This window comes from Bos mutus, chromosome 12, assembly GCF_027580195.1.
Source record: "Bos mutus isolate GX-2022 chromosome 12, NWIPB_WYAK_1.1, whole genome shotgun sequence".
NCBI lineage: Eukaryota > Metazoa > Chordata > Mammalia > Artiodactyla > Bovidae > Bos > Bos mutus.
Genome location: NC_091628.1, coordinates 70,750,931 through 71,027,105, shown reverse-complemented (window position 1 = coordinate 71,027,105; position 276,175 = coordinate 70,750,931). Strand labels below are relative to the sequence as shown.

Below are 276,175 nucleotides of genomic sequence, written 5' to 3'. Positions count from 1 at the left end.
CCAAGGCCAGCTGGGTGGGCGGTGCCTGCAGGCTACTGAGTTCCTCCTCTGGGGCCCAGGCTCCCCGGATGGGAGAGATACGAGGCTGGACAGCAGTTGGACCGGTCCCCCGCCCCCCAGGCTTGGGGCTGCCTGTTCCCTCCTGGACGGCAGGGAGGGACAGCTGGTGCTGGTGGCACTCAGCGGGTGACACGGTCCTGGGAGTGCTTCTCACAGACGACTGCAGTCCCCACGTCACAGATGAGGAAGCCGGAGACACAGCACCAGCCAGCAAGTCAGGGTGGACCTGGTGAGACCCCCAGCGGCCCGGCCCAGCCCCGCGCTCCCTGCAGCCTGCTCCTCCCAGGGGTCCACACGTGCCCAGGGAGAGGCACGCATGTCACGGCCGACGCGGCGCAGGCCAGCACTGTGATGCCGCCCCGCCAGCTTCCTGGGCTCCCCCAGCATCTGCGGGTCCCGAGCCCATCCCCGGGGCACCGGGAGACCAGTGACAGGTGGTCTGGGTGTGGGTGACAAGGCCCCACGGGGACCTCCATCCCACGCGGCCCCGCCCTCTGTGAGGCCGTCTCTCTGGAGCCCAGAGCCCCCGAGCCTCTCCCGGGAGCAGTCAGGAGGCTCCAGGCAGCTTCACAGCCCCCAGAGGCTGGGGCTCCTTCCCCGAGCTCAGCCTCAGGCTCTTCTCTCTGTCAGCACTGTCAGCTCCAGTGAGAAGCCCCAAGTCTACAGAAACACAGGAGACATGGGAGAGGCCCCGAAGGAGAAGCCGAAACCAGCCCGGCTTCCACAGCCAGGTCGTCACCTAGGGACGCTGCGCCGGGCTGCAGGGACCCAGGCCTTCCCCCAGCCGCCCCGGAATCTGAGAAACCCCGGACAGAGAAGCCTCGAGGCCCAGGGCTGAGCCCCTGCAGACTGGAGAACCCCCGTTTCCCAAGTGCAGCTCACCAGGCACCTCCACTGCTGATTGAGACCCAGGACACGTCTCGTGGAGAAGCTGGGTGCGCCCTGCAGGAGCTCTCAGGACACTTCGTGCAGGGAACAGGGGCCGCTCTCAGCCAAGTGGAGGAGGCAGAAGGGGACGGCGGGCCTGACGGATCGCGATGGCTCCCTGACCCGCACCCTGGCCCTGCGACACCCTGGGCCGGTGCTGAGCAGACGGCAGCAGTGGCTGGGCCTCAGGCCTCTCCCGGGAGCCTCCCACACCAGCCTCGGCCGGCGCTGGGGCCCTGGCCCCGGGTTTGCCTCCATCTGCCCGCTGAGGGCTGGGACCCCAGGTGGAAAGAGCTGTTGGGTCTCTGTCCTGCAGGCGAGGGCAGGAGAAGCTACTCAGTTCAACTGAGCACCGACTCCGTGAACGCCGTCTATGTCCAGGCCCACGTGAGATCGACGAAGAGCTCATAGCGAGCGGGCTGCACAGCTTGTGAGGAGACGGACGCCTGGAGCCACCGGGCTCTGCTGCCAAGCCGTGGCCTGGCAGGGGCTTTTCAACACCCCCCGGGGAGCCCCAGGTACAGCTGAGCCCGAGAGCCACTGTGCCCGGGGTAGGAGCAGTCGGACTCTGCCTGGGGGTGCCCCTGGAGCGTCCACTTCTTCAGTCACTGCAGAAGCTGCGAGAGCTGTTAAGCGGACGGTCTTGGAGGGAAAGAGGTTCTTGAACAGACGAGTCTTCTCAGCTTGATTTCAGCCAGGGCCTTGCCCCGCGCTACAGCCTGAGCTTACTCCTTCCTGGAACTGTGTCCCTTCTGTCCATCCTGACTTTGAGGCTAAATCAGCACAAACACGCAGTCAGGTCCGTGAACTGCCGCTCGACGCCGCAGGTGGCTGGCATCCATCCCGGCCGATGCGTGGCTGCGGTCACCTCGGATAAAACGACCCGAGAGGCAAAAACGAGGTGCAGCCGCCCACCTCCCGTCAGTAGCCTCCGCTCCCCGCCCACCTCCCGTAACTTGGGGACTGAAATGTTCCCCCTCCTGGGCTCCACTTTAAAGCTCAGCTCATTTACCTTGAAAAGGGGTAAAAAGCAGGTAAGTTCATTTTTTAATATGCAAATGGATGTAAATTTGCATATTAAAGTAAACCAGGAGGTTTACTTTCTTTGAGACGCTTCTCTTCCTTTAGCAACAGGACCTGAAAGGCTGAAGCTGGTTTCCCCATTTTCTCTCACATTCTACAGGTCCTTCAGGTAAGGGACCACCTGCCCAGGTCCCCGCAGGCTTTACCAGAAGGTCCGTGCGGCTCACAGCCTTGGTGGTGGTGTGGTTGGCGCCCTGGATACCACTCGCCTACAAGGAAAGGCCCCCGTCCCCGAGTGAGGGCCCCTCCGCCCCGCACCTACTGTGTGTGCGGCCCCGCCCGGCCGTCGGCGCCCCCAGTGGGGCTTGGACGAGGGGACCACGTGGTTCTGCCGAGGCCCGTGCTGCCTGCTGGGCCAGGAGTGACGCGTCCTTGGTCCCTGACAGGGTCTCCTGACCCCCGCCGGACCCGTGGCCCGTGGGCTGCCGTGAGAGCTTGCAGTTGGGTAACACAGCTCTGGACGCGGCCTTCCTACAATGACTGTCAGAACAGACGATCCACAGCAAGATGGAGCAACGTGGGGAAACGGCAATTTAACAGGTAAATCGGCAAGTCGAGAAACACTGCAGGGAGGCCAAGACCCTTTTTACAGAGTTAAAAACAACCACACTCACACACGATTTTTAGGAATACCTACGATGCAAAGCCACAGGAAAATGACGGCAGACACGGGATTCGGGGGGTGGGTCCCTGGGGTGGGGGGAGGGGCTGGCCTGGCCGGGGCGACGTGCAGTCTCGAGGTTCAAGGTCGGGTGCCCTCAAGCCCTCGCTGTGCTTGGGGCGTGCGTTTATAACACTGCATTGTCAGAAGTAACCAGCGAGGGACTCACCCACTATCCACTGGCCAGGGATGAAAGTGTGTTAATCCAACGTGTACATCCGAGTCTGGTTAGACAGGGATTGATAATATATTGATTAATAAAGTGATGGGTAGATAGATGAATGGATAATCTATAATGCTGTAAAGCTTGGCTGCCCCCAACATCTTCCTTGCTGAGGTGATATCTGGAAGGAGAAGATTACAGGGAACACCGATTTAAGGCAACAGAGAACCAGGGCCTGGCCGTGTTTCTTTTACAGAAACACCAATGGTATCGACGTCTCACACTGCGGAGGCCAGACACCCCCTTCCAGTCCCACCGTGGGCCTCCCCGAGCTGTGCCAGGTGTTTGCAGAGACTTGTCTGTCCCATTAGCAGAGCTCCTAGAAAAGAAGTTCCCTGGGTGAGGGGGCCAGGGGTGGCCCCTAGAGCCCCAGAGGTGTCAGGGAGCCAGAAAGAGCACAGAACTGTGGTTCGGCTCCTGCGGAGTCCACTGGGCCCAGAGAGGAGCACAGAGGACCCAGGGGCCAGCTCAAGCGCCCGGGCCAAGACACAGCGTCCTGACGGCGGCTCAGAGCCCGGCCCGATCCCCCAGCATCGCCCACTGACAGGGGCAGTCCAGGCAGCCTGGGGAGCTCTGCATGGGGATGCCTCTCTCGGGACCTGACCTGTCACCCACGGCCCCCAGCAGAGCCAGGTTCCCCCTCAGAGCCCACGCGGCCTGCGCTGACGTGCTAGGAAGGGATGCAAGTTACAGACTTGTCCAGGGCTCAGGCTTGAGGGCACCCTTCCCAGCAGGTTTTCCTGTAAGGCAGGACTGTCCTGAGCCGAGAACGGCTTGCATGATCCTGGAACAAGGAGTTAGTGTGCGGCTCCACGTGGTGCGTGCTAAGGTGCTTCAGTCGAGCCTAGAGAAGGAAACAGCAACTCACTCCAGTCTTCCTGCCTGGAGAATCCTGTAGACAGAGGAGCCTGACGGGCTATAGTCCGTGCGGTCACAAGGAGCCAGACATGGCTGAACAGCAGCAACGGACCGCAGCCCGCTGGGGCTCCTCTGTCCAGGGGACTCTGCAGGCAAGAAGACTGGAGAGGGTTACCATGCCCTCCTCCAGGGGATCTTCCCCACCCAGGGATCGAACCCACTTCTCATGTCTTCTACGTTGGCAGAAGGGCTCTTCACAACTAGCGCCACCTGGGAAGCTTTGTTTCTTCGTAGGAAATAAGGTAATAACCATCCTAGAGCCGGGCCATCTGGGATCTTGCCGGAGGATTCACTGTCAAGGAGCTTTGTGACCTCCATGAGCCCCCAGTTTTTAGTCCCCGTGAGTAAGGCAGACAGTGGCCCCTCTTGTATATTGAGATGCTGGAACTCTGCGCCTGGACACCCCCAACCCCAGACTCAAGCTCCGACTCCCAGGCCCTTGAAGACGCAGAGCTCCTGCAGAGGGACGCCTGGAACCCCCCACCTTGTCCACCTGCCTGCGCGGAAGCGCCGTCAAAGCTCTGGAGGTTGTTGTTGTCCTTCTGAGGCCTCTGGTCAACAACACCTGCCCCCACCAGTCTGGGAAGCGTCGTTAGACACTGTCTGTGAGGTTCCTGACCTCATCGGAGAAAGTGCTCTGTGAGTCCGAGAGATTAAAAATAGAAGCGAAACCAGAAGACGTCTGAGCGCAAGGGTGAAAATTTCCTGTGCCGCTCGATTGGCCGGCGTCTGACTGAAAGTGAAGGGCAGAGCTGGGAGGCCAGGGAGTGGAGGGCGACCTCGGGGGGAGCAGCCGGCAGGGCGGGCAGACGCCAGCGTCCCCCGGAGGCCTGTCCAGGCGGCACCTGGATGCTCACAGTAGCCCGCGCCCTGTAGCTCAACGCTCCCGGGGTTGCACGGCCAGGCACCCGGGGGGTTGGGGACACAGGCCCCACTGTTCCCTGGACCCAAGCCTCACCCCTTGGGGGAGGGATGACCAGAAACCTCTCAGCCGCCAGCCCGTCCTGTGGCGCTTTGCAGCAAGGATCTGGTCGAACCCCTGCAGGGCCTGGGGTCCCTCTCCTCCTGCCCGGAGGTGGCGGCCCTTGGAGGCCGGAGCCTCGACCCTGAGCTCGGCTGCCTTCTTCTGAGCCAGAGTGCCACCGCTTTTCACTGCTTTCCCAACACTTTGTTGTGAAGCATTTTAAGCTTCCCATTTGCAAACAGCTGTATGCCCACCGTCCGATGCTGCACAAACACCATTTGATCTTTCTACCCAGGCCTCCGCTCCGAAGCCTTCTTGCTATTTATGTTTCAGATTACATCACCAACAGGACACGAGCCCCTCCTCAGCCCAGCTCTGCCACGTCCTGGCCGTGTAATCTCAGGCGGCCAGCCCCTGCCGGTGCCTTGTCTGTAAGAGGTGCCCACACGCAGACCCATCAGGACGACGCTGCACGGACGTGTTAGCACACCTCAATCGCCGGACCGTGGGCAGATGGAGACCCTGCAGGACTCGCCTCCTTGTTCTGAAGCTGCTGTCTCCAAAGCAGCTTTCCCAGAAGAACCGGGACTGCACGATGTCATTCAAAAGCAGACACAAGACCGAGGGGAGAGCTGACAAAGGAGCTCGGGGACCAAGTGGCGCTGGACACACAGGGCTGCCCACGGCCACTGCACACCTGCCCACGGGGTGAACGCAGGGGCCCGGTGTTTGCCAAGACTCTGGACCAAGGAAACAGAGGCCGGCCCCACGATTCAGGCGTCTCCTAATCTGTGCTGTGTCAGAGTTTCTCCTCATGAATAGTTTCAAATACAGAGAACGCTTGAAAAATAACCCATTGCGCTGGACTGTCCGCCTGCTTTCTCCTGTGGATCCGTCTCACGTAGACGTGGTGGCCCTTCACCCCCAAGAACCTCGCTCTGTGTCTGCCACCGCCCAGTCACACTCCTGTCACTGGGGACCTTTCCTGTCCCCGCGGCCCACCCCATGCCTCTGACCACAGAACTGGTCAGGACTCGGGCCTTGCATCAGTCCGGTAGGCCAAAAGTTTGTTTGGGTCTTTCCGTGAGACTTTTTTCTTTTTGGTCAATTCAATATTCGTTTTTACGTCTCTTTTGTCTCTCCAAACATTCTCTCCTTTTCAGTTCAGTTACTCAGTCATGTCTGACTCTTTGCGACCCCATGGACTGCAGCACACCAGGCCGCCCTGTCCATCACCAACTCCCGGAGTTTGCTGAAACTCATGTCCCTTGAGTTGGTGATGCCATCCAACCCTCTCATCCTCTATCGTCCCCTTCTCCTCCCACCTTCAATCTTTCCCAGCATCAGGGTCTTTCCCAGTGAGTCAGCTCTTCGCATCAGGTGGCCAGAGTATTGGAGTTTCAGCTTCAACATCGGTCCTTCCAATGAACACCCAGGACTGATTTCCTTTAGGATATTCTCCCACAAAAGCTCATTTCTCTTCATCTGGAAGCACACAGACCCCTCATCCCTTCATACCGTTCATGATCTCAGAGCCAGTTCACTCTCACAGGAAAGAAAGTCCCTCAGACACACCCGCTGTCTCTCAGAGACGGGTTGCTGCCTTCCTTAGTAACTGCTGTTACGACGAAGAGCCTACTTTCTTGTCACTTGCGACTTGCGGACGCTCAAAACAACTAAAACAGGAGCAGAATTCACGAGAACTGAAGTCCTGAGTCGGGCCTGCTCCAGGGGTCTTGGTCGCTGCCAAAAACAACAGACTCTTGAAATTTCCTTGGATTTTACCAAAGAATCTTAGTTCCTTTGTATCGCATCCTATTTAAGAGCCAGATACAGAAATTCTTGGGCCGGTTTTTTGAATGTTCCTGTGTACTTTGTGGAAAGTTTTGGAATTTGCCCTTTCAGCAATGCATCCAAGTCTTACATGAGCCTCAAATACAAAGACGTTCTTCACCTAAAGGGAAGTAATCCCGGTTAAACTTGGTACAAAGTGGCCCTGGTGAGGCTGTGCCACCTGGACAGCGACTCTGGCCCACCTCCTGACTGGTCACGTCCTCGCCCACCTTCCCGGGCCGTCAGGGTGAGACACGGGGCGTGGAGGCGGTTGAAAGCGTCATCTGAGACAGGGAGTGAAGTGGGTGATCTCTCCCTGCCACCGTCCCCCAGAGCCTCAACCCTGGACCACCGCTGCCCCCACCCCCCGAGGATCTCAGCAGTGCTACCCATTCCTCCCTGGGAGCGTCTGGGCCTGAGCTCACGTCCTGCCTCGGGAGCCTGTCACAGTCCCCAGCAGCGGGACGGGAGGACTGGAAGGTGCTCAGGCGTGGGCAGTGCCCCCCAGAGTTACCTCCACATGGCCAGCGTCCCCCCAGGACGTGGGAAACAGACCCAGACGCAGAGATGCCACGTGGAGATGGGGGCAGAGACTGCAGAGATGCTCCTACGGGCTGAGGACCACCTGCCACCTCCACCGGCATGTGGACAGGCCCCACTGGGCTCTGGGGGGAGCCAGGCCTGCAGGCACCGCGCCCCAGACTGGCTGTCGAGCAGGCCGCGTGGCCGCGGTGCTCAGCTGGTGGGCTCGGCGGCCACCGCAGGAGGCACTCACGGCTGGGAAAGGCCGCCTTGTCCGCGGACGGGCCACGGCTGTACCCGGGAGGGGGACTCGCACACGGTGAGAGGAAGCGTCAGCCTCACAGCAGTGGCGGGGAGACGGGGAAGCAAGGGGGCTTTCCAGGGCCCCGGCCGCACCTTGACCTGAAGAGGACGCGGGAGCTGCTTAACGATCGTATCAGCACGAGGACTCACACCTTCTCTCCCCAAACAGCAGACAGACGTGCCTGCCCAGTCCCCGTGCTGAGGAGGTGCCCTGTGTGGGGCGGGCAGCCGCTCACTTGGCACCCAGTGAAGCAACTCGCTCACTGAAAAGTTACTGGGTCGAGTAGAAAATGCAGCCAAGTCCGGTCACACGTCCAGGCAGGACGCCACCTCCACATCCACGACAGCAAACACCAGGAACACAGAGGCCTCCCTCTGTGGCCCCACTGCTCACTCACTGATAAGGAGAAGCCCGGGCCACGGCGCCTGGGGATGGCCACCCCGCTTCTCGCAGTCCTCAGCAAGGACCCCACCACAGCCGACTCCCTGGCATCATGGCGATTCAAGGATTGGCAAATGACTCAACCCCGCCTGTGGGTTTTTTTTTTTTTTTTAGCCCTCATAGAAAAACTTTATTGGAAAGCAGGGAAAACTACCAAGATATGAATGAAGACAAAAAATAAAAAAAAGTTCAGGCATAAAGTGCACGACCTTGGTTTAAGTGGAAGTGGACCCTTTGGTGCTTTGTAGTTAGTGACCTATATTTTCACTTTGTGGCGCTGCAGCTGCTACAGCTAAGCCGCGTCAGTCGTGTCCGACTCTGTGCGACCCCAGAGACGGCAGCCCACCAGGCTCCTCTGTCCACAGGATTCTCTAGGCAAGAATACTGGAGTGGGTTGCCATTTCCTTCTCCACCGCCTGTGTTTTTAAAAAGGCAGACAAGTATCATATAATATCACTTATATGTGGAATCTAAAAAAAAAAAAAAAATTCTAATGAACTTAGATACAAAATAGAAATGGACTCATGGACATGGAGTAACTTATGGTAACATTTGGTTACTGAACCACACCGGGAACTCCACCCAATACTCTGTAACAACCTAAATGGGAGAAGAGCCTGCAAAAGCATGTTTATATAACTGATTCATTTTGTTTTACACCTGAAACTAACAACATTGTAAATCAACTATCCTTAAATTTTTTTAAATTATTTATTGAAAAAGGCAGACAAGAGAACAGCCTGTGAGACGTGTCTTCTGACCTTTCCTTTAAACAGTGGATGTGCAGAGGTCGGGGGGGGGCTCTTTAAAACCAGAGATCCGCACCCCCGGTTCTCGTCCTTCTGTGGGCTGACCGCATACACAAGCTGTACCCGGAGGAAGCCTGGAGTCTACATTTCCTAATGACCTAAGGTTTGGGATTGATTAAATATTGAAGCAAATTCCAAAAATATCTACAAGGAAACACAGCAACAATATTGTATCGATTGTGCTGAGCTGCTTAATAATTAATTCACTCACCTCGGGGTCTGAATGTCTTTCTGTTTGTCCGTCAGCATCACAGACAGCTACCTGGTGAGGGGCTGCAGCTCAGAGGCCCCCGACCCCCACCCCACGTCTCCAGTCCCGAGCGGAGTGTGGGAGGCGAGGGCTCTGCAGCAGGACCCTCTAAGCTCAGGCCTCAGAGGGGCCCGGGAGGAGCTCCAGATGAGCCCTGGGGACCCCAGTGGAGTTCTGGTGATGGACTTTGTGGCCTTCTTCAACCTGATGAGTGTTTTCAAAGTGGTTAGAAGCACGTGAGCTCAGCTCTGAGGCCATTTCTGTCTCAAAGCTGGGTCTCCAAGGCTTGTTTACATGGCCCCAGGGGAGCTAAGAACCAGAAATACCGGTCTCATCCCAGCCTCTGCAGGAGAACCGTGTCTCGCAGCCACACAGAGCATCAAGCATCTCATCATGTGCCCTGAGATTAGGATCAGACGCAGCACACGGACCCCTGCCTGCTGGCCCTCAGCCCTGAGCCACCGAGCGGGACATGGGGAGGCTCTGGTTCCCAGGTCTTACCTAACTCAAAGGCCTGATCGCATTACGAATTTAACAGCTAAATAGGTGAAAATAATCTTGCTCTGAGGACTTGCCAACAGGAAGCGCCCTGGATTACCTGGTGGTGTTTTTGCGTTTTGCTTTTCTCAACAAGTACATGAGATGGTGGACTTCCTCATTCAGGGTGGACACCCCCTCCCTCCCCAGGGCCAGCTACCCCCTGGAGGGGAGAGGGGCGGGCACCCAGCCCCGATCCCAAGGGGAATCAGGGCTTCCAGCGAAGCTTCTGGGCCCGGGGGAGCAGACAGCTGGCCTCCGAACTTATCCCAGAGAATTCAACGGCCCCGCGCGTGGGCAAGGGCAATGGAGTGGACTCGTGGGGTGAGGGGTGATGGTGAGTGGACCTGCCCGTCAGGGCCTCAAAGGAGCGGAGGCCAGGCCCGTGGGCGCGGACCGGGGCCGTCAGGCCAGGAGAAGAACGCCGGGCCCTCTGCCCCGGGTCTCGATCTGATTCTCTAAACGTGCAGGTTTCTGGACCTAAGAAACATGACTGTTTCAGTTCCGTCTTCACTGTGTTGCCCGGGACTTCGGGGTTTAAGCAAGTAGAACCCAGAAGAGAGTAAACGCGGGCCCGGAGGCCCAGGAAAGCACCTGGCACAGCTTCGTTCGTTCATTCACACTGTTGTAGCCACGCGTTCCGGGAAAGAAACTCACTCAGAAGGACAGTGCCGATGGCAGAGTGCAGTTTATTACACCGGCACGCCCAAGGTAGAGTCTCCTCTCAGCCAAGGACCCCAACCAGTTTTTATGAAAATCTTATATGCACTAAGCGTTTGTGCCCAAACCCACCTCCCCAAATTCTCTGAAACTAGTCTGAACAAAGGAAGAGAAAGATACAAAGTTAACCGTGATTCACACGCCTTAAGCCTAGGGAGTTACCAGTGGACAGTTATCAATAGGCCTGTGGTCATACCCCAATAGCATAACAGAATTTATGATTCTATTTGGTTACACAGATAATTAGGGTATCTTTTTTAGGCAATGGAGATTCTAGGTACGAGCCCTGGGGCTCTTCCGTGCAGGGGAGGGGGCTGGATTTCCAGTTGGTGTGTCGTTTCCCTAGATACCGGGCACATAGCTCACAGTCCACAGTCCGGCCCCAGACGGGTCCTGCTTTCAAGACCCAGCCTGTTCTGTCTGTTTCCTCCTTCACACCTTCACTCGTTGATTCATTCGTCCACACTCTCACTCGTTCATCCTTCTCTCACTGAGGCAGGAGCTGCCTTGTCGTCTGGACGCAGCCAGCCGCGCTCCTTGCAGACGCTGGACCCCAGCTTTGGGGCGCGGGCGCAGGCGGGGTGTCCACTGTTTGTCGGTGGAGAACGGCGGGGCGCTCACTGTCAGCCTCGCCTGCTCTAAAGTTGGAGGCACGTCAGGAAGCCTTGGGACCCCACATTTTACTGCCAGTGTTGTAGCCACGTGTTCCGGGAAACAAACTCACTCAGAAGGACAATGCAGACAGTGGAGCGCAGTTTATTACGCCGGCGCGCCCAGGGCAGAGTCTCCTCTCAGCCAAGGACCCCGACCAGCATTTGTGAAAACCTTTTATACCCCATGTGCACGTGCCTGACCCCACCACCCCAAATTCCTTGTGACTTACATAAACCAAGGAAAATACAGTCCCAGTCACCCCTCACTCACGTGCTCTGTGCTCATGTGCTCAGTCAAGCAATTAGCCCATAATTGATACGCCTGAGGTTACACTCCGATAGACACAGAAAAACTTATGGCCTGTCTGGAGGAAGGGGTGATTAGCATATGTTTTCTCTTCAGCGATGAGTAACCTAGATACGATCTTCAAGGTTCCCCTGTCTGGAGGAGTCTTATCCTTCTGTTGTTGTTTTCATAGGCAATAAACACAGAGTTCAGAGTCCATTGGAGAGGTGGCCGAGCATGGTCAGCATGAACAGGCCTAAGATGGAGTCCAGGCCCTATGAATTCCTTCTTCACCAGCTCGAGGGATCCCTGAGGACGCAGGCGCGGCCGGCTTTCTGGCAGGTGCTTCTCTCGGGTCCATCGGGGTCCAGAAGCCTTCGCTCCTCCTGGATGGGGCATCCTGGCCACCGCGGACCCGTCCCCTCTGCTCCTCCGGGCCCTCCCGAGCCCCCCGGGTGCTATCAGGCGCCCCCACTCCTCAAGGGGAGACAGAGCTCCCAGCTCTTGTCCTGCACTCATCCTGGGGCCCCGCCCCCCTGCACCCCCTCCCCCGCCCCACCCCCACCCCCCATGAACAGGCTCAGTATCAGCTAATTAAGGAGAAACGTTGTTACAGAAGATTTGAGGGTCCAGGGAAGCAGACCTCTCACACAGCTTCTGGTGAGAATGCACATTTCTCAGGGTGGAGCACATCTCTCACACAGCATCTCGCACGGGGTCGGTGGGGCTCCGTCCCAGGCTCCTCTCTCCCTGGCTCAGCCCCCTCCCCAAGCCTTGTCTGAAGCCCCACCACCCAACTCATGCTTGAACTGGCCACCCAGGACCTTCTCTGGGCCACGCAGAGCCTCAAGCCACCAAATCGACCAGAAGGTGTTTATTGAAAAGCTCTGAAATTCAAAGAGCAGTCGGAGGTAGGACTCTGAGATAATAACAGTAACGATGATCCCCAAAGGCATCTTGGTCGAGAGTACGGAGCAGATCGGAGCGACCACTCAGAGTGACTGCATGGACCCCAAAAGCACGGGGAAGAGACATGTCTCCCCTGAAGGAGAGCTGGTGGGTCCACTTCCCATTTCACAGCAGAAAAGTGGGACCCGGGGGGGTGGAGCACTGTACACAGGGGCACCTGCCTCTGAGATCTGGGAGGGGAGGGGTGGGCCACTTCCAGCCCTGTTAGAAACACGTGCTCCGTCCACTGTGAGGCCCTGAGACTCCTAGGTCCTGAAATGTTCCTGAACTTTCCACTGAGCTTTGGCCAATCCGGCTATTAACTCTCAACATGCAGATGAGGTCTGGAGAGTGTTTAGAACAAAGACTGGCATTTTGCCGTTTAAAACCTCAAATGACCTCCGATTTTCAGGCACCAGCCTTTGAAGTTTGTTATCACGCAACCTCTTTGATTAAAGCTTCCCACCCTCCTGAGATCACGGGCCCTGCACGGAGCTCAGGAAACGCACAGCTACTGTGAAGAGAGAGTCAGAAAGTCAAAGCTGAGTACAAAGGGCTGCAAAACGCCCGCTTGACCTGCTTGTTTTATTCACGAACGGACCTCGTCAACACTTGGAGCACAGACTTTGGACCATAAGTAGAATTTCTCAGCAAAGAGCTAACTTCCATTTCCTTCCTTCAACCAGCTCTTTGTGAACTATGTATCATGCATTACCCAAGATGCTTGTCAACTTTGACTTAGAAAATAGGAAAGTAAATTTAGTGATGCAAAAAGCAAAAGAAAAACTCCAAATGATTCAAGTAACAACAAAATATGACAAGAACTTAAAAAAAAAACTGACCAGGAGAAATTCTTGTCAGCTACCAGGTAGAGGCAGAAAAATGCCTCCTCTCTTAGCTAGAACGTCATTTAATGGCGCTGCTGTGCTGCATTCAGAATGCCCCCTGTCCTTGGCCCTGCCTGGCACCTGCCGTCTGTAGGTTTTCCTGAAAGAAATATTCGGGGACCTTCAAGTCTGAGGCGGAAGAAGTCCTCTGCAGATGGGCACGCCGTGCGGGGCAGTGGCCTCGTCCTGCCCTCGGGGGAGCGGCCCGGTCCGTCCCAGACCCTCCCCGTGGCCGGGGAGCTGGGCCTTGCTCCCGCCACCCGCCCCCCGCCTGGAGGGGGAGAGAGAGCAAACCCCGGGACGAGGGGCGGGGTTCCGTAAGGGCTTCTGTGGGTGTCAAACAACGCTTTTAATTAAATTCCTTTTCATTGTCTTCAGTCGATCTTAATTCAGTCTTTTTATGTTATGTTGAGACACACGCAGCTGCAGTTTTTCTGAATAAAGAGGGTCAAGCAGGCGCTACCACATAGTCAGCCTAACCTGTTGCTCGTGGGGGCCACCCGCGTCCAGAGCAGCCCAGTGAGGCTGGTCGGCAGCGCGCCTGGACGGGTGTCCGCACGGTCTTCATTGCCGGCAACCGGAGAAACAAACGTGATCCAGCCAGTGAATAAAACCGAATTCAGCGACGTAGCGCAAAATGGGGAATAGCCACACACGTTGGCAGAAAGCTGTCTTTTTCCTTCAGTGAGAAAACCAGTTACAGATACTACGGAGACGCCAGGACGCACACGTGTGCGTACACGTCACACGTACACACGTCTACGTGTGTGCGTCGCGCACACCTGGGCGCGGGATCCAGGGCTTCGGGAAACGAGTCTTCTACTTCCACCTAATGCCTGTCCATATGATTGTTCATTCTTAAAAACACAAACGTACAACAAAAAAGTGGTCAATAGATATTTTTCAGCCTCTCCCACGACACCAACCCCGCCCCTCCCGGCCCCATTTGCCCAGATGGGGACTTGGGGCGGGGGGTCTCGGGAAGAAGGGGCCGTTTATGGGCAGAATCTGAGGCTGAGCCTGTCCCCACAGAGGCTCTCAGGACAGAGGAGGGCTGGACGACTGTCCTGGGGGCCTGACCCTCCCGCTGGGGGGCGCCTGAAGCCAAGGAGGGACCCAGGCCGCCCAGAGGCATGTGGAGGGGGGTGGGCCGCAGACGCCCCCCTGGAGCGGAGCCCTGGTGGAGGCTTCAGAGCAGACATCAGCGGGCCTGTCCGAGGGCCTCTGATTAGGCCAAGAGAACTGCCCGCCTTCTTCACCCTTAAACTCCTCGAGTCTGGGTTCCAGTGCATTCAGTCCTGTGAGTCCTGTTCTCTGGGCCCCTCGGAAGGGAAGAGGCATAGCCCGCCCCGGGCTCTGGCAGAAAGGGCCGGCCCGCTGTCTCCACCATCAGCCGCCCGGGGGCAGGGCTGGGAGCCTTTCCAAAACCGAGGCAGGAGGCCCAGCCCCCGGGGCAAAGCAATTGCAAGTTCTTTTCCCTGTTGACCAAACTCCAAGAACAGCAGGACAATTAAGGGAGGAGGCTGGGCCCTGCCAGACCACCTGTCTGATTTCTGAAGTCAGTAGACCTCCCGGACCAGACGTGTGCAGAAAGACTTCCTGGAGACAAAAGGGGGGTCATGTTAAGGGGTGTTCTACCCAGAAGCCTCTGCGGTAAAACCACCTTGTCTAAGAGATGCGGGCACACGTGGGAGGATCCTGAGACAGACCAAGTGTGGACTGTGAACCAGGCAAATCAAAATGACTGGCCACAGGAAACGCGGAAGAAAGGTCCCGTGAAGTAATTCAGATCACGACGAGGGCCCACTCAGTGCCCCTGAGTGCCTCCCTGAGTCCCCCACGTGTCTCTCCACGCTTACTGCACTCTTTCTCCTCTTAACAAACATTTTACTTACTTAACTGCTTTCCGTCTTTGTGGGAATTCTTTTCTGCAAAGCTGAAGGCAGTGCCTTGTCACTGACCCCAGGCCTAATGGCTAGGATCTGGTGCTCACTGCTGGGACCCGGCCTCAGTCCCTGGCTGGGAACCCAAGCCCCCCTCCACGCCGCTGCAGGCCGAGGCCGCCCGGGATCGAAATGAGGAGGCTGGGCCATCTCTTTATGGCTCCACAGCCTCTGGCAGGAGAGCACCGGGCAGCCAGGAACCTGTCTGTCGGCCGGCTTTCTGGAAGGTTCCCACCTGGTTTATCCCCAAGGCCTCCCTCTGTCTTGGCCTCAACCCACACCTCGAGATGCTGAGTGTGAGTCCATGGGGGTCGTCTCAGGGGGACCCGGGATCGGTACCCGGCCCCTGGCAGACACACAGAAAATACAGGTGGAGTGGAAGGGGAGCCTCCCCCCTGCAGCTCCCAGGGGCAGCTCTCAAAGCTGGTGTGGCCTCAGGACCCCCAGGGGAGGACCTGAAGATTGCCCTGCAGTGAGTCCCCCCGAGGACCCAGCGCCCCTGGGAACCGGCGGGGCCCTCGTGCACCTCAGGCTGTCCCACCCCTGGCGCAGCGAGAGGACAGTGGTGATCCGGATGCAGAGAAGGGCGGCAGCTGGTGTCCCCTCCCAGCCCGGGAAGGCAGGGCCGCCCTCTGGGCCCGCGTCTGCCCCAGCCCGGGATGGGGGGCGCTGCTCCACCTCCACCAGCCCCGCCGCTCAGGCACCGGCGAGGGCTGCTTGGTGGCACCTCTGCTTTCCTCCACAGGACAGGCCGCTTTCCTGTTTCCCACCTTCCTGCTCTTCAGTGATGTTTGCAGTCTCGGGGAAATGTACGCAATTTCCCTGAGAGGAAGGGGAGAAGAGAGCTCTCAAGGCCTGAAAGTAAGCATACCTCTGCTAAAGCAGAAGGACCGACCCGAGCCCCCTCCAGGGACTCGCTAGCTCAGTCTGCTGCATGGCGAGCGCCCAGGGCTGTGCACTGCACAAGTCAGCTCAAGCATGCACGCCACGGAAGACTTTTACCCCCAAGCTTACCAGGATGAAAAGGATTTTTTCATTAATATAGAAAAGAATGGAGCCAAAGTGAATGAAGTGTTTCATAAGTGAGACCGAATGCAACTGAATAGCTTTCCAGCTTGAATTGTGAGAAAAAACTGCTAAGCTTGGACAGCCAATTAGGGGAAACAGAACGGGACTGTCTGATGCATATTTATCCCCTCTTCGTTTTCGAAGGGCTATGTGTGGGTCGCTACGACCTAGACCTGGAGTGACCCCCGGGCGCAGGCGACGAGAGCAGCTTGCAGAGACGTATCACCATCCTCTGAGCACGAAACAGAATCCCATCCTCAGACCCCCGGTTTAAGCCTATCATGCATGTCAGGTATCACACACGATTTTCTAACCTATCTCCTTAGACATCGCTCACAAAAATCCACACCCTTACCTGGATGTGGAAAAACTCAAGCGTGCAAATAGCTTTGCCACAGTCACTTCAGCCACCCAGTGCTTAGTCGCTCAATGCCACATGTTCAGAGCTGCCGATCTGCTGGCAGCCACCGTCTGCCCCTCATGGAGAGAAGACCCTTCCAGGTCCCTTCTCTGGTGCCTGCCCGAAACTGCCCTCTGGCCCACGTGGTGGGGACGGAGGGGACCCAGTGAATCTTGACCAGGCTCCCGTCTGGCTGGGTGGGTCCTGGGGCCCCCTGACCCCCCGAGCTTTGATTCTCCCAGCACGGAGATAGAGGCATCTCAGTCTGCCCCGCAGGGTGTCTGAGATCATTCAGACAAGGAACTGAGCCATCAGAACTCGGTGCAAACACAAGGCCGGCCTCACTGCTCTCAAGGTTTGACCTTGGAGATACGGGGTAGTATCCCGTACTGTTTCGACTCCTGGAAAAAAAAGTCATAGACTTATTTCATGGCTTTCCTGAAAGCAGGTTTTTCTACAGTAGCCACAGGACTGGAAAAGGTCAGTTTTCATTCCAATCCCAAAGAAAGGCAATCCCAAAGAATGCTCAAACTACTGCACAATTGCACTCATCTCACACGCTAGTAAAGTAATGCTCAAAATTCTCCAAGCCAGGCTTCAGCAATATGTGAACCGTGAACTTCCTGATGTTCAAGCTGGTTTTAGAAAAGGCAGAGGAACCAGAGATCAAATTGCCAACATCCGCTGCATCATGGAAAAAGCAAGAGAGATCCAGAAAAACATCTATTTCTGCTTTATTGACTATGCCAAAGCCTTTGACTGTGGATCACAATAAACTGTGGAAAATTCTTAAAGAGATGGGAATACCAGACCACCTGATCTGCCTCTTGAGAAATTTGTATGCAGGTCAGGAAGCAACAGTTAGAACTGGACATGGAACAACAGACTGGTTTCAAATAGGAAAAGGAGTACGTCAAGGCTGTATATTATCACCCTGCTTATTTAACTTATATGCAGAGTACATCATGAGAAACTCTGGACTGGAAGAAACACAAGCTGGAATTAAGATTGCCGGGAGAAATATCAATAACCTCAGATATGCAGATGACACCACCCTTATGGCAGAAAGTGAAGAGGAACTCAAAAGCCTCTTGATGAAAGTGAAAGTGGAGGGTGAAAAAGTTGGCTTAAAGCTCAACATTCAGAAAACGAAGATCATGGCATCTGGTCCCATCACTTCATGGCAAATAGATGGGGAAACAGCGGAAACAGTGTCAGACTATTTTTTTGGGCTCCAAAATCACTGCAGATCGTGACTGCAGCCATGAAATTAAAAGACGCTTACTCCTTGGAAGGAAAGTTATGACCAACTTACACAGCATATTCAAAAGCAGAGACATTACTTTGCCAACAAAGGTCTGTCCAGTCAAGGCTATGGTTTTTTTCTGTGGTCATGTATGGATGTGAGATTTGGACTGTGAAGAAGGCTGAGCACCGAAGAATTGATGCTTTTTGAACTGTGGTGTTGGAGAAGACTCTTGAGAGTCCCTTGGACTGCAAGGAGATCCAACCAGTCCATTCTGAAGGAGATCAGCCCTGGGATTTCTTTGGAAGAAGTGATGCTAAAGCTGAAACTCCAGTACTTTGGCCACCTCATGTGAAGAGTTGACTCATTGGAAAAGACTCTGATGCTGGGAGGGGCAGGAGGAGAAGGGGATGACAGAGGATGAGATGGCTGGATGACATCACTGACTCGATGGACGTGAGTCTGGGTGAACTCCGGGAGTTGGTGATGGACAGGGAGGCCTGGCGTGCTGCGATTAATGGGGTCGCAAAGAGTCGGACACGACTGAGCGACTGAACTGAACTGAACTGAATAGCATGTGGTAGTAAATTACCCTCCGATGGACCCAAGAGTCAGTGTCTGGGCTGGCGCAGGGGTGGGGGCGGTGAGTGGGAATAACATCTTTGTTTCCCTACCGAGTGCGTCCTCGGTGAATCCTGTGTCTGTTGATTCATTAGAGAACAGTCGTCCGCTTTTATTTGTTGGAGCTGAAATGATGCAGAGACTCAGACTTCAGCTCAGCCCGAGGAGGGGCCACAGCTGGGGGCTGGGGGTGGGCTGTTGTGCGGTGGCAGCCCGGGGCATGCGGTGAGCCGGGACCCTCTCCAGGCTCTGGTCAGGCAGAGGGGGCCGCTCCCTGGAGCCGTGGACACCCCCGCCCCCACCAGAGGACGCTGTCTGCCCTCTGCCGGCTTAGGTCATGGTCAGCAAATGCGTCCGCACTGCCGACGGGGCGCGGGCCTGAGGCCTCCTGGCTCATCTGTGAGGTTGCGGGCAGCATCTGTGGAGGACCTACTGTGCGCCGAGCATCTCCTGTCCTGGACTATTTCCTGTAACCGCCGCAGAACCACTGGGCGCTGGGGTACCACAGCCTCTGCATCACAGAGGAGGGGGCCTGGGGACGCGGCCTGGGCACGTTCTCCTCCAAAGTCTTGTCTGAGACTGAGACCCCAGGCCCTCATCCTGGGGCGGGGTGGTAAGCAACTGAGACCCCAGGCCCTCATCCTGGGCGGGGGCAAGAATGAGACCCCAGGCCCTCATCCTAGGCCGGGGAGAGACTGAGACCCCAGGCCCTCATCCTGGGGGGGAGTGGTAAGCGACTGAGACCCCAGACCCTCATCCTCAGGGGTGGGGGGGGCGCTGGGGAACTGAGACCCCAGGCCCTGATCCTCTGTGGGGAGAGACTGAGACCCCAGGCCCTCATCCTGGCGGGGAGGGCGGGGAGGGAGGCTCCGTGTTGCTGCTCAAGGCAGATGGAGAGGGGAGGGCCTCGAGTTTGGTGGTGGGGCTGCTGATGATGTGGAGCCCTGGGGGCACCATCTCCACAGGCCCTGCACCGAGGGGCTCCCTGAGATGGACCCCCTTCCAGCCCAGGGACCCCAGGGTTCCCACCCTGTGACCCTCAAGCCCCCCGGAGCCTGGACTGACTCCTGTGGCTCCTCCAGGCGGCCCTCCTGCCTGGCCCGGCCCTCAGTGCTGTGCCAGGGCGGAGAGCATGTGTCCCCAGGCGTCCCAGCAGAAGCCTGTGGTGGAGGGCTCTCAGCTGCCCGGGCTGTCTTGGGGCTCTTTGAGCTCAAGTGCTCCTTGGCAGATGCATTAGTGGGGCTCAAGCACCGGCGAAGCCCCCCTGTTGATGGATCAGGACTCCGGGCTCCTGGGTGAAGCTTTAATTTCATGTCTTAAATAATTTAGGGCCCTGACGAGCAACTTCAGAGTCACACCCGCAAGTGCCGGTGTGTTTAGGGTTGTCTTTTTTAACGTTGGCTTTTGAGAGAATAGAGTTAAAAAGGATCAGCTTTCAGGCTTTCTTTCCCCTCAATTAGTGGTTTTTCTTCAGGTAGCTTGATGGAAGGTGCTTAGAGTCAGTTACAGGAAATAAAGTGGAAATTTGACACCTACAGCCAAGAAAGGTGGGTGACCCTCATAATGTAACACATACTCTGCGTGTGTGTGTGTGGATCCTCCAGCACGGGGCAGAAATACGGAGACCCCGCGTGGGACAAGACTCCCTAGTGGGAGATAACGGACTTTACGCCTGGACATAAGAGAGAACACGGTATTCTACTCCCCTGATATTTTGTCTAAAAGTGACTGCGCACATGTGACAGGGATAGAAGACAATGGTGGAGAGTTGTGCTGAATCTGTCTCCGCTTTTGCCCCCGCCTCAGCCTGCAGCACCCCCAGAGGCCGCCCTCCAGGCAGGACACCGCGCTGACGATGGACCCGCAGGCCAACACCTGCGTCGTCCTGAGATGCAGCGAATTCACACCCAGTGCGAACACCTCACGCAGTCTAGGAGAGTCTCTGCGCACCCAAATTCCTACTCAAGGAGACATACGGGAGAAACCAAGAGGGTTATGATGAAATAGTGCAGATCTGCGAATGTAAATTCTCAAGGGTGATCACAGGGTGAAACATAAAACGCTCAAATAGAGCAGCCAGAGCCTCGTTCACTTCCATGTATCAGTCTCGAGGTTTGGAAGGTGAAAAATGACCGCTTCAGAAAGAAGAGGCGCGGCGGCGAAGCGGAGGCGCAGGCGCCTGCAGCGTCTGAACGGCAAGCGTGCGGTCCACCTGTCAAAGCCGCACCGGACACTCGGGCTCCCGGGTAACGGGGGTGTCCGCAGGGACACTGAAGGTGCCCCCAGGACATCAGTTATGAAGACCACCAAGGCTGCCCCGCAGAGTCCAGGGCACACCTGGGAGAGCCTGGGAGGGACCACCGCTTCAGTGGGGGGGAAACAGATGAACTGATGTGAGCCATCTCTTTCTAAAAGATTAAATCCTGTTGGTTTTCTTACAGTTGGTTCCAGGTGATTCAAGAGGCGAGGGGCGGGAGGCGAAGGGGACGACAGAGGATGAGATGGCTGGATGGCATCGCCGACTCATGGACATGAGTGTGGGCGAGCTCCGGGAGCTGGTGATGAACAGGGTGGCCTGGTGCGCTGCAGTCCACGGGGTCACAGAGTGGACACGACTGAGCGACCGAACAACCACAATAATTCCAGACTTAAACTTGACAAGACCCCGCGTGGTAAGGGCTATAAGGGTCCATAATGCTGCCCTGAACTTCGAGGCTGCCATTGGCCTTGAAACGGGGTAAGGAGAGGAAATCCTCAGGGCGCTGAGCTGCTGCCCACCCAGCCCAGTGTGACCGAGGGTGGGGCGGCAGTGCTGTCACTCCAGACCCAGCAGCCGCTCGCTGCGGGCTGCCCGAGGGCTGGGGTGTGTTCAGCAGCTCCCCGTGCCCCACACCCTGGCTGACGAAGCTCGCGCCCCACCAGCCACGAGGGGCCAGCCTGTCTGCAGGTCTCATCAGGAGCCCCCGGGGGATGGAGTGGGCCCGGCTCCTGCAAAGGGCAGATGTATAACCACCTCCTGTGGTCTCTGTTTGGTGCATTTACTGAGTTTCTTTTTAAAAGTGTGTGTACTCCACAGAGCTTAACTTGCCTGCTCAGAGCAGGGTCGGATATTATCACATCAACCATGAGAATGTCCTCCTTACTTCAAGAACATCCACAGAGCTTAACTTGCCTGCTCAGAGCAGGGTCGGATATTATCACATCAACCATGAGAATGTCCTCCTCACTTCAAGAACATTGACCAGGAAGATTGCTCACGTTTCTTCCGTTACCCCACTCAAGGGGGAGGATAGTTAGGGACTTTGGGAAGGTCGTGTACACCCTGCGGTATTTAAAATGCATAACCAACGAACTGCATACACAGGGAACTCTGCTCAGTGTTACGTGCTGGCCTGGATGGGAGCGGGTTTACGTATATGGGAGAATGGATACACGTGGACGCATGACTGAGGCTCCTCACTGTTGACCTGAAACTTCCACAGCACTGTTACCCGGCTACACTCCAATACAAAATGTTTTTGGTGTTAAAAATAAAATAAAATATAAGCCGTTTCAAAAACAAACAGAAAAAGATCGCTGGTTGTTTTGTGTGTGAGTTTAGCTAATATTGCTTGACCTATAGGCTGTGGGTTTGGCTACTTTTTAGGATTTTCTCAACCCATGGGAACATCTTGTCAACAGCACCAAAGTGTACATGAGCCCTTTTGAATTTGATGCTCAATTTCAGGCTTGATCAATACCATCATAATGAAGATTAAAATGTGATTTCAGTTCCTTAGGAAACTGGGGGAACAATTTATCATAACCAGTCAGGTAGTCAATATAAACAAAACTTACTGGAGAAAGGTCATCACTAGCTCATGCAATGCAAATTTAATTGATTTACTTTGATGATTAAAAAAATGACTGGACAATTTGTCAGAGTTAAATATTTATGGTTCCAATTTTAAAATTCAAGCTCTCCTTTACGGATTCTGAGCCTAAGCAGAAACACAATTACTGTTCTCTCAGATGACACAGAACGGCCTGCGAGCCAGGAAAACGCGTGCTGCCCAGTGTTCTGAGTTTCATGATTTTATCACTATTTTTAAATTTTAAACTTCATCCGTACGTATACAGGGTTTGAGTACTCAAGATACCTCCCCACGAATTTTACTCATGACTGAAGCAGACACTTGATAAAATATTATCAGAGAAATGTCAGCGTGTCTCACTGCGGTCACACATTCTTTTCTTTTCCCTGTGTTTTCTCTGATTTTTGTTTTATGTATCTTTGCTTCTTTGTTGCTGGGCATCAAATGGTTTATGATGTCTGCCTTCTTTGTGAATGTACCTTTTATCATTAAAAATATTCCTCTTTTAAAAAATAAATAAATGAAACAGGCAGCATAACTACGCCACAGTTCAGCTCTAGGACTTCCACATTAAGACGGGAGCTTGTGAAATGCCATTGCTGGGGCGCATTGCACAGCCTTTTTTGGGTGTGTTCACGTCATTTTACAAGAAGGAAGCTGAGGGCCTCCCCAGCCCACAACGACGTCCACAGCAAAACCAAGCGACAAGGGTGTCCCGCAGCCCTGAACTTGAGCGAGGGAGGATGAACCACCATGAGCCAGGAAGCCCGGGGGGTGTCCCTGTCTGAGGTTAAGACCCAGGGGAAGGCAGGAGGCCCTGACAACAGGCCTGCAGTGGCCGTGAGCCCCACCAAAAGGCACGGCCCGGCTCCGGGCGTCTGCAGCTTCCAGAGTCCAGGCGGTGCCTCGTGACACAGCCACGTCTGAAAGAGCACGGACCCGCCCAGGGCAGAGCTGAAGGCCCTCGGGGCGGCAGCAGGGGACACCCAGGCAGAGCCGGGGGTGGGGGGCGGGTCTGGGAGAGGAGAGCCAGCCTGGGGCCTCAGGAAACAGGAAGCGGCTTTCCACTGTTTAGAAGTGAATAAAAGTAGAAGTGAGGTAAAAATGCACTTTTCTGACAAAAAAATTGGATAACTTAGCTGAAATGGACAAATTCCTAGAAAAACAGAAACCACTGGAAATAATTCATGAAGTTATAGAAAGTCTGAATAGACTTTAAGCAAAGAGATTTAATTAGTAGTTAAACCTTTTCCACAAAGGAAAGTCCCAACTCAGAAGGATTCACTGTGAATTCTACCAAACTTGAAGGAAGGATCAATACCAGTCCTTCACAGATTCTTCCTAAGGAAGAGAAAAGAGACTCTTCCTCACTCACTCCACCAGGCCAGTGTTAACCTGAAACCAAAACCACTAAGACTGATCACAGGGAAAAAAGAAGCTACGGACCAACATCCTCTGTGAGCATAAATACAAAAATCTTCAACAAAATACCAGCAAAGCGAACCTCAGTTCAGTTTAGTTGCTCAGTCGTGTCCGACTCTTTGCGACCCCATGAATCGCAGCACGCCAGGCCTCCCTGTCCATCACCAACTCCCGGAGTTCACTCAGACTCACGTCCATCAAGTCAGTGATGCCATCCAGCCATCTCATCCTCTGTCGTCTCCTTCTCCTCCTGCCCCCAATCCCTCCCAGCATCAGAGTCTTTTCCAATGAGTCAACTCTTCATATGAGGTGGCCAAAGTACTGGAGTTTCAGCTTTAGCATCATTCCTTCCCAAGAAATCCCAGGGCTGATCTCCTTCAGAATGGACTGGTTGGATCTCCTTGCAGTCCAAGGCACTCTCAAGAGTCTTCTCCAACACCACAGTTCAAAAGCATCAATTCTTCAGCGCTCAGCCTTCTTCACAGTCCAAATCTCACATCTATACATGACCACAGGAAAAACCGTAGCCTTGACCAGACGAACCTTTGTTGGCAAAGTAATACCTCTGCTTTTGAATATGCTATCTAGGTTGGTCATAACTTTCCTTCCAAGGAGTTTTTAATTTCATGGCTGCAGTCACCATCTACAGTGATTTTGGAGCCCCCCAAAATAAAGTCTGACACTGTTTCCACTGTTTCCCCATCTATTTGCCATGAAGTGATGGGACCAGATGCCATGATCTTCGTTTTCTGAATGTTGAGCTTTAAGCCAACTTTTTCACTCTCCTCTTTCACTTTCATCAAGAGGCTTTTGAGTTCCTCTTCACTTTCTGCCATAAGGGTGGTGTCATCTGCATATCTGAGGTTATTGATATTTCTCCCGGCAATCTTAATTCCAGCTTGTGTTTCTTCCAGTCCAGCGTTTCTCATGATGTACTCTGCATATAAGTTAAATAAGCAGGGTGACAACATACAGCCTTGACCTACTCCTTTTCCTGTTTGGAACCAGTCTGTTGTTCCATGTCCAGTTCTAACTGTTGCTTCCTGACCTGCATACAGATTTCTCAAGAGGCAGGTCAGATGGTCTGGTATTCCCATCTCTTTCAGAATTTTCCACAATTTATTGTGATCCACACAGTCAGAGGCTTTGGCATAGTCAATAAAGCAGAAATAGATGTTTTTCTGGAACTCTCTTGCTTTTTCCATGATCCAGCAGATGTTGGTAATTTGATCTCTGGTTCCTCTGCCTTTTCTAAAACCAGCTTGAACATCAGGAAGTTCACGGTTCACGTATTGCTGAAGCCTGGCTTGGAGAATTCTAAGCATTACTTTACTAGCGTGTGAGATGAGTGTTGCCTTTCTTTGGGATTGGAATGAAAACTGACCTTTTCCAGTCCTATGGCCACTGCTGAGTTTTCCAAATTTGCTAGCATATTGAGTGCAGCACTTTCACAGCATCATCTTTCAGGATTTGAAATATTATTTTAAAAGTAAAAAAAAAAATGAACCTAGCAACATATAAAAAGACTGAACACTGTGACCAAGCGGTATTTCTCTCAAGAATACAAACGTCATTCCTCGTGCAAAAATCAATCACATCACAGGTCGCTTTTCTTTTATTCAAAAGAAAGACCAAATGGTCATCTCAGCTGGGGCTTCCCTGGTGGCTCAGCTGGTAAAGAATCTGCCTGCCATGCAGGAGGCCTGGATTCTATCCCTGGGTTGGGAAGATTCCCTGGAGAAGGGAAAGGCCACCCACTCCAGTATTCTGGCCTGGAGAATTGCATGGACTATATAGTGAGAGTTGGACTGTGAAGAAGGCTGAGCACCGAAGAATTGATGCTTTTGAACTGTGGTGTTGGAGAAGACTCTTGAGAGTCCCTTGGACTGCAAGGAGATCCAACCAGTCCATTCTGAAGGAGATCAGCCCTGGGATTTCTTTGGAAGGAATGATGCTAAAGCTGAAACTCCAGTACTTTGGCCACCTCATATGAAGAGTTGACTCATTGGAAAAGACTCTGATGCTGGGAGGGATTGGGGGCAGGAGGAGAAGGGGACGACAGAGGATGAGATGGCTGGATGGCATCACTGACTTGATGGATGTGAGTCTGAGTGAACTCCGAGAGTTGGTGATGGACAGGGAGGCCTGGCGTGCTGCGATTCATGGGGTCGCAAAGAGTCAGACACGACTGAGCGACTTTCACTTCACTTCATTTCATCTCAGCTGACACAGAAAAAGCAACACTCTTTCACAATTTAAAAAAACCCCAAAACTCACCAAATTGGGAATGGAAGGGAACTTCTTCAATCTGATAAAGGCCACCAACGAAAACCTCAGAGTTAACGTCATCCTCAGTTGTAAGAGTTTGAGAACGTTCCTTCTGAGACCAAGAACAAGACAAGCGTGTCCAATTTCACCACGTGTATTCAACAGCGTCGTGGAGGTTCTCATAAGGCGTTTGGGGCTGGGGGTGTGGAGGGAGAAAAAAGAAATTAAAGGATAAACGTTACCCTTATTGGAGGAAGAAGCAAAATTATCTCTGTGTCTGAATCTATATGGGGATGGGATGAGTGCAGGCACAAAAGGAAAAAGATTGAGTGTGAGTCGATAGTTATTGAAATTGACTGATGGATACATTTTCCTCTAATTTTATGTATATTGCAAAATTTTGCATAATAAAAATTTTTTAAAATGTTAATTGTTGTAATATTGGAAGTTTTTTTTTTAAGCAGTGATAAATATTCCTAGAAATTTCAGATACCTATATATCTAAAAGGGAAAAAGGATGTTTGGAAGGAACCCCATTCCCTTGTGCTTTCTGAGCTGCCCTAAGCGAGAGTCTAATTATTGGGGTCTAAGGCTAGTGGGTGACCTTACACCAGTCAAAATCCACCGCTTTTTATCTGCCCCACGTCTATTTGAGGATGTCTTGTGGACCTATTTACTGATCTTGTTAAGAGAAAACTTGGTATTAACTACTGACAGCAAACACCTTTGTAAAGATCCTTCTTATTTCTGGGCTTCCCCAGTGGCTCGTCAGTAAAGAATTCTCCTGTAATTCAGGAGCTGCAAGTTTGATCCCTGGGTCAGGAAAAATCCCTTGGAGTAGGGCATGGCAACCCAGCTCAGTATTGTTGCCTGGAGAATCCCATGGACAGAGGACCCTGGTGGGCTACGGTCTGTGAGGTCGCAAAGAATCAGACTTGACTGAAGTGACTTAGCACTTAGGTTATTTCTGCTTTTCTCCAAGTCATTCTACCTCATGCTGCTGCTGCTGCTGCTGCTGCTGCTAAGTCGCTTCAGTCGTGTCCGACTCTGTGCGACCCCATAGACAGCAGCCCACCAGGCTCTTCCGTCCCTGGGATTCTCCAGGCAAGAATACTAGAGTGGATTGCCATTTCTTTCTCCAATGCATGAAAGTGAAAAGTCAAAGTGAAGTCGCTCAGTCGTGTCCAACTCTTAGTGACCTCATGGACTGCGGCCTCCTCCGTCCATGGGATTTTCCAGGCAAGAGTACTGGAGTAGGTGCCATTGCCTTCTCTGTCTACCTCATGAGTGATTCCAAACTCCTGCCCTCTCCTTTCCCCTAATTAGCTTATAATGAGCAGAATTCACCCTTCAGGACCTCAGCTCTCACAGCACTGTCCTCGGGGCCCCCTTCCAGGCTGGGTTGACAATAAGACAGTAATCCTCACCCTATCCCTTTCCCTCAGAACCTTTAACCAAGGGTCTCGCCGTGCGTTTGCCTTGAAGATCAGGTGGGCTGGGTAAAGTTCAGTGAATGACTGACTAAGAAGCGCAAAGGAAACTGTGTATCTGTGCAAAACTGGGAATTATAACCCGGAAGCAGAAGCCCCAAGGATTGCTTCCCCTCTGAGCTCACAGACGAGAAGCGAGGTCGCTCAGTCGTGTCTGACCCTTCGTGACCCCACAGACTGTAGCCTACCCGGCTCCTCCGTCCATGGGATTCTCCAGGCCAGAACACTGGCGTGGGTGGCCATTCCCTTCGCCAGGGGGTCTTCCCAACCCTTTGATGGAACCCAGGTCTCCCGCACGGCAGGCAGACACTTTACCCGCTGAGCCACCAGGGAAGCCCCAGACGGGAACGGGTGCCCGTCTCTATCACGAGTACACAACATCGTAGTAGCGGTTAGAAGTCAAAGGCACCGTCACACACACCACAGAGACAAAGGACCATACATCAAGACGACGTTGATAATTCACACAAAGCTCACTGCAGATACGCAGTCCAGGCAAACACTCAAAGAGCGTCACCAGCACCCCCTTCAGAGCTGGGAAAGAGGGCCACCCCTTTACGAATCTGCGCCGTGAGTGTCCGGACAAAGACAAAAGCTGTGCAGCGGAGCAGGCATGCCCGCCACTGAGGAGCTCGGGCTGGTGCCCGAGGCTGGCGCACACCGCACAGCATGGGCGCAGAGAGGCGGCCTGCACGGGCACAGAGACGATCTCAGGCGTAACTTTTCTTGTCCCGCCTTAAAATAGGAATTCCATTTCACCAGGGGATTGCTGACTTGATCACAAACTCGCTGAGCACAGGTCTGTATCTGACTCCACCTGAAGCCGCCTGCAGGCCCAGGACGTCCAGGTGCGTGTGGGTGCCTATTCTTGCCTGGAAAATCCCGTGGACGAGGAGCCTGGTGGGCTACAGGCCACAGGCTTACAAAGAGTCGGACAGGACTCAGCGACTGAGCATGCATGCACGGTCAGTCACTATCTCATGTCATTACAGAAAAAAATGGAAACTTTACACTTTTCAATAGCTTCTCGGTGTCCTTATAAAGTACATCAGATTTAGACATTTAAATTTACTTCTTTGTTTATGATCCAGCTGCTTTTCACCTTTATTCAGTACACTCTTCAGGCTTCTTTTATGTCAGGAAAGTAGAATTCCGTTCAGCCAGAATCATCATTATTCTTTTCTCTCATCACTGTATGAGTTTTGTATTTATTTATGCCTCTCACTGGTCTCTGACAAAAAGAAGTTAACTGAAAGTCACTCAGTCGTGTCGGACTCTTTGTGACCCCATGGACTACACAGTCCCTGGAACTCTCCAGGCCAGAACACTGGAGTGCGTAGCCTTTCCCTTCTCCGGGGGATCTTCCCGACCCAGGGATAGAACCAGGCCTCCTGCATTGCAGGCGGATTCTTTACCACCTGAGCCACCAGGGAAGCCCAAAAAGAAGTTTATTGAGACATTTAACAGATCCTTAAAATAAAAATATCGTTTGTTGTATTTATTTTGTTGAATTGGTTTGAATTTAAGAGTTCCGTCTCCAATCCTCACTGCAGTTATCACTGTGTTCACAGCACACCAGTAAGTTCACCAGAAAAAATAAAAACGGGTGCTGTCCTTACGCGAGTGAGCACCAGGAGATTAAAAAAGCTTCATGATTAATGCATGTGGTTCTTAACATCCCAGCCATCTGTGCTTTCTGGGGTCTGACAGTTTGTTAATAATGCATTAGTGTTTGTATTCCCAGTAAGTTGTATGACAGGAAAAGACAACAGAATTGTAACCCACTCATGTCGTCTAAGCTGCACATCAGACATGGGTGACCCCTTCCTTTTCTCCCCCACTCCAGCCCATCCCATTCTTTGGCCACATTAGCCAATCTTCTCTTTTTCAAAGCTCCTGTTTCAGCATCGCATCCATTTATGTTCTAAGGTCACGTTCAATCATTTACAGTTCTCTAGTTTTCTTGTTCTGTTCTGGCTGCAAGCTCCGTATTTGGGGCCTGTAGTCAGTACACCCTGGTCCACTCCATCCAGTCTTTATGGCCGGTGCCCCTGCTGACCCCATAATGCTTGTCAAATATTTTGAATTTCTCTCCAACTCTTGCTGTTGTTCAGTAACTCAGTCGCATCTGACTCTTTGTGACCCATGGACTGCAGCATGCCAGGCCTCCCTATCCTTTACCATCTCCCGGAACTTGCTCAAACTCATGTCTATCGTTCGGTGATACCATCCAACCATCTCATCCTCTGTTGTCCCCTTCTTCTCCCACCCTCAATCGTTCCCAGCATGAGGGTCTTTTCCAATGAGTCAGATCTTCACATCAGGTGGCCAAAGCATTGGAACTTCAGCTTCAGTCCTTCCAACGAATACTCAGGACTGATTTCCTTTAGGATTGACTGGTTTGATCTCCTTGCTGTCCAAGGGACTCTCAAGAGTCTTCTCCAACACCACAATTCAAAAGCATCAATTCTTCGGTGCTCAGCTTTCTTTATTGTCCAACTCTCACATCCATACATGACTACTGGAAAAACCACAGCTTTGACTATATGGCAAATGTTGCCCCGAAATGTAGTCGTGATGGATTAACAGTCCTACAATTCTTTCCTGGAGGAAGGAGCCAGTGCCTAGTGGAGGGGGCTCCTCAGCCCTGTTCTCAGAAGTCACTGAGGTTTGCCCAGCACACGGGAGGAAGATGAGTGGTCCAGGGGTGAACAGCCATGTGGGCGAAAGGAAGAAACCCTGCTGGACGTGTGCAGATGGACGGCTGAGAGGCCATGAAAACCACAAGGACGTGCTGAGGCTTCAGCAATAAAATGCAATCAGATCTAATCACTATTAACTTGGTTTCTTTAAATTGAAAATAACTTATTGAAGCAAAGTTGATTTACAATCTTCTGTCAGTCTCAGTGTATAGCACAGTGATTCAGATGCACATATATTACACACGCACAGACACATGCGTGTGTTTAATAGCAGGTCCGTGTTATCTAGTTTAGACATGGTAGTGTGCATCTGTTTATTCCAAAGTCCTAATGTATTGCTCCCGTGCTAATATTTAATTGTTAATATAATGATTGGGTAACAGGATCAAATTCCTTATAGTAAAATTCACAAAATAAAATTATTCCATAATTGTATTGCCACAAACAATAGGGTTTAACATGAGCCCTAAGCAGCCACTCAGTGCTCCACTGGGCCTGAGAGCCAGCTGCTCTGAGCATGGGTCATCAGAACTGGCGAGTGATTCTCACACAGCGGATTTCAGGAAGAGCACCAGCCCCAAACACCCATCTGATGACACTGAACGAGGTCCACCCCCCCCACCCAGCTTGCCAGGGGGCCAGGGCCAGGCGTGCATGTTGGGGGGCGTTAGAGAAAACAGGAGCAGGAAGGCAGCGCCTCTGAGGGTCCCACGCGTTTTTTCTGCAGCTCCAGTTCGAGAGCTCCATCTGGCTCCTGTCTGCCCTCGCAGTTTCCAAATCCTCAAGGATGCTAACAACAAGGAGTTAAATTTTTCTTTTTCTGTTCTTCCTCTGTGTGGAATTCCCAACAATGGAAAATCAGAGCCCAAACAGGTGACCAGGAAGCGCACTCAGCACCCCACAGGCTGCAGAGCAGACCCGAAGCCTCTTGTCAGGCCCTCTTCCGGAAAGTGGAGACTCACATGCCAGATAGATAATGTAACATTCTTGCCAGAACCAGCGCCCTGCAGGCTCCTTTGCTACCAGGTCACCTCTCCTGCTCAGCAAACGTTCTCCCAAGAGCTGGAAAAGACTGCTGTTTACGAAAGGCTTTGAAGATGGCAAGTAATGCAAGTGCGAACATTATTATTAATAACATTTCAAACCGGGTACATGGAATTTGTGGCTGCACCTGATGACATTTTAATTAAGTTTCTAATTTTACCAGGTGGGGGGCAAAGAGAATTTATTTTTATCTCCGAAGCCTGAAGTCACGTCTGGTTCCAACTGCAGCAGGGTGTGCGCAGGGCACTTGAGTTCCGGCTGAAGAGCTCTGCACATGGGCTCACTTTCTTAATCTCCACAAGCAGGCAGAGAAAACACCGCTGCCCCAGCGTCTCTCAGAGCCCAGGACTCTCCCCTTCCCGTGAGCTGTCACCCGGCAGAAGCTCTGCCATCTTTCCACCTCCTGTTCTGCTGGCCCAGAAATGGGTCATTTCTGGAATCTAAAAAATGCAACAAAATAATGACTATAACAACAACAACAGCAACAGGCTCACAGATGCAAAGAACAGCTGGTCACCACTGGGGAGAAGGAAGCGGGAGGGGGTTAAGAGGTACAACGTATTGGGTATAAAAAAAGCTACAAGGATATATTGTACAACATGGGGATATAGCCAGTATTTTATAGTAGCTATAAATGGAGCAAAGCCTTTAAGAATTGCGAACCACTATAGCCTGTATAACACTGTGCTTGTAGCTTGTATTATATTGTACAAGGGTTAGATTGCAATTAAAAAAAAAGCCTCCGTAGTAAAAGTGTGATTTTAAAATACGATTATTTTTATCCAAAATTGGTAAGCCTCCCTCCATATACAGCTTAGATTTAAAAATAAGAAGCAATTTTTAGAAAACTTACTGGTTTAAACTAAATATACTTGCTATCTCCAGTGAGTTTTTTAAATTAGAATTAAAAAAGAAGAAGAAAAGAGGAAAAGAAACAGGAATTCCCTGGTGGTCCAGTGGTTCGGACTCTGCCTTCACTGCCAAGAGCCAGCAGTCAGTCCCTGGTCAGGGAACTAAGATCCTGTCAGCTGCACAGCAGGGCCAAAAGCCAAAAATAAACAAAAAGTTAGAAGGAGCTTCCCCGAGTAAGAACTCATTTCAAGAAATATTCACAGGCTGTTTGCTCAATTTTTTTTTAGTTGTTCATTTAGCAACGAATTTGCAAAATTCCAACACCTATGCGGCACCATGAGGACTTCTCTAAGCAACATCTCTGCGTACACCCTCCTGTATCTGGGGTTCTGAAATGCCATGTCATCTGTTTTGTTGTGAACGCGGTTTATGGGCCTCAGTTTGATTAAGGAGTTGTTTGGATATTATGTTGCCATTCTAAAGATTTAAGATCATGTCACCCCCACTCCTTTCCCTATAATACCTTTAAGACTAATTTCTACCTATAACAATATACCAACTTATCTGTAATGTCAGAGAAAACATTTGTAACATTTACTTTCCATGCACCCTTCCTCAGGAGGCTACTGGAGAGTATATACCATCCAAATAAAAGAAAGAAATCAGGAAATGGGATCCAGAAAACAAGGGCTGGTGAGGGACCAGGAGCCCCCCAGACACTGGAGTGAAGCCTGGGGACAATCCACACGAAGCCTGTCCACAAAAGCAGATGGACGAGAGAAGCAGCTTCCTCATCTTCTGAAACGTGTCCCTAAAGAGAGGATGCTGTGATGTGACGTCTTGTGATGTCCACAGGACGTACTCTGGCGAAGACGCAATGGTCCACGTTAATGCTGATTTCTAATTATTGTCCAGCTCCTACTTCAGATACCTTCGTGATTCTGTTCACCTTGTTGGAGAGAAGCAAAATTTTAGTTTCTGTTGAAATAAATGAGAACAAGAAATTGCTTTCATGACTTTATTGGTAATTTTCAGCATCACAGAACTTAGCTTTTTTTCCCTGAAAGGAAACTGGATTAACATAATCAATCTCTTTAGTGAGGGGAGGAAAGAATAAACAAGGAGAGAAAAGGATTCTTAGCCATTTTTCATGTATTCTTGCTGAAAATTAACTAAAGGAAAATGAGTAGCTGAGAAGCAAAATTAATCCTGACCAGGCTCATTCTGGGACAAGTACCCCCTTGCCTGAGTACCCACCTGAAGGCATGAGATGGGGCCCCTCTGGGTTTGGGCAACGAACATTTTACTACAGACGGGAAGGGGCTGGAGACCGTGGTCAGTCTGGGACTGTCCTGACCTGCATCTGACACCAGGGGAGGAAAGGGCTCAGAGCGACAGAAGGGACAAAAACCTCAAGGACGCAGAACGGCACAGTCTCCCGGGATGGGCCATCAGACCAGCATGGGACCTGAAATCCGGGAGCTGGTGGGGCGCTCACGGAGTGCTCACGCCAGGGCTGTGCACACAGTTCTGTCCTGCTCTTTGAGACTGGTTCTCACGCCAGTCACGTATTTTGGGTTAAGAGTGATAATGAAATTTAACTTTCCACTTCTGGATACCTGTGTAACGAATCACTAAACCAGACATGGCTCTGCCCACGTGGGGGGACCACCCATGAGGAGCCTCATGGGTGGGGTGACCTCCAGCTCACCTCGCAAGGTTGGGAGCATCTGTCCAGTGACTGGCCTGCTTGTTTCCTCCACATGTGCTTGGACAGACTGGGAGCCCGCCCTTTGTTGTGCTGTATGAATGCCCAGAGGCTGAATCTGCAGCGTGGCTGTGTTTGGCGAGCTCACCGTTTATTGAGCAGCTTCTTCTACAAGGGACCGTGCTGTGCAGGGTGGAGTCCTGCGCACCTGTCCGCTCCAGCAGGCACAGACATCTAGACCAGCAGGTCTCACATCTGCTGCGCCTGAGAGCTTTTGAGAAACACCTGCCTGGATCCCGTGCTCCATGGGCTGGTCCCATGCTACCTGGGCTGGAGGAGGGGTCCTGAGGGGCAGATATGTTTATAAACTCCCTGGATGGGAATTCCCCGGCGGTCCAGTGGTTGGGCCCGGGGCTCAATCCCTGGTTAGGGAACTAAGATCTTACAAGAGGTGTGGCATGGCCATAAATACATACATAAAAACTCCCTGGGTTAGGCCCTGGCTAGGGCTTAGAAATGCCCCTTTGAACAGGTTAGTAAGTTAACTAAGTGGTTCCGGTAGGAAGTCAAGGGGGGGACTCACTGCCGCTGCTAGGAGGGTGCAGGGAGGAGACAGCCTAGTGGGCTGCAAGGGTGAGTAGGGCTTGGTGGGACAGACAGGGGTGGGGTAGAAGATTCCAGACAAAAGGACTGGGGAGGGGTGTGTGGGAGCCTGTGGGAGGTGTGAGAAAGGGTTTCTCCACCACAGAATTCTAGGACGGATCGGTGGGAGGAGGACATCGAAATAGTCGCAGGCGGCGGGGTGGGGGTGGGGGGGGGACAGGGACCCAGCGCCTGGTAGGCAAGGCTGCTCACTGGACGCCACGCCCCGCGTGCACGACGGCTCCTGCCCCGCCCGAGAACGCAACGTGGAAAGCTCACTGCTCTGTTCCGTGTTTGCCCCGATCGGTGCTGGCGTCAGGTTTGTCGCCCGAGGCCCCGGTACCATCACTGTTTTCAAACGTCCCTACGGGGAGGCCCACTTTCTTGCCCCTCCTCCTGTCTCCCACGTCTTCTTCACGTGGGAGTCCGGGATCCGAGCCCCTGCTTCCGCCGGCGCCGGGAAGGCTGGAGGGAGGCGTGGGGGACAGGTGGGCAGGGGCGCGGTCACTGCGGATCCACCTTCCCCGCCGTTCTGCCGCCTCCTCGGTCATCACACCACCCGCCGCCGCGAGGAAGCCACACCGCGCGTGGGTCAGGGCAAGGCCCTGCTGACCCCGAGCTGAGCACGCTGGCCACCGGTTAGCCAGTGGTCTGCGCTTAGCCCAGGCCCAGGCCCAGGCCAATCATCGGAGGGTACGTCAGCACCCTAGTGCCTGATTGGCCAGGACTGGGCAGAGCCGGCCCAGTCAGAGTGGAGCTTCCCTTCCCCTTGGACTCGAAGGGAGAGCTGCGCAGGTCCTTGAGTTTCCAGCAGCCTTTTCGCTGCGACCTCCCACGTGGTACTGGCAACATACTCCGTCAACGTTTGATGTCTAAGGTAGGCTGTTTCCAAAGATGACCCTCACAAGTTCTCATTTTTTATGTGCAAGGCTCTGCCCACTCCCCTTGAATCCAGGCTGGCCTTGGACTTAACTTCTCCGGATAGAACAAGGCAGAGGCGATGGTCCAGGATTTCCAAGCCCAGACTTTCAGGGGCCAGGGATCCTGACCGTCTTGGGATCCAGCTGCACGCAAGCTCAGGCTGACCACCAATACAGAGAGAGAGGCCGACTTGCTCTCAGCTCTCTACTCACCCTGCTAAGACAATAGACATGTGACTGAAGCCATCTGAACGTCCTTCCCCCCAGGCGAGCTAAAAAGGAAAGTCGGCTCAGAAACAATCTCAACCAAGAACAGAAGAAAGAGAGAAACCTTCCCCCAAGCCACAGACCTGAGGAATAACAACTCCCTGTTACGCAAGCTCCAATGTTTGTGTGGTTTGATTTGTGTGAGTCGCTCAGTCTGACTCTTTGCGACCCCATGGACCGTGGTATGCTAGGCTCCTCTGTCCATGGAATTCTCCAGGCAAGAATACTGGAGTGGGTTGCCATTAAATAACCGATTCACAGCAAAAATTGGACTTACTGTTACTTTAGTATAGTCTTAACTGGTCTGTTTCATAGGTTTAGACTTGGCATTCTATCAGCCGCCTGCAATGGAAAATCCAGTTCAATAAGGATATTGATTTTCTATCTCTCAGAGCATGAAGTCCATGTTAGTGCAGTGGCCCGTGGTGTCACCAAGGACCCGTGCTCCTCCCATCTGTCCATGCTGCCATCCCCACTGCGACGACGTTCCTGTCACATCACAGATGTGGGAAGGCTGCAAGGTGTCGGACATCACATCCAGACCCACAGCTCCAGCAAGAAACGAGGAGCATGTCCTCTTTATGAGCCTCCTTTATGTGAGGAGACTTCCCAGCACCAGGATCCATTGGCTTAAACTCGTTTTAAAGCAATTGCAGGAAGAGGCATGGAGTTACCGACATTGGCTTACGCCGAGCTGCTTACCCCAGCCATATAGAGGGTGGTGGCTACCTGGACCATGGTGGGTTTCTGCCAGCAATGACAAAGAAGGCAAGCTTGCGGCTACCACACTGTCTACTCCCATATGAAATTAACACTGGCCACTGAATAACACAGGCATTCCTGAGAGACACCCAGCCTTTATCCGGCGCCTTGTATGATCTCTACCTGTCTTTCTACTCCCCCCTGCCCCCACAGATGTCACCGTTTGCAAGGTGGTAGGCCAATCAAAATCTGACTCCAGCAGCCGGGGTCCTGGCAGGAGGCAGGAGGAGACTGGGAAGAGCATGGCGACAGGACCACCTGCTGCAGGGTAGTCACAGTTCCGCGACCCGCCAGGGGTGCTGCTCCCCAGGGACTTGCTGACACCACTGCCTGGCCGTCGGAGGCATGGTTCCTGGAGCCCAATGTGAGTTGATCCAACAGAAAAGGAAGCTGGACAAGCCCTGTGGTCACCAAAGGACATGGGCACTGCCAGGCCAGGGTGGGCCCCGTGGGCAGAGGAGGGGAAGGCCCAGCCTCTCTGCTTGGGCTCAGCCTGCAGCTGGTGCCCGGCTGGTGGGCAGAGGAGGGAAAGGCCCAGCCTCTCTGCTTGGGCTCAGCCTGCAGCTGGTGCCCGGCTGGTGGGCAGAGGAGGGAAAGGCCCAGCCTCTCTGCTTGGGCTCAGCCTGCAGCTGGTGCCCGGCTGGTGGGCAGAGGAGGGAAAGGCCCAGCCTCTCTGTTTGGGCTCAGCCTGCAGCTGCTGCCCAGCTGGTGAAGATCCGCTGATAATGATGGCCATGGGCCTCCTGGACACAGAGCAGCAGAGAGTGGATTTGGTTGGAAAGTGGAGAATCAGTGAGTCAGTTGACCAGAAACTGGAGAATTTTACTGAAGAAAAGCAGTTCAGAATCCAGGTTGTTTAACCACGACCACTAGTCTCTCTCGCTCTTGTAGGCTTCTCTATCTAATTCCATGTCTGGCAGCTTCTCTTCCACACCAGCCAGGGGGACACTCAGTTACCTTCCTCCAGAGGTGGGAGCCCCACTCCTGACCAGCTACCAAAGGCGTAGTCAGGCCACTCTGGTTTCACAAGTGGCGGCCCATGGCAGTAAGAACGGAACTGTATTCACCAGTCCAGGGCTGGCTGGCTGTGGCTGAGAAGAGAAAACGTTGGGAAAACAGAGACACTCCCTGGGGTTGAAATTGAGGTGTCTGAGCCACAGAAAGGTTCTCCTCTGCTACAGGGACAGCCTGGGAGGGCATGCCTGCGGCGCCTGGATGCCCCGAGCTCTGGGCTGGGCCTCCTGGTGACCACCTGGCGCAGCCGCGGGCAGAGGCAGGAGGTGGACCAGATGGACTGGAGGCAAGACAGGCCAGGCTGGTGAGACAGGTTCAAGGCAGATCCCAACCCCTCACCCCCGCAAGATTGCAGGAGCCCGTGACTATCTCAACGCTGAAATCCTGGGGTTAGGGGCCCTGGGTCAGGGAACCTGTGGGGTTTCAGAAAGAATCCAGGTGGGAGAACCTGCGCTCACCTTCGCTCCAACGCTGAGGAGCTGCGACAGTCTGGGGAGCCCCACGGGCTGGCCCCGCCTCACCTGCCAGGCAGGAGGGGCCACGCAGGGGAACAGCGAGCACCCCGGAGACAAAGGCCCGGTTTAGCTAGTCTTCTGCCCGACCCGACCCCTCATTCCCGCCCCAAGCCCCTTCCTCGACTGCCCCGATCTCACACCCGCCCTCCGGCCTTGGGGGGAGATTGACTCTTCCGGCCAGACCCAGCTCCGGGCGCACAGTCCCCACCACCCAGGCCCCCGCTGCGGGGAGCGGAAGCAACAGGAGCCGGCCCCCGCCCGCGGGTCCCCGCCCTCCGCCCCGGGGTCCTCTCGGCTGACCGGCTCCGGGGGGCGGGCCGGGAGGGGGCAGGGCCGGGGTGAGGGCGCGGGAGCGGGGCGGGGGCGCGGGCCGCGGGGCGCATGCTCACACGCGCCCGTGACGTGCGCGCCGGGACCGGGCCGCCGGAGGCCGGGCTGAGAGGGGCGGCGGGCCGAGGCCGGGAGGAGGGCAGAGCAGGGAGGAGGGCAGAGCAGAGCGGAGCGAGCGCGGCGGCGGAGAGGAGGCGCGCGGAGCAGCAGAGCGGCGGCGCGATCGGCGCTCCCAGCCGTCCTCCCCACCGCCCCAGCCCCGGCGCGCGGGCTCCGGCCGCCAGGCGGCCACCTTGCTGAGCCGCCACCCCCGCGCCGGCCGCCGCGGGCCGGGCCGGGCATGAGCGCGGAGGGGCCGCGGCCGCCCCCCGCACCGCCCGGCGCTCCCAGGCCGTGACCCGGGCGGGGCGCGCGGCCACACTCGGGCCCGGGCCCATGGGCGCGCGTGGCCGGACTTGGGGGCGCTGATCGGGCGGGCGCGGCCGGAGGAGCCATGGACCGCTGCAGCCTGGTGCGGACGCTCGTGAACAGATACGTGAGTGCGACCCGCGCGGAGCCGGGGCCGGGACACGGGCTGTACAGGACGGGGCCGCGGCCGCTGGCCGGGGGGCGCTGAAGGACTGGGTGGCCGACCGGGCCCCGGGGGACTGCAGGACGCGGGGGAGGGGGCCCTGTGGGGCTGGCACCTCGGGCCCCGACGGCACGGGCGCCCACCCGCCAGCGCGCCTCCCGGGAGCCCGGCGGCCGCTGGGGCCGCGGCAGCTTAGGTGGGCGCCGGGCCGGGCTCAAGTGGGATGCTCGCGCCCGGCCTCACGTGCCGGGTCCGCCCCGGGAGTCGGGAGTCGGACAGAGGAAGAGGCCGCCCCACGGAAAAAGACAGCGGCCTTGCCCCTTAGTTTCGTAACAGCACATGGGGCTTCGGAAGTGAAGTTTGGGAGCTTTTCTCCGAGAGTTACCAGTCGGATCCGAGGCCAGCCGTGGGGCTTCCCGGAGTCCTCGCTGGCTGTGGCCGCCACCAGAGGTGGCAGAGGGGAGGCTGGTTTGGTTTCGCGTCAGCCGAGGGGAGCCCGGGGCGGCGGGGGTGCGCCCGGCCGAAGGAAGCGGCCTGGTCTCCGACAGCCCCGCCCCCGGCCCCGCGCGCACGTGGTCGGTCACAGGTTGCCCAAGTGGCGCGCACCGAGGTTTCCGCTAGAAGGGGGCACGGCTGTGGGAGCTCTTCTGGCCTGGGAATTCCCTTAGTCAGTGTTCACGTTTACGAGCTTCTTGTTCACCCAAGGGGAACGTTGAAAGAGTGCTTCCCCGGAGCCTACTCACCAAAGAGGCCTCGAGGGTCGGGGAGCTCCCCTGGGGAAGGGCAGTGAGCCTTCCAGTTGAGTGGGGTGAACTTCTCTGGGGTTCTGGTAAGAGGCCCGGCGGGCTTCCCGTGGGAAAGGCCCCGCTGTCCCCTTAGGGGTTCTTGAGTCCAGATGACAACGTGAGTGCGCACCCCGGCCACCTTCCTGTCTACAGTAGTGAGTTCTGGAGAAGCTGGTGCCCGTGACAGGTCAGCAGAGCTGTTAGAGAAACCGTCCGTGGACGCCGCCGCGAATCAGTGCAGTCGCGGGGAGCGTGGAGGCCCTGCTGACCCGGGGTGTGCTCGCTGACCTCCCAGTCAGTTTCTGTTCTCGGATTCTAAGACTTGTGATGGAGAGGAGCGCCGACCCGGGAACACTGACACAGTCTACCCAGGAGAGAGGGAGGGCGGGAGGCCTCCCGGTCCTCCTCCTCCTCCTCCCATGGGCCCTCTGCCTGATACATCTTCCCTCCCTGCCTGTTGCTGACCCCTTCATCCTCCCAGCTGGCGGGACACAGTTCCAATGTTTGTGCTTTTATGTCCTTCAGGTCTTCAGCTCTCTCGTGTCACATCAACCTGTATAAATGTTGGTGTCCTTTACATGCTTATTTCCCCCTTGCTGTGATGTGATGTGTGTGTGTGTCACTCAGTCGTGTCCGACCCTTTGGGACCCCATGGACTGCAGCCCACCAGGCTCCTCTGTCCCTGGGATTCTCCAGGCAAGAATACTGGAATGGGTTGCCATGCCCTCCTCCAGGGGATCTTCCCCACCCAGGGATCGAACCTGCATCTCCTGCATTGCAGGCGGATTCTTCATCACTGAGCCACCAGGAAAGCCCCTTGCTGTGATATTAGACTTAAGAAATCCAGTGTCCCCGCAAGCCTAACCGGTGAATGCTCTTCGGTGGACTCTTGAGGCCTGTGCGGTATTTGGTGGCGTCTCTGGGACCCGGTTACGGGCACTATTACTATTTCTGTGTTTCTCCTTCCACGTCTTTTTTTAAACATCTGATCATTTGACTATTTCACCATATTCACATAGAAAGCCATTCATTTTTATGATATTAAGCTCATGTCTATGTTATTAAACTAATTTGGCTTTTTCCAGAAACAGCCAGTCTGTTAGCTTATGATTGGATTATGTTTCAATATGTAGGAATTAATTATATTTCCTTATACTGGAGGGGAAAAAAGACTGGGATTGAATATTCATATTTCTTTGTGATTTCTGTATGTGACTTATTCTATAAGTGCAAATAAAGTCATATTCTGTTCCAGTCTTGTGGTCACAGAGTCAGAATTTCTAGGACAGAAACCTTTTCATGATGATGCCTGAGGGTTGCCAAAGATAAAGGAGTCCTTGGAAACCGTTGCTAGGTTATTTTATTCTGGGTTACTTCCAGAGAGGTAGAGTAGGCGAGTGAAGGAGATAATTCTGTTCCAGGTTAGGCCAGGTATTTCCAAAGCTGGCATCACTGGTTGTGAGCCTGGATGCATATAAGCCACATAGAGATGTGCTGAACTCAGAAATGGCAAAGTGCTTCTGTGCCGTGAGCTTTTTAAAAAAGTGTTAACAAAGTGGATGCAAAGCTAGTGTTACCTCCTTAGGAGAGATGTGAGGGGAGACGTCCAGTTTCAGAGTCTCCGGGCGCCCACCTGGGTTGGACCTGGCCTGCCTGGTGGTTTGCCTTTCTCTGCCTCAGTTTCCTCATGTAAGAATGAGTCCCCGATCCAGAGGATTGGCACGAGGATTAACTGTGCTGACACAGGCCGGGCAGAGGGTGGTGCCCGGCGCTGCGAGGGTGCTCAGCGCCCGAGTCACTCATCAGATGAGACCGGATCGGATCAGGCGCTCAGTCGTGTCCGACGCTTTGCGACCCCATGAATCTCAGCACGCCAGGCCTCCCTGTCCATCACCAACTCCCGGAGTTCACTCAGACTCACGTCCATCGAGTCCGTGATGCCATCCAGCCATCTCATCCTCTGTCGTCCCCTTCTCCTCCTGCCCCAATCCTCCCAGCATCAGTCTTTTCCAATGAGTCAACTCTTCGCATGAGGTGGCCAAAGTGCTGGAGTTTCAGCTTCAGCATCATTCCCTCCAAAGAAATCCCAGGGCTGATCTCCTTCAGAATGGACTGGTTGGATCTCCTTGCAGTCCAAGGGACTCTCAAGAGTCTTCTCCAACACCACAGTTCAAAAGCATCAATTCTTCGGCGCTGAGCCTTCTTCACAGTCCAACTCTCACATCCATACATGACCACAGGAAAAACCGTAGCCTTGACTAGACGAACCTTTGTTGGCAAAGTAACATCTCTGCTTTTGAATATGCTATCTAGGTTGGTCATAACTTTCCTTCCAAGGAGTAAGCGTCTTTTAATTTCATGGCTGCAGTCACCATCTGTAGTGATTTTGGAGCCCCCCAAAATAAACTCTGACACTGTTTCCACTGTTTCCCCATCTATTTCCTATGAAGTGATGGGACCAGATGCCATGATCTTCATTTTCTGAATGTTGAGCTTTAAGCCAACTTTTTCACTCACCACTTTCACTTTCATCAAGAGGCTGGTTAGTTCTTCTTCACTTTCTTCCATAAGGGTGGTGTCATCTGCGTATCTGAGGTTATTGATATTTCTCCCGGCAATCTTAATTCCAGCTTGTGCTTCTTCCAGTCCAGTGTTTCTCATGAGGTACTCTGCATATAAGTTAAATAAACAGGGTGACATATACAGCCTTGACGTACTCCTTTTCCTATTTGGAATCAGTCTGTTGTTCCATGTCCAGTTCTAACTGTTGCTTCCTGACCTGCATACAAATTTCTCAAGAGGCAGATCAGGTGGTCTGGTATTCCCATCTCTTTAAGAATTTTCCACAGTTTATTGTGATCCACACAGTCAAAGGCTTTGGCATAGTCAATAAAGCAGAAATAGATGTTTTTCTGGACCTCTCTTGCTTTTTCCATGATGCAGCGGATGTTGGCAATTTGATCTCTGGTTCTTCTGCCTTTTCTAAAACCAGCTTGAACATCTGGAAGTTCACGGTTCACATATTGCTGAAGCCTGGCTTGGAGAATTTTGAGCATTACTTTACTAGCGTGTGAGATGAGTGCAATTGTGCGGTAGTTTGAGCATTCTTTGGCATTGCCTTTCTTGGGGATTGGAATTAAAACACCTTTTCCAGTCCTGTGGCCACTGCTGAGTTTTCCAAATTTGCTGGTATATTGAGTGCAGCACTTTCACAGCATCATCTTTCAGGATTTGGAATAGCTCAACTGGAATTCCGTCACCTCCACTAGCTTTGTTCGTAGTGATGCTTTCTAAGGCCCACTTGACTTCACATTCCAGGATGTCTGGCTCTAGGTCAGTGATCACACCATCGTGATTATCTAGGCCGTGAAGATCTTTTTTGTACAGTTCTTCTGTGTATTCTTGCCATCTCTTCTTAATATCTTCTGCTTCTGTTAGGTCCATACCATTTGTGTCCTTTATCAAGCCCATCTTTGCATCAAATGTTCCTTTGGTATCTCTGATTTTCTTGAAGAGATCTCTAGTCTTTCCCATTCTGTTGTTTTTCTCTATTTCTTTGCATTGATCGCTGAAGAAGGCTTTCTTATCTCTTCTTGCTATTCGTTGGAACTCTGCATTCAGATCCTTATATCTTTCCTTTTCTCTTTTGCTTTTCGCTTCTCTTCTTTTCACAGCTATTTGTAAGGCCTCCCCAGACAGCCATTTCGCTTTTTTGCATTTCTTTTCCACGGGGATGGTCTTGATCCCTGTCTCCTGTACAGTGTCACGAACCTCATTCCATAGTTCATCAGGCACTCTATCTATCAGATCTAGGCCCTTAAATCTATTTCTCACTTCCACTGTATAATCATAAGGGATTTGATTTAGGTCATACCTGAATGGTCTAGTGGTTTTCCCTACCTTCTTCAATTTAAGTCTGAATTTGGCAATAAGGAGTTCATGGTCTGAGCCACAGTCAGCTCCTGGTCTTGTTTTTGCTGACTATATAGAGCTTCTCCATCTTTGGCTGCAAAGAATATAATCAATCTGATTTCAGTGTTGACCATCTGATGATGTCCATGTCACTGATAGCTGTTAGCAAAGCTCTGTCCCTGGTGACTGGCCAGGAGAGGGCAAGTACCTCCCTGGGTCACCTGCTGGTCAGTGTGGGCGTCCTGCTCTGGAGCAGTGTGTGGGCTCAGAGGGGACTCAGGACATCTGGACACAAGGGTGCTGAAGACTGCAGGCCAGTGAAAAGCCTGCCATGACGTCTACTTGCAGAATGACGCGGCCCTTCCTCTCCACGCCTCACCGCCGGGAGGTCTGACTGTGCCGCTCGCGTCATTGTGTCCCTGGACTTTGGTTTCAGTACTTTAGCCTGGATACCTGCTTGACCAGGTTTCTGCTTATTTCTGTCTCACAATTTTTGCTTTCTGGGGTATTACTTACCTTTTAATTTTAAGATGGGCAAAACTTCCTTAATGAGAGTAGATCTGTTTTTGAAACAAACGGTTACATTAAGATTTTTCTGTATAAGGAAAAAATAAACGCTGGTCCCTGGAGAGCCTCAAGCATGGCTGTATTAGAATGCTTTGAAACTTGTAAGAAATTCACCACTTATCTGCATGTGTGTGGGTCTGCTCTTGGTTTTTTTGACCACCAAATGGCTTGTGCCGTGGACGTCAGTGTTGGCCGCTGCTGCTCTAAAAGCTTTGGCTTTAAAAGCTTTAAATGCCACCTGCCTCGGAGCTGCCTTCCTAAGGCTGCTTCTCATGACACCCTGGGGCCTCCTGTGCTTCGGACCCGGGAGTCTGCACCCAGGACGCTGAAGTGGGCCACCTGAACCGCCCGAGGCCTTGGGTGCTTGAAGTTGGTGACCCCGAGGCTGGCCAGCCCCGCCTGCGGAGCAGGGCTGTGCTGCAATGTTCAGTGTTGGAACACGCCTTTGGAAGCAACTGCCTGATGTGTAATTTAACCCCTGTGTCCTGGCTATTAAGTTAGATTCCTCCCATTGTCTGCCTGTTTGGGACAAGTCATCTTGATGTGCTTGCTTTCCTGCCTGAGGGCAGATTTAATAACCTGGGGGAGGGGAGGGAGTTTAGCTGACTGGGTTTTGCTGCAGAATCTCTAGGGGCGAGCACGCCAACCTCAGTCCGCAGTTGCCTGGAATGGCTTGGAAGCCCCTGAGCTGCCACTGGCTCCGTGGGGAGGCCTCTGTTTACGGCTGTGCTGGGCGCTGGAGCCTGGACACGTGCTGACCCTCGTGCGGGGCAGTCAGAGTGCAGATGCCCAGGTCCCAGACTCAAATGCTTTTTTAACCAAGTTAAATGCAGGCAGAAATGCTATTTATTTGCAAGGAAAATCAATAAAAAGCCATTTTTTACATCCATAGAAATTCAACAGGCTTGAACAAGGGATTGCTTTTACTTGGATTCTGGTATATGAAAAAAAAACACACAGTTGTTTGTGGAGGTCAAAGTTCAGCATCGGAGGCTCACAGGTGCAGGTGGAGACCTGGCTCAGGCCTTTGACTGAGACCATGGGCATCTTCCCGCTTGAAAGGGACCCCCTTGATGTGGTTTCCTTGCGGGGGGAGCACCGTCAGGATCGGGGGGCCACTGGGGTGCCCTGCGGCCCAGGGAGGTGCTCTGTCAAGGGTCTGACGCCGCTGGCAGCCCCAGCTCCTCCGCGGGACTGCGTCCCCTTCGGCCTCCCCGAGTGGACGGTGTGGAGGGTGGTGGCCCCCCCAACTTGGTGGTGAACGGCGGTCCCCAGGGAGGAGGCCCACCCTGCAGCTGCTGTGGGCGCCCTCCTGGTTTGGGGCGGTGACCTGGTCTGGAAAGCTGCAGCTTGTGTTCCGGGCCCCCGCCCGTCCCCCTTTGCCCTGAACCTGCACACCTCCCTTCTGCAGCGGCATCACCAGCCCCGTGACACTCCGTCGTGCCTTTCAGTTGCCCCTTTTTAAAGCAGGCTTCCTTGACCCCACGGCCCCTGCCTGCGTCCCCACGTCTGTGTCCTCCAGGGACTCCCAGGCCTGCCTCCTTCCTCCCGCAGCGCCCGTGTGTCAGCCCGTGGGCGCTCAGCCCGAGGCGGCCCACCGGGGGTCCCCCTTCTGCCCTCACCCCCAACCTCAGCCACACACAGGGTCTCTGCCTGACACCAGGTGAGGTCGTGAAGGTCAGACAAGCCAAGAAAGGTTGATGGTGGGGCCAAGCAGGGAGGGGCAGCTCCTGCTCAGAAAAGCTGACCTCCTTGATGGTGCTCAGAGAGACTGTAAAGGCGGAATGTGGGGGTGGGGGCCGCACGGTGGTTGACTTTCTTCCTAAGGCCTGGTGGCTCGTGACAGGGCGGTGCTCTGGAATCTGTGCTCTGACCTTCCCCCACCCGGGTGGGGTCTTAGTTCCGAAGAAGGACTCAGAACTTGCTGTGGGTGAGCCTCAAGGGCACTGGCCTGGCCCCAGGCTATATCCTGATGGCCCCTCCCTGGTCTCTGCACCCACTCCCTGCCCTGATGAGTCTGCCCTTTGGTTCTTCAGGGAAGGTCATGGGGGCAAAATAGTGTTCCCTCAAATAAGAAGCAGCATGGGATGCAGAAAGGATCTGTAGCCCGAGGGCCCCAGAAGTTCCTTCTGGGCTTTGTAGTTTTGTGTTCCCTGATGCACCCTGATCAGCTGGGAGGCAGGGAGGGCCTGGGGTGCCGTCCGAGTGTGCCGGGGCTGGAGGCTACGGGCCTCTGAGCCACGATGTCTGGCGGGTGGGTCCAGGCGGAGAGGGGGCTGAGCCGGTCGGCAGGCCCTTTGCTTGGGGCTGGCGCCCTGTCCTCCCCGTCAGCGCCCTGCTGGGAGGCCTGGGTGCCCCCATGGCCGCGGCTGCAGACCCCCCCCTGGGGCCGGGACAGCTCGTAAACCTCTGTCCAGCGGTCAGTTCCGCCTCTCACCACAGCTGTTGCTAAGACCCTCGAAGATGCGCCCTTGGGTGCTCAGGTGCTTGCAAGGACCTGAATGGGTTAAGGACAGGCCTTGAAAGTCTTGTTGAGGCCACTTCACACCTTTGGAGTCTCCTTCCCTGGTAGTTTCTCAGAACAGTGAGGAGGAGGCCAGGGAGGTGTGTGGTCCTGCCCCTCTCCTGATAAACCCCCGGGGAGGAAGTGACCTCCCCAGGGTCACAGCCCAGGGTCCCCTCGCATCTGGAGGGGCTTCCTGACCCCGGGAGCTTCCCCCACTCTCTGTCTGTGGTTCTTTCTGTCCTCACGGCTGCTCCTCCGCCCACAGGGACCCCAGGACTTGCCCCCTCTTTTCCTCGCATCCACCCCTCGGACCCCCGCCTGGAAAGGACCCTCTGCTGGGGTCTGGTTGTGAATGGGCATTCTTAACTGGCCCCCTGGGGGTCCTGGAGCACACAGTGCAGAGCCTTTGGCTCAAACGCTTTCTATTTTCTGGGCAGGGCGGGGGAGGGGGGGGGGGCGGGTCCCCAGCGGGGGAGGGGGGGGGCGGGTCCCCAGTGCCGCTAGTCTCCTGAACGCTGAGAACCTTGTCTGAAAACAGGAGGGGAACTGGCCCTCTGATACGGTTGCATCAGACACTCTGTGGCTTCAGAACTGCCTGAGTTTATGGCCAACATTTAAACGCGGCTGATTGTGTCCTGGGGGTAAAGATTCCGCCTGATAACACAGGAGACTCCGTGGAGAAGGAAATGGCAACCCACTCCAGTATCCTTGCCTGGGAAATCCTGTGGACAGAGGACTGGCGGCTGCAGTGCTTGGGGTCACAAAGATTCGGACACGCCTGAGCGACTGAACACGATTGTCCCCGAGTGCCCACATTTCCCCACTGTTTGAACAAAGGTGTGACCTGGCCGTCTGGCGCCGGGTGGCTGCCCTTCATGGAGGGCTTGGCGCCCTGCCCTGCGGCTGCCCTGCCTCCCGACCCCTGTCTACCGAGGGTCCAGGCTTCTCCAGTTGGGGTGGACCCCTGAGCCCAAACCAAGCTTTGTCCGTCGGTCAGTGGGTTAGAAGCACCCGATGACTGGCCGTCGGGAGCGGAGCCCGGGCCCCGCGTCCCCTGGTGCGTGTGTGCTGACGCTGGGTGGGGAGCGGGTCCAGCAGTGTCCCTGGCGGGAGGCTCACTCATGCTGCGTGTGGACCGGAGAAGCCCGCCGTGGCCGAGTCGGAGAGGGCTCTGCGCTCCTGCCCTTGCCTGTCCCGTCGTCACCTGGGCGTAGGCCAGGCCAGAGCAGGGCAGCGCTGTGGGCAGCTTAGTCGTTAGCTGCCTCTTCCAGCCAACCCTGCACATACTTTCCCTACCTTTTTAAGTGGAGACGGAGGAAACTCACTGCCTCCGAGCCCCCTCCTCTCGAGAGGACTGTGCTGGTAACGTTCACCCGTACGTGCCCCGCCGTCCTGCCGTCTGGGTGTCTGTCAGTCACCCTCTCAGGATAGAGCTCGTCCAGATGGATCCATTTCCAAGTTCTCGCTCTGCAAACGTTTAACTGCCTCCCACCCTCCTGAGCTTCTGTGGGCAAGATGTTTCCTGTTTCTCTGTGGTTTTGTTTTGCCCTTGGTGGGTTTCAGAGTCCACGCACCCCCGGGGAGTGTCTGACAAGGTTTGGACGTAGGCGGTGGAAGGAGCCGGTTTTCCTGGGGGACAGCTGTGTGTCCGCGTCATCCAGCCGCAGTCTGCCCCGACACGACGCACCAGCTAGCCGCAGCTGTCGGGGGAGTCTGCACCGTCTGCTGTGTGTGTTTTGCGGGTAAAACATGTTAACCGAGAACATGTTAACCGAGGTGGGTGGCTCGGGCAAGATGCTGGTGACTTCCGGTCACTTTGCTTCTGCCGTGCTGACCCTGCGCCTGCCTCGCGGGCTCTGTGACGGGGCAAGGCTGGGGTTCCTGGCGCCTCATCGGGACGCACGAGGCTGGCTTCCGTTTCCCTCCCCTCTTACCTGCCAGGGGAGGCCTGCGTCTGTTCCAGGACCCCCTCCCATGCCGGCCTGGGTGTGGCTGCAGGCACCCAGGAGCCTGTGGCCTAGGAAGATGCGTAGGCTGCTGGTGAGTTTCTGTGGGGCTCGTGGACACTCCTGCGAGCACGGCAGACGGGGGGGCCTGGGTCATCCAGCCCGCTGCTCTTGGCCGCGCCCCGGGGGTAGCCGGCCACCCTGCCATCCACATGGCTGAGGGGCTCCCTGCCACGTGGACGGCGGCGGGCCTTTGCTTTGCCCACCCAGTGTCCTTTCTCCTCCACGCCTCTGTCCTGGTCTGAGGTTGGAGGCCCGCCTGAGATGCGCGTCATGTCAACACACGTCTGGTCGTTGAGGACGTGGAGGCTGAGAATGTGGCTGAGGAAGGCGGCGTCCTCGGGTGAAAAGCTGGCCTCGATTCCGGGGTGGTTCTAAGATGCTCGTGGCGGGTCCGTGAACCTCGGTGGTGGTGGGTTTAGCGCCGGCATCTAAAACACGAAGCTGTGATGGGTCCGTGCCTGTCCTGGTGTGGGGCTGGGGCCACAGCGGAGCCCGGTTTCTCAGGCTTGGGGCTGCAAGTGCGGCCCAGGGCTGGCAGGCGGGTCCGGTGAGGCCAGACGGCTGCCTTCTCCTGGCCTCAGGCGGCTGCTCCTGGGGTGGGGGGCAGAGTGAATGATCTCTGTCCCTCGTCCTGCGAGGACACGGTCCCGTCAGGGACAGCACCACCCTTACGCCCGAGTTTCATCTCCACGGCTTCCCCAGGCCCCGTCTCCGCCCACAGGCACGGTGGGCGTAGCGGTTCAGGGGGCACAGTTCCGTTTGTGGCTGAATACTGTTCAACTTGGTGCGATTCGGATTGTCAGTACTCACACAGGTAGAGAACCACAAAGGAGGCAGTTTGAAAAAGTGCGTTGACTGTTGACTGTTTTATCAAACCAAAAGAAGCATTCCCAGAATCGGGGGGGCTAACAGAGTAGAGGTGCAGCAAGAACGGTCACTCTTCTGGGCTGTGGAGCGGGTTTTGGCCGTTGTTAGCGCTGAGAGACCACGGTGCCCACCGTCCGAGCCCTGATCCGTCAAGGGCCTGTGTGTTCCTGTCTTTCTCTTTGCCTTTTTACTGTGGGAGGCTTGGATTTTTTGGTCTTCTAACTTTATTGAGCCTTTCAGTGGCTAAGTCAAAGACCGCTCTTGGTAAGTGTCACACTGCACTTGAAAACACGTGGGTTATTTTAAAATATCTTTTGCTGTTGATTTTTCACATAGTTTCACAGTGATAAGAGAACAGACTCTGTGATTTCAGCACCTTTAGACGGTGAAATTCTTGCTCCTGGGTTTATGTTCTCGTCCCTGGAGGTGGAAACGACAACCCACTCCAGTATTCTTGCCTGGAGAATCCTGTGGACGGAGGAGCCTGGTGGGTACAGTCCGTGGGGTCACACAGAGTCGGACGCAACTGAGCAACTGAGCACACTCTAGCACTAGCTAGGAGGCTTGGAAGCAGAGTGGTGGTTGGTGTCAAGTGTCGTCTGGGTTTGTTAGGACTAAATCCGCAGCGTCTGTCTCGTTGACCGGACAGATGTCCCCCACGTAACTGGATTGGGCGGAGGGGGCTGGGAAGTGGCTGGTCCCCGAGTCAATGGGATCAGCTTTAGGGGCCGTGCTGTCGGCCTGCTCTGTGCAGGGCAGCCTCCTCACCTCCAGCAGAATCGGAACGGGGTGGCTGGAAGGTGACCCCAAGCTGTCGCTAGGGTGACAGGGACGTGACTTCTCTGTGGGCCCAGGATGTGGGGTCACCCTGCTGCCCACGCATGCTGGGCTTTCGTGGTGACCTGAGAGTTCCCAAGCCAGCACTGCAGAGCTTTCCTTCCTAGGTCTCCCTGTAATCGCAGCCTGGTTCTCATTAAAAACTTGCTCAGGCTGTTACACAGCCCTGTCGGAAGAGACCCTGATACGGCGGGGAGCTGGCCCGGCCTCTGGTACTGGGGGCTGGCCCTGTCTGTCTGATGCTGGGGCCCTTGTCAAAGTCACAGGACCCAGGGTCGGGGGAGCGCCCCCTCTGTCTTCTCTGAACTGTCTGTTCAGTTGATGGAATCTGCCCCTCAAGATCAAGTTTATTTCCAGGCCGAGTGTGTCTGCCCCTGCCCTGGGTGCCGGCCTTGTTCCTCCCACCTGCTCTGGACAGACCCCGCTGTCATGAAAGGAGGTGGCTAGGCTGGTCATCTGTTACGTAATCTCCCTCCTTCAGAGAAAAGAGGATTTCCTCCAGCCTATTTTCAGCAAAGGATTAGGGACAATGAAGTTCTGCCATGGGAGCGTCATCTGGATTTCTGTGTGATTTTTCAGGAGGGCCTCAGTGTCCTGCCCAGAAAACATGAGTTTTTAAATCATGGAATTAAAGTTATTATTCCCTGGAACAAAGTGATGGGGCGATTATTGGTGCAGGAGATAAGTGATCTGAAGGTAAGGCAGGCCTGGATTTGTCCGTCCTTTTCAGGTAAAGGATCTGAAAGGGACGGACCACTTGCATGCACGTGGAGTGATTTAACTTCCCTTTTCTCTTTAGGAAGTGTTTGGAAATAGTCATTTTGATTTGGATCGAATAGATAAGCCATTAAAGTCGTAGATAACCGTGAGGTGTGTCCGCGCACTTTTTGACTTGGGGAGGCACCTGAAGGCAGTGTATGTGTTAGAAAGCTGGGGTGACCGTCCTGTGGTTAGAGTCTGCGTGTGTCCTCACGTCTGATACTGTCCAGCTCTTCCCACTGTTTTTCTGACATTGAAGCTCAGGTGGGGGGCAAGCCTGCGGATTCTAGCAGGGGGAGGCGTGTGACGAGCTCATTGCACATTAGGTGCTCAGCATTGCTGTTCACCAGATGGTTGTTGACACTCGCTGTATGCACAGGGGACGCTGTGGAGGGCGAAGACGGCAAATAGGCAACGCAGTAGGCTGGCTGCGTGTCGGGCAGGGCTGGGGATGAGAAGGAGATGGGCAGTGGGAAGGAAGGGGAGGTGACAGAAGCCGGGTCTGGGGGGACGGGGTGGCTCCGGGCCCCGAATCACAGGGCTTGGGGTCCAGGTCTGGGGGGACGGGGCGGCTCCAGGCCCCGGAGTCACAGGGCTGGGGGTCCAGATCTGGGGGGACGGGGCGGCTCTGGGCCCGGGAATCACAGGGCTTGGGGTCCAGGTCTGGGGGGACGGGGTGGCTCCGGGCCCCAGAATTACAGGGTTGGGGGTCCACGGAGGCCAGAGGCCAGCCCAGCGCAGCAGGCCTCGGTGGACAGTGGGGGCGGTGTGGCAGAAATGGTGTGTTACGGTCACATTATACAGTAGGGCCACGTGGCCGCCCCCAAAATTCCATTACTTAAAACATGGAGTATGTATGTTACCTGTGATAAAGGTTTAAATTTGGTTTAAAATCATCAGGACCTGCTGTAAAGCACAAGGAGCTGTACTCAATACTCTGTAAGGATCTGCAGGGGAAAGAATGTGAAGAGAGCGGCTGCTGTGTATGTACAACAGACGCACTTTGCTTACCCTCGAAACTAACACAATGTTGTAAATCAACTGTATATTCCAATAAAAGTGTAAAAAAGGGAATTACATGGCAAAATGAAGATGTGACATAATAAATTAGGATGGTTGTAACATTACAAAGATGCATTGACCTAGTGAGTGAATGTACCATAGGTTGGTTTATGGGCAGTTTTTTTTTTTTATTGTGGTAAAATATACATAAGATTTACCATTTAAACCATTTCCAAATAGGCGCATAATATAATCCATTGGCTTTAAGTTACATTTGCATAGTTATCATCACCATCCGTTTCTAAAACTTTTTCATCTTCCTAAATACAAACTGATTTACGGGCTGTTTTAAGTAGTTTATTCTACATTTGATACTGTTTATCTTGCTTTTTTGGAAGCATTTTTTTTTTTTAATCAATGAAAAAGATCTTATCAGGGTCATGGGAAGACTTATTGAAACCTAAGCATTGATTAAATTTTAATGGAAAATGTACCCTTGGCAGGAGGGTTTTTTTTCTTTTTTCTTTTAAATAATTGGTGATGGTAAGCTTTATTAAAATTTAAGTACTTGAATGTGAGGATTCATTTGGGCTTTATGTTTTGCTTAATATGTATTTGTTGAGAACAGCGAGTGGTGATTATTGCTCCAGAGAAGAAAACCTGATACTTGTCATTCAACAAGTAATTCTGTAATGAGACAGAATATCTCATAACTAAGAGTTATATCTAGTTGGCAGTACACTCAAATAGTGTAGCTCATAATGATGTTTGTTTAATGGTGTTAGAAAGCCATATGCTTTTCTCCTAAGTGCATTGATAATAGGAATTATAGCACTTTATGAGAAATTTTCTTCCAGAAACTACAGTCTGTTGATTGACTGGATCAGATAAAGTTTCTGTTTTGAGTTTATCTATAATGTTTATTCTTTTACTATCTAAAAAAAAAAGATTAAGAAATGGATGAAACTTAAATTTGAGGAATTTTTTTCTGTAAAATTGTTGGGTCTGTGACAAGCAGTTTCCTGTTATTTCTGCTCCAAAAGGTGATATGACGTTTTTTTGTTGTTGTTCTTAAATTGAAATTGTCTGGTTTCATAAATTGCTGTGCCACTTTTTAGACAGCAGCATGGTTTCAAAAGCACGAAGCCCCGTTCTTATTAAGTACTTAATTGATTAACAAGAAACGTCGTTGTAAAGTTGAACACTTCTGTCTCTTAAACAGTGTGGCTCGTTAAAAGCCGCGGCTGTCAGGAGCCGGCGAGGTGCCCCGGTTGGGCGTTGTGGCCCTCGGAAGAGCTGGCTGAAGAGTGAAGATGCGAGAGTGCGGTGCGCGTCCTCGGCGAGCTCCGGCGTCGGCTTCCTGAAGACGGCCGCATGGCCTCCCTCAGCCGTTACCCGAGCACGTGGCAGGGGAGTCAGGGCTGGGGGCGTGGTTACCCGAACAGGTGGCAGGGGCGTCAGGGCTGGGGGCGTGGCCTCCCTCAGGCGTTACCTGAGCACGTGGCAGGGGCGTCAGGGCTGGGGGCGTGGCCTCCCTCAGGCGTTACCTGAGCACGTGGCAGGGGCGTCAGGGCTGGGGGCGTGGCCTCCCTCAGGCGTTACCCGAGCACGTGTCAGGGGCGGCAGGGCTGGGGTCGGTGGAGGCTCGTCCCCACAGAGGCCTGTGCTCCGCCGGGACGTGGTCGCCGGCCGGCACTGGTCTTTCTCTTTTTTGGCCCAGCCTCGCTGCAGACGGGTCAGGCGCCTTCTGCACTTTGTCGGCTGATGAGTGACTTCCCACCAGTGCCCGAGGAAAGGGCAGTTTGGTTCACGTCTTGACCTGGATAAAGGCTGCAGCCCGCGTGGACCCATGGCAGGTCCTGTGCTGGCCCAAGCTGCCCACTGCCAGCTCCCTGGGTTCGCTGGCCCTGCGGGGGACGGGGACGTGGGAGGACCCGGGGGTCGGGACATAGACCCCAGACTACCACCCGCCCAGCATCAAGCATGTTCATTCCAGCCACGGGTTGACCACCTCTAGGCCTATAGCCAGTGAAGTGCTGAGAAGACTTTATGCACAGACATGCAGGCCTGGGAAGTGACGGTCCAGGCGCTGGCCCCGGGACCCTTCTGCAAAGCCACCTTCTCAGTAGATCCTGGATTCTGGCTTCAAGGCCAGGACGAGGCCTCCAGCGTGTAAAATCCACATGTCACTCTGCGGCCGGGAACGCCGTCCACACGCCCCTGGAGTCCATGTCCTCTCTCATAAGCGTGGTTCACACGTACACACACACGCACGGCTCTCCAGCCGGTGGAGTAAACAGGGGGAGGCAGGCGCAGCGCCCCCAGAGGACGGGTTGTGATGGGGGGATAGACGGAGCTCTGGGAGCAAGGGGCCCAGCCCTGCTCTGGGGGTGGCGCGGGGCCCCTGGCCCGTGGGCGGCGGCCTCTGCTGTCTCAGGCGGGTTCTGACCCCTGGGATCTGCGGCTGGCTTTCTCTATGTGGGTGGGGCACCGGGTGTTAGGTCTTTAATGAGAGGGGAGACGGAGGGGCTGGTTCTCAGGCGGCCAGCACAGTCCACGGGAGACGACTGGTGGTGACGTCAGTTGTCAGGCCAGGGCCGGATGAGGCCCAGAGTCTGCTCCTGCTGCCGTCGCTGCCGCTCCTTGGGGTCTCAGGTGCCCTGGCCCCACTTCCCCCACACCCGGGCAGTGCTGAGTGAGTGGTGCTGGCTAGCGGCAGAGCTCAGCGGGGCTGGGCGGAGGGCCCACCTGCCCTTATATCTGCTGAACAGAACCACATGGAGGCCCTCCGAGGCCCAGGGCCGAACCCACACCCAGAAAGGGCTAAGTTCAGCAGTTCAGTTCAGTCGCTCAGCGGTGTCTGACTCTTTGCGACCCCATGGATCACAGCACGCCAGGCCTCCCTGTCCATCACCAACTCCTAGAGCTTACTGAAACTCATGTCCACTGAGTCGGTGATTCTATCCAACCATCTCATTCTGCCGTCCCCTTCTCCTCCCGCCTTCAATCTTTGCCAGCATCAGGGGCTTTTCAAATGAGGCAGCTTTTTGCATCAGGTGGCCAAAGGATTTGAGCTTCAGCTTCAGCATCAGTCCTTGCGATGAACAGTCAGGACTGATCTCTTTTAGGATGGACTGGTTGGATCTCCTTGCAGTCCAAGGGACTCTCAAGAGTCTTCTCCAACACCACAGTTCAAAAGCATCACTTCTTCAGTGCTCAGCTTTCTTTATGGTCCAACTCTCACATCCATACACGACGACTGGAAAAACCATAGCCTTGACTAGATGGACCTTTGTTGGCAAAGTGATGTCTCTGCTTTTTAATATGCTGTGTAGGTTGGTCATAACTTTCTTTCCAAGGAGTAAGCGTCTTTTAATTTCATGGCTGCAATCACCATCTACAGTGATTTTGGAGCCCCCCAAAATAAAGTCTGACACTGTTTCTACTGTTTCCCCATCTATTTGCCATGAAGTGATGGGGCTGGATGCCATGATCTTAGTTTTCTGAATGTTGAGCTTTAAGCCAATTTTTTCACTCTCCTCTTTCACTTTCATCAAGAGGCTCTTTAGTTCTTCACTTTCTGCCATAAGGGTGGTGTCATCTGCATGTCTGAGGTTATTGATATTTCTCCCGGCAATCTTGATTCCAGCTTGTGCTTCTTCCAGCCCAGCGTTTCTCATGATGTACTCTGCATATAAGTTAAATAAGCAGGGTTACAGTATACAGCCTTGATGTACTCCTTTTCCTATTTGGAACCAGTCTGTTCCATGTCCAGTTCTAACTGTTACTTCCTGACCTGCATACAGATTTCTCAGGGGCCATGTCAGGTGGTCTGGTATTCCCATCTCTTTCAGAATTTTCCACAATTTATTGTGATCCACACAGTCAGAGGCTTTGGCATAGTCAATAAAGCAGAAATAGATGTTTTTCTGGAACTCTCTTGCTTTTTCCATGATCCAGCAGATGTTGGTAATTTGATCTCTGGTTCCTCTGCCTTTTCTAAAACCAGCTTGAACATCTGGAAGTTCACGGTTCACGTATTGCTGAAGCCTGGCTTGGAGAATTTTCAGCATTGCTTTACTAGCGTGTGAGATGAGTGTAATTGTGTGGTAGTTTGAGCATTCTTTGGCATTGCCTTTCTTGGGGATTGGAATGAAAACTGACCTTTTCCAGTCCTGTGGCCACTGCTGAGTTTTCCAAATTTGCTGGCATATTGAGTACAGCAGTTTCATAGCGTCATCTTTCAGGATTTGAAATAGCTCAACTGGAATTCCATCACCTCCACTAGCTTTGTTCAGAGTGGTGCTTCTTAAGGCCCACTTGACTTCACATTCCAGGATGTCTGGCTCTAGGTCAGTGATCACACAATCGTGATTATCTGAAAGTGGGTGGTTTTCTGGCAGCCGCTCCCGGAACCCAGAGCCCAGATAGACCTACCGTTGCCGTGTGTTTGAATATCCAAACAAGATGCCTTTGGTTGCTGTAAACAGAGGTGTGAATGTTTAAAACAAGTTCAGTTGGATTTCTGCGGACCTGGGATAGTAGTAAATTCATCCACACGGCATTACGTAATAGAGTACATAAAGCTCTATGGGTCTTTGTGGAATGATTTTTTTTTCTTCCTAGTTCTTACGGATGTAAGAATCCTTGTTATTGAGCACATTCAGATAGAAAGGAGCCGTGCGCCATGTGAATGGCAGCGTTGAGTCTTACGTGATCTTGTGGGTTTCTGATTCTTGTTTAAGCTGTGGCTTCTCAAGGCCGCTGTTGTTCCAGGCAGAATGGAAATTTTATTCCCATTTTGTTTGTGGTAAGATCACGTTCTGGCCATTTAATCTTCTGCTGACAGCTAACTGTTGATAAGGATGAAAGGAAACCAGATACCAGGTTAGGTGTCCCCAGTTGAGGCCAGGAAGGCCAGGAATGCAGCCACCAGCTGACCAGGGGCTCCATTCCCTCTGTTCCCCCCGGGGCTTCTCCTGCCATCCTGCCTCTCACTGTCCCCCACCTGCCTTTCTTCCTGCGAGACAGGCTGGGTCTTCTCTCTCCCACCTCTGCCCTCATCCTGGATCCTCAGGGGCTACTTTCTGGGTTCCACCAGAGACGTCTCTATCTCAGCTGGAGGAAATGCCAGGGGCACTTTTTCCGCCTCTGGGAGGACCCCCAGCCCCACCTCTAAGTCCCTGCAGGGTGTGGGTGACCGGAAGAAGGAGCAGAGCTGGGGCTGGCCTGGCTCCCCTTCCAGACTGCCCTCCTCTTTCTGCTTCAGAGGGGGCTGCATGGGGGATGCATCAAAGAGCAGAAACCGTAGTTTCAAGGAAGGTGGCTGGGGCACCTGCCTGAGCCCCGTGCCTTCTGCACTCAGGTCCATGAACACACAAGCCTGGGCTTGGTGCCCTGCACGGGGGTAGTGGGCCTGGGGCGACTTGGGGGCTCAGGCTGTTCTGAGAGCGAGGAGGTGAGAGCTCTCTGCTGCGGCTTCCACAGGAACGGGGACCAAGAGCAGAGAGCAGAGATCCTCCTGCTCGTGGAGAGATTTTTTTCAAGTCTTAGCGGAATGAGCAGGACAGAACGTCAGGTGCAAATTATGGCCTCACCTAAAAGCTGGTGAAATAGGTCCGTGACATTTCACAGCTCGAAGACTCAATTTTTACTCCTGAGTCGTATCCGATTTTATTTCAGAATGCACGATTGGGCTCAAAGCAGACAGGGCTGCCCATCACAGGGTTTAGGTGGGCCGTGGCCCAAGAGGACCCGCGGGTTTCTTTGGAAAACACAGGTTTAGAAAACATTTTAACAACCATACGGACTTGGGTTGAGAGTAAATACCCCAGGTTGCGGCCTTCACGCTGCTGTGCAGTGCCGACGCTGCTGTGTGTCACAGACGTTACGGTGCGGGCCAGCTGGTGTGTGCATTACAGGTGTCACTGTGCTACTGAAGTGTTACAGGTTTAGGGGTTTGTTGTGTTACTTCGTTTCAGCTTCTCTGTACTGCTTGTAACGGCAGTCCTATTTCCTCAAATCTGATGGTATTGAATTCACTAACTGTGGTGGTAGGTGAGAAAACAGGACATTACACACTGCCCTTACAAGCTGAGCGCTGTGTGTGCGTCAGAGCAGGGCTGCCTGCGTCCCGCTGCCTGCGTGAGACCCCCTGCCTGTCTCTGCCTCTGTCCCACCTTTTCTGTAAGACGCACTCATCGCTGTGCTGTTGGAAACAGGGGTAAAAGCAATGGAAATAAAGTATCTGGATTTTTTTTTTTTTTTTTTTGCAGCTTTAAGAATGTTAAATAAATTTTCCACTAATGATGTTCATTCTGTTTTTTATTTTTGCTGATAAAATTTTCTTAGCCAACTCGAACTCAGCTTTTCCAGTTAACAGTTTTATAACTTTACACACGGTCTGCACAACTAACCAGAAATACAGCTGCAACTGTCCTTTGAAATCTCAGGGGTGACAGAGCCTTCAGCGGGGTCCCACCTTCACACTGTGTGTGCTGGGCTCTGGGGAGCGGGGAGTCGGAGAAAGAGGAGGCCCCCAATTAGGTTCTTGGAAGCTTCTCCAAGGAGGTTGTCTGGGGACCGTCTGGTGGGCTTTGAGTTAGCACTTAGCCCTTGAGCACAGGTGGCTCAAAGGCCAGTGTTTTAGAACAGAATGAATATTAAGGGCCGAGGGAGGCTTAAAACATTGCTGTTGGTTTTAACAGAAAAGACTTGTGTTGACAGCCCAAGCCTGATCTGACTACAAGTGTGTTATAATTGAACATTGTGGGCCGCGTCTTGTCACGTGATTGGCGGGGCCCAGAGGCCTGTGGCCAAGGTCTGTCCTCCTGATGCACCAGATAATTCAGTGATCCTCTGCCCCAGGTGTTTAAACTTGGAGAGAGGCAATTTGAAAACGCAAATAAATATAAAAGTCTGTCCTTTTTTTTAAGTATAAAATTATCCCATTTATTACTTTGTCTTGAAACACTATTAAAATGTCAGAGATTAATTAACATGTAGGCTGTAGGAATAATCTTATTTATTCTTGATGCAGAATAAACATTTCCATTCCACCTTTAGGAATTCGCCCCAGGAACTGATGGTCCACATGCGCAAAGATCGCCAGACTAAAGTGTTCCCTCGTTTACAGTAACTACAGGTGGAGGACAGCCTTTAAAAATCGTGAATCCCTGTGTTATGCACCTATAACTTATATAATACTGTATAGCAATACTTCAAAATAAAACAAAAATGAAACGTTCCCTGCAGCTTTGTTGACTGCAGTAAAGAAAGCAGCTTCACTCTGTGAACCGGTACATTACTGACAGTTTGTGCAAAGGAGTACAGTGCAGACCTTTAGAGAGAGGATGTAGATTCAGGCTTATTGATGTGAAAAGAAGTTTATACTGTATTAGGTGAAAAAAGCATGTTACAAACTGTGCATCTGACACGATCCTGTTTTTCGTATATATGCCTTTGTATTCATATAAATACAAATTCATACAAATGGATTCACATAAATATATGCATAGAAAAAATGTGGAAAAGTATACAAAGAAATGTTAACTAGTGATTACCTCTGGATGTCAAGGTTGTGGGTTATTGTTATTTTCATCTGTTTGTCTTGTGCTAAAAAGTTTTATACTGATCGTGTATTGCTTTTGTAATCTGAAGAAAAGTGTAAAGCTTTTGCCACTAAGGCAAGTTAAAACAAGCAGCAGAGCTCAGGACATTTTCTGCTACTACTGAGACGAGACACTTGGTGGGAGGGGAGAGGTCCTAGTGTGACGAGACGAGCTTCCTGCCTGCGCTGCGGCTGCTCTGTGGTCTGATAAAGAGGGCCCCCCCCCCACCATCCCAAGCATCCTGCAATGCGTTTACCGTCCCTGGGGGGACGAGCAGAGAGGCAGGTGCAGGCCATGAGTGAGAACCCCCCACTGCCCCCTACCCCCTACCCTGCACAGGCCCGGGAGCGCATGGCCCACGGCTGCTGCAGAATGTAAATCCATTCTGATCTGAGGTCACAGACAGAAGGCAGTGTGAGCTGAGAGCTAGGCATGGAGGGCCAGTGCTGCAAGGAGGCCGGTTAGCTGTGGTCAGAGTCCCCTGTCTCCAGACCCTCCCCAGAGGCTGTTGCCCAGAGTTAGGCTCGCATGAGCAGAGGGAGGAGTCTGTCCCGAGGACCCCAGGAGAGGCAGCCCCTCCCTCAGAGGAGCTGCAGGTTGACCTTCCAGGGCAGGTCTGACTCAGTTGGGTTCAGTAGTCCTGGGCAGTGTGACCCGCGGTCTGGAGTGCGGGGAACAGTTGGACAAGTGATGGCGGCAGACAGACGTGACCTGGCCCCTGCCCCGGACCATGGCGTCCTGAGCCTGCGGGACCCGGGCCTCTGACGCCCAGGACACCAGGTCTACAGGTGCCACTTAAGACGACGACAAGCGCGTCGTGGCCAAGGTGTGACCCCAGTTTTCACGTGAGGAGGGGGGGAGAGACTGGCTGCACGCCCAGGTCACACAGCTGGTGCCACACCTGGGGAGCGAGTTCTGAGCCGGTTCCCCGACCCCAGCGGGGTCCCGACCCGGGGTCAGGACTCTGGGCCGTGGCGGCGCCAGGCCCTGGGCCCTGCTGTGGGCGCCATCCTCACCACCCTCGGGTTCCAGCGTTCAGCCGTGTGTTAGAAAGTCGCTCAGTCCTGTCCGACTCTTTGTGACCCCATGGGCTATACAGTCCATGGAATTCTCCAGGCCAGAATACTGGAGTGGGGAGCCATGCCCTCCTCCAGGGGATCTTCCCAAGCCAGGGATCGAACCCAGGTCCCCCTCATTGCAGGTGGATTCCTTACCAGCTGAGCCACCAGGGAAGCCCCGAGCGACTCCCAAACTCACTGTGAAAGTGCAGCCTGCACAGTTCCAGTTTTTATAAAAGACACAGCTCTGCCCTAGGCCGTGGGAGCCGCATCTGGGGGACTGGGGCTCAGGCTTTCTGCTGCATCCCCAGGGGTCCCTCCCTGCCCTGAGGTGCCCGCTCCCCGGGAAGCTGCCCGGGCTGCCCCCTGGGTCTCAGTGAGCCCAGCACCCACCCCAGCCTCTGCAGAGGTCGGCGTGCTGTGGGGCCTCCAACCTCGTCCTCACAGGCCCACCTGAGTCCCCTCAGGAGGTGAGGCTGAGTGAGAGGGCACTCCCCACCCAGGAAATTCCAGGGGCTCCTGAAGCGTGTGAGCCTGGACAGAGAAGCCCGCCGAATCCGCCTCTGTGGGTTTGTTTCCAGAACCCTCCGCCCTCCTTTCCCCGCCCCCTGCCCCCTCCCCCAGGCTTCCAGCCGCGTCTGTCTGTCCTTGTCCGGCCACACCTGCTGCTCCTGCCACCTCCTGGCATCCGGGCGGGCATCTGGTCAGCGCCTTGTGGTCGGTCAGGGCCCTTCCCTGCCGGCCAGCCACACCGCTCCTGGTGGAGAGCTTGGCCTCCACCCCGCTTCCACCCTTGGGAGTCCGCACTCAGCCTGTTTCAGGACCTCAGAGACAGGGTGCGGGCAGTTTTCTCCTCTGTGTGAAGTTAGGACACAGGGCGGCTCTGGCGAAGGAGCTCAGACAGTCTGGGCCCAGTTCGTGGGGGTGGAGGTGGGCTCCTGCACTCGGCCAGCCTGTTCTCCGGCCCCGCAGAGCGTTCCAGAATGCAGCCCGTTCCTGACTCTGCCCATGTCGCCAAGTCCCGGGAGCACCCTCTGCTCCAGCCGTGAGCCCGAGTCCAGGCGTCACCTGGCCTCCTGACGCTCCGGCTACAGAGGCCCCCACGCCCCCTCCTCGGGTTCACGTAAATTGCTGGAGCTCGCACAGAGCTCAGAACCCTTTACTAACTAAATCACTAGTTATTATAAAAGTATACAGCTCAGTGTGACCAAGCACGGGCTGTGAGCCTGCACCACAGTCACCCAGACTCAGAGAGCAGGTGTTTGCAGCGAAGTCCGGGTTTTCTGCAGGCGCCAGGCTGGGGCAGAAGCCTCAGATCCACTTTCTCTGGGCGCGGAGGTGGGGTTTTCTTTTAGGGCAAAAACAGAGAGACCGCGATAAGCCATCATCTAGAAACACTGCTTAATCTCAGTTCTGGGGCTCAGGATGCCCCTGGTTTATGATTTTTGGGCCAGGTGGTCCTGGCTTGGGGGTCTGTTCACTCATCTGCCCTGGAGAGACAGCCTGAGTTTTCAGGTGATGGTCTGTGATGGCGGTTTTAGTTCATTAGCAGTGTTATCAACGGCAGCGGTCTCAGTCACCCGACCCGGTGGATTAGCATTCGTGAGCACAGAACTGAGGTCAGAGGGCATGAGATGGAAGAACGTTCCGGAGGGAGAGGTGATCCGTAAGCTCAGTAAGGGAACAAGGTTGCATCAGGAAGAGCGGACGGAAGAGCCGCCTGGAGAGGCGGGTAGGGCCAGGAGAGGGGGGGCGGGGGCGGGGTCCACACCACCGGTGTCCCCACCTCCGCCTGCTCACGCGACAGCAGCCCGCAGGTTCTCCAAGCCCCTGCCTTTGGGGTTTCTGTGGAGGCCTGAGGTTGGGAAATCTTATGGAAAACTTCGGACACATTGTAAAGTTTCAATCAATTGACACCTTTAAAACTCTTGCATGCGGACTGTGAATTCTCTAACATAACTCAGTGTTGTAGGTGTCGTTGTTGTGGTTACTCGGTCGTGTCCACCTCTTTGGGACCCCATGGACCGCAGCACGCCAGGCCTCCCTGTCCTTCACCATCACCCGGAGCTTGCTCAAACTCATGTCCATCAAGTCGGTGATGCCATCCATCCTCTGTCGCCCCTTCCCCTCCCGCCTTCAGTCTTTACCTGCATCAGGGTGGTGGTGGTCTCTGTTTCTGGTGATAACTTGCTGCTCTGTTTTCAGCGAGTTCAGCTGCATTTTTTACTTTATTCCACCAATAATTAGGAGCACCCACTGGACCAAGAGTCATGTTAGCTGCTGGGAACACGGGAGAAACCAGGCGATAGAAAGAACTGGTCTCTTCCTGTAGGGATTGAAAATCTGGCACCGGGGCATAGTCCTGTTCTCTCACAGGAAGGACTCTTGCGGGGGTCGGGGTGTGGGGGTCTCTCTGCGGGGTCCTGCCCGGCCAGCAGTCAGTTTCCTCCAGGGCGGCTGGGTGGGGTGAGGGGGCTTCTTCTCCCCCAGTTCACGTTTCCAGAAGGAAGCTCCGGGCCAGGCAGCCTCCCTGGGCCCAGCCGCAGGGCTGGGGGCATCTGCTAGGCGTGAGCCCACACTTCTTGTGTACTTTGCACAAGTGACTTGTCTCCGCAACTCACAACTGGAATGAGTAGTGGTTCCACTCAGGGTTCCTGCGACGGCCCCTCTCTGACCAGGGTCAGCAGGCTTTTTTGGAAAAGGGCTTACGATCTTTGGGCTGAGGGGGCCCCAGTGTTCACAGTGTAACTGCCCCGGGCTCTCGGGGCTCCTTGCTCAGAGGCGTCGACCGCTCTGCCGGCCGGCGGGAGGGTGGCCGGGGGCGGCGCGTGGTGGGGACTGGCTGTGCATAGAGGCTGCGGGACCACACCGGGCCCTGCATCGTCCCGGCCCGTGAAGCTGGTGACCCCCGCCCCACACCCACTCGGCTCTGTCTCGCTGTCGGTCTCCACGCAGCTTTAACTAAAAACACTGCTCATCGCTTGTCTTCAGTGCCGTGTTCTCCATCTTTTTATCTCCATGGCTTCGCTGACGGGTTGCATTTCCTGGATGAATAGACACACGTGACTCAAGGTGCTGACGTGAAAGAAGATCATGGGGTGAAAACCTGTCTGCCTGACCCGTCCCCGCTCTGGCCACTCAGGGCCGGCGAGCACAAAGGGTGGGCAGAGCAGGCCTCCGCGCTGGCAGCGTCGGGTGCTGCCTGTCCTCCTGGATTCCCAGCCAGGGCTCGTCCCTCCTGAAGCCCCGAGCAGGGCCCAGCGGCCCTAGAACCCGGGTGATGGAGCCTGAGGGTGGGCGCCAGCCTTGGCCGTGTCGTCCAGGGGCTTGGGCCGCGGGGACCCCAGTCTCTGTCTGAGCAGCCCTTCCGGGGCTGCTGCGGCATCACAGATTGGAAACCACTCTGTACGGCTCACGGGTCACCCAGTTCACACTTCACCCACGCCACGAGGGTTTATTAGGGCGGGGCGCTGCTCACAGGGGTCCGCCGGCGCGTTGCCTGCCCCGTCGGGGCCTCGGTCTGCGGTGACGGCACGGACGGCCTCCTCGGGTGCCTGCTGTTCCTAGTCTCCGGCTATCTTTAGCTGCTGCCTGCAGGCCTCCACCTCACAGGATCAGGAGACGGTGCGGCTGCCTCCCAGGCCCCGCGAGCCGAGAGGGTGGCAGCTGCCGCCAGCTGTCAGGGATGAATCTGAATTGTCGCACGTTGGGAAAAACAGTCACCCTCGAGTGGCTCCTGAGTGTGAACTGGCGGATCCTTCAGGTGAACCGTAGTGCATGCTACTCCCCCGGCCAGTTCACACTTGAGACAGCCCGGCCTGACTCCAGTTACACACGGGGGTCTCCGGGGGAGGCGCGCAGGGCCACCTGCCGCCTGGTCTGTTTCCGGGCTGCGTGCCCCCAGCCCTGCGGAGACAAAGTCATCTTCACGGGAGGGAAGGTCGCCCACCTTGGCAGCCTGACTGTGGATGGGAGCCGTGGGTCCGTCCCGGTCATCCCCTGCCCAGGGCGGCAGGACCCCACGGGGGGAGCGGGAGACTCCGGCTCAGGGCCGGTCTGCCGGCCCCGCGTCAGCAGCGAGTTCTGTGGTCTTCATGTGCAGAGTTCAGGCCGTCCCCCAGAGCCCCGGGTTGGGGGGAGAGGCGTTGCTGGGCGTGTCCCGGGCGGCAGGTCTCTCCTGAAGTCGGAGAGCACGCTTGGAGCAGAGCCACACGACGCTCAGCCTCAGCAGGCTCCACGCCGGTGCCGCGATTGAAGGGTGACATCCATGCGCTCACCCTCGAGAGAGGTGGGAGTCGGTCCCTCACCGTGTCTCTGCGATAAAGTAGCGGGCGGGGACATGGAGGGTGGACGCAGAGAAGACAGGCGCCCTGTGCCAGTGTGGGGTGGGGGCTGCAGAGGGGGTTACAGAGGTGGGCTCCCAGGGAGAAGGCAGCTGGGGCCCCCACACCAGACCTTGGAGCCGGAGAGGGCGGGGGCGGGGTGGGCTGGGCCAGCCAGGTCTGGGGAAGGAGAGTGGCCTGCGGGTGCCCAGGTGCCAGGGAAGCCCTGGGGGAGAAGCGCCTGGAGGGGGAGGCGGCCAGCCCGGGGTGGTCCCTGGGTGTGCCGCGTCACCCCCCCACAGGCACCGACGGGGTATTCCTGCTGCAGCGGAGCCTGCCACTGCTGGGAGGGTGGGTCTGCCCTTTCCTGTCCTAGCCTGTCGGCCGGGGTGCGTCTGTGCTGTGTGTAACCGGTGCCCTAACCAGGCTCCTGCAGGTGAGTGGGGGGAGGAGGGGTTGTTAGGACCCCCAGACCGTCTGACCAGTCTGCTGGTGCACAGGCTTTATTTGGAGGAATGCCAACTTGAACATCTTTGCTGCTGCCGCTGCTGCTGCTCAGTCGCTTCAGTCGTGTCTGACTCTGTGCGACCCCACCAGGCTCCCCGCCCCTGGGATTCTCCAGGCAAGAACACTGGAGTGGGTTGCCATTTCCCTCTCCAGTGCATGAAAGTGAAAAGTGAAAGTGAAGTCGCTCAGTCGTGTCCGACCCTAGCAACGCCATAGACTGCAGCCTACCAGGTTCCTCCGTCCATGGGTTTTAAGTTAGAACAAATTCTGACTGATCGGTCAAAGAGCACAAACACTTTGCGTAAAACAAGAACAAACACAAAATTTAAAAAAAGCCATGTGTTGCCCTGAGTCTCCCTGAGTCCTGAGTCTCTCGCGGCCTCCTCCCCTCCCCGTGTTACTCTGTGCCTCTTCTGCCCTCGGTGTTTTAAACGGAGAAGAACCAGCGCTTACACGTCAGTTTACGGGCTCGTCTGCCTTAGCCTGATTAAAGTTTCTGTTTGATTCTGGGGGCAGATGCTCAAGTGATCGACACGTGAGTGCCACTTATCAGTGAGACCAGGGCTGCTGCACAGGTTTCCCCGTTTCTTCCTAAAATGTGCTGAGGACTTCCCTGTGCAGTCCAGTGCTGAAGACGCCTCGCTTTCACTGCAGGGGCACGAGTTCAGTCCCTGGTCAGGGAACTATGATCCCAAATGCTGTGTGGTGTAGCCAAAAAAAATAACAAATTAAAATGTGTTCGTCTGTGTATACAGAGCAGAGTTTACAAGATCTGAGCACTATATTGTGTGCGTCCAGGCTGGACTGAAATAGGTTTGTCCTCAAGGAGTTTGTAGTAACGGAAAGTTGAAGATGGAAGTAAGATTTCTTGTCTTTGTTTTTAACCTGCAGACGAAAACCTGGGCAGAAATCAGATTTTCAGGTTGGGAGTCTCAGCCATCAGTGGTGAGTCCACCCTCAGGCCGTTGGGACAGCCAGACTGAGGCTGTATTGGCCTGAAAGGAAATTTACTAACGAGACAGCGTCGGCCGCCAGCGTGACTCTCAGGGTCGTTCCCCTCCCCTAACTGTGCAGATTTCAGGGTGGACTAACTCAACGGCTTGGGCCGCCAGCGTGACAGAGGAGTTCAGCACCGCCTCTCAGGGTCGTCCGCCTTCCCTAACTGCAGATTTCAGGGTGCAGAGCGACAGCAGCCCGGCTCTTTGTGGGTGGTGCTTTGTTTTTCTTGCCACAACAAAAACTCCCCTGTCTCGGGCCGCTGGCACCCGCTGCCCCGGGGCTGTGGGAGCGTCGCCCCGGGGTCAACGGCCAGCGGGTCTGCAACTGCGTGTTGCTATCAGCATCCCCCAGGCCCCAGAGTGCAGTGGAGTGCTGCCCGAGGAAGAAGACCTGCTGACGCGATCTGGCCCTCCTCCTTCAGGAAGGCTTCGGAGCAGCGGGTGCCATTACATGCAACGAAAAGCAGGACACTTGAGAAGGAAAATGTCAGCAGACAGCCGCTGGCGTTAGCTCTGTTTTCTTGCAATTAAACTAAAGAGTGGAAATGTCCATCCGGTCCGGTGAGACGTTGTGCACGTTCATCGGGCAAAGCGAGCTCTTCATTCTGGGGAGAATGGATGACACAAGGACCCAGGGAGGCTGGTCGGCTTCAGCTGCGGTTTTGCTGATGCTCCCGAAACGCTCAGGTTGAGCTGTTCTTCTTTGAGCAACGGTTGATCCCACTGAGAGTCGCACAGGTCTGGTTCCTTCAGTGTGACCGGCAGTCTTTGTGTGACACTTTTGCACAAGGCTCAAATTAGAGAACCCGCGGTCGTTTAAGGTTTTCGACGGCGAGACTTTGATGACCGGGAAGCGTGCAGTCAGACATGGGCACACTACTGGAGTCAGTTCTGGCTGAGCCAGCGGTTCAGGCTGTAGGGAAAGCCAGTCTTCACCTTTAAACCCCATTTCGTGCTTGTGTGGAAAGTGGCCGTTATAGTCGTGATACCGATACTACTCCTAATGAGTCAGACTGAACCCGGCCTCCAATGAGGGGGTGGAATTTTGCCGCCTGCCTCTTTCAAGTAAGAAATGCCTTCCTGTTTGGCAAGAAAGTTTGTAAAAGAGCCAGAAATGTTGCCGTTTTTGACCTGACCTGGGCGGTCTGGCAGGTGTGGTTTGAGTGTTTTTTCCGTGTTGACTGACCACGCTGTTCCTGAGTGATTTCAGGGATGGTTTCTGTGTTTGCTGGTGGTCCCTCTCTGACTCTCCCAGTTTGGTGACCCCGAGACACATCTTATGAAAATGGTGGAGCTTCACTGTGGTTAATAAGTTACAGGTGCTGCCTCCGGGCACCCTCACACCCCCGCCTGCAGCCCAGCCCAGCCCGCCCCGTCCAGTGACCTCTGCTCCAACGCTCACCGAACCGCAGTCGCCTCTGCTGGCTTTTGCTGGGAACGTGTTTTGAGGCGCCTGCCCTGTCCACCCTGTGGTCATCTTGGCATGCAGGGTGCAGTGCAGTGGGTCCTTGTGTGCTTGGCTGTCGTTCCAGCTGTGACCGCAGGAACCATTTTAATATAAATCCCACACACTGACCACAGGACACACAGGGGCCACCTTTGCTTTTCCAGATGTGCTTCTAGCTTTAAAGGAAACTGAACCACTTTAGGATGATTTTCAGAGCAGTCAGCTGTGGCCCCAGATGGAGCCCAAGTGAAAACTCTTAAAAATGAGGAAATTGTGTCTGAAAAAGTCATCCTATATTGCAGTATTTCAAACCAAGTAGATGGAATGTGATGAACTATACCTCTGGTGGTTTATCAGGACAGAAAAAAGCAGAGGGAACCTGGAGGCAGGGTGTGGGGGGTGACGGAGGGTCTCTCCCGGCCCCCCAGTTCTCCCTTCCATCCGTGGGTTACCGCGGTGATGGGAGTCAAGCTTTGATCGTTGCTGGGAGGTGAGGCCGAGGTCGCGCCGGACAGAGGTGGGGGCCGCCACTGCCTGGTGCGACCTCGCCGGCGGGCCTCCTGTCTGATGTCCGCGAGCTGTCCGTCATCCTCGAGCTGTCCGTCAGAGGGGACATCCTCCAGGCTGAGGTGGTGCGGGCGGTGCTGAGTCCCCCGCCATGTGCAGCCCTCCAGCGCCCCGCCCGCCTACTTGGTCTGGGCGGGGCACCCTGCCTCTGGACACAGTGGACAGGCTCCCTGCCCTCTGCAGGTTCCTGTTTCCCTCCTTAGCTAAAGAAAGCCAAAACGAGCTTTTCCACAGCGCTGGCTTTGGCTCGCTTCTGTTGTCCTTTTCTGTACCGCGTGAGGTGCTCCTGTGAACCCGCGTGGAAGCTTGCAGCCCCCAGACTCCAGGTGCAGTCCTACCCCCTGGACTAAGCGCGAGCTTAGTGGTTCAGCCCAGTGATCAGACGTAAATCCATCTGTAAGTAACAGGCTGGGGATTCTGGTTCTGTGTCGTGAGACCGCCGTGTGTCCTGGAGGGTGGGGGAGGTGCGGGAAGCTCTCTGGAGAGCCGACAGAGGAAGCCAGTCCCTGCCGTGTGCTGATGAGGGTGTGGAGGTGACCGAGGACAAGGGTGTGGATGGGATGGTTCACCTCAGGAGCTCTTTAAAGCTTCAGCATAAATGGATTCTTGAGGGAGACCGTCGGGGATAAAAGGAGAACCCTGACCCCTGTCCTGATGGGGCCGGGAGAGAGTGGACAGTGAGGTGATGGGCCCTGACCCCGTCCTGATGGAGGATGAGAGAGTGGACAGTGAGGTGATGGGCCCTGAGCCCCGTCCTGATGGAGGATGAGAGAGAGTGGACAGTGAGGTGATGGGCCCTGACCCCCGTCCTGATGGGGGATGAGAGAGAGTGGACAGTGAGGTGATGGGCCCTGACCCCCATCCTGATGGGGGATGAGAGAGAGTGGACAGTGAGGTGATGGGCCCTGACCCCCATCCTGATGGGGGATGAGAGAGAGTGGACAGTGGGGTGATGGGCCCTGACCCCCGTTCTGATGGGGCCGGGAGAGAGTGGACAGTGGGGTGATGGGCCCTGGTCCCTGTCCTGATGGGGCCGGGAGAGAGTGGAGAGTGAGGGTGATGGGCCCTGACCCCGTCTTAATGGGGGATGGGAGAGAGTGGACAGTGGGGTGATGGGCCCTGGTCCCCCATCCTGATGGGGTATGAGAGAGAGTGGACAGTGGGGTGATGGGCCCTGGTCCCCATCCTGTTGGGGGATGGGAGAGAGTGGACAGTGAGGGTGATGGGCCCTGACCGACACCCGGGCCGCCTGCTGGACCACGGAGCTCTGACTGGCGAGCATTCCCTCTGCTCAGCAAGCGGGTGATGGTGCCAAGATACTGCAAAAGCAAAATAGTTATTTTGGCAGTTTTTCAAAGAAATGATGCTTTTCTTAGAGAGTGCATTATGTGCACATTTCACAGAGTCTTTGTAGCTTTTTCCAAAAAAAAAAAGTAGGACTGTGTGCAAAAAGAAAGGATAAGAGGAAACCGAAAAGGAAGGAATGACTTCATAAAACATTTATGGGCAGAAGCTAGAGGCCATCACACAGGCCAGGGCAGGCTTTTATTACCTTTTAATTTTGATGATCATGCAGGAGACGTCTTTATTCTGAAGTAATTCTAAGCATGAACGCACCTTTAAAATTATGGGGATTTATGTTTATTTTTCTGTTAATCTGAATGAGCAGTTGTGTTGTCAGCTTAGCCAACTGTGTACAGTAAAATACAATGCACACGGTATTTAAAACCCTAATTTTATCAGGAGGAAAATGCTGCCTGTGGGTCCACATCTTCAGCATTTGCACCGTTAAAATTTCAGTCTGTGGTCAGCTCTCATTGCCACAAGGGCTGTAAGATCAGGCTGGGGTCTTTGTAACAGCTCAGATTTGTTAATTCGGCCGCCTCTCTGCCCCTGTTGCGTGCCTTGCCCCTCCGTTTCCAGCTCACCGAGCGCAGAGAGGTAACGCTGGCACGAGGCTCTGGGTGGGCGGATGCGGCCAGGTAACCCCCGTGTCCCAGCCTGGGGGCAGCTCTGTGCAGCTGGCCCCGCTCTCGGCCTTGACCTTCATCCCAGCAGGATCAGACTTGAGAGCCAGTTGGAATCTGTCAGCCTGGCCCCAGCCTTCTATTTCTGGCCACATTCTCCTAAAAAATGGACACTTTTATTTTTTAGCATTTTGGAAAGATGGGATTATAAGCAGTTTTTTTAATGAAATGTATCAGGCGTGCCAAAGAGCATGTGTAATGTATACAGAGCTAAATTGATTGTCAGCAATAGCTGCACTGCCCGTGGGGGTCGCCCCCGGGGGTCCCTCCCGATTCTGTGAAGGAGTCAGGTCCTGCACCCTGGCATAGCCGGGGAGGGGCTGGCGAGGGTGCTGTGGGAACCAGAGCCCAGTTGTGCAGGGGTGGTCGTGCTTCGGGTGAGTCTTGGCTTCCCTCTCGGTTTCATCCATTCCACGGGTGTTGCTTGAGTGCCTGCCCTGCCCTGCGTGTGCTGCTCAGTGGGGTCAGGGTCCTCACGTGCTCCTGCTCTGGTGAGAGTCAGGCAGTTGATACGTAAAAAAACAGCAGCAGCTTTGTCGGGTGGGGGGCGGGGGCCACAGACAGGCAAGGCGGGAAGATGGGGGGCCCGTGATGACATGGGGCTGGCAGGCGGAGGGCATCTTTGAGCTCAGCGCTAGGTCACTACAGCAGCACCAGCATCCCAGGCCGGGTCAGCAGTCCAGGCCCTGGTGGTGCTGTGTGCAGAGCTGGGCATGTGGGGACTCGGGGTGGAGCCCCCTGTGCCGGGGGCAGAGCTGCCGCCCAGAGCGTGGACGGTCCCTGCTGACTGCCTGTGTTTCTACGTGAGGAAATTCACGAGTGTTTGCTCGAAGATGCTCTGATCATGCCCTTAGTTGCCTTCTGAGCGGTAGGCACACACCCCACTTTTTACCCGACAGAACGCGGGATGTAGTCTGACAGCCGGAGTGCGGATGCCAAGGTTTACTGTGCGTCGCAGCCGGCCAGCCATCCTGAGGCTGCCGCGGAGGAGGCGTGGGTTCGCCAGCCCACGCCACGGTTTCCAGGAACACCGGGCAGGGTGGGGGGCGCCTCCTGGCTCTGGCGGCTTCCGGCGAGGGGCTCCCTGCGGGCAAGCCCTCCGGAGTAAATGGGAGACAGAGAAACAGTTATTTACCCCTGCTGCGGCTTCGCAGGTGGCTCAGTGGTAAAGAACCCGCCTGTCAATGCAGGAGACATAAGAGAGGCGGGTTCAGTCCTTGGGTGGGGAAGATCCCTGGGAGGAGGGCATGGCAACCCAGTCCAGTATTCTTGCCTGGAGAAGCCCGTTGACGGAGGAGCCTGGCGGGCTACAGAAGGGTCGTAGGGTCAGCCCTCCGAAGGGCCTCAGAGGCGGACACAGCGGAAGTGATGGAGAACACGCACGCTGTGAAGAGACGCCGCAGCAGGTGATCCACATGCCTGGCTCGCACACACGAGAATCCCAGGAGACCCACCCAGAGTCTCCCGACCAGAAGGATCAGAACAGGACCAGGTGACTTCAGACGGCAGTCATGGGGAATCTGTCCTGGGCCTCAGTCATCTGAGAATAAGGGTCTGCCAAAACCGGTGCTTGGACACCATCCGTGTTTTATCTTCAGACAGTTATTTGGAGAAAGGAAGTGAGGGTGAGCTGGCCTGGAAGTCAGGACCGTGCCTGCAGCCGCAGACTCTCGCTGTCAGAAGCACCTGCATAGTATCGTCAGGAGCAGATGACACTCAGGAAGCCAGGTTATCAGTGTCGAGACAAAGGGACCCTAATCGGCGAATGGAACTGTCCGCGAGTCCTGTGTGGATTCAGAGGCGAAAAGGTTAGTAGGAGATGGCTGATTTATTACCGTGGCTGAACACTTTGGGGAGACATTGGAGGCCGGGATTACATGGCTGTGTGAACTTGTGGACAGTGTGGTTCGTGGTCTCAGAGTTCTCGGGGTTTGGTACGCTCCACATAGCGGCTCTCACTGGGGGAGGCTGTCGTGTCCTCCTCTTGGCGCATCTGGGGGTCACTCTGTGCCAGCACGTTGTGTGGACACAGCTGGACAGCACTCCCTTGTGATTCAGCCAGCCCGTCTATGGACTCGGTCTCTAGTCTTCTGTGATCACAGCAGTTAGCAGCTGCAGTCACCAGCCTTGGAAAGAAGCGGTGTTTTTGCACACACATCCTTGGGATGGTCTTCTAGAGGCGGGGCCCCTGAGGCGGGAGGAATTGCCCCTGTTGTTCACTGCTCTGCGTCTTTCCCTGGGGTCATGATGGTGCTGGTTCTCACCCGCCTCACCTGTGCAATGCTGGTCTCCGCCAGGACCTCATGTGGGTCCCAGCTTTGTGTGGGGGGCAGGGAGGCACCAGGCTCACCAAAATGGTTGGGCCTGGGGGACCCAGATGGACCAGACCTAATCATTTTGGCTTCGAGAAGCACTGATCAAGCCCCAGGCTTCCTAGTCACGTCTGTCCTGTTGGCCCGGCTGCCAGCCCTCTATGACGTGACGGTAAACGTTTCAGGCTCCGAGGCCGTGTGGCCTGTCAGCTCCGATCTGTCCTGCGGTGTGAGCGCAGCCGTGACAGCCCGTGACAGACAAGAGTGAGTCCTCACTATAGACGGTGACGTCTGCTTTTCTGTAATTGTCACGTGTCAGGAGTGGTTAGTTTTCTTTCGGTTTTTTCAGCTGTTTGAAGATGTAAAACCTGTACCAAAACCGTGGGCCATGGTCCGCCAACCCCTGCTTTCTGGGTCAAACGGGGCTGGATTTGGACTTCCTCTGCCCGGCCTGGCTTCAGACCTTTCAGACTGGGCCCCAGCTTGGGCCAGTCTCACCTTCACTGCGAGGGGCCGGTTTTCTCCCTTCCTCCGTGTCCTGCAGGCCCCGCTGGCCCTGATGGGTGGGCAGCTCCCGAGTGGCCTATGGGGGGGCTTCCCCGTGCCTCTGGCCTTGGGCTCCCGTCTGCCATAGGAGACCAAGGTGCCTCCCCTCAGGAGCTCCGGTCAGCTCTAGACCAGGGTACCTCCCCTTGGAGTTCCCGTCTGCTCTAGATCGAGGCGCCTCCCCTCAGGAGTTCCCATCTGCTCTAGAGCGAGGTGCCTGCCCTCAGGAGCTCCCGTCTACTCTAGAACGAGGCGCCTCCCCTCAGGAGCTCCCGTCTACTCTAGAAGGAGGCGCCTCCCCTCGGAGCTCCCGTCTGCTCTAGAACGAGGCGCCTCCCCTCAGGAGCTCCCATCTGCTCTAGAGCGAGGTGCCTGCCCTCAGGAGCTCCCGTCTACTCTAGAACGAGGCACCTCCCCTCAGGAGCTCCTGTCTGCTCTAGAACGAGGCGCCTGCCCTCAGGAGCTCCCATCTGCTCTAGAACGAGGCGCCCCCCCTCAGGAGCTCCTGTCTACTCTAGATCGAGGCGCCTCCCCTCAGGACTGTTGCAAGGCTGGAACGTAGCCTCTGGCGGCAGCTGTTTGTGCTCTAGGTCTCAGACTGTGTTTGTCGAGGTGGGCTGCCGACCCCAGAGCAGACACGGCCCTTTGCAGGTGTGGGCAGGGGCCCAGGGCATCCCTTGCTTGTGGTTAGCTTATGAGGCGTTGGGGCATATTCCTGGGCTGTTTCTCGGGGTCCTTGCCAGCGAGGGGACGGCGTCTTTCTGGTTGTCATTAGGTTCAGGTGTGACAATGCCCGTGACTGGGAGGGCCGCATTGGTGTGATCCTCGTGACTCACACCTGTGCGTGTCCCTCCTGTAGCTCGTGAGACCCCGAAACTGTCCCAGAGTCCCCGTTTCCCCCTCGGGTGGTTGTCCAGTGGCGTTAAAGCTCCAGCCTGGCCGTGTGGAGGTAAAGCGCTGTGTTTGTTCCCTCAGCAAATGCCTGCTGGGTGCCCTCCTCTCAGCTCCTCTGGCCTCTGCTCCTTCTTTTTTAAGGGCAAGGGGTTAAAAATGTACAGACCTCAGAAAGCGTGCTCCTCCCCTCCAGGTGGCCGATGCCGTGCATCGCAGAAGCTGGTCGTCGGTACCCACACCCCGGGGTGGTTTCCCAACAGCGAAGCGTGGTTAGAGCGGAGGAACTTGTCCAAGAACCCTAATCCAGACTTCGTTTTATTACGATAATACTTAATTCTGTCTTGACCTTACGTCATACTTATGCCATAGAGCCAAACCCAAAATACAGGCTCAATACAACTGAACCCACAAAACAGGTGGTGGGGCCGACCCAGCTCTGCTGTGGCCTTGGCCTGAGCCTCCGGCATGCTGTGGGCCAGCGGGCACGCTGCCCACGCTCCGTGCAGGGCTGCCAGCGGGGTCTGTGCGGCTGTGCATGGGGCGGGTTGGGTCAGGCCAGCATCGCTGCGCTCCCGAAGGTGAGAGGTGGTCCCCGGGGGCAGCGGCGAGCGAGCTCTGGGGTCTGCTGGGGCCGCGGCTCTGTGCTGTGTGAGTGTTACAGACGTGCTGTGGGTTCGGGGCGCCCAGGACCCCGCAGAGCCTGGCGGGGGGTGGACATCTGAGTCTGGCTGTCAGGCACGAGGCAGCGTGTGTCCCGAGAGCAAACACAGAAGCCCCTCCGTTTCAGAGCCGGCAGGTGAGACACGCCAGGCCGTTTCCCGCAGCCCTTCTGGAGGGAAAGGTGTTCATCCGGCCTGGCTTCCAGTGTTGCCGTCACTTTCCCAGCTGGAGCCCAGGAACTGTGGAAACTGGGAGCTTTATCCGGATCAAGGCTAACTTCTCTGTCCTTTCACATGTGGATTTGGTATTTCCAAACATCAGCTCGTTTTCAGGGCCTTGCAGGAAATCGATTGACAGGAAATGGCCTGAGGCCCCCTGTCCCCCTCCCGAGGCCCACTCACCGCCCGTGTGCTGAGCGGGGCGTGTTCATCCGGGCCAGGGCTGCTGGGGGCCATCCAGACCCCCGTCCCCCTCCCCGAGGCCCACCTGCTGCCCGCATGCTGAGCGGGGCGTGCTCATCCGGGCCAGGGATCCTGGGGGGCCATCTAGACCCCCGTCGCCCTCCCTGAGGCCCACCCACCACCCGCGTGCTGAGTGGGGTGTGCTCATCCTGGCCGGGGCTCCCAGGGGGCCGTCCAGACCCCCGTCCCCCTCCCTGAGGCCCACCCACCACCCGCGTGCTGAGTGGGGCGTGCTCATCCTGGCCAGGGCTGCTGGGTGTCGTCCAGACCCCCGTCCCCCTCCCTGAGGCCCACCCACCGCCCGCGTGCTGAGCCAGGCGTGCTTATCCGGGCCAGGGCTACTGGGGGCCATCCGGACCCTGGGGCCCCTCCACTGCAAGCCCCAGGATGCCTGATTCCTTTGACTCAGGCTAGCCTTGACTCTGACCCCTCAGTTATGTTAACAGTTCTTTGAACTCACCCATCAATAAAATTTCCCCGACGTCATACTCGCTCGGCAGATGTACTTTCACTTTGACGGAAAGACAGAGATAGGTGATCTCTATCTTGTGTTTGCCATGTCAAAGGCGCTTCCAAGATTATCCAGAGGGCAGAAGGTTTAAACAAAAGAAAGCAAAACATGTTTTCTTCATAGACTTCATTTTGTTCCAACTTTACCTAAAAGGAAGAATGGCATCGTTGCTGAAATTGCCTATTCTTACTCAAATAGCATGTCAATTGGGGGGAAAAAGGGTTGGGATGGGGGGGCTTGTGTAATCATTCTCTTTGAAAACCATAGTGACTGACTTGGTAAGAAGTCAGCTGGCGTAAAACTCAACATTCACAAAACCAAGATCATGGCATCTGGTCCCATCACTTCGTGGCAAATAGATGAGGAAACAATGGAAACAGTGAGAGACTTTCTTTTCTTGGGCTCCAAAATCACTGCAGATGGTGACTGCAGCCATGAAATTAAAAGACGCTTGCTCCTTGGAAGAAAAACTATGACCAATCTAGATAGCATATTAAAAAGCAGAGACATTACTTTGCCAACAAAGGTCTGTCTAGTCAAGGCTATGGTTTTTCCTGTGGTCATGTATGGATGTGAGAGTTGGACTGTGAAGAAGGCTGAACACCGAAGAATTGATGCTTTTGAACTGTGGTGTTGGAGAAGACTCGTGAAAGTCCCTTGGACTGCAAGGAGATTCAACCAGTCCATACTAAAGGAGATCAGTCCTGGGTGTTCATTGGAAGGACTGATGTTGAAGCTGAAACTCCAGTACTTTGGCCACCTCATGCGAAGAGCTGACTCATTTGAAAAGACCCTGATGCTGGAAAAGATTGAAGGCGGGAGGAGAAGGAGACAACAGAGGAGGAGATGGTTGGATGGCATCACTGACTCGATGGTCATGAGTTTGAGTCAACTCCGGGAGTTGGTGAGGACAGGGAGATCTGGCGTGCTGCAGTTCATGGGGTCACAAAGAGTCAGACACGACTGAGCGACAGATCTGAGCTAAAGAAGTTACATATTTTTCTTGTGAGTTGTTTTTCCCTTTAAAAAATAATTGCAGGCCGTGCAAGACACAACCTTGCTGACTGATCCTCAGCACTAACGCCCGTCCTTGTCAGCTGGCGGGAGGGATGGCCCGTGTACCTCGGGGCAGGCCCCGCTGGGGGCGGGGGCGGGGGCGGGGGCTGGGGTAGGGTGGGTGGCCGCGGGGGGCCAGTGTGTGAGGGGAAAAGAAACAGGGCGGATTCCGGTGTTGCCAGCAGGGGGCCCCAGCCTTCCGTCTCAGCCTCTGCTCACGCTGTCCAGAGGTGGGGACAGAAGTCATCTGTCCTATTTTTCTCTCGTCATCTGGAGCTCACGAGAGTGCCATCAGGCCCGTGCACGCCCCGGGCTTCCTGTGGTTGAGGCTCCGGTGCCAGGACCGCCAGCGGGCTCAGAGCCACTTGCTGCCCGGCCGGATGGCTCAGTGTTGCTGCAGCTCTTGGTGGCTTAACTAGAAAAGGTTTTCAGACAGAAACCCAAACAGGTGGTGGCAGGGCTGTTTTCCACCATCGTTTCGATATTTTTTTTAGAGATTCTATCTCAACTTAAACACACTTGCCTAGTCCCCCTCCCGCCCCCCAAATTCATGCCAACGCTGAGGACACGTTCACAGCTGGGCGGACTCCTCTGCCTCTCAGACCCGGACGCCAGGCCCGAACCGCGTCTGTGTGGACGGCCACCAGGGCCCCAGCGCTGCATGTGGTGGTACTCGCTGCTGAGATAGGAACTGGACGAAATCAAGCTGAGGTCTAAAGCGCTGTGGCTGAGAGGGTGAACGCTGGTTACTGTGCGGTGAGTGTTGTATGTGTCGAATCCACAGCCCTTTTCATTAATTTTTATTTTTTTATCTTTTGGCTGTGCCACGTGGCTTGCAGGATCTCAGTTCCCTGGCCGTGGCTGTTCCTGGGCCACTGGGTAATCCCCCACAGGCCTTTAGTGGGTGCTGGAGCTGGGATGATGCCTGCATCCACCACACTGGGCAGACACCATCAGGGCAGCCCCTGGGCCAGATGGCGTGGCTTGTTCTGGCTCTGCCGCCGCAAAGACTTGAAACCCCTTGGCTGGGCTGGTGGCCCCGCGGTGTGGCTGCCTCCTGCAGCCACCCCAGGAAGGACCACCTGCGTCCCTTAGCTACTTGCCCGACCTTGATGGAAGGTAGAAACCAACAGTAAATATGACTCTTGTGAAAGAGCTGTGATCTAGTCAAGATCGTGAAAGCTAACACGTAGGAAATTTTTCCTTTTCCCCTAATTGTCCGTGGCTTCCCAGGTGGCTCAGTGGGGAAGAATCTGCCTGCCAATGCAGGCGGTGCCAGTTCCGTCCCTCGGTCAGGAAGATCTCCTGGAGGAGGAAATGGCAGCCCACTCCGGTATTCTTGCTTGGGAAATCCTATGCACAGAGGGTCCTGACGGGTTGTATAGTCCATGGGGTCACAAAGAGTCAGACACAGCTGAGTGACTGAGCACAACAAAATTATTTATCCATCCAAGTTTGACCACTTGGAATCTTATTTTGGTTCCTGGGCCTGACAGCCCTGGCTTGGGACCGGGATGGAGAACCAGACCCCTGGGTTTTGCCCTGGACCTGCTGCTTTGGGCAAATCCCTTCCTCCTGCAGGAACTTAATTGTTCCTTCATCTGTCCAGTTATGTGGTGGGGTCTTCAGATCGATGAATCAATCAGCCAGCAAGCTTGTATCACCTAGGAACGGAAGTCAGATAGCATCTTTAAGAATATCAAAGCATACAGCATTTCGGCTGTGGGCAAAATCTGCAGATGGGCAAATCTGCCAGCATCGTGGTGTAAAACTCCGTGCGATGAGACTAGAGAGAGAAGTGACTGGCTGGAGGGGGTGTGTGCAGGTGTGTGTGCCTGTATCATCGTGTCCGTCACCTGTAACCAGCGTCTATCAACCTGTGAGAGAAAGAAGTCCCGTAGAGAGACGTAGATGAGGGCTGTGGCGCTCACAGTCCCCGAGGGTCACGCTGCACCAGCCTGTTTGGCCGCGTCAGCACGCCCACGACCGCCGGTGGGAGGTGGGGCCCCGGGCGGCCTGCAGGAGGGCTGCGCCCTGGGCTGGGCTTCGGAACACGTCGGCTCCCCGAAACGTGCCGGCTTGTGGCCCCGCCTTCTCTTCCAGGGTGACCCCAGAGAGGCTGACGCCCACGTGAGGACGTCTGCCTCTGCGTGAAAAACCTGGGGACAGCGTCTCGGGTGCGCGGGTTCCCCGTGCGTGCAGCTCCACGTCTCGGGAGCTCAGAGGCTGGCCCTGTCTGTGCTCACCCCTGCGGATGAGCCTTGGCTCAGTCGCTGTCATTGTGATCCTGTGGGGCAGCAGGTCGGAGGGAATCAGCTCACATGCTGCTGGCGTTTCCCAGTGAGGGGACTTGGGGAGGTGTTTGACAGGAGGGGCCCCGGCTCTGACGGGGGAAGCCCTCCAGGGAGGGGCAGCAGGAGGCAGGGGTCTCTGGCCCCACTGGGCTGGCTTTCCCCACTCCTGCCAGCTGACCGACCCAGACGGGGTCTCCATCTCTTGTTGACGGGGATGCTGGAGGGAGTCCAGCTCAAGGACAGGCGTTGAAGGGGTGGCCCCAGGAGCTGTGTGATACGCCTCCCTGCCCTGGGCCGTGTAACCTGTCAGTGTTGTTCGGTTCAGAGGGGGCTGTCTGTATTTCCATCGTGTCAATGGAAATAGTCAACAAACAATCTGTAATAGGAATAGAAAAGTTCTGTTTGAGCCAGACTGAGGGTTACAGCGCGGGAGATTCTGAGTCAAGGATTCAAGGCTTATAAAGGCAAAACCCCCTGAGTTAGGGAAGTCCTCTGTCAAGAATCAGGATCGGGGCTGCAGGAAGTGGGGTGCTTGTCAGGTGAGGACCGGCTGGGGTCTGGAATGGTTTCCCCGTTACCCAGGGCCATCCCAGCACCCTGCAGCTGCAGCTGGCTGTATCAGCCGCCCTCCCCGGGGGGATCTCCCGGCGCCCTTCAGGCCTATGCAGGAGCGTCCTGTTCTGGAAGCTTTTCTCCAGCCCTCCAGCCTCCTCGGCAGGCCTGGCCCCGGAAAGCCATCCTTTATCTAAACATCCTCTCCTCTGAGAGTGCTCCATGACACAGCTGAGATTGAGAAACGGCCTCGAGAATGGACAGAAAACACCGACGTTTCTCAAGTGGGCTTCCCACACAGGAAGACACACTTAGGGCTGTTTTCAGGTTTGGGGAGTGAGTTACAGACGCCGAGGGCCACTCGACCTGCACGCTTGTCGGGAAGTGGGGGCGGATAGAGGGAGGGTAAGGCCGGTCACGCAGAGGCCTGAGCCTCCATCAGCAGGGGACGGGCCTCCTGATCCCCTGGGAGGGGGCAGGGTGGGGGCCAGCGGGGCGTCAGGAGCGCGGCTCCGGGAGCCGGGGACCACACTCCTGGTCTCAGGGATGGTCTCGGGGAGGCTGTGCACAGAGACCACTCTCCCCTCCGGCTCCTGCCCCTCCCACTGGGCCCGGCTCTCAGGACATGTTAGTGGCCCCCAGAGGTCCCTGTCCTGACGCGCAGACCACGTGGGGTGGCCTCAGCCCCAGGCTCTGAGGCAGGCCTCTCCGTGCAAACAGAGCCTTTGCCTCGGGGTTCCGGAGCCTCGTGCGGGTCCCAGGCAGCCGAGGGGCGCTTTCTGCAGATGCCATGATCCAGTCAGCTGGTGTCTCCCCGCACCGCTGCCGTGACTCCCTCAGCCTGCGGGGCCTTCACTTGGTTTATATTCAGCGTGTAGAAAGTAAGCCTCCTGTGCAGTGGAAGGTGTGTGGCTCCAGCGGCCGAAAGGCTCCGTGGGCCCCAGCACGTTCTGTGTGGGGACTGGCGGGGTTGCTGGCCTTCTGCTCGTTGTTCGTCTCTGCAAGGAGACAGTCTGTGGTGGGAAGAGTGTGCGGTCCTCCTGCTGGCCCCCGGGCGAGGGTCTCGGGCGCTGTTTGAGGCACGGGGATTGCTGGCGTGACGTTTGAATGTCTCTCCTGCGGGCCGGTTCCCACCTGCCTTGGGCCCTGGTTCCTGCTGCCCGAGCGCTCGGCCGGTTCCTCTCTGCGATTGTTCTGGCTCCTTTGGCCACGTTTATGCTGCAGCGGCTGCCGACGGTGCGTCGTCTCGTGACCAGCTGGCGGCCCACCAGGATGGGTTTCCGTCACGAAGAGGGGCAGTTTGCAGGGGGCGCGTCCAGAGAGGAGCTGCCAGCTCCCGCTGAGCCTCGCTGGGCAGGGGTGAGGGTGGGAACCGGACGGGACTCCGCCAGGCTGCCCAGCGGCTCCCCGCCTCCTGGGGACCTGGGCCTCGGTGCCCTTTTCTCCCCCTTCTTCACAAACGCCCCCTGCCAGCACCAGCAGAACCCCTCCAGCACGGGGCCCGTCCAGCCTCTGACCTGCCTCCCCTCGCCCGGCAAGCTCGAGGGGCACGGGCTCCCTGTGCTGTGCTCCCGGTCGTGGGAGCCCCAGCCTCCAGCTCAGGGCAGCAATTATCCGGTCGGTGACTCGACTCCCTGCGCTTTCTCTCCGGGGTAGGAGCTGAGGGCTTGGACAGCAGTGGGCGACGGCCGGGCGGGGGAGCTGGAGCCGGCCGTCACAGTCTCCCTGATGGGCCTGCGTCAGTCTGGGCCCCCTCGGACAGCCAGACAGGGGAGCAGGCTCTCCGCTGAGACGGAAGGCTGAGGGTCTTCTTCCAGCGGGGAGGGCCTCGTCTCTGTCTCAGAATTCTCTCGTTTCACCGCCTGGTCCCTTGGCCCATCTTGTCCCCCCTCCGGCCCCCGGCTTAGACTGGACTTGTTGCTTCTTGTGGGGCCGTTTCCTGACTTTGATGTGGGGATACTGCCCCACACCTGGCACAGAGGCCACCCCCCAACAGGCAGGGGTGACCTGCCTCCCCAGCCAGCACCCAGGGGACCCCTCGGCCTGCTTCCAGGGAGCCAGCCTTTTGTGGTCCCACGGGACAGGTGCAGCTGCTGACCCACAGGGCATGAGCTCAGCTAGAAGCTGCAGCCCCTGTGGGAGGGCTGACCCCCCAGGACCAGGAATGAGGCTTCATCTCTGCACGGGCACTGAGGACGCACGTGGCGAGGGGTCCCTGCGGGAGACTGGACAGAAGCCGCCCAGGATCACCTCTGCTGGTCTCAAACTGACGTCCAGGCAGTGATGTCAGCGGCTTCACATGCAGCCTCCTCTGGAAACGCCGTTGTCGCGGGCATCGCTGCCGTCTCTGCTGCCGTGCGTCTCACTGGGGCCAGGCAGCGGCGGCCAGTGCTCCGTCCATCCACCCCACTCCCGCCTCCCGCTGGGCGCCCCAGCACGGAGCTCTGCCGCCTGTAACTGTGAAAGTGGGAGGGCCTAGGGCAGCCCAGAGTCATCTGTGGCTGAAGTTTTATTTTAATTTTGGTTCTGGGCCCAGTAAACTACAGTTTAGGTTGGCGGCGTTTACCGTTTTCCAGATGGTCAGCGTTGCCAAGTGAGGTGGACCGTCTCCGGTGCTTCTGTGACCCAGATGGTTCTGTGCTTAATAATATGTTCACGGCAGAAAAATGCCACTGAGCACCCCGCAGAGGGAGAAAAATGCCACTGAGCACCCCGCAGAGGGAGAAAAATGCCACTGAGCACCCCGCAGAGGGAGAAAAATGCCACTGAGCACCCCGCAGAGGGAGAATTTGCCTGAGGAGGAAAAATCTCTGTCGCTCAGTTGTATCCGACTCTTGGCCACCCCGTGAGCCGTGGCCCACCAGGCCCCTCTGTCCGTGGGGTTCCCCAGGCCAGAATACTGGAGCAGGCTGCCGTTTTCCCGGGGAGGAAGGGCCTGTCTTTCCCACTCCCGCAGGGGCCAAGGGTGCAGGTTCAGTGATGGGGGCACCTGGGTCCCTGCCTCCCCACAGGAGGTCCGACTCTGCTCGCAGGCCCTGGGAAGGCTGGTGATTCACGCCGAGGACTCTGATCTGATCAGCTCATGGAGCGTGGTCTTAATCACTGCACCCAAGGAGGTTCGCAGAGGACAGTGAAAGCTCCCTGGGTGGACGGACTCCCTGTAGTGGGGGGTGTGGACGCTGGAGACAGTGGAGCCACATCACGCTCGCCACGAGAAGCCAGAGCGCCAGGGACGAGAGTGGGAGATGCTGGTGTTCAGAAATGCCTCCTTACCCATCAAACAAGAAGTGTTGGCTTTTAAAGCTGCAAACGGACCACGGAACAAGCATTGCTTTCCTGAAGATGGCTGTTGGGGGGAACCACCTCTGCAAAAGCTGATCTGGTGCATCGAGGCTAGGTGACACGCTGTCGTCCCGGCCGGCCGTGTGACTCGGCTAATAGGTTGTGTTTGTTTCAGCTGAAATTCGAAACTTCCATTAGCGACTGCCCCTGGGCAAGATTGATTTTCGGCGTATTTCAGACTCTCTTCTGTCCTTGTGAGCTTTCTGACTCGAGCGCTCAGGCTGCCGCGCCCAGATCCCAACACGGCCGATGGCGAGGTCCGCGAGGGCCAGACCGCTGCCCACACTTGGCTCCTCTGGTTCTTCAGCCACTTTTGGGGTTGGGGAGGGGGTGGGTTCCGAGTCCAGAAGCAGCGTGTTGGCAGAGGTGGCGGGCAGCGTCTGCACGGGGCACGTCTGCGAATCCCTCTCACCTGCCCTGCTGGGCCCCGCGGTCCAGACAGCAGCCCGGCCACCGCACCCGAGGTGCTGACGCCCATGAGGGCCCTGGAAGTGGGGTGTTCCCTCAGCCCGGGCGCAGAGAGCCGGGGTGCTCTGCGACTGAGTTCATTCCATCCTGCCTCACTGTGATCGCTTCGAGTTTCTCCAATCTTAGCTGTTCTCCTTGGGAAGTCCGTCGAGCTCAGTTTTATCCACTAGGAATTTCTGTCTATTGAAAAACCAGCCTTAAAGATATTCCTTGTTTTCCCTAAAATGGGAAGCATCTTGCGTTCTGGTGACATAGCAGTGAGAAGACGGGATGGAAGCGGCTTCAGAGACGTGAGGTTCCCTGCACTGACCCTGGACGGGGTCTCTGCACCAACTCAGAAATGTGATGGGTGATGCTTGGGACCCGGGAACCCGTGGGGGCCCTAAGGGACTGCTTTACTGAAACAAAATGACTAGATCCTAAAATGTTCCTGTTCAAGAAGTCTAATTCAGTGGTTTTTAGTGCATTTACCACCTTATGGAGCACCACCATGATCTAATATTAAAACCTCGTCATTTCCCGGAATAAACCCGGTGCAGGAGCGGCGGCCTCCCTGGCCCCGGGCCGCCACTGTGCTGTGTCCTTCTCCACGGCTCTGCCTGTCGCAAACATCCCATGTACACGAGTCGTCCAGTGTTTGGTCCTCCGTGTCTAGCCCTGTTGATTTTGAATATCTTTCCGTGTGCCCATTGGCCATTGCAGCTCTTGGAGAAATGTCCAGTCAAACCCCCCGCCTTACTTGCCTTTTTATTATTGGTTGTGTTGGCTGGTCCATCCCAGGTACCGATCCCTCGGCAGACATGACTCGCACGTATCTTGTGGGGCATCCCTTGGGGCCGTGCAGGCAAAGCCTCAGCCTCCAGTTCACCTGCGTCTTGGTGGGACGTCTTGGGATTCCCCAGGAATGTGGGGATCTGTGAGGCCGGATCCCCCCGGCCTCCCGACCTCCTCTGGAGGGAAGGGGTGTATGTTCTCGGCCGGCTGACAGGCCAGAGCGCGGGCCGAGCCATCCTGCTGTGATCTACGTGTGAACACAACTTCGAGGAAGCTAATTTCGCCTAGGTCTAGTCCTAGGAGTTTACTTTCAAAAACTGCCGACACCTGCCTGTTCCTTACGCTGCCTGTTGTAAAACTAGATGTTGGACGTCTTAGAATCAGGGCCCCCGCTCCCTCCTGCCGCCGGCCTCTCTGCCGCCCTGCCCCAGGAGATTCCGTGATCAGCCGTGACTCATCTCAGAGCTTCGTGTGGCCTGACTTCCTCTGGTGTGCGTCACGCGGACGCTGTGGTTACTGTTTGGTTTACAACAGGCGGGGCTAAGAAACTGCTTAAGAGGCCAAGTCTGTTTTCATTGGTGAGCCTGCAGAGACCCAGAATCCCTTCGTATTACTTCCGGTGGGCTGGACATGGAGACGTTGCGTGGCCCATCAGGTACACAGCTGTCCGCATCAGGACGCGCACGACGGCATCAGCGTGCGCAGAACCGCGGCAGACAGGCGCTCCCAGCGTCCCGTCTGCTGCCTTCTCTCCGCCTTCTGAGCTGAGTTTAACCTGCTTAGGGTTTGCACGTTTGTGCCTCTGCCACACATGGGGCTCCCCAGTGGCTGATCCTAAACTGCCTGTCTTGCCTTGAGGCTCTTTGGCCACTGTGACCTCAGGGGGCACCCTCCGTGGGCGCCGCTGTGGCCTGACGGTCGAGCGTGAGGCCCCGGACGTCGCTCCGTCCCTCACGCTGTGACCTGTTCAGGGACTCAGGGAGCTGCCGGGGCCCCTGGGGGCTGTCGCTCCTGTTTCTTTCCTCAAGGGCCAGCACCAAGGCTTGCTCTCTCGTACAGGGCTGAGTCGGTCAGTAGGAGGCTCCTCCCGGAGGAGCTTGTGTTGCAGGGGGCAAGTCCTGCTGGAGGGCCTGGGCTTGCTTCCTGACCTTGTTCCACGAGCAGGAATTGTGCCCCGGCCTGTACCGTTAGGGCAGCACCAAGGAGCTGTATTCAAGGCTTCCAGTGATCCCACTAAAACCGGCCTGTGCCCAGGGAGGGAACCAGCCTTGAGAAACCTCTTTTTGACTTGCTCCCTGCGGGCTCCTTCTGAGCTTGGGGCTCCCTGTCTGGGCGGAGGGGCAGAGCCCTGAGCTGGGGCTCCCTGTCTGGGGAGAGGGGCAGAGCCCTGAGCTGGGGCTGCCTGTCTGAGGGGTCCAGGCCCCGCCCTGAGTTGGGGCTGCCTCTCTGGGGGTTCCAGGTCCCACCCTGAGCTGGGGCTGCCTGTCTGAGGGGTCCAGGCCCCGCCCTGAGCTGGGGCTGCCTGTCTGAGGGGTCCAGGCCCCGCCCTGAGCTGGGGCTGCCTGTCTGAGGGGTCCAGGCCCCGCCCTGAGCTGGGGCTGCCTGTCTGGGGGTTCCAGGTCCCACCCTGAGCTGGGGCTGCCTGTCTGAGGGGTCCAGGCCCCGCCCTGAGCTGGGGCTGCCTGTCTGGGGGGTCCAGGCCCCGCCCTGTGACCCAAGGATTTGTCATAGTTTCTCTTCCGGGTGTTCCGGGCTCTCAGGGCTGACAGCACTTAGTCCAGCTGAGTGTTCTTAGAAGGCTCTCCTGGCGGCAGTGTTCCCTGAATGTCCGGGGCACAGCACTCAGAATAATGCAGAGATGGGTCAGACGCAGGTCGTCTGCGTTCCAGGAAGTCTTGTTCTTGTGATTGTGTGGGGGCCGAGAGACCCTCTGGTCCGAGCTCACAGTTTTACATTCTTCTCTCTTTAGAGACCTTTCCCCAAGTCCTAGGATCACTCACTGTCTTTTCTCTTTGGAAGCCTCAGGGCTTTGCTGTCACTTTTTATTTTTAAGTGGGCCCGCTGTGTCATTTCCACTGACAGTCTGCCTTGAAGGCCCCCTCGGCCCCCAGTGGGGGTGCAGCTGGCACTTCCTTGAAGAGCTGGGGGGGAGGAAGCACAGGTTCCTGAAGGGCCCAGGGGGATGGATGGGGGCAGGGGTGGAGGTGGGGAGGAGGGATCGACCTTGCAAGCGGGTCCAGCTCCCCGCCCCCCCCACCCCCCCCAGGCCCCTACACAGACCAGCATGAAAGCCGACCCCCAGAAGACCCTGCCCGCGGGCCCCGCCCACGCTGATGGCTCTGTTTCCCACCCGCAGTGTGCCGGGGAGGAGGACTGGGTGGACAGCCGGACGGTCTACGTGGGCCACCGGGAGCCCCCGCCAGGCGCTGAGGCCTACATCCCCCAGAGGTACCCGGACAACAGGATTGTCTCCGCCAAGGTGAGCATCCGCCCAGGACTCCCCCCGCGGCTCCTCGGGCCCTCAGAACTCCCGAAGCTGGGACCACCCGCCCCTGAGTGGCCAGGCTGCACGCTCATCACCAAGCCCCCTGTCACCCTGCAAATGCTGTTAGGGCGTCACAGCACGTCCTCCTCACTTCGCTTCTAACTGTGTCGTGTTTAAGGGTCAGATTTGAAGTCTAGGGCTCATCCTCCCGGCAACACTTACCAGTCGTCTGGCCACCTGCCAGGCTAGAGCGCCCTCCTCTGCAGAACACACGGCACAGGGGTCGCCCGTGCCACCAGCCTGTGACACCTGCAGAACAGATGGCACAGGGGTCGCCCGTGCCACCAGCCTGTGATGCCTGGCACTGCTGGTCGTGGTCAAGAGGAGGCCCTCGGATGGGGACCTGGGGCCTGAGTCCACAGCGGTGGACGTCTGTAGATTCAGACCAGGTGATGCTGAAGGCTAGACACACAATCATTTTCATTTAAAAAACAGCTCAGGATGCAGAAAATACAGCTTAGCTTGTAAGAAATAAATTTACAAACGGGTTTGGAGAATATGTTGGTGTATCTATGTCTTCTTGGAAAGAAAATGTTCATTTCTACCTTGGAAGACTGTCAACAGTGGCTCCTTAAGGGCACAAACGCCTGTGCCGAGTTAAATCTCCAGCCTGATCTGTGACTGGTGAACGATGTGTGGTCCACGTTCTGTTCCCTTTTGAGCAGAACATGGTTGAAGAAGGAAAAGTAAGAAATGACCCCAAATGTGTGATCCCTTCCCCTTGCTTCTGACCTCACACCGAGCCCCGCAGCCAGGGCCTTCTCGAACGTCAGCCGCGCACCCCCTGCCCCAGACTCAGAGGACGATGGGGCATCACCAGTTCACAGCGTGGTGCTTGGGCACACAGAGCACGTGGCTGCCAGCTCTGCCCTCATCACCGCAGCTTAAACGTCCAGTTCGGGCTGTACGGTCTCCCCACCCCGAACACAAGACTGAACTCCTTGAGACCTCGGGGCTTGCCTTCCCGGGAGATCGTGTGTTTTTTAGAGTACCCGAGTGCACCTGTGCCGGAGCCCTGTAGGGTACAAATGGCCACAGCCTCACCAGTTTGCGGACACTCTGGGTTTCCTCTCCGCGGCCGGCAAAGCAGAGTCGCACTGGGCCGCCCCTGTCTCCCCAGTGCCACGTGAGGAGGGGGCAGCCAGGCAGGGCTGCTTCTCTGTGCCTGGGGCCCCTCCAGCCCACGGTGAGGACAGAACCCAGAGGGGAGAAGCCCACGGTGAGGATGGAACCCAGAGGGGAGCCCATGGCGAGGACAGAACCCGGGGGAGAAGCCCACGGTGAGGACAGAACCCAGAGGGGACGAGAGCGGCCAGGGCCGGCTCGCGGCTGACGACGCACACCTGGGCTGTGGTGTGAACGGGACACGAGGTGGGGATTGTGGTCTGGACTCACAACTCCCCAAGTTGTGTGATGGGAAAGCAAAGCTTTGCCTGCCTCAGACGTCTCAGCTCCAGCGCAGCAAGCAAGTACGCACTTTGTTCTGCACTGTCCTGCTCTGGGGTTCAGCACTGAGGGCTCTGCTGTTAGGTTCTGTCCTACTGATGATATCAGCGAAAGGCAGGACCTGACGGACGGATGTGGGTCAGAGTGCATCACTGTGCCTGTTATGCAAAGTATTACCTTATATTGTGGCCCAAGTGTCTGAGCAAGTATTTGGATCATTACCACTCAGCAGAGATCAAAAATGTGCGATTGGTCCTCTGTTAACTATTTGCCAGCTCTCATGTGCAATAAAGACCTCATTTCATTTTATCCGTACAGTTCTGATGATCCGTGCAGTCCTGACTGTTTAAACCATCTCACTGGATTCTCAGTTTTCATGCTGCACATTGTCAGAGGTTAACAACCCTTTTCCCACCGTATTACTGATGATCAGCAGTAATAACTTATGATGGTCATTTATTCCGTAAAATATGTGGCTCACACAACATAACGTCTAAGCTGCAGCACAGGCCTCCTACACCCGGTAGGGAAATAAAGTAATCATTTAGGTGGTTTTAAATTCCAGATCTGTGTGGTTCCCTGGTAGACTAGGATTTAGGAAGCGGAAAGGGCGTCCTGAAATAGCAGCATTAAAATAGATTAAGACTGATCTGCACGTTTGGAAGGATGGTAGAAGATGGCCTTCTGTAGTAGATACGTGGCGCTTTCTAATGTGGAAGCTTGCAAACACACAGGAGAAGCGGGGGAGTCTGCGCCTGACCACCCGCTGTCTGCACGGACCAGCAGGTGCCCGGGGTGTTCGTCTGTGCGTCTCTTTCCTACCTCGAGACCATTCTGAAGCAAACCCTAAACGATGTACAACCTCCATCTATAAATATTTCAGCAGATAAAAGACGGGTTTTGAGTAGGACTCTTCCCGCTAATGTGACTTTGCACTGAGTAGTTTGTTAGAGGTGGGGACGCGTTCTGACTTCCTGCGTGGTGAGTGTGCTGGTCTGGGTTCTGGAGACAGGGTGGGCTTCACGGGATGGAGCCTTGAGGGCAGTCCCACTTGGGATCGGGATCTCTAGGAAGGGAGCATGTGAGGGCTGAAAGGTCACAGAATCGCAAAATGAGACACAAGTGCTGTGGTATGACATAGCTTATGTTTCTTTTAATAGCTCCTTTTTAAAGTTAGTGAAAAGTAATTTCCTTATGCCCAAGAACACTGGGCTGGGTGGCCTTTCCATTCTCCGGGGGATCTTCCTGACCCAGGAATCAAGCCAGGGTCCCCTGCACTGCAGGCAGAGTCTTTACCAGCTGAGCCACCAGGGAAGCCCCGCTTATGGCCCGCTTAAGACGAAATACATCTCTGTCAAGCACTTATAAAGATTGATTTGTTGGTGCTCTTTCTCAAGTTACAGAATCTCAACGACTCTGTCATTTCTGAGACCAGTTTGAGCCAGAGCTTCAGTCCTCACCACATTGCTTTAAGGCACACGTTATTCTTTTATTTTTTTCTTTTGGTCTCGCTGTGTAGCCGCTGGGATCTTTGATCTCCGGCCAGGGATTGAACCCACGCTCCCTGCAGTGAAAGCTCCAAGTCGTAACCGCTGGACCGTCAGAGAAGTCCTTGACACACACTGCTCTTTTAATCATTGTATAGACAGAAAGGGTAGAACTCGGACATTTTAGCCGTGAAACTCTTCTTAAGCTACCTTGCATTACCTTGAATTATCTGGGACTGGGCAATTCAAATACGCTGCTTCGAGTCGTGTTCTGTGTTGGCAGTTTCTCTGTACGGTCAAGAAGTTGATAAAATGTCTACAAACACTCTCAGCTTTGTTTTGTATCAGAAACTAGTCGTTTTTCACTTTGAGGCCCAGGGCGGCCTGCCGTTTGGCAGAATAACTACGCGGTGTGAAGTGTGGTCCTGACGACCCCATTCTGTGTTTCTTCTCTGCAGTACACGTTTTGGAACTTCATACCCAAGAACTTATTTGAACAATTCAGAAGAATAGCCAACTTTTATTTTCTTATCATATTTCTGGTCCAGGTAAGGCTGGTCACCTCTTCCTGTTGCCCCAGATGTAAATATAAATAAGTGACATTTATTCTTGGATGATTGACTGGTTTGCTGATAAAGAGGAGCAGGGACTTGGTGCCCCTTTATCTACAGACCCGTCACCTGCTTTCTTCAAAGACAAGCGTGTTGGTTCAGAGAGACCTGTTAACTAGAGCATGGGTGTGAGCCCCGTGTGCATGAGCCGGTCCGGCTGCCTTCTGCCCTCATCCTCCAGTCCTGATGGGAGGCCAGGAGCTTCCTAACCTTTAGGAGGACTTACTCACTAAGCCCCACGTTATTCCACTTATCCCCAAATCACGATGTTCTTGTTGTTCAGTCACTGGGTCGTGTCCGACTCTTTGCGACCCCGTAAACTGTAGCACGTGAGGCTTCCCTGTCCTTCACTATCTCCCTAAATCATGTGCATGTTCCTAAAAAAAACACTAAAAGGAAGAGAGTTAATAGGAAGAAAGTGGAAACCACAGTGAGATGTGGATAAGGGAACAGGTCAGGCGTGCTTTCAGATCGGCAGCCTGACTCGTGTCAATCAGACAGAACACAGTGGAAGGACTTTAAAAAATTTCCCCCCAGTAATGTATGCAAATAATGTCGTTAAAGTGTGGCACCAGAAGCAGAAGGTGAATTGAAATAATACGTGCGCTGGAATTATCCCGTGTTGTTGCTGCTGCTGACACACCCGTAATAAGGAGAACTGCCCTCAGTTTTCTAGTAAAGGAGGATGGTTTACCTTGTATCATTTATCTCCAGTGGTGGGATAGAGTGGGGCAACAGCCAAGTGAGTTAACATGAGTCAAAGTGGATGCTACGATGTGTCCAGGGCCAAGCAGTCCACCTGAAGCCCCTCAGAAGGGCTTCCGAAGCTGACTCACCCACCCTCTGTTTCCTGCAGCTGATTATCGATACGCCCACGAGCCCGGTGACAAGCGGTCTCCCGCTGTTCTTCGTCATCACGGTCACGGCCATCAAGCAGGTGAGCTCTGCAGATGCGGGCGGGGAGGAGGAGGGTCCCACAGAGGGTCTGCTACGGGGGCCGCGTGTCATCCACAGCAGAGTCTGCTGGCTCGTTGCAGCCAGTTCACGGGACATTCACTCACCTCCAAAGTTCACTTCTGTAACTGGTTTAGATGGACTCTTGAGTTAAAACAAGGCAGGCTGAATAATTTAGTGCTCATTTGCTGCCCTGAGTATCCAAGGAGGAACCTGTCGTCCTCACGTTGAACCGCGTGCAGTGGCCCCTGAGTTGCTTGCCTGCTGCGTCCCCCGCTGCCCGGACCCGAGGAGTCGCTCCTGCAGAGGCTCTGAACGTGCCCCCGCACGTAACACAGCCCCGCGACTCCTGACTCGGGGTGGATCCTGCACCCTCTGCAGCCCTGACTGATGAGCCAGTGACCGACGGGAGAGCAGTTCACCTGCTGTTGCCATGACCTGTTCACTGGGGGTTAGTGCTTAACTATCAGCTCTGTTCGGTTCCCACCATTTGGAAGAAAGCCGCAAGTCTCACTGCCCCTCCTCCAGCCTCGGCTCCTGGCAACCGCCAGTCCACTCTTGGCCTACCCTGGGCGTTTGTATTAACAGAATCTCACCTTGGTGACCTTTTGTGCCTGACTTATTTCACTGAGCGTGTTCTCAAGGTTTATCCACTGGTAATGTGTGTCAGTGATTCACTCATAGATGAATAATACTCCACCCTGTGTGCAGACCACGTTGTATTTATCCAGCACCCACTGATGGGTATCTGGGTGCTTCTGCTATTCTGGCTCTTCCGGAGAACACTGTCAGGAGCAGTCACGCGGAAGCTTTGTGTGGACACAGCTTCTCGGTTCCCCTGTGTGCATACAGAGGAGTAGAGTTACTCTAATGTTGCAAGTGTCTTCCAAGTGACCGCGGCGTGGACGTTCCCGCCAGCTGTGCGTGGGTTTCCGGTTTCTCCACGTTCCCGCTGAGCCTTGTCACCCGTCTTCCTCGGGTGCGCTCACCCTAGTGGACGTGAAGTGGCACCCACGGTGGTTTCGCATTTCCTTCGTAAAAACGACGCTGGGCATCTTTTCATGAGCTTATTGGCCTTTTGTAAATTTTCTTTCGAGAAATACCTTCAAGTCATTGGCCCATTTTTAAATTGGATTGTGTCTTATCCCTGAGACAATTTGTATATTCCAGATACAGGTCTCTTATCTCCTGCATACTTTTGAACACAATGATGTTTGCGTTGAAATATCTGAAAGGCAGCATCTAAATTCTTGGTCACGTTGTTGCTGACGAAACCATGCTTTCTGTGTTAGTCTCTCAATAAAACATAAAAGCGCTGAAGGCCCATCACAGGAGTCATGGCGCCCGCGCTGCCCCCGAGCGGCGGGAGTCACAGCAGAGCGACTCCTCCAGACCAAGAGAACACGAAGAGCCGAGGCTTGGGCCCGCCTTCGTGAACGTGAGGCCAGTCCCCTGCCGGTCTGCACGGTGAGAGTGTCCGGACTGGTCAGTGTTTGATCCAGAACGGGAGTGGCATCGAAGGCTTCCCTTGTGATCGTCTGGGTTTTGTCTTCCACTCGCCAGTGATCTGCACATACAGATTTGAACGGCGATATGATTTTACCTGTTGCCCATGAAATTGGCTTTGAATGTAGAAGTCTGAAGAGCAGACAGAATGAGAATGTGGCCGCGCAGGCGTCCACACACGCTGATGGGTGTGGCGGGCCATCTCGGGGACCGTGTGGGGTGTCTGATGAGCCTGAAGACGAGCACACAGGGGCCTGTGTCACAGGTGGAGCCTGGTCTGTGCGCTTGAAGCACCCTGTGTGAGCCCCTGAGGGACAGGCCGGGGGGCTGGAGACCCCAGTCCTGACCTGAGCGGGCTCTGCCCCGAGGCCGTGGTGCCATTGAAGCTGAAAGAGCACCGAGGCCTCCTGAGAGCACCCTGATTGCGGCACAGGGGGCGTCCCCATCCCTAAGGGGGTGCCCTGGTGCATCCTGCCCTGCGGCCATGGCTCCTGGGGGTGGGTGGCGGGTAGGGTGCCCAGCAGAGAGCGGTGGCCACGGCTCCTGGGCGTGAGACCTTCCTGCCACTTCGGCCAGGACATGGTGCCAGGCGGGTGGGGGCGCTGCCCTCTGCAGCCTGGGTCTGCCCTGGCTCCACCCGGGGCGACGGGCCGGCAGCCCTGAAGGGCTTGAGGAGGCAGAGGATTCGGGGCTGTGCCCTTCCGGGACTGCCTGGCCCTCAGCGGCCCTGCCAGCCCCTGCCTGCCATGTTGCCCTGCGGTCCTCCGGGCTGAATCCCGGTTTCGGGGCCACCTGCCGCCTGCCTGCTGGGCGTCCTGGCCCGCTGCACGTGGAGAGCCCCTTCCCCGGGACCGCAGCCCAGCCTCCCCGGGCGTGGAGCAGCCCTTGAGTGTGGCCGCCCGGCCGGAGCAGGCGAGGGCTCACGGGCGTCTCTCCTGGGTCCCGGCAGGGCTACGAGGACTGGCTGCGCCACAAGGCGGACAACGCCATGAACCAGTGCCCCGTGCACTTCGTGCAGCACGGCCGGCTGGTGCGGAAGCAGAGCCGGAAGCTCCGGGTGAGTGCCCGCGGCACGCGGCCCTCGTGCCTTTGGCGGAACTTCTGTCTGAGATTGCTTTAGTCACTGCGTGCAGACCGCCCTCTTCCCCAAGTGCTGCTCCCTTCAGGCAAGCTCCTACCAGTGTTCTCAACCCCTTTCTTCTGTGGGTCAATTTTTAAAGCTGTAATCAACTGTAGAGCAGGTTTAGGGTCTCAGCGACCTGAGTGGTAGGTGGGTCCACCTCCAGGACGTGTCTTTATGTAGATGGGGTCACACAGCCTGTACCTGCCAAACTGGCTTTCCTCTCACAGTTGAACTCCCTCGGGGCTCGCCAAGGGTGGGCATCTGGACGCCTTTCTTTGCTTGGAGAGTCCGTGGGGGTGGACCGGGGGGGTGGGGCTGTTTCTCCAGATCGGGGCCATGATGAATAAAGCTGCTGTGAGCATCTGTGTAGAGGTTTTTTATCATGAATATAGTTTCCTTTTCTCTGGTATAAAAGTCAGGAGCTCAGTTGCTGGGTCATCGTGGGAAACCCCGTCTTAGTGGAGCGGGAGCAGCCCAGCCGTGCCCTGAGAGCCTGCCCGCCCATGTGTTCCCGCCAGCTCTGTCCCAGCACCCCAGCAGTGCTTGGCACTGCCTCTCGTCTCTGTGGCCCTGATTCTGCGTGCGGTCTCAGCATGCGCCACCCTGGTGGCTGGCGAGCGGCTCACGCCTGCTGTTTGCCCTCAGGGCGTCTTCTTCCTGAGACACCTGTTCTCGCTGTTGTTGCTTCTACTCAGTCCCTCGTTCAGTCCGGCTCTTCGTGATCCCGTGGACTGCAGCCCTCCGAGCTCCCTGTCCTTCACTGTCTCAGCAGGTGTTCCTTCTGCCCAGAACTCCTTTTTCTCTGGTGTGTCATTCACTTCAGTTCAGTCGCTCCGTTGTGTCCGACTCTTTGCGACCCCATGGACTGCAGCACGCCAGGCCTCCCTGTCCATCACCAACTCCCGGAGTTCACTCAGACCCATGTCCATTGAGTCGGTGATGCCATCCAACCATCTCATCCTCTGTCGTCCCCTTCTCCTCCTGCCCCCAATCTTTCCCAGCATCAGGGTCTTTTCCAATGAGTCAGCTCTTTGCATCAGGTGGCCAAAGTACTGGAGTTTCAGCTCCAGCATCAGTCCTTCCAGTGAATATTCAGGGTTGATTTCCTTTAGGATGGGCTGGTTTAGGATTTGTGGCCCTTGCCCGCTTCCTGCTTGGTTCATTGAGGGTTTTTACTGTGGAATGTTGAGAGTTCACATATTCTAGATGCTGGTCCTCTGCCAGAAATGCCTTAATGGGGTATTTTGCTAAGCAGAGGCTCTTCATTTTGATGAAGTCCAGTTCACTGACTTTTCCTTATATGCATGATGTTTTTAGTGTCAAGTTAAGAACTCTTTGCCAAGGCCTGGTGGCCAAAGACTTTCTCCTGTTTGTTTTTCCCTTAAAGTTTTTATAGTTTTAGATTAAGTTCCTTATTGATTTTGTGTTACTTTTTACGTGAAAGTCCTTTTTGCCCAGGACTGCCTGAGCGCTCCAGCTTGTCTGTTGGGAAGGCTGTCCCTCCTCCATTGACTGGCTTTTGTACCTTTGTCTAAAGCCCGTTAAGCCCATTCTGTCTTGATGGCCTGTGCCAGTCCTCTGCTGGAACCACACACTCCTTTTCACTGTGGCCACGTCCCAGGCTTTACGCCCATGGGATGACCGCTCACCTCATCCTCCTGGATGGAGTTCAAATATTGCAAAGTATTTCTATCATAGCAAAATAGAATATTGCAGAACATTCTTTCATCATGCCCCGTGGCGTGTCCAGGGTCTAAGCATCCAGTGGTGTGTCGACCTCCCTGGTCTCTCCTGGGTTTGGGCCACATGCTCCGGAAGCTGCCCTTCTCAGCCGCGTCATCCACACGCTTTCCTTCCAGCGATGCTGTGACGGCGTCCGTGGGAGCCCCGGCCCAGAGGCCGGTTCCGATTCACAGCGCTGTCTGTCGTCTGTCCTGCAGGTTGGGGACATCGTCATGGTCAAGGAGGACGAGACCTTCCCCTGTGACCTGATCTTCCTGTCCAGCAGCCGTGCGGACGGGACCTGCCACGTGACCACCGCCAGCCTGGATGGGGAGTCCAGCCACAAAGTAACGTGCCTGTTCTCTGCCCGTGGGACCCCCTCCTTCCCCTGGGAGCTGTGCTCCTGTGGCCGGAAGCTGCACAGGGAGTGAGGGTCTGTGTCCAGGGACCTCTCCTTCCCCTGGGAGCTGTGCTCCTGTGGCCAGAAACTGCACGGGGAGTGAAGCTCTGTGTTCAGGGACACCCCGCCCCGCCCCTTCCCCTGAGAGCTGTGCTCCGGTGGCCGGAAGCTGCACGGGGAGTGAGGCTCTGCATTCAGGGAGACCAGGGACTGTTTCCTCTCGTTTGCGTCTCCTCGATCCCCACTTTCTTCTTCCCACCCCAGCGCCCTAACCCTCAGCCTCTCCAGATAACAGAAGCAAGTCCACGTTCCTTTTTAGCTGCTGCTTAGCGAGGGCACCCAGTTAAGGACGTAAGGAAGAGATTGTTAGAATTTGGACGTTTTCATTTTACCTGTCAAAATCAGTGACTTCACCAGACTGGAATTGTATGGAAAGTGAGTCTTGATTTTGCCCGCTTATTACTTCAATGAGCATCTTTTTGTTAAAGTATCTTAGTAAGGATTTTCAGAAATGATGATTCATTTCTTACATTCAGTGTGGAGTTCTGTACTGGCAGCTGGTACTAAACAATTTTAATTAATGATCACAAATGAAAAGCACATAGCTGTTAATTTTAAGGATTTCACTGTTTTGAAAACACGGACTTTTGCAGGGAGTTTATGAAAGTGAGCCTGGCCTGTGGGTCCAGCATTTCTGAGGCTCTGGCTCCCGTGGACACAGGAGCTTCCCTGAGGGGCAAGCCCTGAAGGGCGCCCTGCTCCTCCCCTGTGGATGACCACAGTCTCATCACATGATGCCTGTAGGGTTTCCACACTCACTCTCAGGTTTTCTACATCCCGAATCCCAGGGGAGGAGCCTTGTGGCACAGTCGTCTGTACGGAGAGCAGTTTTGGGTGGAGGGTGCTCGGTGTTCAGTGGCCGTCAGAGCTTGAGGGAGGGGTCGTGTCCGCTCCTCCCCAGCCCAGGCGAGCCGTTCACACCCGACCACGGGCAGTGGGCTGCCGTCCACACCCCCACCCAAAGGGGGACGTCCCTGCCCAGACGCGGCCACCCTTCTCGGGAGCAGATGCCTCGAGGGTCCAGTGCATCACTGCGGTCAGGGGGAAGCCACACCCGTCCACACGTGGCCTGTGGCCGACGTCTGTGTTTGGGCTCCTGGGCTCGAGGCACCGGAGCTGTCTCCTCAAGAGCAGAGGAGGGGCCCTGTACTGGTCACACCTGCGGAGCGCTCCTGTCCGTCAGATGTGGACAGAGCTCTCGTGAGGACAGTTTAGAAGCTCCCCAGTGTGGGACGCCGGAGCTTTCACATGTTAGCCGGATGCTGTGATCGTGCCCCCGTCATTGTGAATCCTCACACGCTTGCCCGAGCTTACTCATCAGGGTTGGGGAGGAGATGGCGTCCTCCCAAGCCGGCCCACCTGTCCACCATTCCTGGTGCCCTCAGGGCCCATCTTCGCAAAATGGGGTCCCAGACCAGCAGCACCAGCAGCCCTGGGATCTGCTTAGAAATGTGGTTCTCGGGCGCCACCCAGACTGTTGGCCTCGGAGACTCTGGGGCAGGGCTGGGGCCGTGGCGTCTAGTCTGGACAGATGAACCCAGATGTCTGTTTTGGAGGAGAGCTGGGCTCGTTGAGGACGCTGGCTGAGGACGCTGTGCTGGCGCCTCTTGGGTGCAGGAATCACGCACGGGGGCACCTGTAGTCTTGTAACGTTTTACATCTGCAGACTCTGTCCCATACGGTAGCCAGGCTTTGTACTCAGGCTTATTTATGTGCATAAACATTAAACACCGGGGCTGCCCCAGGACGGGGCTCCCACTGCGGGGAGATTGTGTTGCTCGTTTGGGCTGTGACCCCCCATGTCCTGTCCGTTTGCAGACCCATTACGCAGTTCAGGACACAAAGGGGTTCCATTCGGAGGAAGACATCGACAGTCTCCACGCAACCATCGAGTGTGAGCAGCCCCAGCCTGACCTCTACAAGTAAGCCGACCTCCTCCCCGGGTCCCCCGCCCCTTGCCCCCAGGGCCTGGCTCCTGGCTGGCTGGGGGTGGGTGTGTGTGTGCATCACTGGGGAAGCCCAGGCCCCTCCGATCTCTAGCTCTCTGTTCAGATACTTGAAAAGGCTTCGTGGAACTAAACGTGTTGAAGAAAAATGAATTTTTTGTGCTTCGAGGAAGTCATTTTAAGAAATGTCATTTAAGTCATTTAAGTCATGAGCAAGTAAAAGCAGGGCGGGGAAGAAGCATGGTTGAGCCCCCCACCCCTGTGTTCCCGGGAGGACCTCAGCCCTTCTTAGAGACGGAGGTACAGGGTGGGGGCGGTCCAGGAGCCAGGGTCTCAGGTCCTGTTCCCTCCCGCCCCCCTGCCGCCATGGCAGTGACCTGACCCTCCTGCCCCCAGGTTCGTCGGCCGCATAAATGTTTACAACGATCAGAATGACCCTGTGGTGAGGTGAGTTCTCTGCTTCTTGTGAACGCTGGGGGGCTTCATGTCTATCGTTCAATTAAACGTGGTTCTTTTCCTGATGAGAGCTGTTCATGGTCGCTGTACAGTGGGTTTGAGGGGGTTCTGTCTGACTAGAGTCTGGGCTCTGTCCCGTGGCTGGTTTGAGGGGGTCCTTTCTGACTAGAGTCTGGATTCTGTCCCATGGCTGGTTTGAGGGGGGTCCTTTCTGACTAGAGTCTGGGCTCTGTCCCTTGGCTGGTTTGAGGAAGTCCTGTCTGACTAGAGTCTGGGCTCTGTCCCGTGGCTGGTTTGAGGGGGTTCCTTTCTGACTAGAGTCTGGGCTCTGTCCCATGGCTGATTTGAGGGTGTCCTGCCTGACTAGAGTCTGGGCTCTGTCCTTTAATTGGTTTGAGGGGAGTCCTTTCTGACTAGAGTCTGGGCTCTGTCCCTTGGCTGGTTTGAGGGGATCCTTTCTGACTAGAGTCTGGGCTCTGTCCCTTGGCTGGTTTGAGGAAGTCCTGTCTGACTAGGGTCTGGATTCTGTCCCATGGCTGGTTTGAGGGGGTCCTTTCTGACTAGAGTCTGGGCTCTGTCCCTTGGCTGGTTTGAGGAAGTCCTGTCTGACTAGAGTCTGGGCTCTGTCCCTTGGCTGGTTTGAGGGGGTCCTTTCTGACTAGAGTCTGGGCTCTGTCCCTTGGCTGGTTTGAGGAAGTCCTGTCTGACTAGAGTCTGGGCTCTGTCCCATGGCTGGTTTGAGGGGGTCCTTTCTGACTAGAGTCTGGGCTCTGTCCCGTGGCTGGTTTGAGGGAGTCCTGCCTGACTAGAATCTGGGCTCTGTCCCGTGGCTGATTTCTCTGGTACATACGTCTGGATGTGTTAACACACTAACCACACCATGGAGAATGTTCTCCCGAGAGTCTGCTGAGGGCGCCATCACAGCAGATGACGGGAGGGTGCGGTTCCCCGTTAGAAACACCTTCCGTAGCTGAACAGACTATGAGGCCGAATGGCTTCTGACTTGGAGGCCGTCGGATTGGCTGCGTGAATCTGCTCGTGGTCATCTCTGGGCACCTTCTTGCCCTGGACATCGGGGATGTGCCTCCCAAGGGCCTGTTCCGGGTTCACGCCCACCAGGGATGGGAACCTGCTGCAGGGGATGCACAGTGACCGGTGTAGGTCCCAGCTGGGCATCCACTCCCAGACCGCTGGCGGCTGGGAGCTGACTCAGCCCCGAGGCTTCGGACCCCGAGGCTTCGGACCCCGCTCAGCCCGGGCGTGGGCTCTGCGGCCTCCGCTTCCCAGGCCTGGGGACGTTTTACCCGCGCGAGGTCTCGAGGTCTGCACTGAGGGGACTGCCTTTGAAGTCCTTTTCCACAAACCCTGCTGGTCAGAGATTGGTTTTCCTCCAGTTCACACGTCTTCAGATTGCTGGTGTTCTGGTATTACCGTGTGTATTAAAGAAAACACTGGCCCGGAAGTAGAAAAGAAAATGGAGATTAATGTCGAATAAGCAGTTGCGGGGTTTCTCTCCTTGAGAGGCTCCAGGAATTGCTTGTTTTAAGGAAGCAGTTGGCACCTTTTTAGCGTGTGTTTATCCCCACTCTTCATCAGCAGGTTAGCAAGAGCTTTCCAGACCTGTGGAGGCCTTGCCTTGGTCTTTCTTGAATACATATTGTTCTAAACGTGAATGGCTGGTTAGTGAGGAGAACCAACCTATATTCTTGTGCCTCGTGAGGATTAATTTGTATTTGAAGGAGAGTGGATAGATTGAGCTGGCTCCATAGCACCAGAGGGTGAACCTGGAGAAGTCAGCACGGCTGGTTTTCCTTATTTGATGTTTGTACAAAGTTGACGGCTGAGTCTCTTGAGAGAGAATTACTGTTACCGTATTCTGATAGTTTATCTAGTTTCGCTTGTTTTAGTATTTATACTAAAGTCAGCAAATTTTTAATATTTGGATGTTTAAAGATGTTTATAAATTCGTGGTGTGGACAGATATGAATTGTATATCCAATTTCTGGATCCTTTCTGAGTGATGTTTCTTCATCCTCCTGTCCAAACCAGGAGCAAAGTGCTTTTTAAAATAAGTTATTTTTAGACACCAGAGACACTGTATGAAGGGCCACTTGTTTCCGTAAACACCTTGGACGTGCGCTGCCGTGTTTGCCGACAGAGGCTGACGGTGCCTGTAACAGAAATGGACGCGTGTGTACCAGGGCGCCCCGTCCCACGGGGCTGTCGGGCTGGGGACCACGCCCTGAGACCACGGACGGCCCTGGGCAGACCCCTCGGGTCAGGGCGTCCCAGCCAGCGTGCCCCGCTGGGCAGGCCCTCTTTCTCGTCTTCACCCTGATGTGGTCCTGAGCCGGGTCAGCTGAGTACACGGGATGCATTCACGCTTATATCGTTCAGTAAGTCCTCAGCCTCCCTTGGTAAAAGGAAATCAAATGCTAATTGAATGAAAAGAAAACTTGAGCAAATTTTCCCCTTTACCCCAAATCCCTTTACTCTCCAAAGAAAATCAGGAGAACATTGTAGATGTAAAGTTAGTGAATCTGAATCTGCTTCTGATTCCCTTTCTGCTCTTGGGAAATGAGAAGAAATGATTACTCGGTCAACAGAGGGAACCACTGGCCCCCGAACCCCTAAAGGCAGAGTTTGTCGGCTGTTGAGTTGACTCATCTCACTGTTGAGTCCCAAGTGCTTGTTTTCACATGAATGGTTTTCAACTTCCTCAGTCACCCCAGCACAGCAGTGCACGGGTCACTGCAGACTCACAGGCCAGCTGCGTCCAGGGCCTGCGGCTTGGCTGCGTGCTTGTGGGTGCCTCACTGAGCCCCCAGCGCCTCTCTGAAAGCCAGACTGTGTTAATGTGTGTGATACTCCCCCAGGATGTGCTAGAAACAGCTCAGTGAGTCGCGGGCACCACTTGGCATCCCCAGCGCAGCCGGCCTCAGATGTGAAGCTTGTTGGGGCGGGTTTCCGGGCTGGTCTGTGGGGCGGCACTTCTGGGGAGGGCCCTGGTGCTGCTGGTGGTGAGACCCTCGCTGTCTCTAATGGAGTGGCATCAAAGCCTTGGGGGCCACCCAATGGGTCTGGGGCCCTGATGGAGCTGACTGTGGGAATCTCCCAGCAGACGGTTCTTACTGGCCCCAGGGAAAGAGTGCCTGCCTTTCCTGGGGCTCGGCTAGAGTTCATAGTCCAGATACAGGCGGATCTACACTGAGATGGTTTCCTCGTGAGATGCAGTGTCGAGCCTGTGAGCTGCTTCTCCACTGCCCTGTTTCCTGTCGTCCTTCTCTTTGCAGGTCATTAGGATCGGAAAACCTGCTTCTTAGAGGAGCCACGCTGAAGAACACCGAGAAAATCTTTGGTAAATGTTCTAATTAGTGAATTATTAACACTAGCTGCTAAGACTAAGGACCCCGTAAGCAGTTAAAATCCGTGGAGGTGCCTGAAAGTGTCTCTTTGTGCTCTGAGGTGCTGTGGATTTATGGTGGCGAATTGTCCTAAGAAAACCAGTCTGCACGCACGACCACAGGGGGGACATGTCAGGGCGCTGCCTGCGCACTGAGCGCCTGCAGCTGGTGACTCAAGCATGAAGTCATGCCTGTGAAAGAATTCACACACGCTCTGCAGGAAGTTCTTTTAATGGCTGTGTTTCTTTGTTAGTAGCTTCCATTTCCAGGGGGTTAATTTTTATGTTTTAACTGATACACAAGTAATACACGTGTGTCTTATTGTTGGGAAACCCAAATAACTAGAATCTGAACTTGTTTTTAAAAAAGTACAGATTGCTCCCTACGTATGCAGGAAGAAAAAAAGTCTTTGGTCTAAAGAATCTTTTTGTATGACTTTTTATGAACAGCTAGCTGGCCTAGAAAAATGTAAAGTACGCTTTATTTTGTCCAGAATTCCGCGTGTGCCTCTCTGCGTGTGCCTTACCGTGTAGCAGCAGACAGACACAGCTGTGCGGTTGCTCTGTCATCTACTCTCTGCTTTACAGGTGTTGCTATTTACACGGGCATGGAAACCAAGATGGCACTGAACTATCAATCCAAGTCCCAGAAGCGATCTGCTGTTGAAAAGTAAGCTCGTATATCCCATGGATTGAATCGCATAAAGAGCCCACAGCCATACCACCCTGGTGCGCCCCATCTCATCTGAATCACGTAAAAATCCTGACTTCCACTGTCACAAACCCCGGCAGTGGTGAAATCGTTTTCCTCTTGGTCTGATCAGCAACTCCGTGAGGTCTGACAGACGACGGTTGGGCTGATGATTTAGATCTTAGACGGACCATCTTATTTCATGGGGCTGTGGAGGCCTTGCACCCAGCCACATGTAGACTCCCACCTGAGTGCAGACAGCTGGGCCAAGGCCAGCTGTGGACGCCATCAGGTCCTCCTGTGAAAAAGTCGAAATTACGTCGCTTTTCCTCACACTGAGGAAAGTGTGAGCAGAGCCAACAGTCTTCACTAAACAGTAAAATCCTTTTGATAATAAGTCAGGACAGAGTTGGGTTTGTAAGAAAATGTGGCCCAGGTGGTGTCTTCTTTGCCTCACAAAATACAGTGCGTCCCTAACCTGAGGTGGACGACTGGGTGACCACACGTGGTGAAGTGAAGAGATACTGGCTCCTTAGTGATTTGGGGGTGACGGTCGGGGCACCATTGTCTGCTGTTGGCAAGTTGACCTCCAAGTGGAATCCTGGGTCTCTGCCCACCTGTGGCTGCGTCAGCTGTGAAGTTGGGCTGTCGGTTCTTATTAAGGAAGGATGCTTAGTTTCCAGATGTCTGCATTGAGAAATCGGTCTCAGATACTGGAAAATCAGACCTCCTTCATAGGCTCCTAAGGACTGGCTAAGGACTCAGCAGTTTTCCTACTCAAGGCGTTCGCTCATTCCCTCCTGCCTTCCTCCAGGTTGGGAACGCACAGGCTGATGCTTCGCAGTAGAAGACGTTGGTTTCCGGGGCTTCTGTGAATTAAGAGCCTTAGACCATGCAGAAGCCCCCTGAGCAGGGCGGCCGTGCCCTGCGCTCCTGTCCACCAGAGTTCCCTGCCCCCAGCTCTGTCCTTGTGGCCCCAAACACAGGCCAGTGGCCAGAGTGGACGCACATGTAGACAAGCTTGCCTTTGCCGCTTGGACAGTTGGTCGGGGGGTCCCTTTGCTGTGTTGTTCCTGTCTGCTCGCAGCGTGCTCATTCCGACGTTCAACAGCCCGCTCCGGGTTCCTGGGGGAGCAGGCACCCAGTCTCCACGCCCGTCTTGTGTTTCAGATCGATGAACGTGTTCCTCGTCGTGTACCTGTGCATCCTTATCAGCAAGGCACTCATCAACACCGCGCTGAAGTACGTGTGGCAGAGCGAGCCGTCCCGGGACGAGCCGTGGTACAACCGGAAGACGGAGGCGGAGAGACAGAGGAACCTGGTACAGCGAGGCGCCCGTGGGCGGGCGCTGTGGACGCCTGGGGGCACGGGATGATGAGCTGTTGGTAGTAGACACGCTGGTGACAGTGAGAGAATCAGCTGCCCCCGCCCCCCATAGGCGCTGGTTGCTCCGCCTTCTTTGGGTATTTGAATATTCGGGTCTGGAAAAGTATCAGCTTCCATCCTAAATCCATAAGGACGAACCTTAAACCTTGGGAGCGTGGCGTCTTAACCACTGGGCCACCAGTCAAGTCCCCAGTGTGTTAATTTGATTAAATCTCCTCTACTTAGGGGCTTCCCCGGTGGCTCAGATGGTGAAGCATCTGCCTGCAATGCAGGAGACCCGGGTTCGATCCCTGGGTCGGGACGATCCCCTAGAGTAGGAAATGGGCACCCACTCCAGCATTCTTGCCTGGAAAATCCCATGGTCGTAGGAGCCTGATAGGTTACAGTCCATGGGGTTGCAAAGAGTCAGACACGACTGAGCGACTTTCCTTCCACTTCCACTTCTTCTGCTTAAAATGGTGCCGTTTTCTGGCTGGGCCTACCGCATCTGCCTGAGCCATGTGCAGATCCCAGCCTGGGCCCCTGCCTCTTTCCTGAGCTCAGTCCAGCCTCCCAGGAGACTAAATGGCTCAGAAATAAGGACGAAACTAGACAGAAAAGCCGCTTATCCAGACCTAAGCTTGGTCATTTGCTGGAATCTCAGAGGAAACAGTAATCCACTGTTTGGTGTCCTCCGGGCTCTCGGTGGGAGGCCCCCACTGTCTCCAGGTGTGACTCACAGGTGGCCCTCCCCCGACCCCGCCCACCAGCAGCACAGGTGTGGGGCCGCTCCCGTCCTGGGCCAGCCTCGGCGCCCAAGTGGGCGGACAGAGGAAAGCAAGCGGCCCCCGACGCCCAGGTGGTCTTCACCTTTGGGTCTGAAGCACCTGTATTCAAAAGCAGCACTTGCTGAGCTGGGCCAGCTAAGCTGAGCTCCAGCTGTGCAGCGCTGGCGGTGACCACGCTGCGCCGTCTCAGTTCCTCAGAGCCTTCACGGACTTCCTGGCCTTCATGGTTCTCTTCAACTACATCATTCCCGTGTCCATGTACGTCACCGTGGAGTTGCAGAAGTTCCTGGGCTCCTACTTCCTCACCTGGGACGAGGAGATGTTTGACGAGGAGATGGGGGAAGGGCCGCTGGTCAACACCTCGGATCTGAATGAGGAGCTGGGGCAGGTCAGTGTCTCCGGAGCTGTCTTCTCTCGCTGGCTGGTGGGGGAGCCCCTCGCACCTGCGTCCTTGGGTTTCCAGAGGCCATGTGACTCTCAGCCTGCAGCAGACGCCCTGGGTGTTCGGAGGGGGACGCTGCCATCCCTGAGCAGATACGACTTACACCCGAAAGACGGCAGCAGATTCCCCCTCCTTGTGTGACAGAGGTGGTGCTTCTGTGTCGACAGGTTAGGCAGACTCGTGACGTTCACTCACCGACACCGGCTCACCCGTGGCCTTTTTAAGTGGTGCTGATTCTGCGTTTCGGGGGCCTGGATTGGGGTGAATCGGCAGTGAGCCCTCAGCTCCCCCAGCCATCCTCTCAGGCCTCATGGCCCGAGGTCATCACTGTCAGGGTGGGCAGAGTGAGACTGAGCTTCAGTCTCTGGCATAAAGAGAGTTCAAAACCCCTCCACTGAGCTGTCCAGGCTGCCAGCTTGGGGCCTGAGCTCTGTGCTGCCTTGACCTGCTAAGTGGGTGTGATAGCCAGGACCTGCCCTGCAGAGGGCACGTGGGTGGGAGCCCCGAGCAGGAGCACCGTGGAGGGGGCAGAGGGTGGGGGTCCGAGCCCCTCGGGGGCAGCACTGGCAGCAGAGCCGCGTCCGCAGGTGGAGTATGTGTTCACGGACAAGACGGGCACCCTCACGGAGAACAACATGGAGTTCAAGGAGTGCTGTGTGGAGGGCCACGTGTGCGTGCCGCACGCCGTCTGCAATGGCCAGGTGCTCCCCGACGCCTCTGCCATCGACATGATCGATGCCTCCCCGGGCGCCAGTGGGCGGGTAGGTGCTCGTGCTTCCCGCCCTCGTCCTGCCCCCTCCCTTCCCACGGGCGTGTCTCAGGACACAGCAAGGGCACCTCCTGTCCCGGGGTCTGGGACTCGCAGGAAGGAAAGATGTGGGTGCAGGCGTCCCCGCGGGCGTCCCCAGTGAATCCGGCCGTCTCGTTGGGGCTGGAGACCGCTCACGTCACACTGAGAGTGAGTGCGTGCTCACGCATGGACACACTCACAGGGACCCAGTCACAGGCACACCTGTGCTCACACAAGCTGCACAGTTGTACACACGCACGCACGTGGACGTGCACACACACAGCCTGCCGCTGCAGCTCCAGGTCTCACTCCCTCAGGGAGGGGCGTTGCCCTCGTCAGCAGTCACCCCGGAGGCCCTTCCAGAAACTTGAACCTGCCGCCTCCTTGCGTCCACATCCATCTCGTCTGGCCTGGACTCCGCCGCCACCCCCAGGGGCAGAGCTAACGCTCCCCACCCCCGACGGCTGCAGGCCCGGCCGCGTTGGTTGTCGTCTTCTGTTTGGGTTCCTTCTGTCTTAAGTGGACGTGCTTAGAGCTGTGGGTTGTGCTGTGTTTCAGGAGCGGGAGGAGCTGTTTTTCCGGGCCCTCTGTCTCTGCCACACCATCCAGGTGAAGGATGACGATGAGGTGGATGGGCCCCAGAAGTCACCAGACTCGGGGAAGCGCTCCGCATACATCTCGTCCTCGCCCGACGAGGTGGCCCTGGTCGAGGGCATCCAGAGGTGCGTGTCGGGCGACTCTGGTCCTGGAGGCTGGGTGTCCTGGGCGCTGTCCACCATCACCGTGGACGTGTCCTGGGAGCATCCTGACCAGGCCCCTCGGCCTGGGGCGTTCCGCTGGGGTGGGGGCCAGGCGGCCACTGCCTCTGGGCTCAGGCCGTCCTCTGATCCCCAGGCAGTGGATGTGGCTTCCTCCTGCTGTCTTAGATGGTGGTTTCCCTCCTAACTTCTGCATAAACTAGAGGCCCCTGCAAACACTCACAGACGTTTTTAAGATGCAGTCTTAGAATCCTTTATGACAAGTCTTCCTCATCCATCCTAAAAAATTGAGGTCAAGCAACTTGCAGGGTCCCACAGCATGAGAAGGGCTGGGCTGGATGCTGCAGCTCTCTCACCGCTCGCTCCTGTGAGTCCTGTCCCGCCAGCTCCTTCACATCTCTTTACTGGGCGTTGTTGCTGCCTCCTGACGCAGGGCTCCACGCAAACACTTGGGAGAACACTTCTCTCCAGATGGTAATTTCATGTCGTCCCGTTCTCATCACCGATGACCCTGATTTAACTCTGAAGGTGCGGGATTCACTGCACAGCACAGGGAACTAAGCCAGAGCCTCCTAACAACTTGTAGCAGAATGTGAGCTGCGTAAAGAACCAAGTCACGCTGCTGTGCATCTGAAACTCACCATAGAGTGAGCCAGCCGCCTTCAGTTAAAAAATCACCATAGAGTGAGCCAGCCGCCTTCAGTTAAAAACTCACCATAGAGTGAGCCAGCCGCCTTCCGTTAAAAACTCACCATAGAGTGAGCCAGCCGCCTTCCGTTAAAAAATCACCATAGTGTAAGCCAGCCGCCTTCAGTTAAAAACTCACCATAGAGTGAGCCAGCCGCCTTCAGTTAAAAACTCACCATAGAGTGAGCCAGCCGCCTTCAGTTAAAAACTCACCATAGAGTGAGCCAGCCGCCTTCAGTTAAAAACTCACCATAGAGTGAGCCAGCCGCCTTCAGTTAAAAACTCACCATAGAGTGAGCCAGCCGCCTTCAGTTAAAAACTCACCATAGAGTGAGCCAGCCGCCTTCAGTTAAAAACTCACCATAGAGTGAGCCAGCCGCCTTCAGTTAAAAACTCACCATAGAGTGAGCCAGCCGCCTTCAGTTAAAAACTCACCATAGTGTAAGCCAGCCGCCTTCAGTTAAAAACTCACCATAGAGTGAGCCAGCCGCCTTCAGTTAAAAACTCACCATAGAGTGAGCCAGCCGCCTTCAGTTAAAAACTCACCATAGAGTGAGCCAGCCGCCTTCAGTTAAAAACTCACCATAGAGTGAGCCAGCCGCCTTCAGTTAAAAACTCACCATAGAGTGAGCCAGCCGCCTTCAGTTAAAAACTCACCATAGAGTGAGTCAGCCGCCTTCAGTTAAAAACTCACCATAGAGTGAGCCAGCCACCTTCAGTTAAAAAATCAGCAAGGGCTCTTACCTTCCCCTTCACTGCCCTCGGAGCATGGGCATCGGACACCCCTAGTCTAATTGGAACCGTGTTTTTGTCGTGGACTAAATGCTGCATTTTTCCTGCAATTTGACAGTGATAATCAGGTGTGTGTGTTGTGTGTTCAACATACGTATTCACGCGCACCTAGAGGAGAGTTCTCAGAGCGAGTGAGATCTGTCTCTTGGAAAACGAGCGCTCAGGCAGTAAGGCACATTCAGTCGCAGGGACCGCCCCTGAGCCGCCTCTCCTCCGGCAGCAGCTCCCGCCAGGCCAGCGGGCCCTGGCCCACGGGCTGCAGCGCCTGCGCGCTGTCAGGGCTGTTGCTCGAGTGTGCGTCCTCCTCCCGTGAGCTCCTTGCACCAGGAGCCGGGCCGCTTGCTCTAGCCCGTCGCTGGGCCGGTGTGGGCGGAGCTCCCGCGCCTGCCGGTGTTGGATGCACGTCACGAGTCGAGTGCCCTGCGGCCCCGTGTTGAGCTGGGCTGTGGTTTCCTTGTCAGTAGACCGAGCGTCCGCCTGGAGATTGACAGGCTCCCAGAGTCCTAATTCTGATGTCGTAACCTCTGAAGGGCCCCCCTGATAGTAGAGACAGGGCCCACTCCCCAGACCTGCTGCCCTGCAGCGTCACCAGTAGGAAGCAGCTCATCACGTGTGAAGCGCCGAGCGGCCGTTCCCACGTCCAGTTCCCTGGGCTCGTGGAGAATTTTCTCAGACAGTGAATAAATTCAGCACTGACTTCGCCACGCAGCTTACAGTCTCCGTTTTACTAGAAGCATTTCTTCTCCAAAAGGAAAGCTTTCCCAAAGTACGAAACAGAAGTATCTGTGAGGAGGAAAGAGGTCCACATTAACCCCTGGGTTTGTCTGCCCCGCAGATTTGGTTTCACGTACCTGAGGCTGAAGGACAATTACATGGAGCTGCTGAACAGGGACAATGACGTCGAGAGGTGAGGACACCCCTGGATGGGAGGGGAATATAGCATTGTCTTCCCAGTGTTTTCTTACCGGAGAAAATACCAAATTCTCTGTACTTTTCCCATGACTCTTCCTCCCTCTTCTCGGTAACGACCCCAAGCACGTTGCCAGAACGCCGTGGGAGTCTGAGTTGGACGCTTAGGGGCGAGGTTGGGTGGTGGTGCAGCGTCCAACAGGCTTGGGTGAAGCCATGTGGTGTCCGTTTCACTGCAGGAGTTCGGGAACCTTCTAGTCCGTTCTGACACCCCGAGGCCATGCTCTGACCCCCACAAGAGGGAAGACGTAAGCCCTCCCCCTGGAGTGGCCCCAGGACCCTGTGTCCTCAGAGCCCGTTCCAGGCCGTGGAGCGTGGGGTCCTGTAGAAACACTGAGCAGGAGATGAACGGGAGGTTTCACTGTCCATATCGACCTTCGGGGACTGTCCAGTCTGAAAGTGCTGGCCCCGGGGACACATGGTGTGTCTCGATTTTGACTTGGACGATGGGTTGTCCGTCTCTCCTTGGTAATAAGCATTACTGGGCTGTCATGGAGATGGCGCAGTTGGTAAGGAATATAACCTTTGGTGACGATGATCTCAAAGAACAGGATTTCCGTTCTGGAAAAGTAGACTCCCAGGGTGTGGGGGAGGTGGTGAACCCTTGACTCCAGAAGGGGCTTCTGGGTTCTCCAGCCACGGTCAGCCGCGGCTCCTCCCCAAAGCACTTGGGGGCCTCTGGGCGCTGTGGTGTGACCCCTGGGAGGGCAGTGACCCTGCTGTCCGGCTCCTGGTCTCCAGCTGGACAGGCAGGTGAGAGCACCTCTCAGGCCATCCCCACTGCTCGGTGCGGCCGGGGATTCCTGGGCAGCCTCACGCCGTGCCCGGCTGACACCCACCCACTGCTTCAGGGGCCGTGTCACCTGCAGGGGAGGCTGGTCGTTACCCAGATGCTGTGACTCACGGAGCCACGTGAACGTCAAAACGAGTTTTCAATCTCTCTTTCAGGTTTGAGTTGCTGGAAATCTTGAGTTTCGACTCAGTAAGAAGGCGGATGAGTGTAATCGTCAAGTCTGCTACAGGTGGAAATTCCTTTCCTTTGATTTGTCAAATGGTCCCTGTGGTTGTGCTTTATTCTGATGCCTCAAGTCTGTGAGGCTCTAAGGCTTTAACCATTTGTTCTCCCTTTAAACACAGACACATCTGCACTAGCTGTTCACCTCCAGCCCTGTTTGGGCCCCAGCATCTTAGGCTGGCTTAGTCATCCTTGGATTTTCCCTCAAGGGGAAGTCTGGCGACCCATCCCGAGGTCAGCTCCTCACCCACCCCTCAGTTTACACACAAGGCAGCCTGCGTCCTGGGTTCCCCACCCCATCCGCGCCGCAGACCCTCCCCTGGTCTGGACCGCCCACCTCAGACCCTCCCCTGGTCTGGACTCTCCCACCTCAGACCCTCCCCTGGTCTGGACTCTCCCTCCTCAGACCCTCCCCTGGTCTGGACCCCCCACCTCAGACCCTCCCCTGGTCTGGACTCTCCCCCCTCAGACCCTCCCCTGGTCTGGACCCCCCCACCTCAGACCCTCTCCCAGGACACCTCCCTGACCACCTGTCGGAGGCCTCCGTGGTCTCCTCAGCCTGATGGACTGTCAGCTCTCCCGTCCTTTCTGGGCTGCAGGCGTCCTGAACAGGGCGCCACACGTGGGCAGCAGTGTGCCCGCCCCCGCAGTGCCGGGCGCGCGGTAGACATCGTTGGACTCGGCTTCTAACTCCATTTCCCATGGCATCTTACCAAGAGATGTGGGATCCTACTTGCTTTTGTTTCTTGAAACTAGACCGTACCAGGCTATGTTTCTCTCTTTGGAAACCTGCCCGGCGAGCAGGCAAACGGAGACACTGCCCTGAAACTATAAACAGAGCCAGCCTGAAGGCGGCCGAGGGCGCGTGGGAGGGTTCCACGTCACCAGGGTCCTCACACTGTGTTGACCAGAAGTGCCTGCTCTGTCTCCTGAGCTAGTGGGGACGTCGAGGCGGCTGCCGAAGCCCATCTTTCAGCCGCACCCCAGGAACCAGGCTCCTGCCCTGGGGAACACGGGCAAGTTGGGGCCAGTTCTCTGACCCGCATGGCTCCCTCGCCTCCAACCGGTTGTCAGACGTGACAGCTCCACCCACGAGACTCACACCAGTGAGCACCGTGAAAGCTCAAGTACTTTATGTCGATGGTCCTGTAACACGTGGCCATGGGGCCGGCGGGACATGGGAAGCGCACTGCCCATCGTGTTTGGAGATGAGTCCCGGTCGCCTGTGCTGCCTCTGCTGCCTCTGGGCAGCGCTCGGCTTATCCAGGGTGAAGGTGTTTGGCTGCTGAGGTTCACACCATTAGGCTCCTTGTCCTGCGACTGCCCGCATACAGATGTGTAGTCTAGGAGGTGAACCGTCTCGGGGGCAGTCTGCGAGCCGGTTGTCACGCCCACCGTGGCGGGAAGCGATGCCCCCGCTGCTCACACCCCATCCTCCGCCCCGTCCGCACGCTCTCCTGGGCTGCCTGGAGCACCGTGCTCGCCCCTGGGGCTGGATGACAGCATCTGCATAAACTGCTCCACTTTGGCCATGAACAGCGTGGCCGAGCCTGGAGCAGGCGCTGGGCTGTGGAAACCGAGAGCTGTTGAAAGTCCTTTCCTCGAGGAGGTTTCCTGGGGCACCTCTCGGGGCTTCATGGGAGAGGCCGGGCTGTTGGAACCCGCGGTGGCAGCAGTTAATCCACAGAGACACTGACTGTTTAATCAAAGAAAGTGTGAAAATGAAAGTGTTAGTCACTCAGTTGTGTTTGACTCTTTGTGACCCCCCAGTGGACTGCAGCCCACCAAGCTCCTCTGTCCATGGAATTCTCCAGGCAAGAGTACCGGAGTGGGTTGCCATTCCCTTCTCCATTAATTAAGGAAGTTGTTCTCTAAGCAGTGATTCCTCCCCGGCGTTGACACCAGCCGCACAGAGTGACAGCCTCCTGGGCAGGACGGAGACGAGAGCCCCTGCGGCCCGGAGCTCAGCGACCCGCCCTGGAAGCCGCTGCAGCCACGGGCGCTGCCCGACCCCAGGTGCCCACCTAGTCAGTCACAGCCGTGTGCGGGCACTGCTCTGGAGGCGTCACTTCTCAGTCCTTTACAAGACCGGAGCAGCAGGAGCTGAAGCCGCTGCCCAGTGCTGTCTTCTCTGGCCCTTACGTGTCGCCTTGCACTCTGGACGTTCTCTGTCTGCTTGACCACAGCTTTAGGCTAAACGCATCTCACACTCCAGCGGGTACAAAGGGAAGACAGATCAGGACGGTGGGAAATCTCAGTCATTCACAAGCCATTACCATGAGCCCTCTGGGATTTTTTAGGACAAAGAATTACTGTTCAAGACTGCATCACTATGCAGAGTTGGCTGCACCACAGAACTTGTTCTGTGTCATGTGACATGTGAGCATTGCATGGAAACCACAGCTGGTGCCCGCGTGGATTCCGTGCCAGGCTGCCGGGCGCACGACCAGGAGTCCTGGGTCAAGGGCCAAGAGTGTGCAGGCTTCTCCTCAGCGTTCAAGATTTCTGTCTGAAGACAAATTCGGAAGAGACCCAGGTTCCAGAGACAAGCCCCTCGGTGTTCACACAAGCAGAGCTGTGTGCTTTGCAGGCCAAGAGATTCCTTGTAAAAGAGGAGCCCGGTGCCAGCAACCTGTGGGTCAGCGTGGATGCCGTGTGCCCTTCATCCCAACCTGACTAAGGGAGAGCCTTCCTTCTCGAGGGGGGAGGAGCCTGCCCCCCAGCACTGACATGTGAAGTGACTGGGGCAGCGGGTGGGGGGTGGGGTAGTATCATAGATGCTTCTTGTAACTCTTGTGCACGCAGAGGATGGTCTGATGGTCACGTCCGGTGCCCCAGCAGCTCACTGCCCATTTGGGGTTGGCCACACCCTTGCGTCTTTACGCCCGACCCCTAGCCCGGTCCTGCGGTGGTTCATCCCTCACTCGCATCCTTGCCAGGGAGCTGGTGAAAGTGACGGGAGGAAGGCTGCCCGGAGCCAGTGTCCTTGTTCCCGACTTCCCTGAGACGCTGGGGTTGTTCGAATAAGAGGAGGCTTTGTGGGGCGGGAGTCCGTGGCTTTGACTTTCTCCCGAGTTCACAGGTCAACTGGTCCGTCCACATTTCTGCAACAGCCTCGGCACTACTGCCCCTGGTTTTGTTTTTAATGAAAGCATCGTTTGAAAGGTATCTTCCCCATAGCGTGAGTCGATGAAAGTCTTCTCACCTCGTTTTCTAGGAGAAATTTACCTGTTTTGCAAAGGAGCAGATTCTTCTATATTTCCCCGAGTGACAGAAGGCAAAGTGGACCAGATCCAATCCAGAGTGGAGCGCAACGCAGTGGTGAGACGCAGGGGAGTTGGGGGGGTTCTTGTGCTTCTTCTCCCGTGGCGGGGGGTGGGGGTGGGTGGGCGGCAAGAGGGAGCCGCGTGCCCTCCAGCGGGGCACCGCCCCCCGCAGCCTCCTGTTGGCGTTTGGTGGCTGGAGGGGCGTGCGTTGCGTCCAGAATGACAAGCACAGTGTGATGCTGTTGGAGAGGGAGCTCCGTCCCCGAGGATTTCTAGGGACTGGCACTTTCTGTTGCGACTTGACCTGTTCGTTTTCTCCCACATTTCACCTGAAGCGAGTACTCAGTCTGTTCTTAGGCCCTCAGAGGTTTGTCTCAGGACCACTGGTTGAACAAGTGTTCCTCCCTGTTGGACGGCCTTGGCATCCCTGTAAAAAGTCGTGCGGCCACACATGCAGGCGTTCCCTTTTGGGCTCCCAGGTCTGTCGTGTTGGCCTCTGTCTGTCTTGACGCTGAGACCACACTGTTTTGGTTACTTATCTCTTTCCCGTGACTTTGGAAATCAGGACACGTGAGTGCATCTTTCAGCCTTGTTCTTCTTTTACAAGATTGTTGGTTATTCTGAGTCCCTTGAGATTCCACGTGAATTTTAGGGTGGGTTTTCCCATTCCCTCAGAATGCCATTGGGATTCTGATCAGGGTTGCACAGAATCTGTAGTTCATGCTGGATAGTATTGTCATCATGAGAATATCGTCTTGGAATTCATAAACACAGGACACCTTCCGCCTGCTTAGGTCTCCCGTGACGTCTTTCAGCAACGTATTGTAGTTTTCAGTCTACGAATCCTTCACCTACCTCCATGGTTTAGCTCATTCTTAGGTATTTTTTTCTTTTTGATGCTATTGTAAATGGATTGTTTTCTCAGTTTCCTTTCTAGATTGTTTTCTTTTGGATAGTTGGTGTATAGAACATGCAGCTGTTTTTGTTGCTGACTTTGTATTCTGCACCTTTACCGAACTCGTCTATCACTAGTTCCAGCGTGTTTGTGTGTGAAATCCTTAGAGTTTTCTACGTATAAAATCCTATCACCATTTCCTTCTTTCCAACTTGGATGCCTTTTTTCCTTGCCTGTTTGCTCTGGTTGAGGCTGCCAGTACCTCGTTGAGTAGAAATGGGGAGCCAGTCATCCTTACCTTGTCCCTGACCTCAGGGGGAATAACTGTCACCTCTCCTGACTGAGTGTGACGCTGGCTGAGCTTCCGTGTGTGACTTTAATCAGGTTGAGGAAGTTCCTTCCTGCCTAGTTTACTGAGTGGTTTAATCAGGAGAAGGGGACGACAGAGGACGAGATGGTTGGCTGACATTACCAGTCATCAGTGGACATGAGTTTGAGCAAACTCTGGAGATAGTGAAGGACAGGGAAGCCTGGTGTGCTGCAGTCCATGGGGTCACAGAGAGCTGGACATGACTGAGTGACTGAAAAATAACAAAAATCATGCAAAGGGGTTGGGGTTTGTCAGATGCTGGAGTTTGTTTTTGTTTTTTTGCATCTGTTGAGTTCATCATACGAGACTTTCCTCCTTTACTCTATTTGTGTCTATGTGACATTGATTCTCATGTGTTGAGTCAGCCTTGCATTCCTGGGATAAACCCTGCTTGGCCGTGTAGATCATCATTTGGATACACTGTTGGATTCAGTTTACCGAGATTCTGTTGAAGGCCTTTGCACCTTTGTTTATAGGAGATAGTGACTATCTTTCCTTGTAATGTGGTTGTCTGGCTTGTGGATCAGTGTTGTTTTATATACAGTGTCAGGTTTTTAGTAGTATCAGTACTTAGCAGGAGGAGGAGAGAAGAGCATTCCTGCTCCGTGTTTCCATGTGGGGAAGCCCCATGTCTGCTTTGACAAACAAGGTTCCGTTCATTCCTAACGCTTCTGCTGACCGTCCACTCCATCCGCATTCTGGGACAGCTCTGGATTACTTCCTCTTACCTTTATTACTGAAGTCTTACCTTCGATGGCCTGGTTTGTGTTGTGTATTCCCATGCTCACTAGTCTGACTGAACACTTCACAGTCGCTCGGTCGGTCGTGCCTGCGTGTGTTCAATGCGCACACGAGTGGCTCAGCCGCAGACGACCGGCGCTGTGGGTGGGGGTCTCTGGTTCTCCGCTTTGTCGCCTCAGCTGGAGAGCGGATGTTGGGAAAGCTTCCGGGAGTGACCCTCGGGCCCACGGTCAACACTGCTGTGTGAGCTTCCGGGAGTGACCCTCGGGCTCGTGGTCAGCGCTGCTGTGTGAGCTTCCGGGAGTGACCCTCGGGCCCGCGGTCAGCGCTGCTGTGTGAGCTCCAGGAGTGACCCTCGGGCTCGCGGTCAGCGCTGCTGTGTGAGCTCCAGGAGTGACCCTCGGGCTCGTGGTCAGTGCTGCTGTGTGAGCTCCAGGAGTGACCCTCGGGCTCGCGGTCAGCGCTGCTGTGTGAGCTCCAGGAGTGACCCTCGGGCTCGCGGTCAGCGCTGCTGTGTGAGCTTCCGGGAGTGACCCTCGGGCCCGCGGTCAGCGCTGCTGTGTGAGCTCCAGGAGTGACCCTCGGGCTCGCGGTCAGCGCTGCTGTGTGAGCTCCAGGAGTGACCCTCGGGCTCGCGGTCAGCGCTGCTGTGTGAGCTCCAGGAGTGACCCTCGGGCTCGCGGTCAGCGCTGCTGTGTGAGCTCCAGGAGTGACCCTCGGGCTCGCGGTCAGCGCTGCTGTGTGAGCTCCAGGAGTGACCCTCGGGCTCGCGGTCAGCGCTGCTGTGTGAGCTCCAGGAGTGACCCTCGGGCCCACAGTCAGCACTGCTGTGTGTCTGGCAGGAGGGGCTCCGGACCCTGTGTGTGGCCTATAAGACACTCATCCCGGAAGAGTACGAAGGCATCCGCGAGCTGCTGCAGGACGCCAAGGTGGCGCTTCAGGACCGAGACAAGAAATTAGCAGAAGCCTACGAGCAAATAGAGACAGATCTGGTCCTGCTCGGCGCCACAGCTGTGGAGGATCGGTAAAGACGCACCATGCTTGTTCTCAGAAACTGGGATAGTGTGAAGGGGGAGCGGGGGCCGCCCAGGGTCGGGGGTGGGGGCATCGTCTGCCTGGGCAGGCTCTCCAGTTGCCCTGGGTGACAGCGCGCTGGGCTTACGGGTCAGGCCTGGGTGATCCCTGACTCTCCACCAGTAAGAGGCCTGTGAGTCGCATTTTGCCAGGAGAGACCAGGAGCGCCAGCACTTCACTCCTGGTTACGGACAGTCAGGGTACAGGGCTGCTTTTCTGTTCTTCTTTAGAATGGAATCAGTAACTGATTCTCTTCCTAAATGAGTCCCTAGCTCTTTCCAAATACAAGTGTAAACATTTTAGACCTTAACAGTTTTGTCATGACTCACTGAAGAAATTCAAAATAATGAAGTAGAAGATTGCAAAAACTCACCATAATAGCTGCTCAGATTACCAGCTACAGATTTTCAAGATTCTGCACAGGAAGGACTGACCTGTCCCGACTCTGCACGAGGGACAGGAAAGAGCCCTCTGTCCACTGTGTTGTCTGAAGAACACAGTGAAAGGAACAGATTATAGTTTATTTTGAAGAAAAGAGAAAAAAAATACCACAACTTAAAAGCATGGGACAGGAACTTGAGATTACTGAGCTTCTGTTTCCCAGCGCGTTTGAAAGTGTTTGTTTATTTAATGCTCACTTATCTTTGTTGCGCTGGGGCCTGGTGGCTGCACGCGAGGGCCTTCTCTGGTTGCAGCGAGTGGCGGCTGCTCTCGTCGCCGTGCGTGGTTTTACTCCAGTGGCTTCTCTCGTTGCCGAGCACAGACTCTGGTGCAGGGCCTTCAGCGGTCGCGGCTCCCGGGCTCTAGAGCACGGCCTTAGCCATGGCGCACGGCTTTAGTTGCTCCACGGCATGTGGAATCTTCCCAGACTAGGGATTGAACTGGTGTCCCCTGCGTTGCAAGGGGAGTCTTAACCACCGGACCACCAGGGAAGCCCCTCAGTTTAAAGGTCTTGGAGGTCTACACTGGTCCAGGATTTAGATCCTAGTCTCAAAACCTCTGTTTTTCCTGAGGGTCGGCATTCCCCGGGTCCTCGGTCTCAGCAGACAGTTGGCCGACAGCCTGGTTTTGTTCTTATTTTAAGTCCTGACGCCTCTGCTCCTGGAAGCACGTCTTGGCACAGAGCAGCTGCGGTCACGGACAGCTTGGTGACTGGTCGTGTGTGAGGATGAGGAGGGTGTTCAGAAGGGGCCTGCTTGTCTGGGGAGGGAGGACTGGTCTTTGGAGGAAGTAGGGGGGAGGGGGAGGCTCTCATGGGCGGAGGGGGAGGCTCTCATGGGCAGAGGGACCCTCGCCAGCTGAGGGCCTCGCAGGTGCTGTGGGAGCTGTTGGCCTCGGTGGGGAGCTGGGACCGCAGGACATTGAGAGTGGACCCCCAGGACGCGTGAGCGGGTGGCTTTGAAGTGGTTCTGTTTAACCTTTGCAGATCCCTTTGAACCTCATTTACTTTTTCCTAAAACAATGATGAAATCACAGATTTTTTTGTGTGTCTAGAATAGTAGGAAGTTTCCGCCAGGTTCTATCCAGATCATCGCAGTTAGAATCCTTTCCTTTCCTTCCTCTCCGCGCTGGACAGACAGGACACACCCCTGATACACGCGTGTCAGCAGCCAGGCCTCTAAGACCTAGAAGACAAGGCAGCCCTCCCCTCCCCACCCCCCAGCCCCCGCCATGAGGCAGGCGTGGCTGTGATGCCAGACTGCCATGGGTGGCAGGACAGCCTCACCAAGGTCAAGAGGGCTGTTTATCCTCATACACGTCCTGTGAACTCTGCAAGCTTTGCGTTCTCCACGTGTAGAACAGGGTCATCACACGGTCCTCCTCCCGTGAGGTTTTGGCAAAGGCAAGACGTGTCAGGCAAGTGCTTCCTGCAGCATCTGACGCTGAGGGAGCCTGTGACGCCAGTCAGCCAGTCCCAGGCCACGGCTGGCATCCTCCTGTTTCACGTTCTTTAGGCGAACCTGGGCTCCAATTGGATAGGAGGCAAAATTAGGACATTTTATGCGCAAAGAAAAGGGGGGTGCATGTCACCTCTTTGCCAGGCCCCGTTTTCCCTGGTCCTGACTTCCCAGTTGGTGTTGGTGAGGGGTCTCCTTATAATTGCCCCAAATCTTCTCTGAGCAGCAAGTCCTGCTAGGCAGAAAGCCATGTGCTCAGCAAATGCCATTTATCTCCTGAATACCCGTCCCCGTGGATTATCTGACGTCCCCGTGGTATCAGGAAGCGTTTTGTTGTAAAAAGCTAAGTGAAAAGTGAAAGTCAAAGTGTTGGTCGCTCAGTCAGGTCCAGTTCTTTGCAACCCCATGGGCTGTAGCCTGCCGGGCTCCTCTGTCCATGGGATTCTCTAGACAAAAATACCCGAGTGGGCAGCCATTTCCTTCTCCAGGGGATCTTCCTGACCCAGGGGTTGAACCTGGGGTGTTGCAGTTGGATTCTTTACCATCTGAATCACCTGGGAATAGCTCCAGGTCCTTTACAGTAAATCACAGGTCAGCACCAGGGTGCTTTTTAACTTGGGGGTGAAAATCAAGACAGGGTAGCAGACCCCAAGTCCTTGGACTTCTCCAGCTTGGTTTGCTTGGTTTGCTGATGAGGGTGTGTTGTGCCCCCCCTCCCAGGCTGCAGGAGAAGGCGGCCGACACCATCGAGGCGCTGCAGAAGGCGGGCATCAAGGTGTGGGTGCTCACGGGCGACAAGATGGAGACAGCGGCCGCCACCTGCTACGCCTGCAAGCTCTTCCGCAGGAACACGCAGCTGCTCGAGGTCACCACCAAGCGGCTGGAGGAGCAGAGCCTGCACGACGTGCTCTTCGAGCTGAGCAAGACGGTGCTGCGCTCCAGCGCCAGCCTCACCCGGGACAACTTCTCAGGGTAGGCGGGCGTCCAGGGCGTTTGCAGAGGCGGGGTGGCCTCCATGGGCAGGGCAGTGGCCTGCCCTCCCTTGTGCAGACACAGTTCTGTCCTCTGGGTCCTGACAGTGTCCTGCAGTCGAGATCCTGACCAGAGCCTTGTCTTTTTAGCAACTGTGATGTGTCTTTTGCGTAGAGGGTGTGTGTGCGCGTGCGCCCATGCTCACTGGCAGACTGCTGATAGAGGATACAGAGAGGCTTGATTCATTGATTTACACACTCTCGGGTGTGAGGCGATGCCCACCTATTTCTGTGACACCTGGGGGCCGTGCTGTGGATTCCTCGGAGCCTCTGCCAGAGTGGGTGTGGGGGGACAATGACACATGGTCGTTTGTCAAGTGAGAAAAAATAGTCAATACACGAGAGTTGTTTTTTCCAAGAATGTTCAGCAATTTATTCACATTTTATCAACATTGTCCTTGCTGGTCTTAGATGCACGATCTGAGATTAGACTTCATTTGAACTTAAATTTTCATTAACTTAGGAAAAGCAAATGGGGCTCTCTAATCATATACGAATTTAAAATTATTCATTCATAAATAGTACAAAGCTATTTCCCTTTACCTGGTCTGCAGATTTCCTTTTGGGGCTTAGAGATGTTTCTTGTAATTTTGAAACCCAGCAAAGAGAAGTATCATGACCATGTTCTTCCCAAGACAGGCAGAGTAGCAAGGAGTTACCAGCTGTGGCCATCAGGACTGTGGGGCTGAGTTGTCTGGGGGTCGGGAGAAAAGGCCGACCTCTCCGGATGGCGGGATAGATGCTCTCCTCTGTTGTACTTGACCTGCCCAGGAATCCACAGTTGTAACTGTTGTTTGCTTTGCCTAGTGAAATGAGAACATTAAGTTCACACATAATGTTAAAATGTAGTCAAAGGTCTTGCAGCCACGAGTCTAGACTGTCTTATTATTGACAAAAGAAGAAAATGCACTTTCTTAATCCTTGTTCCTGAATTTGTAGCATTGATAGGTATCCCCTAGAGTAGCTCAGAGAAGGCAATGGCACCCCACTCCAGTACTCTTGCCTGGAAAATCCCATGGACGGAGGAGCCCGGTGGGCTGCAGTCCATGGGGTCGCTAAGAGTCAGACGTGACTGAGCGACTTCACTTTTACTTTTCACTTCCGTGCATTGGAGAAGGAAATGGCAACCCACTCCAGTGTTCTTGCCTGGAGAACCCAGGGACGGCAGAGCCTGGTGGGCTGCCTTCTCTAGGGTCGCACAGAGTCGGATACACTGAAGCGACTTAGCAGCAGCAGCAGCAGAGTAGCTAGTCTCCTTGAATCTCTTTGACTTGGTTACTGAGAAATGTCTCTGGCTTCTGTGATCTGACAGACTCTCAGCCGACATGCAGGACTACGGTTTAATCATCGACGGAGCCGCGCTGTCCTTGATCATGAAGCCTCGGGAGGACGGGAGCTCCAGTAACTACCGCGAGTTGTTCCTGGACATCTGCCGGAACTGCAGCGCTGTGCTTTGCTGCCGCATGGCCCCGCTGCAGAAGGCCCAGGTGTGCTGGGGGCGGGGCCGCAGGAGGCCCAGGCGTGCTGGGGGCGGGGCCGCAGGAGGCCCAGGCGTGCTGGGGGCGGGGCCGCAGGAGGCCCAGGCGTGCCTGGGAGCTGCATCGACCTTATGAAGTGACGTCCGGAATGGAACAGAGTGCTGTTTTGTCTTCTCATGTTACCTTTGGGGTTAAGTGACTTGTCAAACTTTTATACCAATTAGTGTTTCAGTCTTGAATAAAGAAGACAAGCCATAGTTTTTCCCTCATCCTCCTGTCTTGCATCATGGAACATTATACTTATGCACATAAATAGGAAAAAAAAAAGACTGTAAAGAAACAGACTAAAAATTTGGAAATTATTCATTGCATTGAGCTATCAGATTTGGTTTTGCACACATGACAAATTTGAAAATTGAAAGAACAGCTTATTTTAAAAAATAGATACTTGGTACAAGGCAGCTTGGCAGAGCGCCACCTTCTAACGGAGTGCATCCTTCACACACTGCCCCACCCGAATTTAAATCTGAATCCCCGAAATTTGCGTGAGTGGGGCATCCCCTGAAAATGGCTCCGTGGGTTTCTTGTCTCTGTCCTCAGCCTCCCGCTCAGCCTGCTCCTCTCATCCCCCTGCGTTCATTTCTTAGCTGCTTATGCTTAAGTATGTTTTGCTTTTGACATGAAAAAGACTTTATCCTGTATGGATAAAATGTACTGAATATAATAAATAATTCAGTTTAAGCACTTAATTGTTTCATCGTCCTTGACTAACTTTGACGTCTTTGTCATTTCTTCCTGGTTAGTGGATGACCTTTGCAAAAATAAAACAGATGAGAAAGTCTGCATTCACTTCTTTTCCAGATTGTTAAGTTAATCAAGCTTTCAAAGGAGCACCCGATCACCTTGGCGATTGGTGACGGAGCGAATGATGTCAGCATGATCCTGGAGGCCCACGTGGGCATCGGTAAGCCCCTGGGCTCTGCCCCCTGCTTCTCGCAGTGACCGGGGTTTGTCCCTCAGTTGGACCAGGGGGGACACAGACCAGGCAGGACCGTAGGATTCAGACACGCGTTTAGGGCGCGCCTGTGATACAGAGCGTTCGGGGCTGGAAGCCCACAGCAGCAGCTCAGCCTAACCCTGCTTTGCCCGTCCGCGCCCCTCTGCGAGGGGCAGAGGAGGGCTGATGTGGCGCATGTGCTCCCTTCCTGCAGGCGTCATTGGGAAGGAAGGTCGTCAGGCTGCAAGGAACAGCGACTACGCGATACCCAAGTTTAAGCATTTAAAGAAGATGCTGCTGGTTCATGGGCATTTTTACTATATTCGAATATCCGAGCTTGTGCAATACTTCTTTTATAAGGTAGGAAAGTAGGCTCTCCTACCTGTCTGCTCCTCTCACCATCTCGGGGCAGGTAATGGGTTGGGTGGAAGGCTGGCTGGCCGTGATGCCCCAAGGCTACAGGGGTGACTTGTCCCCGAGTAGAAGGAAGGGCTCCATGGGAGGATTCCCAGGAGGAGGCGCCTAGCCCTCTTCTCTCAGAACTGAACGTAGCACCACCGAGAGCCACACTGTCACAGGTCGAGGAGGGGCCTTGAACGAGTTCCTCCTTCATCGTGCAGTTTGATTCCTTGCTGTCCACTGACACCCAGGGTGCCTCCTCATTTCTCTGTTAGGAGTTCCCCTTTGCTCTGACCTTGGGGAGACTGGCCTGGTCCCGGCTGCACCATGGGGGCCCCTGAAGTGAGAGGGGAGTTTTAGAGTCGTTGCCCGTCTTGGAGGATAAGGGGCGCTTTGCCCGGGGTGGAGTGTGTCATGGGACAGCCTCTCAAGGACCTGGTGACGCCCTGACACTGCACCCTTGAACTAACAGGCATGTGGCTTGTCTTTCAGAACGTCTGCTTCATTTTCCCTCAGTTTTTATACCAGTTCTTCTGTGGGTTTTCACAGCAGGTGAGTCGTCAGGCCTGAGGTTGAGCTCCCCTGAGCCTCACCCACTGTCCCCGAGTGTGGCTGTGGTGGGTGGAGGGTGGACGGCGGGTGTGCAGGCCAGGTGACCCCCATCCCACCACTGACCTGTTTTCACCCGAAGCAGCCAGACCAGAGAAAACTGAGGCTTGAAGATGGAGATCAAACTGCAGGCTTGATGCAACTTTTTGTTGCCACAAGTTTGCAGTGGGGTCAGCCACTGGGACTGGGTGGGGTTAGCCGTTCATCCTGACCAGTCGACCTCACAATGCTTTGAACAACGTCCTGGCCCCTCGGTCTCTGTAGAAGAGTGGCACTGTGTGCATTTGAGAATTCTCCAGTTTGTCGGCCTCTCCAGAGGAAAAATACATGCGCATATTTAAACAAATTCCCCGAAAACCTCATCAAGGTGCCGGGCTCTGGTCTCACGCGCTTCTCGGCCCCGCAGACGCTGTACGACACTGCCTACCTGACGCTCTACAACATCAGCTTCACCTCCCTCCCCATCCTGCTCTACAGCCTGATGGAGCAGCACGTCGCCATGGACACGCTCAAGAGGGACCCTGCCCTCTACAGGTACCGCGAGCTCCGCGCCGCAGACGCCAGAAGGACGGGGCAGCCTGCAGATCACCCCGGGCTGAAGTCCTTAAAGACCAGAAACAAAAAAACAAAACCCCAGACCATCCAGTTAGCTGACACACGTGCCTCCCCAGAAGGTTCTTCACTTCACACGGGAAGCAGTGTGGCTTAAGTGAATGTTCTCCAAAGTCAAACAGAGAGGATTCACGCTGCATTTGAAATGTACACATTCAGCCAGTTTGTGTTTCCCTGTGATCCTTGTGAAAGAGCTTGGGATGACGGTGTCTACCCCCGTGACCCCGGTGGATCCTGGCAGAGTCACGTGGGTTCCACCCAGGGAGAAAGAAAGTTAACAGAGCTGATCCAGGGTGCTCTTTTCTGCTGAGAAGTATCTCTTATAACAAGGAAAAGACGCTTCTGCTGTTTTAGAACTGCACCCCAGCGTCTCCGGCCGCGCCAGTGTGCTGCCGTTGTGCTTTTTACATTAGACGTGTTATTTCCAGAACACGTTAGGTGCACGTGTGGTTGTAAGGGCTTCCCAGGGGGTGCGGTTGGTAAAGAATCTGCCTGCAGAGCAGGAGACCAGGGTTCCATCCCCAAGCTGGAAGATCCCCTGGAGGAGGGCATGGCAACCCACCCAGTGTTCTGGCCTGGAGAATCCCACGGACAGAGGCACCTGATGGGCTGCAGTCAGGGCGTCGCACAGAGTTGGACGTGACTGAGCGACTGAACACGTGGCTGTAAGGAAGAGTAGAGAGGCTCCCTGGGGGTTTTGTCTGGAGCCCCCGTGGGGCACAGGACAGGGTTGCGCTTGGGTCCCGACACCCCACCCGCCCCTCGCGCGCGCTGCCCCGGTGTCGCCGGTCCTGTTCCTGTGCACGTGTGTGGCCCTCCACCCACACCCCTTGCCAGCCCCGTGGCCTTCGCCAGAGAGGTCGGCCATTACATGAGATCTGGGAGTGTTGCTGTCCTAGGTCATCCCTGCAGGCGACAGAAGAGCAAGCCTGGATCGTCCCGTGCATCTGGCCATACGGGAGGAAGTCTAGGGAATAGGGGAACACAGCCCGTTTCAGACGCACTCCCTGGGGAGTCCTGCAGCTCCTCCTCCCGAGCCGAGCTGACAGGTGCAGGGAGTCACTGGTGGGTGCCAGGGTGCCTCACACCCTGTGTCCTTACTTCCGGAAGCAGGAGTGTGGCCCCCACCCTCTTTCTGCCCGTGGCAGCCTCCCAGTCCACTTTGAGGAATAAAACGTTCAGATAGGAATTGTCCAGGAAGGCCCCTGGGTAGCACAGCGCTGTGTCTAAAAAGCAGTTTGCCTCTGCTGCCAGGGCCCTCAAGCGAGTGTCTGCTGGCCGCTCCCCCGTGTCAGCTGGGACGTTCCCGTCAGCCCGCACGGTCGTTCCACGCTCAGTGCTCCAACACAGTGGTTTCAGCCAGGAGAGCTGCGTGCTGCGAGCTGCCCCAGGCTCTCCCGGGGCCAGGTGTGGTCTTGAGAGCAGTGGCAGGCGGTGTGTCCAGCAGCCGCAGAGTGTGACGTGTGGCCTGGGGGTGTGCAGACCTCAGGCCCACCTGCACCCCTTGGCTCCGCGGGCTCACAGCGTGTGCCGATCAGCGGGTGGGTGGGGACGGGTCTGCCGAGAGCGGGACAGATGGTCGGGGATAGGGGGTCCCCTGGGCTCGCGGCGGTGCTGGTCAGCGGGCGGGTGGAATTGTGGTCAGGACAGACGAGTGGGGACCGGGAGGCCTGTGTGCGGGGCCAGGCTGCCGAGGCCCCACGCCGGAGCTTGGCCGAGTAAGTGTTGGGCCTCATTCTCCTGCCGCCCCCCGGCCCCTGGCTCTGCCGTCCCGAGGCCCTCAGTGGGTCAGGGGCCCCGGGACGCGGCGAGGCGCCGGGTGGGCGCATCCGTGTGGGCGCCTCACACGTCCCCACCTCTTGCTCCCTCAGGGACATCGCCAAGAACGCGCTCCTCCGCTGGCGCGCGTTCATCTACTGGACGCTCTTGGGCTTGTTCAACGCGCTGGTGTTCTTCTTCGGTGCTTACTTCATGTTTGAAAACACGACTGTGACCAGCAACGGGCAGGTGTGTGTGGGGCTGGGCCGCGGCGACGGGGCTGCAGGGTCTGGGGGTGAAGCGCGGGATGGCCCATGGGTCGGCGTCTGGGTGTCCGCTGCAGATGGGGCGGACCCGATGGCGGGGCTCTGCCGACTTCAGGGACACCCTCTCGGGGTGGGCGGGGTCCAGCCTTTATAGCTTGTATTTCACCGTCAGTTATTTATCTCGGGGTCCAACTCAGTCATCAGGACGTGGTTTATTTAATTTGGGGAATAATTTGGTATTTAACCCACTTTAGCGTTTGCTCACGTCCTTAGCTTACGTTCTGTTTCCTTAGCGATGGGCAGCTTACGGTGTAGTTTCTGATAGACACTCAGCTCTCTGGGTGTTTGCATAATCTCTGGGGGTTGTTTTATTTGTGTCTCGCTTTTTTTTCTGCCGCGGCTTCCTTCCCACTCTCAGATAATGACCAGCAACACACATATGGTAAGACGTCTGTGGGTGTGTCTTCTGTGTTTCTGGAGTGCGTTCCGAATAAAATATTTCTCGAAAATATTTTCCAGCGTGACCCCGTCTGTGTGCTTTGTCAGTAGAGATGCCTTTAGCCCGTCCCCCACGTCTGTGGGAGCAAGGTCAGCCCGGAGACCGTGTGTGTCCACCTGGGTCACGTCTCCCTGGATTTCCGTGCCGGATCGCCCGCCGTGTCAGCAATGTTTTCTGATCTGTGTGGTGTTCCCTTGCCCTAAATAAGTAGGAAGGCACACAGGCGGGTGCGGCTGGGGCGGGATGGGGGTGGGGGGGTGCTCTGAACATGGCCGACCCCTTGCTGCCTGGAGAGTCGGGAGGCTGCGGCCCCGGGCATCCTGCTTCCAGTCCAGTGTCCCAGGGTCAACGAAACAGAAGGGGGCTTTGAGCAGAGGTCCCCTGCTCATCCTGCTGGACGGGGCGCCTCTCTCTGCCCGTCTCTTCCTCTGTGTGTTTGGCCTGAAGTTCTGAGTCTTGCTGTGTGTCCTGGGCAACTTGTTTGCCCATCAATTTCTCTGTTCCTTTTTTCTCGTGGCTGAAAAGGGCTGTTGTCTCTCATTGTAACTTAAACCAGCGTTTACTAAATTGAAGGTTTTTCAGAGCTTTACTGCACTTTTCTGAAATCTTCCCATTTTTAGAGCCTTCGTCCTCCTGGTTTAGCTGAGTGGTTCTCGGGTGCCGCCAGCGATGGTGGGGCTGGCTCGTGCTGTCTCTGGTTCTTTGCGTCTTCACGGAGCTCTCCCTGGGGCTGCACTGAGCACGCACCCGTGTGCATCTTGCAGAGCTCAGGCTCCGTGTCCCGAGCACCGAGGTCCCGGTTCCGGGCATCACCCTCGCCCCCTGCAGTCGCTCCTCCCGCTGGACGGTTTCCTGGAGTTAAAGTCGAGCAGGCGGATGCTCAGGCAGACACGGGGCGATGGCAGGGGTTTAGAGCAAGCCCGGATGCGTGTTTAGTCCATGAGGCTGCCGAGGAGCGCGGCTCTCACGTCAGCAGATGATGTGGTCAGCCCCGCCCCGCAAGCCCACAGACGGTGTGTGTGTGGGCAGGACGCACACCCTGGGCATGGACGCAGGTTACCGGGCAGCCTCGAGCACAGACCTGGGCGGGGGCCGCGTGTCGTCCGGAGGTACCGGCCCGAATGGTTTTGAGGTCCTTCCTGTGAGCCAGGGCTCCTGCTGGTCCCTGTCTCTCTGCCCCTCGCTCCCGAGGGTGCGCTGAGCCACTCCAGCCTCCAGAGGGTCTTTCCTGAGATTCTCAGGCACCTTTCACCTCAGCCTGCAGCTGGGTGCCTTTGCTCAGCTGATCTTGGACAGAAGTGTTGGTTAGAACCTGGAACGATGACAGGAAGGGAGCCGGAGGTAGAGAGGACCCCAGTCGGTGGGGACCCCGAGCTCTGAGGCCCCAGGGGACAGAACCCGCAGCAGTCACGCACCGCCTGTCATGGGAGACGCTTCTGAGACGCCCAGTGATATCAGCAAGCAGCCGGCAGGACAGTCCTGCAAAGCGAAGTGCTGGACGTGGGCCTTTGTCCACCGCTGGGCCTTTGGTCCCTCGTGCTCAGGGGACCGTGAGCAACCTAAAGACTCAGAGGCATGAGAGCGAGACCAGTGCTAAGTGGCGCGAGGCCCACGGGGCCCAGGGCGGACCTTTGTCCCCAGGAGGGCAGAGGCCAGGAGAGTGGAGGCCCGGGCTGAGTGCGCACGTTGTCTGTGGTTGGACTCTGGACCCAGAGGCGGCTTCTTGTTCCAGACTGCTGATTCTTAGACGATTCCTGTGCGTCCGGCGGGTGGGAGGGTTGGATCGCTCACAGAACTGAGAACATGTTACCAGCTGGTTCTGTATCATTCAAACTAAGCTGCGAACAGAGCTGTGAGTCCGGTGCAGCCTCGGGCGGCCGGTGCTCCGTGACGGCAGCTGCCCTTCCAAGGAGGCCGCGTCTTGCTGGTGGGACGGTGCCACCGCCCTGCCCTAGTGACGGTCAGGAGGCGACCGCTGAGACCCCTTTCGACTCAGGAATGTTCGTGGATCTATCGAAAGGACGATAGAATCGGTGATGACCTTTGAAACAGAGAAATTCAAGTTTGGAGTATTTTCCTCACAGACAAGAGTCATGCTATTTTGCAGATGAGAATAGAAGACAGTGATTTTACCGTAGTTGAGCAGTGGGACACTCCCGGGTGGATGGTTGAAAGTTTAGGATGAGTAGTAATAGAAGCCAGGAAGTTCCGAGAGCCGGCCTAGGACCCCTGTCTGGCAGGCTGAGCACAGGGCCGCCCGAGGCTCCACAAGGGTCCGAGTTGGCACGTGGAGCGGGCACGATAGACGGTCCTGCAGTGTGATAGACGTTGCTGCAGCTGCAACCTTCAGGAAACACAGGACGTGTTGTCATGGAATCGTCTTATACATAAAAACTGATCAGTCTGGGCCTTAGAGCGTCTATGAGCAGGAAAATTTCCTGTAGAGTACTCAGTCTCAGGAAAAAGAGCGTGAAGAGGAGGGATTAAACCAGGACCTGGGTGTGGGGTGGCGGGGCCAGAGCTGCACCTCCTCGCCCTCCCACGCGGCCCCGACGGTCCTGGAGCCCCCACAGGGACGAGGGATACCCTGTGGATGAGAGTGTCACCCCATGTGACCGCCCCACGGGGACGGGGGACGCCCCGTGGATGAGAGTGTCACCCCATGTGACCACCCCACGGGGACACAATAATCCTTTAGGAAATCAGACAGGACTTAGGGCTTCACTGGGGACTGGGGAACTGACCTCACTTGGGAAAAGTCCCCTCTGGACGACCCTTTGAGAGAGGGGGTTGGACCCCAGTGAAGCCCCCGCTAAAGAGGGTAGAGATGAGGACAGATGGTTTCAGTGTCTCAGCCTGACCTCTCCCGTAGCTGAGGGAGCTTGGGGGAGCTCCTGGAGCATTACGTGGCCGCGTCCCTGTGAGCCGGGACGGCCACCCCCCACGTTGTCCTTAGGCCCACACGTGCGGTTCTCTGATGTTTTGTGGGATCTCAGGGTTCCCACCCAGCAGGGGTGACAGACACGGGGGCCTGAGGCGTAAGGAGCCTGAGGCCCGGACCCAGGGCTCCTGCCGCGCAGCTGAGGGTCCCGGGGGGTTCAGAGCTGCCGCCTCCTGCACTGTCACTCTCTGCTTTCGGCTGAAAACGGCGGCTTCCGGGGAGAGGACACGGGCACCTCGTCCTCCCGCACCTGCTGGGCGTGCCCAGCACGGCCCGCCCGACCTCACTTCCTGCCCAGCTGTAAGCCTTGAAGGCAGAGCGCTGCTTTGGGAGGTTCCCGGCCTGGGCACGTCACTGTGGGGGCCGTCCAGACCCCCGCCCCTGCCTGGGGGAGGCCAGTGCCCCCCAGTCCACCAGGTCCCCAGGCATGGCAGGTGTCCCCAGCTCGGGACAGACGCCCCTCTGTTGAGAGCCACCGAGCCCAGTTTTGATCACTATGATGAAGTGAAAAATCTAGCGGTGAGGGTCCTTAGGTCCGTTTCCTACAAAAGTCCTAATGCTTCGGTTTTTCTTCTAGAATATTCTATCAGCAGATTCTGCCTCACTAACTGCACACCCACACGCTCACCTGAAGTGAGCACCTGTGGGGACGTTTCCTTGGCCGAGAACGGACCGCAGGTCCAGCTTCTCGCGCTTTGTGGCGTGCAGCTGTGTGTCTTCTGAAAGGAGAACAGGAGCTCCTCTGAGAGGCGCAGCTCACAGATCTGACAAATCAGAACTGGGCCAGCCAGCTCTCGAGAAGCAGCGTGTCCAAGAGGCTGGTTTGTCCCCAGGATAAAGCCTCTCACCTGCCCGGTGTTTCCTTCTGCTTGTGTCTGCGTCTCTGAGCGAGAAGCGTGCTGTCTCCTTCCCGCTGGCCGGGGCCGCGCCTCTCCGGCCGCGCCTCTCCGGGGCCGCGCAGTGTGTCCGGGGCTCTGGCCACGGACCTGCCCTGGCCTCTGTGCAGCTCCGTCCTGTCTCCCCCTTCCCTTTCTGTGAGTCCCACGGGCCCCCCTCTCCCCCCGCCAATGATGCCGCCCCAGGAAGATGCCACCCGTGGTTTGTTGTCGGAACCCTCAGGGTTTTGAGTTGGAAAGAGGACAGACTCACTCCACTAAGGCTCACTTCGGCCACGCAGAGCGAGTCGGGTGGGGCGATGGGCTGAAGGTCTTGTCTGCTTAAAGCGTGGGCTGGAGGCAGGGTGGGTACTGTGCACACCGAGACTCCAGCTCCCGGGCCGTCCGGTCTGGCGCGTGGGGCGCCGAGGGGGAGACTCGGGCGGCCTGCGGGAAGAACTGGGCGCCCACAGACACTGCTGGAGCCGGGGGCCTGGTGCAGCCCCCCCGTCACGGTGACATCAGGAGGTCCCCGCGCCTCTGGGGTTGGGCGAACAGGCGGTGGGCGGGTGGGATGCTCGGACGCTTGTGTTGAGTGTGGAAGAGGCAGTCTGTATTAATAAGAGGTGACTGGACTTTCTCTCCGCAGGTGTTTGGAAACTGGACGTTCGGGACCCTGGTGTTCACGGTGATGGTGCTCACAGTCACCCTGAAGGTACCTTCCCTGCACACACGTGCTTCTGTGCGCTGGCCACCCAGTGGCCCTGGCCCCGACCCTGACCCCGGCCCGCCGGGGTCCTCTCCCCACCACTAACATGGCCTCGGCCCTGAGGGGCGAGCTCAGAATTACACAGCAGGGGAGGAGGGAAATGCCACAGCCTTTTCTGTGTGAAAGGACTGGAATTAGACTGCTTTTACACGGCAGGCAGCCCTGCCCCCGGTGTACTCAAAGGGCACTTTAACTGAAACAAGTGTATTGTGAAAAACTGAGCTCGTTTTTAAAGTCAAGTCAGGCTCTTCGTGAAGTATCGTCATGAAGGTCCCAAATCCTACCAACCTGGGTTGGAGAGTGAGACAGGATGTCCCAGAGCCATATCCTGGGCAGTAGCATCTCCTGCAGGGGGCGCCCCCACCCCGGGGTCCGGGCACTTTCCGGCAGGGTGGGCCTGGGGAGCCCTGCTCTGGAATCTGGGCTGTGTTTCTCCCACACAGGCCCCTGTAGACGCTCTGGCTGAAGTTAGGGGTTTGTGTCTGCTTCCTGTCCCGCCCCCCCGGCTTCCTTCTCCCAGGCTCATGCCGACAGGCCCGGTGGCCCCACGGCTAACCACCTGGTCTCTCTTCAGCTGGCACTGGATACCCACTACTGGACCTGGGTCAACCACTTTGTCATCTGGGGGTCGCTGCTGTTCTACATCGTCTTTTCCCTCCTCTGGGGAGGAGTCATCTGGTACGGATTTGATGATTTCTCAGTCACCGTCATATCACCGAGGCCTGAAGGCTCAGTCCCACCTCGTCCCGCGTGTGGGTGCAGGTTGCATGCCCACTGTGTGCAGGAGGGGCTTCACGCCAGGGCCCGGGGCCCACGGGGCCGAGGCGGGGTGATCTCCGCTCCCTCCCCCAGGGGAGACACGCTGCATCACGAGCATGACGGGGGATGAACAGGCCAAACCCTCCAGGAAGGGACTGATCAAAGGTCGGGGACGGCTTCCCCAGAAAAGCTGTTATTTAAACAGAAACTTGGGAGAAAAGCGCTGACCTCATCCTGTGAGTGTTCTGGGCTGCTGGCCCTGGGCTGAGGCAGGGTCATTGCTAAGGAAGGGAGCCCCGCAGGCAAGTGCCCCAAGGCAGGCCCGGAAGGAAGGCTCCTCCGGAGACCATTAGGACGCCATGGAAGGTTTTAAACAGAGGAGCCACAGAGCCCAGCTGCACTTTTCAGAAGGTCACCGTGCTGCCGGTTGAACGTCCACCTGGGGGTGGACAGAGACTGACCCAGCAGTCGGTCCTGATGGGCAGGCGGCGGCTGCGTCTGTCACGAGTGTGCCTCTGCACGCACTGTTCTGCCCAGGGTGTCCCGTCTAAGTGGCCGGCCTGGTGAGCTCCTATTCACCCCTCAGAACCCGGGGCCCGCGTGCTCCTCGGCCCTTCCCCCGGGTCACGTCACGTCACAGGCGGGCATGTCCACCTGGCCCCCGGGCGCTTGTTCCCGCCTGTCACACAGGTGCAGGGGTTCCTGTGACGCCCCCCTCGGGCGCAGCACGTCCTGAGCAGGGCTGTGGCTGGGGGCAGTGAGCCAGGCCCAGGCCTGCCCAGACGTGAGGCTGGAAGCAGTGTCCTGTCCACCTGGCCTCCCCGCTACTGCGCAGGGATTGAGGGGGAGGGCAGGCGGCCCCCTACCCTGGGGAGAGGCCCCTGGTGCATCCGGTCCCCACGTGGAGGCTCCTGTGTGGACATCCACCCGGTGGCCCGCTCCACTGCTGACCTCTAGTGGCCATTCCGTGCATTACATGTCGGGAAAACCAGACCTGCCCTTGGTGGATTTCCCGCCACCCGACTTCTGGCGTGAGATCCCTGCAGCTCTAGTGAGCTTTCCAAGCGGCTGTGTAAGAGAAAGTCTCCCCCAAAACCCCCCACCAGCTCCTGGGCCTGGACACTTCGGAGCATGAAGCCGTGAGACTTGAGTTTAGTGCAGTCACTGCCCATTTCTAAGGCATCCCAGGTGGCTCAGATGGTAAAGAATCTGCCTGCAATGCAGGAGACCCAGGTTTGATTCCTGGGTGGGGAAGATCCCCTGGAGAAGGGAATGGCAACCCGCTCCAGTATCCTTGCCTGGAGAATCCCATGGACAGAGGAGCCTGGCGGGCTGCAGTCTGTGGGGTCACACAGAGAAAGACAGGACTTCACTTCACTGCCCGTCTCCAAAGGCATTCCTAGCCCGCCTGGCAGGGAAGTCATTTCGTTCTCTGTATTTTTATAGAAATTTTTAAAAATTATGTTGGCATAAGCTTGTCTTTAGCCATTCTGCTAATGAGAACACTATCTTCTCTGTATTAATAGGTATTGAGCAAAACCCCCTGTTTCATGTTTAAACGTCTTCCCTGCTGTTCTGAAGCTGAACTTCTGGGGCTTGTTCCCCCCTTGGAATGACCTCATAGAACTCCCCCTCCTCTCATGCTCGCTACCCAGCCTTCAGGGCAAAGTCACGCAGCGCTATGGGGAGAGGCCCCCCTGGTGAGCCGGTGGACTGTGACCGTCAGAGATGGACGTGGATCCCGCCAGGGCAGACGGCCCTCCGTGCGGGACTCAGGGGTCTCCACCGGCTCCTCATCGGCCATTGTGCTGTGGTTTTCTTTCCCTGGACACTGCAGGCCCTTCCTCAGTTATCAAAGGATGTACTACGTATTCATACAGATGTTGTCCAGCGGCCCTGCCTGGCTGGCCATCGTCCTGCTGGTCACCGTCAGCCTGCTGCCTGACGTCCTCAAGAAGGTGCTGTGCAGGCAGCTGTGGCCCAGTGCCACCGAGAGAGTGCAGGTACCCTTGGGGCGGGGGGCGCAGCTGGGGCACCGTGGGGGGGCCCAGGGAGGCAGCAGGAAAGGCGGTCCATCCAATGGCGACTCCAGGTGCCCGCTGGGGGCCTGCAGCCTGGGGGGCACCGTGGGGCGGGCCCCAGGGAGGCAACAGGAAAGGTGGTCCGTCCAGTGTTACTGATGGTGACATGTGATTTTACACCTGAACTAAATGTCCAGTGGTTAGACTTGGACAGGTAGTCCCCGAAATAAGGAAAAGATTAAGAGAAAAAGATTAAGCCAGTACAAAAGGCAAATTATTTTGTGTGAACCTAAACAAGTTTTTTTGATTAATCCTTATTTCAAAGGTAAAATTGCTTTATTTTTAGGGATGGAAATGTGGGTCAAACTTTAGCATTCATTTTGGGAAATTTTGGTCATGAGTAGGTAGGGTTGTTGTTTTCCGTGCTCCCAAGGGGACGCCAACAAGCTGAACTCTGGATTCAGGAGATGGGTGAGACCTAAGGATGCCCAGGCCAGCGTCCAAACAGAAGCGTGACCTGGAGTTTTAGAGAGCTCTCAGGGAGCGGACGTCCCCCACCTCTTTACCCCTGTGACCCTGCACCCCTCACCCCTGTGATCCTGTACCCCCTCACCCCTGTAACTCACCCCATGATCCCACACCTACTCACCCCTGTGACCCCGCACCCCTCAGTCCCTCACCCCTGCACCCCTCCCCCGTGCACACCCCTCCCCCTGTGACCCCTCACCCCCATGACCCCGCATCCCCTCACCCCCGTAACCCCTCACCTGTGACCCCGCACACCCTCACCCCTGTGATCCTGTACACCCTCCCCCCATGATCCCACACCCCTGTGACCCCACACCCCCTCTACCCATGATCCCGCACCCCTCCCCCCGTGAACCCTCACCTCCTCGCCCCTGTGACCCCGCACCCCCTCCCCCTTCTCCCGCACCTCTTCCCCCACCCCCACCTCGTCCTTCCGTGGCTCTGGCCGTGCGCCCTTGGGGAGGAGGAGGGATGCTCTGAGAGGCAGAGGCCGCAGCAGGCCATCCTGCAGGATGCCTGTGTGGGTGAAGGGGGCGGCCGTGCAGGTGTGAGTGACAGGAGGGCGGGGCGTGCAGGTGTGAGTGACAGGAGGGCGGGGCGTGCAGGTGTGAGTGACAGGAGGGCGGGGCGTGCAGGTGTGAGTGACAGGAGGGCGGGGCGTGCAGGTGTGAGTGGCAGGAGGGCGGGTGACCACAGGCGAGGGCGTCTGTTCCCCCCTCGCCCCCCCGAGTCCCTCTGGGGAACGCAGGGCCCCCTGCTCTTAGCCGTCAAGCGCTGCGCTGCGCTGCGGCCGGCTGTGGGGTGGAGCCTCCGTCATTGCAGTGACCGCCCCCGGAGGTGACCAGTCAGGTGGGCGAGCTCTCGGACCCCTAGGGCTGATCTCAGATGCTGCCCGCGGTGCCCAGCCAGGGGGCGCAGAGGGCTCAGAGCCGGCCCGACCGGCAGCTTCACGAGAGCTGCTCGGTGATCTCAGGCCATCCCAGGGCGGGGCAGGAGCGCACGGGAGGTTTCCACGGGCCGCAGGGGCTCCAGTGGCCGCAGGGGCTCCGGGTGCAACCACCGACTCACTGCCTTTTCTTGTGTCTTCCCTTCCTGGTTCCTTTCATCTTCCGGCCTCTTTACCCAAATCTTGTTTGCAAACGATGTGCATGGCCTCCTGACCTCTGACCTCTGACCTCTGGGACCGGCAGACTAGGAACCAGTGCCTTTCTGTCGAGCAGCCCACCGTCTTTATGCTTTCTCAGACTTCCAGCAGTCTGACTTTCTAACGGAACAAGGTGATGCTTTTCTGTCTTTCTGCATGTTTGGGACTTGATCGGAGGACCATGGAGGGCTGACGGTTAAGCTCGGGAGCCCCGCACACAGGCCCCCGGTGCCGCGGGCGCCGGGCTATCTCCACCCACACGGCTGCGCGGGGCCTCCCTGGGGAGCCTCAGCGCCCCTCTGGCCTGGTGGCAGCTGTGAGGCCGGTCCTAGCCCCCGTGCGGCAGGGGCAGCTCCTGGGTCAGCGCTGGCCTCGCCCTGGGGCCCGAGGCAGCTCCTCCCTGTCCCTCATGTGGAGCCCGCGGGACTGGCAGGACCACGGCCCCGGGAGAGGCAGCCTCGGCCGGGCCCCTAGACTGTGGACAAGCCGGGACAGGCGTGTTCGGGGTCAACTCTCTCACCAAAGTCTCTCTTATCTTGTTAAAAATATATGATTGTTTTTGGAAAAAGACTCCACCTGTGCCTTAAACTGCATGGGTGGCTCACTCTCAGGAGCATGGAGCGGCCGCACCGTTTTCTGTGGCCGCGGCCCACGGTGGGAGGCTTCTCACCTGGAGCCAAGGCTTCAAGGACGCGCTTATCTGTTCTCCGTCCTCTGTGTCTCGATGCCCCTGTGTGTCCCCACACTGGGCACACGTTGAAGGCCTGTGCCTGGTGTTACTGCTTTACTGGGCAGCTTGCTTAATAGGAAAATGCCTCAAGCAAAAAAAAAGAAGGCCTTTTTTTCTTTAACAATCGTTCATCTTTTAAGTTCAAGTAATTATTGGCAATCAAAATTTTTCTACCCTGGGGCATCAGAATTTGTTAGAATAAACTACATAATTTTATCTCACTGTTTACACACTTGAAGACATTTAGGATGAAATTATTAGGAACATTTTAATAAGTCACAGGAGGTGCTTGTGAAACCAGTTAAATCATGCCAACTCTGGGCTAAAAATAAATGCTCTGACGATTGATGGGGTTTACTGAGAGCTGGTTTGCTTCTGAGCCTTTGCAGAAGCCGGACTCTGCTGCTTGGCGAAGGGCTCTGAGCTCTGGGTGTCCGTGGCCACGGCTGTGACAGCCCCTCACGGTGCCTGCAGCCAGTGCCCGGCGCACACAGGGTCCGTGCGGTGTTGCTGCAAAACCAGCCAATTTCGGCAGAACTTTGGAGGAACGAACCCTTGGCTAGTGCTTCCATGGAACATGCTGCATTTGAGATGGGTGGCTTTTTCTTTTCATCTGTCCTATTAAAGTGAAAACCACAGAGGCTACATATAAGCATGTGCGTGTACGTACACGCGTGTGGCATCTGTATACACACATGTGCATTTATTCTTTGCACATCCATGGGCATGCACTCCCGCAAAGAGCAACCACCTGAGCGCTAGTCTGCTTCACCTCTCGCCTGCTGCCCCTCGTGCCTAGTCGGGGGCATCTGCACCTCCAACCCTGTGCTTCTCCAGCTCCTGCAGTTCCCTTCTTCCGAGGCACTGAGAAATTCACACCACTTGATTGGAAAGCCTCAGTGTTCGGACTAGAAACGCCCAACCCCGCTGGCCTGCGGCCCTGCCACGCCCCAACCTCCGGATTCTAGCTTCAGGCCAGGATTCTTTTGTTTGACTGGACATGGGGCCAAGGGACGGGGCCGGGCAGGCACAGAGGGACGGAGGGACAGACTGGAAGGCAGGCAGGTAGACAGGGACAGAGGAACAGGCAGACGGACAGACAGGGACACAGGGACAGACAGGGACACGGGCAGGCAGGTGCAGACAGAGCGTCAGGAAGGCAGGCGGACAGGCAGGAACAGACGGACAGGCAGACAGACAGTGGCCGGTGCAGAGCCCCTCGCTGGGGCCTGTGCGCCCTCAGGAGCAGCGCAGTCTCCGGAAGGTCGGGGTGAGCGGCAGGGCCGTCAGTCCCGGGTCCCACGCCCCGACCATCGGCCGCTGCTGCTCCGAGAGCGGGGCCTCCCGCACGCGTCCCCCTCGGCCGTCCCCACAGAGCCGGGCGTGCGGCGCGGGCTCAGTGTCTGTCCTCGCCTTGCAGAGGAGCCCGAGCTGCCCAGCCCCGGCCGACGCCGCGCTGAGCCCCGACCGGCCGCTGCTGACGGACCCCGAGCCCCGGCCGAGGCGCGAGTAGCCGGAGGATAGGTAACGGCCGCCCGCGGGCAGCCCGTGTGCTGTGCTCTTGCGGACCGCGTGGGTTTCCTCCAGAGCTTTGCCGTGCTGTGCCGTTTCTGTTAGGTTCACGGTGACAAAGACTTGCCCACACGTGGGGTCGGTCCCCGGTAAGTGGCCCACTGGAGAGGCTGGCCGCCTGAGGCTGCCTGCGGTGCACACCCAGGCACGCGTGTGAGCGTGCGTGCACACTCATCTGTGCGGTGCACAGGCCCACAGCGTCCTTCGGCGTCCAGAACTCAGCCTTCATTCTCATCCGCGGTGGTGGGCATGGCTCCACCTGAAGGGTCCTCCAGGAAAGACCTCCTTTCAGAATAAACAAAGGGCTCTGAGCCAGGCCGGGGCAGGCGTCCAGCTGCGCCTTCAGCATCCAGAGTGGGCATCTCCTGGCGGGTTGCTCCCTCCCTGCACGTCCAGTCTGACCACCTGGGCCTCCGGCCGCGGGGGCCTCCGTCGGAGCGGTCCAGCGAGATGTGCTGCGGGAGGAGCCGCACTCAGCCTGGGGCCTGGGGAGGGGCCTCGTGTTTACACACCTTTCTGCGGGACAGTGGACGCGAGGGGACGGATGGTCCACACGCCGCCCGGTGTCTGGCCCAGCTACGCTCGAGGGTGCCCCGGCCAGGGCAGCGAGGGCCGCGGCTGCGCTGCGTTCCGACGGGCGCTGGACAGGGTCCGCGCAGGGTCCCGGTACTGACTCTGTCCTTTCTGTTTCCGCAGACCTCGCGCTTCGTGTCAGGACTGCCTCTGGGGAGTCACCCACTTGCTACTCTGTAGTCTCCAACCCCGGGCAGCGCCCTGGAAGGCAGGGAACGCGGGGCCCCTCCTGCTCAGCCTCCCACCACCCGCGGCCCCAGAGGAGGCCACACTCAAGGGTCCAGCCCCGAAGGGCTGCGTGGCGTGTGCTGCTCTTGCGGCCGGAGAAGGAGGAAGATGGGACAGGCGTCCCTGAGTGGCGACCGAGAAGGACACGCACGAGCCCGCTACCCTCCCTGACCGCGTGGCGACGGGAGGACCTCTGCTCAAGGGTCTCGGTCCGCTCCGAGCACAGCCGCCCTACCAGGGCCTCCGGGGAGCATGGCCGAGCCTCGCGGGCTGGGGTCCGGTCTGCTCCATCCTCCCGAGCCCGACACCTCTGCTTTCGGACTGGCCCCCCGCCCCGTCCACGGCTGCCGTCCAGACCTGCGCGTGGTGACGCTGACCGCGGGTCACATCTGGCCCGACTCCGCCCCTCCGGGGGAGGTGCTGCCCGCGTGCTCGGGGAGCCCCCTCCCCGTACCCCGCTGCCTCTGGGGGGGCCTGGCTTGTAAAGCACAGGTTCCGAGAGGTGCCCCTTCCCGCTCCGAGGGCGCAGGCGCGGTTTGCTGTTGTGGGAAGGGTGTTTCGGGGTTTGCGGGGACGCGTGGGGGTCTGGGTACCCGGGGCCGGCCTCTGCTGCGGTGCTCAGACCCCCACGGGGAGCGGCCTCTCGGGGGCGTGGACCCCCAGATCCGCACCTGGCCCAGGGTCGCCGAGGCGGCCCGGGAGACCTAAGAGCAATACCGCTGCCCGCGTGCCGCCCGCAGGCAGCCGGGCGGTAAACCCCGTCGCTCTCCTGTAACGGAATCTCCGTTTCTAGAAATAACCAGTTCGACGTAGCCTTAATGGTCCGTAAGGAAAACATTTCAGTTTGAGGTTCAAACTTGAGAAGGTACAACTGACGGCGTTTTAGGGGAGGGTCACCCGGAAGCTGAACGTTGCCCCCGCTGGATGCCCTGTGGATGCGGGACGGTGCTGAGCCCACCTGGGTCTGCTCCCGAGTCGCTCAGACCGCGTGGTTCGCTGCTGTAATGCTCACCTGTGAGATACTTGAACGAGGGGGGGAGTTGACCGCAAGAACAGGGTACACAGGTGGTGCGGAGAAAGCGGGTGACGGGCAAGCATACCAAAGAGTGGGGTGACGCCGAGGGGCCGTGAGGCTGGGTGGGCGTCCGCCCGAGGGCCCGCCCCCTCGCCGTCACTCACGCCCGCGTCCTGCGTGAGGCCCGCACCAGACCCTGCAAACAGCCGTGTGTGCGTTTGTACAGCCGTTTTTAAGAACCTAAAATGGGTATAAATGTCTTACCTGTGGGGGCAGATTCTCTGTATGTTTTAGTTAACAAATTCTTTGTAATGTATTTTTTTAGAGATCTTAAAATTGCCTTTGCACTGAAGTATTTTCATAGCTGTTTATATCTGTTTTATTCGTTTATTTGTTAACGTACCATATCTAATTTTTAAAGTATGTTTTTAAAGCTTTTATTTTTTAAGTTGAAGACATTTTGGCCACTTCACATTTAAATTCTGATGAACGTTTTGGCTGAATGTCTCAATATCTGATGAATGTGAATTTTCAGATTTGACTTTATTCTCTGAACCTGTTTTGTTTTTGGTGTTTCTGGCAGTAGCGAGTAGTTACAAGGCATATTTAGAGTCTGATCATTTGCTCTGCTCTTTCTTCACCGTTCATTGCAATTTCATCTGCTTTTTCTTTAGTTTTTAGTTTCTATCCTTCAGCCTTAAAATAGAAGCTTCTTGACGGTTCGCTGTCCTCTTTTCTGCCTGTATCCAGACGGTTATCACTTACCTCGGATAATTCAAGTCTCCTTAGGACAGCTACTGACCGTTACACGCCCCAATATGTCTTCTTAAAATTGTTTGGGAAGTTCCTAAGTGACTGCGCCTGACAATGTGAGATGGACCAGGGCCATGAGACCAGAAGCCAGGGCAGGACGAGAACCAGGGAAGGGACATTTCAGACAAGACACTGAGACTCCCACCTGGCGGTGGGCAGTGCTTACTTGCCTTAAACTGACCTTAAAGCAAGTAGTTTAGGTATCTTCCTTAGTTTTGAAAATCTTACTCACAGCTGCACAATAACCACATAATAACATCTCCCCCATTGGTCCGGATGTCTGGTTCCCACTGGAGGGGACCCGCCCTGGGACCAGGGCCGGACCCTCCCAGCTGCAGCCACGTCCGGCTGGGAGAAGGGACGCGCTCTCGGCCACTCCTGTTAGAACCCCAGTCAGCCCGTTCCTGTGCCCTTGACTCCACGGGCAGACACAGACCAAACGGCCCCCAGGGGCACGGCCGCGAGGCTCGCTGGGGGCGGAGCTTCCGCAGTGACGCCGCAGACGCCTAGTTGGCCTTGTGAGACTTCGCAGCTTGAACTGTAGCAATGCCTCGCACACAGTGTAACTATTCTTAAATTCACGGACATCAACCACAAGTTCAGGGCAACCTAAGGGGAGTTTCCAGCCTTTTTCTTTAAAACCAGAGTTCACCTGTTTTGCACTGATTATGAAGAACCTAACGCAACCACTTCTGCTTATCTTGAAATTAATGGTATTTATTTAACAACTCAGTGTAACAGCTTGGTATGCACTTTCTTTTGGAAGTTTCCCATTTCTAATTTTAAAAACAGGAAAAATGTCAGCTGGCAAATGCATTCATTCTGTTTTTTTTTTTAGTAAGTTAGAGGGTAGGTGAATGGGGGTGAGAATCGTTTTGATGTCCATAAACAAAGCTTTAACGAAGATGTGTCGGAGTATTATTAAAGTGTGATTCTACTTTTGCAGAAAAAAATCTAAAGATCAGTTTATATAGCTTTATTTTTTACCTTATCAAAATATACAGAATTTTAATATGCATATAATGTCTCTGACTTAAAATTATGTGCGTCTGCATTGCTGTTTAAAATGTTCATTCATTATGTAGTGTGATAAAGAAAATCTTCAAAAATATATTTAACACAAATGGTATCTATAGGTATTGTCATCATAAATATTGGAATTTATTTTTAAATTATTGAGTATAGTAGGTGTGTTTAAGATAATAAATCAACCTCTGAACAGTAATGTTTAATTGATAATTTATTAATCTGCTTTGAAAAATTAAATGGTGAATTAAACCAAATCTTAAATCTCTGTAAAATTTATTTTGTATGCTACTGTTTTTAACTTTTATTTCTGTAGATAAAGTATTTATCTTCAAATATTCATTATGATTGGACTTTTCTGCAGAACGTCTAGGCGGGAGATCTGAATCTGCTTGCAATAAAGAAGAAAAAGTTCTGGTTTAGTCTCTTCATAGATTAAAAAGATGACAGAAGTTGGCATTAAGTTTCTCCCAAGACCAGCTGCCGGGCAAACAGTCTCCCAGCGAGTGTTTCTGTTTGGGATGAAGCCGTGGGAGCAGCCTCTCAGGATCGTGTGGGATGGGGTGGCCCTGGCCCACAGCTGCACCGCCAGGGCGGAGGGCCCGGAGCAGGACACTCCGGCCGAACCCTGTCCTTCCCGCTGCTCCCCGACTGTCCGCCAGACCCCGTCCCCCAGGGGCTCCTCCACTCCTCCTCTTGTCCAAACCCTGGCCCCCACGCCCAGGGCTCCTGGGCAGTTAGGAGAGAGGGACCCGTGCTGCCCCATGGGGTTCCTGCAGGCCCCAAGAGGCCCCCCCAGCCCTGCCCCCTTCCTCTGCTGGCCACTGCCACCCCTGCACGTCCCGTCTCTGAAAACTGACCCCCAAACACTCCACAGATCCTCACAAAGTCTCATTCCTGGGATTCTGACTCAGTTGGGGGATCATGGTGGACCCTGAGAAAGGGCCTTGCTGGGCCGGGGCAAGGCGGCCCTTTCAAGGCTGACAGGTCCCTCGGAAGGCCTCTGGCTTCACTGGGCACAATTCTAAATTGGGGGCTTTTTCCCGGCCCCCAAACCACAAAGGAAAGGCAAGTAACTCACCCCCAGTGGGCGGCCTTGGCTGTCACCACACAGCGGCCAGCACGCCAGTCTACAGGAAACAGATGCCGCAAGTGAGTCGCGTCCCAGGGCTGCTGTCCACTGGGGTCCAGCGTCCACACCTGCCTCGGGTGACAGGGACCTGTGACCACACTGACCCTGGGAGCCGGGAGAAGCACGCTTGGCTTTCAAGTGAGTGAGGGCACCCTGGCCTGAGGCTGTGCGGGTGTGAACAGCCAGCTCCTACCAGTGTGCGTGTGAACACAGTCCTTCATTCCACCGGGCTGTGTCTCAGTGTGATCAACATCTGCAATTATTAAGCTTCCTCTTTCAGGGAAAAATCTTAGAAATAACACACAATTTATCAGTTCCTTTCTCACACTAAGAGGACACCCCTAAATCGAGTCATCATATTAACCTGCCAGGGAAGACTCTGACCTTAGTACATGTTCATCGCATTGCTATTGCTATTGCTAAGTTCATCGCATGCAGTCAGGATAATTCAGGAGCATTTAGTCAGACGGCAAATGTCTAACTCATCATCCAGACACAGGTATGAGCCCTAATCAAGCCTGACAGGGGCCCAGTGAAACCCGTCTTTAATCAGATACGAAGACCAAGCCTCACAGTTAGTGGGCAGTGTCAGGCCTAAGCCGATCTTAGAAGCTGACGCCCTTGAGGCCCACAGCTTGCCCTGCAAGGCCCCCGTCCCTTCCTCACATCTGTGGCCTCTGCTGACCCTGTCTGCTGACCAGTGCGGCCGCAGACACGGTTTTCGGTGCATCCTCTCGATTCGCTGAGCTTGCTTTTCAGAGGTCATGGTGCAGCCGGCATTCAGAAAGCTGTACTGGGTCAGCCCAGCAGCTGCCCACCAAGCAGTGACCATGACTTCTTCTGGCGCAAGTTTGGCTATGGAAAGTGCTTTGGAGCTTCTTCTAAGTCCACCCACTGAGCTGGTTGTCCCGGGTGTTGTATAAAATCCACTCTTCTTTGCACGTCACGATACGATTGAGAAATAACTAGTTGGTTGTTGTTATGTAGACTAAGAGAAGACGACGCTTTAACAGTGATTCTTTTTGAGTTGCAGTTAGCTCGTGAGGCACCCCCTCTTTGAGCTTTTTCACCTTTCCAATCTGCTTCAGAGGCCGAACGGCCGCAGAATGGTGGGTGTTGAGTTTGGGCAACTTCTCATGTAGTTGTAGGAGGATCAGCTTCAAAGATGGCTCTCATTCAGCTGTCCCTGTCAACTTCCGATGGCCATTACACTCCTCATCATCAAGGCTCTCACGTCCTTTGCAGAACTCCTTGACCCACCACCGCACTGAACGTTCATTAGCTCCTGGGCCGAATGCGTGCTGTCTCCACTGCTTTACGACCCATTTTGAACTCAAGAAAATCACTGGAATTTGCTTTTTTGTCCAACATCACTTCCACAGTCTAAATATAAAATAAACAGTAAGTGATAAGGTGATAGCAAAAAACATAAATCAAGAAATACATGTTAAAATGATGTATCACAGTCACATTTATTAAGAATGTATTCCAATATCAAACAGCAAATGTCAACAACGTGAAACAGCGATTACTTTTGCACGAACCTAAACAGTTTGCTTGGGACGAGAGGCTAGAACGCAGACCGTTGACACTGAACACGGTAAGCTGGAACAGCCTGGCGCCATTTCAGGGGGGCTGCGGAGAGCTCCGGCACCACGGTCCTTTAGGTCTCAGCACCAAGGAGAATTCAGTGAGGGCCACGTGGTCAACACGTGATTTACTAGAACAGGATGTTCGTGAGGCTTACAAGTGGGCGGGCAAGAAGTGCCAGGCTCTGAGCACTTAGTGGGCTACAGTTTTGTAATCAGAGGAGGCGTGGGGAGGAGGGAGGAGCCCCTTGTCTTTCCCGAGTAGATGTCAAGCTGCCATCAGCTCCTCCTCCAGGCCGGGAAGGGGGTTTTCTTGTCCCTCCAGGGTCAAGCTAGGGCCACAAATCAGTTTTGCAGGAGTGCAGAGAGCATGGCCCAGGGACCATTAACTTAGTGAGCTCGCTGGGCAGGAGTGGGCTCAAGCACCGTGGCTTTATTGTTTCGGGCCTCATGCTTCTGCTGGGGGTTTGCGGTGGAGCTTTATCAAGAGGTGGTCAGCTTACAGGGATCGCCCATGTTTTCCTACTCACCATCCCCTAGTGAGATTAACTATTTAATCACGGACTTTGTCCCTTCATTCTGTCCCTGCGAAAACTTGCAAATGAGCCGTGACCATCCCCTGCAGGTTGTCTTAGGACAGGGAAGAGGTGGTCACTCCCGTGGACAGGACGGAGCGAAAGGACGGCCAGGGAGCAGGCGCTGCTTCCCGCCTGCAGGTAAAACCACCCCCTGCCGTCGCTCACTCTGTCCAGGGGCCGCAGAAACGGGCACCGCAGGCGGAGGTCCACCTGGCTCCCTCGGGCTTCGAGCCTCCCAGCCTCGGGGCTCCTGGAGACACCTCTCTGCCTCCATCCTCAGGTGGCGCCCACTCTGCCTGTTTCAGCGTTTGCTTTCCACAAGGCTGTCAGTCACCTTTGGTGAGGGCCCTGCCCTGATGACCTTATTTTAGATACATTGTGTCTGTAAAGGTCACATTCTAGAGTACAGGGGTCAGGACCTCAACGTATCTTTTTGGGGAGACACAATTCAACCGATGCTCTGCTCTGGGGCCTTGCTGCAGGGCAGACACCGTCGTGCTGCGTGTGAGGGGGAGCAGTGGGAGGGGGGTTGGGGACGGAGCTCAGCCGCCCCTCCCCACATCCCCACCCGGGGCTGCACGGCGCTAACTCACCATGGCCCACGGTGGCCCAGCAGGTCCGGGGGTCCTGCCCACACTGGTCTGTGTGCTAAGCACCTCCTTCCCCCGTCTCATCAGTGTTCACAGCCTGACTCCACACTGGGGGTGAGCTCCGGGGGCCCCGAGACCCCGCCTGGGCAAGGTGAACTGCCCAGCGGCCAGCGCGGGCCTGGGGCCACGTTGCTGCCTGAATAAACCCCAGGCTGGAGGCTCAGGGCCCCGCCCGCCCACCCAGCAGCATTCCTTGGAGACTGGAGGGTCACCTGGGAGCCCTGCCTTTGGCTTCCCAGAGGAAAGCCGTGGGGCAGGGTCGGCCAGCTGCCAAGAAACAAGCCCCAAGGAGCCGCAGCTCAGGCGGGGTGGGCGACGAGGTTGTGGCTGCTGGCGGCTGGGGCGCCCATGTCTCCCCCAGCAGGTTGGTTCTCTGAGGTCCCAGGTACGCGGGAGGAACCCCCTTTTCATGCCCCAGGGTCACCTCAGAACTCCAGAGGACCAGGCCCCCGACCCAGCCTCCTGCGTGTCCCAGTTGCCACTTCCTGACCTGGACCCAGAGGGCAGGGGCAGACGCTGAGAGGCTCAGGGGACCCCAGGCTATGGGGAGCCGGGCGGCCCTCCCCACTCGCTGTCACTTACGTGAGTGTTCCGTCGCTTCCGTCCATCCGACCCTCTGTGACCCCGTGGACTGTAGCCCACCAGGCTCCTCTGTGCACGGGATTCTCCAGGCAAGAATGCGGTGGGTGGGGGGCTGATCTTCCTGACCCAGGGACCGAACCCACGTCTCCTGCCTTGCGGGTGGATTCTTCACCCATTGAGCCACTTGGGAATACTTCCTGTAACACAGACTTCTTTGTGGGAGCGAGAGGCTTTCCACAGAGGAATTAACCTCAAACGGCAAAGTCCCCGATTCCCTGAAGGGCCAAGGGCGCGGTGACCAGGCAGAGACGCAGCCCCAGGACACTCCCGGGCCCAGGCCCAGGCCCGAGGGGTCTCCAGGCCGCCAGGCCCACGCCAGGGGAGGGGCTGACCCCAGCCAGAGCAGAAGGTCCCTTTCCCCTTGGCTCCTCCCAGAGCCCTGATTGTGATGGTAATTCCCCGAGCCTCTGGGAGCTGCACAAAGGCCTGGCCCGGCCCTCAGGGCCCCTGACCAGCAGGGTGCCCGGGCTTTTGTTCTGGGATTCGCCTTGGAGTCGGGAGACTTGAATCGGCACTAACCGTCTCTGAGTGCACAGGCGTCTTGGGCATTTGTCCTCCTCGATCTCCTGGGCCAGTGACCATGTCTCAAGGCCAGAGGCCTCCCCGTGGTGGGAGAGGCTCCCGGTCCTGGTGCCTGTGGCCGAGGTGGGGCTTGGGACCCTCCACGGGAAGCCCGCCTGGGGGCAGTGGCGGCCTGCAGAACCAACCGGGGTCGTGGGGTCACTGAGCGCTGCCTGTCCTCCAGGCAGGTTGGCCGGGTGCCTCCCTCTGGCTCTCAGAGCTCCAATGACACTCAGCACAGGCCCTGGAGAGCACCCCAGGACCCCGGGTCCCTGAGGTCATGCGAAACGGGTCCGGCCCCACCAAGCGGGTCAGGCCCCCACGCCCGCACATCCAACTGGCCCTTAGAGGAGAGGCCCCCGCCTCTGCCCTGACTCTGCCAGGTTCCTGGGGCCTTCCCATCCCCGCTCAATCTGGGAAGGAAACCGTCCAGCTGAGGAAGGTCCTGCCTTCGCTTTGCTGTCCATTCGGGCCAGCCTCCTCCTCGAGGCAGCCCTGCCTCCGAGCGTGTGCGGGGTCCTGTCCACTTGGCAGCCCTGGCTCAGCCATGCCCACCACCCGGGGCCTGGCTGCCCCGCCTGGGCTCCAGGGCGCTGGCTAAGCGGGGGCTGACTGCCAGGCGATGCCGTGTGGTGGGGACCGCACTTGGAGGAGGAAAGTCCTGCAGAGGTCGGCGCGCCCTCCCCTCCAAGCGGAGCCGCACCCCCAGGGCGGGTAGGAGGCTCCTGGGGTGGGGCTCCCTGGAGCCTTGGGGTTTGTGCCTATTGCCCTCCCGACGGAACTCTGTGCTGGTCTTACTCTGATTTCCCGGTATGGCCCACAGAATGCAGACGTTTGGAAGCGCCAGCTAAAATAAAGTTCACACCTAGAGCAACACTGGGGACGTTTCAGCCTGTGCGCCTCAACTTTCCGAGTTCTACTGGGGAATTTGAGTTTCCCTGAACAAGGGGGACCCACAAGGGAAAAGGCCGGCCCCTTCCCTTTTCTTGCAAAAAAGGGGGCCCCCCCGCAGCTGCACGGCCCTGCCCTGGGGCCTGCACACCCCGAACCCAGACAGCAGACCGCCTGCTCCGTGCAGGCGGAGGGGTTGACGGTGATGGGGGGACACGCTGGGGGCGGGGTCGGGCGCCTCCCCGCCCCCTCCCGCCGCGCAGACCCTCAGCCGTCCTCCCCTCGCGCTCCTCCCTCTCCCTCCGCGCGGTCCCCTCCCCCACCGTCCTCGCCGCCGCCCCGCTAGCCCTCCCCCTCCTCCCCTCCCCTCCCCCAGGCCGGGGAGGAGGGGCGGCCGCGCACCTGCGGGCGGAAGACCAGGCCGGGAGGACGTCCCACGGCAGGTGTGTGGGGGCGGGAAGCGTGGGCGGTGGCCGCGGGTGGGGGAGGCCGGGAGGGCCGGGGAGAGGGGCCGACGGACTCAGCGTCCCGGAGGCCAGTGACCGGTCTTCGCGCTCCGATCGCCTCCCGTGACCGGTCTGCGCGCGCTCCGATCGCCTCCGGTGACCGGTCTGCGCGCTCCAATCGCGTCCTGGCCGCGTGCGACCCCAGGGAGCCCCGGGACCGGCCGGGGTGGAGCCGGGGCGCTGCGCGGTGTCCAGGCGCCGCCGCCCGAGCCGGAGCGCGGGCTCCACGTGCGGGACGCCCCCCACTGTCGGGACGGGGTCCTCCCGCGGACAGTTGTCACTGCCCGGCCCCTCCCAGGACCTCATCCAGGAGTCCTGACTCCCAGCAGGTGCCTGGCCAGGTGGGGCCGCTGAGGGCGGCTGGCTGAATCTGGACTTCCCGGCCCCTGTCTGGCTGTTTTGCTTTTCAAACTGGCAGCGGAAAAGTAAGACTCAGCGGTTTAAAAATAAGGCCCTTTGCTCTTTAAACGCTAAACGGTGTTCCTGCTAGTTTTTAAAAACCACCTTCCGTTCTCTGCAGCGCTGGACACTTAAACAGGAGCCCGCTCCAGCTGGCCGGAAGGAGACTTTTCTGGAGCAGGTGCAGCCTCTTAACTTTACTGAAGCTTCCCACCCTGCCCCTAAGGGACCTCCAGCCAGCCCTGGACAGGGAAGGGGTTAAGGTGACCCTGAGGCTGGGCAGGATGTGTCGGGGCGGCCGTGGGAGGCCCCAGGATGTGTGACCACTGGGAGGGGCCAGGCCACAAAAATAGACGTGTGTCTTGGAGTGCTGGCTCTCGAGTGTGTGCGTCCCTCCCAGGGGACCCGGGACCCCCCTGGACAGGTAGGTGAGGGGTGGCGCCCTGAGGGAGACCTCGTGGTGGAGGGTCTCCTAAAGTGCAGATCTGACCCAGTGGCTGGCCCAGAGCGGGTTCAGGGACCTGAGTTCTGAGCTCTGCTCCCAGCTCCTGGACCCACTGCGGGGGGCTGGAACGGACAGACAGATGCTGCCTGTGGGCCAGGTGGGCGGCCGGGAGGGCACACGCTCCGGGTGAGTCAGTCCAGAAGGGCAGGAAGAGGGGCTTGGCTGTGTTTCAGCACTTGCGTCCCTCGGGGCGGGGCGCACCCCCCAGGTCCCAGGCTCACCATCTGGCCAGGACCTGGACGCAGCTGTGATCAGGCCTCTGTGACCTCGGACCCCCACCTGTGACAGCTCCCCCTGGCAGCGATCCGGGAGAAGGCTGGCGAGAGTGGCGGGCCTTCCACGCCAGAAGCCTGGGCACCACTCTTCTTGTGACTGACCCCAGTTCTGGGGCGCCTTTCTCTCCAGGAGATCCGCGAATCAGGAGGAGGGCGCAGGGGCCACCTGTTTGCAGAGCTCAGCGCTCTGAGGACACCTCTGCCCCAGACGCAGCCTGAAACCCGTCCTTCTCCCGAATTGGAGCCTCTTCCCTCCCAGCCCTGCCACTGCTGGGAGTCTCCTGACCTCAGGTTGTGGCTGTAATCGGTGTCCGGATCACCATTCAGGCTCTTTCTGCGTTTGGGGCTCAGCTGTGAAAACGGGAGATTTACCTGGGAAGCAGCATCTTGGTGATTGGAAGTGGAATGAAGGTCACTTGGACAGAAGAGCTTCCTGCTGTTAGGAGCTCACATACCTTTTGTAAAATGGCGTAAAGCCTGAAGTTGAGAGAGAGGTTACTGGAGCGTTTGTGCGAACGGAATAAACTGCTCTGTTGGTGGCACCTGGCCATCCGCTTAGTTGATCTGGTGCTAAGAGGCTCCGGGAGAAGCTAGAAGTGTGAGAGGAACAGTGACCAGAAGATAGCATTCTGCTCCACACTCAGCTCAGCCTCTTGTTCTCAGGTCCACTCATTTCACCCTCGCCTGAGCCCAGGAGAGCCGGGGTGACGCTCTTCCCTGACAGGTGGGAGATGCTGGCTGAGCGCCAGCCGCAACCTGGACTTGCCCAGGGCCCAGGGCTGAGTCTGGAGCCGCTCAAGAGATGCTTGGTCCACTCCTCCCTGGAGAAGGCGGGTGGCGGCCCAGCCCGCTCCCAGAGAAGGCACGCTGTGTGGTCAGCATGGGGTGGCCGGTCAGACTGCCCAGCCTCCCTTGGAGTCTGTGCTGGTGGAGCTGGTCCGCAGTACCTTCCCCTCAGGGATGACCATGTCCTTTCCCTCTGGGCCTCCCCTAGTAAAACGTTCAGGACTTCAAGCCTGCAACGGTCTCCCGGACACCCTGTGGCCATTACCAAGGAACTCTTGGAAACCTCGAGCCGGACCTCGACCAGAGGCTGCTCCCGAAGCACCTCGTCCAGCATCAGGCAGCGCCGCCATCCCCAGGAAACTGGACACTTCCCCCAGAACTGCCCAGCATCCCTGTGGAGCCCAGAGGACCAGTCCCTTCGCAGCTCCACGGAGGTGACCCAGGAGCAGCCCAGGGTTCATCTGCAGAGCTTGTGCCCCAGTGGGCAACATGTCAACGTGTGCTCAGTGGGTATAGGTCACTGCTGGGAGCGTTCAGTCTAATCTGTTGCAAAAGCGAAGAACTGTATTCAAATTACCAAGCTGAGCAACCACAGAAATCGGAACAAGTCAAATAGGAAGATACAGGTGGGGACGCTGAAGAGCGTAGCCCACCAGCGCCGAACGTCTCCACGCCGTCCTCCTCCTCACTGGTCCCTTTCTCACTCAGAGCTTAGGGCTGGCGACGGAACACAGAGCAGGCGACTCCCAGGGGAAAGGCCCTGGTGTCCCACAGACTGGGCCTGAGGGGCAGGGAGGGACAGGCGTGGGGAGGAGGTGGAGACCGGACCTCCCTGAGGGTCACCGGTCCCCGGCATCCAGCCGGACAGCCCCGCCTCCCTCCCTGATGCTCTGGACAGCGTGGTGGGTGTGAGCACCACCGACGACCAAGCAGGTTAAGCTGCTGCCATGGGGCCACAAGCAGAATTTATGGAAGGGGCCCAGCCAGACATAAGCCAACAGGGGAAATGATGGGCGTGTGTGCACGCCAGGTCACTTCAGTCGTGTCCGACTCTTTGCAACCCGGTGGCCTGTAGCCCACCAGACTCCTCTGTCCATGGGATTCTCCAGGCAAGAACACTGGAGTGGGAGAAGGGAATGGCAATCTGCTCCAGTATTCTTGCCTGGGAAATCCCACGGACAGAGGAGCCTGGTGGGATACGTAAATATACATTGTTTGTAAGTATATTTATTGTCTAGATGTGTTAACTTTTCTTTGATCAGTCGTGTGCTCAAGTTTTCATGATTATGGAATCCTTGGTGTCTATTCACAGGATAAACTTGAAACCAATGATTTAAAAAAAAAAAGAACAGTGGAGTGGGCTGCTGTGCCCTCCTCCGGGGGATCTTCCTGACCCAGGGATCGAACCTGCGTCTCTTACATCTCCTGTACTGGCCGGTGAGCTCTTCACCACCAGCGCCACCTGGGAAGCCATAATGAACCATAAATATGCCCAAAGACCGGCGAGGGGGCTGTGGGAGATTACCTCCCAGGGCGAGCATCTCAGGCAGATGACGTCACGTGGCTTCTGTCGAGATGCAGTCACTCGCTGTCTCTTTAAATCCAAGGTTGCCTCCCAAAGACTTGATTCGAGTTTCTTTGCCAGACTCCCACTGGAGGGGTGACATGAGTGTTTGTCCTGGCCCTTGGACAGCGTGCTTTACCTGGGGATTGGAGATGTTTCCGGCCCAGGTGGCATTGGTTTTGAAGGTTTGCCAGTTCAGTGAATTTTACTGTGACATTGAAACCAGGAGAACCAGGGGCATTTTTGTCCTTGAAACAAGAGCCCAAATGTCAAGGGAAAATCTAGGTTTTTACTTCTCGTATGCAGCAGAAGTAAATAATATTACTGTTTGTGCAATGCTTTTTCCATTCCAGTGTTATAAAAGGAGACCACTTGTTTACCTGAACGTGGACACGGTAGAAATTACCTGGAGAAGAATGAATTTTAAATATCCCACATCCATTTCAGAATAAACACTGCCAAAAGCTGTGCCTGGAGATTGGGCTTTGTTGGAGGAAGCACGGCTGATGTCTTCGCAGCGTGGCCTGGTCTTCCTTCTAAGGTCTGTTTTTCACTCTGCAGACTCATGTTCGACTGTTGGAGGCTCATCCTTTGCCAGAAAACCGGAAGCGACGATGATTCTTCCTCGCGAGGGTCCCACGAGGCCGAAGAGGAGGACAGCGACCCTCGGGTGGACGTCCCTGACGTCATCAGGCTTGTTCCAGACCCGCCGGAGGGGCCACCCCCGCCTGCAGGTAGGGCCAGCTGCCTCCTTGGGATCCGGATGGGGGACCAGCGTCCCAGGTCTAGGCGGCAGCTCCCCGGGGCCCCAGGGCCGCCTGCACATGCGGGCCGGCTGGGCCCAGGCCTGTGGGTGAGACGTCAGTCCTCACGCTTGCCCATTTGCCTTCCTGGCAGTGAGGCTGAGGCTGGCTCTGGTGAGCTCTCGGGAAGCCGTCTGGGTTTAGAGCCCAGGGCTCCACTTTACCAGGTTTTCAAACTGAATCACATAATTATACAAAGTAATTGCTTGTAAGACGATTTTTAAACTCGTCTATTCCAAGACATTTTTCCCCTCTCATTTCTTATTTTGAGTATTTGTACTTTCTCTTTTTCTTCATTGGATCAGCTCACAGATCGATTTTGTGGATTTTGTTTCCAGAAGCCAGTTTTTAATTGTACTGACTTTCCAAGCGTGTCCCTCCTGAGCCCACCCGAGCCCCCTGGCCCTGTACCCGCTCCCTCGTGGCTCCCGCACTCCTGTCTTCCCCTTGCCCCCGGGTCTTCATTCTCATAGGAGCCGCGTCCAGAGGGGCTGCAGAGCCCACTCCCCTCGCCCTGCAGCCGCCCTGCAGCTGCGCCAGCCCCTCAGGGCCCTTGGGCACCCCTGGCTCTGGGTGCCCCCCTTACCTGGCGACACCGGGGGCGCCCGGAGCCCCCTCCGCTCCTCCTTACACCTCCACCTGCAGGCCCCACAGGCTGTGCTCTCACATCAGCTCCCGCCCCTCGGGCCCCGCTGCCTCCCTGGGGTCTCTGTCTGACCCGAGTCGGCGTGGACTCGGGGTCTCTGCTGTTCATTCTCTTGTTCTCTCTCCATGTGCATAGAGACCACTTGACTGAGTAAGATTTGCCTGAAATATATGAAATCGCACAGCAGGACTTTCAGTCTTTATGTATTTTCCTAATTATGTATTCTGAAAGGTGACCATCCGGTTTGGTTTTGCAGTGTTTATTTTAAAACGCTATTTTCATGCCAAAAATATTAGAAGCTGTGGTTTTGCCTTGAAAAACTAGCATATAAACTGCAGGTTTCGGCGGCAGTTGTGACTGCGTGTGTCTCCCTGTGGTCTCTGTTCGTGGTCCTGTTTTGCCTGCTTTGAAATCTGATCTGGACATTCAGCCTGGCGACGTCTTCAGTCACGCTCTGGGAGGTAGCATTCATTCATTTCGTCAGCACCACCTGCAACTCTGAAATGCAATTGTTTGCTTATGAAATTAAGTAGCCCGTGAAATGGATTTGAGGTGCAGTATTCCTCTTCTCCACACCTCGAAGGGCCAACAACCCGTGTGATGTCTCTGCATGACTTCTGCTCCTTCAGGGAGCAAGGCCTGGCTGACCCACGCATCTCTCATCATTCACGTTCCTTCTCTTCTTAAATAAGCAGGCCTGCCAGGTAGCTTTGTGCCCTGTAGGAAACACCGTGCCTCCCGGTGGCTGAAATCTCTGTCGTGACTTTCGCCCCCTCTCTTGACTGTCCCCCTGCAGCTGGGACCTTTTTTGTTTTCTGAGGTTGGAAACAGGAAGGCAGTCGGGACCCCTGGAGAGTTGGGCGGTTAAGGGGAAGGGGGTGCAGCCAGCAGGCCCAGGAGACCTGGCTTACCTGCCTCTGTGGCCGGGAGGCGGGCGGGGGCACTGGGTCTCCAGGACTCGCATCTGAGGTCAGCGGACGGGGCCGCCTCTCCTGTCTCGTGTGGCGCAGACACGGGTGAGCCCTGACTTGCCACCAGCTGCGTGAGCCACGCGTAGGGGGGGCCGCCCACACGTATGCGTGGTCGGTCACGGGCACTCACTGGCACTCATGTTGCGGGCCCAGCAGGAACCGTGGGGCATGGCTGACGGGACAGCGGGGCCCTGCAGCCCACATGGAGGGTGGCCAGGCCCTCTGTCCGCAGATGGAGGTGTCGGGCAGGCGGGGTCCACTGGGCATCCTGAGCGCGTGCAGCTCTGAACCGAGGGCAGCCCCGGGCTGGTGTGGGCAGGGCCGGGCTCGCCTGGGCCTTTGGGGGGTCGCCTGCAGGCTAGGGGCGCAGTGCCGGGCGCTGGCTTACGAGCTCTGACAGGTCAGTGGGCGGGAGCTGGGGCGGAGGGGCTCATGGGGAAGCAGGACCCTCGTGGTGAAGCAAGACCAGAGGGGGCTGCCCTGGGGCCTGAGGGCCCGAAACCCAGCACAGCCTCGAGGAGCAGCGGGATGGGGCCCTGGGGTGCGAGAGGGGCATGCTGCAGGCCGCGGGGGGCTGCTTGTGACCCACGGAGACTCTGTGGAGAAGAGAAGTCCCCAGGAGGACCCGCAGGCCAGGGGAGCAGCCGGACACCCAGCCGACCCAGCGCCAACAACCCGCGGGCTTCAAGTCAGAGTTGGCGTCTGAATGCAGAGCTGTGAGCCACGTTGCAGCCAGAGCTGCTGGCTGTCCCGTGCTTGCATTTAGACAAACGCGGGTGTCTGGGTTCGCCTGAGATCACACGTCGGGGGAGAGACGCGGGGCGGGGTGTGCGTGGAGGCCACGGGCTCTGTACTGTTCCGCCGCTCCTGTGTCTGAAGCCTCTGCTGTGAACGGAAGATCCCCCTGGAACGTCACTTGCGTGGTGGGGACCCCGATCCTCGTCATCAGCAGTTGGTCAGCTCAGTCGGGGCCAGTTCCGGGTGCAGTCGCATCCCTGGGGCCTCTTGGAGACAAGGGTTCTCCCGTCCAACCAGGCCAGCAGTTACCAGACCCAAAAGTAAAGGAGCGGTTTTCACCTTTTCAAGTAAACCTGGGGCTTTTTTCCCTTCCTAACAAAAAAGCTGTAGCGACTCTACTCCGAGTGCGTTTTCAGCCGCTCTCTCTACTGCAGCAGGCAGGTGGGGTGTTTCCTGACGCCTTTCCTGACGCGTGTGTGGGACGAGGACTCACAGGCCTCGTGGGCTTGCACTTGGCACCGGGAGCCAATGGGTGTTGGAAAGAGCCTGGCAGTGGTGTGACCCTCCGCACGGTGGGGGTGGGCGCGAGTTGGCTTCAGGAAGGGGGTTGCTGGCCTGAGCAGACCTTGGCCAGTGTGTGCGGGGGCTCCCCGCTCTCCGCCATGCTCTGACCGCTGCCGGCTCCAGGGCGCCATCTAAGCAGCCTTGCAGCAGCGACTCTGGGCTGCCGGCACCTGGAGGCACCCGGCTCCTGGACTCAGGGGCCGCTGGGGGCCATGCTGGCCGCGACCTCGGGCTGCTTGCCTTCCTGGCTGAGGTGCATCAGCAGGCCGGCCGGCTGCAGGCCTGCCCGGAGGCCGGGAAGTGGGACACGGACCTGTCAGTCAGCGTGCACCTGCTCTTAGGCGCATTAGCAAAATCTCTGCAGGAAACAGCGGGTGCCGAGCCAGAGCTCGTGCTCGGCTTAACTCTTCAACACCCAGGAGCCCGGGAAGCAGGTAGGGCCTCAGCCACGGGTCAGGATCCGCGGGGGACGTGTCCACCGTCCCCCGGACAGCGGGGCGGGGACACAGTCTCTGTGCCCGCCTGGCTTCCTCCTGCCGGGCCTGCCTTTCCTCGGGAGCCCAGTTTCCTGACGTCCTCTCCGCTGGATGTCGTCACAGGAGCCTGTCAGGGTGAGTGAGCTGGGGGTGCAGGACCCTGAGGCCACTTCAAAGCCGCTTCTTCCAACACGAAACTCACCACACGACCCACAGCCTACGTATTCACCAGGATGCGCCGAAAACTCATGGCTGCACAAAACCCACACCCGGGGGCTTAGGTCAGCTTTATTCTGAGCTGCCAGACTTCATGCAACCCTGCCTCAGGTGACGGATAGACAGACAAACCATGGTCTGTCCGGGTGGTGATGCTGTTCAGAACGGAAAGGAAGCGAGCAGAGAGGACCCCGGGGCAGGGGAGCCGGTCTGCACGGCTGTGGAGGTGGGATGCTGTATGTCTGTCGAACCCAGGGACCTTCACAGCACAAGGCGCGGACCTCAGTGGGTGCAGATGACAAAGACGCTTGAGGGGCGGGGGCCTCATAAGAATGCAGTCGCTCACTCGCTGCAAACGTGTGGTCGGTGAGAGCGCGAAGGACTCGCCGACTCGAGCCACTTGGGGAGCACGGCGTCCGTTAGCCAAGGGCCAGGGGACCCCGGGGTTTGTGAACGGGGGTCACAAAGACAGTGACGTAAGCGGGCTCCTCCCCTGCCCTGTGCCCTGTCTCCCTGGAGCTGGACGAGAGCTGGCCAGCCCTCTCGAGGCCTCAGACAAGCTGCCTGCTGGCTCCTCGATCTCGGATTTCCGGCTGGCGGCTCCGTGAGAACAGACCCTGTTGTTAAAGCCGCTGGGCCCGTGGGGCTCTGTTAGGCGGCCCAGGACTCCTGTGGTTTTCCTGCTGGTCATCCTCATGTAGTGCAGTTAGGCTCTGGTGAAAGCCGAGATTTAACGCTGGTTGTTTGGAAGAAGGTGTTTTTGGGGAGAGAAGGAAGCAACAGGACGACATGTGATTTACTCTCTGGTGGCAGGAAACTCGTGGGCGCTTTGTCATTTTCCTAAAATTGATAAAAAGGTTTCCCCTAATCTGAAAATAATCTGAAATGCTTTGCTAGAAAATGTTTGTGATTCAGCTGCCCTAGGAGATCATTTCTTAGATGTTTTTCTGCAAAATGCAGGCTGTAAATATTTAATTCTTAGACCGCGTGCAGGACAATGGTTACTGCTCGAGGTCACAGTTTCTCTGAAGTTAACTCTTTCAAACTCCTGTTTAAAAGGCTCTAGAGGAGTCAAGAGGAGGGAACACAGAAGGGAAGCTGCGAGCAGGTCAGCCTCGTCTTTGGGAGGAGTGAAGTGTCTTCCCAATGCCTATTTGGAAAATCTCCGGGAGGTGACGGCTGTGACTCTGCTTCTGTAAATCCAGGAGCTTTGTGTCCACCGCAGGTCTGTGACCACAGATCCCGGAACCCAAACCAGTGTCTCGGAGGAAAGGGCCTTTGTTTAAACAAAAACAGCCCCTTTGAAACTTGACCGCATTCCTGACCTCAGCTCTGTCATCATGGTGTCCACTGCTTAGCATGAATCGTCCACTTTTGTGCAGACAGACTTGCTCACTCCAGGGAGCAGTGCAGAAGGAGGGGCGGGGGGTTGTGGGGGGCCTTCCTGGAGGGGGCGGGCATCCCTGGGCCGCCCCGGGAGCTGAAGGTGGGAGCCCCAGTCGGGGGCCGAGGAGGCCGCCCCAGGCCCCTCGTGCACGTGCAAGAAGAGCGTCACCTTTGAGCCTGCATTTCCAGGCGCACCCGTGGACCTCGCTGAACGGCAGAAAGAGAGCTTGTGTTCTGCTCTGAGGACTGCCATGGCGTCGTCCTTCACTGGAGGGCCGCGCCCCGGGACCAGGTGGGAGGGGCAGGGACAGACCCGCAGGTCCCCAGGGTTTCGCAGCCTCGGCAGCCGGGGGTTGGGGCCGGGTCCTCCCCGCCGCGGGCCACCCAGCGCCTGCTGGGGTGTGGGCAGCACCCTCGCCCCAGCAGCACCTGCGTCGTGACAGCCGGACGTCTCCTGACTGTCCTGTGGGCAGTCGCTGCCCCCCCCCCATTGTCTACCCTGCGGTGTTTCTGGGCTCGGACACATGGACCCGAGTTTCATTGACAAGAGTGTCCCGAGGGTGCGGGAGGGACGTGTCCACACGGTGCCCCCGGCTCGGTCACGTGGCCCCCAGCTCCTTTGCCGCCCGCCCTCAGACCAGCAGGTGGCGCAGCTGAGCCGCCGAGGCTGGACCGCCGTGCCTCCCATTCAGGGCTGAAACTGCGGGATGCAGGGGGTCAGTGACCGGGACGCCAGAGCGCTCAGTTTGGAGGAGCAGGGAGTCGAGTCTCCTTCTCAAGGGGACTGAGGGTCCCAGGAGGCCTTGAGACACGGGCTTCTACACCAACCCGAGAGTCACGTGGGCGAGTTCACACGCGGGTGAGTTCACACGCAGGCTAGTGAGTGCACACGTGGCCGAGTGAGTCCACACGCGGGGAGCTCACACGCGGGAGAGTCCACACACAGGCTAGTGAGTTCACACGCAGGCGAGTGAGTGCACACGTGGCCAAGTGAGTCCACACGCGGGCGAGCTCACACGCGGGAGAGCTTGCACGCAGAGCACCCTTCCGCTCGGGGTGGCTCCTGGGTGAGCCCAGCACTCTGTTTCTCCGTCAGCTTCTGGGTTGCTGCGGGGAAAGTAGGAGAAAGGGACCCGTGACAAGCTGGACACCTTCCCGGAGGGGCCAGTGTGCGTGTGAATGTAGCTTGGCACATATCAGCTTATTTAGGCATAATTTGCATACATGTAGACCTCAGAGATATTGTGGGTTCAGCTCCAGGCCAACCACAATACAGCAAGTATCTCAGTGAGGGGCATCACGTGAATATTTTGGTTTCCCAGTGTCTGTAAAAGCTATGTTTATGCTCTACTGCAGTCTGTTAAGTGTGTAATATAGCATTATGTCTGAATGAAAAAAGTATACTTTAAAAATACTTTATTGCTAAAAAATGGCAATTATCCTCTGACTACCCAGGGTTGCCACAAACCTTCAATTTGTAAAAAATGCAGTATCTGCAAAGCACAATAAAATGAGGTGTTGCTGCTGCTGTTTTTAGTCGCTAAGTCGCTGACCCCACCAAGGACACTGGAGGCCCCGGGGCTGCTTTGTGGGGCAAGTGGGCATGGTCCCTGGTCTGGGTGACTGGGGCTGATGACACCCCCCAGGGAGCTTCTCAGAACAGAACTTGTGTCTGGGAACCTGGAAGGCAGCTATGCCTTCCTGACGGGTGTGTTTCTAAGGTTGTGTTTCCTTTCAGGCTGCAGCAGGCCCCGTGGGCATCGCGGGTGTGGGGTTAGGGCCAGGGAACTGGGGGGATGTGAGGGTGGGTCCCTGTGCCTCCTTCTGTGTCCCCGGGAGGGACCACATCACGGGTGTGACATCACAGCAGCCTGGGGGCCACAGGGAGGCCAGTGACCACATCACTGTAATGGTGTGACATCAAACAGCAACTGCCTGGCAAAAACTGAAGGTCTAGTTAACACACAGCGAATCACAGGCCAGTGAAAGGCCAGTCTTTCCACGATTCTGTAATGGTGGGTACGTGACATCGTGGTTTGTTCAAACTCAACAACTGCCGACACGGAGAGTGAGCTGTGGCAAAAACTGAAGGTCTAGTTAACAGTAACACAGCGATGTGACTGGTCCGTCCATCACAGCACGGGTACCATGCCATTGGGGGGGCAGTGGGGATGCTCTGCCGGTACCCTCTCTCCTGTAAACCTCACACTGCTCTGAAGGTTGAAGTCTTCCTTCTAAGTGCTTCTCGTGGGAGGCAGTGATTCTGCCCTCTGTTTTTAGGGTCTCTTCTTTCGAGGTGTGTTAGAAGCTGTGGCGATGCATCTGCAGGCGGGAACCGCAGCCTCGCATCCTGCACTGTCGTCTCGGCTGGGGCCGCGCTGTGTGAGCAGGAGCCCACGGAGACAGCTGCGTGGGCAGGTCGTTGGCAGGCGTGATGCTGGCTCATCCTGCACGCGGGCTGTAATGGAAAACGTCTGGCAGGTTTATCCACACAGTACATGCGGTGGCTAAAAGATGTAACTGGGTTGGTGCCAACCTTCTTCTTAGACTTACAAAGACGAGGCCCAGGCGTGTGCGTTGGCAGGACCGTGCTCACTGACACGGCTATCTGCCATGTTTTTAATTCTTCAAACCCAGGACCCCTCCGGCGGCTCCAGGTGGGTCCAGCCAGGTGGGCACCTGCAGTTGTTCCCTGCAGAGTACCTGAGCTCACCTGGGGGCTACCTTCTCTGGTCCTGGCATCATGGTCTGAGGGGGCTTCTCCTCGAAATGTTAATACCGTGCCATCTGTGTTTGTTGAGATTCCTGAGGTTCTCATGACTGATGCCACAATTTCATCACTTTTTCATCTGAAGTGTCAAGAAGGAAGCAGGCACATTTTGCTCCCCAGTGAACTGTCTCTAATGAAAGCCAGCCAACGTCCTCCAACAGATGTCCCTAAAATCATTTTTCTTCTTCTTCCAATGAAAATGACAGGAGCTTTACTCTCAAAGTAAGTAAAATAGACACAGCTGTGACCCGCAGAAGCCTGATTACCAGCCAGATACCCTGCCAGCAGACGAATCGGTAGACTCTAGATCTGTGCGAGTGCATGTGTTCTGCTGAAACAAATGGAACATTGTGAAAAAGGCCCGGAAACAGACGAGAGAGGCAGGTCACAGCTTTATTCCAGCCGCTCAGAGGAAGAGAGCCGTGTCTGTCCCAGCTCCTGGGACTTTGCTGTGACGTGGGCCGGAGGCTTCCTTAAGGTCAGCGAGGTCAGGGCCCTGGTCAAGGTCAGCCCCCCTCAGAGCAGGGCCCCTCTTATGTGGGAACTGAGAGGCAGCCCCCTTTGCTGTCTGGAGTTTTTCTGAATGAACTCACCCAGGGCCGGAGGAGGTGTGTGTTCAGGGCTGTTGGGTCAGAAGAGATGCCTGTGCTCTGAGGTCACTTTAAAACTTAACCCACGAAAGACCACTACGGGGAGACAGGCCAGGCGGACCTCTCCCTGGTCCCACCCTAAGGACAGACCCCTGAATCGTACCCGTGAGAGAGGTGAGAGGCTCTGAGACGGAGGAGACCAGCCTGGGAAGGACACAGTGGTCCAGGCTGGCACTGGGGGGCCTGCAGCTGGAAACTCCCCACCAGACCTGCCGTCTCCCCCCGAGGACCTGGGGAGTAAGGGCTGAGCCTCTGGACAGCCCTGCTCTGCCCCGCCAGACCCCGTGGGGACACCGCCCTCTGCCCGCCAGGCCCTGGGAGTGGAGGACCCCAGCCTCCCGCCTGCGCCGTGGTGGGCTGCACAAGGCCCCCTGCACCCATGAGTGGTGGGTCCAGTCCCAAGGCCGACACGAGGTGGGTGCAGACCTCGTGGGGAAACCTCGTGGGAGCCTGGACGCGGCCCCGTCCTGGGACTCAGAGGAGGCCTAGTGGGCCCAGGACTTCACCGCCACCCTGGGACAAGGCCACGTCCCCCACTGGGGCAGTGGAACGTGGGGAGCAGAGCCCCAAGCCCCCAGCAGGGAGGTACCAGAGGAGGCCCAGTGGGGAGCCCGGACGGCCGCCTCAGCAGGGACAAGGACCCCCCACCCACAGCAGTGACAAGAGGCTGCCCTCCCCCGCCCTGTTGGAGCACCCAGAGGAAGTCAGCCACGACAACAGATTTTTTTTAAAACTCAGGAATTTCATAACGTACACCAAAGGCCCACATTTCCTTCAATAACCGATTGTCATGTCAGGAAGCAGGAAAATCTCAAACTGAAAGAGAAAAGGCAAGAGATGTCAACATAGATGCGAGAGGCGGCAGGACTATCCGACAGACAGGTCGAAGCCACTGGCACAGGATGCTTCGCTGGAAAAGGGAAAACTGAGAAATCTCAGCAAAGAAATAGAAGATGGAAGAAAATGGAAATTTCAGAAATGAAAATACAGCAATGAAAGGAAAAATCCCAGTCGATGGACTCGACAATGGAAGGGAGAGGACAGCAGGGAGAATCTGTGAATCTGAAGATAAAATGACAGAAACCACCCCCTGAACACCACGGAGGAAGGAGGCTGAAGGGGCAGCCCAGAGCCTGGGGACCCGAGCGGCTGTCTGTGACCTGACCTTCTCGTCCTTGGAGTTGCAGGAGAGAAGGGGGCAGGCTGAAAATACTCAAATAAAGGCAGGAGACTGCCGAAGGCGCAGACCCAAACATTTAAGAAGGTGATAGAACCCCAGTTAGAATAAACTTCCCCCAAACCACACCAAGACATATAGTCAGATGTCTGAAAACTAGAGACAAAGAAAAATGTCTTAAAAAGCACAGACTACCACAACTCATTCTATAGGAAACAGGGTAATTTGAATAGTCTGAAGCTATTACATCCATTGAATTCATAATTTTAAAACTCTCAAAAAAGAATATCAAGATGGTTTCACTCAGGAACTCTACCAGGCATTAAAGAACGCCAGCTCTTCACACTCTCTTCCTGGTCATCTTATGAGACAAGTGTTTTATTGACGCCCAAACTAGACAAAAACAAGAGAAAACTGTGGACCAACATCCCTCATGAATGTACAAGAATCCATAACGAAATATTAGCAAACAGAGCTAACCGACGAATAGGAAGGGTTATTCACCATGGCCAAGTTGGGTTTAATCCAGGAATGCAAGGCTGAATCAATATTTGAAAATTAACCAATGTAATCCACCCTTTAATGAACTGAAAAAAATCACATGTCATTTCAATCGATGTAGAAAAAGTATTTGACAACATTCAGTACCCTTTTAGAAAAACAGGAATACAGAAGAGCCTCCTTAAGTTGTCAGTAAACGTTCACGAGAACTCCTGCGGCTGCCGCGTCGGCGTGGTCAGAGTCGTGCTCTTCCCCACGCGGTCGGGAGCCGTGTGCTCAGCAGCGGGTTGGACGTTCAGCTGGTGCGGCGAGTCAGGAAGAGGAGATAAAAGGCAAGGAGATTGGCAAGGAAAAATTAAACAGTCCGTATTGACAGACGACGCGATTATCTAACTATACAATCCCGAGGACTCTACAGAAACACTCCTAGAGCTAATAGTGAGGTTAGCAAGGCTGCAGGATGCATGATGAACACTGGAAAATCTATTGTATTTCTCTGGACGGCAGTGAACACGGACAGCAAAGTTAAAAATACAATGCCATTCACATGCTCCCAAAATGAAATGCTTGGGTGCAGCTCCAAAAACCATGAACAGAGCTTGAAAACTAGAAAATGCTGACGAGGGAACTCAAAGATTTAAATAAACGGAGAGACGCATTTTGTTTGAGGATCGGACACCTTAATATAGTAAAGATGTCAGTTCTCTCCAAACCAATGGGCAGAATTCTTATCAAAATCTCAACAAAAAAAAATTTATAGATATAGACAAGACTCTCGTAAAGTTTGTGTGGGCAGTCAGCAGAGCTAGAATACCTAAAACATTTTGAATAAGAAGAAAGTAGGAGAAGTTATTGTGATACCAAGGCTTCTTCTGCCACAGTCATCAGGACGGGAGGAGTCGGTTGAAGGACAGAAGACAGTGGAGAAGAGAGAATTAGACAGCAAGCCCACTGATTCCTAACGAGGGTGGACAGCCTGCTCAGTGGAGGAAAGACAGCCTTTTAGCAAGTGGCCTGGAGTGGTCAGACATCAGAGGGAAAACCAAACAAACAAAAGACCGTGCCTTTCGGTTTCACATGTCATACAAAGATCGAGTCAACGTGGGCCGCGGACTGAAACTGTAGAAGTTCAGAAACAACAGGGTAGATGATATTCAGGACCTGGGAATAGACAAAGAGTACACAGACTTGATGCCAAAAATGGGATAAAAGGAGAAATGGTAAATTAGACTTTATCAAAATGAAACATGTATGCTCTCCAAAGGCCCTGCTAAGATGAGCTACAGACAGGAGAAAATATTCGCGACCACAAAGCCTCAAAGCACACCAGTAGAAAAGCAAACAACCCTGGCAGAAAGTGGAAAGCAGAAGTGAAGAGGTGCTGATGGCAGATGAAAGGGGGTCGGGGAAGCACAGCCTCTGTGAGGCGCCCCCGCACGCCGTCGCACGGGCTGCCGTGAAGAGCAGTGATGGCTCTGGAAGCTGGGGTGCAGGAGTCGGTCTCTGTGCTGGTGGCGATGAATGTTCAGGGGCACAGCCATCTGGAAACTGCCCGCCAGGAAGACACCACCACACACAGCTGTCACCCAGTCCAGCAAGTGGCACTCCTGGGCATTCATCCCAGAGGAAGGAAAGCGTTCACACGGGCTCATGCACACGCGAGTTTGTATTAGCTCTGTTCATAGTAGCCCCAAACTAATGCCCTTCAGCGGGTGAACAGCTGGAAAAAGCTGTGTCCCTCCACGCCGTGGAGCGCCAGGCACTCAGCGAGAACAGGGGCAAGACAGGGGCACCAGGCCACCCGATGAAGCTCCGGAGAGCCGGGCTGAGTGAAACGAGCTCGTCCCACTGGGTTACGAGCTGAATCCACTTGGGAACGTTCTTGACGCTGTGGAAATGGAGGGCAGCAGTGGTCGCCAGGGCTCAGGACGGGGTGGGAGGCGGGTGGTGTGGGATGGGAGCCCTGGGTGACGCTGTGCTGCAGCTCCACAGGTTGTAACCACTGGGGGAATGGTCTCTTCGGGTGTGTCTTACGGCTGCACGTGAATCTGCAGTCGGCTTCCAAAAAGGAGGGTGATAACCCACAGCCCAGCCCCTCACCGCCGGCAAGTCCGCATGTCCACGAGCGCCGTGCCCGACGCAGAATCTTACTTGAGGTGGGAAGGGGGGTTGGGGGGAAGAGCTTTCCTTTTAGATGGCTGTGACATTGACTGGCTTCAATTAAATATTTGTTATGGAGTTATAGGTTCAGATCCACACGTGTAAATAGATGTCAAGGTAGATTAACTCAATTTCAGTGACCTTGCTGTTTGTTGAACCTTGGAAAATACTGCCTCTAAGTTAAGCCTTGAAAAACTGACATTTCTGAAATTAAATCAGCTGTGTTTAAATATTCAGCGTTGGCAAATCACCAGCACAGTTCCAAGGTAATTGCTTCCTGCTGTGCGGGACCCCATGGGCTGTGCGAGAGCTACAGTGCCCACTGCCCCTCCCCTCCCCCACTCCCCCTCCCACAATCCCCTCCCCTCCCCCACTGTCCCCACCCTCCCCCACTGTCCCCCCTCCCCCACTGTCCCCACCCTTCCCCACTGTCCCCCCTCCCCCACTGTCCCCCCTCCCACAATCCCCTCCCCTCCCCCACTGTCCCCACCCTCCCGCACTGTCCCTCCCCTCCCCCACCGTCCCCCTCCCCCACCGTCCCCACCCTCCCCCACTGTCCCCACCCTCCCCCACTGCCCCTCCCCTCCCCCACTCCCCCTCTCCTCCCCCACTGCCCTTCCCCTCCCCCACTCCCCCTCTCCTCCCCCACTGCCCCTCCCCTCTCCCACTGCCCCGCGGGCACCTCGGTGTCGCTGTGTGCACTCAGCCAGCCTCCCGGTTGTTCCCTGTAGCCTCAGCGAGTAGCCCGCTCCCTGCATCCTGCATCCTTTCTGCTGACCATGTGGTCACATCTGGGGGAGCACCGAGGCCCCATCGTGGCCCCCGAGCCCCTGCAGAGCCTCAGGGCCTGCACCTCCTGGCCTGGGCTTCGGTATTCTGTGGCTTGCTGGGTGGGGAGAATCTGAACGTGTGTGATACAGAGTTAAAGCTGTTGCTACTAATCTTCTAAACAGAGTAATAAAGCAGCTTCCTGATCACAGGTTGGCTTGTTCTCCCGGGTTTACTGTTTTGGTCCAGAGTCCCTGGGGCAGGGGTATAAACAGCACCGAGTGCGTCAGCCCGGCCCAGAAGCCTGCCTTATCACTGCCCCCGTGACCCTATTGTGAGCGGCTTCCTCTCGCGGATCTCAGCTCCACCGCAGGGTGCAGGCAGCTCAGGAGGCAGGCGGCTGCCGTGGCCGCCTGGGGAGCAGGTGCCCCCGTTTGGGCAGTTGGTGCCCTGGGTGTGCGGGTGGGTGCTAGGGTGACCCCTCTTGGGGCCCTGCTCCCTGCTAGAGGGCGGGGGTTGCGCCGCCTGGCCAGGGCCCTGTCTCGGCGTCTGTACTTCCTCCACGTGGTCTTGGTGGAAGGGACGCTTCCAGCCGTGACCTCTGTGGTGAAGGGCTGGCCACCAGACACCCGTTCTCAGGGGGTCTGGCCTTGGTGTCCGTCTCCTCCGGGTCCAGCAGGTGAAGGTGGACACCAGCAGACACGCATGGAGCCGCAGATGGTCCGGGGGGCCGTGGGAGCCTAAGACGGGGGCTGTGAGCTCGTCTCAAGGACTCACCTCTGCAGAGACACAAGGTTCAGTGGCAGAGAAGGGGCGGAAGTGGGGCTGCGCCCTGGACGGGGAGCAGGCGTGGCAGGGCTGGGGAGGGGGCTGCCCGCCCACCCGGGGGACTGTGCCGTGCCCAACGCCCTCCCGACCGGGCCGTTTGAGTCTCCTTCGGCCGCCCGCCTGGCCTTGCTCGGTGGATGGGAAATCATGAGCTGCTTCCACCCTGGAGCTTTTCCCACGTTTGTCTTATCACCTGGTGAGGTTGTCAGGGCCCAGAGCACTGGTGGGGGGCTCAGAGTTCACCACCTCGACCTCAGACAGGGCTCATCGACACAGCTCAGGGACAGAAGGAGATGCCCCCCCTGCTCCCCCCGCCCCCGGCTCCTTCTGGCCTTTGGCCCTGGGTCTCCCACCCTCTGCTCCAGCCCCTACGTCTGGGGCAGGAAGGTGGCCAAGGCCACTCCTGCCTTGCAGAGGGGATACCTGGGACACACACGTCCCCACGTCCCCGGGCAATGCCTGCCTAAGACACCCACCCTTAAAAATAGGAGATCCTGTCTTTTGTCACAGCGTGGACGGACTTGGAGGATGTTAGGCTGAGTGATGCAAGCAGGCAGCCTGTGACAAAGGCTGCGAGACCCACTGTGTGAGGTTTACTACTCAGGCCCGCAGGGGCCGGGGGGCTGCAGGGGAGGGCGCACGTGAGGAGGACAAGGACTCCGGGGCCAAGGGGAGTGTGCTGGGTCAGACTGCTTGTGTCCCCCAAAGTTCATAGGTTGAAATCATGGTGGTGGTGTTTAGGAGGTGGGGCCTCTGGGGTCATGAGGATGGAGCCCCGAGAATGGGATCAGTGCCCTGGAGAAGGGCCCCAGAGCGTCCCTGACCCCGCCTCCCCTGTGAGGCTGCAGCGAGAGGTCCTGGGGGCTCCTCTCCAGACCCTGCCATGCCGGCCCCTTGGTCCTGGACGTCTGGCCTCCAGGACAGCGGGAGCTAAGTCTCTGTGGTCTCCGAGCCCTGGGCCCTGCATCCTGTAGCCTCCAAGCTGCCTGGGGCACGTGGGAGACATACTGACCGCTTTGCACCTGAATGGGCAGAGCCTCTCTGACCTGGAGGCTGGTTGGGCCCCAGGAGACGTGCGGGCCTGATGCCCTGGGGACCCAGTGAAGGAGCCCGCAGGGAGGCAGCTGGGCTGGACGACAGTCTGCTGACACCCTTAGAATAAATGCAGAACCCGAGGAGGCTGATGCTCCGGGTCCCTGTGAGCAGGAGGGGGATGCGCTGGGGGTCCCCCAGATCCTGTCCTGCATGGGGCGCCTGCAGCCCCGCAGAGCAGGGCTGAGTCGGGGTGTACCCCTTCCTGGGGGGGCGTCCCCACCTGCCCACTCCCAGCCCAGGAGCATTGCTCGGACCAGAGGCTCTTGTGAAACTGCCCTTAGAAGACCCTGTAAATTGCAGAGGGGATGATTACCAGTGGGGAAGCACCCTGAGTTTTGCATTCCCTGTTAGAACCCACACCCGCTGGGTCCCTTGCCGCCCTCAGGAATGTAGGGCCTGTCTCGGCCCCAAAAAGCAAAGCTGGAGACATAGGCCCCTGGCCCGCGGAGGTGACGCCTGACCTGGGCCTTGTGAGACAAGGCGCGGTCTGCAGGCCAAACTGGGCCGGGATCCCGCGGGCCTGAGGACGGGGGCCAGTGCCTTCGGTCCCTGCAGAGGGGGTCCTCCTGGGGACATTCTGCTGAGTCCAGCACTTGCCTGCGTTTGCCGTTAGATGAGCCTCAGTCCCGTCTCCAGGGCTCTCTCCTGATCTGAAACGTCCGTCTCCACCCCCTTGCACCTGCCCCCCGCCGTCTCGGGGTGGACGGGGTGCTCTTCTCCGGCATCTCCCTGGGGCAGGGCGCGGGCAGGGACGGGACACACATGCGTTCCTGTGGGTGACCTGCTGGGCTGACTCGTGGGGACCCGTGGACCCCACTTGAAGCCGATTCGACGGTGGCTGCCTCCCCTGGAGCCTCTGCACCGCGGCTCGGCCGGGGAGCCCCCACCCCTTTTGCGTGGAAGCCCTTCTGGCCTCTCTCATAAGCACGCCCCCCCCAGAGGTACAAGGTGGAATTAACTGGCTTCCGCATCCTGTGAGTTTAGGTGACAACGTGACACCTGTGTGTCCGTGGGCACCGCGGTGAGCAAGTCACCGTTTCCTTTCTGTGGGGAGAACTTTACCACCCACCTCGTAACGAAGTTGAACCTCACGGGGCTGTGTTGCTGCATGTTGCCCCCATGCTGCGCGCTGGAGCCCGGCACTTAAGCGCCACCCCCCAGGGTCCCTGCACGGGACTACCGTCCGCACTCCACTCTTTGTTACGGCTGAGCACTCTCCCACTGTGTGTGTGCAGCACACCCTATCTGTCCATTCATCCATCGCCGGACACGTAGGTTTCTCCCGTACCTTGGCTATTGTAAACAGTGCCGCGGGTAACATAGGGTACTTTTATTTTTCTGAATTAATGTTCTTGCCTTTTTTTTTTTTCGGAAAATGCCCAGAAGTGGAATTCCCGGATCATAGGGCAGTCCTCAGTCTTCTGAGGCATCGCCTCGGTATTTCCATAGTGGCTGCGTGGATTTACACTCCCAGCAACAGTGCACGGGGGCTCCTTTTTCTGCCTCCCACAGCACTTGTCTGCTGAGGTTGTTCTGGCAGCTGTGAGGTGGCGCCTCCCCTGGTCTGGTCCCTGACGTCCGCAGCGTTGAGCACCACCCAGCGGTCCTCACGCTCTGTCCTGGCCGCCCCACAGCTGCCCTCTATCCCTGCGGCCAGGTGAATTCTGCCTTTCGTCTTCTGAACGTTCTGTCTGCATCTTTGGGCCTGAGGTAGAGGAAAGGCAGCTGCCAGGGGTTTATCCTGGGGGCCCCTGGGGGGCAGGGACCCCCCCCCAACCACGGCCTGCTCAGCAGGACCCGGGGGGAGATGCCCAGGAGAGGCGGGTGTGTCCTGAGATCCCCGGGATGCCCTCCTCAGACGGACGCTGGCTCCATGCCCGGGCTCACAGCTGCGGTCACAGGTGAAGCTGCCTGTCCATGGCCGCGAGTTCCTTCAGAGTGTCTGCTTTCCCCTGCTGCCCTGGCCCCACGCGGGAGCCTCTAGTGCAGGACGCAGCTGCACCCCGGCCTGGCGGGTGACTCCGCCTGCCCCAGAGCCCCCACCTCGGACCCAACATGCACCCTTCAGCTCTCCTGTTTCTCGCCTCCCTTTCAGGCTGACTTTCCGGGACGGTTGCTAAGAGGATGTGTTTGGTAGCCAGGGATCATCTTGCATTCTGCCTCGCCACCTGGGCGCCACGCCGCCTCTGCTCTCTGGGAGGCCCGGCAGTGGTGCAGATGAGCCGCACCCTTGGGACACTCAGGGGAAGCCTCTCTCTGCGGGGTCGTGTCTGGGCCGTTCCCTCACTGTCCTCTATTGAACTGTAAGAGACTTGGGGGATGACATGCCAACTGGTCCGTGGCAGTGCTTCCCTGAAGCAAAGCCTGCTTTTTAGATTTCTGTTTGTGCGCCTGTGAGTTTGAACCCTGCCTCCAGCACCTCTGTGTGCCCTGGGGCAGTTACTGGATCTCTCTGTGCAGTGTTCTATTAAACAGGGTAGAAACAGCGCCTGCCTCCTAGATCCTTCTGAAGATTAAATCAGTTCACACCAGGAAGGAGCTACTTAGGAGGGTCCCTGGAACACAGAAGTGCTACATAGTGTCTGATGGGATTGTTACGACTGCTGCACTTCAGTCAATAGTAAATGACTTTTGTAGCAAGATAGCCCCAAGTGTGCTATAATATAAAGAAAGAGTAAAAGTTTGATACAGACTCAGTGAGAGGGGGAAGGAGGGAGGGAGAGACGGTCAGGGGATCGTGGAGGCCGTAAGTCTGAGGTGTCCAGCGCAGCCACAGGGTGGGAACCGGGAAGAGCTGAATCTGGCCCTTCTGGAGGCAGAATTCCCTCTGCCTCGAGGACATCAGTCTTTTCCTCTTCAACTGATTGAATGAGGCCCACCTGCAACAGAGAGGGTGACCGGCTGGTCTCCACATTCACCTCGGCTACAGAATACCCTCAAAATGACATCCAGACCATTGGAGCAAACACCCCGGCACGGAGGCCAGCAGACTCAGCCGTGAAGCCGAGGTGTTGGCTGCTTGGTCCCTGAAATGCCCCAGAGCAAGGTGCTCCAGGACACAAAGAGGAAGGAAGCTGAGAGAGACCGAGCGGGAACCTTAGATGAAGGGAACAGTGGTCAGCCAGCGAAGCACAGAGGGGGGCTGATAGTGCAGCTGGACATCGGGGGTCAACAAGCCCTTGGGGGCTTGCCACCTTCCTCCCCAAACCACCCCCAACTGGGATGTGGGCACACCCTGTGTTGACATGAGCTGCCCACTTGAATTTCCCAAACCACTTAAAGAACCAGGCACCTGCTCCTCAAACACTCCATCTGTAAGGTCAGCCCCTCCGTGGGAAGACACCCGTCAGGGTCCGGGCGCATACAGGGTTCGCGCCTCCCTGGGAAATGGCGCTGGGCCCGGGGACACGCATGACTGGCTTCTGCAGGGCGCCGGGGTGTAGAATGCCCTGGGTGGCTTCGTGCCAAGCATGGCGAGATCGCGGGGCTGGAGCCTGGGCGCGCGCTTCCCTCCTACGCCTCGCGTCCTTGGGCAGGCGCCGGCCACCGGACCACCGCGAACCCACCGACCCGCTCGCGGGGGGCGGCGCGGGCGGCATGCGACGGCGCGGGGAGGGCGCGCCCGGCTGCTGCGGCCTCTGCACCTGCCCGGGGGCCGCCGGAGGTAACGGTGGGCAGGCTCCGTACTCGCGCCTCGGCGGCTCCCCGCTCCGCTCCGGGAAGGGCGCAGAGACCCGGGGCTGGAGGGGTGGGCCGGGCTGCGGGCTGAGGTCCCGGCGGGGTGCGCCGGTCCGCGGGGCTCCCAGGTGGCCGCAGGGTGCACTGGTCGAGGGCCCAGGTCGGCGCGAGGGAGCGCGCGCGGGACGGTCGAAGGATCCGCGGGTGCGCGCGGGGGCCCGGGTGACTGCACCCGGGGTGCACTTGTGGAACGCCTTGCTCGCCGCGCGGGGGTGCACTCGCTGGGTGCCCAGGTAGCTGCGGAGAGACGCGGGGCGCGCACCGCTTCCGCTTCCGCCGAGCAGCCCCCCCACGCGCCCCCTCGGCGGGGCTCGGGACCAATCCCGGGCAGGCGGCGCGGCAGCCCCCTCCCCAGCGCCTCCCCTCCCCCGAAGCACCTCTGGTGCAGAGGAAGCCCGGGCTGCAGGACCGTTCTGCGCTGCGGAGAATGAGGTTCTGGCTGAGACATGAAGAGATGGCCCTGGAGGAAATGGTGCAGAGATTGAATGCGGTTTCCAAGCGCACTGGTAGGAGGAGCCGCCGGCCCCAAGCCCGTTCTTGAGCTTGACATCATGTGCTGAGTCTCGGGAGACGCGCCTGGTTTCTGGGTGGCGGGCTGCATCTCTTTTTCCAAGCGGAGGTAACAGGACAGTGGAATGATGGCTCTGATCTGGCAACTGACAGGCTCCTTGGCCGGTCAGCCCGATTTTATTCTGCCTGGGAAGGAGGTGGCCAGGATGGCAGACTGGTGATGGGCTTTCTGGGCGACCGCAGGTTTGTTTGTGGAGCCGTGATCTGAAATCTGCTCATTCAGCCTGCGTTGGGCTGCGCGTGCTGCAGTCGCAAACGTGTTTGTGGCTCGAAAAGAATGTGAGCCTGGGGCTTTCTGAGTTGGTGTGGGGCTGGAGGGGGGGTGTCGAAGCTGGTTTTGAGGAGGGAGGGTCCGATCCATCAGGGAGGTCTTTCTCCACCAGATAGGATGTGAGCCTGAGACAGATGCTGGAATGTGGCTTGGGTGTGGAGAGGGAGATGGCTGATGGATGCTGTTTTCAGCACTGAGTGAAGGATGACTCACAATTGGTTTTGAGGAGAAGTTTCCCCATGTTTGCTTGGATTCAGGAGGGCCGTGCGCTGGCCGGGCTGGGCACTGCCTTCGGTTGGTCACTTCTGAGCTTTCCTGCGCGTGTGCAGAGCCCTGTCAGCCAGGGCTGGCTCTCCTCGAGACGAAGAGGAGACGGTTGTGCACCATTAAAAGTGAGCTGCTGGGTTTTTCCTGATGTTGCTGTGCTGCGTCACGGACTGTTGCCTCATCATCTAAGGAACACTTTCCTGAGAGGTTAGGTTTGATCAGTCACTTGGTGTAGGTGTGGTAGCCCCCCCGACACACGCCTCTCCCACCCCTCTATCATAAGCACGAGACCCAGCAGATCTGAGAACAGAGCGGTGGCGAAGCCAGTGTGAACACTCCGTGTGTGGTGGTCTGAGACCCTGGGGGTTGTTCTGTGTTTAATGGTGATTTTGGTGTTAAAAGTACTGGACTTGTGATAAATGGGTCAAAGCACAGGAAGCCCCTCTGCCGTCTGCCCCTTGTTCTCAGGAGGGTGGCTCCTGGGTCTGACGCACGAGTCCTGCTGTGCGTGGTGCAGCGTGCGGCGTGCGGCTGAGGTGAGGGGCGCGGACCGGGTGCCCGTCACCCTGGAGGGAGGCATCCTCGGGCCCCTGCGCTGGGCTGGAGTCGGGATTACAGAGCAGTGGGAACTGGTCCAAGGGGTGATGTCATCCCTGGGCCTCAGGGCCGGAGGCTTCCTGGTGAGCCAGGGAGACGCGTGTGCGCTCTGATGGCAAGGAGACTGACTTCCAGGAGCGGGGTGGTGCTGGGCACCCCCTGAACTGTGCAGACTGCCGCCTGGCTCTCTGCTGTGTGTCCTCGGACACACCGGTGCTCCGATGGCTCCCCTCCGCCAAGACTCTGAAACCCAGGTAAACGCGGTCTGGTGAGCACCTGGCCGCTTGGTTGGGGGAGGACCTGCCTCCTCCCTTGGCACAAACCCAGGTGCCACCGGCTGGGGCTGAGACTCGTGTGTCCTGCGGTGTTGACGGGGCCGCCGTGAGCCCCCCAGCAGCCCGGGTCTGCATCCCCAGCACTGCCGCAGAGGAAGCCCCCTGTGTAGCAGACCGGCTCTGACTGGAGGTCACAGAGGTCACCTGGATGCTGCTGTCGCGATTCAGGGCAGGGGTGGGGTGGGGATGGGCTTGGAGCTGAGGCTTGGGCTCCGGGGCCTCCCGGGGCTGCACGGAGCTGGACCGTGTGGCCCACCCTGGGCTGGCGGGACTTGCTCTCCATCCGCCATGGGGGCCCTCTGCTCCCTGATCTCAGCCCTGGGTTTACTGTCCCCGCCCCCCCCCCCTCCGCAGGACGTCATCGGGTTAGTCCACCTGGGCGGGGATGAAGCTTGCTGCCTGTGTGGTCTATGAGGCTGCTGACCTTGGGAATTTACACTCTCTGAGCTCTCTCTCTCTCAGTCTTGAATCACGAAGCCAGGTGCCCTTCCCACGGCCGAGGCTCCCCTTCTGTGTAGTCGGGCTGCTTTTCCAGAGTTGCCGTTGTTGTGGTTTTCTCCCTAGATTAGCAGTAAGTGGTGACAGAGTGAGAAACGTTTGAGGGAGAAAGGCTAATGGATGGAGCCCATTAAGCCTCTCCCTAACACAGAAGAGTGGTTCAGACCAGAGCGTCGGAACCTTCTGGAGGGAGTCATCCCAGACCCCGGGCTTCCCTGGAGCCTCTGATCCAGGAAGTCAGGGGCCTGAGCTCTGCATTTTTAAGGTCTCGGGTGATACTCATGGTGCCGGGCCAGGAACCTGACTTGAAGAACCACTGAGCAGAAGGGCCCCTGGTGTCCCCTCTCCAAGGCTGATGGTGAGCAGTCAGTACTAGCTCTCTCCCGACATGCATGGATGCATACTTCATCATGGAACTTGCGCTGGTCGTCTACTTTACATGTGGTAACATACATGCTTCAGTGTCCAGACGGATGGATGAGGGTGGATGGAGGCATGGATGGATGAAAAGACAGTCGCTCAGTCATGTCTGACTCTTATGACCCCATGAAATGTAGGTTCCTCTGTCCGTGGGATTTCTCAGGCAGGAATCCTGGAGTGGGTTGCCATTTCCTTCTCCAGGTTAAAACACAAGCTCTGTCATATTTAAAGTGTTCCTGCCCCCAGTGAGGACTCGCAGCTCCTGGCTCTTCGAGTGTTGAAGGGACAAGTCACTGGGCGTGAGTGACGAGGCCGCCCTACCCCCCAGGCTCGAGTGCATCAGGGACACTTGCCCTCTAGTCTGGCACCGCCCGTCTTCCCATCTCCTACACCAGCTTTCCACAATCCAAGAAACGAATCCCAGCTGTGTCCCAGCCGCTCGGCCAGCCTCTTGGGACCTTCGTCCTGGGACCTTCGTCCAGCAGCATCTGGGTCCGTGGTATTCACGCATCTGCCGCGTTCCTTTTAAGGACCTGGGCGCCCCTCGGCTGTGTCCTCCGGAAGCTGTATTCAGGCTTTCAGTTGCAGGCTGCTCAGCAGCCCAGCTGGTGTTTGATGTTCCCATCCTGCCCGAATCCCACAGTCTTCCCATCCTGTCACGAAGACCGCAGTTGCCCTGAGCTTGTGAAAAGCTTAGCTGAAGCACAGTCGTCCAGGTGATTGGTTTAAAGGCAGGATGGGAGGTGAGAGGGTGGGCATCCTCCCCGCCACAGGAGCGGGGGCTCAGTCTCCCCATCTGTGAAGTGGGTCACGAGAGCTCCTGCCTCCAGGGTTGACGTCACAGAAGCTCGTGCGGGCGGGTGCCCGGGTCACGGTCCCTGCCGCCATTCAGTTCAGTTCAGTCGCTCAGTTGTGTCCGACTCTTTTCGACCCCATGAATCGCAGCACGCCAGGCCTCCCTGTCCATCACCAACTCCCGGAGTTCACTCAGACTCACGTCCATCAAGTCAGTGATGCCATCCAGCCATCTCATCCTCTGGCGTCCCCTTCTCCTCTTGCCCCCAAATCCCTCCCAGCATCAGAGTCTTTTCCAATGAGTCAGCTCTTCTCATGAGGTGGCCAAAGTACTGGAGTTTCAGCTTTAGCATCCTTCCTTCCAAAGAAATCCTGCCATTAATGCTATTAACTGTTGTTCGACTAACCTCCCAGGGGCTCAAGGCCGGGGTTCTCCCAGGGAGTGAGAAGTGGGGGGAGGCGCTCAGAGAGCAAGGACCACACCCGTGATCCAGGCAGAGAGGCCGGCGCATGGAGGGCGCCCAGCGGCACGTCCGGGCCCCGCGCCCGGGGCGGGAGCACGCAGCCTGGAGCCTTTGCTCGGCCCAGACCCACAGACGCACCCGTGTGCGAGGAAGTCCAGCTGTGGGTAGGAGGCTCCAGGAAAGTGTAAAGCTGGAAAGAGAGTGACCGTTCTTTCTGTGCTTCAGAGAGTAGGTGCCTTCTGTGTCTCTAGATGGAGTCCGCGAACGTTCCGGGCTTCTGCTTTATTCCGTCATTAACTGCATGACGGGAGCAAGCCCAGTCCCCAAAGCAGGGCCAGCCCCTCGTCCTCGACCTCGCCCTGTGTGGCCGTGGCCCTCCTTCCCCAGAGGGGAGAACTGGAACCAACACGTCACCAAACGATGACTTCCGGGAAAGATACTAGGTGTGGTGAGCTGGGGACCTTCATATGACCTTACTTTTCTGAGAGTGCTTTGTCTTTAAAAACAGAATTGTTTAGCCTCTTGATTCCTGAATCCTTCTTAAGGGTAACATGTGTTTGATATTTGAAAAGTGAAAGTCACTCAGTCATGTCCAACTGTTTGGGACCCCATGGAGTATACAGTCCATGGAACTCTCCAGCCTGGAATACTGGAGTGGGTAGCCTTTCCCTTCTCCAAGGGATCTTCCCAACCCAGGGATTGAACCTAGGTCTCCTGCATTGCAGGCAGATTCTTTACCAGCTGAGCCACCAGGGAAGCCCAAGAACACCGGGGTGGGTAGCCTGTCCCTTCTCCAGCGGATCTTCCCAACCCAGAAATCGAGCTGGGGTCTCCTGCATTGCAGGTGGATTCTTTACCAACTGAGCTATCAGGGAAGCCCTGCTATTTGAATAACAAAATACGGAAGGCTGTTGAACGCGCAGAGACGGTGGGGCTCCGTGCTTTATCGGTCATGTGACTGTTCGCCTCCATCAGTTCTGAGAGGAGTGAAGTTCTCACTGTCTTCCCGTCTGAAACCCCCCCTTACTGTTGACAGGATCACGTGTTCCTATGGATTCTTTCATTCAGTCACTCCTGGACGCTTAGGGCGCAGAACCAAGGTCAGGCCAGCACCTCGTGGAGTGGACGGCGAGGTTCTGTCTGGACCCGGAAGCTTCAGTGGGCGCAGTCCTCGGACGTGACCGTCACTCACTGTGATTGGTGTCAGAACCGAGTGGTTCATGGGCGGCATGCTTGCTCCCAAGGAAACAAAGGAAAACCTTTATGTAAATTTTGGCTCGGCCACGTCCCAACCTGTGTCTTGGAAAGAATTTTGCAAACATGCTTAGGGAGGAGCTGGATCACCTTGTCATCGTGGTCAGTGTTTTAAGACCCAGGCGGCACTGGTGGTAAAGGATCCACCTGCCAACGCAGGAGATGCCAGAGACCCAGCTTCGATCCCTGGTTCTGGAAGCTGCCTTGGAGAAGGGAATGGCAACCAGCTCCAGTGTTCTTGCCTGGAGAATCCCATGGACAGAGGAGCCTGGCGGGCTGCGGTCTATGGGGTCGCACAGGTGGGACACGACTGAGCGCCTCACACGCACGCAGTCACGTGACCTGGGCATCGTCTCCAGACGTCGCAACGGTTGTTCCATCAGTTGTGCCGTGACCTTTATGTAAGAACGGAAGCGCATCATTTAAAAAGCTCATTGTTAAGAGTAACCAGTTCCAGACTCTACAGGCCTGTTTCTCCATGGACAGCTTTATTCCAGGTTACAGAAGCCTCCGAGCATTGGAGCCGTAGCGAGGTTACCCCCATCGCCCAGCCCCAGAGCTTCCTTTGTCAGAAGGAAGACGTGTCCCTGGAAGTAACAGGAAGCGTCACCCTACTAGACGCAGAGCAATTTAGGAGGGGCTGGTTGCCTGGCGGCCTTGGGAACCGTCAGCGGGTGGGGCCCAGGCTGTGGCCGAGAGTGGAGCCAGGGACGAGCTGAGGTGTGCAGAGAAGAGGGCCATCGGGGTGGCCCCTGAAGACCTCGGTGCCGGGCAGCAGGACAGCGGGCCTCCTGCCCCATGTGGCCGGGCGCCCACTCAAGGGAAGGCCCGGTAGGGACAAGGCGGGAGGGGGTGCTTGCCCGTGCCCTGCTGGGCTGGGGGGCCAGGGCGCCTCAGGTTGCTCCCCTGTGTTCTGGCCTCACGGGCACTCGCCGGCCCCGTCGGGGAGCCTGCTGTGTGCATGTGTCCGGAGAAGACGACGGGCAGACCGTCCGCAGGCTCTGATGGCACTGCTCCCAGCCCGCCTGTACCCTGGAAGGACTGATTCTTCAGTCCCCCAGCGTCTCACTTGGCATCAGACAGGCTCCGAGTGACCCTCTGCTCCCCTGGCGTGAGCAGCTTGGCTGTTTCACTGCCAAGAGCCTTAAGTTGCTCCCACTTATTGATAGGCATTTCCTGCTAATATGAGGCCACGTTGTGTGATGTACACCCCTGGGCCCAGCAGTGCAAGGCCAGTTCTCAGGCGGCCTTCAGCATCCCCGGCTGCTCACACGGAAGGGTGGCCAGTGTCCTGCACGAAGCCCTGGCTCCCGGGTGCCTGTGATGGTTCACGGGGTCTTGGGGAGGAAGTGCCCACCAACTGCCGGGAAAGTCCTGCAGAATCTCAGATGCTTGGGAATTCGAGGCTGTGAACGTGCAGGACAGAAACGTGCCTGTTGTGACTGAGGTCCAACACAGAGCTGACTTTTGGGGAAGAGTTTAGTTAGCAACAGTTTAAAAACATAATCAGGTATTTAGGAGACAGCGGGTTAACCCCAGCGGCTTGGCAGGAGGCCCGTGTCTGGTCATGAACCATCTGGGTGGGTGCTCATTCTGACTCACTGGCCCGACCCCCAGGATTCAGGGTTCTTTGGGGCAATGGCATGCACACAGGGAGGGACATGGCTCAAAGTCCTGCTCACTGTGGGTCCCAGAGCCTGTGGGGGCTGCTCCTGTGGACCGCGGGGACCATTTCCACATGGCTGCCCTGAGGCCCCGCACCCTGGTCTCAGGGTGGCCTGCATCCCAAAGTTGCCACATCAAACGCACCATCTGTTTCCTCGGATCGTGAGCCAGGCCGGCCTCTCGGGAAGCCAGTGAGAAGACGCAAGCATGGATGGCGTCTGCTCCACCTCGGGGTCGGTCCTGTTGGGAATGCCTGTGCGAGGAGGTGAACCACGGCCCCAGAAAGGGAGGCCCAGCTGCTCCCAGGGTGCCGATGCAGCACACGCCCTGGGACAGTTCGGGGCTGCCCCAAGGCCTCGTCGAGGGGCAGGCTCGGAGCCTCTCTGTGCAAAGTGTCGCCGGCCAAACAAAGCTGCAATCGGTTTCCTCTCTGCGAGCTGCAGTGCCGGGCGGCGGAACTGCCGGTTTATTTCCAGAGCCCGGCCACGTCCCCTGAGGCCCTCCCGCTCCTGCTGTTTGGACACGAGGCTTCCTGAGCTTGGAAGGATTTTTGCTCCGCGGCCCCCGAGGCTGGGAGCTCCGCACACAAGCCCACCCCCGAGGAAGGAGGAAGGAAACGCCCAGGACTTGCACGTAGACCGCCTCGCCCGCCTCAGGAGCCCCTCTCTGACCGCCAGGCGTGCCCTCCGCGTTCCTCCACTGCCCCTTGGACACCCCGAGTCCCGGGGGCCGCAGCCTGGACGCTCACATCGCCCCGAGGTCTCCGTCTTGGCGCATCCTGGGGTCAGCCCGGCTCTCCAGCGTCCCCCACAGAGCCCTGCAAGGCGGCCCTCGGGGGAGCCGGGGCTGAAGACCGGGAGCCGCCACCGCTGCCTCCTCCTCGGTGGGGAGACTTCAGGACCATGGCCAAGAGGGGAGCGTCCCGCGGAGCCCGGGGGGCTCCCCAGCGCTGGCTCCGCCTGCCGCCCCTGCTGCAGCGCTGGAGGCATCGCCGGGCGGCCTCGATGCGCCCGCAGCCTGGTGAGAGGGGACGCGGTGGCCCCATCTGCAGGCATGAGGGGGGGGCCCTCAGTGGGTGACAACTCTCTGGATATTTCTTTTACCAAAATTCATATGCCACTCACAAGCCTGTTAAGAAAGGTAGGCTAGAGACGCTGTTTCAGTTGCCCCGACCAAGGCTGGAGCGTGGTCACCTCAGTTTACTTTGCCCTCTGGTCCCAGGGCCCTGGACCCTGGCCAGGAGCACTCTGGGGAGGACGTGGGAAGAAGGCTCAGCAGACAGCACCGGAGAGGTCTCGGGGCTCACGCTGGCTGCGGCAGGGGCAGAGCGCCCCCAGGGCTGACCCCTCTGTCCTGCCCCTCGGCCTGGAGCCCCCCGCGTCCTCTGGAGGCCAGGAGCCAGAGGGTGGTGCTGACCGCGGGGGCACTCAGGGCCCCGTGGGGCATCAGGGGGAGTCTGTGCCCAGACGCCTGTGTGTCTGCTGCATGCAGGACGTCAGAGCAAAGGTCAGAGCCGCCCCTCGGGCTGCGTCCTCTCCTACTCCGGCAAGGCCGTCCTCACCTGGCGCGGGCGGAGAGCGTCTGGGGAGGACACCGGGAGCGCCAGGCGGGGCTGACCCCGTGGACTCAGCTCCTCACTGACGCTCGTGGCCGTGGTTCTGCGCTGGGCTCCATCCGTGCGCAGGACTCAGGACCTTTCGCCAGGAGTCTGCTGGCTCCTGTGCTGACTCAGGCCTGGGGGTCATCACCAGAGGCCTGTGTGCCCACCTGGCCCCAGGGCTGTGCGTGTGCGGCGAGCCTCTCCCATCCTCCTCCCAAGTCTGCTGTGCGCCGGGCACTCCACACGGTGGGGGGTCCCTGAGTCATCTGACAGGATGTGCCCTGGCCTTGGGGATCTGCACCCCAGCTGCTGGGGGTGCCCAGGACCCCCTAGTCCTGGAAGGACTGAACTGCCTTGATGCTTGGGGGCCTTGTGCGGGGAGGGGAGGCTGGGGGCTGAGTCTCCCCCCCTTCCAGGCGCGGGGCAGGACAGGCGACCTAGTGCTCCAGGGGCCCCTCGGAGTGAGGCCCCAGAGCACCTCTCTCAGAAGTGGGGACCCCAGGGTCCCGTCTGGGCGGAGCAGGGGTGGCTGTGAGCTGAGCAGGGCTGCCCCGGGGTGTGGGAGGGGGTGGGGATGCGGCTGGAGCAGCTGCTGGGTTCCTGGTCAATGGGAGACGCCTCTGCTGTGCCCTGCCCACCAGCGCTCAGACTAGGGTGGACAACGGGCAGTTTCGGGCTCTGACACATGCGGCCCCAGGTGGTGTGGTTCCATGCAGCCTCGCCTCCCGCACTGGCCACCCCTCCCCACTGCCCAGTCCTCCCCACTGCCCACCCCTCCCCACTGCCCAGCCTTCCCCCACTGCCCACCCCTCCCCCTCCCTCACTGTCCACCCTCCCCCCACTGCCCACCCCTCCCCCACTGCCCACCCCTCCCCACTGCCCACCCCTCCCCCTCTCCACTGTTCACCCCTCCCCCACCACCCAGCCCTCCCCACTGCCCGCCCCCCTCACTGTCCACCCCTCCCCAATGCCCACCCCTCCCCACTGTCCACCCCTCCCCACTGCCCACCCCTCCCTCTCTCCACTGTTCACCCCTCCCCCACCGCCCAGCCCTCCCCCACTGTCCACCCCTCCCCCTCCCTCACTGCCCGCCCCTCCTCTCACTGTGCGCCCCCTGCCCGCACTGCTCAGCCTGGCATCCTGGGGATACGCGTCCTCCACTATAGGGATAGTGCCGAGCCTGGGTGCCCACGACTTCCCTTTTCCTGCTCTGCCCTCGGCTTTCCTCCCACTTGTGAGTCTACCGAGGCTCCTCCACGCTCGTGTCTGGGTTGGGCTCTCCTCTGCGTCCGGTGGAAAGAAGCCCCTTCAGGTTGGGGGATGGTCCAAGTCAGCTTCCCGCTACAAGTGAGGGCTCAGGAGACAGTGGCTGCAAGGCGAGGTGTGCTTTGATCGCCAGAGTGGACATGAGCAGCTTGCGAAGAGGAAGTCAGGGACAGATTGCTGCGTCTGCTCTGTTCCTCCAAGGAGCCGCCACCTTTCAGAAGCAGGACTCCGTTGAGCTGTGGGGAGGGGCGTCCACTCACCTCGGACACTTGGGACTGAGTCCTAGTGAGCAGGGAAACCAGCTGTATCCTGCAAATTTGAAAGTTCTCCACAGGGACGTTCCAGGTTGTCAGGGACTGTTCTACACAGAACCAGAACTGATTTTTTAAAAAGCGGTGAACAAACAAAAAAAGCGGTGAACACATCTGGGGTTTCCCAGGTGGTGCAGTGGTAAAGAACCCACCTGCCAATGCAGGAGATGCAAGGGACATGGGTTCCATCCCTGGGTCGGGAAGATCCCCTGGAGAAGGGAATGGCAACCCTCCAGGCAGTGTTCTCGCCTGGAGAATCCCATAGACAGAGGAGCCTGGTGGGCTACAGTCCATGGGGTCACACAGAGTTGGACATGACTGGCCACACACACACATACATGTGAGGCACGTGGGTGAGCTGAGTGAGCCCAGAATTTCCCTTATGAGCTTCCCAGCAGCTGATGCAAAAAGGGGAAACGTTTGGACGCAAGGTCACACGCTCAAAAAAACGAAAGGTTCTTCCGGAAGGAATTCCAGAGGAGCGCAGTCGACCGGCGGGTGCACTGAAACCCTCAAGGGGGTGTCTTTGGGATGTTTCCTTTCTTTTGGGAAATCGATGCACCCGAAATTGTTGAATACGGCACTGGCTGTGGGTAAGGCCCTTTCAGACGCGGCCGAGGTTCTGGCGTTTGCCTGGGCCCTCTGCCTGTTCGGGAGAGCCCTGTGACGCGGGGTCTGACCCGGGCCCAGACAGGCTCAGGGTCATCATGCTCCGGGCGCCAGGTCAGGGCCGCGGGGCCGCTGTGCCGTGGGTCTGGGAGGCGGGGGCCAGACATGGGCAGCGAGGGTGGCCCGGAGCCTGGTTTCCTTAGGGTGGCTGCAGTGTGCGCGTGTTTCGGGAATGCAGCCAGCACGCGGGTCTCTCCCACAGCGGGCCTATCATTTGTGAGCCTGGTTTTCATCCAGCAGTGGCAGACGCCACGGCAACGGTCGTCCAGTTTAGCTCCTGGAGAACAGGCTGGGAGCTGGTGGGAGCTCCATAGACAGACAGGACACGTTTTAGTCAAAGTGCTTTCTCAGAGGATGTCCTCACCTCGAGGGGTCTCCCTGCGGGCTGTACTCAAACCTGTGGTGAGGAGACACTCCACAGTCAGAGGAAATCTGGTGATCCTTAGTGTTTCTGTTATTTTGAGTTTCAAGCAACTTGGTTGAAGTCCCTGCTCTGGCCTCTGAGCTAAACTCCCCAATTTCCCCAGACTCGAGGTGGACGTGGTGGGGGGGTCAGGTGTGGGGGTCTGTGTGTGTATGGGGGTCAGGCGCGTGGGTCCGTGTGTGTGGGGGGTCAGGTGTGTGGGCCTGAGGTCAGGTATGTGGATCTGTGTGGAGTCAGGTGTGTGTGGGTCTGTGTGTGGAGGGTCAGGCATGTGGGTCTGTGTGGGGTCAGGAGTGTGGGTCTGTGCGTGTGTGGGATCAGGTGTGTGGGTCTGTGTGTGTGGGGTCAGGCGTGTGGGTCTGTGTGTGTGGGGTCAGGCGTGTGGGTCTGTGTGTGGGGGGATCAGGTGTGTGGGTCTGAGGTCAGGTGTGTGGGTCTGTGTGGGGTCAGGCGTGCGGGTCTGTTTGTGGGGGTCAGGTGTGTGGGTCTGTGTGTGTGGGGTCAGGCGTGGGGGTCTGTGTGTGGGGTCAGGTGTGTGGGTCTATGTGTGGGGGTCAGGTGTGTGGGTCTGAGGTCAGGTGTGTGGGTCTGTGTGGGGTCAGGCGTGCAGGTCTGTTTGTGGGGGTCAGGTGTGTGGGTCTGTGTGTGTGGGGTCAGGTGTGGGGGTCTGTGTGTGGGGTCAGGCATGTGGGTCTGTGTGTGGGGTCAGGTGTGTGGGTCTGTGTGTGGGGGGGGTCAGGTGTGTGGGTCTGAGGTCAGGTGTGTGGGTCTGTGTGGGGTCAGGCGTGCGGGTCTGTTTGTGGGGGTCAGGTGTGTGGGTCTGTGTGTGTGGGGTCAGGTGTGGGGGTCTGTGTGTGGGGTCAGGCGTGTGGGTCTGTGTGTGGGGTCAGGCGTGGGGGTCTGTGTGTGGGGTCAGGCGTGTGGGTCTGTGTGTGGGGTCAGGCGTGGGGGTCTGTGTGTGGGGTCAGGCGTGTGGGTCTGTGTTGTGTGGGGTCAGGTGTGTGGGTCTGAGGTCAGGTGTGCGGGTCTGTTTGTGGGGGTCAGGTGTGTGGGTCTGTGGGGGGGTCAGGTGTCTCGGTCCGTTTTTGGGGGGTCAGGTGTCTGGGTTTGTGTGAGCTTGCGGCCCCCACAGACCCCATGGCCTGGGGGCTTGGCCTGGGCTCCAGTGAGTAACCGAGCCTCACTGGGCGCCTGCTGCTTGGGTCTAGGGGCCCTGCCTCCTGGTCCCTGGACCGCAGGTGAGGAGCCGTCCCCCCAGTCCCCGTGCTGGGCAGGGCAGGGCTGCGGTGTCCGCCTTGTGCGGTGGGGCAGGTGTCGGGATCTGAGGGGCCTCCGAGGGGGGAGCCCCTTCGCCCTCACGGGGCCAGAGGAGCCGGCCTTGGCTGACATCTGGAGGATCGAGGGGCCTTGGATGTGCCTCCTCGGACAAGCACAGCCCCCACTCGCCCTGGGTGTTATCGGCCGGGCCAGGCCGGCGTCCTCTGATTGGCACGGCTGTGCTGACCTCAAGGCACCAGCTGAAGCGTGGAGGTGGCCCCGGCTTTGCCCCGCAGCCAGGTGGGATTGCCTGGCCGGCCCATGTGTGAGTCCGTAGGCGGGGTGAGGAGGCGCCGGCCGCTGCTGGGTCACCCCATGGTTGCAGGGTGAACTGAAAGTGAAAAGCCAGCTGGCCCCAGGCAGGCAGTCGGGAGCAAAGTCCAGCAGGAGGAGGCGGACGGAGCGCGGGCACAGCGGGCCCTCGGCCATGGGGGACGGCGCGGCCGCCCGGATCTCTGTGGCGGAGATGAAGAGCTACTACCTCTTCTGCGAGTGGTGCTCCTGGCTGCTCTCCATGGCCGAGGGTGAGTGCAGGCAGTGTGCTGGGACGGGCCCCGGCGTGCCCGGGCTCCTTGTGGTGGCGAGGGAGGGCGTCTGGGACAGCTCGGGGACGGGGCTGTGGGCACACGGCCCTCTGCCCACTTGTCCTCAGATGACCCTTCCTTTGGCCAGAAGCCCACGCCTCGCCGTCTGAGCCCCGTCGTCAGAGCGGCCGGACCCCCTCGAGGGCGCCTGGTGGGGAAGGTGCGCATCAGGCGCAGGGCAGCAAAGCCGGAGGTCGCGTGGGGCCTTCGAGCCCGTGACAGCGGCAGCCTCGCGCCTCAGTGGGTTCAGCTGCCCCGTCTCCAGGGGCTGGCAGTCCCCCCGGGCCACGCGTTGACCGTGCCCCTCTGCGGGAGGCAGTGAGGGCCGTGGCGCCTCTGTGAGGGACACTGGGGGGCCGCCGTGATCCGGGCCTGGTCTGCAATGAAGACCCAGGCTGGTGCTTCCGCGGGTTCGTGCAGGTGTGGCTCTGACTCCCAGCGGGTCCAGAGCTCTGCGTGTGTAACCCGTAGCATCCCTGCCTCGCGGGAGCCTCGCCCATTTTACAGATGGGGAGGCCGGGTGCTAGTCATTGGAAGTGGCCTTGCCTGTCCTGGGCGGCCGTCAGGACCGACAGTGCAATCAGCCCCTCGGGTCAACGGACACCCTGGGCCCTGAGCTCGAGATGCCCGAGGCCCCGGCGCTGAGAACCGTCCTTGTCGAAACGCCTAGGTCTGGTCCCCGAGTGACCCGAGCTCAGTGGGTCACTCTTGCCGCACGCCCTCTGGGCGCCAGCCCCCCGCCTTCGCCCCGGGGATGGCAGGGACTGCCCGCGCCGGGGGCCCGGGCCTCACGCGGGGGCCATGCAGTCTCCACCCACCCGCCCAGCACTTCCTGGGGACACGCTGGTCCTGTTGGCACCGAAGGGCGGACGCTGCAGTGCTGGGTGGATGGGCACTGCCCAGGCCCCCGAGCCCGCCAGGCACGAGGTTAACCCGGGCGTGAGGTTTCTGTTTTGACTCTGCGTCTCCTTCCTCTTTCGTTTAACGTCCGGCTCCCCCTCCTGGCCCCTCGGGACCGCTGTCCCATGACGGTAGCGTCAGCGGAGCAGGTGCCCGTCTCACGTTTGGCCGAAAGTACCCGACTCGTGGGTTAAAACGAGTCAGAGCGGCCACAGGGAAGTGAGACCCGGCCTCCTGGGGCCGCGGGCGTTGCCTCCTGGGTCTCAGAGCTCAGCCTCGGCCCAGAAGAGCAGGCGGCCCGGAGCGGGGGCTGGGGCCACGTCCCAGCTGCAGGCGTTGCCCAGCGAGCGTGGGCGCGTCAGGGCCGGCCTGGCAGGGGAGCGACCGCTGTCGAGGGGACCCGCCCGGCCCCAGCCCGCCCGAGGGCTGTGGGCGGCAGGCGGATGACAGGCTGTGAAGGGTCTGTGTCTGGGGGTCCGCAGGGGGTGAGTCGGTGGGACGCCTCCCTGGGAAGCGCTGCCGTGTTTGGTGTGGTTCCGCGAGGCGTGGGGGCGCCTGGCCACACGCAGCGGCTTGCCGTGGACATGGCTGCCTCTGGCTGGACGCGGGCTGCTTCTGTGCGTCACTGCCGTGTTTGCAGACAGACAACGTGATGTGGGAGCCAAAAAGGTTAAGAGCCTGCAGCTCTGCGATTTAAAAACCTGCGTCTCGACGCACAGAAGGGCAGAGAGAAAAGCAGTGCTGAGACCTGCTCACGCGCGTCTCTGCCCGGGGCTCCAGGAGGGAAGAGGGTCCGCGCCCCCGGCCCAGCCTGGGCGCCTCCGCTTAGGCCTCCGCGTCCTGCCCGCCAGCTCGGGGGCACCCAAGCTGGGGGGACAGAGCAGAGGGCCCCCAGGGGCTGGTGGGGGCGTGCAGGACCGGTGAGTTGGGTGCGGCAGACGGCGGGGGTCCCCCCAGGGCCCGGGGCAGACCAGGAAGCCCCCCAGCCCCAGGTGCCCCCGGGCCCGGTGCCCAGGCAGTGTCCAGCACGTCCCGCCCGTCCTCTCTGGAGTCCGGACCCTGCCTCCTCCCACCGAGACGTCACACCAGTCCCTCGCCCCCTTCCCCCCCGGAAGAATCAGGCGTCCCTTCTGAGCACAGAGCGCTTGGCCCAAGCTGCCAAGTGAGTTCAGTTATAGCCTTAGTTACATTTTTAGCACAAAGGTAAGAGGTGTTCCCAGGGGGCTTCCCCGGCAGTCCAGTGCTTAAGAGTCTGTACTTCCACTGCAGGGGCCGGGGTTGACCCCTGGCTGAGCAACTAAGGTCCTGCCTGCCTCACATGCAGCCAGAAAGCAAAAACATCAGCGGCTGCGGCCGCCCACCTGGACTGAGCCCTCCCCATCCTGCAGCCCCGCAGTGGGGAGCTGGGAGCTGTGGACTGCCCGAGACCCTGACAGGAAGGCCGGACGGCTTTAAGTGAATGGCGTGCAGGCCGCCCTCCCGGGGTCTTCTCCTCGAGGGTCGTCTCCTCCCCCATGTGGGTCTGAGGGGCCCTGGGCGCCCTCCCCTGGTGCCACCCCCCTGGTTCTCCAGAGTGCCCTGCCCGGGGGCCCAGGGGTGCATGTCCCCACAGCTCAGCGCCTCCCACCGCGCCTCTGAGCCACCACCCCCTCGAAACTGTGCCAGCTCCGCGGGCACACCCAACCCTGGTTTGGTGTCCCCTGCATCCCGGTGCAGTCCGCCTTCCTGCGGGCCCGTGCCCAGGGTCCCGCTGTGCTTTAAGGGAACAAGCCAGGTCGGTCGCCTTTAGCGTCCAGAATTCCCGAGGCCACCGTGGTCCAGTCACCCCCCACCCCAGATCCCACAGCAAAAGCTCCTTGGTGATTCCAGGTGTGTGTGTGTGTCGGGGAGACTTTCCTCGGGGTCCCCACGCCTGCTGCCCACAGGCCGAGCCCCCGGGGTGCCTGGGGCCCACGGGCATCCTCGCTGGGCGGTGGTTGACGGACCCCAGGCCCAGCTGTGTTTGCTGTGCCCTGCGTCTGCCCCTGCGCCGCCCGGAACTGCCGTGCGTGAAGCGCCAGGGTGTTGATCTTCAGGGAGGCGGCCCTCCCTGCGCTCTGTCCAGGCTGCAGCTTGTGCGGAACAAGCGGAGCGTTGTTCCCGAGCCGCGAGGGTGGCAGCCGGATAAACACTGTCCCTCCCCGCCCGCGAGGCAGCGATGCTATCTGCTCCCATGTCTGTTTTTCCAATCTGCTGGGAGAGGCTTCCTGCGTAGCTTGGGGAGGCGGGTGGGGGCGCCCGGGCCTGCCCACAGCCCCGCGGGCAGCACATCTGCCCTGCAGCCCATGGGAGGGCGAGCTGCCTCGTTCCGCCTCCCATCCAAGCAGCCGGGCGCCCCCTGTGCGACTCCACGCACGTGAGAAACACAGGCCAGGGCGGAAGTGAAGGCCGAGCAGTTCCCGCGGCCGTGTCTGGCCCCTCGGTGGGCGAGTCTGGCCGTCCTGTCTGCTGTCGGGAAGGGAGGACGTCCTTGTGGAAGATGCGGGGATGCGGGACGCAGAGGGGCAGTCAGCCACGGGACCCAGGGGTGTTCAGGACAGGCAGCATGGCGCCGGGGCTGGCAGGGTCCAGGCCCCGGGGGCGCTGGGGCTGGGTGTGTGCTGGACGGGTGGGTGACCGGACGCCAGAATCAGGCTGTAGTCAGAAGGAAGGGGCGCCAGAGAGCGGGAAGAAGCGCCTGCCCTGGGGCCATGGGAGCTCTCCCTGGCAGGCTCTGAGCACGGCTTGTCATGGATGCCGGAGGGCTGTGCTTCGCTCCGACTTCACGGGCCCCTGTCTTCGCTGCCCACGAGGCAGTCAGGCCTCCCTGCGCCCTTGCACTTGACCCCCGCAGGCCGAGGTCGGACATGCTGAGCCCGCACCCCCAGGCGCGTGCCCCCCACCCGTGATCCCCGCAGCACAGGAGGCAGGTGTCTGGGGTGTGCGTGCTCATCGCTGTCCAGGGATCTGATGTGGCCATTCTAGCTGCAGGCGAGGCAGGCAGGGGGGGCCCAGGGCGCAGAGAGGTGGCCATTGGCTGGGCGGCTCCAGCCACAACAGCAGCGAGCCCACTCCCTTCCCCGAAAGGGCCTTGGGTCCTGGAGCGCGGTCCCATGGTGGCCATCTGCAACTCGGCCACAGACTGTATGCTGTCATCTCGGGCTCCCTGTGGACTCGGGGCCGGGGGGCTAAGCCGCCTCGGGTGGAGGGTGAGGAGGGGTCTGTCCTTCTGAGGGTCTGGAGCTCACGAACAGCGCCGAGGGCCTGTCGGGCATCCGTGGAGGGTGGGTGGGCGGCAGACTGGAGTCCAGGCTCCAGACAAAACCAGAGTCATCGGAAAGCCCTGGGGAAGGACCACGAGGAGCTGGGGCCGGGCTGGACCCCGACAGACCATGAGCCAGGACGAGGGAGGGGCAGTGGGGGTGTCCCCCGAGGGAGCTGGCCTCCACCCGGGCTGTCGGCCCAGGCTCCTGAGTGTGTGCGTGGACTGTGGCGCCCATGTGAACTGAGAGCTTGCCTGGGACCCCGTGCTGCTGACGCCCCAGCGCGGGTCCCCCGAGCGGTGGTGGCACGTGGCCCAGGGTCTCACTGCCGAGTTGATGGCGGGAGCTCAAGGGGAAGCCTGGGGGCTGGGGGACGTGACGGGCAGCGGAGAGGACCACCGCTCGGGCTGGCCTCTCAGGGCCTGCCGTCACTCCAGGAAGCCTGCTTCTCATCCCGTGGCCGTGGGTGAGCTTGGGGCTGGGAGCACGCATTCGGCTCTGAGCCAAGCGGACGAGGCAGAGCTGGGGACCTTCCCCCAAGAGGGGGCGACCTGGGCTTGAGGACCACAGAGCCTCAGAGGGACGGGAGGACCCAGGAGGGAGACCCGGGGGGAAGGAGGGGACGTGGGGGGAGAGGGGGCTGTGAGCACAACAGAGCCCCAGAGGGACGGGGAGGACCACAGAGGGACGGGGAGGACCCAGGAAGAGGACCCAGGGGGAAGAAGGGGATGTGAATGTGGAGGGGAGGGGCCCGCCAGGCCGAGCGAGGATGAGGAGCTCTAGGGAGGCTTTGCAGAGCCGGGACACCTGCCGCACAGGTCGCCATGACGATGCTCCAGGGCCAGGTGGCGAGGCCTCAGCAAACAGGAGGCCAAGTGAGTCAGCGACGGCCCCTCCCTCCCAGCGGGTGCGGCTGCAGAGGGTGGCTGCCTGAGGCTGCTCGGGGCCCTGCACCTTCCAGGGCCTGGATTCGGCTATAAAGTCACACCTCCCGATGTTCTCATGGGGTTCTGGGAGGGCTGTCTCGCCCATGGGAGACCGTCCTTGCCTCGCTTGTCTTGCGCCCCTGGACAGGGAAGGATTAACGCCAAGTGTCTGTGACTGTGGCGGACCGCCAGGGAGGGAGGCGGGTGCACCAGGGCGGCCCGAACACTGCTCAAAGCGTGGCGCATCTACGCCGTGTGCTCAGAGCGCGGCTCCGTCTACGCCGTGTGCTCAGAGCGTGGCGCATCTACGCCGTGTGCTCAGAGCGCGGCTCCATCTACACCGTGTGCTGAACGCGCTTTGTGACGTGGATGCTGTTTTCTCAAACAACACGCCCTGTTCACAGTCAGGTCCCTGCCCGCAACGCCTTCCAGCTAAGGGAGCTCCTGCAGGGCAGTTGGGGTGCTGGACGCCCTTCCCCTCGGGAACAGAGGTTCTGCCCTGCCCCTGCCCTCCCCGAGCCCCCCTGGCCCCCTGGCCCCCCGCCCCTGCCCCCTGCCCACCTCCTAGGCCTGCGGTCAGCCTCCAGCTCCTCTCCCACCATCTGGGCTTGTCCCCAACTCTCCGCAGCCTCTCCTGCCGCTGGTTCTTGTGCTTCTTGTGCTGGTGGCCTGCTGGGCAGAGCCGTAAAAAACTGCCCTCTTTGTCAATCAGAAAGTTGTGAGTAATTGAAAAATCACCAGCCCCCTCACACCTTGGAGAACCTTTGCGCCTTAAACAAACTCCCCTGGCGCCCTGTGCCGGGTCCTAGGTGAGCTCGAGGGCCTGAAGCCACACGTCAGAGTGTCTGGCTGCCACCCCAGGCTCCCGCTCAGCCGTTCCCCAGTGTGGCGTGTCACCCCTGGCCCAGGGCCATCCTCGAGGATCTGCAGGGCGCTAGCTAATGAACTGTCCCCAGTGACCGCAGGAAGTGTGTGTGCCCTTGGCCCCCAGCTGGCCTGCACGCCCTCCCACACCGAGCTCGGCCCCCTCTAGAGAGCACAGCATCGGGCCGTCGTGAAAAGCAGGGACCGGATCCATGGCTTTAGAACCATCCGCACTGAGCAGGAAAGCCTGGCAGGCTTCCAGGGGGAGGTGGCAGCCCCACTCGGTGGTGGTGGCTGTGGTCACGGGGCACAGGGGGGCACCGGGGGCACCCAGGAGCTGATGCAGAGGTCTGAGGCTGAGGAGAGCCACGCCGGTGGGCTTTGGGGGCGTGGAGGGGGGCGAGGGTACGGGGCGGCCGCTCCACCGTCCTCTCCCGTCATATGTGTTCTGTGTTCGCGGTGGGCGCTCGCGCTGGGGCACAGCTGAGCCTGGGGAGCGGAGCTCAGCCCTGGGGTGCATCCTGGGGCGTGGCCAGATGGCCTGAGGCTCGCACCACGGGGACCAGAGCTCCATGGCCGTGGGGGGAAGGCTGAGGTGTGGGACCCGTGGGTGTGCCCGTGGCCCTCGGCTCCATGGGTCCTCGGGCCGGAGACACAAAGAGGGATCTGTTCTCACGCCTCCCAGACCGCAGCCACTGCTGGGGAAGCCCCCCCGGCCTGCTCCAGGGACCCCGGAGCCTGGGTGCTCCTGCTGGACCCCACGCCTTGCCAGCCGCTGCTGCACATTTGATGACGGGAGGAACCTATCTCGTGTCTTTAGAGGGGAAACCTCCAAACCACCAGCTCCTCTTGAACTCCATGCTGGAGTTCCGAAGGGATCTGGTTTTAAAGGTGGGGCACGTGCTTGTTCGGTGCAGACTGCACCGTGGTGCCTTCAGGGTGGAGCTCAGGGCGGCCGCCGGGAGTCTGTCCACCAGTCTCCCCAGGCGGCGGGTCTCGTACCTCAGACAGCAGGCGGGGCATGCCTCTCGCGTTCAAGCACAGCCTGAAGGGAAACGAGAAAAACAGATTCTGTGTCGTGGGCTGGAGAAGGGCACCCACAGTGGAGCCCGGGGCCCAGAGCTTGGGCCCAGCGGCTGGGTGAGCAGCGCGGCAACCTGCCTGAGACAGTGACTGGAGGTCAGGCCTTCCCCTTGACTTGGGGTCGGGAGGGCATGGGTCAGGCCCCAGGTGCTGTGGAGTCGGGAGGAAAGGGCCACAGGAGCAGGCGAGAGGGGTGGAGCCCCAGCAGCGTGACCTCGCCAAAGCACGTCAGGCCTCTGAACAGCCACTGTCCAGCTCACAGTCACCAACTCCACAGGCCAGATGCCTGTCCCTCGGGCTGGAGCGGACTGCGCTTGGGCCATCATGGTCTCTGCGTCTCCGAGGAGTTGGATCGTGACCCTGGAGGCTGGGCTGAGACTAGAACCGCCTGCGGTGTAAGCCAGGCTTGGGGCGGTGCTCAGAGTCGCCCCTGCTCCGAGGGAAGGTCACCAGTGCCCCGGGTGCCCATGTGAGCCAGGCGTGGGGGGGCTCAGAGTCGCCCCTGCTCCGAGGGAAGGTCCTGGCCCTGGTGCCCCGGGTGAGGGAGGAAGCCTATCCAATGAGCCGTAGGCCGAGAGAGGGAGGCCATGGAGGAGCCATGAGGAGGGGGACACGGGGCCAATCCAGCGAAGACCAGCTCAGACCCCAAGCCATGTGACAGGAGGTGGGGCGTGGACGGGGCGCCTGGCGCGCAGTGACCGCTGCCCCACGTGGCGTGAGCGGCTGGACTCCAGGGCCTCCACTTGGGGTTGAGGCCCCAGGGCCCAGACTGGGCGGGTGCAGTCGGCCGCGTGCCCAGGATGGGAAGGACGGGCTGCGATGCCCAAGGATGTGCGGCCACAGCCGGTCCCAGCCCAGCCCAAGCGCCATCCTCTCCAGGCCCTGCACGCTGGGCTCAGCCCCCGGGGTCCCTCCTGCTGGAGACCCGGTCCTCCCAGGAGCATCGCCACCTGCGAACCCGACCTGCGCTTTAACGAGCTCCCCTGGGCCCCACTCCCCGGGAAGGCTGGGGGCGGGGCTGCCTGATTTTGAGGTCTTCTTAAGGGCCTGAGGGGCCGCCCCGCGGGGTCTTGGTGGTCCCAGCCCCCAGGCCGGCCGCCCGCAGGCTTAGGAGCCGCTGAGCCTGGGGCCCCGCAGGGAGGGCTGGGACGGGCGACAGGGAGGGAGCCGGCCCTGGGGAGCCCGAGCACCAGAGCACCACCCCGCCGAGCGCAGTTTGTCGGCCGCGAGCGGAACAGGCAGGCAGGCGGACCGCGGGCTCCGGGCAGAGCCAGGTCCTCGTCCCACGGGTGGGCGGCCGGCATGGAGCCCAGCCGCCTCCCTTTGTGCGCCCAGCGCGGGCGTGCCGGGCGGCGGGGCGCTGCCTCCTGACGCGGCCGGCAGGCGACAGCATGACCCTGAGCCTCCTCTCTCTGCTGTCGCGGGACCTGTCCACGCTCTGGCTACTCCTGAAGACCCGCACAGGTGGGCTGGCCGAGGGCGTGCACGAGGGCGGGGGCCCCGGGGCCTGGACGCGGGACCTGCTCGGGAGCCCAGCCTGGCGGGTGGCGAGCTCGCAGGGGGCCTCCTGGGTGGGCGGGCCACCGGCCCCCTCCCCGCCTGTCCCTGTCCTCTCCCCCATCCTGAGCAGTGCCTGCTGGGCACCGGGGCACAGCTGCTGCTCAGCCTGGAAGCTCCTTTGTTCCGTTCCCAGGGACGTTGGGGGTGGGGGTCTCTCTGCCAGCAGGGGCAGGACCAGCAGGGCCTGGCAGGGGGGTGCCGCAGGGGGCGGTCTGCGGCCGGCGTCCCGTACCTGCCCAGCTCCGGGAGAGTCGCGCCCATGGTGACCGAGAACAAAGAGATGGGCCTGGGCGGAGGCGCCTGGGTTTCCTGGTCACGTTTCCAGGGATGGAAGGTGCTCCTTATGGAGGGCTTTGTTGTGAGTTCATCTTTCAATGGGTATTTCTGCTGAGGATTGAGAAGTAATTCGTTAAATAGGTCTTTTGTAAATTGTAACTAATTAGCCACACCCTCGCCTTCGGTGTCTGAAGTTTCCAGTTTCATAAAAAGGAGACTGCGAGTGTGAATTTACTGGTGGATGAGGTTCAGAGGGTGAATGCTGGGGGGGCTGGGGCAGAAACCTCAGTCATCACGTTTACACCCAGATCACAGGGCTCGTCCTGGAGTGACAGCGTGGATGGGGGCGTCACGCTCGTCCCGGGTGACAGTGTGCGGCGTCAGGGTGACAAGGCTGGAATCCCAGAAGGCAGGCTTCTCGGGCTCAGGGCTTCGCGGTCTCCCCGCGGTCCCGGTCCCGGGGCAGCGAGCTCCCTGCCAGCTGCTGGGTCCTCGCTTGGCGCCCACGTGATTTCACTGCTGAGGACCCAAGGGCTGGAGGGCTTCGCCCCCAGTCTCTGGAAACAATCTGTTTTCCTACCAGAGAAAGTGTCCGTCCCTTTTCCCACAGTCGCTGGCACCTGTGCTGTGAGCCCCCTCCCTTGATGAGGCCCTGGACCCGCCAGCCCGGCAGCCCTCCCCTCCCCTTGCGCCTGCTCTTTGCAGACAGGTCACCCCACTTCCCTTCCTCTGTCGCTCTCCTCTGTGTGTTCTGTCTCTCCACGTCCTTCTCACCTGTCTCTGTCTTTCCCATCTCTGGTGTGTGCTGGCCCAGGGGCTCGGGCCGGTGGGCGTGTGTTTAAGTGGTGGCTTCCACTCATCAGGCAGATGCCACAGGCCCGGGCGCCTGGAGAAGGACGGCACGTTTGGGCGAGGACCAAGCCTCAGGCCCGGGGTGGAGGTGGGCCCGGCTTGTGCGGCCCGACGGACTCTGCCCGCTATGATTGACCGCGGGTCCCTGCGTGTGGTGCCCTGCCTGGCGGGCCGGCTGGGCTTAGGAGCTGCACCAAGGGCCCGGCGGGAGCGGGGTCCCCAGGAGGAGCCGCGTTTGTTGGTGAGGAAAGGTCTGCAGAGACCTGGTGCCCAGACTCCGTGCGGACCCCACACCTGAGGCCCCCAGGCTAGCCTGGGCCTCCCTCCCCTCCGTGCCTGGCCTGCCCGCCTTCCCACTCCTTGCTGGGTGGGCACAGGGCAGGTGTGTGTGAACCACCCCGTCCGTCCTGCCCAGGCTGGGCACTCCGAGTGCCGTGTGTTTAAACTGCCCCCATTGTGGCCACCAGACCTCCTCTGGGTCCCACCCCACCCCCAGATCTGGACCTGCTTCATCAGGACCCCTCCCCAGGGAGGCCTCGCCGGGGAGGCCCTCCATCAGAGCTCTGCAGTCAGGGCCTGCCCGCCGCTCATGCATCCCCTCTGGGCCGCGGCCGGGCAGGCAGGACCATCCCCCGACATGCTCCCTTGGAGCCCCGGCACCGGGTGGTTGGATCTCCCAAAGCCTCTCCGTGGCCTCCATTGACCCCGCTATCCGTGAGAATAAGTTCAGTCCTGGATGTGCTGCTTCATCCAGAGATGCGTGTCTCCCTGAGGTGTGGCCGGCAGGCCCCCGGCCCTGCAAGGCTCCGCTGCATCCCTCCTTCACGTGGGCGGCGGCGTGGACACTCAGCTCCCCCGACACCTCGCCAGCTTCTCAGCCACACACAACGTCTTCAGGGCCCGTGGCCTGCTTCCCAGTCGCTCGGGGCGCTGACGCTCGATCCTCGTTGGTCCCTGCCCTTCGGTTTTCAAACCTGCACGTGCTTGCCCTTCCCTGAGGACGAGTTTGGTCGAGCACCTTCTCACATGGGGCCTTTTATTTTAAAATACGTGAGGATTCACTTTCTGAGATCAGGAATCTGGAGACTGTTGGTGCCCTGAGCTAACGACGCATCGTACATGATGGGAACTGTATGTACCTAATCCAGTGACAAATAACTCCTTAAAAATACCCCGGGTGGGCTGTGAGAGCAGACTCAGCCCCGGTGAATGTAGGTCTCCAGCATCCTGGAGGGTTAACCCCAGAGCCACAGACCAGACCGCACGCCATGGAGACGTCTCTCCTGCCGGACCGGACACTTGGGGAGCTGACCTGGCCCACCCTGGCCTAGGGCCAGGCTGGAGCTGCTCGAAGCCCCAGGCACACTGCTCCCTGCATTCCGGGGGGGGGGGTCCTGAGCTGGGACTCCCGCCTGAGTGAGCGGGTGGAAGCCCCCACGGACTCTCCACCTTGGACTCTGAAAGGGCATCACGGGTGTATTTTGATAGAAAACAAACAGAAGCCTTGGGTGTGGACGTTCAACCAGATGTAAACAAGGAAGGGAATTAACTCATGATGGACTTAGTGAACTTCGCAGCCCAGGGCCTCTCGCCAGCTGCGGACCCCTTCTCAGGAGCCCTGCTCAGCCTCCTCTCTCCTCGCGGTGAGGTCCAAGTCTCCTGCGAGGCAGGAGCCAGCCCCCGAAGCTGAACGCCAGGCTCCTGCTGGGCCTGTGGGCCCCTTTGACCCTGGCCACCACCACCTGGGGTGGGTTTCCAGGGTTACCAGGGTCCACTCTGTGTCCCGCCAGCCCTGCCCCTGTGTGTGTTCCCTGCCCGAGGTGGGGTGGCAAACAGAGCTACTCAGAGGCCCTTCCTGCGGCCAGGACGGGCCAGAGGCCGCCCATGATGTGTTATGAAATCCTCGTCCTAAAGAGAGAGTCCGGGAGTCAATTTGCCAGAGGAAGGAAGTTTGCTGCCGGAGTCTGATTGTGTTAAGATGAAGCAGCGTAAAGATGAAAGGGTGGCCCCCCCACCCCCCCACCGACTCTCTGATGCTGCCCAGACCAACCAGGACTCAGGGGACGGCTCTGTGGGCAGGGATTCCAGCGAGGGCGGCGGGGGGTCCTTCCGCTTTGTCCTTGTGTACAGCTGAGCTGGGTCTCCAGAGGGCTGAGCCGTGAGCTCAGCGAGGGCCATTCCCACTGGCCCCTGACCGGGCAGCAGGCTCTGTGTCCCGGGGCCCTGAGCACCCCCTCCCCCCGCCAGGCGCCCAGCCCCTCCCGACCTCCCCCCTGCACCCCTCCCGCCTCAAACGGCCCTGTGACAGGTCACAGCCTGGAGTCTCCGTGCACGTCTGGGCCACAGGAAGGCTGGGCTCAGTGGTTAACTGTGAGGCACTGTGCACACACAGAGCGGGTCTGTGGAGGAGCCGGGCGTCCCCTGACCCTGACCCTGACCCTGAGCTAGTGGGCGGGGCGACCCCACTTCCCGTCCCAGACCACAGAAGGGGCAGGCGGCAGCTCACTTCCTTCTCAACCAGCCGTGGCCCCTCGAGTGCAGGATAAAGAAGTGAGTATCTCCCCCCAGCACCCGCCGTCCACGGGGGGCCACGTGACACACACCGCGGGCCTCGAGGTGGCTGGAAACTGCTCGGGGATTCTCCGCTTTCTGCTGGGCAGCCAGTGGCCACCGAACATGGAGGAGTCGTGTCTGTTCGTCTGAATGGAGCGTGCAGGCCACTCTGCTTTGAAACCTGAACTGCTGCCCAGGGGAAGGTCTCTGTGACACGCCTGTCCTGGGCAGCAGAAGCCGGCCTCGAGGAGCCCAGGGTCCGTGCTCGACAGTGTGGGCAGTGTGAAACCTGGCCTCCCAGCCTCCTCGCAGCTGCGTGTCTGTCACACCCGACGTGTGTTCCAAACAAATGCAGTGTAACGGCCGTGCTCCACCGCGTCTGGAATTAGAAACATCTCACGTTCTCTTGGCACAATCGTTTCCAGCTGTTTTTCTCCCACAAAAGCAGCAGAGCTGAGAGGTTTCCGTGCACAGGGAGGCTGCACTGCCCCACGCTGCCATGGCCCAACTGCCAGAGCCCCGGCCCCGAGTGTGATGGGCGTGAACCCCGCTCAGTCCCGGCCTGGAGTGCTGCCCGCTCTGTTGGCCCAGCGGGCCAGGGGCAGGGCCCACCCCCTCCTCGTCTGCACCAGGCAGAATCACAGGGCGGCCCCGTGTGGGGGCAGCAGGCCCACAGACAGCAGCCGGGTTCTGGGACTCGCCGTGCGCCTAACACACCGCCTGCTCCCGCGTGCCTGTCTGCAGGATGGACGCGTGGCCACGCGGAGGGCGGAGGGTGTTTCGCTACCTCCACTGAGCTCTCTCCAAGGTCTCAGTGGCCCAAATCTCCAGCCTGTGAGGGGCCTGTATCTTAATCCGGGTATAGAAGAACTGATTTAAGCCATTTGCCAGTGACCAGCGTGAGTCGTGAGTGTCTGTAGAGAAATCTCCAGGACACCCAGGCATTCAGACACCAAACACGGGATGTCAGCCATGCGGTACCAGCCAGGAAGCGCTAAGATGCAGGTCCTGTGGGCCCAGAACCCTGGCTCTGTGGCCGCCTGCCGACGCCCCAGCACCTCACACACCCCTGTCCGTGTCTGCGTTCCCAGGAGTCTTGCTAATCCTTTGTTTCTGGCCGATGCCTCCAGGCTGTGACTGGGTCGCTGCTGGCCCTGGTCTAGGACTTGCGGGCGTCGGCTTCAGGCTGTGGACGGGCTCGGAGCCCTGCTCAGGGTCAGTGTCTGGCAGGGGTGAGGTGCCAGGTGTGTGTCTGGACCCACTGTGGTGGCCAGGTTTCCATTCTGACCAGTGAGTCATTGTGTAGACAGCAGGTGAGGGCCCTGGGGATGGCCTAGGCCACTTTCAGGACATGGCTGTGTGCTTGCAGACCAAAGCGGCCTACTCCCTGAGCAGCTGTCCCGGGGCCGTCCTAAGCCCTGGCCCCTGCTCTGCACCCCCGGCCTCCCTTCTGCCTGCCTGTCCCTCTCTTCCTCCTTCTGTGTCCATCCCTGCGCCTCTCTGTGTGCCTCTGACACACTGCTGCTGCTAAGTCACTTCAGTCGTGTCCGACTCCGTGTGACCCCACAGACAGCAGCCCACCAGGCTCCCCCGTCCCTGAGATTCTCCAGGCAAGAACACTGGAGTGGGTTGCCATTTCCTTCTCCAATGCATGAAAGTGAAAAGTGAAAGTGAAGTCGCTCAGTCGTGTCGGACCCTCAGCGACCCCATGGACTGCAGCCTACCAGGCTCCTCCATCCATGGGATTTTCCAAGCAGGAGTACTGGAGTGGGGTGCCATTGCCTTGATGACTCACTCGCGCACAGCTCTCTGTGCGCTGAGGAACAAGGGTTTCTGTACAGGAAAGCGGAGCCCCCTTGCCGGGCCGCGAGCGCTGGTCCCCTTGGTGTCCGCGGTGGGGCTGACCCAGCCGAGGCGCGGGGGGCGGTCCCCGGTGACTGCATGTCCGTCTGCTCTGTCCTCCCGCAGATGAGATCATGCACCACGACATCAGCCCGCTCTGTGCCGCCGACATCCGGGACCAGCTGCAGAAGCGCTTCGCTTACCTGTCAGGTGAGTGCCGAGGCCAGGCGGGGCGGGGCGGGGTGCGGCTGGATGTAGTGGGCAGGGCACGGGGCGTGGTGCAGGGGCGGGGCTCAGGGGCGTGGGCCGGGTGCAGGGGCATGGGCGGAGCTAAGAGCGGGGCGGGGCTAAAGGGGCGTGGGCGGGGCTGGGTGCAGGGGCGGGGCTCATGGGCGGGACTGGGTGTGGTGGGCGGGCGCGGGCGGAGCTGGGTGCAGGGGGCGGGGCTCAGGAGCGTGGGCGGGGTGCAGGGGGCGTGGGTGGGGCGGGGCTATGGGGCAGGGGCGGGGCGGGGCGGGGCGCGTGTGGAGGGTGCCGGGGCTCTGTGATCCCGCGAGGCCGGGCTCCGGGAGCGGGGCGCTGGGCGGGGTGCAGGAGCGCTGGGGCTCTGCCCCAGATCCCCGCGGTGGGATCTAGGGCCATCCGCCCCTGCGGCCCCAGGGGTGCCGACTGCTGCCCTGCGCTCTCCGCAGGCGGGCGGGGCCAGGACGGCAGCCCGGTCATCACCTTTCCCGACTACCCGGCCTTCGGAGACGTCCCAGACCAGGACTTCCAGAATGTCATGACCTACCTCACCAGCATCCCCAGGTGCGTGAGGGCCCTGATTCCTCATTCGAGGGGTGCAGAGACTCCTCCACGGCCAGGGGGCCAGGGTGGATGCAGCGGTGCCCGGGTGCCCTCCTTGGACGGGTGAGGTGTGGACCTCCTGCTCCGGCCAACCCGCTGGGCCGCAGGGAATGGCCTGGTGGCTGATGCTTCTCTTTTTCGAAGTGCCCAAGGGGGAGGTGAGTGCAGGGCCGGCTCGCCCCGAGGTTGCGGTCAGCATGCCCCCTTGGCCAGGTTCCGGGTCACAGAGCGATGAGATGGTCTAATCTAGGAGGCTGGCAGAACGGCAGGTGTGACTGCCAGGACCCGGTCAGCACTGGCCCCTCACCATGCAGCATGGGTGGGGTGTTAGGATGGAAAAGCCCTTCCACAGGCCGTCGGTGGTGAGGGTCACTTGGGAGAAAGACCTAGACGGCACCACAGGGTGGGGTGGGGATCTGTGGTCACCGTCCCCTCTTTCTGTGGACCCGACTTGCAGGGCCAGGCTCCGAGCAGCCGAGCTGAGGTGGGTGGTCCAGCCACTGTCCTGGGAGTGACCAGTCTTCCTTAGGGCCCTCGGGCAAGCCGTGAGGGACTTCATGGAGGCTGGCGATCCTGCGTCTTGTTTACCGTCACCCCTGGATTTCCAGCCAGGAAGGCAGTTGTTGCTCCTGTCCCATGGACAAGGGCCCTGGACCTCAGGGGGACGTTGCTTGAGTGGGTTCAAGGGTCTCGAGAGGGCAGGAGGTGGAGCTGCCCGTGTGGAGTGGCACCGAGGGGTGTTTGGGGTGGGGACCCAGGATGGTAGGTCTGGCTCTTGGCTTCCCAGCAGGGGGACATGGAAAAGCCACCCGGCCCTGGGGATGGGACACCGTGGACAGGCCAGTAAGAGGAAGGGCAGCTACACTGGTTTCAGGAAGCCCAGGATTTTAACAGGGAGACGGCTGACTGTGGGCTGCTAACCGTGGGCCCCAAGTGGTCTTGCTGGTCCTCCAGAGGGCGGGCTTCTGGCCCAGCAAGCTCCCCTCCGTGATGTCTCCGGGGTGGATGCTCCATGTCCAGGAGGGGCGTGGCCCTCGGCCCACTGTGACGCCACTCCTGTGCTCCCCTGTGACCCTCGTTCCCTGTGGCTTGCCCCCCACCATTGCCTGTGAACCTCAGGTCCGTCCCAGGTTGGGCAGTGGAGCTCACAGCACAGTAAGGTCCATGTAGACGCTGCCTACGGAGGGTCTGAGTCCCTGTTCTCAGCCCTTCACCTGGGAGCCGAGAGCGGTGCCACCTGCCCCCGGTGGAGACATCACCCACACCTGTGTTAGGTCCCTGCATGGAGCCAGCCAAGCGCCCACTCCTCCTCCCTGGGCCGTAGGCGGGGGAGTCAGAGACAGCAGGTGTCTGCAAAGGCGGGTGAGCTGTGTGCTCCTCCCGGGGTTGGAGAGCCCTGGCCGCTGCGTTGCCACCCCATCCCCTGGCTGTCCCCCTCGCGCCCCCGTGCAGGGACGTGCGGCCGGAGTCCTGAGGCCGGAAGTGGCCACAAACCGTCTCTGGCTCCCCAGCCCCAGCCAAGGCAGTGGTAAGCCCTGGACCACACGCCCAGCGGGCAGCCATCTGCAGTGACCTCTCCGCGCTGGCTGAGCCAGGGGCCATGGGGGCTTCTGTGGTCTCCCACTGCCCCCTTAAGATGATTCTCTGGGGCGACCTTCCCTGCCGGTGCGGGAATCTGTTTCAGGTCACTCTCAGGCGTGGAAAGGGCAGAGGTACTTTTCTTTCTGGCAGGGCAGAGGTGAGCCTTTTCTGGGCACAGCAGGCTGACCTCCCACCCTCTTGGTCTCCCCTCCTTGGGTCACCACCCCCACTGGTGCTGCTGACCCTCAGGCCTCCTGGCCTCGGGGCCCTTGCTCTCGCTCCCTCGGCCCGGGTGGCTCCTTCTCGAGTGCAGGCCCCCTCCTCTGGGGGGCTTTCCATTATGCCCCCCACCCCCAGGCCCCAGTCCACTGGTGGCCCAGCTTCGCGGGCTCACCTGGGCTGTCCCCGTTCGCCGGGGCTCGGTGTTAGTCTGTGTCTGCCCCGCGCCCGCGCGCAGATCAGACAGCGGCTCCTCGGTGAGTGTTTGCTGTACAGACAGGCCTCGTTCACGGAGTGAAATCAGCTTAGGCCTGGGGGTCAGGCCCCCCGCCCCGTCCCTCACCCCCGCACCCCTGCCGCCCCTTCAGGGGGACTGGTACCTTTATCTCTCCCCCTTTTAAGGGGTTCTCACCCCAGCGAGGCGACCTCCAGGGTTGTCCGCGGGGTCCCTGCCAGCACGGCACATGCTTCCCGCTGAAGCTGAGGAGTGTGTGCCTGTGCGCCTGCGGGGCCGTGGTGTGTGGACGTGCGTGCGGCGCAGGCCCGCGGCTCCGCCTCTAGGCGGAAGTGTGTATCGTGATGGTCACGCATGTTCTGTTCGCGGTCTCCTCTTCCGGGTGCAGGGTGTAGCGGGGATCCGGTGGACCCGTTGCCCTTCCACCCGGAGTGAAACCCCACGTTGGGACCGACTGGTCTTTCTTCAGTTGCGTGAAGGGCCAGCGGGGGAGGGGCTGCCCGACAGGCCGTCCAGCAGGCGGGGCTCTGGGGGGCCCGCACGCCGAGCCCTGCCCCCCACCCGACCCCCCAGTGCTGTCGGGCGATTCCTGGGGCGTGGTGGGGATCGGCCCTGAGTGAGGGAAGCCGAAGTGCTGCCGCCCATCAGCTCACACGCAGCTGCATTTCTGGAAGGGTCGGTGCACCTTTAAAGGTGGGGAGACACTCGGTGGGTAAAGCAGGGAAGGGGCGCTGCCCGCACGTGTGGGACCCGGCGTGTGGCGGGCTGCCACCTGGTGGCCGCAGCCGGTACTGCGGTCCCGAGTCTCCTAAACTAGGGAGTCCGGAGGCCGGGGACAGGGCGGGGCGCCTTTAGAAACCCCAGGCGGCACCGACTCCAGGCAGGCCGGGGGCGATCTGCAACTAGACGGGCTCTACAGTCCACGCAGGTCCAGTGGACGAGCCCCCGGCTTCCCAGACGCTGACTCCACGCTCACCAAACAAGCTTCCCTTGGTCCTCTGAAACCTTTGTCCCCTGCTCTTAGCTCTCTGTCATCTCACACAGGGACGGCATAGCCAGCTCAGGCGGCTGTGTCTGGTTCACGGTCGCGGATCATTCTGAAGCTCTTGGCTGCCGGACAGGCCTCGCCTGGACGCTGCAGACACACGAGAACAGGAAGCCTGTTCCTGGTCTCCTGGAAAACGCCCCTCCCCCTTCCCTCCCTCCTTGCGGCAAAAGCTGACCCCCTCCCAGTGAAGGTGGTCACCGGAGGCCTCCCTGTGGGCACAGGTGCACACCCGTGCAGATGCACACAGGAACACACATGCACACTCACATGCAGGGTCACAGTGTTGCCAACACTGAGATGGCAGGTTTCTGGCTTTTCTCTGAAGGACCCACTTAGCTGCCCTGCAGGATCCCTGGGGGCCCCCAATACCTGCCCGCCATGTTTGGAAGATAACATCTAAGGGTCACCTTCCTGCACACCTGCTGCCCCTCCCCAGCCTGGGAACCACAGGCCTGGGTCCCAGATGACTTGAGGCCGATAAGGATGTGGACTTTCTGTGGACCCGGCTCAGATCACCCCACTGCTGGAGACAGAGGAGCCTCACCCAGGTGGTTTTCGTGGTGGGCCACTCCAAGGAGAGGTTCACGCACACAGGTCACCGCCACACAGGCATGAGTGTGCTCACCACATGTGTGTACACACTGGTACGGGTGCATGCACACCCCACGTGTGTACACACAGGCATATGTATGCTCACCACACGTGCACAGATACAGGTGTACACATGCTCACACATGTGTGTACACACAGGTACAGGGGTGCATGCACGCACCAAATGTGTGTACACACTGGGGAACATGTGCTCACCACACATGTGCACACATAGGTACGTGTGTGTGTGTACTCACCACAGGTACACACAGGTGTGTGTGCACTCACCACACCCACATGCACACACAGGCATGCATCACACACCACACACACGTACGCTCATACATGCATAGGAGTGAGTGTATACTGCACACCTGTGCGCACACACCACACACGAGCATGCAGACCACACACATGCACACATGTCCCCACACGCAGTTTGTGTGGGCTGCACGACAGAAATGCAGGGCGCGTGTGGAAGGAGCAGGGTTTAAGTGCTGTGCTTAAGCTCCAGCCCTGTGTTTGGGCCTCGCCTCATGCAGTCCTGCAGCCAGGCTGCTCCCCACCCCATGTGGCCGCTGGGCTGCCCTGTCAAGCTCACTAAGCTGTAGATCAGCTGGCCTTCAGCCCCTGGCAGCACCTCACTTCTTGCTGTGGCTGTGACGTCCACATGAATTTTCGGTTGACTTTTGCACATAAAGACAGAAAACATGTGAACGCGTCCCGAACACCCCAGACATCTGTGGACTGGCAGTAGCTCTCACCCTCCCCACAGGAAACCACAGGGAGCGTCTGGCTGCGTCCCTGTGCACATCTCCTGAAACCAGACTGCACACGCGTGCCATCCCAGCCCCTTCCTGTCGATGGCCTGTGGTGGGCGCCCTGCCTGTCCTTCTGCAGCTGCCTCTGGTGTGGATGGACCGGGCACTGAGCCCCACCTGGGGCCGCCCTCGGCTTCCTGCCGTCAGAGCGGCCTTGCTCCCCGTCAGGCGGGTGGGGAGCTCTGCTGTAGCCGCCCTCAGGCCCTCGGGCTCACGAAAGAAGCAAGTGAAGACCATTCTCACTGCCACCCGTGGCCGGCCCCAGCCCGTTGGCCCGTGTGTCTGAAGCTCAGGGTCCCCTCCCCACGGGGCAGCCTCTCCCCACGGGGCAGCCTCTCCCCACGGGCTGTCTCTCCGTCTTCCCGATCTCGTTCTCCTGGGGAGCAGGGGCCACCCGTCTCCGCCTGCTTTCTGTCTTGTCATCTTTTTTCTGTCACTGCTGTCCAGTGTCATTTAACTTGAAAAATTAAAGTTAAATAACATAAAAGTTCAGCTCCCGGCCCAGGCTGGCCGTCCTTCAGTTCCCAGGGGCCGGGGCTGCCGTATTGTGCAGTGCAAGCGTGGGCTGTCCCTACCCGGGGGATACGCAGCTGTGACGTGCTGGTGTCCAGCTCAGGGCGGCCGACCCTGCCCTTCACCTGTGGGAGGAGGACGAGACCCGCCCGGGAGGAGGGGGCTCGCTCCGTGCTGCGTGAGGGGCGTGGGGAGCCCCTCCCTGGGGAGCCCAGGCTGACCGAGCACCCTGTGCACACAGTGGGGCTATGCACCCAGAGGCTGCCTCGGCTGGGGTTTCAGCTCCGGGAGGAGGGAGGTGCCTGAGCAGCTCCAGCGAGGACCGCGGCTGGGCCCAGGACCCACTCGGAGGGCATGGGCGGACGGGCCAGCCCCGACCTGGAGCCTGCACACAAAACAGGTAACACGGATCCCGGAGGGTCCTCACGGGAGTCTGGCTTCCAGAGGGGCGCCAGGCTTATGCCCTCACGGGAGCAGTCACTCCGGTTACAAAGAGGTGGCCCCGAGTGTGTGTGTTTAATGTACTTATGGAATCTGTGTGCTTGGTGGCGGAGAAGGCGATGGCACCCACTCCAGTACTCTTACCTGGAAAATCCATGGATGGAGGAGCCTGGTGGGCTGCAGTCCATGGGGTCGCAAAGAGTCAGACCCTACTGAGCGACTTCACTTTCACTTTTCACTTTCATGCATTGGAGAAGGAAATGGCAACCCACTCCAGTGTTCTCGCCTGGAGAATCCCAGGGACGGGGGAGCCTGGTGGGCTGCCGTCTGTGGGGTCGCACAGAGTCGGACACGACTGAGGCGACTCAGCAGCAGCACAGCAGCATGTGCTTGGTGGGATTTCTCCCCCACCTCGTGGCTCAGATGGTAAAGAATCTGCCTGCAGTGTAGGAGACCTGGGTTTGATCCCTGGGCTGGGAAGATCCCCTGGAGCAGGAAATGGCCACCCACCCCAGTATTCTAGCCTGGAGACGCCCATGGACCGGGGAGCCTGGCGGGCTGCAGTCCCTGGGCTCGCAGAGTTGGACACAGCTGAGCACCCGCTGGGCCGTGGGGGGTCGCGGCAGTTTGTGCGCCCGGGACGCCTGCCCCATCCTGCTGTGCCCGGCGCGCGTCTGACCCTGACGGCTGCAGAGCCTGAGGGTGGGTGCGGTGCTGTCATCGCATGGGGAGCTTTGTGAAAGGTCCGAGGCTTTTCTTGCCGTCGAGCTCTGACAAGCTGACCAGCAGGAAGAGCCTGCTGCATGAGTGGTGCTTAACGGGGCAGCTTTGAGTTGGGAGGACGGAGGAGAGGCGGCCAGAACCAGGGCTGGGCCTGAGCGCTGTGGCCCTACCCCACGGCCCCGCGCCCAGACCCGGCGGGCAAGCCCAGGCCCAGTACAGGGCCCAGCCACGTCTCTGTGACGTTCGCAGCCTCCCAGACCCTGTCCAAGGGTGGGATGGAGAGAGAGAGAGATGGGCAAAGCAGTGTGGTTGGGGCAGGGGGGCCTGCGAGTCAGACTGTGTCTCACCCGCCCCAGCCCCCGCCCCGCCTGGCCCCATCTCCTCCCCATCCTCTCCCCATCACCCCAATCCCCGGCCTGGCTCACCCATCCCCTCCCCGCCCACCCCCGCCCCCTGGCTGGCCCAGTCCCCAGGACCCATCTGCTCATCCAGGGCCCCTCTGGGAGGCCAGAGCTTCCCTCCCACGGGCCCTGGGGACCCACTTCCTTGACTCCTGTCCGCACCTGCCAGGCCTGATCTGAGACAGACGCCAGCCTGCCCGCATCTCCTGCCAGCCCCTCCCACAAGGGCCCACTAGGCCCCCCAGCCGCACTGCTGGGCTTGCTTCCCCGCCCCAGCGCCAGGCTGAGCGGGCCCATGTCCACGTGGCCCCGGGAACACTGACCCTCCCCCGGGTCGAGGCCCGCCGGGAGCCCTGTGGGCGGGGGTGAGGCCGGGCTGGGCCCAGAGTCTCCGAGTCTCCGCCCGACCCTGCTCTGTGATGTGTCAGGTATGTGAACAGGGCCTGGAGCTGGGCAGGGAGATGCGGGGACCTCAGGCCTGGTCTCAAGGCCGCCCTCGGGCTGCTCAGCCGCGAGCGGGAGGTCTGAGCGCAGCTGGCCGTGCCCGGGCCCCCCGAGGAGTTAGCAGGCCTGGGGTGCTAGAGGGGACCCCCGGGCACGCGTGGCTCCCGGAACCAGAGCCTGCGAGACCGCTCTGCCTGTTGGACTGTTTGGGCCAAAAGCGACTCATCAGCCTCGGCGGCCCCTCCGAGTGGCCGTCAGGAGGCTGCGGGTTACGTCTGTGTGTGCGCACGCCCGCGTGTGCCTGGGTCCGGGGGCTCGTCCGCGTGGCTGCAGCTTCCGGGTAATTTGCTCCAGTTTCCTCGTCTGCTGCCTTCAGCGCAGTCCGCCCCAGGCCTGGAGCACAGGGACCCCGGGGGACCTGCCTTTTCAGTGACCAAGCATGGGCCGCCCACCCTCTCTCCTGGGCGCGTGAGGTCATAGACAGGCCCTTCTGTGGGCACAGGGTGGTGGATGGGCCCCGGGGGCTGGGCCCGGGCTCCTGGGGGCAGGGCAGGCCACGCGGCCTGGCTCTAGGGCTCTAGTCCTAGGGGTGGAAGGGGCTGCGGGGGAGCCCCGGGTCCTCACATGAGGCTCCTCCTGCTGCGTCTGGCGGTGGAGCCATGGTGGAGACGAGACTGGGCTGGGAGAACCCACTCGTGGCATCGAGCCAGGTCCTGGGGTGGGGCCTCTTTGCCGTCTGCTTCTGGGGCCAGGCCCCCTGAAACGGAGGACCCTGCCTGGCCCGACACAGTCCCAGGTGGGCGGGACGGAGGGGCTGCTCTGCCCTGCACGGCGGATGCTGTCTGGACGGGGAGCCAGCCCATGGGCGTCCCGTCTGTGCTCACCAGCTGCATGACTGGGCAAATGACTTGTCTGTCTGAGCCTCCGTCCGTGGCTCTGGCTGCCTCTGGGTCATTACGAGGGTTGACAGAGGCACAGTCTAAGCTTTGGTGCAGGGCCCATGGGTGGGAGGGGCCCGTCCCTCAGGCTGCCCCACCAGCCCCTGCTGGGCAGTGGCCAGGTGACCACAGAGCTCGGGTCTGTGTGTTTCCTAAACCAGGAAGTTGAGCTGCCTGCTCCACACCTGCTGGCCTAAAACCTGCCCTCCAGGGCACGTGTTCGTGAATCCGGTAGGTTCCTTACATTCACCTGAAGCGGCTGTTTTCAAAGGCGCCTTCGCCTCTCCGCTGCCTCTGTTGTCAGTGCTGGTCATGATGCTGGCGCGTGCGTTGTGGGCGCAGCAGGAGGCTCTGATGTCACGGAGTCTTTACCGTCTGGCGTTCACACGCACAGAGCGAGTGAACCCCAAGGGACTGGGCGGTGGGGGGCAGCTGGGACGTGCGAGTGAGGCAGGAGGTAGAGTGGAGGCCTCGGGCCGCGGCCCCCAGCCCGTGGCCAGGCCGCCCGCCCTGCCTGTTTCTAAAAGGAACAGGCCGTCGGCACAGGGGCCGCAGAGGAGGCATTGCGGGCCCAGGAGGAGTGGGGGCACGGGGCAGCTGGTCAGAGGCGGGCGCTGCAGACACAGGCTGTGCAGAAGTGGCGGTCGTCAGGGCGCAGCCTGTGACTTGTCCCCCCAGAGGAGAGGGGCCACTGGGGGTGGGCAGTCTCAGCAGAAGACCCTAACCCACACAGGTGTGCACACCTGCACAGGCGTGCACGCACCTACACAGGAGCGCCTGCTCCTGCACGGGAGTGCATGTACCCTCGCAGGAGCGCCTGCTCCTGCACGGGAGTGCACGGTCCCACACAGGAGTGCCTGCTCCTGTATGGGAGTGCACGGTCCCACACAGGAGTGCAGGCACAGGTGTGCATACCCACACAGGTGTGACTGTGTCTCTGTCCCTGCTCTGAGATCAGGGAGGTTTGGGCTGTTTCAGCTCTCATCGTGTTACATAAGGTTTGCAGCAGGCAGAGTACCGCCACGGCCACATAATTTATATGTATTCCATGTATTTCTGGGTTTTATTTAAGCACGGCTGTGGCTCCCGGGTATGTGCAGAGACTTGGCAATCAGCGCTCCAGTTGGAGCCTAGGCCTGCGCTCTCAGTCCTTCGCGGGATTGGCTGGCGGGCGCTGCTGCCCACGCCGGCTGGCAGGGCTGGGGGCGGGTCGTCCCGCAGAATCGCCTCCGGGTCGGCGGTGACTCAGGCGCGTCAGGCTGAGCGGGATGGGCTGTCGATCCCGGCCTCAGCATCTTTCTCACGGATGCTGCCACTGCGAGAAGCCGCCTCTCCTCTCCCGTCTCCATCGGATGCTTGCGCACTGCCGGGCGCCGCAGGGGGCTCTCCCCAAGCTGCAGCCGTGCCATCAGCCTAGACGGTGATTGTAGACCGTGGATGAGCTGGGGGGACCAGATGCTGGGGCTGACGTAACCCCCGGGTGCAGGCTCCCTGTGACGGGCTCACTGGCGAGTCCACGTGGAGGGAAGCTGCTGGGCTCCGGGTGGAGTAGCCGGGCTCTGGGAACGGAGGGGCCTGGCCCGCCTCTCTGCACTGCGAGCTGGGTGGTGTCAGGGCGGGAAGTAACGCGGCGCTGGTCTGTCCACCGCGGTCGGAGCGAGCCCTGTGAGGGAGGTGCCCGGCGAGCTCGGGGCAGCGCCGCAAGCGGCTCCGTCCTGCCCTGGCCGCGGTGCTGGGTGGAGCAGCAGCGATGTGAGGGTCTCAGGGGCGGCCATTCACCCCGAGCTCTTCCCGGAGACGTGCTGCAGCCACGGCCAGACCTCCGGGTGCGTGCTGACCGCGCCCTCTCGTTTCAGCCTGCAGGACGCTGGCATCGGGTTCATCCTGGTCATAGACCGCAGGCAGGACAGATGGACCTCGGTCAAGGCGTCCATCCTGAGAATAGCGGTAAGTGTCGGTGTCGTTGCCGGGCCAGCGACCTCCACGCCTTCTCCGGGCAGGGGACATGGCCTTTCCTGCCCAGTGGCGCTTTGGGTCCTGGCTGGGGCTGCATACACGGTGGGGCCCAAGGCCGAGGTGGACTCCAGCTGGGGCCTGGGCAGGGCCAGCGCACACCTCCCTGGGCTCCTCGAGCTGCTCGGGCACGTGTGTGTGTGCATGTGCACACGTGTGCATGCGCATGTGTGTGCGCATTTTGCATACGTGTACAAGTGTGTGCGTGTGTGTGCGTGCATGTACTTCTGTGCACCTGTTGTGTGCAACTACTCACGTGGGTTAGCTCTCAGGGGCTGTGTTATACCTTGAAAGCAATGTCACTTTCGGTTTGTGTCTGACGCTGAGCGTGTGAGCGACTGAGTGACCTACGGGGTGGCCGTTCTCGAGGGTGACGAGTGTGTCACAGGGACCTTCAGGCTGCGGGTGTGGGGCTATGTTGACTAGCTTTTCCTGTGTTGTTTTCTCCTTCCAAACGGGCTGTTTCTTCTTTAGTCTCGTGACCGAGTCAGGTTATCAGCCGTCATCCTTGGTGACCCTCGTGGCCACTGGAGGCCTCCAGTCTGCAGACCGTGGCTGCCCTTCAGGGCAGAAGAACCGCTGCCTGCAGCGCGGGGCGGTTTTTAGCCACGGGATAGCTGGAGAGGGCGGTGCAGCCAGCAGAGAGCCCGCTCTTATTTTTGGCGCTAGCTTCCACCCCCGCTCAAGCTGGGTAGAGAGGTGGGGAGCGCTTCTCCCTGCAGACAGGACGGAAAGTGTGCTTGTCTGCGGGAGAGCGGCCCGGAGCGCCTGCGCTGGGGTCCGGGCTGCAACTCTGCGCTCTCCCGACCCCATGGGTGACCCGCCCCCAGGCCCTTGTTCTGCGTCCTGCGCTGGCCCCTTTGAGGCTGCTGTGCTGGGGTCAGGGGGCGGAAGATCCGGCTCCTCCTCCCAGTGCTCGGGCCCCGCTCCGAGGCTCACCACTGGAGGTCCTGGTGCTCACCTGTCCTGGGGCCGGCCCAGCCTCGTCCTCCTGACACGTCGTCTCCCTCCCCACCCCCCTCCCCGCGCCGGCCACACACCCTCCACATTGTCGTGTACCTGAAACTGGTCTAAACTCGGGAGGTCTCAGAAGAGTACAGTCGTGTGTAGACGTCACCGTCAGCTCTCCCGTGCCTTTGAGTCCTCAGCAGCTCACGGGACTGTGCACCACCAGCCGGTCGCCCGTGTGTCCCTTTCACCGCTTTAAGTTTTAATGTGGGTTTGCACATGGGTGTCGCCTGCCTGGCCAGATGAAGGACTAAACTGTAAGAGCCAGTGGGTCAGGTGACAGGACTTCCTAGACGATTCCGGAATCAGCAAGGTAGTCCCGGGCTGGATGGCAGTGGGTCTCGTCGAGTGTGCTGCTGTTTTGAGAGGTTACACGGTTAGACCCACGTTTTCAGGTCTAGCGATCGCCCAGGTCTCCTGCGTGCGTCTGTCTCACTGGTGTGCGTCTCGGACGGGCACTGGTATGCACGGGCGTCAGTCAGCTGCTTCTCGGGGGGATGTGCCTCCAGACCGCACGTCCGTGCCATTTCCTGCCCCTGGGGTGCCCTCCCCCGGGGGCGGGGTGGCTCCCACTGCGCCCTCCGCAGCCCCCAGCGCCCCCCAGAGCAGCTCTCGCTCAGGCCCGGCCTGGCCTCCCCTCCCGGCGGGGCACCCTCCCTGTCTGCACACCGCGGTCCCTCGAGGTCAGGGCCAGCCTTGTCCATGTTCGTGTGGCCGACAACCCATCCTGGGCCCTCGGCGTGACAAGAGCCTTGTAAATACCTCTCCAGCTAATCAGCCACTCCAGGTCAGTTAGCAAGGCTGATCAAAGGCAGGATTGTTTGCTAAGAAACAGACAAATCACTTTTAATAACAGTCCCTGAGGTCCCCAGCGAGCCAGCAGGATGGCACAGGGCAGACCAGCTGTCGGTTGCGCTCTCCTGCGGCCGAATGGGAACATGGTCTTCTTCAGCGAGCTGATAATCAGGTGAACTTCCGAAGAGAGCTGGTGCATCTTTAAAACTTTGTTTTGTGAGAATCATAACTGATTTTTGCACTGATTCTGACAGCATTAAAAATGTAGGTTTGTTTCTGTAAGCCTTACAGTTACCCAGTATTGCTTTGGAAACCCCAGAAGAGAACATTTTCCAGCAAAATTGTCAAAAATTCTCGATCAACTCCAGTGCTTTTTCTTACAAGAATTTACTGATCGTAGTAATGCCAGAAGTCCTGTTTATGTTTTCAGCACATTTATTGAGACGCTGATGTGTGCCTGGCGTGGTGGGCGGTGCTGCGGATCCACGGGGAAGCAAGAACCCTGTAGACAAGCAGGCTGCAGGCGGCTGACCCTGTGACCAGGTGCCGGACCTGGCAGGGCGCCGGATGAGGCCCCGGGGGCGGGGACACTGCAGGCCCCACCTTGCTGCTCCCGGGGCCCCCGTTCCCGCCCCACCCCGAGCCAGCTTTCGGGTCCATCTCCTCCCTGGCTCCGCAGGGGGTGGGCAGAGCTGGCACACTGGCGCCATCCCCCGCCGTAGACCTATCTGGACCGCCAGCCCTGCCAGGCTATGCTTCATCCAAGGTGAGTTAGGGGAGAGACCACCCGGCATCTGCTGGGACCCCTGGGCCAGAGCCCACGAGGAGACCCCTGGGCCGGAGCCCGTGAGGGGACCCCTGCAGGCTCTGGCGCTCCAGCCTGGACGGCCACACTTTGCTGCCAGTGGCCAACTGTGTCTGGCCACTCGAGTGAGCCTGGGTGCTTACATAACCGCTGAAATCCAGGCTGTTTTAAGCCGCCTTGTGTGCTCTCTCGTGAGCTGCGTGTTCTCGCCTTCGGGGCGCTCTTTCTCCTTGTTTGGATGCCTTCAGCTCGGCTTGGAAAATACGACATTGGAGGGTCCACAGTCCGGTGTCCCTAAGCTCAGACCTGCCGTGTCCCCACCGAGGGCAGAGCCCACCGCAGCTCTGAGCTGGCCTGCTCCGGGGCTGACACGGGGCCACACGGTCCTGCCCATGGCGCCCAGCGGGGCTGCTCCAGGGCTGACATGGGGCCACGCAGTCCTGCCCACGGCGCCCAGCGGGCCTGCTTTGAGGCTGACACGGGGCCACGCAGTCCTGCCCACAGTGCCCAGCGGGCCTGCTTTGAGGATGACACGGGGCCACGCAGTCCTGCCCACGGCGCCCAGTGGGGCTGCTCCGGGGCTGACATGGGGGCCACGCGGTCCTGCCCTCCAGGGCTGTGACTGGGGACTGCGGGGCAGACGCGCCCGGGGCCACAGGAGGTGTGACACGGGAAGGGGACTGGCAGGCAGGAGGTCAGGGTGGCCAGGCCGGAGGCACAGCTTGGGGTTGTGGGGGGTGACCAGTGGGGTGTGACCAGCGGGGAGTCCTGGCGTGCAGAGCCTCTGGGGGAGGAAGAGGAGGGCCTGGGGGGAGGCGGGGTTTGGGGACCTCCCAGGCCCCAGGTGGCTACGGGTGGAGCAGAGCATCCCTGAGCAGATGTCCGGCCCATGCGTGACTCTCAGGGCTGAAACTCGGGGCAGGGGCCAGGAACCCTGGCAAGCCCTGGCAAGGGGAGCTCGCGCTCCGACGTGGGGGTCTGAGCAGGAGAGGGCAGCAAGGTCCAGCCTGAAGAGACGTCTTGTTTGGAGCCTGGATGATGCAGCGGTGCCCCTGGGGAGACACGGAGGCTGCGGGGAGTCAGGGGCCCCCAGAGACGGTGGGAGGGCGGCCCCTGAGGCGTGGGCTTCAGGGACATGCTGGCTGGGCCCTCAGACATGGAGCCCGCCCCAGGCTTCTGTGACGCCCCTGACGTGCCGGCGGGGGCCTGGGCGAGGAGGCCAGGAAGGGCATGCCTGCGAGCCACGTCAGGCAGCCCAGGGGTCAGGGGCCCCTGTGGGCCATGCTCAGGACCTGGGGTGTGTGGGCGGGTGTGGGTCGTCTCCAGATGTCCTGGGCAGGGGCCCGTCCTGACTGCAGACAGCTCAGGAGGGTCCCAGAGCTTCCACGTGGGAGAGAGGGGCGGCATCATGTCCGGGCGAGGCAGGAGAGGAGCCGCAGGACGCTGGCCGTGTCTGTGCCCGGGGGCACTGCCCGCCTGCCCCGTGCCAGGGGCGGCCCTGTGGCCTCTCCTCGCTTCCCTCTCATGGGAGGGGCTTACTTTCAGACAGAGGCCAGGGGACCGGGCACCGGGCCTGGGCTGACCAAGCGGCCGTCACGGGTGTAGAGCTGGGTGTGAATGCTGTGGGCGGCAGGGAGCTCGGCCCGGCCCGGCGAGGACGGCGCCCCATTCCCCCCATTGCCGACGGGAACCCGGGGCACAGAGGGCGGCTCGTCCAGGGCCAGACGCCCCGCACACAGAGCTCAGATGCACGTGCAAGTCAGTTCGTGCCCGTGTGTGCGGGCCTGCCCTGGGTGTGAGCGCCGGCCCTGGGTGTGAGCGCCTGCGCCTGGGTGTGAGCGCCTGCCCTGGGTGTGAGCGCCTGCCCTGGGTGTGAGCTCGCGTCTCCTTTCTCTGTCGTGTGTGTGTGTGTGTGTGTGTGTGTGTGTCTGTTTTCACGCCACCGGTGTCCTAGTTTCTGGGGACCATCGTAACAGACACCACAGACCACAGCAGGGCTCAGATGGCAGGGCCTCCTGTCTCCCCATCTGGATGGGGAGTCTGAGCCGGCTGGACCCTCTGCAGCTGCGAGGCGGTCTGTGTGTGCCCCCCAATGGCCTCTGGAGACCCTCGGCCAGTGGAAGCACCCCCAATCTGCTTCCACCCCACACGCGTCCTCTGTGGGTCTCGATGTCCAAATGTCACCTTTACGGGGCATGTCCGGTCAGGGCCCACCCTGACGACCTCATCCTGACTCGGTCACCTCTGTGAGGACCCTAAAGCCATTCTGAGGTGCTGGGGGCTTGGACTCCAAAATAAGAGTGTGGGGACGCATGACTCAGCCAGAAGGGAAGGCCAAAGCTCTTCCTGCAGTTGCTGTTTTAAGTTTGTATTGAAGTCGATTTATAACGTCATGTTGGTTTCAGATGCACATCAAAGGGATTCAGTTACGCGTATGTATGAGTACGTGTATCTTTACGTTCTCTTCCTTTGCAGGTTATTACAAGGTATTGAGCGTAGTTCCCCAAAAGGTCAGAGCTTTTGACCTTTAAGACCACAAGCCATGTAACACAGTTGTTCCAAGCAGTGTGGCTGTTCTTCTCCGTGAGGGGTGGCGATGCTCTGAGTGCAGTGTCTGTACCCAGCTCCGCCCCGGGCTGGCGCTGGCGTGGGGGAGGCACCCAGTCCTCTCTGTGGGGCCGCGGGCTGCTATGGGCATGTGGACCCCAGACGGAGAGCGGTCTGTGTCCCTGCAGGCATCCTTCCCCGCAAACCTGCAGCTCGTCCTCGTCCTGCGGCCAACCGGGTTCTTCCAGAGGACACTCTCCGACCTCGCCTTCAGGTTCAACAGAGATGACTTTAAGATGAAGGTGCCGGTAAGTGCCCACCTCCTGTGGGGAGCGCCCACTCTGCCCAGGACACGGGGCGGGGAAGTGGGTGTGAGTGACCCCCCGGCTGCGGCAGGACTCTGCTTCACCTCCTCACTCCAGCTGGCACGGGGCAGCCCCGGCAGCTGCCGGCTGTCCTCGGAAAGCCAAGGCTGTGTGGATCCCTTAGAGGCTGCTCACCCGGGAAGCTGCATTCCCTTGGGGAGGTCAGGCCATGTCGAGTCAGGTTCCGGGAGCAGGGCTGGGAGGGGCTGCCGGCAGAGGACCCTGGGAGCACAGGGGCTCGTGCCCGGCACCTCGTGACCTCCCCAGCAGGACCTGCCAGGTTGCTCTTGAAACCTGAGCACCCCAGTGTGGGCCATCGTCCCCGAGGTCGGCTCTCCTGCGTCGACGGAGGGCCTTCACTGGCCAGGGCCCAGGGGTGCAGCCCCCAGGCTTTGGAGGGAAATGGGTGCGCCCATCTCTGTAGCATCAAAAAGCCTCAGTTTCTGACGCCGAGGGCAGGGGTCTCCACCCTGAGTACAGTGGTCGCCCTGCACCCGGCCACGTGGGACCAAACCCATGAGTTCTCAGAAGCCAGGTTCACAGGATCCATCGCCCACGACGCCCCTTCCCCGGCCCATCTCAGTCACCCTTCGATACTCAGGAAGCGCCGTCCGGGGAGGGCGGCTGCTGCAGTGGGTCCATGTTGGTGCCCTGGGCCTATGCTGACTCAGCGCTGGGCAGAAAACGTTAAGAGGGCTGGTGGGCTCCAGCCTTTTCCATGGTGGTTCAGTTGACACAGAGCAGATGGAAATCACAGAAGAGCCTTAAGTCCTTGGATAGCTGACCGACCCGTCTCCACTCCTATTGGCGTGAATCAGGGTGTTCTGGGCGAACGGCCTTGCTGGACGGCGAAGAGAGACTGGATGTCTCTGCTGAAAGCTGGCACCATAGCCTGTTCTTAAGAGAAGATGACATCTCAGTCAAGAGTCTCAACGTGGGCCCCCGGATGGCTGGGTGGGCGGTCCTCTGAGGTCTTAGCGGCACCGTGTCCCCTCCACCCGCCCCCACATGGAGACAGTCAGTGTTGACCTGGGGCGTGTTGGATGGCCCCTTGGCCTGGAGCAGACTCAGTGGTTAATAAAACATGAGGTGGTGTCCAGTGGCACAGGGACTGAGCCTCCAGGACCTCGGCAGCAGCGCCTGACAGTTTGCAAAGCAAAGGTGGTATTTTTATCCAAAGTTCATGGATTCAGTGACCTCAGAAGGGCAAGAGCAAGACAGGAGACAAAACCCTCCCAGGTGGAAGAGCCCCCAGGCCCCTGTTCCCACGATAGCCATGCCCGGTGCCTGCCTCCGCCCCCGTGCAGCCTGCTGGGTTTTGCCGGGAATGCAGACAGATGGGCAGCTTTGGAATCTGTGTGGCTCCATGAACACGCAGGCCCCTCACCCATCAGATGCCCCATGTCAGCAGAGTGCCTGGCTCTGTCCAGGCCTTTGCTTATTCCCAACGGCTATCATCTGCTGGGACCGTGCACCCATTTCATGGATGGGAGAGCTGAGGCCCAGGGAGCGTTGCACCGTGCCTGCCGTGGGAGGAGCTGGGAGGCCCCTCCGTCCGGGTCTGCGGGGCAGTCTGCTCACAGGTGGTCTCGTCCCCCCAGGTCATAATGCTGAGCTCAGTCCCAGAACTACACGGCTACATCGACAAGTCCCAGCTGACGGAGGACCTGGGTGGGACGCTGGCCTACTGCCACTCCAGGTGGCTCCGCCATCGCACAGTGAGTCCCCCACCCCCGATGGCCCCAGGCCGCCCAGCCGCGCGGCTTCCGCCTGCTCCAAGGACCTGGTGCCGTTTCCCGAGCTTTCTCCCTGAGCATGAGCCGACGGTCTCAGTGGACCTCGGCATCTGAAGGAGAAACGTGAGTCCTGTCGGGAGTGGCTTTCTGGGCCTCAGGAACACGGGGACAGAGAAAAGCTCCAGCTGGGTTCTTGGCATCACCCTCAGGCAGGTGCAGAGCCCACGTCTGTGCAGGAGCTGAGGCTGAGGCTGGGGCTGAGGCTGGGGGGCCTCCCGAGGGGCTGGGCTGCAGCCTGGCTTTCAAGCCCAGGAGGGCGCAGTGCACAGGCTTCGGGCTGACAGTCTCCCCCCAACATAGGCCATCGAGAGCTTCGCCCTCCTGGTCAAGCAGACGGCGCAGATGCTGCAGACCTTTGGGACCGAGCTGGCCGAGACGGAGCTGCCCAATGACGTGCAATCCACGAGCTCCGTGCTCCTCGCCCACACGGAGAAGAAGGACAGAGCCAAGGTGTGTGTGGGAGATGGCGGGAGGCGGGAGCCGACCCGGATGGCTGAGCTGACCAGCAGCCACAGCATACACTGGCCTCTTGATGAACATGATGGGGTCGGCTGAGGCGGCCGCACACTGTGGGCTCCCCAACCCGCTGATGGTCCTTGGGTGCCCCCATGAGAGCCCCCAGCTCCCTCTGAACATGGAGCAGACACATGGGGCCCCGGTTTCCTGTTACTCCTGCTCACTGCCTGGGAGACCCGTAACCCTACCCTGCCCGCTCACCGCACCGGTGCCTCCCAGCACCCCCTCCCGGGGGCACCGGGTGGGAGGGCAGCAGAGGGTCTGGGGGGGGCAGGTGGGGTTCGTTGCGGTGCCTTCTGACCCCTCGGGGCCCCACCCAGGGCCAAATCTGGGGCTGGTGGCCTGGATGACGAGCCTGGACGTCCCACAGGAGGATATGAGGCTGGCGCTTGTCGAGGGGCGGCGCGTCCTGGAGAGCATCCACGAGCCACTGGCCCGGAGCCCAGATCAGAGCCCCAACCAGGACCAACTGGACAGTCAGAGCACCGTGCACAGGTGAGGCGGGGAGACACGCAGCCCGGCCACGCCCTCCACCATGCAGAGGGAGGCTGGGCTCTGGGGGGACATGCGGCCCCGCCCCCAGCGTGCCCTCCACCGTGCGGAAATGAGGCCAGGCTCTGGGGAGACACACAGGACCCCCGACGCGTCCTCTCCAATGAGGAGGGCGGACCAGCCCCCGCCGCTTGGCACTGCCAGGAGGGGCCTCACGGTTCCACACCAGCGTGGCTGCCGCCCTTCCCCAGGCTCCTGGCCCAGCTGAACGAGACCGAGGCCGCCTTTGACGAGTTCTGGGCAAAACATCAGCAAAAACTGGAGCAGTGCCTGCAGCTCCGGCATTTCGAGCAGGACTTCCGAGAGGTGAGCGGCCTGGGGGGCTGCAGGGGGGCCCTGGCGTGGGTGATGTGTCCCGTGGGAACCACTCGCGGCCTCGAGGAGCCGGGGGTCTGGTTGGAACCTCAGTGCCGATGGTACATCCTTCCAGACGGGATTCCCAGCCGTTTACCCTCCTGCTTCACAGTTGTCCTAGCTGTTCCGGTTCCTTCGCCTCCCGTGTAAATGTCAGATGACCTGATCTGTGTCTCCGAGAAAGTCCCACTGGGTTTTGTCAGGAATTGTGTTGAACTTGTGCCTCGCTCTGGGGAGAGGCGGCACTTGACTGCACTGACTCTTCCGTCAGTAAACGCCTCTGTCTGCCCATCTGTTTAGATTTTCTTCGGTGTCAGCGCGTGTCATTTGCGCGAGCTCAGCACGTGTTTGGTTGGGTTTACACGTACACGTTTCACTTTTTAAGCAACCGTAGACGGTGTCACGCTTTCTCTTCCGGTGTCTTGTGTGTGCTGTGCTGTCTGTAGAGACACAACAGACTGTTGAGTACTTATCTTGTGCCCTGAAACCTTGCCGAGCTCAATCCAGGCACTGTTTGGTAGCGTTTCCACACAGACCATCAGGCCACGTGCAGACGGAAACGGCTTGATCTCCTCCTTCTCTGTCTGCGTGTCTCTGTGTCTGTTCTTTGTCTGCCCTGGTGCCCTGGAGCGTCCACCACTGGGATCACAGTGGCGAGAGGGGACGGCCCTCCCTGTGGGGCGCGGTCTCCGGGGAAGGTGTCCGTCACCAGTGTTACACCTGGGGTGTTGGCAGGAGGGTTCTGTGGATGTCCTCTCCAGATCAAGGAAGTTTCCCTCTAGTCCCCCTTCCGAGGGGAGGCCCGGGCCCTCTCCCCTCCCTGAAGCCAGTTTCCACGGCAGCCCCTCCGTCCCCCAGCTGTGGCCTTCCCACTGATCTCACTGCATGGCCTCTCACCCTGCTGCCCCGTCTCAGGTCAAATCGGCCCTGGACGTGCTGGCCCAGAAGGTCACGACCTTCACCGACGTGGGCAACAGCCTGGCACACGTGCAGCACCTCCTGAAGGACCTGACCGGCTTCGAGGAGAAGTCCAGTGTAAGCATGGACGTGGGCGGCGGGACCGTGGGGACACCACGCCCCAGTGTCACCACCCCACCCCGCGACCCCAAGCCTGCTCCTGCCGACCCCCTGCTCACCCCGAGCCCACCCCCACCGACCCCCAGCCCGCCCCCACCGATCCTCAGCCCGCCCCTAGCCCGCCCCTGCCAACCGCCCCCCCCCCAGCCCGCCCCCAACCTGCCCACAGCCCGCCCCCGCCGACCCAGAAGCAGGAGGTGCTCTCTGCCCCGAGAAGCTGAGCTGGTCTCTGGCGGCCTTGTAGGCCGCCGTGCAGCGGGCCCGCACGCTGTCCCAGGAGGGTGAGCGGCTCATCGAGCACAAGCACTATGCCGTGGACTCCATCCGCCCCAAGTGTCACGAGCTCCGCCACCTGTGCGACCAGTTCGCGGCCGACGTGGAGCGGAGGAGGGGGCTGCTGGGCAAGTCGCTGGAGCTGCACGGCCTCCTGGAGGCGGTAGGCCCGACCCCCAACCCTGACCCCGCCCCTGGTCCTGCAGGGGCCAGACCACAGGTGCTGGGTGGACAGTGGCCCCCAGCCTCCCGAGGGCTTCTCCTGAGACCCAGATGGTCCCGCGCCAACACTGGTGATTCAAGGACTCACCTGCCACAAAAAACCCAGAGGCGACCATCCAGCCAGTTCCCTGCACTTTGTCCTCGGTGTGGCTGCATCCCATCCTGGGCAAGGCCCCTGGTTTCAGGCCCGCGTCCCCGGGAGCCCTCTAGACCTGGCAGGACCTGCGTGCTTTGTCCTGTGGACGGTCTCAGAGCACAGCGGTCGGTGGGCCGCCTGAGACACCAGAGCAGCCTCCAAGGCGCCTTCTCCCCCCGCAGTCCATGAAGTGGTGTGACGAGGGCATCTACCTGCTGGCATCGCAGCCTGTGGACAAGTGCCAGTCCCAGGATGGCGCGGAGGCCGCCCTCCAGGAGCTCGAGAGGTTTCTGGAGACGGGGGCAGAAAATAAGATCCAGGAGCTCAGCAAGATCTTCCAGGACTACGAGCCCATCCTCACCAAAGACCTGCTGGTGAGGGGACAAATCCCTGGGCACTTGGGAGGCACAGGGCGGGGGCATTTCAGGACGGATGCTGTCCCCCTCCCTTCCCACCCCACGGGGGTCCCTGCTTCCCAGCAGGACCTGTGCTCCATGCCCTGGCCACCCTCTGGGCCCCGCTTCCACCAGCCTCTGGACGCGGCTGGACCCCGACTGCTCGCTCCTGCCGGCTGTCCACAGACCCCCGCCAGCCACCTCCTCCCTTGGCACCCCAGCCCCCCCCAGGGCCGAGCGGGGCCCACGGGCGTCACGGTGACACTCGGAGCACCACTGCGATGTCCTGCTGAGTCCAGCATGCCATCCCCTTCCACAGGAGCATGTGCAGAGGGTCTTCCAGAAGCAGGAGAGCGTGGAGGAGATGTTCCACCGCAGGCAGGCCAGCCTCAAGAAGCTGGCGGCCAAGCAGACTCGGCCCGTGCAGCCCGTGGCCCCCCGGCCGGAAGCACTCACCAAGTCGCCCTGCCCCTCCCCAGGTACAAGCAGCACCTCTCACCCCAGGGAATGCCCCCTTCCGTCCAGCCCATTGTGTAAATAAAGCTTTATTGGCACTTGGGCCCCTCCCTCGGTCCCTCTCGGCCATGCTGCTCGCGTTGTGGTGGCTGGGCCGGGTCCACCGTGGCTCCGAGGGCCTTGCCTGGGCTTGTCCCGGCCGTCTGTCCTCAGCGCCGTAGCTGGAATGGTTTTCCCCTTGTGTGGCTCGGCCCTCCACCCCTGAAACCTCCTGGTTCCCCAGGCGCATCCCCTCTGGAAGGCAGGGCTGGGCCCTTCCTGTCACCTCCTGTCCCCAAAACACACAGCTTCAGCAGCCAGCATGGCTCCTGCCGTTTTTTGCAGCCCTGGCCAGTGTTGCCTGTCCACGCCAAGAGCCTCTGAGCCCAGCTCGTGGGCCCATTCAGACTCCAGGCACAGAGTTCTTCCCTGTCACTGGGAGCCGGGCCCCGCTGCGAATGGCGAGCCCATGGGGCTCCCGGCCCGTCTCCCACTGCCTCCTTCATGTTCCTGTGCTTCCCTCCTCGACTCTGGGCTGCTCTCGGCATTTGCTCGGTATCCCTGCACACGCGTTCCATCTCTAGGCCGAGAGATGCGAGGTCGCTCCCCTCCTTCTCTCCTTCCTAAACCAGGCATCCGGAGGGGTTCTGAGAACCACAGTTCCGAGGGCAGTGCACTCCGGAGAGGGCCCTACAGGAGGGCCAAGGTGAGCCCGGGTCGTGGCCCCACCCCTACTCCGCGGCACCGCCCCTCACTCCTCTGTCCCCGCCTCCACTCCTCAGCCCCACACACCTTGGCCACGCCCCTCGCCCCGCCCCGGCCCTCACTCCCTTGCCTCCCCCCGCCCTCTGCCCTCCAGGCTCTCATGCCCCGCCCCCTCACTCCCGGCCCTGCCTTGCTCCCTCACTCCTCAACCCTGCCCCCTCACCTCCCGGCCCCGCCCCCACTCTCCAGCCTCCCCCCGCCCTCTCCCCTCCAGGTCCTCCTGCCCCGCCCCCTAGCTCTCTGCCTGGCTCCCTCACTCCCCAGCCCCGCCCCTCTCCCTGCCATTCTCCCTTATTCCTCAGCCCCGCCCCCTAGCTCTCCCGCCCTCTCTCCTCCAGGCCTTCCTGACCCCGCCCCTCACTCCCCGCCCCCACTGCCCCGCCCTCTCCCCTCCTGGTCCTCCTGCCCCACCTCCTCACTCTCCCTGCCGCTCCCTCACTCCCCAGCCCCGCCCTCTCCCCGCCTTGCCCTCCTGACCCCGCGCCCCTCTGCCCCCAGCCCCGCCCCCTCACTACCCGGCCCTACCCCAACTTCCCCGCCTTCTCTGGGCCCTCTCCCCTCCTGCTCCACCCTCGGGACCTCCTGTCCTCCCCAGAGGGACCAGGAGGTCAGGCTCTGGAGCCGGGCCTTAGGCCTCACCTTCTGTCTCTGAAAGTGCGCTGCTTGGCCGGCTTCTCTCTTCGCAGAGTGAGGTGAGCGAGGGCCGGCAGGGCCGTGGCGGCTCCACGGGGGACGAGGAGAGCCTGGCCGTCCTGCGGAGGTGGGTGGCTGCCTCCCTGGCCACTCCGAGGGGGAGCGCAGCCCACCGGGATCTCAGCCCCCACCCCGCCCCCCGAGAGGGTCTGCACGCCGAGGAGCAGAGGTGGCCGGACCCCCGCCCCCGGGAGGAGCAGCTCAGAGCAGAGCTGACCTCGAGGGTCACTTGGCGGGTGCTGGTGTCCCTCTGCGTGCTCCTCAGGAAGGCCACGTTTGCCCCCACCCGGCTGGCGGCCCTGGGGCTTGAAGCAGGGACATTCTCCCTCCCTGAGCCCAGGAGACATGACTCGGGGGCACGGCCCTGACTCTCAGGCCACATGTGCAGGGCCAGCCTTGGACCCGCCCCCGCCAGCCCTGCCCACAGCCTTTCCTGACTCCGGCTCCACTGGATGCTGGGCGTCACTCGTCTTTCTTGGCTCCCCTCACCGTCTCTTCCTGCACCCCTCCACTCTGTGGAGGGTCTGCTCGGCCCACAGCCCCCCTCGCCCGACACACTGCCCCCCCTGCCAGGATAGCACCTGTATAGACATGCCCTTGGCCACCAAACTCTGGACTTCACAGGAAGGCCCTGCCCATGTCCCTACTCTAGTGGTGGTCACTCTCCCACAGACCCCCCCCCCCTGCCCCTGGGACTGCTCTCGGCCCTCCTGTCTACTCAGAGAAACTGCCCAGGCTCCACGCTGCCCTCCATCCACGGGGACAGCCTCCTCGCCAGTCCACACTACGCTCTGCCCCCGCGGCCAGGGAGCCCGAGCCTTTTCTCCACGCCCCTCGCCGCCCTGTGTGGAGGATGGGCACTTAGAACCGCACAGGGCCTGGCGACGGGCTAGCCGTCATCTGCTTATGGTCCCAACCCAAGCTCTGTTTTCGGCTTAAAAATGGGAATCTTGGTCATAGGCAGTTAAAAGGTGATCCTGGTCCACAAAGCGAGGTCTGGCCTGCCCGTTTGCCAGCCCGTGCCCTCCTGGGCGTCCCTAACCTGACAGCACATAGCAGGGCCCCAGAGGTCACACAGGCCCACTTCTTGTGGGAGGCTGGGGGGGCCGTGGAGCAGGGTCCTCTCCTGGAGGGGTCTGGGCAGGGGACTTGGAACTGTGGCCTGGGAGTGGGGAGGCCTGGGGGTCGGGGACTTGGAACTGTGCGTGGTCTGGGAGTCGGGGCTCCTTTGGAGGTGGCCCGTGGTAGCTGGGAGGCAGTGGGAAGCAGCTCGTGCATGAGAGCACGCCCGCCCACAGGCACGTGATGAAGGAGCTTCTGGACACAGAGCGGGTCTACGTGGAGGAGCTGCTGTGCGTCCTGGAGGTGAGGGTGGTCTCGTCCTACAACAGCCCTGCTGAGCCAGCCAGGAGCTGGAAACCCGTCAGCTGTCCATTCTCGGGACCAGGGCATGTGGACGCAGGCACAGCTGCACTGGGATGTGTTTGCAGGAAGAGGGAGAGGCTATTCCCTAGGGATGGCGGAGGGCCTTCTGGGTGCGGGGACTCTCTGCCCCAGGGTCTGGGCTGTGGTCACGAGGGTGCGGGCACAGAGATAATCCGCCAGAACGCAAGTGTAAGCTTTGTCCCCTTCGTAGGAGATGTGCCTGAGTTTAGAAAGGTTGAAAGGTGAAGAAATGGATGGAGGCCCCCCCCACACACACACAAAAATAAGTAACTGATGCTGCTTGTAACTCATATTTCTGCGCTTGTGTTTCCGGAATGAGTTCGAGTAGATTTGATTCCTAAATCTGAGCAGCATTACTTCCCCACTTGGTGGTGTCGTGGAGCCCGCCTCCGGCGCTGACCGCTCCCCCCTCCGCAGGGCTACGCCGCGGAGATGGACAACCCGTTAATGACTCATCTCATCTCCACTGGCCTTCAGAACAAGAAGGACATCCTGTTTGGAAACATGGAAGAAATTTACCACTTTCATAACAGGTTGGGCCTTCCCTTGGGTGGCTGGAGGCCCTGCCTGCCGGAGCTTTGCTGGGGGAGAGCCTTTCCTCCTGTCAAGGGGTTAAGCAGATAGGCAGCAGGCTCAGACGGGACGAGCCCAGGGTAGACCCCGAGCGGCAGGGAGCTACAAAGGGGCCGCGCGCCCATAGGGCCAAGCCCGTTCCCATAAGGGATGGGCACAGCGCACTCTCCTTTCTGCCCATCCCCGCTTCGTGGGAGGGCCAATGGCCTCTGTGTGGCTTTGGGGAGACGTGGGCAGTCCTTCTGGGGCCGCTCACCCTCAGCGGTCTCAGGGGCTCGTGGGAAGTTGAATAGTGATGCAGAGGGAATCAGATGGGGGCAGAAGCCTGTGGTCCTGAGGAAGGTTGCCGTGCACGGGTCCCTCCAGCATGCCCGGGGACAGGCCCGTGGCTGTGGGATCAGCCCCATCTCCCTGGATGCCGGGGGCACTGGGACTTCTGTCTGACCACATGCTTTTGCCCCTGTCCGTAGCCTCCATCACCTGCAGCTTGTAAAGGAAGCAGCGGGTTTCAGGTGCACCTCCCTGAGAGGTTAGGGTAAGCAGGGGGCCTGGGCTGTCCCATCGTTCCGCATCCCAGGCCCTGGCTCACAGCCGCCCTCTGTGCCAGGATTTACCCGATAGACGCATGGAAGTTGGAAGCCCAGACAAAAACTCAGCCCAGGCTCAGGGTCAGCACCATAGGGTGGAGGTTCCTGAGGGCAGGACCCTTGAATCTGCAGAAAACCCACTGAGCACTTGGGGCTGCTGGGCCTCAAGAGGCCCCATCTGCTGCTACGGCCCCTTGGTCTGTGTCCATGTTCTCCAGAAACAAGGCGTCCCCACGGGGCCACGGCTGCGTGTCCCTGAGCGTTCGGTGCAGTCAGGACCCTGGGAGGGACAGGCGTGGGCTGCAGGCCCTGAAGTCAGACGGCGCGTGCCTGCTTACGGTCTCAGGCACCGTCCAGAGTTGGGATAGGCGTTTGGAAAAGAACATCTAATACTTGGTGACGCTGCCGTCATATTCTGGCTATGTTCACGTGACCTGGCACACACTTCCTCATCTAGGATATTCCTGAGGGAGCTGGAGAACTACACGGACTGCCCGGAGCTGGTTGGCAGGTGCTTTCTGGAGCGGGTGCGTGCTTCTCAAACGTGTCCTTCTGCAGGCCTGACACCTTGAAGTTGCTCCCTAAAGCCACAGTGGCTTTAAGTTCTGTCACGGTCCCCATCTGGCCAACCGAGATTACAAGGACAGATGTTTCCAGTTTGGCTGAGATGCCGTGATGCTTTTCGTTAGGGCCGGAAGAGCACAGTTTCCCTAAAGCCCAGTAACTAGCTCAAAAAAGAGAGACCTAGGACCCCAGCTTTGAGAGCCGGCAGAATCGCAGGGCATCGGAGTTGTGGGCGCGAGTGCGGCGTGCTGACTGTCCTTGCGGCGTTAGTTCCCTGCTGGTCCCTAGCACACCAGCTGACCCTGGGTGGTCATGCGTGCTCTGAGGTATCAGTCACAGATGCAGGACCAGCAGTGGGCTGGGGGCCGTGCACAGGCTCTGGGAGCAGGAGGATGGGATGCAGGATGCTGTCCCTGGTGACCCTGACCCAGCAGCACGCAGGCGCAGGCAGGAGCCGGCGCCGGGGCAGAAGAGGCAGAGGAGCCCTGTTTGTGCTGCTCTCAGTCTGGCGCACCTCCCGGTGCTGAGACCTGGGGTGGGGAGTGTCACCAGCATCGGCCCCCCCGGGGACCGAGGGGCAGTGCAGGTGCTCAGGCCGCGCCCCCGACCTGTGGAACGCGGGCCTCAGTGGGGGCGGCAGTTACCGTTCATCAGCCCGCCGGCGTCCTGACCCCCATGCACGTGCAGCTGAGTCCTTCACAAAGTCTGTGTTGGTCCTGTGTCTATTTGTCTGTTCCCTGAGACCAAAGACGGCCACACGGACCGAATGTTTCTAAGAGAGGCGCCAGGACTAGGGCAGCCCTGAGATGGAGCTTCTGGGCTGCTGTCACCTGGCTGACCGGCCACAGCCGTGGTATCTGAGACAGAGAGGGGGCGAGTTGGGCTGGCCCAGGGAACCGGGAGTCCCCTCCCAGAGGGCTGAGACTCGGAGGTGGGCTCCGGGCCCCCCGTGATGCGGCCCCGCTCCCCGGCAGATGGAGGAGTTCCAGATCTACGAGAAGTACTGTCAGAACAAGCCGCGCTCCGAGAGCCTGTGGAGACAGTGCTCCGACTGCCCTTTCTTCCAGGTGTGTCCCGGCCGTGCCGCCTGTCCTCACGCCGAGCTTGGGGCGAGGGCGGCAGCCGTCTTAAGGAGGTTGTGGTGGGATGGTCCTCCACAGGCTGGCGCTCCAAGGGAGGGTGACAGCGGTCTAAGGGGGTGTGGTGGGTGCAGGAGTGCCAGAAGAAGCTGGACCACAAGCTGAGCCTGGACTCCTACCTGCTGAAGCCAGTCCAGAGGATCACCAAGTACCAGCTGCTGCTGAAGGTGAGAGGCCGGGCATCCCCTGGAGCCCCTCCGCCCCCCGCCTGGCCTGATGCCCCCTCCCCGGAGCCTGGCTCTGGTCTGGCCACCCTCCCAGCCGCATACCACACAGTGGCAGTCGCCCCAGCCCATCCCTGAGCTCCGTGGTCTCTGGACACTTTCCTCCCATGTCTGCGGGGCCCTGGCTCCCCACACGCCTTTGTGAGAGCCTCCCGTGCACTGCCTATCATCAGGGGCCGGGGTCGGGGACACAGGCAGGCAAGACCATCCCCCAACCCTGCATCTAGGCGGGGGGTGAGTGCCCCAGGGCACATTGGTCTTCCCCCACCAGTGACAACCGCACAGGAGCCACACCCTTGTCCCAGGGCGTCCCAGCCGCTCCCCCAGGGGTGGGGCTCAGAGTCCAGACGGGCAGTGACCCCCCCCCCCACCAGGAGATGCTTAAATACAGCAAGAGCTGCGAGGGGGCGGAGGACCTGCAGGAGGCCCTGAGCTCCATCCTGGGCATCCTCAAGGCCGTGAACGACTCCATGCACCTGATCGCCATCACCGGCTACGAGGTGAGGCTCCGCCCACCCTGCCAGCCCGGGGCGGGGCCTGAGGGGCCCATCACGGGCGGGGGGCGGCCTGCACGCACGTCACCCAGAATCCCGTGCGCGCCGCCCTGCTGGCGGGAGCCCAGGACGTTCCCACCCCAGGGCGCGTCTCAGCCGGCCGGGCTCGGGCACCACCCCTCCTGGCCCTCCCCTTCTCGCCCAGGCAGCGCCTGACAGCGGGATGCCGCCCCTCCACCCGCCGCGCGCTCAGGCCGTTCCCTGGTTCCTCTCCGCTTTGTAAATCCCTCCAGCACTCGCCCTCTCTTTGCTTTTCCCTTTAATCACCTTTCTTTTTGGAGCAGTTCTGGGTTCATGGCGAAATGTAAGGGAGCACACAGGCCTCCCCACGCCCCGGGTGCACATCGGCCCCCACAGCGCCCCCTCCCGTCGCAGTCGGCGCCCGTCACAGCCGACAGGTCCCCGCTGACCCTTCACCCAGGGTCCACAGCGCACGTCGGGGTCACGCTCTGGGTTTGGACAAGTGGGTGACCAGCGTCCCCCATGATAGCGTCCCACAGAGCAGTTCCCTGCCCCAAACATCCCCTGTTCGTCCCCGCGACCCCTGACCTTCCCAGTACCCTTGACTCTCCCCAGTGGTGGCGGTTGGGCCCCACGGGCCACAGCCGGCTCCCAGACAGGCCTTCTGCTTGGCTGCGTCCGAGGCCTCAGGCCCACGCTGGCGTTCATCGGGCCTCCTTCCGCCCCTCAGGGGAACCTGAGTGACCTGGGGAGGCTGCTCATGCAGGGCTCCTTCAGCGTGTGGACCGACCACAAGAGGGGCCACGCCAAGGTGAAGGACCTGGCCCGCTTCAAGCCCATGCAGCGCCACCTGTTCCTGCACGAGAAGGCCGTGCTCTTCTGTAAGCGGCGGGAGGAGAACGGCGAGGGCTACGAGAAGGCGCCCTCCTACAGCTACAAGCAGTCCCTGAACGTGAGCGCCCCGGGCTGGGCACCTGCCTTCCGGGGAGGGCACCCCGCCGGAGGCCCACCCACCTGCTCTGCCCTCACAGATGACGGCCGTCGGCATCACGGAGAACGTGAAAGGAGACGCCAAGAAGTTCGAGATCTGGTACAACGCCCGGGAGGAGGTGTACATCATCCAGGTGGGCCCCGGGGTCTGCCTGGCCCGTGCGGGTGCCCCTGAGCAGTTTTGGCTGAGGGCCGCCGTCTAGGACCTTCTGAGGTTTTATCTCCCAGAGGCCAGCCCACACTCCTGCCCCGTTTGTGTGGGGCTGCCCTGGGCTGTCGGTGACGGAGCCGAGCCCTGACGGGGAGCAGGGACCCTGCAGGGCAGAGGGGCTCTGGAGGCAGGGCAGCAGGTTCCTGAGTGCTGGGACGGCGGGGCGATGCGGGCGGCCCGTGCCGCACGTGCACACTGGCACACGCGTACGCGGCTTTCGTGTGGGGAGCGTGTCCTCACCTCGCCGTGGGGGTGGGAGATGGTGGAGCTCTCGGGGCGTCCACGTGTCTGACAGAGACCCCGAGAGAGCAGCTCAGCCCGGGAGGCGCCTCGCCACGTTGCCCGCCACAGCTCTGACACGCTTGGTGGTCTGGGCCCTGGCGACCCTGGGGGATGTGGCCCCAGGGCAGCGAGGAGGCCCTGGCGACCTGGTCACAGCTCACAACACACCAGCCGGCTCGGCCAGCCAAGGGCCCGCAGAGCTGCAGCGGGAGTGGCCTCAGCCAGCGCCCGGCTCTGCACCAGCCTGGGATACTCAGAGTCCAGCGCCTACCAGCACAGCCAGTGGTCAGCGCACCCTCTTCTGAGGGTTCCCGCTGAGTCAGAGTCAGAGCCGCAGGGTGCGGGCCCGGCAGCCAGCGCACCCTCGCCCCAGGGCTCCTTCCTGCACCCCCAGTGCAGCACTGTCCCCCGGTTCCCACGGGTCCCGGGCACCTGCAGAGGGATACACTGGCACACGTCACGGTGGGCACGCACTCACCCCTGGTCTGCTCTGGGCACAGGCACCCACTCCTGAAATCAAGGCCGCCTGGGTGAGCGAGATCCGGAAGGTGCTGACCAGCCAGCTGCAGGCGTGCAGAGGTGAGGGCCTGTTCCCTGCCCCCCGGGCGTGTTTGGTCCCTCGGAGCAGCCCCAACCCTTGGCCCTCCAGGCTCCTGGAGGGGAGGGCACGCGGCCCCAGATCCTGACTGCACCGGGCCCCTCTCCCCACAGAGGCCAGCCAGCACCGCGCCCTCGAGCAGTCCCAGAGCCTGCCCCTGCCCACACCAGCTGGCACCAGGTGAGGCCCGCCGCGTGCAGGGTTCCCAGTGGGAGCCAGCCAACCCGCGCCACCATGTCTCCTGGTCCCCAAGCCCACCGCCCAGGGCCCGGGGGTGTGTCCCGGGCTCACACGCTGCTGGTCAGTCCCAGCAGGTCAGCGTCAAGGCCTGTGCCTCTGGCCCCAGCCTCAGGCAGAGGCCAGTCCCTGTGTTCCTGTTTTCTCCTGGGGAGGGCGTAGAAATCCCATCACGATCAGCGCGCAGTGGGTGGCTGTCCCAAGAGCAGCCCAGCACCCATGTGTCAGAGTTGGCAGTGCCCCAGGTGGCCAGATCCTAGGAGCACACTGGCTCACAGCTGTGGGGCCCACGGCTCACGGGCAGACAGGGACGAGGAGACTCATTTCACACTGGCCTCGTTACGTGTCTTCTGCCCTCATTTTTCTTCTGTTGCTTTATCCATCCACTATTTATTCTTTTACTGTTTTTTATGTAAGCCACGTCTAATCATCTGTGGAGTAGGATATAGTCTAAATAAATAAATCACAGAACAATAGCTTTAAAGGAGAAAGGTTACCCTGTGGGAGAAAAAAACAACAAGACCGCCTCTTGTTTAGCAGCTGTGGAGGTGGTGTCCCCCCTGGCTACACCCAGAGTCTGGAGGCGCATGGCCACGGCCCCGCAGTGGGAGACATGTGGCCCGAGCGCTGGGGAGGAGCTCAGGGTCATCCCCTCCCCACCCTCGGGGGCCTGTGAATGCTAACGGCAATGTTCTTTTCCTTTTTCCACGCATCTGACGTCATTAGTCCCTTGAAAGCGAGCACAAGAAACATAAAAAAGTTAGAAGAAAGAAAAACGGACCCACTGAGCCTGGAGGGATACGGGGGGCCGACACCACAGCAGAGGGCCCCCGAGAAGGGCAAAGGTGGGTGCTGGGCTGAGCCCGGAGCGCCGGGCCACCCAGGAAGGGCGAAGGTGGGTGCTGGGCTGAGCCCGGAGCGCCAGGCCCCCCGAGAAGGGCGAGGTGGGTGCTGGGCTGAGCCCGGAGTGCCAGGCCCCCCGGGAAGGGCGAAGGTGGGTGCTGGGCTGAGCCCCGAGTTCTGGGTCCCCTGAGAAGGGCGAAGGTGGGTGCTGGGCTGAGCCCAGAGCACCAGGACAGTTGTGGGTGCCCACAGCAGGCGGGTCGTATGCACACCCCGTGGCCCCGGGCAGGTCCGTGTCAAGCGTGGGGCCTGGGGGGGACCTGGGTGTGACCGCCCAGCACCCCCTGCACCACCCTCTCTCCCCGCAGATGACGCGGTCACTAGCTCTACCTCAGAAAGCTCTGCCCTTTCTAAAAAGCGCTTCACCCTGCAGAGCTTTGCTGCCCTCAAAGCCCAGAAAGGTAAAGGCGCCCGCCAGCCCACGGCCTCGGGGCAGCTCGCACCCTGGTTGTGTCTCATCACCCGCGGTGCCATGTTCATCCGCGTGGACCGTCTCGGGAGGGCATCTGCCTCCTTCATCACCAGGGAGCATCTTCCACCCCGTCGCTCTCTGTCCCCAACGCTGGTGTGTCTGTCATCTGTGCGGCCAGAGCTCTTTTCGGGGCCTTTTCTTCGGGAAGGAGGAGGCCCACGCTTCTGATGGAGGCCCGTCTTGGGGGCCCGAGTGTCCTTTGCCTGCCTTCTGGCCCAGCTCCTCCCGCGAGCCCATCCTCTCCCGCCGTTCCCTGTCAGGCCCCCGCCTGCCAGAGAGCAAGGCTTTCACTTCCCTCTGGACTGTTTGAACGCACAGGCAGGTTCAGAGTGTCCCAAGGGGGGTTTCAAAGCCCACTGGGGCGCCCAGGCAGCGGATATACGCGAGAAGCATGCCCAGAAGCTGCAGGAGGGTCGTTAGAGGGCTCCCCGCCAGACACCAAAGACTGGAGCTCTTTTTATGGGCCCCAAAAATTGGAGCTTTTTTTTTTTTTCCAATTTACAAAATCATTTTAAATTGGCTTCAAACAAACAAACGAAAAGGTGGACACATCCTGGTCCTCACGTTCGCCGGGTTTGCAGAGCATGTGCCCGGTGCGTGCTGCACGCGGGGCCCAGGACACAGACACCACGACGCCGACGCCGCGTCATCTGCAGCCCTTCCCGCCCTCCCACGGGGCTCCCCGTGCACCCCTGGGTCCCTCCGCCCGCGCACTCGGCTCGGAGTCCCCGGAAGGTGCACCCCTGGGTCCCTCCACCTGCGAGTTCGGCTCGGAGTCCCCAGAAGGCAGCTCTGGCCGCGGGTCTCATTGCAGCTCGTGATCCATGTCACTGCCCATGTGCTCAGCTTCTGCGCCTCATGCTCTCCTGTTCTGTCTCTGCCTCTCGCCCCTCTGCAGCTTCTCCCACCAGTCCTGACAAAAAAGCTAAGCGACACCAAGTAAAGAGCGACCCCACGCCTTTTGGGTTACGAGGTAGAGTGGCTCACCTTCTGGACAAGGCCTGACACCTGCCTCCCCATCCGATTAGGGACCCTGTCTCACCCTCACCTGTCATCTGAGCTGCCCGGCCAAGTAGGTCCCTCCCAGCCAGGGGCAGAGTCGGTGTTTTGTTCCAAACCTGACGCCCCCACGACAGCCCTGGTGACGTCTGGCTTCTGGCTGCCGGGCCTCAGGCTGGGCATGCCCAGCGCCGCAGAGCTGACCGCCGAGTGCCAGGCAGTGGCTGGGGACGCTGGCCGGCGTCTGGGACGGGCAGGGCTGTCTCCGCAGAGGCTGTGGGGCTGCGGGGCTCTGTGCCCCAGGCCCGATCTGCCTTGCTGTTGGTCCTCACACTTCTGGGGACAACAGCCGGTGGAGCCTCCTACTGCGAGTTTCCTGGGGGCTCCCGCTGTGCAGACGCACGGGTCGGCTCTGCAGTGAAGCTCAGGTCTTGGCCTCTGTCGCCCCTGCGGCCCAGGAGACCCCAAGACCCCCGGCCCAGGTTGAGAGTCTGAGGTTCCCAGAGAGGATTCCACTGTGTGATTCATCCTGCGTTTCCCAGACAGCGTGGCGGTCCCTCGGGTGTGGCTGGACCCTACCCCGTGCTCAGACCACTCAGGGTGACCGGGCCCTCCCTAGCCTCCAAGGACAGTCTGTGCCCCAGGGACCCGGGCCACGCCCTCGCACGACCCAGGCAGGCCAGCCTGAGGCCAGCCCTGCACACTCAGCCCTGTGGAGCCCCAGGCTGGGGAAAGGAGCCGCCTCCCGCAGGGCTCCTGGGAGAGGCTGCTGTGGGCCCTTTGGGTTCCTGCTTAAGACCAGGGGTGTCCGAGGCACCTCCCTGCTCTGCCGACTCTCCTGGTCCAGGGCCCCTGCCCCGTGCAGCTCAGACGCTTTGCACGGCCTCTGAGCCCAGCAGTGTCAGCTCTGAGCTTCCCCGCTTACCTATGAGACAGTGAGGTGACCTCACATCCACAGAGGGGTGTTAGAGCCTGGAGCAAGCCCAGCGCGGCCAGCCCCCTCCCCTCCTGCCCTCTCCCCCTCCCCCTCTCTCCGTCTCCTCCCCCTTCTTCCCCTCCACCCCTCCTTCCCTCCCCCTCCCCTCCCCTTCCCCTCCCCCTCCTCTCTCTTCCTCTCCCCTCACCCTCTCTCCTTTGCCTCCCCCCTGCTCCCCCTCCTCCCCTCTCCTCCTCCCCTTCCCCCTCTCTCCTTCCCCTCCCGCTGCTCCCCCTCCTCCCCTGTGGTGAGTCACTTCAGTCCACATGAGGGCACAGTGAGGTCTCTTGGCTTCCACCCTTGCCATCACCAAGTATCTGCTTCCTGGAGCTCCATCAGCCCCTCTTTCTCCAGTGTCAATACCAGTGGCTGTTTTACAGGGACAACAGGTGACCAGACTCACGGTCACCTTGGTCCGATGTCCTCCTCCAAGCCCCCAGCTCCTACACGGCCTTGGGCCCAGCATTTCCCCCTTACTCCCGCCAGTGTGGACACAGGGACCACCTCGCCTGGCACAGAGGGTCCCTCAGAGGCCTCGGGCAGCCGGGCGTGACCGAAGGGCAGTGCCCATCCTTGTGGGCCAGCCGGGTTTACGGGCGCCCGCGTCCTGGGGCCAGTGCTCTGCGCAGCAGCAGCGTCATCGTCTGCCCACACTGTCCCCCGTCACACTCCTGCTTCCGTTTGGCCAGGAGCCCCTGTCAGTGCTGGGCGGGGTGAGCAGACATTTGTGGCCAGCTGCCTGGCGCCAGGGCCCCTGGTGACCAAGCCCAGCGCCCCCCTGCACTTCTTGCGCTGGGCGACTGTGGACGTGCCCCAGCGGGCAGGGAGGGGGGTCTGTGGCTGTAAACTCGCAGTTCCTGCTCCCCACACGGCCCCCGTGGGGCCATGGGTCATGCTCACGGTGGCTGCCCTTGGGGATGCAGGGCAGTGGAAGCACTCGCCGAGGAGCGTTCGCGTGGTTTATAAAGCCCGAAGAAGCGTCGTCCAGTGGCCTCCCAGCCACTCCCTCGCCCTCCCTAGCCGGGGTGCTCTCAGCCCAGCCCCGGCAAGGAGCCCTCCTCCTGGCCGCTGCCCGCCGTGCGGTGAGGGGTGCTGTGCTTGCCAGTGGTCACAGAAAGGGCCTTCCCTTGGCAGCAGATCATGAGGGGATCCTCACCAGAGCCTGTTCCTCTCTAGGCTGGAGCAAAACGTCCCACCCATCAGAGACGCCTGAGGACAACGATGGCTGGTCCAGCACCGAGGAGCCCGTCAACTCCTCGGACGCGGAGGAGGAGGGCAGAGCGGGCCCCGGGAAGCTGGTAACCTGGGCTCTCACCTGGCCGGTGCTCCCCGCTGCACCCTTAGGGGCCCGGGGCCCCAGGGCCATGGGAGGGTCTTCCTGTGCCTGCCCTCTGTTAGTTCACATCAGCCTGGCCCACAGCGCACACCTGCCCGCTCTGCCCTGTAGGGGAGCTTTGCTAACGCTGCACGTCTCCACCCCAGCGTTTAAGAGAATTGCGTTGTCCGAGGTGCAAACTTGCCTTCGAGACAAAGTTCTGCTTTCGCATGAGCCCCGAGGGAAGCATAAGCCGTCAGAGTCAGGACACACAGCAGTTACTCGCTGCCGCTGGCTGCTGCCCTGGTTCATACCAGCTGTTTGCAGCACACAGAGCACCCCAGAGAAGGACGGGGCAGACACGCGTAGGTGGGGGAAAGCAGGCGCGTCTCAGGGGGCCCGGCGGCCCTTCCCGAGGAGGCCTAAGAGTGAGTGGAGCCGGCCAGGACCCCAGGGGTCAGCGGGGGAACCTCAGTGGGCAGGCAAGCCTGGGGGGGTGCCTCCTGCTCTCGGGGTGGCCAGAGGGTGGGAGGTGCTGTCCCGGGCCAGGGCGGGGCTGGGCGGGGTGTCCAGGGAGGACGATGTTGGCCCCCCGTGAGGATGAGGGGCCTCGGCCCAGTTCTGCCCGCTCCCATGCCAGGCGGTGCGACCCCTGCACAGCTCGGTCACACGAGGCTGGAGCCCCCGCGCTCCCGCAGAACAGCCTCCCCCTCGAGTCCGCGCTGCTTGGTAACTCTGTCCACAGAGGTGCTGAGCACCTGGTGTGTGAGGCGCTGGCCGCCGGGCTCTGAAGGCAGACGGGGGACAGGAGCCCCCTCTCACGGGTGAAAGACGAGCCCCCGGCCAAACTCGTTCTGTGCCCGCAGGTGTGGCCCAGGCAGGGGGCAGCAGGGCCACGGTGGCGGGCGCACGGGCCCGGAGGGGCAGGGCAGGCCGGGGGCTCTCAGGGGTCTGTGCGAGGCCTCTCCAGCTGCGGGCTACGGTGCATGGGGTGCCCTGCCGTGCCTCCCCAGGTCCCCGGGAGGTACACCGTCACCAGGCTGGACGAGAAGGGGGTCTCCGACGTGCTGGCCCTGAGAAGCGGGGACGAGGTGGAGCTCGTGCAGGAGGGAGATGAGGGCCTCTGGTAAGACCCCCGCCCCACGTGCCCCTCGCCTGCGCCTGGCCGCGCCCTCACCCAGCCCCTTGCAGGTGCGTGCGGAACCTGAGCTCCGGCGTCGAGGGCTGGGTGCCCGCCCGCAGCCTGTCCACTCTCCTCTGCCAGGGTGGCCCCGTGGGGTGCCTGAGCAGCCCAGGTGAGCCCTGTGCCCCACCCCACCCCCTGTGAGCGCCCCCACCCCCGTCAGCGCCCCCCAGCCCCATGAGTGCCCCCCACCCCCGTGAGCGCCCCCCGACCCCCATGGGCGCCCCCCACCCCCGTGAGCGCCCCCCAGCCCCATGAGCACCCCCTACCCCCGTGAGCACCCCCCCGACCCCCATGGGTGCCCCCGACCCCTGTGAGCGCCCCCCGGCCCCTGTGAGCACCCCCCACCCCTGTGAGCACCCCCCCGACCCCCGTGGGCACCCCCGACCCCTGTGAGCACCCCCCAGCCCCATGAGCACCCCCACCCTTGTGAGCACCCCAGACCCCCGTGGGCCCCCCCATCCCCATGAGCGTCCCCCATCCCGTGGCGCCCCACCCCCGTGGCGCCCCCACCCCGTGGCGCCCCCACCCGTGGCGCCCCCACCCCGTGGCGCCCCTCACCCCGTGGCGCCCCCACCCCTTGAGCCCCTCACCCGTGGCGCCCCCAGCCCCGTGGCGCCCCCCCCCCGTGGCGCCCCTCACCCCCGTGGCGCCCCCCCCCGTGGCGCCCCCCAGCCCGTGGCGCCCCCACCCCCATGAGCACCCCCACCCCGTGGCGCCCCCACCCCCCGTGAGCACCCCTCACCCCGTGGCGCCCCAGCCCGTGAGCACCCCTCACCCCCGTGAGTGCCCCCAGCCCCGTGAATGCTTCCCCACTCCCGTGAGTGCCCCCCCCGTGAATGCTTCCTCACTCCGTGGCGCCCCAGCCCGTGGCCCCCACCCCCGTGAGCACCCCTCACCCCCGTGGCGCCCCCCAGCCCGTGAGCACCCCTCACCCCCGTGAGCGCCCCCAGCCCCGTGAATGCTTCCCCACTCCCGTGAGTGCCCGCAGCCCCGTGAATGCTTCCCCACTCCCGTGAGTGCCCGCAGCCCCGTGAATGCTTCCCCACTCCCGTGAGTGCCCCCAGCCCCGTGAATGCTTCCCCACCCCCGTGAGCGCCCAGGTGAGGCCTGCGGTGACGGCAGGCAGCTGGGGGCCAGCGAGTCTGCCCGCGCAGCCCGCTGCAGCCCTCGCCTGCTTGCCCTCAGAGTCCAGTGCGGGTTCCGCGGTGCTGAGCCCCTCGTCCAGCTGCAGTGAGAGCTGCACGGCCGCCCTCGCTGACCTGCAGGGGTAGCACCACGGCCACCCTGCCCGCAGCGCCAGGAGCTGGCCTCTGCTGGGGCCACCTGCCCACCGAGCTGTGCCCGGAACCCAGCGCCGCCGCAGCCCCCGAGGACGGGGCGCCTTCCCAGGCGCAGAGCGGAGTGCAGCACCGGATCCCCTAGGAAGGGGCAGACCGACCGAGCTGATGGACAGACCTCCAGGGGAAGGGCCCCAGCCGCGATTGTGGCCGCTGCCTCTGTTTCCACGTCTCTGCCTCTGGCGGCAGGAGCGTGCATCCTGTGGAGCTGCGTCCCGAGAAGCGCCCGAGGGCCTGGCTGAAGGCTGGGGATGGGGGTGGGGATAGATGGTCTTTTACACATTTTTTTTAAGCAGGGATTAATCCTACGGCCATTTTTTGTGGTACTTGGGCCTCTGATCTTTACCAGGAATCACTGTGTTTACATGAAGTGACAATTTGATACTGTATTTGATATAGAACTATTTTTGTTACCGGGGTTCACAGGGCACTGGGTGACCTGGGGGCTCCCGGGGACTCGACGGCGCCCTCTGAGGCCACCTGCTCCCAGGTGCGAGGGGGCCCCGGAGAATCGGGCAGAGTCGCTACAGACCGGCGGCGCAAAACCAAGGAGATTCCTTCATCTGTGTAGGTTAATTTTCAAAAGAACATGTAAACTGTAAGAGGTTAACTTTCTTTTCTACAGAAAAATGAGGGGACTCCTGATTTTTTAACACTCTTCACTGACTTAGGGTATTTTTATTGTTTTTACGCGTAAAGATGCCGTTTTGGCAGGTGTCACCCGAACCGACGCCGGGCCCGGGAAGCCCTGCGCTCGGCCGCCCCCGCCCCGGGTCCCGCGTGGCCGTGCCGTGAGCACGGGAGCAGAATTTATTTTATTCCACTCGAGGCAGAACTGGAAAGAAAACTCTTCTGTTCTACTGTTTTTGTGTGTGTTTCAGAAACAGATCCTGTTGTCTGGAAGTGCTTCTGTGTCTGGTTGGGGCAGACGTTTCTGTGTGTGCGTGTGCGTGTGCGTGCGTGTGCGTGTGTGTGTGTGTGTGTGTGTGCGCGCACGCGCCCAGCGCGGCCGTGTGTCTATAGCCTCCAGGCTGCTGGCAGGGGGTCACTGTACGGCCCGAGCCCCAGGCCACTGCAGCCCCGCCGCGGCCCCGGTCGGCAGGCGGGTCAGGCCTCTCTGAACCGTGTAGTGGGCGGCGGGCAAGGTCTGCAGCTCTTTCTGGAAGCATGTAAGTTATTTGGAAAACGATGAGTCACGTAATTTACTTAATATATTGACTGTTCAGACACCGTTCCTGCCGTCCCTGCCTGGGATTGGCCCCGTTTCTGTGACCTCTTCCTCATGAAGGCACTTTAAAACTTCGCGTTTCAGCCACTGTTTTTTTTTTTTAACCTTCTGATGTAAATGAAGTTTAAAAGTCAGAATTCTTTATTGTATGGATGGAGTTTGAAATAAATATCGGCAACTCTTGCAGTCTGCCTTCATCTGTAGAGGGTCAGGGCCTGAAACTGGGCGGTGATGCTAGGGCTGCCCTCACTGGGGGGGCCGCCCTCACTGGAGTGCCCCCAGACTCCAACGCGAGTGAGCAGGCCCCCAGGCTCTTCACAATGGCCGCCTTTCTCCCCACTGGACGCCAGCGCCTGTGCCCCCTCGCCCTCCTCAGGGGCAGGACAAGGTGAGGCCTGCCCCTGCTCGGCCACTGGTCACTGAGAAGACCTGGCTGCCAGGAGAAAGGGTGCAACGCCAGGGGGAGCACAGGCTCCTCAAAGCCAAGTCGCCCTGGGCTGCCGTGTCCCCTCCACCCCCGGGGGCATCCCCCAGACTTCAGCGCCTCTGCCCCTCGCATTCACTTGATGCCTGCTGACACCCGTGCCCGCAGGGCATCTGTCTGTGGAAACCGGCTCAGCAGGGATGCTTGGAGAAGCCATAGAAGGAGCCTTGTCCCTGCTGGTCCTGTGCTCAGGATGCCGCACGTGTGGCTCCAAACACAGGCTCAGCTCAGCTCTGCTCAAGTGAAACCAGGGGCTCCGGGCAGAGAGCAGCCCCTAAAATACCCCTCTATCCGGAACACCAGAAGGCCGCCTGCTTAGAGACGGGGTCACTGCGGGTGCAGCAGGTTGAGATGGGGTCACTGTAGGAGCAGCAGGTTGAGATGGGGTCACAGTGTCTCCTGTCCAATGACTGGTGTCCTTAGAAGAAGCAGGAGATTCACACACACACAGGGCAGCGGAGGCAGAAACTGCTCAGTGTGGCCAGGCCCAAAGGCCACTGGTGCCTCGGGAGCTGGAAGAGGTGAGAAGGACCCTCCCCAGAGCCTCAGAGGGAGCACAGCCCTCCGACACCGGCACCCAGACCTGGGACAGGCTAGATCCTGTGGCTGGGAGCCGCTGGGTGCGGGGCTGTGTGGGCAGCTAGAAGGGCACACAAGGAGTCCAGTGACTGCAAGGCACTTGGCCTGAGAAGGTTGTGGCCAGGGAGGAGGAAGCTGGCATGCTGGCCACTCATGGCGGGGGTGGCGGGGGCCCTTCTGGAGCCTTCACAGGACACAGGACGCCCCCAGCTCTCAGCAGGCCTCGCCAGCCCCCCTGCCCCGTGAGGAGAGCGAGGCTCAGAGGGGTGAGCCCCTCTAAAGCTGGAGAAGACAGAGCCAGGACCCCCAGGGGGCTGAGCCCAGAACGGCGACACCTGCCTCACGTGTCCCCGTGGGGCTCGGAGTCCCCCCAAACTCCTCCACAAATTCCACTACACCTGGGTCCTGAGCAACCGATAGTTACTGATAGTGACGAGCAGAGAGTCCAGAGGCCATCAGTCTTCCTCTTGGGGAGGGAGCGCCCGGGACCTGCAGGGACAGCTGGGCCCCATCACCCCTGCACAGAGGAAGGCACAGGGCAGGTACCCACCGTTTATAGGAAAGGGGGGCCTCCCAAGGAGGCTGGACACCCGAGGGAGCCCCACAGGGAGACTGCCAGCCCAGTGGCCCCGGGCATCCCGATTTCGTCCTGAAAGTCCGGGGTCCTGAGAAACCCGCCCGTGCCCAGCAGCCAGGGCAGCTGGTCACCCCCACCTGCAGCCCAGGGGCAGGAGGGCCCAAGGGACTAGCCAGGGGCCGAGACGCCCGGCCAGCCCTCATCCGCAGGCCCAGGGCCAGGACTGCAGCGCGGTTTCGGGAGGCCAGCCCCCTCCCCCACGGCCTCCAGCTCTGGGAGAACTTTGCCCGCCCTCCGCCACCCCCCCTCCCCTCCCCGGCCCAGAAAGTCAACAGACTGAGCAACCTAGGATCTGGCCATGCTGTCCCAGGCCTGGGCTCTGGCCCTCCTCTGCTTTCTGCTCAGCCTGTGGGGGTCCCTGCCGGCAGGTAAGTGGGGGAAGTTCCCCATTAACCCCATGGAAGGCCAGCCGCCCCGAAAGCTGGCCTGCGTGGTGGGCACTCCCATCTGCTGGGAGCCTGGCTGGGGGGTCCTCTCTGACTTGCCTGCCTTTCAAAAGATGAGCGGAGCTCCTGGAGCACAGGCCACGGGAGTCCCCTCCCAGACGTCTGGGGGCAGGCTCCCTGGCCACAGCGAGCCCTCGCCTGCCTCCACCACCCACCCCCCAGGCCCAGACGCGGGCTCAGAGGTGACCTGTCTCCCGCTCTGCTCTCAGCCCCTCGCAAGTGGACCCCCACCCCAAGGGACAGGGCACAGACGCTGCACCTTGATGCTCGGCCACTGCGGCGGTGAACATGACCCCCAACTGTGGACGTGGAGAGGCCTGAGTGGGAACACGGGCGGGCGGCTCTGTGAGCGGTCACCACCGTGATTCCCCAGCCCCAAGGGGTGGCCAAGGCAGAAGCCAGGCGCCGACACTGTCCCCTGAAACCCGTCCACGTCTGCCCCGGGGCCCATGCCGGCCGCGGGGGCCCTGCCCGCCGTCCTGCTCCAGTGCCGTGGCACCCGGGTCCTTCCTGTTTAACCGTCTTTTTTCACCTGGCATTGCTGGGCTGGGTCATTAGTGTTGCCAGTGACGTGTCTTCAGCTCTCCCAGCGGCCTGGTGTCTGTGGGGCTCAGAGCATCTCCTTAGGATAAACTGGAAGTGAAGGGACCCGGTCAAGGGCATGGACATGTTATAATTTAACAAACACATCGCCCTCTCCTCGCATATGAAGCTTATGCAGTGTTGCCCATTGGCAGCTGTGAGGAACTCTCCTGCTACAAACCAGCGGCCCGTGGGTGGGAGGCCTGTGATCCCATCACCGGGGTGGTGGCAGGGGTTCTGTGATCCCATCACCGGGGTGGGGTCAGGGGTTCTGTGATCCCATCACCGGGGTGGGGGACAGGGGTTCTGTGGTCCCATCACCGGGGTGGGGGGCAGGGGGCCTGTGGTCCCATCACCGGGGTGGGGGGCAGGGTAGTGGGGAGGTGCTGTTACAGGTTGGGGGACGGTGCCGGCGCCCCCGCATCTCACAGCATGCCCCCCAGTCTTCCTGCCCCAGGAGCAGGCCCTCAGCATCCTGCATCGGCCTCGGCGTGCCAACGGGTTCCTGGAGGAGCTGCTGCCGGGCTCGCTGGAGCGGGAGTGCAGGGAGGAGCTCTGCTCCTTCGAGGAAGCCCACGAGATCTTCCGCAACGAGGAGAGGACGGTGAGCTCGCCCGGTGCACTGGGGGCAGCCGGTGGGCTCTGGGCGCCGGGGGCTGGGGTCTCCCCATGCTGAGACCCCCTGCACACACCCTCCTCATCCAGAAGCACAGTTTCCTGTGCCCCCATCCCCCCAAGGATGGCCCCCTGACCCCGTAAGCCGTCCAGGCCCCGGGCAGGGCCGCCTGTCCAGCAGCCCTCAGAGACCCATCGGAGCCATCAGAGACCCTGGCCAGGGCCGCCTCAGGGATGCTCGAGTGAGGAGGGCACACCTAGGGAGCCTGTTCCTCCCCCAGCGGGGCGGAGCAGGCAGAGCGGGCCTCCCCTCCCGTCCACAAGCAAAGAGATGCCCGCTGAAATCGTCTCCTTCCAGGGGGCTGAGGATCAGGAGGCCAGGAGACAGGACCCTCTCTCCCCGCACACTCGAGGGACACCCCACACAGGACACACATCTGACACGCGTGGGACACACATCTGTCATGGGACACGAATCACACACACAGGACACACATCTCACACGCATAGAACACGTGCCTGGCACGGGACACACATCACATACACAGGACACATGTCTCACATGCACGGGACACACACCTGACACGGGACACACATCACACACATAGAACACACGTCTCACACGCATAGAACACGTGCCTGGCACGGGACACACATCACATACACAGGACACATGTCTCACGTGCATAGAACACACATCTGACACAGGACATGCATCACACACAGGACACACGTCTCACGCACACAGGACACACATCTCACACGCATAGAACACATGCCTGGCACAGACACACATCACACACAGGATGCATGTCTCACACGCATAGGACACACACCTGGCATAGCACACACTCCGCACTCGCAGGCAGGGCTCACACGACCCTTCCCAGGCGTGCTGAGGATGGTCACCCCTTGAGTCTGTGTGTGTGTTAGTTGCTCATTCGTGTCCAACCCTTTGTGACCCCATGGACTATGGCCCGCCAGGCTCCTCTGTCCATGGGGTTTCTCCAGGCAAGAACACCGGAGTGGGTTGCCATGCCTTCCTCCAGGGATCATCCCCCAGGGACTGAACCAGCGTCTCTTACATCCCCTGCATTGGCGGGCAGCTTCTTTACCACTAGCGCCACCTGCGAAGCCCTCGGGGAGCATGCTGTGCTGTGCTGAGTTGCTCAGTCATGTCTGACTCTCTGTGACCCCATGCATTGTAGCCACCAGGCTCCCCTGTCCATGATTCTCAGGCAAGAGTGCTGGAGTGGGTTGTGGTTTTCAGAACCTTCCAGCCGTTTTCACCTTGTTTTATTCTCACAGTAACACTGAGTTGTTTCTCACTGGCCTAAAGATCCCTGGGGAGTCACTGTTACTGACGAGGCCCCTGAAACTGGCAGGGCACTCGTGCGTGTCTTTTCCACATTCTCCTCGGTCAGCGGGTGTCTGGACGGTCAGCACAGCATCGGGAGCAGCCCCGGAGGCTCGGGGAGCGTGGGGTCTCGTCCGTGTTCACAGCTCCATGGCAGGGCTGGTGCTAAAGCCTGGGGTTGGGACTTGGGAGAGGACATTCGGACCTCTGTGGCCTTAGCAATGGGAGGGGCGGGTATTAGAGAAAAAACTCGCTTCCCTAGATGAACCCACCTGTCTCCATAGAGCGGTGTGGCTTCCAGAGCCCACAGGGAGGGCTGGTCAGAAGCCCCAGCCGCCTGGCGCCTCCCCCGCAGGGACGTGAACGCTTGCCCTGGCGCCCACATCTCACGCGGCTTCCTCTTGCTCCCTCAGAGGCAGTTCTGGGTTTCCTACAATGGTGAGTAGGTGACTCCGACCCCATTTGCCGCCAGCCCCCGTCAGCCTTGTAACAGCGACTCGCCCGCAGACGGGGACCAGTGCGCCTCCAGCCCCTGCCAGAACGGGGGCTCCTGTGAGGACCAGCTCCAGTCCTACATCTGCTTCTGCCCCGACGGCTTCGAGGGCCGGAACTGTGAGACCGGTGAGGAGCGGGGCCGGGAGGCTGCCGACTCACCAGGCGGGAGGGGCCTCGGCACCCTCGCAGGCTTCCACCCGGGCGTCTTGGGTGCGGGGTTCTGCGTGCTGGCCCGCTGGACGCCCTGTCCGCTTCTGGGCTCTGGGTGCGGGGCAAGGCTGGGGAAGCCACTCATCTCTGTCAGCTCCCCTGCTCCTTGGCATGGGGGTCCCACAGCCCCAGTGGCCAATGTGCTCAGACCCAGGACCCCCAGGCCCGGTCTCACCCTCCTGGGTCGTCTGCGGGGTGTCCCCTGAGCCGGGACCCCCAGGCCCGGTCTCACCCTCCTGGATTGTCTGCGGGGTGTCCCCTTCCTCCGCCCAGACCTGGCCCCTGGCCCAGGGAGGGGCAGCCACCGGGCTTCCTGCCCTGACCAGGGGCCGTGTCAGCTGTGCCCTGTGTCCGCAGACAAGCAGAGCCAGCTGATCTGCGCCAACGACAATGGTGGCTGTGAGCAGTACTGTGGGGCCGACCTGGGGGCCGGGCGCTTCTGCTGGTGCCATGAGGGCTACGCGCTCCAGGCAGACGGGGTGTCCTGCGCGCCCACAGGTGAGGACCTGGGCCGAGTGCTTCCACTCCCGCTGAGCGCCACCGCCCTGCTGTGTGTCCTCTGTAGCCAAAAGGTGGGCCCCGGGGGAGCATCCCTGAGCCTCACCAGGGCGAGGGGGTGCTCTGGGGGAGGGAGGAGGCATCCTCGCCAGCCCTGGTCTCCCGAGGATCATGCGAGCGGCCTCGTCCAGGAGCCCAGAGAGAGCGGCCCCCTCAAACGCTGTCCCCTCTGGCCTGGGGCTTTCCCGGAGGCGGGTGGGAACCAAGAGCAGGGGTGGAGAGTGGCCAGGCTGCCTGAGACGCTGCTCACCCCGCGCAGCACGTCCCGGGCCCTTTGGTGGCGTCAGGCTGCCTGTATCCACCCCCGGATACACCAGCAGGACCCAGGCCCACGGGCCCTGCCGCCCGGCCCCAGCAGCTCCCCCAGGGCCCCCGAAACCCCGGCCAAGAGCGGGCGCAGCCGCCAACACGGGGCACTCACTGGTGCAGCCGCACAGCCTCCACCTCACCCACGTCCTGCTGACTTCTGTCCCACACAGTGGAGTATCCGTGCGGGAAAATACCTGTTCTGGAAAAAAGAAATGGCAGCAAGCCCCAAGGGCGAATTGTGGGGGGCCACGTCTGCCCCAAAGGGGAATGCCCCTGGCAGGTGAGGCTGCAGGCCTGAGGGAGGGAGGGCAGGGTCGCCCAGCAGGTGAACCTCCAGGACCGCTGGGTTGGGCCTGGCTGACGCTCTGCCAGAGCAGAGGACCCCAGCCCGGCATTTCCACGCTCTGGCCGGGGCCCACTCGCTCCCTGTCCCCTTACCTGGACGGACGCAGAGCCTCCGGCAGCCCCTACACGGGTGCAGGGAGGGGAGCCCCAGGTGGCCGTGACCATGACGTCATCCCCGCTGTGTGCCACGCCCACCAGGCCATGCTGAAGCTGAACGGGGCGCTGCTGTGCGGGGGCACCCTGGTCGGCCCGGCCTGGGTGGTCTCCGCCGCCCACTGCTTCGAAAGGCTCCGGAGCAGGGGGAACCTGACGGCTGTGCTGGGTAGGTGGTGCGGGCGCCCCCCGACCCCGCAGAGCAGGCCCTCAGAGGAGAGTCTCGGGGCCAAGATTCCGGGCTTCCAACCACTGCTCCCACGAGCAGCGGCGACTTTCCCAGAGAGAGACGCATGCAGGCAGCGTGTGAGCAGGCCCCACACCCCAGGGCCCCTGTGCCCACCCCCCGCAGCCTCTCCTGCCCACACGCAGCCCCGGGTGATTCCGCTCCCACCAGGAGCCCCACAGGGGTGCCCTCCCCAGGTGCTCTGCCCGGCGGGCTTACCGGATGACTGGGGCCCCAGGGGGCAGGGGAACTGAGGCACCCCTCCTCATGCACCATGCTGCCCACCCAAACCCCACTCACACCTCCAGCAACTCTGAGTCTGGATTCGCCCCAACTCTCCTGCCGGCAGCCCCGGGAGGATGCCCACCCACCCTGGGGGGCGGAACGTGTGCCCCTCGCTCCCAGGAAAGGAGCCTGTGGTCCGTGTGGCGAGGGGGGCAACAGCAGATGGTCCTGGTACTCTGCAGGCGAGCACGACCTCAGCCGCGTGGAGGGCCCAGAGCAGGAGCGGCGGGTGGCGCAGATCATTGTCCCCAAGCAGTACGTGCCGGGCAAGACGGACCACGACGTGGCCCTGCTGCAGCTGGCTCAGCCCGTGGCCCTGGGTGACCACGTGGCACCCCTCTGTCTGCCCGACCCGGACTTCGCGGACCAGACGCTGGCCTTCGTGCGCTTCTCAGCCGTCAGCGGCTGGGGCCAGCTCCTGGAGCGCGGGGTCACCGCCCGCAAGCTCATGGTGGTGCTGGTGCCCCGGCTGCTAACCCAGGACTGCCTGCAGCAGTCGCGCCAGAGGCCTGGCGGGCCTGTGGTCACGGACAACATGTTCTGCGCTGGCTATAGCGACGGCAGCAAGGATGCCTGCAAGGGGGACAGCGGGGGCCCGCACGCCACACGCTTCCGGGGCACCTGGTTCCTGACCGGCGTCGTCAGCTGGGGCGAGGGCTGCGCGGCAGCCGGCCACTTTGGGATCTACACACGGGTCTCCCGCTACACGGCCTGGCTGCGGCAGCTGATGGGCCACCCGCCGTCCAGGCAGGGCTTCTTCCAGGTCCCGCTGCTGCCCTAGCCCCTGCCCTGCAAATAAAGCCGCTGAGCGTGCCTGGCGCCCAGGCGCCAAAGGCGGAGATTCTCCTGTGGTTCCGGGGCAGGGAAGCGGGGGGAGGGAAACAGAAATGGAGACTGGGAGATGGAGAGACACAGAGAGGGAGGGAGAGATGGAGGGCGGGAGAGAGAAAGACCCAGAGTCAGAGACAGACGAGGAGGGTGGCAAAGGGGCCCTGGAGGCGCAGGAGGCATTGGAAGTGCCTGGACCGAACCGGAGGCCACACACGTGGGCAGCACAGGGCCGGTGCCGTCCTCGCTGTGACCTGCGCCACTTCCAGTCTGGCTTGTCACTCACCCTAGCGTTGTGTCTTCATTCTGGGTAAATGTGAGCACCCCCCACTCCCCATGGTGATCGGCCTTCCACGTCCCTCTGAATGTGCGGCACAAGCAGCCTCGCATGCTGCATGCCTGCCCCTCCCCTGCCCCCTGCCCACAGGCAGGCCCGCCCCCTCCTGCTCTCCCTGCACGGTCCAGAGTCGTCTCTCAGAGACCCTCACGCTGGTCCTTGAGCCGGGCTCCTCCACAGTCACCAGCTTTGCTGAAGTGAACTCTCACGTGAAGCCATTTCCAATGCAGACGCTCTCCTGGGTTTGGGGGCTGCGTGTCTCTCCCAGCTGAGGCCCCAGGAGACCACACAAGCCTGAGGACCGGCAGGGCCCTCCGCAGAACGCAGGCTCCCAGGTCCCCCCAGCTCGGCAGGGTGGGCGGGGCCCTCAACCTACTTTTTATGGAGTCTCTCAGGTGACAGTCACACAGGCTGCAGGGGTGGAGGAAAGAGGAACCAGGTCGGGGAGCTCCAGACCCCACCCAAGCCTGGCCTGGTGGGTGCCCGCACCCTCGGGTCTCATCTGTCCAGCCCAGTACCCCACACTTAGGGTTTTGGGGCCATGCCCTGCCGGACGGTCCAGCCATGCCTCGTGTCCTGAGCAGGGCTGGGAGAGCCTGGCCATGCACCTGGACATACCCATCGCTCAGGCTGCCCAAAACAGCAGTGCTGAGTTGCTGGGTCAGAGGCCCCCGGGAGAAGAAGTCGTCCGACTTGCAGACTCGTGTGCTCACCGCCTGGCCTCCGCTGCCCCAGGCAGGCGGTAGTCTTTGGGGTTCTCACTGGGCACACACGTCAAGCACCCCGACCCTGGGCTGGGCCCCCTGGGGCCACTCTGGCTCCAGCTTGGCTGGTGCCCGCAGCCTCACCACTAACCCTCTCTGCCCCCCATTTCATCTGTAAATGGGGTCCTGCTTCCATGAAACCGGAGCAGGCGGGATGAGGTGTGGGGACGATGGGTCACCCGGCTGTGGACCGTGAAGCGGGTTGTCCAGCATTCACGCAACCCCAGCTCACAGCTTAGGCTACAGACACTCGGGAGACTCTAGCCAAGATGTCCCAGGCCCCCAGAGACCTCAAGCCCAAAGCCTGCTGTTTCTTCCTGAATCGAAAGCTGGCTGGGCTCCTCTTCCTGGAAGAGGAGGGGAGGGGGCTGAAGGGACTGACTGGGTCCTGGATGGGCCTCACCACACCCAGCAATGTTGGGGAGCATCGCCCGCCCAGACTGCTGGGTGCAGGCACGGGGCAGGGGCGACGCAGAGAACAGAGGAGACCTCACTTTACCACAGCGACCTCTCTGCCAAAGACCAGCCCTGCCTGGGTGCCCAGCGGGAGTGTCTGGGGACATCACAGTCCGTTCAGCGCGCTGGCGCTTGCCCCGCACCTGCTGTGAGCGGAGCCTCTCTCCACGCTGGACACAGGCCTGGTGCGCAGGCGTCCCACGTGGGGCTGGGCAGGCATGCTCGGCCAACAACAGAGCGTGACCCCCTTGCTTCCCAGGACCGCCCGTTGGCAGCTCGCAGACGTCTCCCTGCAGAGCCCCGCTCAGCCGCAGCGGTCGCGTCCCACCCCTGCTGCTCCCCAGAGGGGCGCTTCCTGGCTGGGAGAGCAGCCCCCAGCCCAGCGTGGTGCCCTCACCTCCCACCCAGCCTGGTAGAAAGCCCTGGGTCCTAACCCCACGCCCACACCCATGGCCGTGGACGGCACCCCGCCTGTCTCTAAAGCTCAGTTTTCTGTCCTAGAAAAACAGATGGGGAAATGAGACATGACTTTTATCATGGTCGTAAAGATGAGAACAGAGCTGGATGTGGACGTCTGGGAACCACACAACGACGCTCCTGTTCTCAGAACAAAGTGCTCTGCGCACACGCCAGGCCCCTGGACACGGCTCAGGATGAGAGTAAGCTCGGCCGGGACCTCCCTGGGGCTGCAGGGGCAGGGCGGCCAGGCCCCCAGAGCCGCCCCCCGCCCCCACAGGCCTGGGCTCCAACCGGCGGCTGTGATAAGCAGGCTGGGCGCCAGCCGCCCTCCAGCCTGGGCGAGCGGACCTTGCCCTGGAGGCCTGTTGCGGCAGGGACTCACGGCTGTCCTCGGAAGGGCCCCACCATGGCGGGCCTGCTGCATCTCGTCCTGCTCAGCACCGCCCTGGGCGGCCTCCTGCGGCCGGCGGGGAGCGGTAAGTGGCCCTCACCCTGCGGACTGCAGGTGGCCCCGGGGGAGGGGAGGGGAGGATCCTGGCGATGCCCTTGAACTTCCTGAGTGGAGAGTGGGTGCACAGCCCCTGTGTAAGCTCGGCCTGAGATGCTGGCTGTGGTTTCAGCCTGGGGAGCTCAGGGCCAGGTGTGTCTCCCCGTGGGTGGGAAGTCGGTCAGAGGATCAGAGCAGAGGGAAATGTGGACAGAAAGAGACGGGGAGAGACAGAGAGAAACAGGGGCAGAGGGGGGAGGACAGGAGCCCCGGGAGGGGCAGCAGCAGGCAGAGGCAGGGAGGAGCCCCTCGTCTCGGGGAGCAGAGGGGGTCACAGGCAGAGGCAGGGAGAAGCCCCTCATATGGGGGAGCAGAGGAGGATCATAGGCAGAGGTAGGGAGGAGCCCCTCATCTGGGGGAGCAGAGGGGTCACAGGCAGAGGCAGGGAGGAGCCCCTCATATGGGGGAGCAGAGGGGAATCACAGGCAGAGGTAGGGAGGAGCCCCTCATCTGGGAGAGCAGAGGGGTCACAGGCAGAGGCAGGGAGGAGCCCCTCATATGGGGGATCACAGGCAGAGGGGGGAGGGCCCTCATCTGGGGGAGCAGAGGGGTCACAGGCAGAGGTAGGGAGGAGCCCCTCGTCTGGGGGAGCAGAGGGGTCACAGGCAGAGGCAGGGAGGAGACCCTCTGTCCAGGGGAGCAGAGGGGTCACAGGCAGAGAGGGGCTTCCAAGGCAGGGAAGAGACGAGGGCCAGTGCCAGCCCCTCAGGCTGGCTCTGCCCGGAGAGGGGCTGCCCGACCTGAGACTGCACAGGGCGGGTTCTGGGCCTCCCAGGACCCAGGCCCGTCCTGGAGGCCAGAGAGCAGAGAGCGCAGAAGCAGCCCCAGACCTGCCTGCGTGCTTGCCTGCTGGGTGAGGCAGAAGTCCAGGAGCCCAGGAGGCTGGGAAACAGGGAAGAGAGAGAAAGAGGCAAGTGGCACAGGAGGGTGGCCATGCAGGGGAAGGGGGGTGCTGTATCTCCAAGCAACCACTTGCTGGTGGAGAGGTCTGGAGTGTGGGGAGGGGCCCACAGAGGACAAGGCTGAGCCTGGCCCCAGTAGGAGAACCAGCTGTCATTAAAAGAAGGGTGGCGCGGGTTGGAAGAGAAAGTAGTTGGAGGTAGGACAACCAAACACTTAGGAGTTCCATACACTCTCTAAAATAACCCTAAGAGAGAGGGGTTGTAACCCCCGCTCGCCAGTACCCGGTAGTCGGTGACCAAGATGTATTTGCCGCCGGAGACGGCTGACTCTGCAGTCCTGCGTTTCAGTTTCTGACACGCGGAGCTTGGGGCTCTGAGACAGACTAGGGGGAACAGTCACTGCGGGGAGAGTTGCAAACACAGAGCTCAGGACGTGAGCTGGGACTGGAAATATCAGCTGGGACTAGAAACATATCAAATATATGACCCTGAGTCATCTGTCTTAGTGAGAAACTAAATTCTTCAGCAGAACAGAGGTAGAGAGCCCAGGCAGAGTGCCAGAGGAAGGAGCCAAGGGCCTCCCGTGGAGAGGGGGCAGACGGGGCGGGAGCGTGGGGACGGCTGAGCACAGACACGCGGGGAGGACCAGGGACCCCCAGACCCCAGACGCTGTCACAGGCAGGTCACGACTCCTTTGTGAGTCACGAAATCAAGTTAGCCATTTTTTAATGAAACGGGACAGACTCAAGCAGGAAATTTTGTAACAGGTACTATTTTGTAGAAAATAATAGTAAGCACCATTTCCTGAAACTTGTTTTACTCGTGGGTTTGTGTGTCCTGGCGCTTGAAACAAGTCACGCTTTCAACTGTAGATGGTGTAAAACCAAGTCACAACTCCCCATCTAGCACAGAGCTCAGGCCTGGGGGAGGGGGCAGAGGGCACGGCTGAGCCCAGGGCAGAGCGGAGGAGTGGCCCAGGAGGGGCAGGCCCCAAGACCTCCAGCAGGGCAGAGTTCCAGGAGGTGCGGAGCTCTGCGCGGGCAGGCGGGCCCCGGCGGGAGCGGCTCCGGGCACCGTCTGACCCGCCGCTCACGGGAGGCAGTGCGTGGCCACGTGGCGAGCCCGTGACAGCCTTGTCCTCCCGCCCCAGTGTTCCTGCCCCGGGACCAGGCCCACCGTGTCCTGCAGAGAGCCCGCAGGGCCAACTCATTCTTGGAGGAGGTGAAGCAGGGAAACCTGGAGCGAGAGTGCCTGGAGGAGGCCTGCTCACTAGAGGAGGCCCGCGAGGTCTTCGAGGACGCAGAGCGGACGGTGAGGAGCCGTGAGGCCCGGGTGCGGGCGGTGAGACGCGAGGCGTTGGGTCTTGGAACGGGCTCCGGGCCGGGCTGCACACAGGGTCCCCGGGTGCTCTTCACCCAGGCGTTTGCCAGACTCTCGGGGTCCAGGTCATCTCTTTAAGTAACAAGGGCGACTAACACCAGTAGACGTGCGTGCTCTGCCCTCCTCAGCATCATTCCCCACACGCTCTTCCTACTTCCTTATAGCTGCCATCCTATAATTTGACAGTGTTGGACTCTTAGTCTGCTTTGGCCACGCCCCACTGCCCCGGGCACCTTGGTTCCCCAACCAGGGACTGAGCCTGCGCCCTCGGCAGTGGGAGCTCGTCCTGACCACCGGACCCCAGGGAGTTCCCTGAGTAATCCGCACCGTCAAGGCGAAGTCTCAGGTGAAGTTAGAAAACACTTTCAGCTGAACAAAGTGGGTGTGCAACAGAATCTGTGGAAGCCGCCAAGCAGCGCCTACGCGGAAGTTTATAGAATCACTGTGCTTACTGGGAAAGAAGTTCTCACAGTGACACTTGAGGCTTCCACCTTAAGACACACACACAAAAAGGCAAACCCCAAAGAGGAGAAATCAGCAAAATTAAAGACATGCAAAATAACAGAGAAGATAAATAAAACGGGTAAGATTTAACAAGATTGATAAAAAAGAACACAAATTATATCAAGAATGAAAGAGGGGACATTACTACAGGCCTTGTATATGGTAAAAGAATAATAGGTGAATACTATGAAAAATTCTATGCACAAATTTGGATGGCATTTGGACAATTTGGAGGAAATGGACCAATTCCTCAAAACCTTGAATTACCAAAGCACATAATATGACGGAGGTATCTGCAGATTCCACTTCTTAGGTAAAAGCCTTTGAACAGGAAATGTCAGGGCCCAGATGGGGTCACTGGTGTTTCACCAACATTTAAAGAAGAAATAACACCAATTCTGTGTATTCGTTTCTAGAAAAGAAAAGGAAACACTTGTAAGTTAGTTTTCAATCAGCTTTACTCTGATACCAAACCCCACAAAGACAGAAGAAGGAGGGAGGGAGAAAGAAAGGAAGAAAACTATAAAACAGCACTTCACATGAGCCTCTCATAAAAATTCTCAACAAATTATTAGCAAGTTGAATAAAGTAGATACAGATATGCATACAGAATAAATACAGATACAGATTTCTAAGGATAGACGATGACCGAGCGGGTTTATCCAGGGCACACAAGTCTGGCTCAACATTTAAAATCAGTCGTATGGACGTCCCCGGTGGCTCAGATGGTGAAGAATCTGCCTGCCTGCTTTTCATCCTAGTGGATAAGGTAAGGGAGCAGGCCCTGGAATGGGCCTCTCCTCTTAAATCTTGTTCCCAACCCTGCAGAACAGGATGGGCACGCTGCCTTGTCCCACCTGCTGTTAAAAAAATATTTAAAAAAAAAAAAAAGAATCTTTCTGCAATGCAGGAGACCTGGGTTCAATTCCTGGGTTGGGAAGATCTGCTGGAGAAAGGATAGGCTACACACTCCGGTATTCTGGGGCTTCCCTGGTGGCTCAGCTGGCAAAGAATCTGCCTACAATGCAGGTGACCCCAGTAAGATTCCTTGGTTGGGAAGATCCGCTGGAGAAGGGAACGGCTCCCCACCCTAGTATCCTGGCCTGGAGAATTCCATGGACCGTGCAGTCCTTGGGATCACAGAGTTGGACGTGACTGAGCAGCTTTCCCGCACTCGCTCGGTTAATCCACCTGGAGAGCCCACCTCGTCCTGTCACCTGATACAGAGAAGCACCACTGAGGATGCAACAGCCATTCGTAACTGCAAAGACTTTAACCAAATCACAACTGAAAAGGACCTTTTTCAACAAGATGAAGACTATTAACCACACCAAAAGCTGAGTGCTTTCCCTGATACTGGAAGAAGGCAAGGATGTCCACTCCCAATACTCCTAATCCATCACTGCACTGGAAGCCCTAGCCATGCGGAAGGTTTAACAGTAAGTTAAGAAGAAGAAATAAAACTATCCCTATTGGTCAGTGACATGATAATCTACATAGAAAATCCCATGGAATCTAAAAAAAACTCCTAAAATGTATGTGTCTAGCAAGGTCACAGAATACAAGGTCAGCACACAAATATTAATCATATTTCTGTGTAGTAGTAACATACATGTGTGTGTGCTCAGTCACGTCCGATTCCTTGCAGCCGGCCAGGCTCCTCTGTCCAAAGAACTTTCCAGGCAAGATTACTGGAGTGGGTGGGTTTCTATTTCCTTCCCCAAGTAGTGCACAGTTAGAAACTAAAGATTAAAAAGAATTAATGCTACTTAGTATTGGCCCAAAGAAAAATACCCATGTGTAAATCTGGTAAACACACACGATCTATATGCCGAAATCTACAAAATGCTGTTGAAAGAAAGAGAATCTAAATAAGTAGACATAGACTGCTCATGGTTTGAAAGACAACATATTAAGAGATTGATTCCTCCCAATTTGATATATAGATTTAATGCAATGCAAATCAAACTTTCATCAGATTGAGACAAGCTGATTCTAAAATTTGAAATATGGGAAAGCAAAGGAATTAGAATACCTGAAACAGTTTTGAGAAAGAAGATAAAGTTAGAGGAATCACACTACCTGATTTAAAGACGTATTATAACGTTACATTACTCACAGAGATACTGAAGTGTGGTACTGGTAAAGGAATAAATACAGATCAATAGAACAGAATAGAAAGCCCACAAATAGACCCACGCAAATATGGCCAATTGATCTTTGACAAGGTGCGTAAGCATTTCAGGGGAAAAAGAATTCTTTTTCAAAAATGGTATTGGAGTAATTGTACATCTATATGCAAAAAGAAAAAAAAGGTCAGCTTTTTCTCACAACTACACAAAGTTAACTCAAATGCATCACATAGCTCTAAGGATAAAACAGGAAACTTTTAGGAGAAAATTTTCATGACACAAAGTTAGGCAAAAATTTTTAGATGTGACACCAAAAGCGTAATCCATGAAAGGAAATACGGGTAATTGGACTTACTCTCAATTTGAAGCTTCTGCTCTGTGAAAGCACTGTTAACAGAGTGAAGATACGGGCTGCTGACTAAGAAAATATTTGCAAGTCTCATATCTGCCAAAAGATTTGCACTCAGACTTTATAAAGAACTCCCACAACACAAGAGAAGAAAATAAACAGTCCAATAAAATACAGTGAGCGAAAGATTTGAGCAGACATCTCACTGAAGAGGGCATGTGGACGGCAGATGAGTGCAGAAGACACTCGGTGTGACTCGGCGTTCCAGAACAAGCTACCGATACGCGCTGCGACTTGAAGGAGCCCTTAGCGTAGCAGGCACTTGTCCTTGTGAATTTGTTACAGAGTTTGAATGTGATGCATAAAGTTTCTGATCTGCTTCTGAGCCTAAGTCCTTGCTTTAGAGATTTTACTTCAATTGCTCTTGTTTCAGCAAAGTTTCTCCAAACGGAAATTAGTGGAAAACAAACAAGCAAAACATATAGAAACGTCTACGTTCAAGAAAAGCAATTTCCAATTACAGTTGAAACAAATAATGCGAAAACCTTGATTGTGGTCACAGACGTAGTGATTTTGCTACAATGAAAGCTAGGAAAGTAAGTTAGTGTTACAAAGTGTTTTCCAGCCGCTGGGGCTTCAACTGTTAGCAAGCAAGAAGATGGATGCTAGGATAGGATAATGTATTACACCAACATGTATTTAAAAAAAAAGTGTTCGAAGCCACAGCTTTATAAATACAGGAGATCTGGAAAAAAAAATCCCTTTAAGATTGAATAGTTCTAGAACAGTTTGTCCCAAAAATGGTCTCTGTTTGGGAAATAGGCTATTCACTTGAGTTATCAGATTATGGCTGCTACTGGTATGAAATGCCTGTTTTCCCTAATGCACTTTAAAATCTTTTTTCGCTTTTAGGATGAATTCTGGAGTAAATACAAAGGTGAGAACTTTTCTATTTTAATCCTAATTGAGAAGGACTCATCAGGGTAGTTAGATGGGAGAGACTGTATTCAAATTTTGAAGATGGTTCCTGAGTTTCCTTTCCTTTCAGGTGTAAATTTTACTCGTCTGAGACTTTTCCCTTCTGAGTGCTTCCGGAATAGTTATTGTCAAATAGTTTTTACGGTAACTTTATTTAATTCTAGTTTTGTTAATTATATACATTTAAATCAGTTCATTCCCATCTGAGGATACCAAATTCCATGGCAATTTTTCAAAACCCAAGTATATTAGGTAGAAACAAAAGAAGAGAATCTGAAATATTGGGTCCTCTCATAAGGTAACCATCTTGATGTAATGCTTGTAGCATCTGAAGTGGTATGAGTTATAACAACGTTTTCATTCTGGTGACCGTGTTCAGATTTCTCACAGTGACAACTGGACCTATCCCTGGATTACAGTGTGCACATGTGCCGAGAAATGCAGAGCCGTGTTAGCGCTGGGCAGGGCTCTCTCTTCTCCTTTCACACCCAGACGATTGGCTCGCGCAACCAGACACCCTGCCTGTTGAGGCTCAGTCCAGAACAAGTGTCCGTGATCACCTAGCCTCCAGCCTCCTTTTGTGGCACCCACTCCCCAGCCCAGGGCTCCTCTCCCTGATGTAAAAATGCTGTCACTGCTTGGAAAAGCACTGTCAAATGTCCCAGCAGGAATTGGAACACTCAGTCTAGCTAGATAAATCTAGCTAGATAAATGCCCCACGCACGTGTGGCTGCAAAGAGGGCTGGGTAACAAAGTCCAGACAGGACAACTTGTTTGCAGGAAAACAGGAAGAGCCCCAGGTTCACTCGAGTTGCCTGAAAACGTGTGCCAAGACCAGCACAGCGCGCTCGCTTCCCTGACGCGGGCGTTGGCTGCGAGCGCCAGTCTCCAAGTGCTTGCTTTGCAGATGGAGACCAGTGTGAAGGCCACCCGTGCCTGAATCAGGGCCACTGTAAAGACGGCATCGGAGACTACACCTGCACCTGTGCGGAAGGGTTTGAAGGCAAAAACTGCGAGTTCTGTGAGTTCCTCTTGCTGTGCCTTCCGGTCAGAGCTGCCTGGTGGGGTGGAGAGCGGGGGCCAGAGGTCCCGGGAGGCCCGGGAGGCCCCGGCGGCCACCGTGGCTCAGCCTGGCTCTGCAGGTTCTGCCTACAGCAGCAGGAAGCGCGTCACGGCCCCTGGGTGGGGGACAGGGGACCCCAGGCGGGTCCCTGCTCCTCTGAGAAGCCGCGGAGTGAACATTCGTGCAGGGCGGGCCCCTTAATGTGGGAACTGGCATCTCTCCTGCTTCTTGTGATTCTGGAAATTCGAGTGATGTCAGTGCTGAGTGCCCGGGATTGTCCAAATCTGACACAAGTAATACTACATAGAAAAATCGCTGAGTTTTCCTAATACAGAGATTACTTTTTAACAAAAATTAGGTGAGTAGTAGACCAGTTTTCCCTAAGGAGAAAGCTTTGAACATCTGCTTTTCGTTTCTGAACATATAATTCTGAGAGCACGCTCTCAGACTGGACACTTTAGGACTTCCCCAGCGGTAATATCAGTCGTGCCTCTGCCCCTCTGCTGTCCAGGGGGCCCCCCTGCCCCACGCCCCAAACCGTTTGGCTGACCCAGGGGCTGGCGGGCATGTTTTCTGAAGTTTCTGTAACGTTTGCCCTGTGAGCAGCTTCTCATCAAAGCCCAGGGTGAAGTGTAAAGCCAGGTGCCAGGGCGGCAGGGCTGATGGGTGTCAGGAGTCTGATGCCCAGCACACTGGAGGCCGGGTGATGCCCCTCCGCCCGGCTGTGAGGTGCCTTGTGCCCAGCGCCTCTCGAGACCTGGGCGCTCTCCTGGGAGGCGTGTGGCCTCCACCCCTTCACCAGCAGGTAAACAGACTGCGGGTCTAGGTAACCCACCCGGGTCACTCAGTCACGATGGACAGCCTGCTGAAGCCGGCTTGAGTCCAGGAGCCGGCTGCCGCACCTCCTCCCACCACGTGGAGGCCGGACCCCAGGGCCTTTATGCCGCGGGGGAGAGAGGCCTCAGAGGGGACCCCCGGCCCCTCCAGCTCCGCTGGAGTCCCGCCTCCCTGGCCAGAGCCTGCCGCACTTCTGAGGGCTGAACCTGAGACCCTCTGCCCCCAGGCCTTCTCGGCAGCTCCCCGGGGCCTCAGGAAGCCAGGCCCCCCACCCCACGGGAAGCGGGAAGCGGAGCGAGGGACAGGGCCTGCCCAGGGTGCTGGCCTGGCCTCGGGGCCCCCAGCCCATTGGCCGGGCAGCACCCTCAGCTGCGCGCCTCCCCACAGCCACACGTGAGATCTGCAGCCTGGACAATGGGGGCTGCGACCAGTTCTGCAGGGAGGAGCGCAGCGAGGTGCGGTGCTCCTGCGCGCACGGCTACGTGCTGGGCGACGACAGCAAGTCCTGCGTGTCCACAGGTGGGTGGGGGGTGCGGGGAGGGGGCGCACAGGTGTGGGGAGTGGGGGGTACTCGGGGTGGAGGGGTGTGGGGAGGGGAGTGGGGTGCGGGGAGTGGGGTGTGAGGAGGCGCACAGGTGTGGAGGGGTGTGGGGGGGAGTGGGGTGCGGGGAGTGGGGTGCAGGGAGTGGGGTGTGGGGAGTGGGGAGCGGGGCGCACAGGTGTGGGGAGTGGGGGGTACTCAGGTGTGGACTAGGGTGCAGGGAGGGGGGAGTCAGGGTGCAGGGAGTGGGGTGTGAGGAGGGGGCGCACATGTGTGGAGGGGGTGTGCGGGGAGGGGGGTGCATAGGTGTGGGGAGTGGGGGGTACTCAGGTGTGGACTGGGGGTGCAGGGAAGGGGGGTGGGGTGCAGGGAGGCGGGGAGTGGGGGTACGGGGAGTGGGGTGTGGGAAGGGGGCACACGGGTGTGAAGGGGGAGTGGGGGCGCAGGAAGTGGGGTGTGGGGAGGGAGGGAGTGGGGGTGCGGGGAGAGGGGCACACAGGTGTGGGGAGGGGGTACTCAGGAGTGGACTGGGGGTGCAGGGATTGGGGGCGTGGGGAGTGGGGTGTGGGGAGTGGGTGCACAGGTGCAGAGAGGGGGTGCAGGGAGGGGGGTGCACAGGTGTGTGTGGGGGTGGTAAGGGCCAAGCCTCCAGGTGGGGAGCATGTTCTGGAGACAGTGGTGTGTGAGGCTGCACACAGTCCGGCCCCTAGCAAACTGTGGAGCTGCTGTCATGGTGCCCGGAACCCTGGGAAGGGCACGTGCTTGGGAGGCTAGAGTTACCAGCACCAGACCTGTGGGCCGGCCAAGGAGCCTCGGATGGGGTGCAAGGGCCAGGGGAGAACCCGGGGCCATCCAGAACTGATTTGGCTGCAGTGGGTCAGACGGAAATGGCTTTTCCCTTGATAAAGCCGGACACCACGCATCTGGCCCAGGAGCTCAGGCGGGGCTGAGTGAGGGCCCGGGTCCTGGGGGTGGGCGAGCTGCTCCCCACCGTCTCACACCCCGGGGGAGGTCCTGTCTGACCGGGACTCCCCTCATGTGGGGTGGGGTTGGGCCAGAGCACCTGAGAGGCCATGGCCCCGGTCAGCCCAGCCTCCAGCAGGCTTCCCACTGGCCCCGTAGTCCTGACCAGCGGGGGTGGTTAGGAATGCAGAGTCCAGCCGCAGGCTGGGGTGGTGGGCAACTTCAGGGCAGAGGCAACTGTGCCCACCGAGCCTCTCAGCAGGCGGAGGACAGTGAGATGACATTTCTGTTGGTTAAAAAAAAAAAGTGAAGTCGCTCAGTTGTGTCTGACTCTGTGACCCCATGGACTGCAGCACGCCATCTCATCCTCTGTCATCTGCTTCTCCTCCCGCCTTCAATCTTTCCCAGCATCAGTGTCTTTTCCAATAAGTCAGTTCTTCACATCAGGTGGCCAAAGTATTGGAGTTTCAGCTGCAGCATCAGTCCTTCCAGTGATTATTCAGGACTGATCTCCTTTAGGTTGGACGGGTTGGATCTCCTTATGTTTAACACACATGGCAGAGTTGACAGGGTTGGGGGCACTGTGCCCCCCAGTTCCCCTGCTCTGCCATCATGGTCTCGATGTATTAACACCAGCCATGTCACCCACTGCCCCATGGTCCTCTGTTCATCCACAGCCCCCTGACTTTTGCACGCATCCCAGCAGATTGCAGAGGCCCTGAGACCCCTCAGCACTGACCAGCCAGAGGTCAGGGCTCCCACCCGTGACCCACCCCCACCCAGCAGGACACAGGGCACCCCACTCCACAAAGACTCCTTGTGGGCCCTGCCTTGTCCCCAGGCACGCTCCTCTGCCCGCTCCTCCCCTGGAGTGGACTGTGTCCTCCTCGCCTGGCTGAGCTCGTGCGCTTCTTTCAGAGCGCTTCCCCTGTGGGAAGTTCACGCAGGGACGCAGCCGGCGGTGGGCCATCCACACCAACGAGGACGCGCTTGACGCCAGCGAGCTGGAGCACTACGACCCTGCAGACCTGAGCCCCACAGAGAGCTCCTTGGACCTGCTGGGCCTCAACAGGACCGAGCCCAGCGCCGGGGAGGACGGCAGCCAGGTGGTCCGGATAGTGGGCGGCAGGGACTGCGCGGAGGGCGAGTGCCCCTGGCAGGTAACTGCGGGGCTTGGAGGCCAGGTGGCTGGGGCGGGGGAGGCGTCTGCTGGGCACTGCAGGTGGCTGAGGGCCTGCTGTGGGCGATCGGGCCCCGAGGAGCCTGGGCTGCAAAGGCTGGGCCTCGGGCCTCTCGGTCACCACGCCCCCCACCAGGCAGAGGAGGGGCTCCAGTCTGGGCCATAGCGTGGGGTCTGTGGGCACAGGGCGGTCCCCCAAGGCTGGTGTGTGCTCTTGGGTTTGACAGGAGGCAAAAAGAGTCTCTCTCCTTGTTTCACTTCTAATTTGAAAGATTCTTTTACCCAAACACCTAAGTCCTGAAGAGGCAGATGGTGCCTTAGCGAAACGTATATCCATTTGTTTCCAAGGTAAAAAGCCACTCTTTGGTTGTTACTTTGGACTAAAGTCGCCAGACTTAGCGAGTGAAGCACAGGCTTCCCTCACATATGACTTTCAGGTGAACAATGAGCAACAGTTAGCAGCACGTGTCCCAAATACCACGCCGGACACACACACTGAAGACGACTTGCTGTTCACTTGAGTGGGTTTCACTGGGGCCTCTATCTACCCGGATCCCTTGCTTGGACCTCGGGGTTTTAGTGTCCAGAGCCAAGATCGCTTCTCCTACAAGTGACGTTCCCAGAGCTGCGACAGTCCTCAGTGATGACGTCCACTGGCCCACAGCTACGCGCTGGGTCTGCGTACGTCTGACGTGTCACGAGCCCGTGGAGGGACATGCCACACCAACCACCATCCCCAGAGAGCGTGCTGCGGGTCACGGCGGCTCTGGGCATTTTGAGTATCAGTCTGAAGGCACCAGGGCATCTTCTCCAGAGTGTAATGTTGCCACCCAGGAAGGGCGGGGAGAATAAAGACCAGGAGGGCCTGGCGGGCGAGTCTGGAGCCCACAGCACTGGGCACTTGGCAGGACCGTGGGGTCCACGGTGGGCTGGCTCCGAGAACCAGCAGGGCTGGGCAGGACAGCCCGTGGGGGTGGGCACTGGGGCACTGCCCAGGGCCTCGTTCTAGCCTGAAAACCCCACGAGCCCTTCTGCAGGGAGGCCCACTGCCGGCGGGGGCGTGGAGGAGGCCAGTTAAGGGTAACGCTCCCCAGCACCTGCCCCTCCCCAGGCTCTGCTGGTCAACGAGGAGAACGAGGGATTCTGCGGGGGCACCATCCTGAACGAGTTCTACGTCCTCACGGCTGCCCACTGCCTGCACCAGGCCAAGAGGTTCACGGTGAGGGTCGGTGAGTGCCGCCCACGCCCCCAGCGCCCTCCTCCTGGTCAGACACTGGGACCGACAGACGCTGGAAACACGGGGAGTTAAAGCCCTGAGACCCTGGGCCGGGGGAGAAGGGGGAAGAGGGGCCCCCTCCTGCAGGAAGCCTACCAGCGCCCCCAGCGGCCTGCATATCCCGTCTGGGGGTTAATTCCGATCACCCCCCTTCTCCACCAGGTCTCAGCTGCTCCGTGAGCACCCGGTGAAAGCCACATCCGCGATTCCTAACTTGCTAGTTACATTGCCTTTTCATTACACATTTCACAAGTTTACAGGCGAACCTCATTTCGGTAATGTTAGATACTGTCAGCTCCACATGTAATCAGTTTTTGCAGTACTCAGGAGAGATTTTCAGTTATTTTCTTCATTCTGAGTCTGAGAACAGCACACATGGGTTCTGACCCGTGCCCACCTGGCCCTGTGGCCTGGAGGGGTCTGGCAGTTCAGACCAGGTGGCTGGTCCCACCCACGAGTGGACAAGGGGTCAGTGACCGCTGACACCGGCTGGGAAGCAGAAGGCTGTCTCCCCGCCTCGTGCTTCTCGCCTATATTTCACATTGTCTAGTGACCGCGTGCCAGTCTTTAAGCAGAAACTATCACGACTACTTTAAGGTGTCAGCGACGTGCTGGCCCCGAGCTGATGGCCCTGTCCTGTCCTCAGGCGACCGGAACACAGAGCAGGAGGAGGGCAACGAGATGGCACACGAGGTGGAGATGACTGTGAAGCACAGCCGCTTTGTCAAGGAGACCTACGACTTCGACATCGCGGTGCTGAGGCTCAAGACGCCCATCCGGTTCCGCCGGAACGTGGCGCCCGCCTGCCTGCCCGAGAAGGACTGGGCGGAGGCCACGCTGATGACCCAGAAGACGGGCATCGTCAGCGGCTTCGGGCGCACGCATGAGAAGGGCCGCCTGTCGTCCACGCTCAAGATGCTGGAGGTGCCCTACGTGGACCGCAGCACCTGTAAGCTGTCCAGCAGCTTCACCATCACGCCCAACATGTTCTGCGCCGGCTACGACACCCAGCCCGAGGACGCCTGCCAGGGCGACAGCGGCGGCCCCCATGTCACCCGCTTCAAGGACACCTACTTCGTCACGGGCATCGTCAGCTGGGGAGAAGGGTGCGCGCGCAAGGGCAAGTTCGGCGTCTACACCAAGGTCTCCAACTTCCTCAAGTGGATCGACAAGATCATGAAGGCCAGGGCGGGGGCCGCGGGCAGCCGCAGCCACAGTGAAGCCCCCGCCACCTGGACGGTCCCGCCCCCCCTTCCGCTCTGAGCGGGCTCCCTCCCTGCCTGATTACAGTTGTGTCCTCTCCTTAGTCTGGGCCTGTTCTTGCCCCACGGAAGCGGAAATGAGACTCCAGGGACCAGCCCCGGGCTGCCTCCCGTCCCCCGCTGGGAGTGCCCCCGGGATTCGGGAAGGACGGCCCAGCTCCGGGAAGGAGCCTCAAAGCCTGTCCTGTCTCCAGTGCATCTCTCTGTTCTCAGAGGCCCCAAGCTGCCATCCAGGCCACTCAGGACTCTGCAGAGGATCTGGAAGCTGGGCTGGGGGCTGGGTCAGGCGGGGTCTCCCTTCACGGGCCCTCCCAGGAAAGGCAGGCACCCTGGGAAGAGGGGCCCAGAGGGCCTCCCGTTGCAAGGATGCTTTGCCATCGACCTATCGGCCTGTTCTTTACCGGCTTCAGCATCACGTCCCCTGAGCCAGGCCCCACAGACTCTGAAGTCCCGTACACGCCCCCGGGGTGACTGTCCCCAGCTGGGGCTCTGAAGTCCCGGGTCCAGGCAGCATCCAGAGCACTAACCCGGCTCTGATGAGTCCCTGCTGCCCCTCAGGGCCCCTTCACGCAGGGCGCATGCCGGGGGGCTGCGAGAGGGGGGCCCTTCCTCTAATGGTCACGTCCCCAGGCCAAGCCCGCCCACCTGCACCAGCTCCAGGCCCTCAACCCAAACAGTCAGGAAAGTCAGACATGCTTCTCAGAGACACGGTCACCTCGGCGGGGCCTGTTGTGTTTCCCGAGCCATTTGCCTTTTGCGTAACCCAACGAAGCAAAGTTCCAAAGTTCCATCCCAAGAGTCCCCAGGGGTCACCAGACAGTTTTGTAAACAGGAGATATTGCAAGTTTGGAAAAATCAGTGGGACCAGGCTTCCCAGAAATGGTCAAACCAGAGGGTTTGTTCCCAAGTGTCCCGCCTTGACCTCCACAAAGGGAGGCCCCACAGAGAGGGCGGTGGAGGCCAGGCTGGCATGGTGGGGGCAGGGCCTCTGGGCAGAGTGAACCCGGGTTTCTCGGACAGTGGAGTTCAGAGTCCCGAGACGGCTCGGGGACACCTGGCTCCCGTCACACTTGCGTCTCCCCCTGTTGGGGCCGAGCCCACAGGTTAGCGGGCAGGGGGCTAGCCCCTGGGAAGGGAGGGCCCTCACCACCTGCAGGCCAAGCCATCCCTGCAGGAACCGGAGCGTCAGTGGGGGCTCGGGCCGCGCTGTGGGGAGCATGGTCTGGGCCTCACAGGGCTGACTCTGGGCCTGGGAGGACTGCGTCCGGGTCTGAGCGTCTCCCTCTGGAGGGAGACGAGGCTGGTGTCAAGGTAGACCCGAGCCAGGCCTGCGCCCCAGGAGAGCCGGTCCACCCGGCCTCTCCGAGGAAGTCTCCTCTGGGATGGAGAGGAGCAGGAAGCTGACAGAGAGGAAACATGGGGGACAGGGTTTGACCGCCCTCCCTAGAGTGGGGCACCCTCGACTGCACCCGCGGTCCCATGGGGGGGACACAGGAGCGCAGAGGGGTGCGGAGGGGCCCAGAGCCAGGGACTGGCACACACAGGTGTACGTGAGGCCCCCTGGGGCTGGCCTGAAGCAGGTGCAGCCCCTGCCCTCGGGGCTGCAGGGTGGGCTCCATTCTAGACGGGCCCTCACGACAGCCGCTGTGCCACCCCGACAGGGGCCAGAGCCCCGAGGAAGGTCGTCCTGAACTTCAGGCAGGACAGCGTAGCTCTGGTCCCAGGCTGTGTCATCACCACGTGGGGGTGTGCCCTCCAAGACGACGCCCAGAACAGGCTCAGCGGGGCCTCCACGGTGCCCGCATCCAAGAACGGGACAGCCTGGGAAATACCCCGCAGGAGAGTCTGAGGGAGACTCAGAGGGTGCAGGGTGGGGTGCGTGGGGTTCTCGCCAGGGACCTTACCAGGCCGAACCCGACACCTGGGCGTGCGGGGATAGAAGGAGAGACCGGCAGCCAGAGAGAGAGAGACCCAGAGACGGAGGCGGGGACTGAGAGGGACAGACGCAGTGCTCCCGGGAGGGCTCCGCCCTGACCACCCTGTGCGTTTGCTGTCCCCTGGGATAGTCAGCGTGCTGGTGCCCTCACGGCGCTGAGCGTGCTTCTCAGCACGTGTCCCCACATGGCACTTGGCGCCCCAGGGGAGCTGGTCTCCCCGGGAGGCAGTGGTGGGCTCCCCCGCCCTTGACAGAAGACCCGCAGTCCCGGCCTCCCCACCCGGGCCCGGCCCGGCCTCGTGGACCTCGTGAGGCCACCGGCCCTGCCCCGAGGGTCTGCCTTAGCCCCCTCCCCGGGGGGCGCAGTCTGCTCGCCCACCGTGTTCGGGTTCCTCCCAGGGCAGCCCGGGGCTCTGCGCTCTGCCGGCTCTCATTGCCAGCACCAGGCAGGGGTGACGCCTCCCCCACCCTCGCCGGAAGGCTGACGGCTCCACTTCCGCCCCACGAGCCAGCGCCGCGTCCCTCTGCCTCGGGCTTCCATTTCTCCGTCTTTCCTCCTCTCTGCTTTAAACAGAGAAACGCGGGAGTGGAGCCTGCACGCAGGACCCTGAACGCGCTGACGCAGGGTCTTCCGAGGGCAGCCTCTCTGCGGGGCGGGCTCCCTGCCCCCACGCGGCCGCCCTGCGCGTGGAGCCGGCGGGGACTTTGGCCGATGCTGACCATGGCCGGCTGCGTCCCACCACCGCTCGCCGTCCTTGGGCTCCTCGTCCTCCTCGCCCCGCACGCCGCCTGGCCGACAGGTAGGTGCTCTCGGGCAGCGGGTGGGCCCTCAGGGGCTTTCTCTGGGAGCCGAGGGGCTCCGGCAGGACCAGGGTGGTCTGTGCCCAGCTCCTGGTCTCAGTGCTGTTTGTGACGAGTATGTCGGAAGTAAACATGTCCTCTGGGGTCCCCAGGGGCTCAGACAGAGCTAGCCGCCAGGTCTGGGGCTCAGGACAGGATGGGGCACAGCTTCCGGGGAGTCCCAAGGGGACCCCAGCCCCTCCGCACGCAGCCCCTGCTCAGGGCCCCTTCCCCCCCACCCCAACCTTCCTATACCTCTGAACCCAAACCAGCGACCGCAGATGGGGGACCCTGGACCCCCGCCACCCATGTGGCCATGATGCCTCCCCCAACTGGTGGCCAAAGTCAGGTTGCTGGGAGTTCAAAATACACCCGACTGCACAGCTTTAGCACAGAAATCAGAACGCAAATTTAGTTTCTTTTAACAGTCGTTGTGTGTTGAAACAGTAGCATTCTGGATCTGTCAGTTAGATAAGTATATTATTAAAATGATCATAACCTCCTCACGGCCCGAGTGGACCCAGGAAGAGACGCCCGCCCAGCCTAGGCCACCCTTGGCACCACTCGGAGGAAAGAGACACAGTCCCGAGGGGACAGGGCCACTGGTAGAGAACCTCCTCCCGAGATTCAGTCACTGCTGTCGGCCCAGGGTCTGGAAACAGCGGTAATCTCGTGTCCCGTCCGCCTCGATGGCAGAGACGTGGTCTTTCTCAAATGGGGCTCCTGTCTAAACCCGCGGGCCAAACATGGTAAAAGGAAACCACCAACACATCAGGAAACAAGACAGCCGTGAACCTGCGGGAAGAATAGAATCAGACCCACGAAAACCTTGCTACCAGGCAGAGAACACAGGAGACGTGCAATAAAGACATGAGGAGGAAACAAGAGACACCACGGTGCTCAGACAACGTGAAAAGGAATCGGAGAGGACTTCTGGAATGGAAGTGTATTCGCTTGACTATTCACTTTAAAACCCAGTAAGTACGGATTTTAATATATAAAATCCATTAAATGTAAAGTGAAAATAAAGTATTCACTTTAAGGTATATTCACTCTAAAATCCATTAAACAAACGAATCAACACAAAGCATTTGGAGAAGAGTTCTCCTTCACAGCAGAATGCCAACAAGTAAGGACAGAAGAAGGCGAATTGGAAAGGTGCTATTCCACAGCTAAAATGGTAATGACTGATTCAGGAGAACTACCTCACTGATGCTGAAAACGTTCGGCTGAAGACCGTCGGGGAGGCAGGACATCGCGCCCCAAAGCACCTCCTCACCTGTGGACGCCATCCATGCAGTGGCCCCTAAACTGCACGTTCTCTCAGAACCTCGGAGTGTGACCTTTAGTTGGAATAGGGTCTTTGCACATCATCCTCAATTAGTGAACGTGAAAGTTGCTCAATCGTGTCCTACTCTCTGCGACCCCATGGACTATACGGTCCATGGAATTCTCCAGGCCAGAATACCGGAGTGGGTAGCTGTTCCCTTCTCCAGGGGATCTTCCCAACCCAGGGATCGAACCCAGGTCTCCCACGTTGCAGGCAGATTTTTTACCAGCTGAGCCACCAGAGAAGCCCTAATCCAATGACCACAGTCCTTATAAGAAGGTTCCACACAGTCCTCCCTGACGTGGCCCTGGTCCCCATATTTCAGAATGGTGCTTAGAGCTCCAGCCATCACATCTGTGTCCCAGGCAGCAGGATGAGGGGAGAGAGAAAGCAATGGCCAAGGGCCGCACCAGTTGTCTTTTTTCAAGAAGCTTCCCAGGAGCTGCAGCCTGGGCCTTCTGTGTGCATCTTGGTGGCCAGCGTTCGGTCACTCAGCCTCCTTTAGCACCAGGAGAGTCTGGCCAGGCAGCCGTGTGGCCAGCTAGAAGTGGAGGGCCCTCGTCCTGGCAGAGGATGCCCGGAGGACACAGCCTGCTCTCCACCCCGTCCTCTCGGGCTCCTGCCCTCCTGTTCTAAGCTCTGTCCTGCTTACCCGGCTGCACGTGGAGGGCTGGGTCCCAGTGTCGTCAGGAGCAGGAGGAACGGGCCACTCGTGGGTCTGCATGCCCGTCGCCCGGAGCCTGGCCCCCGGGCCTCAGCCCCACTCGCTGAGGCACCTGCACTCCCATCTTGCCCTGCAGTCTTTCTTCCTGCATCGAAAGCGCACGAGCTTCTGTCCAGGTGGAGGCGAGCCGGCTCCTACCTCCTGGAAGAGCTCTTTGAGGGGCATTTAGAGAAGGAGTGCTGGGAGGAGATCTGCGTCTACGAGGAGGCGAGAGAAGTGTTTGAAGACGACGAGCCCACCGTGCGTATCCCCGCCGCACACTCTCCTGCTTTCCCATGACTTGCTGCCTCGGGGGCGTGTTCTCCAAGAGAGACTCAATTAAGGAACCTACTCACCTACGTGGGAGGTTGATCTAACCCAGTGTACAGACGAGGAATCGGACACTGCAGGGAGTTCACTTTCCCCAGCCTGTCAGTGGGGGACCCCGAGGGCAGCTCAGTCCCCCTAAAGTCCCTAAACTCTCCCCTCGGATTCAGCAAGCTAGCACCCCGAGCAGCAGGACTCCTCACAGAGTTCGCTCAGCCTGTCAGGACTCACAGAATTTAGTATTTTTAATAGAGACGAGATGGTTTCAGTGTACCAACAACAACACAAAAGTCCTCCTTAGGATGCCTCCACAGTAAGAACACCTCTCATAATCAGCACCTTGGATCAGAAGCGACGACAGTACACTAAGACCACGGCCAGGACCTCGCCCGTCTCGGTTACCCAGAGGCTTGCCAGGGGCAGACAGAGGGGCTGCGTTTTTGTGCGTAAATTCTCAGAACAGCAAAACATGTAATATGCTTTACATATCAAGGCAGCAATATTTAAAGTTGATTCTGAACAAATGTTGACCTGTTTCTTGAGTACACACACACACACACACACACACACACACACATATTTTTAGGGGCTTCCCTCATAGCTCAGTAAAGAATCTGCCTACAGTGCAGGAGACCTGGGTTTGATCCTGGGTTGCAAAGATCCCAGGGGAAAAGGCAACCCACTCCAGTATTCTGGTGTGGAGAATCCCATGGACAGAGGAGACTGGCGGGCTACAGTCCATGGGGTCACAGAGTCGGACACAACTTAGCGATCAAACCACCACCACATATATTTTAAGGTCTATTTATTTATTCATTCATTTTCGGCTGTGGCGGGTCTTCACGGCTGCAGTGAAGTTCTCTCTTGTGGCAGGTGGGCCCCCTCTCCCTTGCTGTGCTCAGGCTTCTCATCGCAGCGGCTCCTCTTGAGGAGCACAGCTCTGGGCTCGTGGACTCAGCAGTTGTGGCCTGAGGGTGCTAGAGTGCTGGCTCAGTCGCTGGGCACGTGGGCTTAGGTGCTCCGAGGCGCGTGGAATCTTCCTGGGCCAGGGATGGGACCTGTGTCCTTTGCATTGGCAGGCAGACTCTTTACCATGGGACCAGGGAAGCCTCTCTCTAATATATTTTTTAACTGCTTTAAAATATATTTTCTCAGATGCCCATGTATAAGAAAACTCCTCTCAAATAGACTATCTTTCATAGAACTGGGAGAAATGAAAACTTCCTGGTGAAGGGAAAGCTGGGCTCGCCCCCTGAGGCTGCAAGCGCACTTGAGCTGTTGGAAGCCAGGGATGGTGTGCGGCCTGCTCATCCGCTTACCTCCAGGCTTTAAGTCTGAGTAGTCTCCTACCTTTAGATTCCCTGCCTGAAAACAACACCTCCTATACGCAATTTGCAAATTTCCATCATTGCTGAATTGGCTTATAAAACAGAAAAAGCGGTGGGAATTTCTCACACCTGCATCCGGCACTTGCGGAGTGGGGCCCTGGAGACCACCTGGGTGAGAGGTGCCGGGGGCCGTGGGGTCTGCGCTGCGTCTCAGCTACTGACACTTTCCCTTCCCCAAAGGTCGCAGCAAATCCACACCAAGCAGCTCGTGGAGCACACGCTGCAGTGGATGTTCAGTCGCTCAGTCCTGTCCGACTCTTGCGACTCGATGGACTGCAGCCCACCAGGCTCCTCTGTCCACGGGATTTCCCAGCAAGAATATTGGAGTGGGTTGCCATGCTCTCCTCCAGAGGATCTTCCTGACCCAGGGATTAAACCCACATCTCCTGCACTGCAGGTGGATTCTTTACCACTGAGCCACCTGAGAAGCCCAGAACATATATTAAAGAGGGCATTAAGTAGCTGTAGCTTCCCGGGTGGCTCAGCTGGTTAAAGAGTCTGCCTGCAAAGCGGGCGACCCGGGTTCAATCCTGGGTTCAATCCCTTGCTTAGAGAATCCCATGGATGGAAGACCCTGCCAGACTACAGTCCATGGGGTCACAAAGAGTCGGACACGACTAAGCGACTTCTCTTCACTTAAGTGAAGTAGATGTAGAGAATTTCATATTCTCGTTTCAACCAGCATTTACCTACTAAGTGAGCAGAGTCAGCATTTTCTTACCTTCAAGCTCAGCCACAGGAGAAGGTGGAGGAACAGGTGTTTGATTTCTAACACCCTTATGTTCCCTCGGACAGGATGAATTCTGGAGGACATACATGGGTGAGTGTCTCCTGCACCCGGCTCGCCGCCTCCTCTGCTTTTTGCTTTGATGGGAGGAAGCATCAACCCCGCTCTCCAGGGCTGAGAACTCGAGGCCAGAGGATTCCCAGTGCCCAGCCTTGGGCCCCTGGACCTTGACCCAAAGGAAGGGCTCCCATCCGTGGGATGAGAGGGAAGCTCACCCCCTCCCCCAGCTCCCGTAGGCCTTGTGCTGATGGCCAGAAGCCGATTAAGCTGCGGAAGGCAAGGCTTGCGGGTGCTGTTTGGGGACCACGGTGACCGGGGGTCTCCGGGAGGCCTCTCAGCAAGGACATGGGTCCTAGAGGGGCAGGTGGGCCGACTGAGTCGGGGGCGTCAGGGGGTCACCCACGAGGGGCGTCCTCTCCGCAGGTGGCTCCCCGTGTGCCTCCCAGCCTTGCCTCAACAACGGGTCCTGCCAGGACAGCATCCGCGGCTACGCCTGCACCTGCGCGCCGGGCTACGAGGGCCCCAACTGTGCCTTCGGTGAGCCTCGCCCCTCCCCCGGACCCCGCCCTGGGGCTCCTTTCCCTGGACCCCCAGCCCTTCCCTGGGACCCCCACCCTTCCCCCGGGACCCCCGCCCCTCTCTGGGACCCCTGCCCCTTCCCGGGACCCCCGCTCCTCCCCCAAGGGCCCGACTCCTGGGTCGTGGGTGCGAGACCGTTCTCAGCTTCATCACCTGGTGTCCCTTAAACGTTGCGGGTTGGGGTGGCGGGGAGCGGGGGTCAAAGCAGCCAGAGACCCCTCCATGCAGAAGTGAACTCTGTCCTCGATGTTAACACGGAACCTGCCGGCGTTCTGCTCCACCGGCCTCCCTGAGAGCTCAACCCGGTGCTGGGAGGAGATCCCAAGTACAGCGCGCAGGGCAGGGTTCCCAGCTTCACCCCACACACGTCCCCTCCCCGTCCCGACCCCCGCCTTGAAGAAGCCCCTTAAGAAGTCTGGCTGCCATGGCGGGAAGGGAGCCCACAGAGGGGCCACGAGGATCCTCGTGAGGGGCACGGCGGGCTCCACCTCCGTTCGTTCCTGAAACTGAATGGAAGCGCTCACATGAGCACGTTTGGAATGAAAAGCCAGAGCCCCACGCTCAAGGATAGTTGTTCAGTTCAGTTCAGTTGCTCAGTCATGTCCGATTCTTTCGACCCCATGGACTGCAGCACGCCAGGCCTCCCTGTCCATCACCAACTCCCGGAGCTTGCTCAAACACATCCGTTGAGTCGGTGATGCCATCCAACCATCTCATCCTCTGTTGTCCCCTTCTCCCACCTTCAATCTTTCCCAGCATCAGGGTCTTTTCAGATGAGTCAGTTCTTCGCATCAGGTGGCCAAAGTATTGGAGTTTCAGCTTCAGCATCAGTCTTTCCAATGAACATTCAGGACTGATTTCCTTTAGGATGGACTAAAAAGGGTACTTCAGAATGGCTGTTTCCAGGGTAATATTTCTGCTTTCCCCTTCTTCTCCTTTTAGCTGAAAGCGAATGTCACCCCCTGAGGCTGGACGGGTGTCAGCACTTCTGCTACCCGGGACCAGAGTCCTACACGTGCAGCTGTGCAAGGGGCCACAAGCTGGGACAAGACCGCAGGTCCTGCCTCCCCCACGGTGAGCCTCCCCCCGGGCCTTCCTCTGCAGCGACTCTGAAAGCCCACTTCCCCTGCTGTGGCTGGTCAGGGCCAGGGAAGGGGGCTTCCCAGCCCCCGCCAGGCTCCCCTACCCGCCCCGCATCCCCACCATCTCTGAGAGCAGGTATGGAATCCCATCATATACACGAAGTATCTCAACCTAATGGGCACCACAGAGCAGGCTGGGTCAGCACCACGGTCACCCCACTGCCTGCCCTGGGAGGCACTGACCTTTCTTTCCGTGTGGCCACCACAATGAAGACAGGTGTGCGTGTGGAACCCTCGGTTCTGAGTGCTGCCAGAGGCCCCAGGGAAGCCAGCAGAACCTTCTGCCTTTCCCGTGGCAGGTAACAGAAACACATTTTAATCTTTTGTTATGTTTCACCCGTCTGTCATCTGTCCTTTCTTTGATTTAGGTGAACTATCTACAACCTCCAAATTGCACTTCAAAGAACTTTCTCATGCTGAACTCACAGCTTCAGTGTCTTATGTTTTAACTTAGCAACACACGAAGTCATGTTGACCCTTCTCCCAAACTATTTCAAGCACTTTCTTTTACGCTCATCTGCTACTTTGACCAGTATTTTATTCTTTTCTTGCTTTTCTAGTAACTCCGCAAAATAAGCACTATTTTTAGTAATACCACCAAGGTGGGTTTGGTTTTACCTACATTTTGCGTTTTCCTTGCATCCCAGGCCTCTAATACAGATCACCCCATTCTTCCTTAGCCCTGTCAAGAGAAACACCACGTTGGCCACAGAACTGACTTAAATTTTCTAGCAGCCACGTGCATAGAAAGCGGGTGAAATTAATTTTGATGATGTGCTTTACTTACCTCAATACGTCTACATATCATTTCAACACGCAACGAATAGTTTAAAAGCTGGGATATGTACGCTTCCTCTTTCTACCTAAGCCTTGGCTCTCGGACGTGTAGTGTACAGCATTTCTCACTTGCAGCTCATCCTGGCTTGGACCAGTGGATCGCAAGTGCTCAGTAACCATAGCGACCATCACTTGACAGAAAGCTTTACGGGTTGCTCTAGCAACCGGGCTGCGCTCGGCCCCCTGGACGTGCGCGTGCGCACTTGTGTGCAGGTGCCGAACGCGTCTCCCTCACCTGACGCTTACACGCGGGTCCAGCCAGGTGGAAGCACGTGGCCGCTGTGTGGAGGCCTGGCCAAGCGACAGCCACAGCTCAGTGACCACCAGGACTGGAAGGGTCAAGGGAGGGGAGCTCAAGTGAGGGGCGAGCCGGGGGTGGGGCTTGGTCTCCCCGGAACTGTACCTTTGCTGACTGCCCGCCCCCAACCCCGCGCATCCGTCGCTCACCTCTCCCCTTCTCGCCCCCACCGACCCTCCGCGCGCCGAGGGGGCCTCAGTAATGGGGGGTGCGCTGGGCTGGCTGGAGGGTGTGCGCCCCACAATCTCAACCACAACACTGTGCTGCCCCAAATGCTGCAAAGGCAGGCTAACTCTTTCTTGTCTGTTTTGGTTTTTAAAGGTAAAACTAACAAATTCCGAAGGAAAAGACTTCTGCGGGGGTGTTCTAATACAGGACAACTTTGTGCTGACAACAGCAACATGCTCACTATTGTACGCAAACATTAGTGTGAAAACAAGTGAGTACTTTGTCATTCGGTTTTATAAGATGGCACCGGAAACAAAACTATCCTGTGTAGAAATAAAAAGAATTCCTTTAATCTAGAATTCTTGCTTCTAATGAAATACAGACTCGGTTTAGCTTCCCTCTGGTGAGATCACTCATACAGGCAAAGCAACGGGGACTAGCTAGCGGAATTCTGGGCACAGCACGCCGGCAATGCGGAACCTGACAGCCGAGGACTGGGGCACTTGGTTTGACACTGAAGTGCAGCAGTCAGACCTCCGTCCTTGCGCCGAGGCTGTGTTGTGAACTGCTCCACAGTGCTCCCTAGGACCCGCCAATATTGAATGCATTTTTGCCCTCCTTCCTCAGACATTTTTCAGTCACCAGCCCATCAGCCTAGAAAATGACTCCTGAACAGGCAAGTCTGATTCACTCCCAGAGGTTCTTCCTAATTTCTTCTGACCTGTTCAGCCTGCCCTTACTGAGCCCCCGCCGCGCCCCCAGGACGCCTCACTTGGTTTTGCAGAGAAGAGTGTGGGAGAGGCCCCCGCTGGGGCGCTCCGGTCCCTGGGCAGAAGGCGCAGCGACGGCGCAGGGCGGGCGGGAACGCGGGGGAGGCGGGCCGAGTCGCCCTGAGCCCCGCCCCTGCCTCCTTCCAGGGTCCCACTTCCGGCTGCACGTGAGGGGCGTCCACGTGCACACGAGGTTCGAGGCGGACACCGGGCACAACGACGTGGCCCTGCTGGACCTGGCGCGGCCCGTGCGCTGCCCGGACGCCGGGCGGCCCGTCTGCACGGCCGACGCGGACTTCGCCGATAGCGTCCTCCTACCGCAGCCGGGCGTCCTCGGCGGCTGGACCCTCCGCGGCCGCGAGATGGTGCCCCTGCGGCTGCGGGTCACGCACGTGGAGCCTGCGGAGTGCGGCCGGGCCCTCAATGCCACGGTGACCACGCGGACCAGCTGCGAGCGGGGCGCGGCAGCCGGCGCGGCGCGGTGGGTGGCGGGCGGCGCGGTGGTCCGGGAGCACCGGGGCGCCTGGTTCCTCACCGGCCTGCTGGGCGCCGCGCCCCCCGAGCGGCCCGGGCCGCTGCTGCTCATCAAGGTCCCCAGATACGCGCTCTGGCTCCGCCAAGTCACTCAGCAGCCGAGCCGAGCCAGTCCGAGAGGCGACCGGGGTCAGGGGCGTGACGGGGAACCGGTGCCGGGTGACCGCGGTGGGCGGTGGGCGCCGACAGCCCTTCCTCCGGGACCCCTCGTCTGAACTGAGCCCCCAGGAAGGAGGAAGGCGCGTCCAACAATAAAAGTGGAGCCCGAACAGCGCTTTCCTGAACCTGCTGGGGAACCGGCGTTCAATCCAACAGCATCGACTCTGGGTTGGGGGTGCGGGGTAGTTGCACAGCGACCTCCCAGCTGTACTGGGGCGGGGGGGGGGGGTGGTGTGGAGCTTAGGGACCCGGCAGCGCAGGGAAGGAAGGCGAACTAGGGCCTGTGCACGGCCCACGTCGGGGGCTGGAGCAGGCAAGCAGTTCTGCGTGGAGGGTCCACCGGCCCCAAGAGGGCGGAGCGGCCCTGAACCTGCAGTGTCCACACCAGGGAGTCCCACCCAGACTGCAGCAGCCCTCCCCCACAGACAGGAGCCGCCAAGCGACTGCAAGAGCCCGGTGCTGTGTACTTCCGCCACCATATCTAAGCCAGGAGGTGTCTGGCTCACCGAGGATGGAGGGGCCCTCACGGCTGAGCTCCGTGGACGCCAGGGTGGGACCTTGAGGCCAGGTGGGATCCAGAGGCTCATGCACACCCGGACCCACTGCTGGGGAAGGGGGGATTGTTTTAAGGGTTACAACTGTGATGTATACATTCTTCTGACAGGAAAATCGGTAGGATTTCAGTCTACTGTTCCTCCATTGCCTTCCTTTGTTTTTGCCAAGGTCCTTTCAGAGAAATGGGCCAGTGCATCTGCAGACTGGCCAAAAAAAGTTAATTCTGGGGTTAAAGTGTAATATCAGAAATGAAAGAAAGTGTTTTTGAATTGTTAGACTTAAAAATCTGGATTGTGTTTAAACTCCCAAAGTACACTGATATTCTCTTCCAACTAAGGCCATCAGCTGCCCAGGGTTTGAAATCTAGCAAAGGAGAGCTGTGGTTTTACATCAATCAGTTCAGTTCAGTCGCTCAGTCGTGTCCGACTCTTTTCGACCCCATGAATCACAGCACGCCAGGCCTCCCTGTCCATCACCAACTCCTGGAGTTCACTCAAACTCATGTCCATCTAGTCGATGATGCCATCCAGCCATCTCATCCTCTGTCGTCCCCTTCTCCTCCTGTCCCCAATCCCTCCCAGCCTCAGTCTTTTCCAATGAGTCAGCTCTTCGCATGAGGTGGCCAAAGTACTGGAGTTTCAGCTTTAGCATCATTTCTTCCAAAGAAATCCCAGGGCTGATCTCCTTCACAATGGACTGGTTGGATCTCCTTGCAGTCCAAGGGACTCTCAAGAGTCTTCTCCAACACCACAGTTCAAAAGCATCAATTCTTCAGCACTCAGCCTTCTTCACAGTCCAACTCTCACATCCATACAATGACCACAGGAGAAACCACAGCCTTGACTAGATGGACCTTTGTTGGCAAAGTAATGTCTCTGCTTTTGAATATGCTATCTAGGTTGGTCATAACTTTCCTTCCAAGGAGTAAGCGTCTTTTAATTTCATGGCTGCAGTCACCATCTGCAGTGATTTTGGAGCCCCCAAAAATAAAGTCTGACACTGTTTTCACTGTTTCCCCATCTATTTCCCATGAAGTGATGGGACGGATGCCATGATCTTCGTTTTCTAAATGTTGAGCTTTAAGCCAACTTTTTCACTCTCCACTTTCACTTTCATCAAGAGCCTTTTTAGTTCCTCTTAACTTTCTGCCATAAGGGTGGTGTCATCTGCGTATCTGAGGTTATTGATATTTCTCCCGGCAATCTTGATTCCAGCTTGTGTTTCTTCCAGTCCAGCGTTTCTCATGATGTACTCTGCATAGAAGTTAAATAAGCAGGGTGACAATATACAGCCTTGGCGTACTCCTTTTCCTATTTGGAACCAGTCTGTTGTTCCATGTCCAGTTCTAACTGTTGCTTCTTGACCTGCATACAGATTTCTCAAGAGGCAGGTCAGGTGGTCTGGTATTCCCATCTCTTTCAGAATTTTCCACAGTTTATTGTGATCCACACAGTCAAAGGCTTTGACATAGTCAATAAAGCAGAAATAGATGTTTTTCTGGAACTCTTTTGCTTTTTCCATGATCCAGCAGATGTTGGCAATTTGATCTCTGGTTCCTCTGCCTTTTCTAAAACCAGCTTGAACATCAGGAAGTTCACGGTTCACATATTGCTGAAGCCTGGCTTGGAGAATTTTGAGCATTACTTTACTAGCATGTGAGATGAGTGCCATTGTGCGGTAGTTTGAGCCTTCTTTGGCACTGCCTTTCTTTGGGATTGGAATGAAAACTGACCTTTTCCAGTCCTGTGGCCACTGCTGAGTTTTCCAAATTTGCTGGCATATTGAGTGCAGCACTTTCACAGCATCATCTTTCAGAATTTGAAATAGCTCAACTGGAATTCCATCACTTCCACTAGCTTTGTTCATAGTGATGCTTTCTAAGGCCCACTTGACTTCACTATTCCAGGATGTCTGGCTCTAGATGAGTGATCACACCATCGTGATTATCTGGGTTGTGAAGATCTTTTTTGTACAGTTCTTCTGTGTATTCTTGCCATCTCTTCTTAATATCTTCTGCTTCTGTTAGGTCCATACCATTTCTGTCCTTTATGGAGCCCATCTTTGCATGAAATTTTCCCTTGGTATCTCTAATTTTCTTGAAGAGATCTCTAGTCTTTCCTATTCTGTTGTTTTCCTCTATTTCTTTGCATTGATCGCTGAGGAAGGCTTTCTTATCTCTTCTTGCTATTCTTTGGAACTCTGCACTCAGATGCTTATATCTTTCCT

At 58.6% G+C, this 276,175-nt stretch overlaps 6 protein-coding genes and 2 long non-coding RNA genes across 29 annotated transcripts; 5 read left to right on the top strand and 3 right to left on the bottom strand.

Annotated features, from left to right (window-relative positions):
- Positions 1-38,171: 38,171 nt before the first annotated feature.
- On the top strand, positions 38,172-141,564 carry ATP11A (ATPase phospholipid transporting 11A). Of its 6 annotated transcripts, none has more exons than XM_070380719.1 (30): positions 38,172-38,629; positions 86,672-86,794; positions 90,252-90,341; positions 91,261-91,341; positions 93,814-93,921; positions 95,928-96,056; positions 97,988-98,091; positions 98,512-98,562; positions 101,865-101,929; positions 102,563-102,644; positions 103,836-103,986; positions 105,009-105,206; positions 105,848-106,021; positions 106,609-106,772; positions 109,123-109,194; positions 110,205-110,278; positions 113,489-113,592; positions 116,386-116,567; positions 119,236-119,487; positions 120,859-121,033; positions 121,886-121,988; positions 122,236-122,381; positions 122,913-122,972; positions 123,436-123,563; positions 125,513-125,648; positions 130,630-130,695; positions 131,324-131,427; positions 133,346-133,511; positions 137,352-137,455; positions 138,200-141,563. In XM_070380719.1, the coding sequence occupies exons 1-29, from the start codon at positions 38,588-38,590 to the stop codon at positions 137,442-137,444; spliced, it is 3,423 nt and encodes a 1,140-aa protein (XP_070236820.1). In that variant the 5' UTR covers positions 38,172-38,587; the 3' UTR covers positions 137,445-137,455; positions 138,200-141,563. The 6 variants fall into 6 exon arrangements, with proteins under 6 accessions (XP_070236820.1, XP_070236821.1, XP_070236817.1 ...); XM_070380720.1 differs by lacking the exon at positions 38,172-38,629 and adding an exon at positions 64,830-64,865; XM_070380716.1 differs by lacking the exons at positions 38,172-38,629; positions 137,352-137,455 and adding exons at positions 72,110-72,253; positions 135,248-135,334 and having other exon boundaries at positions 138,200-141,564.
- Positions 141,565-145,710: 4,146 nt separating this feature from the next.
- Positions 145,711-149,724, bottom strand: LOC138990228 (uncharacterized). The gene is made up of 3 exons (XR_011466347.1): positions 149,173-149,724; positions 146,269-146,443; positions 145,711-145,886 (listed from the first exon to the last, which is right to left on the bottom strand). It is a non-coding gene; the product is annotated as an uncharacterized lncRNA (long non-coding RNA).
- On the top strand, positions 147,592-237,738 carry MCF2L (MCF.2 cell line derived transforming sequence like). 17 transcript variants are annotated; one of them, XM_070380702.1, is made up of 33 exons: positions 148,095-148,132; positions 148,228-148,287; positions 151,798-151,970; positions 198,294-198,377; positions 198,860-198,974; positions 208,825-208,915; positions 214,325-214,444; positions 216,103-216,219; positions 216,598-216,747; positions 217,184-217,308; positions 217,557-217,671; positions 218,635-218,754; positions 219,041-219,232; positions 219,610-219,801; positions 220,142-220,301; positions 220,950-221,023; positions 221,769-221,842; positions 223,074-223,140; positions 223,639-223,754; positions 224,839-224,908; positions 225,920-226,012; positions 226,159-226,251; positions 226,683-226,808; positions 227,554-227,775; positions 227,855-227,947; positions 228,807-228,885; positions 229,018-229,084; positions 229,868-229,986; positions 230,353-230,445; positions 233,668-233,789; positions 234,820-234,932; positions 234,998-235,101; positions 236,178-237,738. In XM_070380702.1, the coding sequence occupies exons 3-33, from the start codon at positions 151,802-151,804 to the stop codon at positions 236,261-236,263; spliced, it is 3,561 nt and encodes a 1,186-aa protein (XP_070236803.1). In that variant the 5' UTR covers positions 148,095-148,132; positions 148,228-148,287; positions 151,798-151,801; the 3' UTR covers positions 236,264-237,738. The 17 variants fall into 17 exon arrangements, 15 of the variants coding, with proteins under 15 accessions (XP_070236804.1, XP_070236803.1, XP_070236809.1 ...); XM_070380703.1 differs by lacking the exons at positions 148,095-148,132; positions 148,228-148,287 and adding an exon at positions 147,592-147,644; XM_070380708.1 differs by lacking the exon at positions 230,353-230,445 and having other exon boundaries at positions 148,116-148,132.
- On the bottom strand, positions 169,628-171,217 carry LOC138990227 (uncharacterized). Its single transcript, XR_011466346.1, has 2 exons — positions 171,101-171,217; positions 169,628-169,864 (listed from the first exon to the last, which is right to left on the bottom strand). It is a non-coding gene; the product is annotated as an uncharacterized lncRNA (long non-coding RNA).
- Positions 195,311-198,295, bottom strand: LOC138990226 (uncharacterized). The gene is made up of 2 exons (XM_070380714.1): positions 198,050-198,295; positions 195,311-196,704 (listed from the first exon to the last, which is right to left on the bottom strand). The coding sequence occupies exons 1-2, from the start codon at positions 198,266-198,268 to the stop codon at positions 195,937-195,939; spliced, it is 987 nt and encodes a 328-aa protein (XP_070236815.1). The 5' UTR covers positions 198,269-198,295; the 3' UTR covers positions 195,311-195,936.
- A 1,817-nt stretch (positions 237,739-239,555) lies between the features above and the next one.
- Positions 239,556-245,619, top strand: F7 (coagulation factor VII). The gene is made up of 8 exons (XM_005902249.3): positions 239,556-239,625; positions 240,729-240,889; positions 242,671-242,695; positions 242,765-242,878; positions 243,320-243,460; positions 244,000-244,109; positions 244,373-244,496; positions 245,021-245,619. The coding sequence occupies exons 1-8, from the start codon at positions 239,556-239,558 to the stop codon at positions 245,617-245,619; spliced, it is 1,344 nt and encodes a 447-aa protein (XP_005902311.2).
- A 2,007-nt stretch (positions 245,620-247,626) lies between these two features.
- Positions 247,627-261,597, top strand: F10 (coagulation factor X). The gene is made up of 8 exons (XM_070380862.1): positions 247,627-248,158; positions 250,282-250,442; positions 254,409-254,433; positions 255,382-255,495; positions 256,762-256,893; positions 258,797-259,038; positions 260,170-260,287; positions 260,981-261,597. Exons 1-8 carry the CDS (start codon positions 247,741-247,743, stop codon positions 261,595-261,597), a joined length of 1,827 nt encoding a protein of 608 aa, XP_070236963.1. The 5' UTR covers positions 247,627-247,740.
- A 2,326-nt stretch (positions 261,598-263,923) lies between these two features.
- Positions 263,924-273,542, top strand: PROZ (protein Z, vitamin K dependent plasma glycoprotein). The gene is made up of 8 exons (XM_070380861.1): positions 263,924-264,332; positions 266,503-266,666; positions 268,916-268,940; positions 269,331-269,444; positions 270,429-270,560; positions 270,842-270,927; positions 272,085-272,202; positions 272,849-273,542. The coding sequence occupies exons 1-8, from the start codon at positions 264,245-264,247 to the stop codon at positions 273,448-273,450; spliced, it is 1,329 nt and encodes a 442-aa protein (XP_070236962.1). The 5' UTR covers positions 263,924-264,244; the 3' UTR covers positions 273,451-273,542.
- Positions 273,543-276,175: the final 2,633 nt, after the last annotated feature.

Bases quoted from the DNA above. Each gene is read 5' to 3' on its own strand.
- ATP11A (XM_070380715.1), top strand. From the start codon at position 72,155: ATGACACTCAGGAAGCCAGGTTATCAGTGTCGAGACAAAGGGACCCTA. The intron at 101,930-102,562 runs GTAAATGTTCTA...TCTGCTTTACAG, and splicing joins GAACACCGAGAAAATCTTTG to GTGTTGCTATTTACACGGGC. The intron at 121,034-121,885 runs GTGTGCTGGGGG...CTTCTTTTCCAG, and splicing joins CCCCGCTGCAGAAGGCCCAG to ATTGTTAAGTTAATCAAGCT.
- MCF2L (XM_070380703.1), top strand. From the start codon at position 151,802: ATGTTCGACTGTTGGAGGCTCATCCTTTGCCAGAAAACCGGAAGCGAC. The intron at 198,975-208,824 runs GTGCGTGAGGGC...CTCTCGTTTCAG, and splicing joins TACCTCACCAGCATCCCCAG to CCTGCAGGACGCTGGCATCG. The intron at 235,102-236,177 runs GTGAGCCCTGTG...GCTTGCCCTCAG, and splicing joins GGGGTGCCTGAGCAGCCCAG to AGTCCAGTGCGGGTTCCGCG.
- LOC138990226 (XM_070380714.1), bottom strand. From the start codon at position 198,268: ATGCAGTCACCGGGGACCGCCCCCCGCGCCTCGGCTGGGTCAGCCCCA. The intron at 196,705-198,049 runs GTAGGCTGCAGT...TTCTAATTCCAG, and splicing joins CCCATGGATGGAGGAGCCTG to ACGCGGTGGAGCACGGCCGT.
- F7 (XM_005902249.3), top strand. From the start codon at position 239,556: ATGCTGTCCCAGGCCTGGGCTCTGGCCCTCCTCTGCTTTCTGCTCAGC. The intron at 240,890-242,670 runs GTGAGCTCGCCC...TTGCTCCCTCAG, and splicing joins TCCGCAACGAGGAGAGGACG to AGGCAGTTCTGGGTTTCCTA. The intron at 243,461-243,999 runs GTGAGGACCTGG...TGTCCCACACAG, and splicing joins GGTGTCCTGCGCGCCCACAG to TGGAGTATCCGTGCGGGAAA.
- F10 (XM_070380862.1), top strand. From the start codon at position 247,741: ATGAGACATGACTTTTATCATGGTCGTAAAGATGAGAACAGAGCTGGA. The intron at 248,159-250,281 runs GTAAGTGGCCCT...CTCCCGCCCCAG, and splicing joins CCTGCGGCCGGCGGGGAGCG to TGTTCCTGCCCCGGGACCAG. The intron at 254,434-255,381 runs GTGAGAACTTTT...CTTGCTTTGCAG, and splicing joins ATTCTGGAGTAAATACAAAG to ATGGAGACCAGTGTGAAGGC.
- PROZ (XM_070380861.1), top strand. From the start codon at position 264,245: ATGCTGACCATGGCCGGCTGCGTCCCACCACCGCTCGCCGTCCTTGGG. The intron at 264,333-266,502 runs GTAGGTGCTCTC...CTTGCCCTGCAG, and splicing joins GCACGCCGCCTGGCCGACAG to TCTTTCTTCCTGCATCGAAA. The intron at 270,928-272,084 runs GTAACAGAAACA...TGGTTTTTAAAG, and splicing joins TTCTGCCTTTCCCGTGGCAG to GTAAAACTAACAAATTCCGA.